This window comes from Ctenopharyngodon idella, chromosome 12 (assembly GCF_019924925.1).
Source record: "Ctenopharyngodon idella isolate HZGC_01 chromosome 12, HZGC01, whole genome shotgun sequence".
Lineage (NCBI taxonomy): Eukaryota > Metazoa > Chordata > Actinopteri > Cypriniformes > Xenocyprididae > Ctenopharyngodon > Ctenopharyngodon idella.
The window spans coordinates 11,279,919-11,523,711 of NC_067231.1; the positions used below are offsets into that span (position 1 = coordinate 11,279,919).

General features: G+C 39.8%; 1 protein-coding gene and 1 long non-coding RNA gene across 7 annotated transcripts; one reads left to right on the forward strand and one right to left on the reverse strand.

The window, feature by feature from the left end:
* The first annotated feature begins 44,206 nt into the window (after positions 1-44,206).
* On the forward strand, positions 44,207-52,127 carry LOC127523558 (uncharacterized). Its single transcript, XR_007932898.1, has 3 exons — positions 44,207-44,262; positions 46,147-46,191; positions 51,424-52,127. It is a non-coding gene; the product is annotated as an uncharacterized LOC127523558 (long non-coding RNA).
* A 46,356-nt stretch (positions 52,128-98,483) lies between these two features.
* Positions 98,484-238,821, reverse strand: adprh (ADP-ribosylarginine hydrolase). Of its 6 annotated transcripts, XM_051914341.1 has the most exons (8): positions 238,547-238,821; positions 174,957-175,065; positions 155,673-155,781; positions 155,506-155,604; positions 128,380-128,485; positions 128,028-128,294; positions 112,580-112,788; positions 98,484-98,873 (listed from the first exon to the last, which is right to left on the reverse strand). In XM_051914341.1, the coding sequence occupies exons 1-8, from the start codon at positions 238,552-238,554 to the stop codon at positions 98,725-98,727; spliced, it is 1,056 nt and encodes a 351-aa protein (XP_051770301.1). In that variant the 5' UTR covers positions 238,555-238,821; the 3' UTR covers positions 98,484-98,724. The 6 variants fall into 6 exon arrangements, 2 of the variants coding, with proteins under 2 accessions (XP_051770301.1, XP_051770300.1); XM_051914340.1 differs by lacking the exon at positions 238,547-238,821 and having other exon boundaries at positions 174,957-175,085; XR_007932892.1 differs by lacking the exons at positions 98,484-98,873; positions 112,580-112,788; positions 128,028-128,294; ... (1 more) ...; positions 174,957-175,065; positions 238,547-238,821 and adding exons at positions 152,624-154,400; positions 167,475-173,976; positions 174,445-174,595.
* Between the last annotated feature and the right edge of the window lie 4,972 nt (positions 238,822-243,793).

Here is a 243,793-nt window from a genome sequence, read left to right on the forward strand (position 1 = left end):
GTTAGTTCTTGCATTGCAATGCATCAACAGCAATGTTATGCCTTGTATCTTTGTTGCATAAAGGAATAACTTAGTTCTTCTATATAATGCAATGTTATGCCTTGGAATGCAAAAGAACTCTTGTATTACCTATTTGAAGCTGAAGCCAAATGAAAGTTATTGTTTTATTGCAATGCAACTGGACATGTATTTTTTCTATGCACAACGTAACTTAATTATTGCATGCAATGAAATGAACACATAACATATGTGGTGTTGCGATGAATGAACTAACTCATCCGTTATGCACTGAAGAGATAACACATAAAATGTGCATCGCATTGCAGTAACCTATTCCGTTTTGCATTTGAAGAAATAACACGACAGGTGCAAATACAGTTAGTTCTTGTATGTATTGTAATGCAACAGCATATGTGATTTGTTTTATCTTCAATGCACAAAGGAACGAGTTCCTTCAGCAATGTTACAGCAATGAAATGCACTACACATATTATGTTATCTCTTTAATGCATAACGGATGAGTTAGCTCATTCATCGAACACCACTTGTTATGTGTTATTGCTTCAATACATGAGGAATAAGTTAGTATCCTTGCATTGTATTCAAGAAGTAAGTTATTGCTTAAGCATTAAAGAGTTGTGCATACACACATAACTGGTGTTGCGATGAATGAACTAACTGGTTAGTTCTTGCATTGCAATGCAACAGCAGCAGTGTTCTGTCTTGTATCTTTATTGCATAAAGGAATAACTTAGTTCTTCTATATAATGCAATGTTATGCCTTGGAATGCAAAAGAACTCTTGTATTACCTATTTGAAGCTGAAGCCAAATGAAAGTTATTGTTTTATTGCAATGCAACTGGAAATGTTGTATTTTTTCTATGCACAACGTAACTTAATTATTGCATGCAATAAAATGAACACATAACATATGTCGTGTTGCGAAGAATGAACTAACTCATCCGTTATGCACTGATGAGATAACACATAAAATGTGCATCGCATTGCAGTAACCTATTCCGTTTTGCAGTTGAAGAGATAACACGAAAGGTGCAAATACAGTTAGTTCTTGTATTTATTTTAATGCAACAGCATATGTGATTTGTTTTATCTTCAATGCACAAAGGAACGAGTTCGTTCAGCAATGTTACAGCAATGAAATGGACTACACATATTATGTTATCTCTTTAATGCATAACGGATGAGTTAGCTCATTCATCGAACACCACTTGTTATGTGTTATTGCTTCAATACATGAGGAATAAGTTAGTATCCTTGCATTGTATTCAAGAAGTAAGTTATTGCTTAAGCATTAAAGAGTTGTGCATACACACATAACTGGTGTTGCGATGAATGAACTAACTGGTTAGTTCTTGCATTGCAATGCAACAGCAGCAGTGTTATGCCTTGTATCTTTATTGCATAAAGGAATAACTTAGTTCTTCTATATAATGCAATGTTATGCCTTGGAATGCAAAAAAAACTCTTGTATTACCTATTTAAAGCAGAAACCAAATGAAAGTTATTGTTTTATTGCAATGCAACTGGACATGTTGTATTTTTTCTATGCACAACGTAACTTAATTATTGCATGCAATGAAATGAACACATAACATATGTGGTGTTGCGATGAATGAACTCACTCATCCGTAATGCACTGAAGAGATAACACATAAAATGTGCATCGCATTGCAGTAACCTATTCCGTTTTGCAGTTGAAGAGATAACACGACAGGTGCAAATACAGTTAGTTCTTGTATTTATTTTAATGCAACAGCATATGTGATTTGTTTTATCGTCAATGCACAAAGGAACGAGTTCGTTCTTGTGTGCAATGCAGTACAACAATCACCTGTCATGTGTTATCTCTTCACTGCACAACGGATTAAGTTACAGCAATGAAATGCACTACACATATTATGTTATCTCTTTAATGCATAACGGATGAGTTAGCTCATTCATCGAACACCACTTGTTATGTGTTATTGCTTCAATACATGAGGAATAAGTTAGTATCCTTGCATTGTATTCAAGAAGTAAGTTATTGCTTAAGCATTAAAGAGTTGTGCATACACACATAACTGGTGTTGCGATGAATGAACTAACTGGTTAGTTCTTGCATTGCAATGCAACAGCAGCAGTGTTCTGTCTTGTATCTTTATTGCATAAAGGAATAACTTAGTTCTTCTATATAATGCAATGTTATGCCTTGGAATGCAAAAGAACTCTTGTATTACCTATTTGAAGCTGAAGCCAAGTGAAAGTTATTGTTTTATTGCAATGCAACTAGACATGTTGTATTTTTTCTATGCACAACGTAACTTAATTATTGCATGCAATGAAATGAACACATAACATATGTCGTGTTGCGAAGAATGAACTAACTCATCCGTTATGCACTGAAGAGATAACACATAAAATGTGCATCGCATTGCAGTAACCTATTCCGTTTTGCAGTTGAAGAGATAACACGAAAGGTGCAAATACAGTTAGTTCTTGTATTTATTTTAATGCAACAGCATATGTGATTTGTTTTATCTTCAATGCACAAAGGAACGAGTTCGTTCAGCAATGTTACAGCAATGAAATGCACTACACATATTATGTTATCTCTTTAATGCATAACGGATGAGTTAGCTCATTCATCGAATACCACTTGTTATGTGTTATTGCTTCAATACATGAGGAATAAGTTAGTATCCTTGCATTGTATTCAAGAAGTAAGTTATTGCTTAAGCATTAAAGAGTTGTGCATACACACATAACTGGTGTTGCGATGAATGAACTAACTGGTTAGTTCTTGCATTGCAATGCAACAGCAGCAGTGTTATGCCTTGTATCTTTATTGCATAAAGGAATAACTTAGTTCTTCTATATAATGCAATGTTATGCCTTGGAATGCAAAAAAAAACTCTTGTATTACCTATTTAAAGCAGAAACCAAATGAAAGATTGTTTTATTGCAATGCAACTGGACATGTTGTATTTTTTCTATGCACAACGTAACTTAATTATTGCATGCAATGAAATGAACACATAACATATGTGGTGTTGCGATGAATGAACTCACTCATCCGTAATGCACTGCAGAGATAACACATAAAATGTGAATCGCATTGCAGTAACCTATTCCGTTTTGCAGTTGAAAAGACAACACGACAGGTGCAAATACAGTTAGTTCTTGTATTTATTTTAATGCAACAGCATATGTGATTTATTTTATCTTCAATGCACAAAGGAACGAGTTCGTTCTTGTGTGCAATGCAGTACAACAAGCACCTGTCATGTGTTATCTCTTCACTGCACAACGGATTACGTTACAGCAATGAAATGCACTACACATATTATGTTAGCTCTTTAAGGCATAACGGATGAGTTAGCTCATTCATCGAACACCACTTGTTATGTCTTATTGCTTCAATACATGAGGAATAAGTTAGTATCCTTGCCTTGTATACAAGAACTAACTTATTCCTTAAGTATTAAAGAGATAACACATTTCATTTGTGGTATTACGATGAATGAACTAACTCATCCGTTATGCACTGTCGCCTCATCTGGCAAGCACCTGTCGTGTTATCTTATCAGCAAAACGGATGAGTTAGTTCATTCATCGCAACACAACATGTTATATCTCTTTAATGCTTAAGAGATAAGTTAGTTCTTGTATACAATGCAAGAAAACAGTGCATTACTTACATGTTGTAATGCATTAACACATTATGTTATATTAATTTCTTCTATGCACAGCGCAAAACGTTATCTATGGTATACAATGCAATGAAAAATTTAGTTCTTGTATTTACTGCAATGCAACAACATATGTGATTTGTTTTCTCGTCAGTACACAAAGCGTTAGATTTAAGCCCTGCCATCTGCTATCTTTTCACTGCATAACCGATTAAGTTACTGCAATGCAATGCACTACACATATTATTTTATCTCTTTAATGCATAACGGATGAGTTAGTTTATTCATCGCAATACCACGTGTTGTGTGTAATCTCTTCTATGCATGAGGGATGTTAGTTCTTGTATACAATGTAAGGAAACAGTGCATAACTTACATGTTGTAATGCAATAACACATTATGTTATATTAATTTCTTCTATGCACAGCGTAATACGTTAAGTATTGTATACAATGCAATGAAATATTTATTTGTATTTACTGCAATGCAATAACATATATGATTTGTTTTCTCTTCAATACACAAAGCGTTAGATTTAAGCAACTGTCATGTGCTATCTTTCCACTGCATAACTGATTATGTACTGCAATGCAATGCACTACACATATTATGTTATCTCTTTAATGCATAACGGATGAGTTAGCTCATTCATCGAACATGTGTTATCGCTTCAATACATGAGGAATAAGTTAGTATCCTTGCATTGTATTCAAGAAGTAACTTATTGCTTAAGCATTAAAGAGTTGTGCATACACACATAACTGGTGTTGCGATGAATGAACTAACTGGTTAGTTCTTGCATTGCAATGCAACAGCAGCAGTGTTCTGTCTTGTATCTTTATTGCATAAAGGAATAACTTAGTTCTTCTATATAATGCAATGTTATGCCTTGGAATGCAAAAGAACTCTTGTATTACCTATTTAAAGCAGAAACCAAATGAAAGTTATTGTTTTATTGCAATGCAACTGGACATGTTGTATTTTTTCTATGCACAACGTAACTTAATTATTGCATGCAATGAAATGAACACATAACATATGTGGTGTTGCGATGAATGAACTAACTCATCCGTTATGCACTGAAGAGATAACACATAAAATGTGCATCGCATTGCAGTAACCTATTCCGTTTTGCAGTTGAAGAGATAACACGACAGGTGCAAATACAGTTAGTTCTTGTATTTATTTTAATGCAACAGCATATGTGATTTGTTTTATCGTCAATGCACAAAGGAACGAGTTCGTTCTTGTGTGCAATGCAGTACAACAATCACCTGTCATGTATTATCTCTTCACTGCACAACGGATTAAGTTACAGCAATGAAATGCACTACACATATTATGTTATCTCTTTAATGCATAACGGATGAGTTAGCTCATTCATCGAACACCACTTGTTATGTGTTATTGCTTCAATACATGAGGAATAAGTTAGTATCCTTGCATTGTATTCAAGAAGTAAGTTATTGCTTAAGCATTAAAGAGTTGTGCATATACACACAACTGGTGTTGCGATGAATGAACTAACTGGTTAGTTCTTGCATTGCAATGCATCAGCAGCAATGTTATGCCTTGTATCTTTGTTGCATAAAGGAATAACTTAGTTCTTCTATATAATGCAATGTTATGCCTTGGAATGCAAAAGAACTCTTGTATTACCTATTTGAAGCTGAAGCCAAATGAAAGTTATTGTTTTATTGCAATGCAACTGGACATGTATTTTTTCTATGCACAACGTAACTTAATTATTGCATGCAATGAAATGAACACATAACATATGTGGTGTTGCGATGAATGAACTAACTCATCCGTTATGCACTGAAGAGATAACACATAAAATGTGCATCGCATTGCAGTAACCTATTCCGTTTTGCATTTGAAGAAATAACACGACAGGTGCAAATACAGTTAGTTCTTGTATGTATTGTAATGCAACAGCATATGTGATTTGTTTCATCTTCAATGCACAAAGGAACGAGTTCGTTCAGCAATGTTACAGCAATGAAATGGACTACACATATTATGTTATCTCTTTAATGCATAACGGATGAGTTAGCTCATTCATCGAACACCACTTGTTATGTGTTATTGCTTCAATACATGAGGAATAAGTTAGTATCCTTGCATTGTATTCAAGAAGTAAGTTATTGCTTAAGCATTAAAGAGTTGTGCATACACACATAACTGGTGTTGCGATGAATGAACTAACTGGTTAGTTCTTGCATTGCAATGCAACAGCAGCAGTGTTCTGTCTTGTATCTTTATTGCATAAAGGAATAACTTAGTTCTTCTATATAATGCAATGTTATGCCTTGGAATGCAAAAGAACTCTTGTATTACCTATTTGAAGCTGAAGCCAAGTGAAAGTTATTGTTTTATTGCAATGCAACTAGACATGTTGTATTTTTTCTATGCACAACGTAACTTAATTATTGCATGCAATGAAATGAACACATAACATATGTCGTGTTGCGAAGAATGAACTAACTCATCCGTTATGCACTGAAGAGATAACACATAAAATGTGCATCGCATTGCAGTAACCTATTCCGTTTTGCAGTTGAAGAGATAACACGAAAGGTGCAAATACAGTTAGTTCTTGTATTTATTTTAATGCAACAGCATATGTGATTTGTTTTATCTTCAATGCACAAAGGAACGAGTTCGTTCAGCAATGTTACAGCAATGAAATGCACTACACATATTATGTTATCTCTTTAATGCATAACGGATGAGTTAGCTCATTCATCGAATACCACTTGTTATGTGTTATTGCTTCAATACATGAGGAATAAGTTAGTATCCTTGCATTGTATTCAAGAAGTAAGTTATTGCTTAAGCATTAAAGAGTTGTGCATACACACATAACTGGTGTTGCGATGAATGAACTAACTGGTTAGTTCTTGCATTGCAATGCAACAGCAGCAGTGTTATGCCTTGTATCTTTATTGCATAAAGGAATAACTTAGTTCTTCTATATAATGCAATGTTATGCCTTGGAATGCAAAAAAAAACTCTTGTATTACCTATTTAAAGCAGAAACCAAATGAAAGATTGTTTTATTGCAATGCAACTGGACATGTTGTATTTTTTCTATGCACAACGTAACTTAATTATTGCATGCAATGAAATGAACACATAACATATGTGGTGTTGCGATGAATGAACTCACTCATCCGTAATGCACTGCAGAGATAACACATAAAATGTGAATCGCATTGCAGTAACCTATTCCGTTTTGCAGTTGAAAAGACAACACGACAGGTGCAAATACAGTTAGTTCTTGTATTTATTTTAATGCAACAGCATATGTGATTTATTTTATCTTCAATGCACAATGGAACGAGTTCGTTCTTGTGTGCAATGCAGTACAACAAGCACCTGTCATGTGTTATCTCTTCACTGCACAACGGATTACGTTACAGCAATGAAATGCACTACACATATTATGTTAGCTCTTTAAGGCATAACGGATGAGTTAGCTCATTCATCGAACACCACTTGTTATGTCTTATTGCTTCAATACATGAGGAATAAGTTAGTATCCTTGCCTTGTATACAAGAACTAACTTATTCCTTAAGTATTAAAGAGATAACACATTTCATTTGTGGTATTACGATGAATGAACTAACTCATCCGTTATGCACTGTCGCCTCATCTGGCAAGCACCTGTCGTGTTATCTTATCAGCAAAACGGATGAGTTAGTTCATTCATCGCAACACAACATGTTATATCTCTTTAATGCTTAAGAGATAAGTTAGTTCTTGTATACAATGCAAGAAAACAGTGCATTACTTACATGTTGTAATGCATTAACACATTATGTTATATTAATTTCTTCTATGCACAGCGCAAAACGTTATCTATGGTATACAATGCAATGAAAAATTTAGTTCTTGTATTTACTGCAATGCAACAACATATGTGATTTGTTTTCTCGTCAGTACACAAAGCGTTAGATTTAAGCCCTGCCATCTGCTATCTTTTCACTGCATAACCGATTAAGTTACTGCAATGCAATGCACTACACATATTATTTTATCTCTTTAATGCATAACGGATGAGTTAGTTTATTCATCGCAATACCACGTGTTGTGTGTAATCTCTTCTATGCATGAGGGATGTTAGTTCTTGTATACAATGTAAGGAAACAGTGCATAACTTACATGTTGTAATGCAATAACACATTATGTTATATTAATTTCTTCTATGCACAGCGTAATACGTTAAGTATTGTATACAATGCAATGAAATATTTATTTGTATTTACTGCAATGCAATAACATATATGATTTGTTTTCTCTTCAATACACAAAGCGTTAGATTTAAGCAACTGTCATGTGCTATCTTTCCACTGCATAACTGATTATGTACTGCAATGCAGTGCACTACACATATTATGTTATCTCTTTAATGCATAACGGATGAGTTAGCTCATTCATCGAACATGTGTTATCGCTTCAATACATGAGGAATAAGTTAGTATCCTTGCATTGTATTCAAGAAGTAAGTTATTGCTTAAGCATTAAAGAGTTGTGCCTACACACATAACTGGTGTTGCGATGAATGAACTAACTGGTTAGTTCTTGCATTGCAATGCAACAGCAGCAGTGTTCTGTCTTGTATCTTTATTGCATAAAGGAATAACTTAGTTCTTCTATATAATGCAATGTTATGCCTTGGAATGCAAAAGAACTCTTGTATTACCTATTTAAAGTAGAAACCAAATGAAAGTTATTGTTTTATTGCAATGCAACTGGACATGTTGTATTTTTTCTATGCACAACGTAACTTAATTATTGCATGCAATGAAATGAACACATAACATATGTGGTGTTGCGATGAATGAACTAACTCATCCGTTATGCACTGAAGAGATAACACATAAAATGTGCATCGCATTGCAGTAACCTATTCCGTTTTGCAGTTGAAGAGATAACACGACAGGTGCAAATACAGTTAGTTCTTGTATTTATTTTAATGCAACAGCATATGTGATTTGTTTTATCGTCAATGCACAAAGGAACGAGTTCGTTCTTGTGTGCAATGCAGTACAACAATCACCTGTCATGTGTTATCTCTTCACTGCACAACGGATTAAGTTACAGCAATGAAATGCACTACACATATTATGTTATCTCTTTAATGCATAACGGATGAGTTAGCTCATTCATCGAACACCACTTGTTATGTGTTATTGCTTCAATACATGAGGAATAAGTTAGTATCCTTGCATTGTATTCAAGAAGTAAGTTATTGCTTAAGCATTAAAGAGTTGTGCATATACACACAACTGGTGTTGCGATGAATGAACTAACTGGTTAGTTCTTGCATTGCAATGCATCAGCAGCAATGTTATGCCTTGTATCTTTGTTGCATAAAGGAATAACTTAGTTCTTCTATATAATGCAATGTTATGCCTCGGAATGCAAAAGAACTCTTGTATTACCTATTTGAAGCTGAAGCCAAATGAAAGTTATTGTTTTATTGCAATGCAACTGGACATGTATTTTTTCTATGCACAACGTAACTTAATTATTGCATGCAATGAAATGAACACATAACATATGTGGTGTTGCGATGAATGAACTCACTCATCCGTAATGCACTGCAGAGATAACACATAAAATGTGAATCGCATTGCAGTAACCTATTCCGTTTTGCAGTTGAAAAGACAACACGACAGGTGCAAATACAGTTAGTTCTTGTATTTATTTTAATGCAACAGCATATGTGATTTATTTTATCTTCAATGCACAAAGGAACGAGTTCGTTCTTGTGTGCAATGCAGTACAACAAGCACCTGTCATGTGTTATCTCTTCACTGCACAACGGATTACGTTACAGCAATGAAATGCACTACACATATTATGTTAGCTCTTTAAGGCATAACGGATGAGTTAGCTCATTCATCGAACACCACTTGTTATGTCTTATTGCTTCAATACATGAGGAATAAGTTAGTATCCTTGCCTTGTATACAAGAACTAACTTATTCCTTAAGTATTAAAGAGATAACACATTTCATTTGTGGTATTACGATGAATGAACTAACTCATCCGTTATGCACTGTCGCCTCATCTGGCAAGCACCTGTCGTGTTATCTTATCAGCAAAACGGATGAGTTAGTTCATTCATCGCAACACAACATGTTATATCTCTTTAATGCTTAAGAGATAAGTTAGTTCTTGTATACAATGCAAGAAAACAGTGCATTACTTACATGTTGTAATGCATTAACACATTATGTTATATTAATTTCTTCTATGCACAGCGCAAAACGTTATCTATGGTATACAATGCAATGAAAAATTTAGTTCTTGTATTTACTGCAATGCAACAACATATGTGATTTGTTTTCTCGTCAGTACACAAAGCGTTAGATTTAAGCCCTGCCATCTGCTATCTTTTCACTGCATAACCGATTAAGTTACTGCAATGCAATGCACTACACATATTATTTTATCTCTTTAATGCATAACGGATGAGTTAGTTTATTCATCGCAATACCACGTGTTGTGTGTAATCTCTTCTATGCATGAGGGATGTTAGTTCTTGTATACAATGTAAGGAAACAGTGCATAACTTACATGTTGTAATGCAATAACACATTATGTTATATTAATTTCTTCTATGCACAGCGTAATACGTTAAGTATTGTATACAATGCAATGAAATATTTATTTGTATTTACTGCAATGCAATAACATATATGATTTGTTTTCTCTTCAATACACAAAGCGTTAGATTTAAGCAACTGTCATGTGCTATCTTTCCACTGCATAACTGATTATGTACTGCAATGCAATGCACTACACATATTATGTTATCTCTTTAATGCATAACGGATGAGTTAGCTCATTCATCGAACATGTGTTATCGCTTCAATACATGAGGAATAAGTTAGTATCCTTGCATTGTATTCAAGAAGTAACTTATTGCTTAAGCATTAAAGAGTTGTGCATACACACATAACTGGTGTTGCGATGAATGAACTAACTGGTTAGTTCTTGCATTGCAATGCAACAGCAGCAGTGTTCTGTCTTGTATCTTTATTGCATAAAGGAATAACTTAGTTCTTCTATATAATGCAATGTTATGCCTTGGAATGCAAAAGAACTCTTGTATTACCTATTTAAAGCAGAAACCAAATGAAAGTTATTGTTTTATTGCAATGCAACTGGACATGTTGTATTTTTTCTATGCACAACGTAACTTAATTATTGCATGCAATGAAATGAACACATAACATATGTGGTGTTGCGATGAATGAACTAACTCATCCGTTATGCACTGAAGAGATAACACATAAAATGTGCATCGCATTGCAGTAACCTATTCCGTTTTGCAGTTGAAGAGATAACACGACAGGTGCAAATACAGTTAGTTCTTGTATTTATTTTAATGCAACAGCATATGTGATTTGTTTTATCGTCAATGCACAAAGGAACGAGTTCGTTCTTGTGTGCAATGCAGTACAACAATCACCTGTCATGTATTATCTCTTCACTGCACAACGGATTAAGTTACAGCAATGAAATGCACTACACATATTATGTTATCTCTTTAATGCATAACGGATGAGTTAGCTCATTCATCGAACACCACTTGTTATGTGTTATTGCTTCAATACATGAGGAATAAGTTAGTATCCTTGCATTGTATTCAAGAAGTAAGTTATTGCTTAAGCATTAAAGAGTTGTGCATATACACACAACTGGTGTTGCGATGAATGAACTAACTGGTTAGTTCTTGCATTGCAATGCATCAGCAGCAATGTTATGCCTTGTATCTTTGTTGCATAAAGGAATAACTTAGTTCTTCTATATAATGCAATGTTATGCCTTGGAATGCAAAAGAACTCTTGTATTACCTATTTGAAGCTGAAGCCAAATGAAAGTTATTGTTTTATTGCAATGCAACTGGACATGTATTTTTTCTATGCACAACGTAACTTAATTATTGCATGCAATGAAATGAACACATAACATATGTGGTGTTGCGATGAATGAACTAACTCATCCGTTATGCACTGAAGAGATAACACATAAAATGTGCATCGCATTGCAGTAACCTATTCCGTTTTGCATTTGAAGAAATAACACGACAGGTGCAAATACAGTTAGTTCTTGTATGTATTGTAATGCAACAGCATATGTGATTTGTTTCATCTTCAATGCACAAAGGAACGAGTTCGTTCAGCAATGTTACAGCAATGAAATGGACTACACATATTATGTTATCTCTTTAATGCATAACGGATGAGTTAGCTCATTCATCGAACACCACTTGTTATGTGTTATTGCTTCAATACATGAGGAATAAGTTAGTATCCTTGCATTGTATTCAAGAAGTAAGTTATTGCTTAAGCATTAAAGAGTTGTGCATACACACATAACTGGTGTTGCGATGAATGAACTAACTGGTTAGTTCTTGCATTGCAATGCAACAGCAGCAGTGTTCTGTCTTGTATCTTTATTGCATAAAGGAATAACTTAGTTCTTCTATATAATGCAATGTTATGCCTTGGAATGCAAAAGAACTCTTGTATTACCTATTTGAAGCTGAAGCCAAGTGAAAGTTATTGTTTTATTGCAATGCAACTAGACATGTTGTATTTTTTCTATGCACAACGTAACTTAATTATTGCATGCAATGAAATGAACACATAACATATGTCGTGTTGCGAAGAATGAACTAACTCATCCGTTATGCACTGAAGAGATAACACATAAAATGTGCATCGCATTGCAGTAACCTATTCCGTTTTGCAGTTGAAGAGATAACACGAAAGGTGCAAATACAGTTAGTTCTTGTATTTATTTTAATGCAACAGCATATGTGATTTGTTTTATCTTCAATGCACAAAGGAACGAGTTCGTTCAGCAATGTTACAGCAATGAAATGCACTACACATATTATGTTATCTCTTTAATGCATAACGGATGAGTTAGCTCATTCATCGAATACCACTTGTTATGTGTTATTGCTTCAATACATGAGGAATAAGTTAGTATCCTTGCATTGTATTCAAGAAGTAAGTTATTGCTTAAGCATTAAAGAGTTGTGCATACACACATAACTGGTGTTGCGATGAATGAACTAACTGGTTAGTTCTTGCATTGCAATGCAACAGCAGCAGTGTTATGCCTTGTATCTTTATTGCATAAAGGAATAACTTAGTTCTTCTATATAATGCAATGTTATGCCTTGGAATGCAAAAAAAAACTCTTGTATTACCTATTTAAAGCAGAAACCAAATGAAAGATTGTTTTATTGCAATGCAACTGGACATGTTGTATTTTTTCTATGCACAACGTAACTTAATTATTGCATGCAATGAAATGAACACATAACATATGTGGTGTTGCGATGAATGAACTCACTCATCCGTAATGCACTGCAGAGATAACACATAAAATGTGAATCGCATTGCAGTAACCTATTCCGTTTTGCAGTTGAAAAGACAACACGACAGGTGCAAATACAGTTAGTTCTTGTATTTATTTTAATGCAACAGCATATGTGATTTATTTTATCTTCAATGCACAAAGGAACGAGTTCGTTCTTGTGTGCAATGCAGTACAACAAGCACCTGTCATGTGTTATCTCTTCACTGCACAACGGATTAAGTTACAGCAATGAAATGCACTACACATATTATGTTAGCTCTTTAAGGCATAACGGATGAGTTAGCTCATTCATCGAACACCACTTGTTATGTCTTATTGCTTCAATACATGAGGAATAAGTTAGTATCCTTGCCTTGTATACAAGAACTAACTTATTCCTTAAGTATTAAAGAGATAACACATTTCATTTGTGGTATTACGATGAATGAACTAACTCATCCGTTATGCACTGTCGCCTCATCTGGCAAGCACCTGTCGTGTTATCTTATCAGCAAAACGGATGAGTTAGTTCATTCATCGCAACACAACATGTTATATCTCTTTAATGCTTAAGAGATAAGTTAGTTCTTGTATACAATGCAAGAAAACAGTGCATTACTTACATGTTGTAATGCATTAACACATTATGTTATATTAATTTCTTCTATGCACAGCGCAAAACGTTATCTATGGTATACAATGCAATGAAAAATTTAGTTCTTGTATTTACTGCAATGCAACAACATATGTGATTTGTTTTCTCGTCAGTACACAAAGCGTTAGATTTAAGCCCTGCCATCTGCTATCTTTTCACTGCATAACCGATTAAGTTACTGCAATGCAATGCACTACACATATTATTTTATCTCTTTAATGCATAACGGATGAGTTAGTTTATTCATCGCAATACCACGTGTTGTGTGTAATCTCTTCTATGCATGAGGGATGTTAGTTCTTGTATACAATGTAAGGAAACAGTGCATAACTTACATGTTGTAATGCAATAACACATTATGTTATATTAATTTCTTCTATGCACAGCGTAATACGTTAAGTATTGTATACAATGCAATGAAATATTTATTTGTATTTACTGCAATGCAATAACATATATGATTTGTTTTCTCTTCAATACACAAAGCGTTAGATTTAAGCAACTGTCATGTGCTATCTTTCCACTGCATAACTGATTATGTACTGCAATGCAGTGCACTACACATATTATGTTATCTCTTTAATGCATAACGGATGAGTTAGCTCATTCATCGAACATGTGTTATCGCTTCAATACATGAGGAATAAGTTAGTATCCTTGCATTGTATTCAAGAAGTAAGTTATTGCTTAAGCATTAAAGAGTTGTGCATACACACATAACTGGTGTTGCGATGAATGAACTAACTGGTTAGTTCTTGCATTGCAATGCAACAGCAGCAGTGTTCTGTCTTGTATCTTTATTGCATAAAGGAATAACTTAGTTCTTCTATATAATGCAATGTTATGCCTTGGAATGCAAAAGAACTCTTGTATTACCTATTTAAAGCAGAAACCAAATGAAAGTTATTGTTTTATTGCAATGCAACTGGACATGTTGTATTTTTTCTATGCACAACGTAACTTAATTATTGCATGCAATGAAATGAACACATAACATATGTGGTGTTGCGATGAATGAACTAACTCATCCGTTATGCACTGAAGAGATAACACATAAAATGTGCATCGCATTGCAGTAACCTATTCCGTTTTGCAGTTGAAGAGATAACACGACAGGTGCAAATACAGTTAGTTCTTGTATTTATTTTAATGCAACAGCATATGTGATTTGTTTTATCGTCAATGCACAAAGGAACGAGTTCGTTCTTGTGTGCAATGCAGTACAACAATCACCTGTCATGTGTTATCTCTTCACTGCACAACGGATTAAGTTACAGCAATGAAATGCACTACACATATTATGTTATCTCTTTAATGCATAACGGATGAGTTAGCTCATTCATCGAATACCACTTGTTATGTGTTATTGCTTCAATACATGAGGAATAAGTTAGTATCCTTGCATTGTATTCAAGAAGTAAGTTATTGCTTAAGCATTAAAGAGTTGTGCATATACACACAACTGGTGTTGCGATGAATGAACTAACTGGTTAGTTCTTGCATTGCAATGCATCAGCAGCAGTGTTATGCCTTGTATCTTTATTGCATAAAGGAATAACTTAGTTCTTCTATATAATGCAATGTTATGCCTTGGAATGCAAAAAAAACTCTTGTATTACCTATTTAAGCAGAAACCAAATGAAAGTATTGTTTTATTGCAATGCAACTGGACATGTTGTATTTTTTCTATGCACAACGTAACTTAATTATTGCATGCAATGAAATGAACACATAACATATGTGGTGTTGCGATGAATGAACTCACTCATCCGTAATGCACTGCAGAGATAACACATAAAATGTGAATCGCATTGCAGTAACCTATTCCGTTTTGCAGTTGAAAAGACAACACGACAGGTGCAAATACAGTTAGTTCTTGTATTTATTTTAATGCAACAGCATATGTGATTTATTTTATCTTCAATGCACAAAGGAACGAGTTCGTTCTTGTGTGCAATGCAGTACAACAAGCACCTGTCATGTGTTATCTCTTCACTGCACAACGGATTAAGTTACAGCAATGAAATGCACTACACATATTATGTTAGCTCTTTAAGGCATAACGGATGAGTTAGCTCATTCATCGAACACCACTTGTTATGTCTTATTGCTTCAATACATGAGGAATAAGTTAGTATCCTTGCCTTGTATACAAGAACTAACTTATTCCTTAAGTATTAAAGAGATAACACATTTCATTTGTGGTATTACGATGAATGAACTAACTCATCCGTTATGCACTGTCGCCTCATCTGGCAAGCACCTGTCGTGTTATCTTATCAGCAAAACGGATGAGTTAGTTCATTCATCGCAACACAACATGTTATATCTCTTTAATGCTTAAGAGATAAGTTAGTTCTTGTATACAATGCAAGAAAACAGTGCATTACTTACATGTTGTAATGCATTAACACATTATGTTATATTAATTTCTTCTATGCACAGCGCAAAACGTTATCTATGGTATACAATGCAATGAAAAATTTAGTTCTTGTATTTACTGCAATGCAACAACATATGTGATTTGTTTTCTCGTCAGTACACAAAGCGTTAGATTTAAGCCCTGCCATTTGCTATCTTTTCACTGCATAACCGATTAAGTTACTGCAATGCAATGCACTACACATATTATTTTATCTCTTTAATGCATAACGGATGAGTTAGTTTATTCATCGCAATACCACGTGTTGTGTGTAATCTCTTCTATGCATGAGGGATGTTAGTTCTTGTATACAATGTAAGGAAACAGTGCATAACTTACATGTTGTAATGCAATAACACATTATGTTATATTAATTTCTTCTATGCACAGCGTAATACGTTAAGTATTGTATACAATGCAATGAAATATTTATTTGCATTTACTGCAATGCAATAACATATATGATTTGTTTTCTCTTCAATACACAAAGCGTTAGATTTAAGCAACTGTCATGTGCTATCTTTCCACTGCATAACTGATTATGTACTGCAATGCAATGCACTACACATATTATGTTATCTCTTTAATGCATAACGGATGAGTTAGCTCATTCATCGAACATGTGTTATCGCTTCAATACATGAGGAATAAGTTAGTATCCTTGCATTGTATTCAAGAAGTAAGTTATTGCTTAAGCATTAAAGAGTTGTGCCTACACACATAACTGGTGTTGCGATGAATGAACTAACTGGTTAGTTCTTGCATTGCAATGCAACAGCAGCAGTGTTCTGTCTTGTATCTTTATTGCATAAAGGAATAACTTAGTTCTTCTATATAATGCAATGTTATGCCTTGGAATGCAAAAGAACTCTTGTATTACCTATTTAAAGCAGAAACCAAATGAAAGTTATTGTTTTATTGCAATGCAACTGGACATGTTGTATTTTTTCTATGCACAACGTAACTTAATTATTGCATGCAATGAAATGAACACATAACATATGTGGTGTTGCGATGAATGAACTAACTCATCCGTTATGCACTGAAGAGATAACACATAAAATGTGCATCGCATTGCAGTAACCTATTCCGTTTTGCAGTTGAAGAGATAACACGACAGGTGCAAATACAGTTAGTTCTTGTATTTATTTTAATGCAACAGCATATGTGATTTGTTTTATCGTCAATGCACAAAGGAACGAGTTCGTTCTTGTGTGCAATGCAGTACAACAATCACCTGTCATGTGTTATCTCTTCACTGCACAACGGATTAAGTTACAGCAATGAAATGCACTACACATATTATGTTATCTCTTTAATGCATAACGGATGAGTTAGCTCATTCATCGAACACCACTTGTTATGTGTTATTGCTTCAATACATGAGGAATAAGTTAGTATCCTTGCATTGTATTCAAGAAGTAAGTTATTGCTTAAGCATTAAAGAGTTGTGCATATACACACAACTGGTGTTGCGATGAATGAACTAACTGGTTAGTTCTTGCATTGCAATGCATCAGCAGCAATGTTATGCCTTGTATCTTTGTTGCATAAAGGAATAACTTAGTTCTTCTATATAATGCAATGTTATGCCTTGGAATGCAAAAGAACTCTTGTATTACCTATTTGAAGCTGAAGCCAAATGAAAGTTATTGTTTTATTGCAATGCAACTGGACATGTATTTTTTCTATGCACAACGTAACTTAATTATTGCATGCAATGAAATGAACACATAACATATGTGGTGTTGCGATGAATGAACTAACTCATCCGTTATGCACTGAAGAGATAACACATAAAATGTGCATCGCATTGCAGTAACCTATTCCGTTTTGCATTTGAAGAAATAACACGACAGGTGCAAATACAGTTAGTTCTTGTATGTATTGTAATGCAACAGCATATGTGATTTGTTTTATCTTCAATGCACAAAGGAACGAGTTCGTTCAGCAATGTTACAGCAATGAAATGGACTACACATATTATGTTATCTCTTTAATGCATAACGGATGAGTTAGCTCATTCATCGAACACCACTTGTTATGTGTTATTGCTTCAATACATGAGGAATAAGTTAGTATCCTTGCATTGTATTCAAGAAGTAAGTTATTGCTTAAGCATTAAAGAGTTGTGCATACACACATAACTGGTGTTGCGATGAATGAACTAACTGGTTAGTTCTTGCATTGCAATGCAACAGCAGCAGTGTTCTGTCTTGTATCTTTATTGCATAAAGGAATAACTTAGTTCTTCTATATAATGCAATGTTATGCCTTGGAATGCAAAAGAACTCTTGTATTACCTATTTGAAGCTGAAGCCAAGTGAAAGTTATTGTTTTATTGCAATGCAACTAGACATGTTGTATTTTTTCTATGCACAACGTAACTTAATTATTGCATGCAATGAAATGAACACATAACATATGTCGTGTTGCGAAGAATGAACTAACTCATCCGTTATGCACTGAAGAGATAACACATAAAATGTGCATCGCATTGCAGTAACCTATTCCGTTTTGCAGTTGAAGAGATAACACGAAAGGTGCAAATACAGTTAGTTCTTGTATTTATTTTAATGCAACAGCATATGTGATTTGTTTTATCTTCAATGCACAAAGGAACGAGTTCGTTCAGCAATGTTACAGCAATGAAATGCACTACACATATTATGTTATCTCTTTAATGCATAACGGATGAGTTAGCTCATTCATCGAATACCACTTGTTATGTGTTATTGCTTCAATACATGAGGAATAAGTTAGTATCCTTGCATTGTATTCAAGAAGTAAGTTATTGCTTAAGCATTAAAGAGTTGTGCATACACACATAACTGGTGTTGCGATGAATGAACTAACTGGTTAGTTCTTGCATTGCAATGCAACAGCAGCAGTGTTATGCCTTGTATCTTTATTGCATAAAGGAATAACTTAGTTCTTCTATATAATGCAATGTTATGCCTTGGAATGCAAAAAAAAACTCTTGTATTACCTATTTAAAGCAGAAACCAAATGAAAGATTGTTTTATTGCAATGCAACTGGACATGTTGTATTTTTTCTATGCACAACGTAACTTAATTATTGCATGCAATGAAATGAACACATAACATATGTGGTGTTGCGATGAATGAACTCACTCATCCGTAATGCACTGCAGAGATAACACATAAAATGTGAATCGCATTGCAGTAACCTATTCCGTTTTGCAGTTGAAAAGACAACACGACAGGTGCAAATACAGTTAGTTCTTGTATTTATTTTAATGCAACAGCATATGTGATTTATTTTATCTTCAATGCACAAAGGAACGAGTTCGTTCTTGTGTGCAATGCAGTACAACAAGCACCTGTCATGTGTTATCTCTTCACTGCACAACGGATTAAGTTACAGCAATGAAATGCACTACACATATTATGTTAGCTCTTTAAGGCATAACGGATGAGTTAGCTCATTCATCGAACACCACTTGTTATGTGTTATTGCTTCAATACATGAGGAATAAGTTAGTATCCTTGCATTGTATTCAAGAAGTAAGTTATTGCTTAAGCATTAAAGAGTTGTGCATATACACACAACTGGTGTTGCGATGAATGAACTAACTGGTTAGTTCTTGCATTGCAATGCATCAGCAGCAATGTTATGCCTTGTATCTTTGTTGCATAAAGGAATAACTTAGTTCTTCTATATAATGCAATGTTATGCCTTGGAATGCAAAAGAACTCTTGTATTACCTATTTGAAGCTGAAGCCAAATGAAAGTTATTGTTTTATTGCAATGCAACTGGACATGTATTTTTTCTATGCACAACGTAACTTAATTATTGCATGCAATGAAATGAACACATAACATATGTGGTGTTGCGATGAATGAACTAACTCATCCGTTATGCACTGAAGAGATAACACATAAAATGTGCATCGCATTGCAGTAACCTATTCCGTTTTGCATTTGAAGAAATAACACGACAGGTGCAAATACAGTTAGTTCTTGTATGTATTGTAATGCAACAGCATATGTGATTTGTTTTATCTTCAATGCACAAAGGAACGAGTTCGTTCAGCAATGTTACAGCAATGAAATGGACTACACATATTATGTTATCTCTTTAATGCATAACGGATGAGTTAGCTCATTCATCGAACACCACTTGTTATGTGTTATTGCTTCAATACATGAGGAATAAGTTAGTATCCTTGCATTGTATTCAAGAAGTAAGTTATTGCTTAAGCATTAAAGAGTTGTGCATACACACATAACTGGTGTTGCGATGAATGAACTAACTGGTTAGTTCTTGCATTGCAATGCAACAGCAGCAGTGTTCTGTCTTGTATCTTTATTGCATAAAGGAATAACTTAGTTCTTCTATATAATGCAATGTTATGCCTTGGAATGCAAAAGAACTCTTGTATTACCTATTTGAAGCTGAAGCCAAGTGAAAGTTATTGTTTTATTGCAATGCAACTAGACATGTTGTATTTTTTCTATGCACAACGTAACTTAATTATTGCATGCAATGAAATGAACACATAACATATGTCGTGTTGCGAAGAATGAACTAACTCATCCGTTATGCACTGAAGAGATAACACATAAAATGTGCATCGCATTGCAGTAACCTATTCCGTTTTGCAGTTGAAGAGATAACACGAAAGGTGCAAATACAGTTAGTTCTTGTATTTATTTTAATGCAACAGCATATGTGATTTGTTTTATCTTCAATGCACAAAGGAACGAGTTCGTTCAGCAATGTTACAGCAATGAAATGCACTACACATATTATGTTATCTCTTTAATGCATAACGGATGAGTTAGCTCATTCATCGAATACCACTTGTTATGTGTTATTGCTTCAATACATGAGGAATAAGTTAGTATCCTTGCATTGTATTCAAGAAGTAAGTTATTGCTTAAGCATTAAAGAGTTGTGCATACACACATAACTGGTGTTGCGATGAATGAACTAACTGGTTAGTTCTTGCATTGCAATGCAACAGCAGCAGTGTTATGCCTTGTATCTTTATTGCATAAAGGAATAACTTAGTTCTTCTATATAATGCAATGTTATGCCTTGGAATGCAAAAAAAAACTCTTGTATTACCTATTTAAAGCAGAAACCAAATGAAAGATTGTTTTATTGCAATGCAACTGGACATGTTGTATTTTTTCTATGCACAACGTAACTTAATTATTGCATGCAATGAAATGAACACATAACATATGTGGTGTTGCGATGAATGAACTCACTCATCCGTAATGCACTGCAGAGATAACACATAAAATGTGCATCGCATTGCAGTAACCTATTCCGTTTTGCAGTTGAAAAGACAACACGACAGGTGCAAATACAGTTAGTTCTTGTATTTATTTTAATGCAACAGCATATGTGATTTATTTTATCTTCAATGCACAAAGGAACGAGTTCGTTCTTGTGTGCAATGCAGTACAACAAGCACCTGTCATGTGTTATCTCTTCACTGCACAACGGATTAAGTTAAAGCAATGCAATGCACTGCACATGTTATGTGTTATCCCGTCAATTCATAACGCATATGTTAGTCATAATTCATCGCAATACCATGTGTTGTGTGTTATCTCTTCTATGCATGAGGAATAAGTTTAGTTTCCTTGCCTTGTATACAAGAACTAACTTATTCCTTAAGTATTAAAGAGATAACACATAACATTTGTGGTGTTACGATGAATTAACTAACTCATCTGTTATGCACTGTCGCCTCATCTGGCAAGCACCTGTCGTGTTATCTTATCAGCAAAACGGATGAGTTAGTTAATTCATCGCAACACAACATGTTATATCTCTTTAATGCTTAAGGGATAAGTTAGTTCTTGTATACAATGCAAGAAAACAGTGCATTACTTACATGTTGTAATGCAATAACACATTATGTTATATTAATTTATTCTATGCACAGCTTAATACGTTAAGTATTGTATACAATGCAATGAAATATTTATTTGTATTTACTGCAATGCAATAACATATATGATTTGTTTTCTCTTCAATACACAAAGCGTTAGATTTAAGCAACTGTCATGTGCTATCTTTCCACTGCATAACTGATTATGTACTGCAATGCAATGCACTACACATATTATGTTATCTCTTTAATGCATAACGGATGAGTTAGCTCATTCATCAATCATATGTTGTGTTATCTCTTCACTGCACAACGGGTTCGTGTATGTAATGCAATACACGAATTGTACGTCAGTGCACAAGAAATGGGTTAGTTCTTGCATTGCAATGCAACAGCAGCAATGTTATGTCTTGTATCTTTATTGCATAACAGAATAAGTTAGTTATTGTATATAATGCAATGTTACTTCTTGTATGCCTTGGAATGGAACAGAACTCTTGTATTACCTATTTAAGGTAGAAACTAAATGAAACTTATTGTTTTATTGCAATGCATCTGGACATGTATTCATTTTTTCTATGCACAACGTTGCATGCAATGAAATGACCACATAACATGTTGCGATGAATGAACTAACTCATCCGTTGCACTGAAGAGATAACACATAAAATGGGCATCGCATTGCAGTAACTTATTCAGTTTTGCAGTTGAAGAGATAACACAACAGTTAGTACTTGTATTTGTTGTAATGCAACGGCATATGTGATTTGTTTTATCTTCAATGCACTTCAATGCATGTGTTATCTCTGCACTGCACAACGGATCAAGTTACTGCAATGCAATGCACTGCATATGTTTATGTGTTATCCCCTCAGTGCATAACGGGATAACACATAACATGTGTGTGTAATCGCTTCTATGCATGAGAAATAAGTTAGTTCTTGTATACAATGTAAGGAAACAGTGCCTAACTTACATGTTGTAATGCAATAACACATTATGTTATATTAATTTCTTCTATGCACAGCGTAATACGTTAAGTATTGTATAAAATGCAATGAAAAAATTAGTTCTTTTGTATTTATTGCAATGCAACAACATATGTGATTTTTCTCTTCAATACACAAAGCGTTAGATTTAGTATGCAATTCAGTGCTACAAGCACCTGCCATGTGCTATCTTTTCACTGCATAACGGATTAAGTTACAGCAATGCAATGCACTACACATGTTATGTGTTGTCTCTGCACTGCACAACGGAAGACTTAGCTCATTCATCGAACACCACTTGTTATGTTCCAATACATGAGGAATAAGTTAGTATCCTTGCGTTGTATTCAAGAAGTAAGTAATTGCTTAAGCATTAAAGAGTTGTGCATATACACATAACTGGTGTTGCGATGAATGAACTAACTGGTTAGTTCTTGCATTGCAATGCAACAGCAGCAATGTTATGCCTTGTATCTTTATTGCATAAAGGAAAAACTTAGTTCTTCTATATAATGCAATGTTATGCCTTGGAATGCAAAAGAACTCTTGTATTACCTATTTAAAGCAGAAACCAAATGAAAGTTATTGTTTTATTGCAATGCAACTGGACATGTTGTATTTTTTCTATGCACAACGTAACTTAATTATTGCATGCAATGAAATGAACACATAACATATGTGGTGTTGCGATGAATGAACTAACTCATCCGTTATGCACTGAAGAGATAACACATAAAATGGGCATTGCATTGCAGTAACTTTCAGTTTTGCAGTTGAAGAGATAACACGACAGGTGCAAATACAGTTAGTTCTTGTATTTATTGTAATGCAACAGCATATGTGATTTGTTTTATTTTCAATGCACAAAGGATCGAGTTCGTGCTTGTGTGCAATGCAGTACAACAAGCACCTGTCATGTGTTATCTCTGCACTGCACAACGGCTCAAGTTACTGCAATGCAATGCACTGCACATGTTATGTGTTATCCTTTCAATGCATAACGGATGAGTTAGTTTATTCATCGCAATTGTGTGTAATCGCTTCTATGCATGAGGAATAAGTTAGTTCTTGTATGCAATGTAAGGAAACAGTGCATAACTTACATGTTGTGATGCAATAACACATTATGTTATGTTAATTTCTTCTATAAACAGCGTAATACGTTAAGTATTGTTTACAATGCAATGAAAAAATTAGTTCTTGTATTTATTGCAATGCAACAACATATGTGATTTGTTTTCTCTTCAATACACAAAGCGTTAGATTTAGTATGCAATTCAGTGCTACAAGCACCTGCCATGTGCTATCTTTTCACTGCATAACGGATTGTTACAGCAATGCAATGCACTGCACATGTTATGTGTTGTCTCTGCACTGCACAACGGATGACTTATCTCATTCATCGAACACCACTTGTTATATTCCAATACATGAGGAATATGTTAGTTTCCTTGCATTGTATACAAGAACTAAGTTATTGCTTAAGCATTAAAAGAGATGTGCATACACATAACAAGTGGTATTGCGATGAATGAACTAACTCATCCGTTATGCATTAAAGAGATAGCACATAATATGTGCATTTGCATTGCATTGCAGTGCAGAGATAACATGTAACATGTGCATTGCATTGCAGTAACTTAATCCGTTGTGCAGTGAAGAGATAACATGACAGGTGCTTGTTGCACTGCATTGCATACAAGAACGAACTATTTCCTTTGTGCATTGAAGAGAAAACAAATCATGCTGTTGCATTGCAATAAATACAATAACTAAATCATTTCGTTTGTGCATTGAAGAGAGAACATAGTGTTATTGCATTGCATATAAAATCTTATTCCGATGTCCAATAAAGAGGTAACATATATGTGACGCTGCAATGCAATGCATAAATCAGTATAAGCTATGCGCTGTTTCATGACATTGTATAGAAGAACTAACTTATTACGTTGTGCACACCAAAAAATTAATACAACATGTCCTGTTGCATTACAATAAATACAATAACTAAATCACTTCGTTTGTGCATTGAAGAGATAATACATAACATATAAGCATTGCATTATTCAGCATTCTAACTAACTTATAAACTTATTTCGTTGTGTATTAAAGTGGTAACACATAGGTGTTGTTAAATTGCAATGCATAAAAGAATGAATATAAGGTATGTTCATTGCTTTGTGCATCGAATAGAAAACACATATGATATGTGCTTTTGCATTGCATTGCATTAAATAATAGGTACTACAAAAGTTCTGTAGCATTCGAATGCATACAAGAAGCAAGTTGAGTGCTGAAGTGAGTTGAGTAAGTGTTGAGTATGTTGAAGTGAGTTAGTTCATTCATCGCAACACCACATATATGTTATGTGTTCTCTTTTCAATTCAAGTTAGTTTTTGTATACAGTGAAAGGAAAAGCATAATGCAACAAAATATTATATGCTATATTAATTTATTCTATGCACGGCGTAAAACTATCGTACGCAATGCAATGAAACAGTTCTTGACGAATTGTTATGCCACAGCACATATGTTATATTAATTTCTTCAATGCACAACGTAATAAGTTATTTATTGTATGCAATGTCATGAAACAGTTCTTGTATTCATTGCAATGCAACAGCATATGTGATTTGTTTTCTCTTCAATGCACAAGGAAAGAGTTCATTGCATGCAACGCAGCGCAACAAGCAACTGTCATGTTATCTCTTCAATGCACAACGTATTAAGTTACAGCAATGCAAAGCACATGTTATATGCTATATCTCAAAGCATAACGGATGAGAAAATTTATTTATGATCTCACACATGTTATGTGTTATGTTCTTAGTGCATAAGGAGTAATTTAGTTCTTGTATACAATGCAATGAAATCTCATTTTGATGTTACATCAGAAGAACAGTAATTTGACCTACTTATATATTTTCTGTACAAAGAGTCCTTGAACATAATCATTGCCTCACTCTGATGTTACTTCAGCCAAACATGACCCCATGTTTGACCTTTCTTAACATATATCTGGCAAATTAGTTCTCGATCGTGAACCTTTAATACATACACATTGGACTCTATTTCCACAGAGTATTGGATATTTGATAAAATGGATACATATCTTGCAAAAGATTATTCAATCTTGAAGTTTATACACATTACTACTGACTTCTTCTGATGTTACTTCACCCATACAGAAGTCAATATTAGACCTACTAAACATATTTCTGGTACAAGATTACTCAATCTTGAACATAATGATATATTTTTTGATATATTTTCACCTAATGACATATTTCTGGCCCAAGATTATTCCAATCTGAACCAAAACAGAAGTCCATATTAGACCTAAAAAAAACATATTTCTGGCCAAAGAGTACTTGATCTTGAGCTATTTAAAAATTCAATCATGAACTTTCTATACATACCCATTGACTCTATCTGATGTTAGATCATCCAGACAATAGTCCATATTTGACCTACTGAACATATTTATGGCCAAAGGGTACTTGATCTTGAACTTTTTATATATAACTGTTGACTCGTTCTGATGATACTTTAGCCATAATGTATTGCATATTAGACCTACTAAAAAAACTTCTGGCAAATTAGACCTCAATCAGGAACATTCTATACATACTCATTGACTCGCTCTGATGTTACTTAAGCCATACCTGAGCCCATGTGTGACCTACCGAACATGTTTCTAGAAAATTAGTCCTCAATCATTAACTTATATTCCAACTGATGTCCAAAGATTATTCGAATCTGAACATTTTATACATTTCTATTTACTCCTTCTGATGTTACTTCACCCATACAGAAGTCAATATTAGACCCACTGAATATATTTCTGTCAAATTAGTCCTCCATGATGAACTTTCTATATATACTCATTCACTGATGTTATGTCAGCAATATATGTATCACCTACTTGAAAATCTTTCTGGAAAATTACTCCTCATCGTCATCCAGACAGTAGTCCATATATGACCTACTGAACATATTTCTGGCCAAAGCGTACATGATCTCGAACTTTTAATATTTTACTTTTTACTGCTTATGATGATAGGTCAGCCATGAAGTATTGCATATATGACCTAACGGACATATTTCTGGCAAATTAGTCCTCCATGATGAACTTTCTATACATATTCACTCACTCTGATGTTATTTCAGCAAAACATGAGCCCATGTATGACCTACTTGAACATATTTCTGGAAAATTAGTTCTCAATCATGACTTTTTTATAAATACACATTGACTGCTTCTGATTACCATACATCAGTCATAGAGTATTGCAAATTTGACTTAATGGACATATTTCTGGCCAAAGAGTAGTCGATTTTGAACATTTTCTTGACTAATTTTGATGATACGTCAGCCATAGAGTATTGCACATTTGACCTAATGGACATATTTCTGGCAAATTAGTCTTCAATCATGAACTTTCAATACATACCCATTGACTCCAACTGATGTTAGATCATCCAGACAGTAGTCCATATTAGACGTACTGAACATATTTATGACCAAAGGGTACTTGATCTTCAACTATTTATATATAACTACTGACTCCTTCTGGTGATATATCAGCAATAAAGTACTGCAAATTAGACCTACTGAACAAAATTCTGGCAAATTAGTCATCAATCATGAACTTTCTATCAATACTCATTGATTCGCTCTAATGTTCCTTCAGCCATACCTGAGCCCATGAGGTCACACATGATCACACAGTGAGCATATTTCTGGAAAATTAGTCATCAGTCATGAATTTATACTCCATCTGATGTTAGATCATCCAGACAGTCATCCATATTTGCCAAAGGGTACTTGATCTTGAACTTTTTATACATAACTATTGACTCCTTCTGATGATACGTCAGCCATAAAGTATAGTATATTCAACTTAATGGACATCTTTCTTGCAACTTAGTCCTCAATCATGAACATTTCATACATACAAATTGACTGCTTCTGATGATACGTCAGCCATAGAGTATTGCATATTTGACCTAATGGATATATTTCTGGCCTAAGATTATTAGAATCTGAACTTTTTGTACATTTCTATTCACTCCTTCTGATTTTACTTCACCCATACAGAAATTAATATTAGACCCACTGAAAATATTTCTGGCAAATTAATCCTCCATGATGAACTTTCTATACATACTCATTCACTCACTCTGATGTTATTTCAGCAATACATGAGCCCATGTATGACCTACTTGAACATATTTCTGGAAAATTAGTCCTCAGTCATGACCTACTTATACATACGCATTGACTGCTTCTGATTATTATACATCAGCCATAGGATATTGCATATTTGAATTAATGGACATATTTCTGGCCAAAGAGTACTCAATCTTGAACTTCTATAAATAATCATTGACTGGCTCTGATGTTACTTCAGCCATACCTGAACCTCTGTGTGATTTACTAAACATGTTTCTGGAAAATTACTCCTCAATCATGAACTTATAATTCATCTGATGTTAGATCATTCAGACAGTAGTCTGTATTTGACCTACTAAACATATATCAGGCAAAAGGGTTCTTGATATTGAACTTTTTTTTATTTTACTATTAACTCCTTCTGATGATACGTCAGCCATAAACGTATTGCATATTTGACCTAATGGACATCTTTCTGGAAAATTAGTCCTCCATGATGAACTTTCTATACTTACTCATTCACTCACTCTGATGTTATTTCAGCAATACATGAGCCCATGTATGACCTACTTGAACATGTTTCTTCAAAATTACTCCTCAAGATCATCCAGACAGTAGTCCATACTTGACCTACTGAACATATTTCTGGCCAAAGAGTACATGATCTCCAACTTTTTATATTTTATTATTTACTAATTCTGATGATATATCAGCCATAAAGTATTGTATATTTGACATAATGGACATCTTTCAGGCAAATTAGTCCTCCATGATGAACTTTCTATATATATATTCATTGTCTCACTATGACGTTACTTCAGCCATACATGAGCCCATGTCTGATCTTCTGAACATTTTTCTGGAAAATTAGTCCTTGATCATGAACTTTTCAGAAATACAAACTGACTGCTTCTGATGATACGTCAGCCATAGAGTATTTGATATTTGACCTAATGGATATATTCCTGGCCTAAGATTATTCAACCTGAATTTTTTATATATTTCTATTCACTCCTTCTCATTTTACTTCACCCATACAGACCCACTGAACATATTTCTGGCAAATTAGTCCTCCATGATGAACTTTCTATACATACTCATTCACTCACCTTGATGTTATTTCAGCAATAACGTTACATGAGCCCATGTATGACCTACTTGATCATATTTCTGGAAAACTACTCCTCAAGATCATCCAGACAGTAATCCATATGTGACCTACTGAACATATTTCTGGCCAAAGGGTCCTTGATCTTCAACTTTTTATATATAACTACTGACTGCTTCTGATGATATATCAGCCATAAATTATTGCATATTCGCCTACTGAACAAAATTCTGGCAAATTAGTCCTCAATCATGAACTTTCTATACATATTCATTGTCTCACTATGATGTTACTTCAGCCATACATGAGCCCATGTTTGATCTTCTGAACATTTTTCTGGAAAATTAGTCCTTGATCATGAACTATTCATACACACAAATTGACTGCTTCTGATGATACGTCAGCCATAGAGTATTTGCATATTTGACCTAATGGATATATTTCTGGCCTAAGATTATTAGAATCTGAACTTTTTATACATTTCTATTTACTCCTTCTGATTTTACTTCACCCATACAGATGTCAATATTAGACCCACTGAACATATTTCTGCCAAAAAATTAATCCTCCATGATGAACTTTCTATACATACACATTCACTCACTCTGATGTTATTTCAGCAATACATGAGACCATGTATGACCTACTTGAACATGTTTATGGAAAATTACTCCTCAAGATCATCCAGACAGTAGTCCACATGTGACCTACTGAACATATTTCTGGCCAAAAGGGTACATGATCTCCAACTTTTTATATTTTACTATTTACTCCTTCTGATGATATGTCAGACATAAAGTATTGCATATTTGACCTAATGGACATCTTTCTGGCAAGTTAGTCCTCCACAATGACCTTTCTATACATATTCATTGTCTCACTATGATGGTACTTCAGCCATGTCTGATCTTCTGAACAGTTTTTTTTCTGGAAAATTAGTCCTTGATCATGAACTTGTCATACACACAAATTGACTGCTTCTGATGATACGTCAGCCATTGTGAATTGCATATTTGACCTAATGTATACATTTCTGGCCCAAGATTATTAGAATATGAAGTTTATATACATTTCGATTCATTAATTCTCATGGTACTTCACCCATACAGAAGTCAATATTAGACTTACTGAACAAAATTCTGGCAAATTAATCCTCAATCATGAACTTTCTATAAATAACCTTTGACTCGCTCTGATGTTACTTCAGCCATACCTGAGCCCATGTGTGACCTACTAAACATGTTTCTGGAAAATTAGTCCTCAGTCATAAACTTAAAATCCATCTGATGTTAGATCATTCAGACAGTAGTCCATATTTGACCTACTGAATATATATCTGGCAAAAGGGTACTTGATCTTGAACTTTTTTTATTTTACTATTGACTCCTGACGATACGTCAGCCATAGAGTATTGCATATTTGACCTAAAGGACATGATTCTGGCCAAAGAGTAATCGATCTTGAACTTTTCATACACTACTATTGACGCCTTCTGATGTCACATCAGCCCGAATCCATGTTAGACCTACTAAACATATTTCTGGCAAATTAGTCCTGGATCATTATCTTCCTATACATACTTATTGATTCCAACTGATGTTAGATAAGCCAGACATTATTTATATTTATTTATATTTGACCGATGGAACATATTTCTGGCAAAAGAGTATTCAACATTGAAGCTTCTGATGTCACATCAGCCATATAGAAGTGTACATTTGACCTACTGAACATATTTCTGACCCGTGAGTACTCGATATTGAACTTTTTATATATATATATATATATATATATATATATATATATATATACTCATTGATGCCTTCTGATATATTACATCAGCTATACAGAAGTTCATCAAGACCTACTGAACATATTTTTTACCTAGGTGTACCACTTTTTGACCTACTGAACAAATTTCTGGCAAATTAGTCCTCGATGATGAAATTTCTGTACAGACTCAATGACTCCTTTCTGATGTTAGATAATCAAATTTTTGATTTTATTTCAGCCATTCAGAAGTAAATGTTAAAACTGATTAATTTTTTTCTGTCCCAGTAGTCCTTGATCCTGAACTTTATATACATGCCTCAATCTGATGTTTCTTCAGCCACACAGTATTGTATATTTGACCTACTGAACATATTTCTGGCCAGAGAGTACTCGACATTGAACTTTTTATATATACTCATTGACACTTTCTGATATTACATCAGCTATACAGAAGTCCATATTTGACCTACCAAACATATTTCTTACCCAAGTGTACTCGATTATATACTTTCTATACATACTCATTGCCTCACTCTGTTGTTACTTCAGCCATAGAGTATTGCATATTTGAACTAATGGATTTATTTCTGGCCAAAGATTAATCGATCTTGAACTTTTTATACATTACTTTTATACACTCCTTCTGACCTTACCTCTCCCATACAGAAGTCAACATTAGACCTACTGAACATATTTCTGGCCCGAGTACTCAATCTTGAACTTTCTATACATATACAAAAATTCACTCTGATGTTACTTCAGCCATATATGAACCCATTTTGACTGAACAAATTTCTGGCAAATTAGTCCTCGATGATGAACTTTTTATATACTCTTTGTTCTGTAGGTCAAATATGGACCTGCAAAGGCTGATGTAACATCAGAATGCATCAATTAGTATGATTTGAAAGTTCCTGATCAAGGTCTCTTTTGCCAGAAATATGTTCAGTAGGTCAATGTTGGACTATTGTCTAGCTGATGTAACATCTGATGGAGTCTATGAGAGTGTATAGTAAGTTCATGTTTAGGGACTCTTTGGCCAGAAATATTTTCTGTTGTTCAAAAATGGACTGCAGTCTGTCTGATGTAACATTAGAAGGAGTCAATAAGTTTGTACAGAAATGTAAAGATCGAGTACTCTTTGGCCAGAAATATGTTCACTAGGTCAAACATGAACTTCTGAATAGCTGATGTAACATCATGTAACAACATACTCTTTGGCCAGAAATATGTTCATTACGTCACATATGCACTATTGTATAGCTGACATATCAGAAGACTCAATGAGTATCTATAGAATGTTCATTATCGGGGACCCTTGGGCCAGAAATATATTCAGTAGGTAGGCTATTGTCTAGCTTATGTACCATCAGAAGTAATCAATAAGTATCTATAAAAAATAGATTCAAGATAAAGAATTCGAGACAGAAAAATGTTTATTAGGTCTACTGTATTGCTGATGTAACATCAGAAGGCGTTAATGATTATGATTTGAAAGTTCATGATCAAAGTCTCTTTTGTCAGAAATATGTTCAGTAGGTCAATTTTGGACTACTGTCTGGCTGATGTAACATCTGAAGGAATCATTAATAATGTATTTTAAGTTCATGTTCAGGGACTCTTTGGCCAGAAATATGTTCACTTTGTCAAATATGGACTACTGTCTGTCTGATGTAACACCAGAAAGAGGCAAAGAGTATATATAGAAAGTTCAAAATCGAGTACTTGTTGGCCAGAAATATGTTCAGTTGGTCAATAATGGGCTTCTGTAAGGCAGATGTAACAACAAAAGGAATCAATGAGTGTGTTTTGAAAGCTCATGATCGAGTACTCTTTGGCCAGAAACAAGTTCATTATGTCACATATGCACTATTGTATAGCTGACAGAAAGGTGTTCTGTTGGTCAAATATGGACTTCTGTATGGCCAGTGTATCATCAAAAGGAATTAATTGGCATGTATAAAAAGTTCAAGATAGAGTACACTTGGGCCAGAAATACATTCACTTGGTCAAACGTGAACTTACTATATGGCTGACTTATCACCAGAAGGAGTTAATGAGTATGCATAGAAAGTTCATGATCGACGGCATTTGGGCAAGAGATATGTAAGTTAAATAGGTCAGTAGGTTAAATAAGGACTTCTCTGTGGCTGAAGAAACATCAGAAGGAATCAATGAGTATGTATAAACAGTTCAAGATCGAGTACTCGAGTCAGAAATATGTTCAGTCGGTCGAATACGGACTTCTGTCTGGCTGATGTAACATCTGAAGTAGTCAATGAGTATTTTTAGAAAGTTTAAGTTTGAGTACTCTTGGGCCAGAAATATATTCATTATGTCAAGTTTGAACTTTTGTCTGTCTGGTGTAACATTAGAAAGAGTCAATGAGTCTGTAATGAAAGTTCATGATCAAGGAATCTTGGGTCAGAAATATGTTCAGTAGGTCAAATATGGACTTCTATATGGCTGATGTGACAACAGAAGGAGTCAATGAGTATATAAAAAAGTTCAATATCCTGTTTGGTCAGAAATATGTTCTGTCAGTCAAATGTGGACTACTGTTTGGATGATTTAACATCAGATGGAGTCAAAGGTTATGTATAGACAGTTCAAGACTGAGGACTAATTTGCCAGAAATATGTCCATTAGGTCAAATATGCAATACTCTATGGCTGACATTTCATCAAAATTAGTAAATAGTTATGTATAAAATGTTCAAAATCGAGTACTCTTTAGTCAAGTCAAGTCAAGTCACCTTTATTTATATAGCGCTTTTTACAATGTAGATTGTGTCAAAGCAGCTTTACATTGATAACTGGTACATTGTTTGGCTGCACAGTAGCTCTTAAAGAATAGTGTCAATGCAGGCAGATCAAAGCACTGTTGAATATCAAATGTCAAGTCAAATGTCAAGTTTAGGCAGAAATATATCCATTAAGTCAAATATGCAATGCTTTATGGCTGTTGTATAATCAGAAGCAGGCTATGTATGTATAAAAAGCTCATGATTGACAACTAATTTTCCAGAAATATGTCCATTAGGTCAAATATGCAATATTCTGTATGTATAAAAAGTTCATGATTTAAGACTAGTTTTCCAAAAACATGTTCAGAAGGTCACACATGGGCTCAGGTATGGCTGAAGTAACATCAGAGCGAGTCAATGAGTATGTATAAAAAGTTCATGATTGATGACTAATTTGCCAGAAAGTTGTCCATTAAGTCAAATATGCAATACTCTATGACTGATGTATAGTAATCAGAAGCAGTCATTTTATACATGTGTATGTATAAAAAGGTGACGATTGAGGACTAATTTTCCAGAAATATGTTCAAGTAGGTCATACATGGGCTCATGTGTTGCTGAAATAATATCAGAGTGAGTGAATGAGTATGTATAGAAAGTTCATCATAGAGGACAAATTTGCCTATGTTCAGTGGGTCTAATATTGACTTCTGTAAGGGTGAAGTAACATCAGAAGGAATTAATAGAAATGTATAAAAAGGTCAGATTCTAATAATCTTGGGCCAGCAATGCATCCATTAGGTCATATACGCAATACACTATTGCTGACGTATCATCAGAAGCAGTCAATTTGTATGTATGAAAAGTTCATGATCAAGGACTAATTTTCCAGAAAAATGTTCAGAAGATCAAACATGGGCTTATGTATGGCTGAAGTAACATCATAGTGAGACAATATATAGAATGAATATATATATATAAAGTTCATCATGGAGGACTAATTTGCCTGAAAGATGTCCATTAGGTCAAATATACAATACTTTATGGCTGATATATCATCAGAAGGAGTAAATAGTACAATATAAAAAGTTGGAGATCATGTACCCTTTGGCCAGAAATATGTTCAGTAGGTCAAATATGGACGACTGTCTGGATGATCTTGAGGAGTAATTTTGAAGAAACATATTCAAGTAGGTCATACATGGGCTCATGTATTGCTGAAATAACATCAGAGTGAGTGAATGAGTAAGTAAGTATAGAAAGTTCATCATGGAGGACTAATTTTCCAGAAAGATGTCCATTAGGTCAAATATGCAATACTGTATGGCTGATGTATCATCAGAAGGAGTCCATAGTAAAATAGAAAAAGTTCAAGATCAAGTACCCTTTTTGCCAGATATATGTTCAGTAGTTCAAATATGGACTATTGTCTGGATGATCTAACATCGGATGGATTATAAATTTATGATCGAGGAGTAATTTTCCAGAAACATGTTCAGTAGGTCACACAGAGGTTCAGGTATGGCTGAAGTAACATCAGAGCGAGTCAATGGTTATTTACAGAAAGTTCATGATTGAGGATTAATTTGCCAGAATTTTGTTCAGTAGGTCTAATATTGACTTCTGTATGGGTGAAGTAATATCAGAAGTAATGAATCGAAAGGTATAAAAACTTCATATTCTAATAATCTTGGGCCAGAAATGTATCCATTGGGTCAAATATGCAATTCACAATGGCTGACGTATCATCAGAAGCGGTCAATTTGTGTGCATGAAAAGTTCATTATCAAGGACTAATTTTTCAGAAAAATGTTCAGAAGATCAAACATGGCTGAAGTACCATCATAGTGAGACAATGAATATGTATAGAAAGGTCATTGTGGAGGACTAATTTGCCAGAAAGATGTCCATTAGGTCAAATATGCAATACTTTATGGCTGACATATCATCAGAAGGAGTAAATAGTAAAATATAAAAAGTTGGAGATCATTTACCCTTTGGCCAGAAATATGTTCAGTAGGTCACATATGGACTACTGTCTGGATGATCTTGAGGAGTAATTTTCCATAAACATGTTCAAGTAGGTCATACATGGTCTCATGTATTGCTGAAATAACATCAGAGTGAGTGAATGTGTATGTATAGAAAGTTCATCATGGAGGATTATTTTTTTGGCAGAAATATGTTCAGTGGGTCTAATATTGACATCTGTATGGGTGAAGTAAAATCAGAAGGAGTAAATAGAAATGTATAAAAAGTTCAGATTCTAATAATCTTAGGCCAGAAATATATCCATTAGGTCAAATATGCAAATACTCTATGGCTGACGTATCAATAGAAGCAGTCAATTAGTATGTATAAAAAGTGAGGACTAATTTTTCAGAAAAATGTCCATTAGGTCAAATATGCAAAACTTTATGGCTGACGTATCATCAGAAGGAGTTAATAGTGAAATAAAAAAAGTTCAATATCAAGTACCCTTTTGCCAGATATGTGTTCAGTAGGTCAAATATGGACTACTCTCTGGATGATCTAACATCAGATGAGTTCATGATTGAGGAGTAATTTTCCAGAAACATGTTCAGTAGGTCACACAGAGGCTCAGGTATGGCTGAAGTAACATCAGAGCGCGTCAATGATTATTTATAGAAAGTTCATGACTGAGGATTAATTTGCCAGAATGCAATTCACAATGGCTGACGGATCATCAGAAGCAGTCAATTTTTGTGTATGAATAGTTCATGATCAAGGACTAATTTTCCAGAAAAATGTTCAGAAGATCAAACATGGGCTCATGTATGGCTGAAGTAACATCAAAGTGAGACAATGAATATGTGTAGAAAGTTCATGATCGAGGACTAATTTGCTAGAATTTTGTTCAGTAGGCGAATATGCAATAATTTATGGCTGATATATCATCAGAAGCAGTAAGTAGTTATATATAAAAAGTTGAAGATCAAGGACCCTTTGGCAATAAATATGTTCAGTACGTCTAAAATGGGCTATTATCTGGATGATCTTGAGGAGTAGTTTTCCATAGATATGATCAAGTAGGTCATACATGGGCTCATGTAACGTTATTGCTGAAATAACATCAAGGTGAGTGAATGAGTATGTATAGAAAGTTCATCATGGAGGATTAATTTGCCAGAAATATGTTCAGTGGGTCTAATATTGACATCTGTATGGGTGAAGTACCATCAGGAGTAAATAGAAATGTATAAAAAGTTCAGATTCAAATAAACTTAAGCCAGGAATATATCCATTAGGTCAAACATGCAATATACTCTAAGGCTGACGTATCATCAGAAGCAGACAATTTGTATGTATAAAAAGTTCATGATCGAGGACTAATTTTCCAGAAAGATGTCCATTAGTTCAAATATGCAATACTTTATGGCTGGCGTATCATCAGAAGGAGTCAATAGTAAAATAAAAAAAGTTCAAGATCAAGTACCCTTTTGCCAGATATATATTCAGTAGGTCAAATATGGACTACTGTCTGGATGATCTAACATCAGATGGATTTGAAGTTTATGACTGAGGACTAATTTTCCAGAAACATGTTTAGTAGGTCACACATGGGCTCAGGTATGGCTGAAGTAACATCAGAGCGAGTCAAAGGTTATTTATAGAAAGTTCATGATTGAGGATTAATTTGCCAGAATTTTGTTCAGTAAGTCTAATATTGACTTCTGTATGGGTGAAGTACCATGAGAATTAATGAATCGAAATGTATATAAACTTCATATTCTAATAATCTTGGGCCAGAAATGTATACATTAGGTCAAATATGCAATTCACAATGGCTGACGTATCATCAGAAGCAGTCAATTTGTGTGTATGACAAGTTCATGATCAAGGACTAATTTTCCAGAAAAAAATGTTCAGAAGATCAGACATGGGCTCATGTATGGCTGACGTAACATTATAGTGAGACAATGAATATGTATAGAAAGTTTATCATGAAGGACTAATTTGCCTGAAAGATGTCCATTAGGTCAAATATGCAAAACTTTATGGCTGACGTATCATCAGAAGGAGTTAATAGTAAAATAAAAAAAAGTTCAATATCAAGTACCCTTTTGCCAGATATGTGTTCAGTAGGTCAAATATGGACTACTGTCTGGATGATCTAACATCAGATGAGTTCATGATTGAGGAGTAATTTTCCAGAAACATGTTCAGTAGGTCACACAGAGGCTCAGGTATGGCTGAAGTAACATCACAGCGCGTCAATGATTATTTATAGAAAGTTCATGACTGAGGATCAATTTGCCAGAATGCAATTCACAATGGCTGACGGATCATCAGAAGCAGTCAATTTTTGTGTATGAATAGTTCATGATCAAGGACTAATTTTCCAGAAAAATGTTCAGAAGATCAAACATGGGCTCATGTATGGCTGAAGTAACATCATAGTGAGACAATGAATATGTGTAGAAAGTTCATGAACGAGGACTAATTTGCTAGAATTTTGTTCAGTAGGCGAATATGCAATAATTTATGGCCGATATATCACCAGAAGCAGTAAGTAGTTATATATAAAAAGTTGAAGATCAAGGACCCTTTGGCAATAAATATGTTCAGTACATCTAATATTGTAATGATGGGTCGGCAGAGCGGGGATCCATTTGCAAGCTTTATTAAGAACAGTATTTACACAGGTAGACAGGGGCAAAGGCAGGAACATAAACAAGGACAGGCAAGGGTCGAGGCAGGCAGCAGGCAAACACAGTCCAGTACACAGGCAAGGATCAGGGCAGGCAGCAGAGAATCACAAAGAATAAACAGTCCAACGGAAACCAGGAAACAGTCCACAAGAAAACGCTTAGTAATGATCACCGGGGCAAATCAAGACTTCGCAATGAGGTGGTGTGTGTGTAAGTCCTTTATAGTCCAGGTAGTGTGCTAAGCTGTATGTGGCAACTGGTGATTGGTGTGGAGTGTGCATGTGATTGGCAAGGAGGATTATGGGAAATGGAGTCCAGGAACTGACAGGAACAGACAGTGATCGTGACATAACGCCCCCCTTCCGGAAGGCGCGTCCTCGCGGCGTAAATGGCACAGATAGGGAGGGGGGGTGGGTACATTGGAGACCTGTTGGCAGACGGGAACGGGGTCTCCAATGCAGGTCCAGGAACTCGGGCAGCCATGGCGGGTCAGGTGCCACGGGCAGCCACGGCGGGTCAGGTGCCACGGGCAGCCACGGCGGGTCAGAAGTGTCGGGAGGCCACGGCGGGTCAGGTGGCTTGGGCGCCCACGGCAGGTCAGGTGGCTTGGGCAACCACGGCAGGTCAGGTGGCTTAGGCGGCCACGGTAGGTCAGGTGGCTTAGGCGACCGTGGGCGTGTAAGGTCCCCACCCGCAAGCTCAAGCAGTTCGGAGGCCGCTGATGATCGCGGCCGTGCAGGGTCCCCACCCACAAGCTCCCCACCCTCAGGTATATGACCCCCCCCCAAAAAGTTCTTGGGGAGTTCAACGGAGGCCGTGGCGGTTTCGTGGGTAAGGAGCTCGGGTGGCGCCGGCAGGGTGAGGAGCTCGGGTGGCGCCGGCAGGGCGAGGAGCTCGGCGACGGCCTCCGTGGCCGTATCAGGAAGAGCGGGCTGCTCTGGGACAGCAGCGGACTGCTCTGGGACGGCCTCCGGGCCTGCAGCGGGCTCTGGGACGGCCTCCGGGCCTGCAGCGGGCTCTGGGACGGCCTCCGGGCCTTGAGGGATGGAGGAAGCCTTCTTCCTCCTCCTCCTCCGTTTACATGGTTGAGGCGGTGGCTCTGTGCCTACCTCCTCTGTGGGCGCTGCAGCGGGCTCACGGGTTGGAGCGGACTCGCGGACTGGAGCTGGTTCTGGAGTGGACTCACTGGCTGGAACAACCCCTATGTTCCCAGACACTGGCGGGGCGGCCATCTTGTCCATAGCAACCGGCGGGCTTGAGTGCGTAGCAACCGGCGAGCTTGAGGGCGTAGCAACCGGCGAGCTTGAGGGCGTAGCAACCGGCGAGCTTGAGGGCGTAGCAACCGGCGAGCTTGAGGGCGTAGCAACCGGCGAGCTTGAGGGCGTAGCAACCGGCGAGCTTGAGGGCGTAGCGGCCAGCGGGCTTGAGTGCGAAGCGGCCGGCGGAGGCTTAGAAATGCCAGCCGCTCGTACTGAAGTCAGCGGTGGATCAGCCACACTGGAACGCAACCCCCTCCGTTCTTGAACAGATCCAGAGATGGAACGTGACTCTAGAAGAACAGCGGGGACGTGACGTTGTTCTGGAAGATCAGAGGAGACGTGACTTGGCTCACGGAGGTCAACGGTGACTTGACTTGGTTCAGAATAATCAGTGCTGACTTGACTTGGTGTTGTTATTATGGTGGCCGCCATTTTGTGAGTGTCAACTGGCGCGGCGGCCATTACATGATTCAGCGAGGTGTCGTATTTCCCCACGACACCCACAGTAAACGGAGAGCCTACAGTCAATAAAGCATAATCCAGAAACTGACTTAGAGATGAACGGGGTCCCTCACGAATGAGTTGTGACTTGAGTGGCTGATTAATGCCCTCACAGAAAAAGTCTATCAGCGCACAGTCCGGCAAGTCTGAATGATAAGCATTGTCCAGATATTCCACAACATATTCCTCCAGCGATCGTGAGCCCTGCTTGAGCCCTAATAACAACAATGCAAAGTTCCTACCAGACCAGTGTTCATCAGGAAAGCTGCTGGATCGTTGTTTTGGCGAAGTCTTCTGTAATGATGGGTCGGCAGAGCGGGGATCCATTTGCAAGCTTTATTAAGAACAGTATTTACACAGGTAGACAGGGGCAAAGGCAGGAACATAAACAAGGACAGGCAAGGGTCGAGGCAGGCAGCAGGCAAACAGTATCGAGTCACAGGCAGAGATCAGGGCAGGCGGCAAACAAACACAATCCAGTACACAGGCAAGGATCAGGGCAGGCAGCAGAGAATCACAAAGAATAAACAGTCCAACGGAAACCAGGAAACAGTCCACAAGAAAACGCTTAGTAATGATCACCGGGGCAAATCAAGACTTCGCAATGAGGTGGTGTGTGTGTAAGTCCTTTATAGTCCAGGTAGTGTGCTAAGCTGTATGTGGCAACTGGTGATTGGTGTGGAGTGTGCATGTGATTGGCAAGGAGGATTATGGGAAATGGAGTCCAGGAACTGACAGGAACAGACAGTGATCGTGACAAATATGGGCTATTATCTGGATGATCTTGAGGAGTAGTTTTCCATAGATATGATCAAGTAGGTCATACATGGGCTCATGTAACGTTATTGCTGAAATAACATCAAGGTGAGTGAATGAGTATGTATAGAAAGTTCATCATGGAGGATTAATTTGCCAGAAATATGTTCAGTGGGTCTAATATTGACATCTGTATGGGTGAAGTACCATCAGGAGTAAATAGAAATGTATAAAAAGTTCAGATTCAAATAAACTTTGGCCAGGAATATATCCATTAGGTCAAACATGCAATATACTCTAAGGCTGACGTATCATCAGAAGCAGACAATTTGTATGTATAAAAAGTTCATGATCGAGGACTAATTTTCCAGAAAGATGTCCATTAGTTCAAATATGCAATACTTTATGGCTGGCGTATCATCAGAAGGAGTCAATAGTAAAATAAAAAAAGTTCAAGATCAAGTACCCTTTTGCCAGATATATATTCAGTAGGTCAAATATGGACTACTGTCTGGATGATCTAACATCAGATGGATTTGAAGTTTATGACTGAGGACTAATTTTCCAGAAACATGTTTAGTAGGTCACACATGGGCTCAGGTATGGCTGAAGTAACATCAGAGCGAGTCAAAGGTTATTTATAGAAAGTTCATGATTGAGGATTAATTTGCCAGAATTTTGTTCAGTAAGTCTAATATTGACTTCTGTATGGGTGAAGTACCATGAGAATTAATGAATCGAAATGTATATAAACTTCATATTCTAATAATCTTGGGCCAGAAATGTATACATTAGGTCAAATATGCAATTCACAATGGCTGACGTATCATCAGAAGCAGTCAATTTGTGTGTATGACAAGTTCATGATCAAGGACTAATTTTCCAGAAAAAAATGTTCAGAAGATCAGACATGGGCTCATGTATGGCTGAAGTAACATTATAGTGAGACAATGAATATGTATAGAAAGTTTATCATGGAGGACTAATTTGCCTGAAAGATGTCCATTAGGTCAAATATGCAATACTTTATGGCTGACATATCATCAGAAGGAGTAAATAGTAAAATATAAAAAGTTGGAGATCATGTACCCTTTGGCCAGAAATATGTTCAGTAGGTCACATATGGATTACTGTCTGGATGATCTTGAGGAGTAATTTTCCAGAAACATGTTCAAGTAGGTCATACATGGGCTCATGTATTGCTGAAATAACATCAGAGTGAGTGAATGAGTATGTATAGAATGTTCATCATGGAGGACTAATTTGACAGAAATTTGTTCAGTGGGTCTAATATTGACTTCTGAATGGGTGAAGTAACATCAGAAGGAGTGAACAGAAATGTATAAAAAGTTCAGATTCAAATAATCTTAGGCCAGAAATATATCCATTAGGTCAAGTATGCAATACTCTAAGGCTGACGTATCATCAGAAGCAGACAATTTGTATGTATAAAAAGTTCATGATCGAGGACTAATTTTCCAGAAAGATGTCCATTAGGTCAAATATGCAATACTTTATGGCTGATGTATCATCAGAAGGAGTCCATAGTAAAATAGAAAAAGTTCAAGATCAAGTACCCTTTTTGCCAGATATATGTTCAGTAGTTCAAATATGGACTATTGTCTGGATGATCTATCATCAGATGGATTATAAATTTATGATCGAGGAGTAATTTTCCAGAAACATGTTCAGTAGGTCACACAGAGGTTCAGGTATGCCTGAAGTAACATCAGAGCGAGTCAATGGTTATTTACAGAAAGTTCATGATTGAGGATTAATTTGCCAGAATTTTGTTCAGTAGGTCTAATATTGACTTCTGTATGGGTGAAGTAATATCAGAAGTAATGAATCGAAATGTATAAAAACTTCATATTCTAATAATCTTGGGCCAGAAATGTATCCATTGGGTCAAATATGCAATTCACAATGGCTGACGTATCATCAGAAGCAGTCAATTTGTGTGTATGAAAAGTTCATTATCAAGGACTAATTTTTCAGAAAAATGTTCAGAAGATCAAACATGGCTGAAGTACCATCATAGTGAGACAATGAATATGTATAGAAAGGTCATTGTGGAGGACTAATTTGCCAGAAAGATGTCCATTAGGTCAAATATGCAATACTTTATGGCTGACATATCATCAGAAGGAGTAAATAGTAAAATATAAAAAGTTGGAGATCATGTACCCTTTGGCCAGAAATATGTTCAGTAGGTCACATATGGATTACTGTCTGGATGATCTTGAGGAGTAATTTTCCATAAACATGTTCAAGTAGGTCATACATGGTCTCATGTATTGCTGAAATAACATCAGAGTGAGTGAATGTGTATGTATAGAAAGTTCATCATGGAGGATTAATTTTTTGGCAGAAATATGTTCAGTGGGTCTAATATTGATATCTGTATGGGTGAAGTAAAATCAGAAGGAGTAAATAGAAATGTATAAAAAGTTCAGATTCTAATAATCTTAGGCCAGAAATATATCCATTAGGTCAAATATGCAAATACTCTATGGCTGACGTATCAATAGAAGCAGTCAATTAGTATGTATAAAAAGTGAGGACTAATTTGCCAGAAAAATGTCCATTAGGTCAAATATGCAAAACTTTATGGCTGACGTATCATCAGAAGGAGTTAATAGTAAAATAAAAAAAGTTCAATATCAAGTACCCTTTTGCCAGATATGTGTTCAGTAGGTCAAATATGGACTACTGTCTGGATGATCTAACATCAGATGAGTTCATGATTGAGGAGTAATTTTCCAGAAACATGTTCAGTAGGTCACACAGAGGCTCAGGTATGGCTGAAGTAACATCACAGCGCGTCAATGATTATTTATAGAAAGTTCATGACTGAGGATTAATTTGCCAGAATGCAATTCACAATGGCTGACGGATCATCAGAAGCAGTCAATTTTTGTGTATGAATAGTTCATGATCAAGGACTAATTTTCCAGAAAAATGTCCAGAAGATCAAACATGGGCTCATGTATGGCTGAAGTAACATCATAGTGAGACAATGAATATGTGTAGAAAGTTCATGAACGAGGACTAATTTGCTAGAATTTTGTTCAGTAGGCGAATATGCAATAATTTATGGCCGATATATCATCAGAAGCAGTAAGTAGTTATATATAAAAAGTTGAAGATCAAGGACCCTTTGGCAATAAATATGTTCAGTACGTCTAATATGGGCTATTATCTGGATGATCTTGAGGAGTAGTTTTCCATAGATATGATCAAGTAGGTCATACATGGGCTCATGTAACTTTATTGCTGAAATAACATCAAGGTGAGTGAATGAGTATGTATAGAAAGTTCATCATGGAGGATTAATTTGCCAGAAATATGTTCAGTGGGTCTAATATTGACATCTGTATGGGTGAAGTACCATGAGGAGTAAATAGAAATGTATAAAAAGTTCAGATTCAAATAAACTTAGGCCAGGAATATATCCATTAGGTCAAACATGCAATATACTCTAAGGCTGACGTATCATCAGAAGCAGACAATTTGTATGTATAAAAAGTTCATGATCGAGGACTAATTTTCCAGAAAGATGTCCATTAGTTCAAATATGCAATACTTTATGGCTGAGGTATCATCAGAAGGAGTCAATAGTAAAATAAAAAAAGTTCAATATCAAGTACCCTTTTGCCAGATATATGTTCAGTAGATCAAATATGGACTACTGTCTGGATGATCTAACATCAGATGGATTATAAGTTCATGATTGAGGCGTAATTTTCCAGAAGGCTCAGGTATGGTTGAAGTAACATCAGAGCGAGTCGATGATTATATATAGAAAGTTCATGACTGAGGATTAATTTGCCAGAATTTTTTTCAGTAGGTCTAATATTGACTTCTGTATGGGTGAAGTAACATCAGAAGGAATGAATCGAAATGTATAAAAACTTCAGATTCTAATAATCTTGGGCCAGAAATGTATCCATTAGGTCAAAATGCAATTCACAGTGGCTGACGTATCATCAGAAGCAGACAATTTGTATTTATGAAAAGTTCATAATCAAGGACTAATTTTCCAGAAAAATGTTCAGAAGATCAGACATGGGCTCATGTATGGCTGAAGTACCATCATAGTGTGACAATGAATATGTATAGAAAGTTCATCGTGGAGGACTAATTTGCCTGAAAGATGTCCATTAGGTCAAATATGCAATACTTTATGGCTGACATATTTGCTTCAGAAAGAGCAAATAGTAAAATATAAAAAGTTGGAGATCATGTACCCTTTGGCCAGAAATATGTTCAGTAGGTCACATATGGACTACTGTCTGGATGATCTTGAGGAGTAATTTTCCATAAACATGTTCAAGTAGGTCATACATGGTCTCATGTATTGCTGAAATAACATCAGAGTGAGTGAATGTGTATGTATAGAAAGTTCATCATGGAGGATTAATTTGCCAGAAATATGTTCAGTGGGTCTAATATTGACATCTGTAATGGTGAAGTAAAATCAGAAGGAGTAAATAGAAATGTATAACAAGTTCAGATTTAAATAATCTTAGGCCAGAAATATATTCATTAGGTCAAATATGCAATACTCTAAGGCTGACGTATCATCAGAAGCAGTCAATTTGTATGTATAAAAAGTTCATGATTGAGGACTAATTTTCAAGAAAGTCTTCCATTAGGTCAAATATGCAATACTTTATGGCTGATGTATCATCAGAAGGAGTCAATAGTAAAATAGAAAAAGTTCAAGATCAAGTACCCTCTTTGCCAGATATATGTTCAGTAGTTCAAATATGGACTATTGTCTGGATGATCTAACATCAGATGGATTATAAATTTATGACTGAGGAGTAATTTTCCAGAAACATGTTCAGTAGGTCACACAGAGGCTCAGGTATGGCTGAAGTAACATCATAGTGAGACAATGAATATGTGTAGAAAGTTCATGATCAAGGACTAATTTGCTAGAATTTTGTTCAGTAGGCGAATATGCAATAATTTATGGCTGATATATCATCAGAAGCAGTCAGTAGATTTATATAAAAAGTTGAAGATCAAGATTCTAATGGCAATAAATATGTTCAGTACGTCTAATATGGTCTATTATCTGGATGATCTTGAGGAGTAGTTTTCCAGAGATATGATCAAGTAGGTCATACATGGGCTCATGTAACGTTATTGCTGAAATAACATCAAGGTGAGTGAATGAGTATGTATAGAAAGTTCATCATGGAGGATTAATTTGCCAGAAATATGTTCAGTTGGTCTAATATTGACATCTGTATGGGTGAAGTACCATCGGAAGGAGTAAATAGAAATGTATAAAAAGTTCAGATTCAAATAAACTTAGGCCAGGAATATATCCATTAGGTCAAACATGCAATATACTCTAAGGCTGACGTATCATCAGAAGCAGAGAATTTGTATGTATAAAAAGTTCATGATTGAGGACTAATTTTCCAGAAAGATGTCCATTAGTTCAAATATGCAATACTTTATGGCTGAGGTATCATCAGAAGGAGTCAATAGTAAAATAAAAAAAGTTCAATATCAAGTACCCTTTTGCCTTAGATATGTTTAGTAGGTCAAATATGGACTACTGTCTGGATGATCTAACATCAGATGAATTATAAGTTCATGATTGAGGAGTAATTTTCCAGAAACATGTTCAGTAAGTCACACAGAGGCTCAGGTATGGCTGAAGTAACATCAGAGAGCAAGTCAATGATTATTTATAGAAAGTTCATGATTGAGGATTAATTTGCCAGAATTTTGTTCAGTAGGTCTAATATTGACTTCTGTATAGGTGAAGTAAAATCAGAAGTAATAAATCGAAATGTATAAAAAGTTTAGATTCTAATAATCTTGGGCCAGACATGTATTCATTAGGTCAAATATGCAATTCACAATGGCTGACGTATTATCAGAAGCAGTCAATTTGTATGTATGAAAAGTTCATGATCAAGGACTCATTTTCCAGAAAAATGTTCAGAAGATCAGACATGGGCTCATGTATGGCTAAAGTAACATAGTGAGACAATGAATATGTATAGAAAGTTCATCTTGGAGGACTAATTTGCCAAAAAGATGTGTATTAGGTCAAATCTGCAATACTTTATGGCTGACATATCATCAGGATTAAATAGTAAAATATAAAAAGTTCGAGATCATGTACACTTTGGCCAGAAATATGTTCAGTAGGTCACATGTGGACTACAGTCTGGATGAGCTTGAGGAGAAATTTTCAAGAAACATGATCAAGTAGGTCATACATGGGCTCATGTATTGCTGAAATAACATCAGATTGAGTGAATAACTATGTATAGAAAGTTCATCATGGAGGACTAATTTGCCAGAAATATGTTCAGTTGGTCTAATATTGACTTCTGTATGGGTGAAATAAAATCAGAAGGAGTGAATAGAAATATATAAAAAGTTCAGATTTGAATAATCTTAGGACAGAAATATATCCATTAGGTCAAATATGCAATACTCTAAGGCTGATGTATCATCAGAAGCAGTCAATTTGTATGTAGGAAAAGTTCATGATCAAGGACTAATTTTCCAGAAAAATGTTTTAGAAGATCAGACATGGGCTCATGTATGGCTGAAGTAACAGTGAAACAATGAATATGTATAGAAAGTTCATCATGGAGGACTAATTTGCCTGAAATATGTCCATTAGGTCAAATATACAATACTTTATGGCTGACATATCATCAGAAGGAGTAAATAGTAAAATATAAAAAGTTGGAGATCATGTACATTTTGGCCAGAAATATGTTCAGTAAGTCATACATGGGCTCATGTATTGCTGAAATAACATCAAAGTGAGTGAATGCGTATGTATAGAAAGTTCATCATGGAGGACTAATTTGCCAGAAATATGTTCAGTGGGTCTAATATTGACTTCTGTATGGGTGAAGTAACATCAGAAGGAGTGAATAGAAATGTATAAAAAGTTCAGATTCTAATAATCTTGGGTCAGAAATGTATCCATTAGGTCATATATGGAATACACTATAGCTGACGTATCATCAGAAGCAGTCAATTTGTATGTATAAAAAGTTCATGATTGAGGACTAATTTGCCAGAAAGATGTCAATTAGGTCAAATATGCAATACTTTATGGCTGACATATCATCTGAAGGAGTAAATAGTAAAATATAAAAAGTTGGAGATCAAGTACCCTTTGGCCAGAAATATGTCATAGAAACAGGTCACATATGGACTACTGTCTGGATGATCTTGAGGATTAATTTTCCAGAAACATGTTCAAGTAGGTCATACATGGGCTCATGTATTGCTGAAAAAACATCAGATTGAGTGAATGAGTATGTATAGAAAGTTCATCATGGAGGACTAATTTGCCAGAAATATGTTCAGTGGGTCTAATATTGACTTCTGCTAATTCAGTAGCCACTACAAGATTAAGGGGCCACAAATAGTTTGGGACTGATGTTGCTGCAAGAATTGGGAATTCCTGACTGGGTGCTAATTCAGTAGCCACTATTTTAGCTTTAATAAATGCTCTAACTGGGTTAGAAGATGTTGGCCTAAAGCCATGAAACTATAAGTTTGTTTGCCTTCCGATGAAAGATGCTGACTGATCTAAAGTAAATTGTCTAAGAGATAAATTTGAACTAAACTCAGCCTTGTGAGCTAGGACTAGAATTGAACAAGTCTTTTCAGTCAGAAGTTTTCAGACATGAAACAAGGAGTATTAGCCTAAAAATGAATGTTTTGTCTTAAATGTAGTATTGAAAACTAAGCTGAGTTAGCAGACTAAAAAGAATAACATTAAAACTGTTATTTAACATTAGATTGTTAGGAAATGGTTAGGAGTACAAGTGGAGTCTATAATAGACAATTTTGTATTTTGGATTGATTTGTCTGTGTATCTGAAATGGTCAGTCTAAAAGATTGCTGAGAATAAGCACCTTCAATGGCTCTAACACCTTTTGTTCTGTTTCACACCTCTGAGGGCACATCTCCTGTACTTGCCATGGCTGAGTCTGCACAAAACAATGGTAATGGCCCTGCATTGAGGCCAACAACAGAAAGACATGGAACAGAACCTCCAAATGTTACTATTGATCAGATGATGGAAAATTTGAATGAATATTTGGACAAAAGGCTGGGACTAAGGAAGTGCCAGGGTGACATCTGCCAGAAGTACAACATCAGGCACTCAGAGAATGGACAATGGGCCTTGCCGGACATTAAAAGGGCATATGGAAAGATGCAGCGCTTAAGAGCAAACACCAATAGAGATGGCTTGTCTGTAATTTTGGTCAAACAAATTCAACAGCATCTACAGAAGTGTGAGACTGACAAATTACTACGTGAGAACAAAGCAGAGAAAGCAAAGGTTCGAGCACTGGCTGAACAATTGCAGAATGAAAAGAAGGACAAAGAAAGACTACTAAATGAGAAGGCCAATTTGTTAACTTTGCTTTCCAAATGATTAGAATCAAAAGACTGTTTTGGACAAAAGAGTCATTCCATAATATCTAGCAGCAAAGCAGAACAAGAGTTTCTTTGCCCATTCAGTGATCTCCAAAAGAATGAGGATCAACAAGATTTTTATCCGCTTGGAGAAAGTGACAGCAGTTCCACAGTGAACTCTGACAGCGATGTCAACACACATGCTGATATCATAAAGGACAACTTGAAGGTTAGACTTGCTCCTGTAATTGTCAAAAACAGAAGGACTGAAGTTGAAATTGACAATGAGGAGGAGTATGAGGAAAATGGTGAACGTCAAACTCGCACTGTAACAAAAGTGGTAAAGAACTATGTTCCACATAGAACATACCAGCCAGCTACTCCAGAGCAAGTTGACAAATGGTCAAAAGATTTGCCAGATGTGTACAAACAACCACGGAAAGCTTGGCAATTTCTTCAGCATTTGCAGAAAATCTACAATTTACATCCACTAGACAGAGTGATGATTGTTAATGTGAACTTAAGGGACAATGACCAAAAGAGAATAATAGAAATTGTTGAAAGAAGGACTGGTGAGTCTCAAGCGAACATTGAGGCTGGATGGGAAGCTGTACGAACATTCTTGTTTGAACTGAAGCCTGCAAAGGTTAATTGGGCTAAAATTACCTCATGCATGCAGAAGACAGGAGAAAGTGTTGCTGAGTATGAAGAGCGCTTCATACAAATTTGTTTGGAATATGCCGGTGTAAACAACAATGAAGATCTCAGTAAAGAGACTGGCATGCCTCTTAAAACTGCATTTGTAAATGGACTGAAACCTGAGACTTCTAAAGCCCTTAAAATTAGGTATGATGACTGGGACAGCATTGGAACAGCATTCATGCAGATTGTTGAATGGTCAGCAAAGATTGAAAGAACACAGGAAGTCAATCTCAGAGCTTTGCAAACCAAAACCTTGTCATACAACGGGGTATGAAGAAAGTAAATATGTGAGATACCCAAAAGCAAAAAGTCAAGGAAGATGCAGGTATTGCAATGAGGAAGGACACTGGGTTCGTGATTGCAAGCTGATTTTGACACATCAAAGCGATGATGAGGACAACCTGTTGAAGAGGTTTCAGCAGTTGACAGACAAGCAAAAACAGACTCTGCTAAAGGCTTTTGAGCCGCAGGAAAACTGAAGAACCTCTCTCTGCAGCACCAACTAGTGACATCTCATCCAACAACTGAAGCCAAAGATGATGTCCTAGTAGACGGTGCTGCTAAACAAGCCGTAAAGGGGAGAGGTGCACATACAGCGGCATTAAGACAGCTTGAGCAAGACAGACAACCAGACAGTAAACAGATGCAGAATGAAGTGCACAAAGAAGAAAAAACATCACTGATGGAAAATGGAATTGAACTGCATGAAGACAACCAATGCAGTGAGGATGACCACAGGAAAACAGGACTATGCTTCTTTGAACATGTCACAGGCCGGCCCATGCCCAATGAAAATCTAACATCTGACAGCCTTATTCAAACTGATGAAAGACTCAGCCTGGCTGTACACAATGCCAAGGATAAAGTTTTGACACATCCAAAGGGGGGCCCTGGTATAGTAACAATTCAAAAAACTCAGAGGTCACTGCGAGAATACAGGTGGAAAAGCCCACGTCAGGATCTCTTGGTAGCTGATGGAGCAGTTAAGGTGCAAAGAAAAGAAAAGTGGATTGACATGAGCCAGTGGGATTTGAAATATCTGCCTAGAGACAAGGGATAGATGGCAGTAGTGTTTATCAGAGTCCAGATATGGCGGGACTAAGGTTTTTAGGCTCTAGCTTGTCGCCTGAGGACGAAGACATAAACATACAGCTACTGATAAACAGTAGTGTCCTGCTAATATTAAATAGGGACAGTTTTAGGAGCAGTTAGGAGTTATTTGATTAAAATATTTTCCTTAACAAGATACGTTTCCCTTTTCTCTTTTGTGTGATTGCAGGTGTTCCAGCATTCCAGAGGATGACCAAAGACATCCAACACCTAGAGCGCACTGCACTGGCCACCTAGCTGAACATGCCTGAACGTCCACAGAACACAACACTATCCGCCACTTCCTCAAGATCACAATGTCAAAATTATTCTGTCATTATCTTAAGTAATGGAACCTGTATGCAGCATGCTGTATACATGATTTATGAAAGTTTGTTTTATGATTGAAAATGATCAAAGGGGGGATTGAAAGATTATGTGTATTTTCATTATCTTTAGTTAGATGCATTTACATTGTGACTGTGTCTCAGATGCAATCAACTCTGTCTGTGTCTGTAAAGGTGTGAACCAAATGGCCCATACAGACGTGTGGCCCACAGAAACTGATGGGTGTGAATGACAAAGAAACAGCATTGCTTAGAATAGATTGCAGGGTAGATCGATCTCCTGTGGGAGGTCCTAACAATTTTCTATTGTTTGTAGCCCTTTTGTCTTCATGTATAAAGTTCTGTCCCACAGACAGAACTTTGGGTTAAGATCTTTTGAAGGCCGACACGCTGACATTGATGCTGAAGAACTGTGCTACACTACTACCTTCAATAAATTCTTCTCCCCACAAGAACTCTGGTCAAGCTTACTTATTTTATGTATTAGAGAAATCTAATACATTGGCGAGCCACCACAAACGACTGCTCAGCCAAATATAGCAAAATCTAACAAATGTATAAAAAGTTCAGATTCGAATAATCTTAGGCCAGAAATATATCCATTAGGTCAAATATGCAATACTCTATGGCTGACGTATCATCAGAAGAAGTCAATTTGTATGCATGAAAAGTTCATGATTGAGGACTAAGTTGCAAGAAAGATGTCCATTAGGTCGAATATACTATACTTTATGGCTGACGTATCATCAGAAGGAGTCAATAGTTATGTATAAAAAGTTCAAGATCAAGTACCCTTTGGCCATAAATATGTTCATTAGGTCAAATATGGACGACTGTCTGGATGATCTAACATCAGAAGGAGTATAAATTCATGACTGATGACTAATTTTCCAGAAATATGTTCAGTAGGTCACACATGGGCTCAGGTATGGCTGAAGTAACATTAGAGCGAGTCAATGAGTATGGATAGAAAGTTCATGATTGACGACTAATTTGCCAGAATTTTGTTCAGTAGGTCTAATTTGCAATAATTTATGGCTGATATATCACCAGAAGGAGTCAGTAGTTATATATAAAAAGTTGAAGATCAAGTACCCTTTGGCCATAAATATGTTCAGTACGTCTAATATGGACTACTGTCTGGATGATCTAACATCAGTTGGAGTATAAGTTCATGATTGAGGACTAATTTTCCAGAAACATGTTCGGTAGGTCACACATGGGTTCAGGTATGGCTGAAGTAACATCAGAGCGAGTCAATGAGTATGTATAGAATGTTCATGATTGAGGACTAATTTGCCAGAAATATGTCCATTAGGTCAAATATGCAATACTCTACGGCTGATGTAGCATCAGACAGTCAATTTGTATATATTAAAAGTTCATGACTGAGGGCTAATTTGCCAGAAAGATGTCCATTAGGTGAAATATACAATATACAATACTTTCTGGCTGATGTATCATCAAAAGGAGTCAATAGTAATGTATAAAAAGTTCAAGATCGAGTACTCTTTGGACAAAAATATGTCAAATATGCAGTACTCTATGACTGTCATATCTTTAGAAGCAGTCAATGTGTATGTACAAATAGTCTATGATTAAGGACTAATTTTAAAGAAATATGTTCATTAGGACTCATGTTTGGCTGAAGTAACATCAGAGTCAATGAGTATGTATAGAAAGTTCATGACTGAGGACTAATTTGCCAGAAATACTGTATATGTGCAGTAGTTCAAATATGCAATACTCTATGGAATACTCATATCATCAGAATAAGTCAAAAGTAATGTAACTTCTGTATGGGTTCAGATTCAAATAATCTTGGGCCAGAAATATATCATTAGGTGAAATATCCAATTCTCTTTGGATGATGTATCATCAGAAGGAGTCAGTGTGTATATATAAAAAGTTGATGGTCAAGGACTAATTTTCCAGAAGTATGTTCAGACGGTCAAACATGGGTTCATGTATAGCTGAAGTAACATCATAATGAGGCAATGAATATGTATAGAAATTTCATGATCAAGGACTCTAGGGACAGAACAAACATCTGAGTGAGGCAATGCATATGGCTGTATTAAAATCAGAAGTCAATGAGTATGTATAGACAGTTCAAGATCGAGTACTCTTGTGCCAGAAATATGTTTAGTAGGTCTAATATTGACTTCTGTATGGGTGAAGTAACATCAGAAGGTGTCAGTAGTAATGTGTAAAAACTTCAAGATCGCATAATCTTTTGCCAGAAATGTATCCATTAGATCAAATATCCAATACTCTGTGGCTGACGTATCATCAGAAGGAGTCCAATGTGTATATATTAAAAGTTCAAGATCAAGGACTAATTTGCCAGAAATATGTTCAGAAAGGACAAACGTGGGCTCATTGGCTGAAGTAACATCAGAGTAAGGCAATGATTATGTATAGAAAGTTCATGTTCAAGGATTCTTTGTACAGAAAATATATAAGTAGGTCTAATTAGTAGGTCTGTTCTTCTGATGCAACATCAGAATGAGATTGAGAACTCATGCAATGATCTACAAGACTGAGTGCTCTTTTTGCATCGCAGTGCATACAAGACACGTTGTGCACTCAATAGAAAACACATAAATATACGTGCTATAAATACAACAAACTCATTTTGTCTGTGCAATGAAGAGATAACATAGTGCCATTGCATAACACACCCAACAAAACGAAGCTGTCGTTATTTATAGGACCGCTAGAGGGCGCTTAATTTTAAAACGTAACTATAGGTCGTAATACGCTGCTTGCACAAACGACCTACAGGTTCGTTTTTCTTTGGAGGACAGTCTCTGGAAGAACTTATTCCGATATTCCGAACTTATTCCGATGTGCAATAAAGAGGTAACATACATGTGCTGTTGCAATACAAAGCATAAAAAGAGTACATATGCGCTGTTTCATTGCATTGTATACAAGAATTAAATTACTCCTTATGCACTGAAAACATAACACATAACATATGTGGTGTTGCGATGAATAAATTATCTCATCCGTTATGCATTGAGATATAGCACATAACATGTGCATTGCATTGCAGTAACTTAATACGTTGTGCATTGAAGAGATAACAAATCATATATGCTGTTGCATTGCAATAAATACAAGAACTGTTTCATGGCATTGCATACATAAATATCTTATTACGTTGTGCATTGAAGAAATTAATATAACATATGTGCTTTGGCATAGCAATGCATCAAGAACTGTTTCAGTGCATTGCATATGATAGTTTTACGCGTGCATAGAAGAAATTGATATAGCATAATATTTTGTTGCATTGCAACATGTAAGTTATGCACTGTATCCTTTCATTGTATACAAAAACTAACTTGAATTGAAGAGAGAACACATAACATATACGTGGTGTTGCGATGAATGAACTAGCATTTCATTCCAGTAAATTATTCTTCTATGCACAACGTAATAAGTTAGTTCTTGTATACAGTGTAATGAAACAGCGCATATGTACTCTTTTTATGCTTTGTATTGCAACGGCACATGTATGTTACCTCTTTATTGCACATCGGAATAAGTTCTTATATAAGGATCTTATATGCAATGCAATAGCAGAGACTGTCCTCCGAAGAAAAACTACCCCGTAGGTCGTTTGTGCAAGCAGCGTATTACGACCTATAGTTACGTTTTAAAATTAAGCGCCCTCTAGCGGTCCTATAAATAACGACAGCCTCGTTTGTTGGGTGTGTCGTCATCATATGACCTTAGACTGTCGTTACCAATAAAAATGCGATCGATGAGAGGAAGGAGTGACCCAACACTCTGCATTGAACGTCGTAGTCCAGGTGAGTTTTATTTTATTTAATGTTTTTTCTAAGTTATCGTTCTGATTGTATGCATGCAACTCATGTGGAGTGCAGTTTGACGTTTTACTGTGGTATTTGTAGTTAAAACACAGTAACAACATTTACCATGCTTTTACCCTGTGGGTTGTGTTTGCTATTTGTAAAGCACAGTACGACATTTAATATGGTTTTACTACAGTAACCGTTGTTTTACTGTGGTATTTGTAGTTAAAACTCAGTAAACACAACACATACCGTGGTTTTACCAAAGTAACCATAGTTTTACTGTGGCATTTATCGTTAAAGCGCAGTAATCACTTACCATGGTTTTACCACAGTAACTGTGGTTTTAATGTGGTATTTGTTGTTAAAGCACAGTAACACAGCTCTTTGCATAGTTTTACCACAGTAACTGTGGTTTTAATGTGGTATTTGTTGTTAAAGCACAGTAACACAACTCTTGCCATGGTTTTACCACAGTTACTTTAGTTTTAATGTGGTATTTGTAGTTAAAACATAGTAACCACAACTCTTGCCATGCTTACAATATATTTTTGTATTGTAGTTGTAATTCAATATTTTTTTGTCTTGCAGTTACTTCAGATGACATACTCCATCTCCATCTCCCACAACCTTTAATCCAAAAGCTCTTTTAAGAAGCCATCTCTCGCAAAAGCCTACTTACTGTCCGTTTCTCTCTCTCTCTCTAATTCAACTTCAAATTAGCTTAATTGGCATGACTTGTACAGTATTGCCTTTACATGAGCAATAAACAAAATAATGATTATATAATACATTAAAATAAGAATAAATAAATACATGATTTTTTTTTTTATACACCTAAAGTATTAAAATTAAGACAAAGTAAAAAACAAAACAAAAAAAAAAACTGTACATGCATTCAGACAGGTTAAGAATATTCTCACTTCTCTCTCTCAGCTTTTCCTTGCCTATTTTTCTGACCTGTAATCCGTAATTCATTTACAAAAATTTTTGCTCTCTTTCTTTCTTCTTCATCATGGCATATTTTTAAAACTCAGAATCAAATTTTGACCATTTCTGTCAGAAAGCTGCTTGTATTAACAGGGAACTTGAACTCAAATCTCCCAGTGCTGATCTTGAAGAAGCTGCCAGGGAGGTTGAACAAGTCCTTCAAAGGTTCAACACTTCACAGGTATTGAACACAGTCATTTAATGTGTTGCTAACTACTTTCCTTAACTCACTTCCTCTCGGATATTTCGGTCACAGATCATTTTTAACACACTGTCTCAACATGTATATATTTATCTTTGTTTCAGCTGAAAATGAGGACCAAAGGAAGGAGAAGGATGAATTTGGCCATCTTGTGCGTTTACGGAAAAGACAAAAAGCTGCGAAGGCAAACATTTCCAATGGTATGTCTATGTTGGTCTTAACCCTTGTTTGAACATTTCTGCAGTTATGTTTTGCACAGCATTTGATGTTTCTTAAACTTTGTTTTACATACTAGCAGCCCCATCAGTAAGAAGTAGTAATAATTCTTACAATTTACCAAGTCAGCAAAATCATATGATATTGTACAAGCGTACTTGTAAGTCTATCGTATTCTTTATTAACCTTTACAAATTGGCGCCGTCTCTTCTCATTCAAACAGTATAATATCTGTCCACACCTCATAGTCCGCTTTTCTTTCCATGTTGATTTTCATTGAACACATCTGTATAAGAAGCAACAGACTGGAAATGCTAGTTTAACATGTCACGTGACCCATTAGATCTTTGATTAATTTGTCCAAATCAGATCACTTTAGGCTGTTCATACCAAGAACAATAACTATAATGATAACTATTTTAGCTTCCACACCAACAGACGAAAAAGTTCTGTTTATTATTATATACTCTGTAGTTATGTTGTCTCACTTTGAATGCTCAATCTCTTTGAAGTCTTGTAGACTCTGATTGGCTGTCAGTGTTTTTATTGTTCATCTTGTGATTTTAATAAAATTCTCTTTCTTCCTGTCTTGCAGAATTTCTCACAGATTCCTTCTCCATCAGCTTGTGAATGAAGAGCCAACCCTTCCAAAATCTCTCTCCCTCTCGTGTGGCACATCTGCTCTCAGCCCTTCTACACTCTTACTGCCAACTTCCACTCTTAAATACAAGCATGTCTACTTGTATTAATTTCTCCTCTACAGTGAACACATCTCTACTGTGAGCAGTCCTGTCACTACCACCATCCCTCCCACTGTGTTCCACATGCCAACTGTGGGATTACAAATTTAAGAATCTGTTTAAGATCTGCTGATCCTACATCCTGACATAACCTCACATGAAATACTAAGGTGAAGTATATTGTATTTAACATTTTGAGGTAAAGATAATGACAATTTAAGGAGATCAAGGCAGGCAGCCCAGGTGTCTGTAACATTAACCTTTTGTCTTCATGCACTTCCTAACCATTTGGCAGGACAAAGCTCAAGATACAGCGGTGCCTTTGTCTCTATGATAATGTAAAGGTATGGGCGATACTGTCGGACTGAGTGGATTAGCACCTATGCATTTGAATGACACCGTTATGCTGATTAGATCATGGCTGGGAAATGTAGGGAATGGGCTGATTCCTGCACTGCATTTGCATGCTTTGTTTAGATTGTCTCCACCTCTACTCTATGTATCCCTCCCCCTTGAATGTATACGAACTACCAAGTACACTGCCCTAGTGGGACTTGGATGACTACAGCGACGCACAGCGCGTTTCTCAATAAAGAGTAACTTCTGCTTGAAAGATATCCCAACGTCTCCTGGTCTCTGCTTCGACAAGGAAAAAGTTTCCTACACAACACAGAGGAAGACGGTAAATAATAAAAATGGTAATGTAAAAACAATCACATTTTTTCTTTCTTTTTAATATTTTTCCTTAATTATGTCAACTTAATGTTATTGAATTGCATATTATGTGTATGTGTGTGTGTGTGTTTTTATATATATATATATATATATATATATATATATATATATATATATATATATATATATATATAATATATAAAAATTCCATTGTTCAGTTTTCACTATTCATCCGGTATGCTAATCAATCAAAATTATATATCACATTCATAAATGCCACAAAATGCTTAAGCCACTTAATTGTAGTCCTGTTTGAAACCTTTGAAACCTTCAAGGTAATTAGAATGTTAAAAATGCATTTTCTTGCTGAAAACAGTTGACTTTATAATTATTGTTATTAACCATTCTAATTTGCATTGCATTTAGATGCAATACAAGCGAACAATGATTACAGGAGATATAGTTTTAAATTAATAATGTAAAATATTGTTCTTAATAATTTTTTGCCTGTTTGTTCTTTAAAGGGAAGAAAATAATATCTTTCCGATGGGAGCCTTGCAACTTCTGGTTTGTAAAAATGTTATTTGCGGTCTTATAATGTTTTTCATAAACAAATTATCTCTCTTTTTTTTTTTTTTTTTTTAATATTAGCCAATGTTTTAAAGCAGGTTGGGTTGCATATTTCTGAGTAGCATAATACTTTATCAATCAATTCACTATAATTGGTAACCTCTATGCAGATGCATTTTTATAATGTGTTGTTGTTGTTGTTGTTGTTGTTGTTGTTTTTCTTTTCTTTTTAGTGGCACAGACTGGAGAAGTACCTGGGTGACAGAGGGTGCTATTCTGGGCACTTATGTTTGTCTTTAAACAGTTTGACACATCAATAAAATTGTGAAATTACTGTAAAATGTGTGCATTCATTATGCCTTTTGGTAAAGCTAAGAATGTCAAGGTGGTAGGGTCCATTTCCAGAAAAAACAGAAATGATTAAATGTATAGCCTTTAATACACTATAAATACACTGTACATATTACAGAAGCACTTCATTTCAATAGTAGCTGCACTTATCTTTGGTCAAGAAATACTGCAATGCTTAAATAATTATCAGAGGAGTATTTTTGAAACATTTTGAATCATTTTAATATTTCTGTCATACAGTATACAACTGCAATATTTTTTTTTTTAGCTTAAATGTTATGCATTAACTAATATTAGTGTACACAATGCATAAAATGGAAACCATTAGGCCCTTGCTTGGGGAAAAAATGTTTCACTGTAATCAACAAATCTATTGCTGCATCAGGTTAACCCCACAATGTAATCTGTCATTTTAGTTTTATATTTAATGGGGGCAAATAAGATCCTGTCATAAATGACCATATATGGACAAGTAAGTGTGACGCTTCTGTTCAAATGGGTTGTCATAGGCTCTGACCTTCCCTTGGCATCCGCAGGATTCGTTGTGGTTGGACAATCTTTTAACCCATATTAAAAAACATTTAATGTTGCAAAGTTCTTTTTGCTGTTATTATTACGTCAGTAATACATTCAGTTAACAAAGCGGTGTTGCTGTGTTATGAGAAATTACCTCTTTACCGAGATCCTAACCCTAACCCTAAGCATAACTTCACTGAACTACAAATAACAGCGCCATGTTTTTGGCATTCCATCGATAGAATGACAGAGGCTTATGGGTAATGTAGTTTAAAACGTTTAATAATGAAATGGGAAAAAATAACTATCTTTAATTAACAAAGGGATATCTAAACATGTTCATTGTGCAAACCTCTATGACATATTTGAAAGGCAGACTGAAATATGGTATTTTATTATGAGCACTTTTTTAAACGCCTTTATACCTCCTTTTCGTATATATTTGAAAGCTGTGTCCAACATTATTTAGTAAACATAGCACAAGTAGTTGTCATACCAATTTTCTCTGTGATACTATAATCAGACTTTGATTTACAGCCATCTGAAATGTGCATTTTCTTGCTCTTCCAAGGGACTCTACTGGGCCCCTGAGAGTGGAAGGGCAGTAAAACAGACACAGGTGTATTCTCATCATGGACAACAAAGTGTGTTGTATACACACATTATACATTATATTGTCTTTTCAACAATTTGCTATTATGCAGGTTGTTGCAAGTTCATCCAGTCATAGTTAACATAACAGAACAAGAATAGACCCCCAAAAGTCAACATAAATGCCCATTTGGAATGGGCTTCTCCATTTATTTAATTAGATCAAGAACAAGAATACAGTGTTGACAGTAAACAAAGACACTAATACATATTGTGACACTATATTGTACTATTACACAAGGCCAGTGTGCCATTCAGTAATACAAGGTATGTGTAAAAAATTCAAGCATGTATGTAGGTAAAATTCATGCGTGCAAAGAATCATAATATAAAAGACCCCATTTGTAAAACTCTGTGTCAAAATGTTCTCATCTTTGTCCTCCTCAAGTGCTCGACATCAGAAATGTGCATGCTCATCTTGCTTATGTACATGTATGTCCCATCTTGCTTATGTACATGTATGTCCCTTAATGTATCTGAAATTTAACATATTTACTGTATTTGACACAGCATCTATGCCACTAAGCATATGCAATGGTAACATTCTAGCAAACTGTTGTCCCATATGTCATTATTATGATTAAATGTTCATGTCTCAATTAAAATAATTATGGTAATTATGTATTTTTTACTAAAACAAATTGTGTATTTACCAAACACCATCCTTATTACAGAATATTCACCATACTTTATTATCTAACACCATGTACAACACTTTACTGGCAAATGAATATTCATACTTCTTGTAATTAAAAAATGATTTAAAATGTGTTTATTTATAATATTTGTATTATTATATACTGAAATAAAGGGTGTATATTTCTAAAATAAGGGTGTATATTCCCTTCTTTGTCCTTAATTTGATCCCTCACTGTTCAAGATATCCAACATCCCTTTGCAATTTAACAACTTCAATGTCTTAGCAACAAGTTAAAAAAGTTTTTTTTGTTGTAAATTGTATAAACCCTGTAGGAGTAGGTGACTGTAGGTAAAACTAACCCCCCCACTTTTGTCAAAAGGTGGCGCTACTGAGCCCCTCCACCACGCCCGTTTCTAAGGCTTTGTCCATGTCTGTTGGTTGACAACATTGATGTGTGTGTCGAGTTTCATGCAATTTAAAGCATGTTAAGAGCTTCAAAAACACTCAAGAATATTATTAAAGTTTGACATGTTGCCATGGCAACAATATTTACGATATCACAAATACATTCACAGGTCTACATCTGCCATGTTTTGACATTATTCTGATGAAGTTTGAAGCAAATCGGGTAAAAAACAGAGGGTGATCTCAAAGCATTTTGAAAGTGACACACTTCCTGCTGCCAGTTGGTGGCGCTATAACTTTGACTCACAATAGTCACATCCATGTTATCGGACTCCTACAACCAACACACAGCTGAAGTTTCATAAAAATCAATCAATGTATGCATAAGTTATAACACATTTCCTGATTCCCTTTTCTCGCCATAAATTCGTTGCCTTGCCACGGCCAAACCGTTCGAGATATCAAAAATCCGCTGGCAATTTTACATCCCCAATATCTTGCCTTCATGCTGACCGAGTTTGGTGGTGATCAGATTAATCACGTAGGAGGAGTATATCAAATTCCAGAGCATGCATTTTTCAAACAACCTGTAATAACCGACTTTCTGTTGGGGTGGCATATAACTTAAAGCACGAAAGTTGTTAGGCCCGATGAGGTCTATATGTGTACCGAGTTTCATACTAATACGTGCAAGCGTGTTTGATATATGTCGAGCCCCCCTACCAGCTTCTGCCCGGCCCTGATGGCCGCGTATTCTGATGTGTGTGCAAAGTTTCAAGAGTTTTCGAACATGTTAAGGGCCCCAAAAGTGCCAAAAACATAGAAAATAATAATAATAATAATAATAATCCTAAAGAAAACAATAGGGCCTTCAGCCTTTGGCTTTGGCCCTAATAATCCTTAGGAGAACAACAGGCCCCTGCGCCTTAGTGGCTTGGGCCCTAATAATAAATGGAGCAATTCCAATAGGGTCCTCACACCATCGGTGCTCGGGCCCTAATATTCCTTAGAAAAACAATAGGGCCCTGCGCCTCAGTGGCTTGGGCCCTAATTAAAGCTGTAAGCAGCGATGAAAGGGCCCTTGCACCCGGGCTCACCGCCACCCGTTGGCCTTAGGAAAACAGTGAACAATGGGTTACATGCATGTAAGCGAGTAAATGCAAGGGAAATATGGCAAAGTCATTTCAAAGTGAAACACTTCCTGCTGCCAATAGGTAGCGCTTTGACTGTAACTGAATATTGCCATGTAGATGTCTTCAGGCCAGGACTATTATCAAACATGTGAAGTTTGGAGCAGATCAGACATTGTATGCCTGAGTTACAACAACTTCCTGTTTCATGGCGTTAATCGCATACATTAACAAATAGCCAAGTGTTGCATGATTTAACATGTTTCTAGTATGTTTGGCACTTCGTGGTATATTGAAATGTGTTTCTGTGAGTGAATTACAGTGTAAAGCATGCCATTTCCTGTTGCCAGCAGGTGGCGCTATGACTAACTGAATATTGGCATATAGATGTCTTTAGGCCAGGACTCTTATCACACATGTGAAGTTTCGGACAGATCGGACATTGTATGCCTGAGTTACAACAGCTTCCTCTTTCATGGCGAAACATCAGACTTTGTCAGGCCGCCACGGACACGCCCTTCAACAAAAACTCTAGATCTTTGCAATTTATCATCCCTAAGGCCTTAAGATTAAACTGACCATATATGATGATGTTCTGGTTAAATCTTTATGAGGAGTTAATCACAGTGTAAAACATGTCATTTCCTGATGCCCGCAGGTGGCGCTATGATTGTAACTGAATATTTGCATGTAGATGTCTTCAGACCAGGACTCTAATAAATCATGTGAAGTTTTGGGCAGATCGGACATTGTATGCCCGAATTACATCAACTTCCTGTTTCATGGTGAAACATCAAAATTGGTCAGGCCACCACGGACACGCCCTTCAGCGAAAACTCTAGATCTTTCGCAATTTAATGTCACCAAGGCCTTCAGATTAGACTGACCAAATATGACGTTGATCTGATTAAAGCTCTAGGAGGAGTTTGTTAAAGTACAACGTCTGGAAATGGCAAAAAGTGCAAAAATTTTGCAGACAAAATCCAAAATATCTCACTTCCTGTTGGTTTTCAGATTTTGCACCAGGAGACTTTTTTGTATGTATTGGGCTGTTACATGTGTCTACCGAATTTCATACGTGAAACGTGGTGCGAGGGGCACTTCGTTGAAATTTTGTAGGTGGCGCTATCGAGCCATTTTGCCACGCCTAATTCTGAGACCCATAACAGACGTAAATTTTCACCACTTCTGATGCATGTGCAAAGTTTCATGAGTTTTCGAGCACATTTAGGCCCCTAAAAAATGCGATTCATTTGGGAGAAGAAGAAGAAGAAGAAGCGGAATAATAATAAACGGAGCAATTCCAATAGGGTCCTCACACCATCGGTGCTCGGGCCCTAATAACAATAATAATAATTAAAGCTGCAAGCAGCGATGAAATGGCCCTCGCACCCGGGCTCATCGCCACCCGTTGGCCTTAGGAAAACAGTGAATAGTGGGTGACATGCATGTAAGCGAGTAAATACAGGAGAATTATGGCCAAGTCATTTCAAAGTGCCACACTTCCTGCAGCCAACAGGTGGCGCTTTGACCGTAACTGAATATTGTGATATAGATGTGTTCAGGCCAAAAATATTATCAAATGTGTAAAGTTTGGAGCAGATTGGACATTGTATGCCTGAGTTACAACAACTTCCTGTTTCTTGGCGTTAATCGCATACATTAGCACTTAGCCAAGTGTTGCATGATTTAACGTGTTTCTAGCATGTTTGGTACTTCGTGGCATATTGAAATGTGTTTCTGGCAGTGAATTACAGTGTAAAGCATGCCATTTCCTGTTGCCAGCAGGTGGCGCTACGACTAACTGAATATTGTCATATAGATGTCTTTAGGCCAGGACTCTTATCACACATGTGAAGTTTGGAGCACATCGGACATTGTATGCCAGAGTTACAACAGCTTCCTCTTATGGCAAAACATCAGACTTTGTCAGGCCACCACAGACACGCCCTTCAGCGAAAACTCAAGATCTTTGATATTTATCATCGCTAAGGTCTTCAGATTAGACTGATAACATATGATGCTGATCTGGTTAAATATCTATGAGGAGTTAATCACAGTGTAAAACATGTCATTTCCTGTTGCCCGCAGGTGGCGCTATGACTGTAACTGAATATTGTCATGCAGATGTCTTCAGGCTAGGACTCTAATAAAACATGTGAAGATTGGGGCAGATCAGACATTGTTTGCCCGAGTTACAACAACTTCCTGTTTCATGGCGAAACATCGAAATTTGTCAGGCCGCCACAGACACGCCCTTCAGCGAAAACTCTAGATTAGATTAGACTGACCAAATATGACAATGATCTGATTAAAGCTCTAGGAGGAGTTCGTTAAAGTACAACATCTGGAAATGGCAAAAAATGGCAAGTTATTTCAAAATATCTGACTTCCTGTTTGGTTTCAGATTTTGCTCCAAAAGACTTTTATGTACATACTGGGCTGTTAAATGTGTGTACCGAATTTCAAAATCTACGTGAAATGTAGCGTGAGGGGCTCTGCATTAGGTGGCGCTATAGAGCCATTTTGCCACGCCAAATGCTGCGACCCATAACAGACGTAAATTTTCACCACTTCTGACGCGTGTGCAAAGTTTCATGAGTTTTCGAGCATGTTTAGGCCCTCAAAAATGCGATTCACTTTGGAGAAGAAGAATAATAATAAAAAACGGAGCAATTCCAATAGGGTCCTAACACCATCGGTGCTCGGGCCCTAATAAACGGAGGAAATCCAATAGGGTCCTCGCACTTTGGTGCTCGGGCCATAATAATAATAAACGGAGGAAATCCAATAGGGTCCTCGCACTTTGGTGCTCGGGCCCTAATAAACGGAGGAAATCCAATAGGGTCCTCACACTTTGGTGCTCGGGCCCTAAATATAGCTGCAAGCAGCGATGGCCTCAAAAACACTAAAGAATATTATTAAACTTTGACATGTTGCCATGGCAACAATATTTAAGATATCACAAATACATTCGCAGGTCTACATCTGCCATGTTTTTACATTATTGTGATAAAGTTTGAAGCAAATCGGGTAAAAAAAAGAGGGTGATCTCAAAGCATTTTGAAAGTGACACACTTCCTACTGCCAGTTGGTGGCGCTATAACTTTGACTCACAGTAGTCACATCCATGTGATCGGACTCCTACAACGAACACACAGCTGAAGTTTCATAAAAATCAATCAATGTATGCATAAGTTATAACACACTTCCTTTTTCCCTTTTCTCGCCATAAATTCGTTGCCTCGCCACGGCCAAACCGTTTGAGATATCAAAAATCCGCTGGCAATTTTACATCCTTAATGTCTTGACTTCATGCTGACCGAGTTTGGTGGTGATCAGATTAATCGCCTAGGAGGAGTATATCAAATTCCAGAGCATGCGATTTTCAAACAACCCATAATAGCTGACTTCCTGTTGAGCCGGCGTATAACTTAGAGCAAGAAAGTTGTTCGGCCCGATGAGGTCTATATGTGTACCGAGTTTCATACTAATACATGCAAGCGTGTTTGATATATGGCCAAGTTTTCGGATCCCATTCAAGGAGGCGCTGTCGAGCTCCGGTGCCACGCCCGGGTCCCAGCCTCTGCGACATCCTAATGGCCGCAGATTCCAATGTGTGTGCCAATTTTCAAGAGTTTTTGAGCACGTTAAGGCGCCCCAAAAGCCCTGGAAGGTTGAAAAAAACCCAAATAATAATAATAATAATAAATATAGCTGCAATCAGCGATGGCGGGCCCAAGCCCGGTGGCTTCAGGGCAACTGTGCACGGCGGGCAATAGGCATTTAAAACGGTTAAACATAAAATGACTATTTCAGAGCCATTTGAATACACCACATTTACTGCAGCAGTTGGTGCCCATATGATCACACACACACACAAACACACACACACAGAGAGAGAGAGACTGAGGGGGGAGGGGGATAGGACAGAGAGAGAGAGAGTCTGAAAAATCCACATTCAAACCAAAATATCTGACTTCCTGTTGGTCGGAGCTAATGACTGTAAATTAGAAAGTTGTCCAGCTAAATGAGAACAATATGTATACCAAGTTTAGTGACTGTAGGTAAAAATAACCCCCCCACTTTTGTCAAAAGGTGGCGCTACTGAGCCCCTCCACAACGCCCATTTCTAAGGCTTTGTCCATGTCTACTGGTCGACAACATTGATGTGTGTGTCGAGTTTCATGCAATTTGAAGCATGTTAAGAGCTTCAAAAACACTAAAGAATATTATTAAAGTTTGACATGTTGCCATGGCAACAATATTTAAAGATATCACAAATACATTCACAGGACATCTGCCATGTTTTGACATTATTGTGATAAAGTCTGAAGCAAATCGGGTAAAAAAAAGAGGGTGATCTCAAAGCATTTTGAAAGTGACACACTTCCTACTGCCAGTTGGTGGCACTATAACTTTGACTCACAATAGTCACATCCATGTGATCGGACTCCTACAACGAACACACAGCTGAAGTTTCATAAAAATCAATCAATGTATGCATAAGTTATAACACACTTCCTTTTTCCCTTTTCTCGCCATAAATTCGTTGCCTCGCCACGGCCAAACTGTTCGAGATATTAAAAATCCGCTGGCAATTTTTCATCATCAATGTCTTGACTTCATGCTGACCGAGTTTGGTGGTGATCAGAATAATCGCCTAGGAGGAGTATATCAAATTCCAGAGCATGTGCTTTTCAAACAACCCATAATAGCTGACTTCCTGTTGAGCTGGCGTATAAATTAGAGCATGAAAGTTGTTAGGCCCAATGAGGTCATTATGTGTAGCGAGTTTCATACTAATGCATGCAAGCGTGTTTGATATATGGCCAAGTTTTCGAAGCCCATTCAAGGGGGCGCTGTTGAGCCCCCCTGCCACGCCCGGGTACCAGCTTCTGCCCGGCCCTGATGGCCGCGGGTTCCGATGTATGTGCAAAATTTCATGAGCTTTCAAGCATGGTAAGGGCCCCAAAAGTTCCCAAATGACGGAAAAAAATAAAAATATATAAAATAAAAAATAATAATAATAATCCTTAGGGGATCAAGAGGGCCCTGCGCCATTAGTGGCTTGGGCCCTAATTAAAGCTGCAAGCAGCGATGAAAAGGCCCTCGCACCTGGGCTAACCACCACCTGTTGGCCTTAGGAAAACAGTGAATAGTGGGCGACATGCATGTAAGTGAGTAAATACAGGAGAATTATGGCCAAGTCATTTCAAAATGCCACACTTCCTGCTGCCAACAGGTGGTGCTTTGACCGTAACTGAATATTGCAATATAGATGTGTTCAGGCCAGAAATATTATCAAACGTGTGAAGTTCGGAGCAGATCGGACATTGTATGCCTGAGTTACAACAACTTCCTGTTTCATGGCGTTAATCGCATACATTAGCACTTAGCCAAGTGTTGCATGATTTAACATGTTTCTAGCATGTTTGGTACTTTGTGGCATATTGAAATGTGTTTCTGGTAGTGAATTACAGTGTAAAGGATGTCATTTCCTGTTGCCAGCAGGTGGCGCTATGACTAACTGAATATTGTCATATAGATGTCTTTAGGCCAGGACTCTTATCACACATGTGAAGTTTGGGGCAGATCGGAAATAGTATGCCTGAGTTACAACAGCTTCCTCTTTCATGGCGAAACATCAGAATTTGTCAGGCCGCCACAGACACGCCCTTCAACGAAAACTCAAGATCTTTGATATTTATCATCGCTAAGGTCTTAAGATTATACTGACAACATATGATGTTGATCTGGTTAAATCTGTATGAGGAGTTAATCACAGTGTAAAACATGTCATTTCCTGTTGCCCACAGGTGGCGCTATGACTGTAACTGAATATTGCCATGTAGATGTCTTCAGGCCAGGACTCTAATAAAACATGTGCAGTTTGGGGCAGATTGGACATTATATGTCTGAGTTACAACAACTTCGTATTTCATGGCGAAACATCAAACTTTGTCAGGCCGCCACAAAGACACCCTTCAGCGAAAAGTCAAGATCTTCGCAATTTAACATTGCAAAGGTCTTTAGATTATACTGACCAAATATGACATTGATCTGATTAAAGCTCTAGGAGGAGTTTGTTAAAGCACAACGTCTGGAAATGGCAAAAAGTGAACACATTTTGCAGACAAAATTCAAAATATCTGACTTCCTGTTGGTTTTCAGACTTTGCACCAGGAGACTTTTTTGTAGGGATTGGGCTGTTACATGTGTCTACTGAATTTCATACCTGTACGTGAAACGTGGTGCAAGGGGCACTTCGTTGAAATTTTGTAGGTGGCGCTATCGAGCCATTTTGCCATTTTGCCTAATTCTGAGACCCATAACAGACTTAAATTTTCACCACTTCTGATGCATGTGCAAAGTTTCATGCGTTTTTGAGCTCGTTTAGGCCCTCAAAAATCTGATTCATTTGGGAGAAGAAGATGAAGAAGAAGCGGAATAATAATAAACGGAGCAATTCTAATAGGGTCCTCACACCATCGGTGCTCAGGCCCTAATAATAATAATAATAATAATAATAATCCTAAAGAAAACAATAGGGCTTTCAGCCCTTTGGGCTTTGGCCCTAATAATAATAATCCTTAGGGGATCAAGAGGGCCCTGCACCACCAGTGGCTTGGGCCCTAATAACAAACGGAGAAAATGCAATAGGGTCCTCGCACTTTGGTGCTCGGGCCCTAATTAAAGCTGCAAGCACGATGAAAGGGCCCTCGCACCTGGGCTCACCGCCACCCGTTGGCCTCAGAAAAACAGTGAACAGTGGGCGACATGCATGTAAGCGAGTAAATACAGGAGAATTATGGCAGAGTCTTTTCAAAGTGGCACACTTCCTGCTGCCAACAGGTGGCGCTTTGAGCGTAACTGAATATTGCCATGTTGATGTCTCCAGGACAGGACTATTATCGAACATGTGAAGTTTGGAGCAGATCGGACATCGTATGTTACAACAACTTCCTGTTTCGTGGTGTTAATTGCAAACATTAGCACTTGCAAAGTGTTGCATTTTTTTAACATGTTTCTGGTATGTTTGCTACTTAGTGGCATATCGAAATGTGTTTCAGGGAGTGAATTACAGTGTAAAGCATGCCATTTCCTGTTGCCAGCAGGTGGCGCTATGACTAACTGAATATTGACAAATAGATGTCTTTAGGCCAGGACTCACACATGTGAATTTTGGGGCTGATCAGACACTATATGCTTGAGTTACAACAACTTCCTGTTTCATGACGATAATAGCATGCTTTAGCAGACAGCTAGGTGTTGCTAGTATGATTTAGAATGTTTCTATCATGTTTAGTACTCAATTGCATATTTTAGTATGTTGCTAATAGTGCATCATATTGTTAAAAACGTCACTTCCTGTTGCCAGTAGGTGGCGCTATTACTATAACCGAATATTGTCATCTAGATGTGTTCAGGGAAGGACTCTTATCAAATGTGTGAAGTTTGGGGTAGATTGGACATTGCATGCCTGAGTTACAGCAACTTCCTCTTTCACTGTATTAATAGCATGCTTTAGCACTTAACTAAGTGTTTTGCTAACATTTTTCTAGCATGTTGCTAGCCTGTTTAGAACTTGCTGGCACATTTTAATATGCTGTCAGGAGTCCATAACAGTGTTAAACTTGTTACTTCCTGTTGCCAGCAGGTGGCGCTATGACTATAACTGAATATGGGCATGGACATGTGTTCAGGACAGGACTTTTATCAAGTGTGTGAAGTTTGGGGCAGATCAGACATTGTTTGCCCTAGTTACAGCAACTTCCTGTTTCATGGCGAAACATCAAAATTTGTCAGGCCGCCAGGGACACGCCCTTTTACGAAAACTCAAGATCTTCGCAATTTAGCATCGCACAAGCCTTATGATTATACAAACCAAATTTGAAGATGATCGGATTAAAACTGTAGGAGGAGTTAGTTAAAAACAAAATATACATGGGCAAAGCCTTAGAAACGGGCAGGGAACAGGGGCTCTACAGCACCACCTTTTGACAAATGTGGGGGGGTTAGTTTAACCTACAGTCACCAAACTCGGTGAACATATTGTTCTAATTAACCTGGACAACTTTCTAATTTACAGTCATAAGCTCTGACCAACAGGAAGTCAGATATTTTGGTTTGAATGTGGATTTTTCACACACACTCTCTGTCTCTCTCTGTCCTCCCCCCTCCCCCATTAGGGAGGGGGTGTCTCTGTGTGTGGGTCTCTGTCTCTCTCTCTCTCTGTGTGTGTGTGTGTGTGTGTTACAATCTTGATTAGTGGTCTTTATCCCTTTTACTGATTACCCATTTATTAATGAACTGCAAATGATAACTTCAGAATGATTTGAAATGTAACCAAGACACTGTATCACTATTAGGACAGGACTAGTTTTCTAAATGTCGTTTGAGTTACAATTATTATTTTTACAAATAAAATGATTTTTAAATTAACTATTTATTGAAATAATTCAATTTTTTTTTTTTTTTTTTTTTAAAAGCCTCTTTAAGTAAATTTCACATGATTATAAAAGTGGCTGTTTAAAATAAACTTGCATAAGTGAGCAGAAAACTCTAGACATGTACCTTATACTATTACCTGACACTGATATTAAAATCGTCTTTGCAGGTTCTGTGATTTGGCTCTATTTATTAATTTTATAATTTTATTTTTTAAACCACACCTATTGAAATTAAATGAAAGCATGCGTTTGGTGCATAAGATTGGTGCACTGAGGGCCTGAGCACCAAAGTGCGAGGACCCTATTGGATTTCCTCCGTTTATTATTAGGGCCCGAGCACCAAAGTGCGAGGACCCTATTGGATTTCCTCCGTTTATTATTAGGGCCCGAGCACCAAAGTGCAAGGACCCTATTGGATTTCCTCCGTTTATTATTATTATTATTAGGGCCCAAGCCAAAGGCGAAGGCCCTATTGTTTTCTTTAGGATTATTAGGGCCCAAGCCACTAAGGCGCAGGGCCCATTTGATCCCCTAAGGATTATTATTATTAGGGCCCAAGCCACTGATGGCGCAGGGCCCATTTGATCCCCTAAGGATTATTATTAGGGCCCAAGCCACTAAGGCGCAGGGCCCTATTGTTTTTCTAAGGATTATTATTATTATTAGGGCCAAAACCCAAAGGGCTGAAGGCCCTATTGTTTTCTTTAGGATTATTATTATTATTAGGGCCAAAGCCCAAAGGGCTGAAGGCCCTATTGTTTTTTTTAGGATTATTAGGGCCCGAGCACCGATGGTGTGAGGACCCTATTGGAATTGCTCTGTTTATTAGGGCCCGAGCACCAAAGTGCGAGGACCCTATTGGATTTCCTCCATTTATTAGGGCCAAAGCCCAAAGGGCTGAAGGCCCTATTGTTTTCTTTAGGATTATTATTATTATTAGGGCCCAAGCCACTAATGGTGCAGGGCCCCCTTGATCCCCTAAGGATTATTAGGGCCCAAGCCACTAAGGCGCAGGGGCCTATTGTTCTCCTAAGGATTATTATTATAATTATTATTTTTTTTTTTCTTCAAACTTCCAGGGCTTTTTGGGGGCCTTAACGTGCTCAAAAACTCTTGAAAATTGGCACACACATTGGAATCTGCGGCCATTAGGACACCGCAGAGGCTGAGACCCGGGCGTGGCACGGGGGCTCGACAGCGCTCCCTTGAATGGGATCCGAAAACTTGGCCATAAAAGTCTCTTAGGCCTTCTCTTCTATAAATTTGTATGACAAAATAAAGGCATAGAACCAGTTCATTTGTAGTGCACTGTAATAATCTGGTTAATAATAACGTAAAAGACCTAAAGATAAATTCATCTGGACATATAACATTTTTAACTGATAATGATGACTTTGCTATAAATGCCTTTAGTTAATATAATATTTGAATGTATATATTAAGAGATTATCAAAGACTAATTTCTGTCACAGTATAGATTTTATTCTTATTTTTTAAAATGTTATTGAATCATGTTCAACTGGTCTTTAAATCTCACTCTGCCTCTCTTTCTCTCTCTCTGTGTGTGTGTTTCTGTGATGTCACGTTAGGTGTGTGTGTGTGGGGGGGGGGGGGGGAGATCAGTAACACTTTTAATGGTTTAGAAAAATATATATTAAAAACCTTAAGACAAATACTGGACTTTATCACTGGACTTAGACTTAGAAAATTTTGAGCTGCAAAAGATAACTTTGCATAAAGATAACTTTTTGCCATGCACAGTTACCCTGAAGCCACCAGGGTGGCGGTGCCACCGGGCTTGGGCCCGTCATTGCTGCTTGCAGCTATATTTATTATTATTATTATTTTTTTTATTTTTTTTTTCCGTCATCCGGGGCTTTTTGGGGGCCTTAACATGCTCAAAAACTCTTGAAAATTGGCACACACATTGGAATCTGCGGCCATTAGGACGCTGCAGAGGCTGGTACCCGGGCGTCGCAGGGGGGCTCGACAGCGCCCCCTTGAACGAAGTCCAAAAACTTGGTCCATATATCAAACACGCTTGCACGTATTAGTATGAAACTCGGTACGCATATAGAACTTATCGGGCCTAACAACTTTCGTGCTCTAAGTTATACGCCACCCCAACAGTAAGTCGGCTATTACGGGTTGTTTGAAAAACGCATGCTCTGGAATTTGATATACTCCTCCTAGGCGATTAATTCGATCACCACCAAACTCGGTCAGCATGAAGTCAACGAAGCTGTGTGTTCGTTGTAGGAGGCCGATCACATGGATGTGACTATTGTGAGTCAAAGTTATAGCGCCACCAACTGGAAGCAGGAGAGAGTGTCACTTTCAAAATGCTTTGAGATCACCCTCTTTTTTTTTTACCCGATTTGCTTCAAACTTCATCACAATAATGACAAAACATGGCAGATGTAGACCTGTGAATGTATTTGTGATATCTTAAATATTGTTGCCATGGCAACATGTCAAACTTTAATAATATTCTTGAGTGTTTTTGAGGCTCTTAACATGCTTCAAATTGCATCAAACTCGACACACACATAAATGTTGTCGACCAGTAGACATGGGCAAAGCCTTAGAAACGGGCGTGGTGGAGGGGCTCAGTAGCGCCACCTTTTGACAAAAGTGGGGGGGTTATTTTTACCTACAGTCACCAAACTTGGTATACATATTGTTCTCATTTAGCCGGACAACTTTCTAATTTACAGTCATTAGCTCCGACCAACAGGAAGTCAGATATTTTGGTTTGAATGTGGATTTTTCACACTCTCTCTCTCTCTCCGTTAATTCGATCACCACCAAACTCGGTCAGCATGAAGTCAAGACATTGATGATGAAAAATTGCCAGCGGATTTTTGATATCTTGAACGGTTTAGCTGTGGCGAGGCAACAAATTTATGGCGAGAAAAGGGAAACACGAAATGTGTTATAACATCTGCATACACTGATTGATTTTTATGAAACTTCAGCTTTGTGTTTGTTGTAGGAGGCCGATCACATGGATGTGACTATTGTGCGTCAAAGTTATAGCACCACCAACTGGCAGCAGGAAGTGTATCACTTTTAAAATGCTTTGAGATCACCCTTTTATTTTTACCCGATTTGCTTCAAACTTCATCACAATAATGTCAAAACAGGGCCGATGTAGACCTGTAAATGTATTTGTGATATCTTAAATATTGTTGCCATGGCAACACGTCAAACTTTAATAATATTCTTAGGCATTTTTGAGCCTCTTAACATGCTTCAAATTGCATGAAACTCGACACACACATCAATATTGTCATCCAGTAGACATGGGCAAAGCCTTAGAAATGGGCAGGGAGCAGGGGCTCTACAGCGCCACCTTTTGACAAAAGTGGGGGCGTTAGTTTAACCTACATTCACTCGGTACACTTATTGTTCTCATTAAGCCGGACAACTTTCTAATTTACAGTTATTAGCTCTGACCAACAGGAAGTCAGATATTTTGGTTTGAATGTAGATTTTTCACACACACACAGACATAGACTCTCTCTCTGTCCAAACTCCCCTACCCCCTCCCTGTGTGTGTGTGTGTGTGTGTGTGTGTCTGTGTGTGTGCACTTGTCTACCTATCTAACAGGGGACATTGGTGTCGTAACACATTCACGAACAGGGGACCACCGAGCAAAGAGGGGACATTTTTCAGGTCCCCACTTGGTCATGCTTTAAATCATATTAAAGTCAAGTAAAAAACGCTCTGGTGAATTTTTTTCATTTTTGACCAAGTGGGGACCTACAGGTGTGTGTGTGTGTGTTTAAGCCCATACTCAGCAGCACCCCTGTAGGCTGGAGCAGGAACTGCAATGGTCCATTAACACACGTCGTTCACACTCCTCTATTGTTTGAATGGCTTGCTGTCTGAGACTGTGAGCTGCTGTTTAACAGGCTGCTTACTTAAGGAAGCTTTTATTTTATTTTTTATACTACTAGGCCAATTATAGATTTTTTTTTAATTATCTTAATTATTATTTTACTGTAATGTTAATACATTCCAAGACAATTACCATATAAATTAACAAAATATTCAAATGTTTTTTTTTAATATACCAGAAATCATTTATGCATCTTTCTATATCTGAATATATATATATATATATATATATATATATCATCTAGTATAAAATTAAATACAAATGACATCAATAGAGGGGGAAAAAAAACCCCAAAGCAACTGAACAGGTGTCACGCTATATCACTATATCAGGTAAAGATTCAAAATTTTATATCAACTTGCTGCACTGAAAATGTTCAGCTGGCTTAATCAAATTATGCGAACTGAATGTCTTTTCACACAAGCACTTTAGTTGAACCAACTGAAAATTTTCAATAAAACAGTCAACTCATAATTTTGAACTTTGACCTTGACATAGAAGTCTTTTAAGTGCTTTTTAAGTGTCTGGGATTTATGGATGGCATTATATTTAGTTATATGAGGTACAACAGTAAACTTTGAGTTGCAAGAAAAAAAATAAAAAAAATAAATAAATATATATATATGTGTGTGTGTGTGTGTGTGTGTGTGGGCAAGAACTGCTGTTATATTGCTGCTATATTCAGAGATGTTCAGAATATGAAATATTGGTAATTGCATTTTACCATCTAACAGGGGACCAGTGTCATTTTGTGTAGTGAAATCACTTTTGCACATGCACATGTTGCTGCTACTGCTTAACTTTAGCGTGAACCCTTTTGCTTGTGTGGAATTGGGCATTGAATGATGCCCACTAGGCCAATTATAGCATTGAATATTGAATATAATTATGGTAACCTGTTATTGTAACTGTTATGGTAAGTTATTAAAAGTTATTAAAACTTACTGAACTGACCTGAAAATTGTAACATCTGAATTAACTTATTTTGTTCAAGTCAAAAATATTATTTACATCAATGAACCAAACTAAATACATCAGTTTATACCAACAAAACTAAGTTTTGTTTTAAATCAAGCAGAAATAGCTATTTAAGGTAACAGTTGCAGGTCATCACTTTGTACAGTGAATATTGATTTGATTAAACAAAATGTATTTAATCCCCTGTTAGATGGTAAATTGCGACATCTGTTTGGTTGCTTTGCCATTTCTTACCGTCAAACACACTGTAAAGATTTGGTAACACTTTATTTTAGGGTCTTTTAACTAGTTGCTTATTAGCATGCATATTACTAGAATATTGGCTATTCATTAGTACTTATTAAGCACATATTAATGCCTTATTCTGCATGACCTTATTCTACATTCTTAATCCTACCCAATACCTAAACTTAACAACTATCTTACTAACTATTAATAAGCAGTAAATTAGGAGTTTATTGAGGGAAAATTCATAGTTAATAGTTTATATGTGTTCCCCATATTAAAGTGTTACCAAAGATTTTGGAGGTCAGATCTTAATTTTATGTTGACTTGCTGTATTGCTGCAAAATTGTCCGTTATTTCTATTAAATTGTGTGAACAACATCTTTTAACACTGGCATGTTATTTGAACCAACTGAAGTTTTTCAATGCAACAATCAACATAAAACTGAGTTTTGACCTTCAAAATCTTTCTACAGTACAAATTCTACTTTCTACAAAATCTTTTTTCTTTTTTTTTTAATGGCAAGAACTGGTGTTTTAATTTTATTAATCAGATTACAAAATATTGCTAAATGTAAAGGCAACCAATCAGGTGTCAAACATTACCATCTAACAGGGGACCAGTGTTCTTTTGTGTAATGAAATCACTATAACAAGCACATGTTGCTGCTGCGTAACTTTACCGTATATACTTTAACTTGTGTGAAAATGGGCATGGAATGGTGAATAAAAAATTATGGTAACCTGTTATTAGCAAAAACTAATTTTGTTTAAGTCAATTATTAAAACTTACTGAACCGACCTGAATACATTAATTCATAACAACAAAACCAAGTTTTATTGGTTAAATCACACAGAAATGTAACACGTAATGTAACAATTGCAGGTGACCACTTTATACAGTTAATATTGATATGATCAAACAAAATGCCTTTGCTCCCCTGTTAGATGGTAAATTGCAACATCTGTTTGGTTGCTTTGGCATTTTATGCCATCACAAATACTCTGTAAAGAGTTCAGATTTCAACATTTTTGTTGACAATTGAAATATATGAAGTAGGGAAGTTCATTTTGGATGGATTTTTTTTCCTGACTGACAGCGGATGCCTTTTAACCAATCATTATTTGTTAACCGAAAAGATTAGAAGGTTATATTAGAATTAAACTATAATGGATGAGTGTCTGTGACCCATTAAAATACCACAAAGGTTTAGTTTTACATGTGCAAATAGCAGCATAAAGCAGCACTTTTTATTTTTATTTTATAAAATAGCATATTATGTTTGGTGTTCATTTGTAAACAATACATATTTTACATTTCTGAATGTTAAAATAAAATATGACATACACAACTTATCTGTTTTTTTCTCTCAAAAACACAATTTTGACTGATATGTGCAACATATATTACTTTACTTTTAAAATTACTTAAATTGTTTTCTACAGGTATTAATTGGTCAAAACTCTTACTGTCATTTAATTAAGGTCATCCCTAATATGAACTTTTTTTTTTTTTTTTAACACGGGCACTTTAATTGAACCAACTGAAGCTTTTCAATGAAATAATCAACATAAAACTGAGTTTTGATACAAAATAAAGGCAAGGTTATAAAGGTTGTAAAGGCAACCAAACAGGTGTTCCACTTTACCATCTAACAGAGGACCAGTGTCCTTTTGTGTAGTGAAATCACTATAACATGCACATGTTGCTGCTTCTGAACTGTACCATGTACACTTAAACTTGTGTGGAACTAGGCATGGAATGATGAATAAAAAATGCTAACCTAAAATGGTAAATTAACTTATTTTGTTCAAGTCAAAAATAATTTTTAACATCAATAAACCAACCACGGTCAATAAACCAATGTACATACATCAATATATACCAACAAAACAAAGTTTTATGGGTTAAATCAAGCAGAAATAGCACTTTAAGGTAACAATAGCAATAATTGTGACTCTGTTAGAGTCCCCTGTTAGATGGTTAAGTGGAACAACTGTTTGATTGCTTTGACATTTCTTTCCATCACAAACACACTATAAAGATTTGGGAGGTCAGATCTCAAAATTTTATGTTGACTTGCTGCATTGCTGCAAAATTGTCATTTGGCTTAATTAACTTTTATTTTCAGGTTAACTTTAAAATTTAAATTTAAGTTGAGCCAACTGTTTAATGTTTAGATGCAATAATCAACATAAAACTTTAAATTTTGATCTTCTAACAGCAGGCTTTATGTATTGTCTGTTTTTTTTACAATTTGGATAAACTAAATATTATCAGATTATCACTGAAGACATGAAATAAGACAGAAATTTGCAACATTTCTACCGTAATACCATATTGAAATATATTCCAAAAAATAAAATACTATCAAAACAATTGGATGTAGCTGAACACCTACACATGAATTTATCTTTCAGTTTCATTACCATCTATACACAAGGGGAAACTTAGAAGGGAAAATTTTACTGTAACACAGACATGGACCATGTAACAAATTGCAGTGAATTCTGAACAGCAGAAAACAGCAAAAAATATTGTATAATGCCTGTCGATAGTGTTTTTAAGTCTGTGTTTTATGAGTGACAAAGTGTGTTTGTTGGGTGAAACCTTTGCTAGTGTTCTGGAAGAATGACTTGATTTTAGAACTGAATTATGTGTTTTGGTAGTTTTAGTGCATTTTGAATATGAAATTAACTGCTATGAAGCTAAAAAGTTTGTTTGGTGAACTGGGTGAATAAGACACTACAAATTCTGTAGTGTTACAGTGCTGCAAAAATGACAGCAATGTTTCTTTATGAAATAGCAGACATGGTAGCATATATATTTTTTGAAAAAGCTCCAAATCAACTTCAAGGTTTGGATGCAAACTAAAAACTTAATGAGTCAAACAAACTTTTTGTTTAAGAGACCATTTAAAACTGTAGTCTAAAAATTGAATGGTTTGGCCATAACTCATTATCCTTGATATTTTAATGTCATGTGTATTCAGGATTGGGTTTGGATTGTGTTTGCTGAACAACCCCCACTGGTGATTTACATTTAATACAGGAAGGCTTCTCACAGGTGAAGTACAGACAAACGAGCTCACTAACTACCAATACTGTTACCAATGTCTAAGAATCTGTGGAACTTCTCAAATAAACTAGAGAAGATGCTGGGACTTACCCAAATTAAATTAAAACAGTTTTTATCACCGCTAGGATACATTTCTCAATATTTAGAACTGAGTAAAGTGTTTTGAAAAATTATCGTACTAACTTTGCAGCTTCACAACATTGAAAATGCACTAAATCTACTAAAATACTTAATTCATGTGTCAAATCAAGTAATTGTTCACAAGACTAGAAAAAGGTTTCCCCCAACAAACACACTGTGTCACTTTGTCAAAAAACAGGAACAATACACAATGTTTTCTTTTGTAAAATTTCTTTACAAAACAAGAATGACACTGTTTACTGTTTATAATTCACTGCAGTTTGTGTAACATGACAAATAACTTTTTGTCATGTAACATACAATTAATTTCTCACTTAGACACAAACATCACCAAAGCTTTATGTTCTATACAGGCCAATTTACACATGCTTACATTCTCTTTACAAAACTGTTCAACTTAAGTTTAAGACCTAACACAACACAAAAATGAGTACGACTGAAATTTGCTACATTTCTACAGTAACACCATATTGAAATATATTCTGAATCTAAAAAACAACAAATACAATCAAAATAATTAGATGTAAGCTGAACACCTACACAAGTGTTAGTCTTTGTTTCATAACCATCTAATTTTAATAGGGATTATGTAACAAACTACTGTGAATTATAAACAGTAGATAATGTCATTTTTGTTTTGTAAAGAAGTTTTACAAAAGAAAACATTGTGTAATGCTCCTGTTTTGTTGTTGTTGTTTTGTTTTATGAGTGACAAAGTGTGTTTATTGGGGGGAACCTTTGGTAGTCTTGTGAAAAATGACATGATTTGAGACATACGTTTTTTTTTGGTAGTTTTAGTGCATTTTGAATGTGAAATTAACTGCTGTGAAGCTGAACGTTGGTTAGGTCATATTTCAAAACTCTTCACTCAGTTCTCTTAAATATTGAGAAATGCGTCCTAGCGATGGTAAAAGAAAATTATTTTAATTTAATTTGGGTAAATCCCAGCATCTTCTCTAGTTTATTTGAGAAGTTCCACATATTCTTAGACATTGGTAACTGTATTGGTAGTTAGTAAGCTCTTTTGCCCTGTACCTCAACTGTGACAGAACTGGTTTTTGAAGCCTATTGAAATGTAAATTGCTAACGGGGGATGTGCAGCAAGCTAAATTCTAAATACACATGAAATTACCTATGTTAGAATATCGAGGATAATAATGAGTTATGGCCAAATCATTCAATCTTTAGACCACAGTTTTAAATCATATCTTAAACAGAAAGAGTTTGTTTGACTTATCAAGTTTTTAGTATCTGTGACATTCTCACTGAATATTATCATTCTGTCTCTTTAGTCACTCAGGATGATGGTGTGAATGATCCTATAGGGCAGTGATACTTTAACCATCTACATGTGTTTGTGTAAATGTGTTTCACTAATTCTGAATGATAAATAAGGCCCATTTACAGCTGCTTTTACAGTTATTTTATTTTATTTTTTAAAATCAACAGGACACATTTCAAAATTCACTTTTTCAAAATTATTCACACGGTTATTATTCAGACAGAAATTTGCATTTCTACAGTAGTACCATATTGAAATATATTCCAAAACTAAAAAAAACTACCTACATAAGTATCAGTCTTTCATTTTCATAATCTATACAAAAGGGGAAACAGACATAATTTTGTACACTAATGTAAACATGAACAATGTAACAAACTGCAGTGAATTCTAAACAGCAAAAAACAGCAGAAAATATTGTATAATGCTGCCTGTTGTTAGTGCTTTTTGTGTGTGTTTTTTTATGAGTGACAAAGTTTGTTTGTTGGGTGAAATTTTTGCTACTGTTCAGGAAGAATGACATGATTGAAGTGGTTTGGTGGTTTTAGTGCATTCTGAATGTGAAATTAACTGCTGTGAAGCTAAAAGTTGGTTTGGAGAACTCAGTGAAGAGTTTTGAAAAAGTGACATAAATATTGAAAAATGTGTCCTAGCAATTGTTAAAAACTATAATGAGTCACAGACACATATCTATTCTAATTTAATTCTAATATAACATTCTAATCTTGGATAATGGATAGTGATTGGGCAACAAGCATCACCTGTCAGTCAGGGGGAAAAATGCAAAATGAACATCCATACTTCATATATTTCAAATGAGTCAACATAAAAAATGTTGAGATCTGACCTCCAAAATCTTAACAGTGTGTTTGTGATAGTAAGGGATGGCAAAGCAACCAAACAGGTGTCACACTTTACCATCTAACAGGGGACTCTGACAGTCATTTTGTTTAACAGAATCACTATTCACTATATAAAGTGGTAATATTTTTTAATTGAACAAAATAAGTTAATTTAGATGTTACCATTTTTATTAATCATTCCATGCCCATTTCCACACAAGTTAAAGTGTAAATGATAGAGTTAAGCAGCATGTGCATGTTGTAGTGATTTCACTACACAAAAGGACACTGGTCCCCTGTTAAATGGTAAAGTGCTACACCTGTTTGGTTGCCTTCACATTTGGCAATATTTCGTATCTCTGAATATAATAGCAGTGTTCATAACAATACACACATTCAATTTCTTTGCCAACTGATAATTTTCATTTAAGACATATCCATCTGTGTTTACATTAATACTTGCCAAGACCGGTATTTTGATATAACTGTGTGTGTGTTTGTTCGAGTACAATGAGCCACAAAAGAGAACTGAATCCGGGATCACACAATGTATGAAAGGCTGCTCTTTGTGCGTGTGCTTCAGGTGTGTGTCTGACAGTGTGAGTTATTAAAATGAGTTGTTTTCCACAGCTTATTGCACTTAATAACTCTTTTTAATGTCAAGCAAGTCTCCTACCCAATCTATTTTCTGTTATATGTGTCAACCTAAAACTTTAACTTTTTGCATTGTTTTGAAGTAAAATATTAAAATCATTCAGATATCACATGCTATTGCAATATGCATATCGTGATATGTACATTTGCAATATTTCAATATATTGTGCAGCCCTAATTTTCAATGCAGCAAGTCAACATATAAAATTGAGATTTGGGGTCAGATTTACTTACAGTTTGCAACAGCACAAACCCACTTTCAGGATTTACTAAAGATGGTGAAAAATTAGCTCTGAAAAGGTGTGGACACAGATATTTTTGCAGCTGACCTTATTGCATATGCATTTGTAGGAATTTACCTTTTAGATGCAAAAGTCTTAAACCAAATCCTAATGTGCACTTCTCTTGGTAGATTGCGTTGGTCATTATGGAAGTGATCCGGCTGCGTCAGTGTGTTCTTTAATTTGTGCTTCGTCAGTAGATCGATCATACACTGAACTTTCCACTACCATCAGCACTTTTATGGTTTTGTGCTCTCACACTAATTTGCCCTGTTTAGTAAATCTGGCCCTAGATCTCCAAAGTCTTTATAGTATGTTCGTGATGGTAAGAAATGCAAAACAACTAAACAGGTGTCATACTTTACCATCTTACAGGGGACCAAAAGCATTTTGTTTAACAAAATCACTATTCACTGTATAAAATGGTGACCTGCAATTGTTACCTTAAATAGCTATTTCTGCTTGATTTAACCCATAAAACATTTTTGGGTAAAAATGAACTTGTTTAGGTTGGTTCAGTAAGGTTTAATTATTGACTTAAACAATATTAGTTAATTTGCCATTATAATAACAGGTTACCACAATAGGTTACCATTTTTTATTCATCATTCCATGCCCATTTTCACACAAGTTAAAGTGTACATGGTAAAGTTAAACAGCAGCAAATGTGAATGTTATAGTGATTTCATTACACAAAAGAACTGTGGTCCCCTGTTAGATGGTAAAGTGTGACACCTGTTTGGTTGCCTTTATATTTAGCAATGTTTCATATTCTGAATATCTCTGAATGTAATAGCAATGTTCATAATAAAACTAAAACACCAGATATTGCCATACAAATACAGTGTAGAAAGATTTTGAAGGTCAAAACTCAGTTTTATGTTGATTCTTGCATTGAAAATTTTTAATTGGTTCAGCTAAAGTGCCAGTGTTAAAGACATTTAGTTCACATAATTTAACTTAGATAGCTGACAATTTTGCAGCAATGCAGCAAGTCAACATAAAATTTTGAGATCTGACCTGCAAAATCTTTACAGTGTGTTTGTGATGGTAAGAAATGGCAAAGCAACCAAACAGATTTCGTAATTTACCATCAAACAGGGGACCAAAGGCATGTTGTTTAATCAAATCAATATTCACTGTATAAAGTGATGACCTGCAATTGTTACCTTAAAGAGCTATTTCTGCTTGATTTAACCCATAAACCTTAGTTTTGTTTACATAAATTGATGTATGTTGGTTCAGTTATGTTAAATAATATTTTTGACTTGAACAAAATTAGTTAATTTAGATGTTACCATTTTTGCGGTGTTAGATGTCACCATTCTGTGACCAATTCCACAGTTAAAGTGTAAATGCTAAAGTTAAGCAGCAGCAGCATGTGCATGTTATAGTTATTTCACTACACAAAAGGACACTTGTAGGTTGACTTTACATTTAGCAATATTTTGTATTCTGTATATCTCTGAATGTAGCGGCAATGTTCATAATAACACTAAAACACCTGTTCTTGTTATTAAAATGTACTGTAAAAAGATTTTGGAAGTCAAAATGAATGTAAATGAAGAACTGGCAAAGCAACCAAACAGGTTTCACACTTTACCATCTAACAGGGGACCAGTGTCCATTTGATTAAGATAATCACTATTCACCTAATGAAATGGTGACCTGCACTTGTTACCTTATACCTGTTCCTGCTAGATTTAACCCATTACACTTAGTTGTTGCCATAAAAAAATACACTGTAATAAGATATTTTTTTTTTAGGTCAACATTAATTTTTATGTTGATTGTTTCATTGAAAATCTTTGGTTGGTTTAACAAATAAAGTGCCAGTGTTCAGTTCACATAATTTAATTGAGTCAACTGAGCATTTTTTAATGCAGCAAGTTTTGAAAGTTTTTGGCAAAGTTCAACATGGAAACATGGCTAGTGAGTCTCTTATATGATAGGCAGGAGGAACACAGTCCAGTCCTTGAAATTTGTTTTAAATTGGTGCAAGGAATCAAATCTCAATCTAAACATCTCCAAAACAAAGGAAATGTCTATTGATTTTATAGAGCAGAAATTAATTTATAATTAATAGGCAGCCAGTACAATCAGTCCAGAATTATAAATATTTTGGTGTACTTGACAATAAGCTTAAATGGGATATGTGGACTGATCATATATGCATGGACTGATCATATATGCGTGCATGTTATAGTGACTTCACTACACAAAAGGATACTGGTCCCCTGTTAGGTGGTAAAGTGCGACACCTGTTTGGTTGCCCTTACATTTAGCACTATTTCACATTCAGACTATCTCTGAATGTAATGGCAATGTTTGTAATAACACTAAAACACCAGTTTTTCCATAAAAATTTGCAGTAATAAGATTTTGGAGGTCAAAACTCAGTTTTATGTTGATTGTTGCATTGAAAATCATCAGTTGGTTCAACTAAAGTGCCAATGTTAAAAGACATTCAGTTCACATAATTTAGTTGAGTCAACTAACAATTTTACTGCAATGCAACAAGTCAACATACAATTTTGAGATTGACCTTCAAAATCTTTACAATGTGTTTGTGATGGCAAGAAATGTCAAAGCAACCAAACAGGTGTTGTCCTAATTTTGGCTTCCAAAATTACCACCTGTTTTGATGGTAAGAAACAGCAAAGCTGCCAAACAAGTGTAACAATTTACCATCTAACAGGGGACCAAAGTCATTTTGTTTAGCAAAATCACTATTGTATAAAGAGATGATCTGCAATTGTTACATTAAAGCACTATTTCTGCTTGATTTAACCCATAAACCTTAGTTTTTATTGTATAAATTGATGTATGGAGGTTGGTTTATTAATCTTAATTAATATTTTTTACTTGGAAAAAATCACTTAATGTACCAATTGTACGTCACCCTTTTTTCACCATTCCATGCCCATTTCCACATAAGTTATAGTGTACATGTTAAATTTAAACAGCAGCAGCATGTGCATGTTATAGTGGTTTCACTACACAAAAGGATACTGGTCCCCTGTTAAAGTCAGAGGACCCCTGGACACCTGTTTGGTTGCCTTTACATTTAGCACTATTTCACATTCAGACTATTTCTGAATGTATCGGCAATGTTCATAATAACACTAAAACACCAGTTTTTCCATAAAAATTCACTGTAATAACATTTTGGAGGTCGAAACTCAGTTTTATGTTGATTGTTGCATTGAAAATCATCAGTTGGTTTAACCAAAGTTAAAAGACATTCAGTTCACATAATTTAGTTGAGCCAACTAACAATTTTACTGCAATGCAACAAGTCAACATACAATTTTAAGATTGACCTTCAAAATCTTTACAATCTGTTTGTGATGACAAGAAATGTCAAAGCAACCAAACAGGTGTTGCCCTTTACCATCTAACAGGGGACCAAAGGCATTTTGTTTTTTCACCATTCCATGGCTATTTCCACACAAGTTAAATGCTAAATTTAAGCATCAGCAGGCATGTGCATGTTTTTGTGATTTCACTCCACTTTACATTTTGAGATCTGACCTTCAATATTAGTTTGTGTTTGTGATGGTAAGAAATGGCAAAGCTGCCAAACAAGTGTCACACTTTACCATCTAACAGGGGACCAAAGTCATTTTTTTTTTTTTTTTTAGCAAAATCACTATTCACTGTATAATGTGATGACCTGCAATTGTTAACTTAAAGAGCTGCCTATTTCCACAAAAAATAAGTGTACATACTGAATTGAAGCAGCAGCATGTGCATGTTACAGTGATTTCACTACACACAAGGACACTGGTTAGATGGTGAAGTGCAACATCTGTTTGGTTGCCTTAACATTTAACAACATTTCACATTCTGACAATCTTGGAATGTAATAACACTAAAACACCGGTTCTTGCCATAAAATACATTGTACAAAGATTGTGGGGTTCGAAACTCAATTTTATGTTGATTGTTGCATTAAAAATCTTAAGTTGGTTCAATTAAAATGCTAATGTTAAAAGACATCGAGTTCATATTAGGGAAGACTTAAATTAACCTGTAAACTGACAGTAAGAATTTTTACCAATTATTACTATCAGTAAACAGTTAAAAAGGTAATTTAAATAATTTTTAGAATAAAGTAATATGCTATGCATATCAGTCAAAATTGTGTGTAATATGTAAAAATGTAAAATATTGTTGAATACAACTAATTGTTTACAAACAAACACTACAAACATGTTTTATTTAAAAAAGAAAAAGAAAAAAGTAGTAAAGCTGTCTATGGAGCATTACAAAAATGAATTGTTGTTTACATGCAGACGATAAAGGCATCATTTTCAAAGCCTTGTACTTTGAAATCTTTTTTCAAAAGATAAAACTTATTTTTTGCCTTAAAAAATACAAAGAAGAAAATTTTGGGGGTCAAAACTCAGTTTTATGTTTATTGTTGCATTGAAAATCTTCAGCTGGTTCAACATCTGAGTTCTCAATGTAAAAAGACATTCAGTTCATATAATTTAATTGAGACAACAGACAATTTTTCAATGCAGCAAGTCAACATAAAAGTTTTAAATTCTTCAAAAAGGTTCCCCACTTTGGATTTGGATTGGAAAGTGTGGCACCTGTTTGGTTGCCTTTAAATTTAGCAATATTTCACATACTATCTCTGAATGTTACAGCAGCATCTAAGAAACAAAGGAAACAAAACAAAGGACATGCGTATTGATTTTAGTAGAGTAGAAATTAGTAAAAAATTATGTTTTAATTAATGGGCAGCCAATACAATCAGTCACAAATTATAAAAATCTTGGTGTACTTGACAATAAGCTTAAATGAGATATGTGGACTGATCGTATACTGTACGTATGAAGCCACAACAGAGAATGTATTTCTTAAAGAAATTACTTTCCTTTAATGTCCACAACAGAATGCTTCTGATGTTTTATAGTGCTTTCATCATAAGTGTTATGACATTCTGGATTATATGTACAGAGGAAAAAAAAAATATATATATATATAAAATGAAGATAGACTTCACTGCCAGTTCACACACACAGCTCCATTGCAGGCTATGGAGGTCCCTTGTTGGATAGGTAGACATCGGTCAGAGTTGCAGGTCCCCTCTTGGCATGTTTTTTAAAAAATAAAAAAAATGCTTATTATGAAAAAAGACCTCAAAAAAAAATTTTGTATGTCATTTTTGTTTCTTCAAAATGACCAGAAACACTGGTCCCCTCTTGGCCAGTTTAGAGTGATAGTCCCCTGTTAGTAATATAGGCGTGTATGTGTGTGTGCGTGTGTGTGTGAGTCTGAGTGAGTGTGTATGTGTATGTGTGTATTACAATCTTGATTAGTGGTCTTTAACCCTTTTACTGATTACCCATTTATTAATGAACTGCAAATGATAACTTCACAATCATTTGAAATTGAACCATGACACTATATCACTATTAGGACAGGACTAGTTTTCTAAATGTAGTTCAAGTTACAATTATTATTTTTTACAATTAAAATTATTTTTAAATTAATTATTTATAGATACAATTCAAATTTATTAAAATAAAACCTTCTTTAAGTAAATTTCACATGATTATAAAAGTGGCTGTTTAAAATAAACTTGCATAAGTGAGCAGAAAAATCTAGCACAAATAATAGTATATAATTTGCTCTAGAATTTTTATAGAGGTTGTCTGAGAAAAAACACAGACATGGCAGATTAGGATGATATTCTGCACTCATTTGAAATTGACTTATGACATTCTATGACATGAAAGTCATCTCAATTTAAACAATCTCATGAATGTGGCTGTTGTGGTTTGTGATCATAGGAGTATCAGCTGCTGCAGTAAATGTGGTGTGAATCTGACATAGTCCATTTATGTTTAACTGTTTTAAATGCCCATTGCCCGCCATGCACAGTTGCCCTGAAGCCACCGGGGTGGCGGTGCCACCGGGCTTTGGCCCATCATTGCTGCTTGCAGCTATATTTATTATTATTTTTATTTTTTTTTCCGTCTTCCGGGGCTTTTTGGGGCCTTAACATGCTCAACAACTCTTGAAAATTGGCACACACATTGAAATCTGCGGCCATTAGGACGTCGCAGAGGCTGGTACCCGGGCATGGCAGGGGGGCTCGACAGCGCCCCCTTGAACAAAGTCCAAAAACTTGGTCCATATATCAAACACGCTTGCATGTATTTGTATGAAACTCGGCACACATATAGACCTCATCGGGCCTAATAAATTTCGTTCTCTAAGTTATACACCACCCCAACAGGAAGTCGACTATTATGGGTTTGAAAAACGCATGCTCTGGAATTTGATATACTCCTCCTAGGTGATTAATCCAATCACCACCAAACTCGGTCAGCATGAAGTCAAGACATTGAGGATGTAAAATTGCCGGCAGATTATTGATATCTTGGACGGCTTGGCCGTTGCGAGGCAACGAATTTATGGCGAGAAAAGGGAAACAGGAAATGTGTTATAATGTCTGCATACATTGATTGATTATTATGAAACTTCAGTTGTGTGAACGTTGTAGGAGTCTGATCACATGGATGTGACTATTGTGAGTCAAAGTTACGGAGCAACGGAGTTCACTCTGTTATTTTTACCTGATTTGCTTCAAACTTCATCAGTGTGATGTCAATACACAGCAGATGTAGACCTGTGACAGGATTTTTGATATTTTAAACACTGTTGCCATGGCAACGCATCAAAATTTAATATTCATTTTGGATGCTTTTGAGACTCTTAGCATGCTTTAAATTGCATGAAACTCAACACACACACCAGCGGTGTCGTACAGTACACATGGGCACAACCGTATAAACGCGCAGAGAGAAGGGCCTCTGTAGCGCCACCTTTTGACAAAAGAGGGGGGGTTAGTTTTTCCCATAGTCACCAAACTCGGTACACATATTCTTCTCATCAAGCTGGACAATTTTCTAATTTACATTCATTAGCCTTGTTGCTCCTTTGCGTTTAAAAAAGATTAAGGAAATTAATCCAATGCCATGGTACAATGAGCACACTCGGGCCCTAAAGTTAGCAGGCAGAAAAATGGAGCGCAGCTGGAAGAAATCAAAACTAGAAGTATTTCATATTTCGTGGAGAGAGAGAATGATTGAGTACAGAAAGGCCTTAAAATCTGCTAGATCTGCCTATTTTTCAAAACTCTTAGAAGAAAATAAACACAACCCTAGGTATTTATTTGATACAGTGGCTAAATTAACAAGAAATAAAGCTTCAACTTCTGATGTTTCCAAAGAGCACAGCAGTAATGACTTTATGAACTTCTTTACTTGCAAGATTGATAATATTAGAGAAAAAATAATAACCATGCAACCGTCTACTACAGTATCGTGTCAGATAGTGCATTGTAGTGTCCCTGAGGAAAAATTCAATTCATTTACTGCTTTAGGAGAGGAAGAATTGTCTAAACTTGTTTAATCATCAAAATCAACAACATGTATGTTAGACCCTATACCGACTAAGCTATTGAAAGAAATGCTTCCAGAGGTCATAGACCCTCTTCTCAATATCGTCAATTCATCTTTATCATTAGGATACGTACCAAAAACTTTTAAGCTGGCTATTATTAAACCTCTTATTAAAAAACCACAACTTCATCCTAGAGAATTAGTCAATTACAGGCCGATCTCAAATCTCACTTTTCTGTCAAAAATACTAGAAAAGGCAGTATCATCACAGCTATGTTCCTTTTTAGAAAGAAATGGTATCTGTGAGGATTTCCAGTCAGGATTTAGACCGTACCATAGTACTGAGGCTGCTCTCATTAGAGAGTTAGATTTGCTCTTATCATCAGATCGTGGTTGTATCTCTCTATTAGTGTTACTGGATCTTAGTGCAGCATTTGACACTATTGATCACAATATTCTTTTAAATAGACTCGAAAATTATGTTGGCATTAGTGGAATTGCATTGTCATGGTTCAAATCATACTTATCTGACCGTTATCAGTTTGTAGTAGTAAACGAAGACATGTCATATCGATCACAAGTTCAATATGGAGTACCACAAGGCTCAGTACTAGGACCGTTGCTGTTCACTCTGTACATGCTACCCTTGGGAGATATCATTAGGAAGCATGGCGTTAGTTTTCACTGTTACGCTGATGATACTCAGCTCTATATTTCTTCGCGCCCTGACGAAACTTACCAATTCACAAAATTAACAGAATGCATAGCTGATATAAAAAATTGGATGACCAGTAATTTCTTACTACTAAATTCAGAAAAAACAGAGATTCTAATTTTTGGACCAAAAACTTCTTCACGTAATAACCTAGAATATTGTCTAACACTTGATGGCTGCTCTGTTAAATCTTCGTCGTCAGTTAGGAACCTGGGTGTGCTCTTTGATACCAATCTTTCATTTGAAGGCCATGTTACTAGCATCTGTAAAACCGCATTCTTCCATCTTAAAAATATATCTAAACTACGACATATGCTCTCAATGAAAAATGCAGAACAGTTAGTTCATGCGTTCATGACCTCAAGGCTAGATTACTGTAATGCTCTACTGGGTGGTTGTTCTGCTCGCCTGATAAATAAACTACAGCTCGTACAAAATGCAGCAGCTAGAGTTCTTACTAGAACCAGGAAGTATGACCATATTAGCCCAGTTCTGTCAACACTGCATTGGCTTCCTGTTAAACATCGTATAGATTTTAAAATCTTGCTAATTACTTACAAAGCACTAAATGGTTTAGCTCCCCAGTACCTGAGCGAGCTCCTAATTTTATTATAGTCCTTCACGTCTATTGCGATCTCAGAATTCAGGCCAGCTGATAATACCTAGAATATCAAAATCAACTGCAGGTGGTAGATCCTTCTCCTATTTGGCACCTAAACTCTGGAACAATCTTCCTAGCATTGTTCGGGAAGCAGACACACTCTGTCAGTTTAAATCTAGACTAAAAACGCATCTCTTTAACCTGGCATACACATAACACATTACCAATTTATATTTTCAAATCCGTTAAAGGATTATTAGGCTGCATAAATTAGGTCAGCCGGAACCGGGAACACTTCCTATAACACCTGATGTACTCGTTACATCAGAAGAAGAATGGCATCTACGCTAATATTAGTCTTTCTGTTTATCCCGAGGTTCACCGTAGTCAACCGGATCCGGGCCGTATCCAGGTGAGACTAAGGACCTGCACCTTGACACGACCACAACGCAGCCCTGACGTATCAGCAGAGATTGAGTCAACTAGATCATCCACTGTGAGGGCCTCATCGACACGACAGCCACGACACAGTTCCTCAACAACCGTCCATACCGGCGTGATGAATACGATCCACAATTGGATGGAACTGAAATAAATACTTTTAATGTTGTGATCCTATTGGACTTATGATAGCAACCTGAATTGTAACAAAGCACTGTTGGCCAGAGGAGAACTGGCACCCCGACTAAGCCTGGTTTCTCCCAAGGTTTTTTTCTCCATTTTAACACCAATTTGCCACTTGTCTGCCACCTAATGTCACCTGATGGAGTTTGGGTTCCTTGCCGCTGTCGCCTCTGGCTTGCTTAGTTGGGGACACTTGACTTGACATTTGATATTCAACAGTGCTTTGCTCTGCCTGCATTGACACTATTCTTTAAGAGCTGCTGTGCAGCCAAACAATGTACCAGTTATCAATGTAAAGCTGCTTTGACACAATCTACATTGTAAAAAGCGCTATATAAATAAAAATTGACTTGATTAGCTCCAACCAACAGGAAGTCAGCTATTTTGGCTTGAATGTGGATTTTTTGAAAAAACAGGCTATGAATTTTATACTACTTCTCTTACAGGGTTTATACAATCTACACCAAACTTTTTTAACTTGGTGCTAAGACATCGAAGTTGTTAAATTGCAAACGGATGTTGGATATCTCAAACGGTTTGGCCATGGAGAGGGAACGAATTTATGGCGAGAAAAGGGAAATAAAAAGAGTTATAACTTCTGCATACATTAATTGATTTTGATGAAACTTCGGCTGTGTGTTCATTGTACAAGGCTGATCACATGGATGTGATTATTGTGAGTCAAAGTTATAGCGGCACCAACTGGCAGCAGGAAGTGTGTCACTTTCAGCTTGCTTTGAGATCACCCTCTTATTTTTACCCGATTTGCTTCAAACTTCATCAGAATAATGTCAAAACATGGCAGATGTAGACCTTTGAAAAGAATCGTGATATCTCAAGCATTGTTGCCTTGGCAATGCATCAAACTTTAATATTCGTTTTGGATGCTTTTGTGACTCTTACTGTACTTCAAATTGCATGAAACGCGACACACACGACAGGATTGTTATCCATAGACATGGGCAAAGCCTTAGAAATGGGGGGGGAGGAGGGGCTCTATAGCGCCACCTTATAGTGCATTAAATGTGGAGTGAATTTGACATAGTCCTTTGATGTTTAACCATTTTAAATTCCTATTGCCCGCTGTGCACATTTGTCCTGAAGCCACCGGGGTGGCGGTGCCACCGGGCTTGGGCCCGCTATCGCTGCTTGCAGCTATATATATTTTTTTCTTCTCCGTAATCCAGGGCTTTTTGGGGGCCTTAACATGCTCAAAAACTCTTGAAAATTGGCACACACATTGGAATCTGCGGCTATTAGGACGCCTCAGTTTCTGGTACCTGGGCGTGGCAGGGGGGGCTTGACAGCGCCCCCTTGAACGAAGTCTGAAAACTTGGTCCATATATCAAACACGCTTGCACATATTAGTATGAATCTCGGTACACATATAGACCTCATCGGGCCTAACAACCTTCTTGCTCTAAGTTATACGCCACCCCAACAGGAAGTCGACTATTACGGGTTGTTTGAAAAACGCATGCTCTGGAATTTGATATACTTCTCCTAGGCGTTTATTCCGATCACCACCAAACTCGGTCAGCATGAAGTCAAGACATTGATGATGAAAAATTGCCGGCGGATTTTTGATATCTTGAACGGTTTGGCCGTGGTGAGGCAACAAATTTATAGCGAGAAAAGGGAAAAAGGAAATGTGTTATAACGTCTGCATACATTGATTGATTTTTATGAAACTTCAGCTTTGTGTTTGTTGTAGGAGCCCGATCACATGGATGTGACTATTGTGCGTCAAAGTTATAGCACCACCAACTGGCAGCAGGAAGTGTATCACTTTTAAAATGCTTTGAGATCACCCTTTTATTTTTACCCGATTTGCTTCAAACTTCATCACAATAATGTCAAAACAGGGCCGATGTAGACCTGTAAATGTATTTGTGATATCTTAAATACTGTTGCCATGGCAACACGTCAAACTTTAATAATATTCTAGGCATTTTTCAGCCTCTTAACATGCTTCAAATTGCATGAAACTCAACACACACATCAATATTGTCATCCAGTAGACATGGGCAAAGCCTTAGAAATGGGCAGGGAGCAGGGGCTCTACAGCGCCACCTTTTGACAAAAGTGGGGGGCGTTAGTTTAACCTACATTCATCAAACTCGGTACACTTATTGTTCTCATTAAGTCGGATAACTTTCTAATTTACAGTCATTAGCTCTGACCAACAGGAAGTCAGATATTTTGGTTTGAATGTAGATTTTTCACACACACACACACACACACACACACACACACACACACACACACACACACACACACAGACTCTCTCTCTGTCCAAACTCCCCTACCCCCTCCCTGTGTGTGTGTGTGTGTGTTTGTGTATTACAATCCTGATTAGTGGTCTTTAACCCTTTTACTGATTACCCATTTATTAATGAACTGCAAATGATAACTTCACAATCATTTGAAATTGAACAATGACACTATATCACTATTAGGACAGAACTAGTTTTCTAAATGTCGTTCGAGTTACAATTATTATTTTTACAATTAAAATTATTTTTAAATTAATTATTTATAGATACGATTCAAATTTATTAAAATAAAACCTTCTTTCCGTAAATTTCACATGATTATAAAAGTGGCTGTTTAAAATAAACTTGCATAAGTGAGCAGAAAAATCTAGACATGTACCTTACTATTACCTGAGACTGACATTAAAATTGTCTTTGCAGGTTCTGTGATTTGGCTCTGTTTATTAAATTTTTAATTTTATTTTTTCATCTTATACCACACATATTAAAATTAAATGAAAGCATGCTTTTGGTGCATAAGATTGGTGCACAAACAACATCTTAGGGAGGTCAAAAAACATATGAAGAGAAGTGTTAGGATTATACAAAATCAGCAATCACAGACATTCACATTAAGGCTGGATTAGATTTCTCAGAGGACTTTGGAGTTTGCACAAATAATAGTATATAATTTGCTCTAGAATTTTTATAGAGGTTGTCTGAGAAAAAACACAGACATGGAAGATTAGGATGATATTCTGCACTCATTTGAAATTGACTTATGACATTCTATGACATGAAAGTCATCTCAGTTTAAACGATCTCATGGATGTGGCTGTTGTGGTTTGTGATCATAGGAGTATCAGCTGCTGCAGTAAATGTGGTGTGAATTTGACATAATCCTTTTATGTTTAACTGTTTTAAATGCCCATTGCCCGCCATGCACAGTTGCCCTGAAGCCACCGGGGTGGCGGTGCCACCGGGCTTTGGCCCATCATCGCTGCTTGCAGCTATATTTATTATTATTTTTATTTTTTTTCTGTCTTCCGGGGCTTTTTGGGGGCTTTAACATGTTCAACAACTCTTGAAAATTGGCACACACATTGAAATCTGCGGCCATTAGGACGTCGCAGAGGCTGGTACCCGGGCATGGCAGGGGGGCTCGACAGCGCCCCCTTGAACAATATCCCAAAACTTGGTCCATATATCAAACACGCTTGCACGTATTAGTATGCAACTCGGTACACATATAGACCTCATCGGGCCTAACAACTTTCTTGCTCTAAGTTATACGCCACCCCAAGAGGAAGTCGACTATTACGGGTTGTTTGAAAAACACATGCTCTGGAATTTGATATACTCCTCCTAGGCGATTAATCCGATCACCACCAAACTCGGTCAGCATGAAGTCAAGACATTGAGGATGTAAAATTGCCAGCGGATTTTTGATATCTCAAACGCTTTGGCCGTGACAAGGTAACGAATTTATGGCGAGAAAAGGGAAAAAGGAAGTGTGTTATAACTTATGGATACATTGATTGATTTTTATGAAGCTTCAGCAGTGTGTTCGTTGTAGGAGTCCGATCACATGGATGTGACTATTGTGAGTCAAAGTTATAGCACCACCAACTGGCAGCAGGAAGTGTGTCACTTTGAAAATGCTTTGAGATCACCCTCTTTTTTTTTTACCCGATTTGCTTCAAATTTTATCACAATAATGTCAAAACATGGCAACATGTGGAACTTTAATAATATTCTTTAGTGTTTTTGAGGCTCTTAACATGCTTCAAATTGCATCAAACTCGACACACACATCAATGTTGTCGACCAGTAGACATGGACAAAGCCTTAGAAACGGGCGTGGTGGAGGGGCTCAGTAGCGCCACCTTTTGACAAAAGTGGGGGGGTATTTTTACCTACACTTACCAAACTCGGTACACATAGTGTTCTCATTAAGCCGGACAACTTTCTAATTTACAGTCATTAGCTCCGACCAACAGGAAGTCAGATACTCTCTCTCTGTCCTACCCCCCCTGTCCTACCCCCCTCCTCCCTCCCTCCCCCCTGGGGGGGGGTCTCTGTCTGTGTGTGTGTGTTCATATGGGCACCAACTGCTCCAGTAAATGTGGTGTATTCAAATGATTTTGAAATAGTCCTTTTATGGTTTAACCATTTTAAATGCCTATTGCCCGTCATGCACAAGTGCCCTGAAGCCACCGGGGTGGCGGTGCCACCGGGCTTGGGCCCGCCATCGCTGCTTGTAGCTATATTTATTATTCTTTTCCGAAAAAAATTGTTGAGGGCCTAAACATGCTCAAAAACTCATGAAACTTTGCACACGTATCAGAACTGGCGAAAATTGACATCTGATATAGGTTCCAGAATTGGATGGGGCAAAATGGCTTGATAGCGCCACCTATATATTTTCAACAGTGTGCGCCTCCGGCTACGTTCGATGTACGTGTACGAAATTCAGTACATACATGTAATGTCCCATTACCTACAAAAAAGGCTCTTGGAGCGCGACCTAAAAGCAACAGGAAGTCAGCCATTTTGAATTTCCTCTTAGATTTTTGTGCAGTTTTTGCCATTTTCAGGCCTCGTACTTTAACGAACTCCTCCTACCGTTTTAATCCGATCATCTTCAAATTTGGTTTGGTTTGCGACGCTAAATTTCAAAGATCTTGAGTTTTCGTCAAAGGGCGTGTCCCTGGCGGCCTGACAAATGTTTCGCCATGAAACAGGAAGTTGCTGTAACTAAGGCAAACGATGCCCGATCTGCCCCAAACTTCACACACTTGATAAGAGTCCTGTCCTGAACACGTTATATTCATAGCGCCACCTGCTGGCAACAGGAAGTGACATGTTTAACACTGTTATTGACTCCTAACAGCATATTAAAATGTGTCAGCAAGTGCTAAACAGGCTAGCAACATTCTAGAAAAATGTCAGCAAAATAATTAGCTAAGTGCTAAAGCATGCCATTAATTCAATGAACAGGAAGTTGCTGTAACTCAGGCATGCAATGTCCAATCTACCCCAAACTTCACACGTTTGAGTAGATTCCTGCCCTGAACACATCTACATGATGATATTCAGTTATAATAATAGCGCCACCTACTGGCAACAGGAAATGACATTTTTAACAATGTGATGCACTACTAACAACATACTAAAATATGCAATTGAGTACTAAACATGCTGGAATCATTCTAAATCATGCTAGCAACACCTAGCTGAGTGCTAAAGCATGCTATTATCATCATGAAACAGGACGTTGTTGTAACTCAAGGATACAATGTCCAATCTGCCCCAAACTTCACGTGTTTGATAATAGTCCTAGCCTGAAGACATCAACATGCCAATATTCTGTTATAGTCAAAGTGCCACCTGCTGGCAGTAGGAACTGTGGTGCATCAGAATGACTTTGCCTTATTTCTCCTCTATTTATCCACTTAAATGAATATCGCCCACTGTTCACAGTTTTCCTAAGGCCACCGGGTGGCGGTGAGCCCGGGTGTGAGGGCCCTTTCATCGCTGCTTGCAGCTTTAATTCTAATATGAAATTGAAATGGAATGGTAAAACAGTGTTGGTATGTGACAGGAGGGCCTCCCTCAAGGATAGAATATGATGAACAAGTCTAAGAATGTTCCACATGTGGTTGAAAATACCATAATTGGCCTAGAGAGATAACATTCTGAGAGATGAGACTATAAGAGAGGAAGGATGCCCTCCCTTCACTGTCACACTGGAGACATAAACTTGAGAGAGAGGGGCTGATCGCCAGGGTCCAAGAGAAACACCACTGGAATCACCAAAAAGAACTGTAGTGGCACAAACTCAGACTGGTACGAGACAAAAATGTAAATTATAAATAAGGTACCCGGGGGGAAGTGACTCATGATGGTTGATAAAACTCTGTTGTGAGTGCATATCAACAACAAGGTAAACAAATAGTGAGAATGCAAATCAGATGATGATACCCCAAATTGTGCGTGACAGAAAATGACATGGGTTAAAGCCCTGCTCATTGTATTGATGGCAATGAAAATATGAGTGATCAAAAAGAGCCAGGACAGCCCTCGGCCCACATGAAATTTCCACAGGTCACACCAAAAAGGACAACCGACCAGACAAGCAGATGAGTTAATACATGTTGTCACTTACAAAAATACTTAAGGTCTCCATTCATAGGTGACAGCAACCAGGAAATGGTTCACTCCACCTATAAGGACCAGTGGGGATGCGGTCGTGATCATAGGAAGAAAATCTTGCAATAATCAGCAAAATGGTTTGAGAGTGTGACATCTAGGTCCAAGCCTCTCACCTTAAACTACAACAAACAGCCTCAACAACCCCATACAGCATAAAGTGAGGGATCAAAGGTGCGTGCTGCTAACGCCCTCCCTCACCAGTGAGGGAAAGCCCATTGCAACGGTTTGCAAAGAGTCACCCTGGTGAAGATGTCCATGTGGACAAACAAGATGATCAATACACCTGGAAGAAGAGACCACAGCGCCACCCAGTGGATTAGTTATGTGAGTTTTATTTTGCATGCTTAGGACTTCCATGGAGTCACTGCATTTACAGCCAGCAAAGCAACATGTAGCAAAATTCGAATAGTATTTTTATTTTTTGAAAAATTATTACAGTTTGAATATTCGCTGATCTTGCTTTTCTCAATATCATTACTTTTTATGGCATGCTATCTTTTTAATGTATGATTTATTTATTTCCATATATTTTCTCTGTTCACCATTCTGCTTCTTCATCAGTGAGAGAGAGTGTATAGCTTTTGTGCCACACTCTCCAGTCGGTCCCTGTACTCCAGGTTTCTATAGTTACACTGGGGCACTCCATCCATTCCATACAGCAGACCCCAGCAGCAGCAGGCAATCACTGCAGTGCTGTCACTGTCTCCTGTAAAGAGAAAAGTTTTAGTCCAACAAAAATTAACTGTGTATAAAAGTAAAACTGTTTAAGAGTTTCACTATGAGGTATCTTTGTAGTGTTGTACTGAAGTTGTATTTTATTTTAGGGCTGTTGATCAAAAAAAAAAAAAAAAAAAAAAAAGAATCACACAGATTTATGCAATTAACTAACATTAACATTGCAAACATGAATGTATTTTCACATTGAATCTCCAAATAAATGTGGAAACAACAAAGACATTATTTTAAATATTTGATCATTTTAAATGTGTTTAATGGCAGTAAAATGAATAAAGGTCAGTATCACTAATACCAAGACTGAAACTAATGGCTCCATTCAATGGATTTTTCTTGTTCAATTTAATATTTTGGTCTCACTTTACTTGTCTTATGTTAAAAATATGCATTGTTTGTTTGTCTGGCAGAAGGGGTGACTTTTCTTACGTCATGGTGCTGTTTTAGCTTATTGGCAGCGTCCCTGGGCTATAAAAACAGAAACATGTGCGTTACCTGGGATGCGTCACTTGGTGAACTGCTGCGTCATTAATGTGCTTCCGTCACTTCCCAGAACTGGATGCGAGTGCTCGCGATGGTAAGGAGAACATGCTGCTAGTTGTTTTGGTGGCTATGGCATGTGTTTGGTTATGAGAGGTGCACTCTCTGTCTAATGTGTGTTTTAGACACGGAGACTTGTTTGGAGAGCGCTTCTGCCTTGACTCTACGAGTTTTGCTGCAATGTCGTTATTACCGTTTACATAAACTGGGTATAGACGTTGGACAAGGTAGGTCGAATGCTCTGCTAATTTCTCGTTAGCTGTGTTAAGTGATGTATGCATTCTGGAACCGCTGGTCGAATTGAGTACATTGCTAATTCGATCCCTTTCTTAGCTGTGAGAACCTGACGCGGTTGCTGGATCGCTGTTTTCTGTACTGGCCTTTGCCGGAAAGCTTCTGTTCCCTTTCGAAAGAGGGAACAAGACTCTGCGTTTGAAACGCTATGGGGAACGTCACACGTGAGCTGATGTCTGAAAGCCAAGTATCAAAAACTCCAATCCTATTGGCCGGCGACAGCCTATGATGTCATATGGCGCGACCCGGAAGTATATAAGGAGCACCTGGAGAAACAGTCAGTATCTTTTTGTCTTTCGGAACTGTTCTGTCTGATCGTGATTGTATCGACTCTGGTAAGTGATTCTATTATATGCCTTACAAACGTTCAAAAGAGTGTGTTCATCTGTGTCCCAGGTTTTGACACTTGATATACACATTTCTGGGCGTTTTCTGTCTGGGAGAGGAGCGCGCATAGACAGTGCTTGAGGGCGCGGTCTGTGTCTTTCTGTTTTTTACTGTGAGCGTCTCCCTATTGGGACGCTTCGTTCTCGTTTGGCACTCTTCTCGAGGGAAGAGGTGTCTGCATCTGTGCCTGGTGATTCTGGCCCCGTTTGTGCTGAGGCATAACGGCGGCTGCAATCATGGGGCTTGCAGGTGAGCTCGTTGGGAAGCTTGAGAGAGTTGTATTCTCTCTCGGCTTACCTGGGGCTGACGAGGATGAGTTGTTGGATGACAATGACGTCTGTGTTTGACGTCATCGCGTCTGGCAGCGCGCGCCCCTCTGGCTGCTGTGTATGCGGAGCTGCTGGTGTTTTTGGGACGTGCTTCTGGCAGGCTGTGGCTGCCGTGAGGGCGCGTTAAGAAAGGGACCGCACACGGACGGCTCGACGAGCGGTTTCTTTCTGTCCATGAACGCTGCAGCTCCCATAAGCTTTTCATTCCTTCCTGATCTCTATGTTTGAGATCGGGAGGGCATGGAAAAACCCCTAGCCATTCAGATTTGTATCTGAGCCCAGACAGACGGGAGGGGGAAGAAGCTAAAGTGAGACAGGTGGTCGATTGAAAACACCTCTGCGTTTGTAATCGATCCCCAAGCTGCAAAAGGGCGATTTACATCTACCCTCTCCTCTTCTTCTTCCACCTCCTATATATATATATATATATATATATATATATATATATATATTTTATAGACATATATTATGCTCAGATACTTCTTATGGTCAGACTGATGGCTGGGCCCATAGTGATTATTTCTGTCGGCCCGCTTTTTCGGTTTGATAGTGAGAGGATCTTTTAGGCTTAAAGATCCTTTCATGTAGAGAGAAAGGAGTATGAGGAATCTTCGGTCTTTGAGCCGCAGGAAGGTAAGCTGGGTCTATATTTTATTTTTAAAATAAGACCTTGTTTTCCTGTATAGTTTTTCTGAGCATCTAGTTAGTCAGGAGGCTGGTCCATCTCGAGCTGAGGCTCTGAGACAGGGCCAGAGGTCCAGTATGGCCGCTCGGGCGCCTCCTCCTTTTCGGAGCAAGGCGCAGAGATGGCTGGACTCAAGGAGGAAGAAGCAGGTTTTAAAGGAGGTGATTGATCACATACGCCAGTAGCTTCTGTAATCGATTCCCTCTCGTTGCGAGGGCAACTTTACATCTGCCCTCGCCCCTTCTTCCTCCGTCTCCTGGGTTTTGGTTTTATTTAACATACTCAGGTGCTTCTTTAACAGTCAGGCTGGCGGCTGGGCCTCTGTTAATAATTTCTAAGGCCCGCCTTCTGGCTTGATAGTGTAAGAGGCTCTTTTAGGCTTTAAAGAACCCTAGATTCCATCCCTCCTTGTTAAAAAAAATGGGAGGAGTCGTCTTTGGTCTTCGAGGCGCAGGAAAGTGAAAAGGGTCTATATTTCTAAATATGTTGACCTTGTGTTCCTGTATAGTTTTTCCTGAGTATGTAATCGGAAAAAGTAAGGGGTTTTTGGGCAAACTGAAGTTTGATAGGTTGGCTAGAACGATATATTGTGCAGGCCACAAAATGGCCGCCTCTTAGCCACCTGTTGTTTAGAGTAGCTTCTCATTTGCTGTTTGCTAGAGTAGTTTGAGTTACTAACTGAAGTGACGAGTGCTATCTATGTTTAGGTCGGCCTTAATCGGCCGCCTGATATTGTTTGTTTGTGAGCTTCGCTTTCTTTCTCTTATCCATGAGATTTGGAGGAGAAGCCCAGGTTCCACTAGGCTTGTGGCCCTGTAAGAAGGCTCGTAGCTTAGCTGCCAGGCTAGAGCTAGGTTAGGTGTATTATATGTTAACCCTATGTATACTATCCCTTGTCAGGTTGTATAGTTCCTAGTTCTGGGCTCCTCCCAAGGGAGTTGTTAGGCCGTATGCCCATTGTCCCCTTGTTTATGTAGGTGCAATTGGTGAGATTAACAGCTAAGGTTGTAGACTGTTTTTAGACTCCCTGGTGCTGGTTTTCTCAGGTGGTAGGCCCTTATCTTTGCGTAGATAAGTTATACAGTGTATGTTAGGCCCCACTTTCTAGAACTTTTCAAGCTATGAAAAATGTTTTTTCCTCTGAGCCACTTGATTTTCCATTCAAGTTTGAGTTGACGGCGCTAGCTTTTTAGCCTTCATCCTCTAGGGCTCAGTACAGATTTGCGAATCTGTTTGGAGAGAACATTTATCCTTTTAGGATAGCATGTATTTCAAAGCATTGTGTTTTGCTTTGAGTTCTAGCCTTTGCCCTACATTTGTATGTGAGCTTACTTATGCTGCCACAGGTTAGGACCTGTTCTCATAATAGCAGGCCTTTTGATATTAGCCTCTGTTTAGAGAGAGTGGTGACTGTTTTAATATTCCCCAGTTAGGGTTTATTTGTGTCACTGAGTGCATCACCTGTTGGATTGCATACTCAGGGTAGTGTTAGAACCACCTTTGGGTTTGGTTGCCACTAGCTGATGCCACGTGCTTACTAGGGTAGGCCCTCTGGGCCTCCCGTGTAGCATGCTGGAGTTCAGTTGTGTACTCCTCTCACTTTGAGAGTAAAAAGGTGCTTTTACCGAGTACTTTTCTGAGTGGCTGACCTCTCAGGGGTGAGTTTTTGTGGTAAAACCTTACTGAGGTTTGGTTTTAACTACATCAGCCTCCTTGAGTCTGGGCGTCTACTCTAGTTGAGCTAAATAGCTACCTAGTATCTAGATTGGTTCTATTTTTGCTCCTAGAACCCCGATGGCCACTAGACTAACGCCGTATGTCTAAAAGTTTTAGGCCCTCTGGGCCGCCTTTTTTGAACATACTAGCGTATGTTGCAGTGTAATTCTCTTACTGGAGAGCTATCAGTATCCTACTGAATACACTTCTGGTTGGCCAGGGCCCCAGGTGATAATTTAACCTCCTCTGGTTCAGTTATTTATCCTTCCTGGTGCTTTAAACACTGCCACGAGCTGATGCCACGTGTCTGCTGAGGTCATAGGCCCGTCAAAGGCCTTCCTTAGTGCGTGTTGGCGTACGTTGTACTCCTCTTGCTTTAAAGAGTAAAAAGGTTCTTTTACCGAGTACACTGCTCGTTGGATTGTGTTAAGTGGATTATACATGTGGGCACTTTACAGTTTGACTACTGTTACTAAGTCATATGTCCATGCTACCAGCAAGACAGGTGTTCAAGATGGCCCTCTCAGGCCACCATTTGAATGTCCTTCTAATATGACGAAATGTTCTTCGTATGTGAGTCATGCTCCATATAAAGCTACTATCATGCTGTAGGCCCCTTTCTGGCCTCCATGATTGTGTGCCCACAGTATGGTCTACCTGTTAGGTTGAGCTTTGTACTTCCCTGCTAGGGTTGTCTGTGTAATAGTGCTTAGCTCCCTAAGCTGATCATGGGTTGTAGGCCTCCTCCTGAGGATCAGCCCTAGGCTGGTTTGTGCTCCCCTGTATCAGGGTTCCCTAGCGCACAGCTTCCTCAGTGCAAATAATCAAGCGCTGAGTAGATCCTAGGATGAGCGGATTATACTCCCCTCAATAGTGCTACTGGACCTCAGTGCTATAAACCTCAGGGTTTATAGCACTCAGCTGAGTTCTGCTCTCCAGGATGCCCATCTCTACGTGTCGGTTTGAGTTGCTTACTGCCCCTCTCGCAGTCGCTCTTACTTGTTCTCTTCTCTGAAGAATGCGTTATGGAGATTCTGTATTCAGACAGGGTTGGCCAAGACTGAGTTCAGTCATAGGCTGTCGCCGGCCAATAGGATTGGAGTTCTTGATACTTGACTTTCAGACATCAGCTCACGTGTGACGTTCCCCATAGCGTTTCAAACGCAGAGTCTCGTTCCCTGTTTCTCATGGAACCATGGTTACATACGTAACCTGAGACGTTTTGTTGGCTCTTCATAAAACATTAATCCTCTTGACAATCGGCAGGTATTTATGCATGCATACATTAGGATGGGAGAGAGTATATCTAACAGAGTATCAGTCTCGCTTTGTTTATAGGTGTTGTGATGGCCTGTAACTGCATTCCAGTCGGGGTGCTCTGTGTTCGTTTACAGCTGCAGTGCTGTCCTGTTTCCAATTTCATTTTTTTTTTGTTATTTTTTCTTCCTTGGCTTCTTTATATCGTTTTGTCTGTTCTTTTCAGTTGTAGCAATATTAGCAATTTCTGAAGCTTGAATCGTTATTTTGTCTTCAATTCTAATTTATATATATATATATATATATATATATTTATAAAATTTATATATATATATATAAATTGCTTCTTTCTTCAGTTGCATTAGGTTTTCGTATTGTTTCTGGAGTTTGAATTGTTTTTGTTTTTAATTTTGATTTATATATATATATATATATATATATATAAATAGAATATCATCAAAAAGTTGATTTATTTCACTAATTCCATTCAAAAAGTGAAACTTGTATATTATATTCATTCATTACACACAGACTGATATATTTCAAATGTTTATTTCTTTTAATTTTGATGATTATAACTGACAACTAAGGAAAATCCCGAATTCAGTATCTCAGAAAATTAGAATATTGTGAAAAGGTTCAATATTGAAGACACCTGGTGCCACACTCTAATCAGCTAATTAACTCAAAACACCTGCAAAGGCCTTTAAATGGTCTCTCAGTCTAGTTCTGTAGGCTACACAATCATGGGGAAGACTGCTGACTTGACAGTTGTCCAAAAGACGACCATTGACACCTTGCACAAGGAGGGCAAGACACAAAAGGTCATTGCAAAAGAGGCTGGCTGTTCACAGAGCTCTGTGTCCAAGCACATTAATAGAGAGGCGAAGGGAAGGAAAAGATGTGGTAGAAAAAAGTGTACAAGCAATAGGGATAACCGCACCCTGGAGAGGATTGTGAAACAAAACCCATTCAAAAATGTGGGGGAGATTCACAAAGATAGGACTGCAGCTGGAATCAGTGCTTCAAGAACCACTACGCACAGACGTATGCAAGACATGGGTTTCAGCTGTCGCATTCCTTGAACAACACTCTTGAACAACAGACAGCGTCAGAAGCGTCTTGCCTGGGCTAAAGACAAAAAGGACTGGACTGCTGCTGAGTGGTCCAAAGTTATGTTCTCTGATGAAAGTAAATTTTGCATTTCCTTTGGAAATCAGGGTCCCAGAGTCTGGAGGAAGAGAGGAGAGGCACACAATCCACGTTGCTTGAGGTCCAGTGTAAAGTTTCCACAGTCAGTGATGGTTTGGGGTGCCATGTCATCTGCTGGTGTTGGTCCACTGTGTTTTCTGAGGTCCAAGGTCAACGCAGTCGTATACCAGGAAGTTTTAGAGCACTTCATGCTTCCTGCTGCTGACCAACTTTATGGAGATGCAGATTTCATTTTCCAACAGGACTTGGTACCTGCACACAGTGCCAAAGCTACCAGTACCTGGTATAAGGACCATGGTATCCCTGTTCTTAATTGGCCAGCAAACTCACCTGACCTTAACCCCATAGAAAATCTATGGGGTATTGAGAAGAGGAAGATACGATATGCCAGACCCAACAGTGCAGAAGAGCTGAAGGCCACTATCAGAGCAACCTGGGCTCTTATAACACCTGAGCAGTGCCACAGACTGATCGATTCCATGCCACGCCGCATTGCTGCAGTAATTCAGGCAAAAGGAGCCCCAACTAAGTATTGAGTGCTGTACATGCTCATACTTTTCATGTTCATACTTTTCAGTTGGCCAAGATTTCTAAAAATCCTTTCTTTGTATTGGTCTTAAGTAATATTCTAATTTTCTGAGATACTGAATTTGGGATTTTCCTTAGTTGTCAGTTATAATCATCAAAGAAATAAACATTTGAAATATATCAGTCTGTGTGTAATGAATGAATATAATATACAAGTTTCACTTTTTGAATGGAATTAGTGAAATAAATCAACTTTTTGATGATATTCTAATTATATGACCAGCACCTGTATATTGTCACAGACACGCCAGGCTCCACCGCTCACCAATCACAGCGCACAGACTCTCCAGAGTACTGATCACCCGCACCTGCACCTCATCATCACTGCAAACACCTCCCGCATAAAACCCACACACTCACACACAGTCTTCGTCCGGTCTCGTTTACATTACGTCTCATCTGTATGCTTACCTCAAGGACTCCTACCGAACTACTTACCTGTCTCCAGCGTCTCCTGTTCTCCTCGTGTGTTTCCCATCTGTGTGTGAGTGTTCCTGGTCTCCAGTGTCAAGTTTCTCCAGCGTCTTCCGAAACCACCCGTGTCTACAATCTACAAGGACAGTATCACTTCTCTGCACTCTCCACTTCATTCATCTCATTGCACTTCATTCACCTGCACCACTGTTTACTCTTGCTGGTATCAAATAAACGTCTCTACCTGTTATATCTGCCTCGGTCCCTTCTGTACTGTAACAGAAGACCGGACCATAACAGCGAGATACCTGCATGAGCCACCCGGACCCGTTTCAAGAGCTCGTGGACACCCGTGCGCCGAGCACTCACCTCCAGTTCACCATCACCTGCTCCAGCGATCACTTCCGCAAACACCGTCTCCTCTCCTTCACCGCATGTGCACGCCAGTCCCATGGCCAAACTAGCGCCCTACTCTGGCTCGGCGGAGGACTGCAGCGGATTCCTCCTGCAGTGCGCACTGGTCCTGGAGATGCAACCGCACCTCTACCCCACTGATACCACCAAGGTAGCGTTCATTATTTCTCACCTGCAAGGCAAAGCGCTGCAGTGGGCCGACTCCATCTGGTCCCAGAACAGTCCAGTCACACAATCCTATTCCAGTTTCGTCACCCATTTCCGGGAAGTCTTCGGAAGACCCACGTCTGACTCTTCGATCGGTGAGAAATTATATAACTTAAAACAAGGCTCCTTGACTGTGAATGAGTATGCTTTGCAGTTTAGAACGCTAGCAGCCTCCAGTGGATGGAATGAACAGGCATTAATTACCACCTATCGCCAAGGATTGGATCCTCGCGTGCGGTTGCATCTCGCTGCATACGAGGATTCCATCGGCCTCGAGCGCTTCATCCAGCTTTCCATCCGCTTCGCCACCCGTATGCAGTCATGTATCAAAGAACACCAGGGCCAGTCGCTATTCAACACCCTCCTCCGTCGACCAGAGTCCGTCAGCCCTCCAGAACCAGCCAACGAGCCTATGCAAGTGGAAAACTCCCGTTCATCGTCTGCAGAGAGACAACGGCGGCTGACCCTGAATCTTTGTTTATACTGTGGTTTACCTGGGCATGTACTCTCCTCATGCCCAACCCGTCCTCCACGTCCCATGGTGAGTGCTATCCTTCCCTCCATGAATAAATTGAAACCACTCACCACTATTGTAAACCTTACTGCCGCTGATGTGTCCCTTCCAGTGGTGGCGCTCCTCGACTCAGGGTCAGCCGGCAACTTCATCTCCGGCGCCCTCTGCAGACAACTCAAGCTCAAGACCACGCCTTCTCCGACCATCTACCAGATCCATTCTGTACCGGGAAAACTTCTCACTAAGAAGCGTGTGAGTCGCTGTGCTGGCCCTCTCCAGCTGCGGATCGGCGTGTTGCACCAAGAATCCATCTATCTGCTGGTTCTGGAGGATTCCACCTCTGACGTGATCCTAGGGCGTCCCTGGTTGGAGCAACATAACCCTGTCATCTCCTGGGGCAGCGGCGAGATCCTGAAGTGGGGCGAAACCTGTTTCTCCTCCTGTATCTCCAGAGTTCCCGTTCCATCGTCTCCTCGCTCCAAAGAAATCTCCCTCTGCGCCACGTCCATCGAGAGCCCTGTGGAAAAGCGCTCTGTGGAAATTCCATCCTGCTACGCCCCCTTCAGCGACGTCTTCTGCCCCCAGCGAGCCTCCAAACTGCCTCCTCATCGGCCATGGGACTGTGCTATTGATCTGCTTCCGGGTGAGCCAGTGCCCAGGGGAAGGATCTACCCCCTGTCCATCCCGGAGGAGAAGGCCATGGAGGATTACATCAAGGAAGCTCTAGACCAGGGATACATCCGTCCGTCTACGTCCCCTGCTGCTTCGAGCTTCTTTTTTGTGGCAAAGAAGGACGGAGGCTTGCGGCCATGCATCGACTACCGCTCACTCAACAAAATAACTGTCAAGTTCCGTTATCCCCTTCCTCTCGTCCCAGCGGCCCTGGAACATCTCCGTGGTGCCACTGTGTTCACGAAGCTGGACCTCCGCAGCGCGTACAACCTCATCCGGATACGTGAGGGGGACGAGTGGAAGACCGCCTTCGTGACACCTACTGGCCACTACGAATACCTCGTTATGCCGTATGGCCTGGTCAACGCCCCCTCCGTATTCCAGGATTTCATCCACGAGGTGCTCCGGGAGTTCCTCCATCGTTTTGTCCTGGTCTACATCGACGACATTCTGATATACTCCCGGAGCTTGGCCGAACATCGCCACCACGTTGCAGAGGTCCTCAAACAGCTCCGGAAATTCCACCTCTTCCTCAAAGCCGAGAAGTGCTCATTCCATCAGCCCTCCATGCACTTCTTAGGCTACATCATTGACCACAGTGGCATCCGGATGGACGAGGGGAAGGTGGAAGTCATCAAAACCTGGCCCACTCCATCCACAGTCAAAGAACTCCAACGTTTCCTTGGATTTGCAAACTTCTATCGCCGGTTTATCAAAGATTACAGCTCCATCGCCCATCCACTCACCAACCTTCTCAGAAATAAGCCCAAGTCTCTGTCCTGGACTCCAGCTGCCACCAACGCCTTTGAAGCTCTGAAGGAAGCCTTCACCACCGCTCCCCTCCTCGTCCACCCTAACCCAGACCTGCCCTTCGTGGTAGAGGTGGATGCTTCCACCACCGGAGTGGGGGCGGTACTCTCCCAGCAGCAGGGGAATCCAAGTAGACTTCACCCATGCGCCTTCTTCTCCCGCAAGCTCAACCCGGCGGAGGCCAATTACGACATTGGGAACCGCGAGCTGCTGGCCGTGAAGTTGGCCCTTGAAGAGTGGAGGCATTGGTTGGAGGGAGCCAAACACCCCTTCCTGGTTCTCACCGACCACAAAAATTTGGAGTATCTCAAAGCTGCAAAGAGATTGAACCACGACAAGCCCGCTGGGCTTTATTCTTCACCCGCTTCGACTTTTCTATCTCCTACCGACCAGGTTCCAAAAATGTGAAAGCAGATGCCCTCTCCCGACTCCATGCTCCTGACGAACCTCCAGAGGAACCAGAAACCATCCTCCCAAGCTCCATCCTTGTAAGCCCCATCACCTGGTCGGAGGAGACTTTACCCTCCTCCAATACCTCCACCAACGCTCCGTCGGGTTGTCCACCAGGCTTGCGCCACATCACCAGGACACAGCGCACTCCACTTATTCACTCTGCTCACTCGTCACTTGGCACTGGCCACCCGGGGGTCAATGAAACCCTCTCGTTGCTCAAAGAACGCTTCTGGTGGCCCAACATGGCATCGGATGTCAGAAGGTACGTGCAGGGCTGTAGGGAGTGCGCCATCTCCAAGAGCCCACGCCATCTTCCATCCGGCAAGCTCCATCCTCTGCCCGTTCCCAATCGACCCTGGTCACACCTAGGAGTGGACTTTATCACCGACCTGCCAGTATCCGATGGTTTCACCTGCATCCTCGTCATCGTAGATCGTTTCTCCAAATCATGTCGTTTGATTCCCCTGAGGGGTTTACCCACTGCTATGGAGACCGCTGAACTGATGTTCAATCACGTGTTCAGATACTTCGGAATCCCAGAGGACATCGTCTCTGACAGGGGACCCCAATTCACCTCACGGGTGTGGAAGGCCTTCTTCTCGCTCCTAGGTGTGGCCGTCAGTCTCTCATCGGGCTACCATCCCCAATCGAACGGGCAGCCGGAGAGGAAGATCCAGGAGATCGGCCGCTTCCTCCGTACCTTCTGTCACAGCCACCAGAACTCTTGGAGCCAGTACCTGGGTTGGGCCGAGTACGCGCAAAACTCCCTGCGTCAGCCATCTACTGGACTCACCCCTTTTCAGTGCGTACTCAGTTTCCAACCCCCTCTGTTCCCCTGGACCGGGGAACCATCGGACGTTCCAGCGGTGGATTACTGGTTCCGAGAGAGCGAGAGGGTCTGGGACTCAGCTCACCATCAACTACAGCGGGCCCTGCGCAGACGCAGGATGACAGCCGACCTTCGTCGGTCCAAGACTCCCTCCTACCAACCGGGACAGAAGGTCTGGCTGTCAACTCGGGACATCAGACTGCGTCTGCCCTGCAAAAAATTGAGTCCCCGATTCATTGGCCCGTTCACCATCACCAAGCAGATCAACCCTGTCACTTACCAGCTCCAACTCCCTCCACAATACAGAATTCATCCCACATTCCACGTCTCACTCCTCAAACCTCACCACCCCTCTGTTCCTCTCTCCACAGGGCCTGGCGTTGCAGCTGACGAACCCCCCCTTCCACTCATCCTGGAGGACGGAGCTGCATATGAGGTTCGCAAGATCTTGGACTCCCGACGCCGTGGTGGTCTACTAGAATATCTCGTGGACTGGGAAGGCTACGGCCCTGAGGAACGCTCTTGGGTTCCCAGAAACGACATACTGGACCCCAACCTGCTTCACACCTTCCACTCTAATCATCCCGACAGACCTGCCCCACGTGGAAGAGGACGGCCACCACGACGTCGGGGTCCTCGGCCCTCAGGAGCGGGCCGTGGGGGGGGGGTACTGTCACAGACACGCCAGGCTCCACCGCTCACCAATCACAGCGCACAGACTCTCCAGAGTACTGATCACCCGCACCTGCACCTCATCATCACTGCAAACACCTCCCGCATAAAACCCACACACTCACACACAGTCTTCGTCCGGTCTCGTTTGCATTACGTCTCATCTGTATGCTTACCTCAAGGACTCCTACCGAACTACTTACCTGTCTCCAGCGTCTCCTGTTCTCCTCGTGTGTTTCCCATCTGTGTGTGAGTGTTCCTGGTCTCCAGTGTCAAGTTTCTCCAGCGTCTTCCGAAACCACCCATGTCTACAATCTACAAGGACAGTATCACTTCTCTGCACTCTCCACTTCATTCATCTCATCGCACTTCATTCACCTGCACCACTGTTTACTCTTGCTGGTATCAAATAAACGTCTCTACCTGTTATATCTGCCTCGGTCCCTTCTGTACTGTAACATATATATATTTATATTATTTTTTTTATTTTTTTCCCTTATTCCATTTGCCCTCTCTCCAGTTGCATTAGATTTGTTTTGTGATCTATATAATTTGTTTATAAAGTCTGTATTCTGTTTTTTTTTTTTTTTTTTTTTTTTTTTTTAAAGATACTTATTTGTATTTTGTTGGAATTGTGGTTTTGTTTCAAGCAATTATTTATTCGTTGATTCATTGGTTGCAAAAATTCAATTTATTTGTTCTTTGACTGGCTGATTGACTTGAACGACCCTGTTTCCAAAGTGACTGTGTATTTGATGCATATCATCTTTGTCTCGGCAGGGCCTGAGCACCAGGGGCAGAGGACTGGTTTTTAGGTGGTGGTATCTTCCTCACAACTGTGCAGTGACCACCTCACCGTGTGTTGTGATTTGTCTTAATATTTGTTTATTTGTTTATGAGTGTGTGAGTGTGTGTACACAGTGAAGTGCAGTAATTCACCTACAGGTGGTGTGGTCTTGACTATCCGCCTATTACTGGTAAGCTCTAGTCCCTGGCCCTCGACTTGTTTTAAAAACCCTTAGTGGTCCGTTGGAACAAATGTTTCATTTATTTTAATATTGGTTTTTAACGACGACGTTTTTAACGTCAATACAGAGAATTTTTGTATAGTTACCCATGTCTCTGACTCTAATTAGTGACACGAATCTGTGTATGACACTGTAGGTGGTCTATTCTAATTCTTTGGGTGAAACTCCCAAAGTGGCGTAGTCGGAGTGAGACTGATATTTGGTTAGTTTCCCATTGTATTTAAAGTAGAAATCCCTTTTGCCCTCAAACCCCCGCCACATTTGATTCAATGTATTTATTGTGTTTGTTGTATGTAGGTTAGTGGCGGGTTTTGTGGCTTGGTGAGGATTAAGGGTGGGTTAAGGGGTAGGGCCAACAGTGTAATTCTAGATGTAATTACATGCAGGTATTCTTAAAATATAAGTACAATGTAAAAACGTACATATACAATAAATGAATTGTATCAGATTTAATTTAAATGCTTTTATATAGTTGTTAAAGAGACGAAGTGGGTCAAATATTTTAATGTGAGAATCAATCCTTTTGATACAATGTCAGTATCGCAAGTATTCATAATTATTTCTGCAGTTACACCTATGTGTCTTAATGTATTGTTTATCCCAGCCCTAGTTTTTACACAAAACTAGACTAGAATACAAAATAACCATAGTAAGCTGACCTCCATGAAATCCTGCTCGACTTATGAGTTCCTCCCAGTCTGAGCCTGCTCCTAACAAGGCATCCAGAGCAATCATTGGAGCATCATGACCACTCCGACCAGCCCAACCCGACAGGCTGAAGCTCTTGTAGGCTTCATCTCGTTCTGCTGGCCCATACTGGTCAGGCCAGGTAACTGTCCCCGAAGACAATGATCTGAGATCCAAATACCTTGTAGGATGAGAAGAGAATGGAGAGATGAAAACTTTGAGTCAAATAAGTGTCATTTAGACAAAGGTTTTCATAATGTTGACCAATTTACAGTTGGCATGAAACATGTTGCGATAGTCTTTTCTTCCCTCTAGTGACGTATAGCCAGGGCCTAAAATTAACATCCACCAAGTGCTAATTGCGAGTAAAAATCGATGCTGATGAGTATATAAAACGTTGTCAATCGCCAGTTGGCTGGTAACATTTTTATGAATCCTAACAATGCACAAAATGAGAACATGAACAACACTTGGGACATTTGACGGGGCAGTGTTGAATTGTCACGAAAATTTAAGCCTTGCCAATTTAAATATTCAAGTTCAAGAAGATGCAAAAGGGAACTCAATTCGTTACTTGCTGTTGTAGGAAGTTTTCTGTATGCAAACGTTCAAAGCATGTGCCCAGAAAGCCACTTCTCAGACAGTGCACAAATTCTGAATTGTGCTATCTTTCACGTTTTCTTGTGCTTGAACAGACATATTAAAAAAAAATTGTCAAAATGCCCATCTTGGCAAGTATCCTTGTAAACATAGTCAGTTTTGTCTTAATGTAAACAGTTGAGAAATAAAATGCATGTGTAACAGTATATGGATCTGTGCATTAGCTCTTAGTGACAGCAGCCTAAGAAACCTGCTGATGTATATGAACAAACAACAAAAGACAAAGAACAATCACTCATTGCTCTTGACTGAATAACTTTTGTAACTTTAATAAGGATTAATCTATGTTTCATGTCTGGTAAAAAAAATATTTGTGGCCTGTAAATTTTGTTAAGTCAATGGCCATTGGCAGGTGTGGCAAAAAGTTGGCCCTGCATATATCTGAGTGATACAGCTTCTGGAATGAGAAAAAAAATGTAGAGCAGGACTTGATTTCATCCTCAGGAATTGGTTGGATCGTAGAAAGTTGGGCATTGCTAACTAAATGGGCACAGATCTGAAAACCAGTTTGCATGCAATCAGTTGTGGAGGATATTTTGTCCCACCGTCCGCCGAGACATATGCAATGAAATGAGCAAACATCATTTCGAGGGGGAGACGAACGTTTTTGATCAAAGATTACGAGAACATATGAATTTAAAAAAATGTATAAAATAATGACGTTCACTGATAAATAATTTATAATAAAAAGTGTGATTTTTGATTTCATTGTGACTTTAATGAACTGTTGTTGTCAGATGTTTATGAGCTGTTGGCTGGAGAGAAACAATGCTTGCTAAAGTTGCTGTGGTATGTTTCTCTATACAGCTCATCACTGGCCAGATCTTTTTTCAGCTGTCTTGGTCATGGAACTTTTTTCCCCTATTCACCTTCTCTCTAAGGCAGGGGTCTCAAACTCAAATTGGCTGGGGGCCGTTGCTGTGATTGACACCTCACAGTAGGGCCATTTTAACATTCAAGCACAAGAAAGCGCAAAATTTCGGAAAATTTACTTTCCTTTGCATTATTTCTCATTCACTTCAAATTTCATTACTAAAATATTTTTGCCATACTTAACAAAAAATGTAAACAGCAGTGTCTCTATCATTGTTACATACAGTATTAGTTTTTAACAGTTAGTGAAAATATTTTCCCTTACTTTATTTTAGCTTAAATAACATCAAAATTTTGCAATGAAAACAATGGGAGTCAGTTTGACCACTAACACAACTGTAGCCAAAATTTGTACAGGCTTTCCAAAACACATCTATATATGTTGAATATTGCATTCACGTTCATGACCCTAAATGGGGAAAAAAGTCACAAAATGTCAAGAAGAAATAAATAGTTTAACTAGTCTTTCAAGTGATTTTAAAACAAAATTCAGGTCAAACTGACCCAAACACATAGAAGAGTTTTTGATGCAATCTTTTTACTAAGTACTATAAATACAATATGAAGACCAATTCTGAAGTTGGTCTTAAAAGGTCCTGAAAATGGGGGAATAAGCTTGGCCTTTGTTGCTGTTTGTTTCTAAAAACTCCCCAAATGAACTTCTTGCAGAACTTATTTGTTTATCTTTTTATCTTTTCTTCAGAGACTGCAGCCTGCAGAGCATCCTGTGATGACAGCCTTCTAGATCATCTAACTCTCCCTTTCCGAACATAGACGCCAGGATCCAAATGCTGGAAAATCGGCCCTCTTTTTCGATCTCTAAAACGGCCATCACTTCTCCCACACCTGTTCTTCCCACGGCTCCCGTTGCTGCTCTCTCTACATCATCTACGACTGGATTTTGCTACGACTGGTTCTCTGGCAATAGGTCTCCAAGCTCCCACCATCGGAGCTCCCTTCTTTCCACCAGCCGTTGACATCTCTCCTTAGCAGTGCGCTCAGATCCTTTCAGGTAGTGACGTTAATTTGGTTAAAATCCTGCTGTGCTCAGAGGGTCAAGATAAACGTGGTAGACTGTGAAGACAACTCCATACTGTTGAAAGATAATGACCAAAGGCTGTAAAATTGTTTAACTATGCCTGAGTTTCATAATAATTTAATAATAATACATTTTATTTATATATAGTTTCCAAAACCCAAGGTCACTTTACAAAGTTAGGTTAGAGGAATACAGACAAATAATACAGTTTACAGACCAAGAGCTGAAGAGTAATATTCAGAGGGGAAAAAAATGTGTTTTAAGAAGTTTTTGAAAGAAAAAAAGGGAGGATGCTTGAGGAAGAGGATTCCATAAACTGGGAGCCACAACACTAAAAGACCTGGCACCCATAGTGACCAAAATATATAATATAATATAATATAATATAATATAATATAATTTAATATAATATACTTGTAACACTCATGGACTTTTGTTATGTTTGCATTCTGTTCTGTCATGTCTTGTTCTGTTCATTTACCCTCATCGTGTGTATCCTGATTAGTTAACCATCCACACCTGTTTCTGTTCTCCCTGATTACATTCTCCCTCATTAGCTCTCTTATACAATCTCCCTGTTCTGTTCTGTGTTTGTCAAATCTCGTCTATACGTCTTTAAGTTGTGTACTTAAACTAACCTGTTATCTGATCTTCTTCTTCGTTGTGTTCTAGTATTTATACACAACTAGCGTGACAGAAGATCCAACTAATTAAGTGTTAAGTTTGGCAGCATTTTTCCCTGTTTTTTGGTTTCGTTTTGTTTGTTTTTCCCCCGTCATTGATATCCCCGCTGTTCGTCTTCTGTGTTTGGAGCAGGGGGAACAAACATTGGAGGACCACACGTGGACCTTCCTAGAGACTGCTTATTTCACACACTACCCGGACAACTGCTTCTGCACTTTCTACCAGGTGAGCTTAAACGCCACATGCAGAGCGCAATTGTCTGGAGAAGGTCCGCGGGAAAATTTCGCTACTTTTATGCACCACTCTGGACCCAGAGCCTGACCAGCAACCATCCCACAGCACGGAATGCCCGCACGAGCCATCGCCGAGTGGAGCGACAGAGCTGAACAAGAACGGAGCTGTTCGCCATGGAGTCAGAACAGGAAGATACGTCTGACCAGGTGCGTGAGCCGGCTACAGCGCTCGTGAAGGAGCCTACGGTGGAGAGCGAGGGCAGGGAGGAAAGCCCCGCTCACTGTACCGCCACTGAGGGTGAGCAAGGGTCGTGCTCTGGGGAAATGGATTTAATTGATTTCTATTCTGAAGTAACCTGTCTTCTGTCATCATCTGAATGGCCTGTCTGTGCTGAACTGCCTGTCTGTACCGTTACAACCACGGAGGTCGTTCCCCTGTCTGTTGCACTCCCGGTACTGGGTGTGGCAATTTTGTGTGTGTGCAGCACACACGGTCCCTGAACTCCCAGCCAGTCCCAAACTCCCACCCAGCCTCCCTCTCCCACCTCCTCCCATCATCCACCATCCATCATCTCTGTCTCCGCTACATCCTGTCAGCCCCTCTGCTCACCCTCAGCCCATCACTGGTGATGCGGCCTCGCCGTAGGTCTGCCAGTCTACAGCTACATCGTGGTCAGTGGATCCCCGGTCTCCGCCTCCAGCCTCCGCAACCAGGACTCCACTTCGGCCCGTTGGTCCAATAGCTCCTCCTTGGCTCCAACCTCCCTCATCTCCACCGTGGCCCATCAGTCCACAAGCTCCGCCGAGCTTCCTCGTCCCTCTGGCTCCACCTCGATCGATCGTTCGTCGGCCTGCCCTCGCCTCGGGACTGCACTCCTCTGGCTTCGCCTCATCCCTTCGTCACTCTGGCTCCGTTGGCTTCCTCACTCCCTCCAGCTTCACCTTGGTCCTCTGTCGCTCCGGCTCCTCTGCGGCCTTCTAGATCCCCGCCTGTGCCTCGGTCGCCAGAGCCATCGGCGTTCCGGCTACACCCTGGTCTCCTCTTCCACCTGCTCCGCCTCAGTCAGTCGCTGCACTGGTATCGTCAGCCCTTCCTCCACTATGGCTCCTCACTCCATCGGCTCCACTATGGGCCTGCCTGGCTGCAGTCTGGGTCCCACCTTAATCCTCCTGCTTCAAGTTCCTCCTGTCTCCTTGGCTCCTGCCTGGCTGCAGTCTGGGTCCCACCTTACTCCTCCTGCTCCAAGTTCCTCCTGTCTCCTTGGCTCCTCCCACCATCTGCTCCGCCCTGGTCTCTCCTGTCTCCTGTCGGGTCGTCTGCCTGTCGTTCTGCCTACCCTTCACCTGCATCTCGTTCTCCACCTGAACCCCCTCCCTCCCTCCGCAGTTGGTCCATCTACAGCATGAGGCCACGCCTTCCAGGGAGGGGATGTACTATAACACTCATGGACTTTTGTTATGTTTGCATTCTGTTCTGTCATGTCTTGTTCTGTTCATTTACCCTCATCGTGTGTATCCTGATTAGTTAACCATCCACACCTGTTTCTGTTCTCCCTGATTACGTTCTCCCTCATTAGCTCCCTTATATAATATCTTTGTTCTGTTCTGTGTTTGTCGGATCTTGTCTATACATCTTTGTTAAGTTGTGTACTTTGCCAATCGGTGTTGGACATTATCTTGTGGATTAAACTAACCTGTTATCTGATCATCTTCTTCGTCATATTCTCGTATTCATACACAACTAGCGTGACAATAATATAATATAATATAATATAGAATAATATAATATCTCTTTTAAGGCACAACGGGAACATATGGAGCATTTGTTTGGATCCTAAGCTTTTGGTAAGTCTTTAATAATATATTGACTAATGTTTTAAGGTAAAAAGAAGAATTCATTAATTCTGTTCCCTTTCGAAAGGGAACTCACGCTGCGTCAAAAACGCTAGGGGAATGCCTTACTTGTCTGAAATGCTGATCAAATCACAGCAATATCATATTGACCGGTGGCAGCCCATGACATCATAATGATACGACCTGAAAGTATATAAGGGGCGCCTAGAGAACATGTCATCCTCTTTTCGTCTTCAGGGACTGTTATGTGTGAAGTGCTATCGAACCTCGATGCGCCGGTTTCACCCTCTGAATTTTTCGGCACCTCCATTGAGGCAATGGTGGGAAAGTTCAGAGAGGCGAAGGCGCGCTCAGCGGCATTCAGCACGTGCATACCGCTGAGGTCTGAGTCCTCAAACAGACAGACTGGGCCTGGCCCGTCCCGACCCGAGGGCCGTAGACAGGGCCAGAAAGCTACACACCCTGACAAAAGTCTTGTCACCTATCCAAGTTGTAGGAACAACAAATAATAACTTGACTTCTAGTTGATCATTTGGAATCAGAAGTGGCTTATATGAAAGGCAAAGGTCTCTAGATTATGCTTATTTTACCAAAATAAAATCTTATCATGCCTTGATTTTTAATTATTTAATTAGGACAGAAAGGTCAGACTGTGCTTAGACAAAAGTCTTGTCACTTAACAGAAATAATGTACAGTACAGAACATAAAGTCATGGTGCAGTGGAAAAAGAATTAATATTGTGTATGACTCTCATGAGCTTGGAGGACTGCATCCATACGTCTCGGCAATGACTCAAATAACTTATTAATAAAGTCATCTGGAATGGCAAAGAAAGCATTCTTGCAGGACTCCCAGAGTTCATCAAGATTCTTTGGTTTCATCTTCAATACCTCCTCCTTCATCTTACCCCAGACATGCTCAATAATGTTCATGTCTGGTGACTGGGCTGGCCAATCCTGGAGCACCTTGACCTTCTTTGCTTTCAGGAACTTTGATGTGGAGGCTGAAGTATGAGAAGGAGCGCCATCCTGCTGAAGAATTTGCCCTCTCCTGTGGTTTGGAATGTAATGGGCAGCAAGAATGTCTTGATACCTCAGGCTGTTGATGTTGCCATCCACTCTGCAGATCTCTCGCACGCTCCCATACTGAATGTAACCCCAAACCATGATTTTTCCTCCACCGAACTTGACTGTTTTCTGTGTGAATCTTGGGTCCATGCGGTCTTCTGCAGTATTTGCGACGATTGGGATGCAGTTCAATAGATGATTCATCGGAAAAATCAACCTTCTGCCACTTTTCCACTGTCCATCCTTCCTGCAAGCTGTGGGCCTTGGCAAATGCAACACAATTTTTTAGTTGTCTTCTGTTTAATGCTGGTTTCTGAGCACTAATTCGGCCACTGAGACCACTGCGTGACAGATTTCGACAAACTGTTCTTGTAGATACAGGGGTTTCTGGTGACCAGTTGTTATGTAGCTCTGCTGCAGTTGAAAAAGGGCTGGCCCTGGACTGGCGAACCAACAAACGGTCCTTGTGAACAGTTGTATTACGGGGTCTGCCTGACCTGGGCCTGTCATGAACTTCACCAGTTTCTTCAAAACTTTTTCTTATCCTCTCCAATTGACATTTAGATACATTAAAGATGTCTGCCACCTCAGCAAGAGACTTGGTCTTCAGGCTCTTGATAATCAGCACTTTGGTCTGTGGTTGAATCTTTGGCATGCTGTCAGAGGTCAGGATGCATTTCAAATGAAGGTTGGGTGTGCTGGGGTTCTTCTTCTACACACCTGGGAATGTGTTAATTACAGTATTTGTCACAGGTGATGCTCTAATCTGTGATTGGTTAAATCCTTCCTAAAGATGTGACAAGACTTTTTTCTAAGCAAAGTCTGACCTTTCTGTCCTAATTAAATAATTAAAAATCAAGGCATGATAAGATTTGATTTTGGTAAAATAAGCATAACCTAGAGGTTTTTACCTTTCATATAAGCAACTTCTGATTCCAAATGATCAACTAGAAGTTATTATTTGTTGTTCCTACAACTTGGATAGGCGACAAGACTTTTGTCAGGGTGTGTAGTGTTGCCTCTTGTATGCCCCCTCTGCAGAGGAATAGGACACAGAGAAGGCGAGACTCTAGGAAGAAGAAGGATCTTTTGGCTTTGATAGTCAGAATGCCCTTTCAGGCTTGAAAGGGTGGTAGACCCCACCTTTTCCATGGTGGTAGGTCGCCACCCTGTGGCCGCAGGTTGAACTGTTCCAGGTCTTTGTTAAACTATTAAAATACTAATGTATTTCTTTGTAGACCGCTGTTCCCTGTGTAGAATGTGTAAGGGGATTCATCTAAAAATAGGAAGGAATTTTTATTCCATCTACTTTGTAACATTAGGGTACTGAAGTTCCCTGTAGGTTGGCTAGAATGATTTTTAGAAGAGAGAAGTACCATTTGGGTCTTCTTAGGTGAATGGCTGGTTTTGCTTATTGTAATTTATCTGGTGAGACCACCACTCTTTTGCAGCTCTTTTATTAGTATTGAGTGAGCTGGCCTCCTACCACGTCCTACCGCTCTGTTATAGACTGGCCCTCGTCAGGCAGCCTTAATAGCCACCTCAGGGTAGAGTAGTTTGTGCTTTGAGTAGCTTTGACTTCAGATAGATTAAATGTCTAGCACGGCCGCCTGACATTGTTACCTGGTTAGCGTCACTCCTAATTCTAATTAGGATAGCTAAGGCTTTTTTATGATAGATTCATCCACCTTAGCGGTTTCAGATTGAGTGATTATGCCTCCTCTCTTCTTTGAGAGTTGTTCTGTTGAGGCCGCTGCTCTGATGAGCGGCAGGTAGATCTATGCTTTTGGGCTGGCCCTTACCAGGGCTGCCTTGACAGCTGGCCTAGGCTAAGCACTAGAGATAGTGGAGGAGGTCTGCCAAGCATTCCTGCCCCTGACCCCTTATTATGTGAGTGTAGGTTCTTTCTGGCATCCCTAGTGCTGGCCTCCTCTCAATAGAGAGTTGTCTGCCCAGGGCCCACTTCTGCATTGGGGCATAATGCAGGTTGGTGTAGAGGCAGAATAGGTAGCGACTAGGGTCATAGGCCGCTGGATAGGCCTCCCTGGTGCAGTTGTCTCCTGGGCGGTTTAGGCCCCTTTCACTTGGCGAATAGTATGCTCTTTGCTGTGGCCCCACATTTCAGAAGCTAGTTAACTGTTAGGCCCTAGTAGGCTCTCCCTAGTTTATACTCCTCTTGCTTGAAGGGTAAAAAGTGCTTTTAATGTTAATAAAAGTTTTAGACTAGTTTTAGTCAAAGAAAAGTCTTTGCATTTTTGTCAACTTTTAGTCATCACTTTTAGTCAAACTGCAGTTACTAACATTAATTTTGGTAGCTATTTTATATGTAGTCTTTAGACAAAAATAGTCATTATTGTTTTTCTCTTTAGACCAATTCAATTAAGCTTATGAAAAATCGAATCAAGGTAACAGGCTGTATTGACATTGCACTCTTAGCAGTAGCACTTGTGCAATTCTACATATCCCTTTTCCTTAGGTTAGTGGTTCTCTTTTTAGAGCGTCGTAGCCCCTGAGGCATTTAACATCCTGCGTACTAGAGGTCTGCGCAGGACTGTTTTTTCGTCCCGCTCCCACAAGGTTCTTCAAAAAGAAAGAGAGTGATTGGGGATAACAAATATGAAATGTTGCTTAGCATATACAAGATTTTTATTTGTTATTTGTCTTATGATGCTGTCAACACCCAAAAAAATGTCAGAGGAAAAATGTCTCAAAGAATATTAGGCTAAATATCACAGAGAAAAAATAGGCTAAATTAAATAGCCTACAACATGTCCCTCAAAACTATAGGCTAAGCCAAAAATACATATAAACAAAAACTGTTGGCTTACTAGCTATACTGCAAAATGAAACAGTTTTTAACATCCACGCAAGAACAGAATGACGCTGACTGACAACTGACTCTCCTCCAAAATCCGATCACAAAGGTTGAATGTTCTCTGAAGGTGCACTCGCACAGACCTCTAATGCAAAGAACATATCTTGCCAGGTTTCTCAGGACAGGGAACTGGGGACTGTGTGTGAACGCCACCAATGCAGAAAGTTTTATTCACTTCAAGTTCAAGCACAGATGCGCTGATGTCAAAGCATCTCGGGAGCGACCGGGTTGTTGTCAGACTGCCCGCTCCCGCTTAATGTACACTATAGTTACCGACCGCAATCCGCCTTTCATTCAAAATTTAATCCTGCACAGCAAGACATCTTATCGGGTCCCGCGGAAGAGCCGTGGGAATGCAGACCTCTACTGCGTACCCCCTCTTTTCCACTTAATACTGCAGTTCCACCTTTTCCATTAAGGGACAATATTTGCCCGTTTAAATTTTTCCAGTGCATTTTTTACCTTTATAAATACCTTTATAAAATAAATAATGCTTTAAATAAAAAATGTTCAATAGAGAAATATGCAATGATGGTAAAAACAAAGTGATACTTTTAAATATTAAATTAAAACCACCAGTACCACTGTCTTTATTTGTGAGTTATTCATTCATTGAGTCATTTCATTCATTCAGTAACGAAGCATGTGGCTGTATTTATGAATGGGTTATTAAATTATTGTTTGTTGAACTGTTGTTAGTGCTGTCAATCGATTAAAAAAATTAACTTGATTAATCACACATTTTTCTGTGATTAATCGCGATTAATTGCAATTAAAAACACTTAAATTTTTATACATTTTTAATATATTTTATAATGTAATAATTTCACAACAACACAAAGAAAAAAAACAACACAAAGAAAAAACAAAGACAGTATATTTTAAATACTTGTTTAATGGCAACTTTTTATGAATGAAGGCCAGTATCAATGATACTAATACTGCTACTGATGTCTCAATGAAATCGATTCCCCCCCTTGTCTGTGTTTTCAGATCATCCATGCTTCTTCCGCAGTGTAGAGAGAGTGAGTGAGCATGATTGCCAGATTGCAAAGATTAAGTAAAACACCGGGTAGAAAACACGTTCTTTAACAGAAAAGCTCTGATTTGGGGGTAAGCATGAAAGCTTGTAAAATCTGTAATGCTTTGTCTCCTCCTTTATTTGACAAAAACAAAGTGATTTTGGTCAAGTTTTTATTTTTTTAACCACATTTCAGTCTCGTCTTTTTTCGTCAACGATATTGCATGTGTTGATATAGCCACAGTTATCGTTTAATGGAGTTGGTGTCGTCTCTCATCATCTTGCCTTAAGCCCTATTCGGACAGTAATTGTTTCTACATAATGTTTTCACCATAGACTGTAAAAAAAATATGGACGACGCACCTCCACTCTCTACTACTGTAGAAAAGTGAAGCCGCCAATGTCTCAATATGGCACTGACATCTTGTGCTGATTCGGGACCTGAGTCTGTGCAGTGGTGTAATCATTTAGTAGCTACAGTTTACTGCAGAACATCTCATCATGTCGGTGTGAAATAAACAGTTATGGAAATGTAGAAATTAAAGTTAAAGCTCCAATCTCCTCCCAAAAATTCAGAAAAAAAGTCTGTTGGTGCCTCAGTGACTACTTCGCTCAGAGAAGCTGTCAATCACAGTTGTCAATCATGACATCACACTCCAGTTTTTTTTTATAGCATCAAATAACTAACTAAAGACAAACTTATTTAAAAAAAAAAAAATTAACACTTGTACTTACATCAGCATGATTAAAACTACATAAAATGACAGAAACCATCTTTGAAAAAAAATATCTGAAGTGTAATTTAAATGTTTAGTTTGTCTCACGTCCCATTACATTACATGGAGAGGGCGGGGTTTTTAGCCTATACTGGGACCAGCCACCTGGGAGTGATCGAGACGCTTTGGCTTAACTTTTCAGGACTTGTGTGGCTTGCTTGATTTTCACCATTTACAGGGGGTAGTCTGTGATTTTATTGCCATCCGAATCCAGAATGTCGGAGTTTTTCTCCAACCACCCACGTAAAAATCCCCAGCCGAATTACCTACTGTTTTTATTTTTAATTACATTCTTTAAAAAAGACAAACACCTCATGGCACAATACAAGCATTAAAATATTACACAATTAAGCCAGTGTGAGAAAAAACAAACAAAAAAACAACAACGCATCCATCTCACCAAACCATCTTCATTAGCTCTACCACCCTTCATTTAAAGTAAAAAAAAAAATAATAATAATAATTATATATATATTATATATATATATATATATATATATATATACACACACACACACACACACAGGTGCTGGTCATATAATTAGAATATCATCAAAAAGTTGATTTATTTCACTAATTCCATTCAAAAAGTGAAACTTGTATATTATATTCATTCATTACACACAGACTGATATATTTCAAATGTTTATTTCTTTTAATTTTGATGATTATAACTGACAACTAAGGAAAATCCCAAATTCAGTATCTCAGAAAATTAGAATATTGTGAAAAGGTTGAAGACACCTGGTGCCACACTCTAATCAGCTAATTAACTCAAAACACCTGCAAAGGCCTTTAAATGGTCTCTCAGTCTAGTTCTGTAGGCTACACAATCATGGGGAAGACTGCTGACTTGACAATTGTCCAAAAGACGACCACTGACACCTTGCACAAGGAGGGCAAGACACAAAAGGTCATTGCAAAAGAGGCTGGCTGTTCACAGAGCTCTGTGTCCAAGCACATTAATAGAGAGGCGAAGGGAAGGAAAAGATGTGGTAGAAAAAAAGTGTACAAGCAATAGGGATAACCGCACCCTGGAGAGGATTGTGAAACAAAACCCATTCAAAAATGTGGGGGAGATTCACAAAGAGTGGACTGCAGCTGGAGTCAGTGCTTCAAGAACCACTACGCACAGACGTATGCAAGACATGGGTTTCAGCTGTCGCATTCCTTGTGTCAAGCCACTCTTGAATAACAGACAGCGTCAGAAGCGTCTCGCCTGGGCTAAAGACAAAAAGGACTGGACTGCTGCTGAGTGGTCCAAAGTTATGTTCTCTGATGAAAGTAAATTTTGCATTTCCTTTGGAAATCAGGGTCCCAGAGTCTGGAAGAAGAGAGAAGAGGCACACAATCCACGTTGCTTGAGGTCCAGTGTAAAGTTTCCACAGTCAGTGATGGTTTGGGGTGCCATGTCATCTGCTGGTGTTGGTCCACTGTGTTTTCTGAGGTCCAAGGTCAACGTAGCCGTATACCAGGAAGATTTAGAGCACTTCATGCTTCCTGCTGCTGATCAACTTTATGGAGATGCAGATTTCATTTTCCAACAGGACTTGGCACCTGCACACAGTGCCAAAGCTACCAGTAACCTGGTTTAAGGACCATGGTATCCCTGTTCTTAATTGGCCAGCAAACTCGCCTGACCTTAACCCCTTAGAAAATCTATGGGGTATTGTGAAGAGGAAGATGCGATATGCCAGACCCAACAATGCAGAAGAGCTGAAGGCCACTATCAGAGCAACCTGGGCTCTTATAACACCTGAGCAGTGCCACAGACTGATCGACTCCATGCCACGCCGCATTGCTGCAGTAATTCAGGCAAAAGGAGCCCCAACTAAGTATTAAGTGCTGTACATGCTCATACCTTTCATGTTCATACTTTTCAGTTGGCCAAGATTTCTAAAAATCCTTTCTTTGTATTGGTCTTAAGTAATATTCTAATTTTCTGAGATACAGATGAATTTGGGATTTTCCTTAGTTGTCAGTTATAATCATCAAAATTAAAAGAAATAAACATTTGAAATATATCAGTCTGTGTGTAATGAATGAATAGTAGCAGGTAAGTAGCAGGTAAGGAGTCCAGGTACGTATGATGAGACCAGACACAGAAGTGCAGGGAGTGAGAGTCTTTATAGTGCGTCTGGTGATGATGTGCAGGTGCAGATGATTGGAACTCGGGAGACTGTGAACGAGTGGTTGGAGCGTGCAGATCTGGTGACGATGTGTTGGTGTTGGTGGGTGCTGGCTGTGACTCCGTGACACCCAAATAGCTATAAAGAAAACTTACAGAAAAGCATGTAAAAATACAAATGATTGATGGCCCAATCTTGTGCTCTTGAGATGAACAAAGACATACTGTAAGAACATAATAACACATTTCAAGAACTAGCGCAAAAACCTTCCCACCGCCCTCAATGCTACCCCCCACCTCACGCTCTTGAACTAAGATAACACTCCCCCAACTAGAGTGTATGCTACCCTTAGGAAACATCCCAATGTGCGTGCGAGATATTGTAATTCTTACCTCGGACGCATCTCCGCAAACAAATAAATACAGTGAATACAATCTAATACAAATAAACAAATACTAAAATACATATCTGAACACATTAAACCACAGGATTAAGAAAAGTGCTTTTAATAGAAAAGGAGACATTAAGTTCCAGTAGACTACTTTTTACCTATTCAAACAGGTAATAGGTGTTGTTTCACAAAAGCCATTGCCACGGCTGGAGTATCAAACGTATGTTCGGTGCTGTTCTTTGTGATTCTGAAGCCGCTAAGTCCATACTTAACATCTGGCATGGACCTCAGAAGATGTTTTACCTCATAGTAAGCGGCCTGCTTCTTGGCAATCTCAGGTGGAATGTCCAGGAAGACAAACACAGTAAGAGCGAAGTTGCTGTCTCAAGACTCTGAAGCTCTAAAGAGAGAAACAAGGAAGTTCTGCAAGAAGTGAATTTGGGGAGTTTGAAAACTGCAATGGAGAGAACGATGACAAGCTCAGTCCCCCATCTTCGAAACATCTTCTGCACCAACTTCAAAATCCTCTCATCAGAGATCCTCCAGATCTGCGTGCTCCAGACTTAATATTTAAGACCATAAATAACTACATTTGTGGAGACCTCGTGTGAGGCTAGTCAAAAATCACAACATTTACAAACTTACAAACTCACAAACTCTAGTTGTAAATTGTGGCATGTTGCAAAGCATAAAAAACTATGCTTTCACTTCCTTTAATCCCTCTATATTCTAGCTTAAACTACTCTAAGCAATGTCTGAAACTTTGCATTTTGAGCACTTCTTGTGTCTATTTGCCTCTTCATGAATCGCTTGCTGTATTTCTCACACGTAAATTGCTTTGGATAAAAGCGTCTGCAAAATGAATAAATGTAAAATGAATAAATGTAAAGCATTCTCATCTCTTGTGTTTTTAATAATGATGTCATCAACGATTAGTCAAGATTGACTTGGCTTTAATCACATTCCTATCGACTTCAAACAATCTGAGGTCATTAGACCCCTAGTAGAGAATAAAAGTTGCTAATAATTTGATACTCAGTAAAACTACAAAGTAGCCAAAATACACTTAAGTACAGTTAAAAGAGGCATGGTCAAAAAGTTTGAGAATCACTTTCAATCAAATTTTCTCTGGTGGCCATCAAGGAGTATGATTGGACACTCCTGGTGTAATTGTATGTTTCATCCACAAGTGAAACTCATAGAAGTCATAAAACTTATGATGTTCCAGGAAATCCCTTATATGGACAAAGCCATCCAGTAAATGAATATAATGGACAAAGGCATCCAGCTATGAATGAATATAAAGCAGATAGAAATGTTTTGAAATCTTTTGATATTTTGTTTTGTGTTTAATGTTAATGAAGACAATAAACACACAATTGTTACAATATATGTTTTATCTGTGTTCTTCGAGTATTTTAATAATGCTATTCGACATGGCTTTTATCACAGTACAGAATACGATAAAATATTGTCTGTCTCATTCTGATAAGAAGCCACATTGCATGATAGAAAGAAGTTATTTCAAACTCTCAACTGACATTATAACCACAATAGCTCTAAAATAAATCTGAGTCTGTAAATCAAATCCTTTGAGGTGGTGGGCAGAGACAAAAAAAACAAAAACAATACAAAACAAAAAAACAAAAAAAACATTGTGTCACTGTATAAATGCTTACTGACCTAACGAAACATAAATGCAGATCAAAATGTGATCAAAACGATATATTATATCAGGCAGGCCATATCAGTCTAGCAACATGTAACAGAACCAAACTATATATTTATGCACTGTGCTTTAAAATTAAGCTTCTCACCATTTCCATTTCGTAGTAAAGTAGTCCCAGTTTCTCTCAGTCTCAGTAACAGCATATCCTGCAGACTGAACAAATGTTTTTGCGACCGGACAAGCCTCCTCCAACAAACCCAGGCCCCAAGTTGTGATTGGTCTGCGCTGGACTGCATAGGCGGTGAACAAGGCTGAAGCCACAGCTCCAAGGAAACCGGTTGGATGAGGATGGGTCATTCTTCCGGTCTCCACAGCAACTGCAACCAGTGAGGACAGCTGATCAGGATGAGGATATCTGTGAAGCAAAGACAATCATAAATATCCCAACACTACTGCCAAAAATATGTCAAAGTACAAAAGAAAGCATGTTTGACCCTCACCTAAGACCAATGCACATGGACCTCATAGCTGCCCCACAACCTGTGGATTCAGGGTTGTATGGCACCTTGTAACCCCCTTCAGTGCCAGGTCGCAACTGTGAAATACCTTTAGGAAGAGAAGTAAAAACAGGATATACAGTACAAGAAGAATTTAGTCTGTTGGCTTTCTCATTAATCTTAAAGGGTTAGTTCACCCAAAAATGAAAATTCTGTCATTAATCCGGTGGATCAGTCTACAAACACGGTGAGTCATGTCATCCTCTCCTTTTATTGTTACTTGCACTGTCTGTCACATGCATAGTATAGCTCTCTCTGTCAGCGGTGAGATTTACACATGTGATAAATGCAGGGAGATAGTCAGGCTGACAGAGAATCTCAGAATTAGAGACATGCATCCAAACTTTAATTAAGGATAGCAAGAAAGCAAGGGCTTTAGATACTGTTTTGGATGCGACTAGCTTAGTGTACATTGTTTGGTTCTGGCTGTAGAGCCCGTGCAGCAGGGCGATTGGGTGACTATGGGGCGGCCTAGCCGCGGAAAACACCACTCTTCCGTTCTGATTAGAACATCAAATTGGTTCTCCCCACTCAGTGACGCACCCACTGAGAATCCTGTTGAAAGTGCCCTAGTTATTGGCGATTCTATTACACAGAACTTGAAAATAGAGACACCAGCCACCATAGTCACATGTTTGCCGGGAGCCAGAGCACCTGACATCAAAGCAAATTTAAAAGTGCTGACTAATGCCACTCGTAAATTCTCTAAGATTATTATTCACATCGGCACAAATGATGTTTGACTTCGCCAGTCGGAGATCACTAAAATTAACATTAAAGAGGTGTGTGAACTCACAAGTAGAACTTCAATGTCAGAAACAGTAATTTTCCTTCCTGTTCGTCGGAGTGATGAGTGTCACGATCACTGTCTGTTCCTGTCAGCTCCTGGACTCCACTTCCCATAATCCTCCCTTTCAATCACATGCACCAATCACCAATTGCCACACACACCTGCAGATCATTACCTGGACTATTTAAGACACACACACACACACACCCTTTGCGAAGTCTTGATTTGCCCTGGTGATCAACTCTGAGCGTTTTCTTGTGGACTGTTTACCCTGTTACCGTTGGATTGTTTATTCTTTGTGATTCTCTGCTGCCTGCCCTGAACCTTGCCTGTGTACTGGACTGTGTTTGTTTGCTGCCTGCCCTGATCTCCACCTGTGACCCGATACAGTTTGTCTGCTGCCTGCCTCGACCATTGCCTGTCCCGTTTATGTCTTTGCCTTTGCCCCTGTCTGCCTTGGTGACTATTCTCAATAAAGCTGCAAATGGATCCCCGCTCTGCCGTCCCATCATTACAGAAGACTTCGCCAACACATGGATCCAGCGGCTTTCCTGAAGAACAATGGCCCGGTAGGAACATCGCACAATTGTTATTAGGACTCACGCAGAGCACACGATCGATAGAGGATTATATCACGGAATATTTGAACATTGCTTATTGGTCAGATCTGCCGGACTGCGTGCTCATAGACTTTTTCTGTGAGGGCATCAATCAGCCACTTAAAAAACAACTCATTCGTGAGGGACCCCGTTCATCTCTAAGTCTGTTTTTGGATTATGCTTTATTGACTGTTGGCTCGCCGTTTACTGTGGGTGTCGTGGAGAAATGCGACACTTCATCCATTCACGTAATGGCCGCCGCGCCAGATGACGCTCACAAAATGGCGGCCACCATAATAACAACACCAAGTCAAGTCAGCGCTGATTATCCTGAACCACGTCAAGTCACAGTTGACCTCCGTGAGCCAAGTCACGTCTCCTCTGATCTTCCAGAACAACGTCATGTCCCCGCTGTTCTTCTAGAGTCACGTTACGTCTCTGGATCTGTTTGGGAGCGGAGTGGGTTGCGTTCCAGTGTGACTGATCCACCGCTGACTTCAGCACGAACGGCTGGCATTCCTAAGCCTCCGCCGGCCGCTTCGCACTCAAGCCCGCTGGCCGCTACGCCCTCAAGTTCGTCGGTTGCAACGCTCTCAAGCTCGTCTGTTGCTACGCACTCAAGCTCGCCGGTTGCTACGCACTCAAGCTCGCCGGTTGCTACGCACTCAAGCTCGCCGGTTGCTACGCACTCAAATTCTCTGGATACTATGGACAAGATGGCCGCTTTGCCAGTGCCCACGGGCAAGATGGCCGCCCTGCCAGTGTCTGGGAACATAGGGGTCGTTCCAGCCAGTGAGTCCACTCCAGAACCAGCTCCAATCCGCGAGTCCGCTCCAACCCGTGAGCCCGCTGCAGCGCCCACAGAGGAGGTAGGCACAGAGCCACCGCCTCGACCATGCAAACGGAGGAGGAGGAGGAAGAAGGCTTCCTCCATCCCTCAAGGCCCGGAGGCCTTCCCAGAGCAGCCCGCTGCCGTCCCAGAGCAGCCCGCTGCCGTCCCAGAGCAATCCGCTCTTCCTGATACGGCCACGGAGGCCGGCCCCGAGCTCCTCGCCCTGCCGGCCCCGAGCTCCTCGCCCTGCCGGCGCCACCCGAGCTCCTCGCCCTGCCGGCGCCACCCGAGCTCCTTACCCACGAAACCGCCACGGCCTCCGTTGAATTCCCCAAGAACTTTTTTGGGGGGGGCCATATACCTGAGGGTGGGGAGCTTGTGGGTGGGGACCCTGCACGGCCACGATCATCAGCGGCCTCCGAACTGCTTGAGCTTGCGGGTGGGGACCTTACACGCCCACGGCCTTCAACCGCCTGTGAACTGCTGTGGCCGGCTACGGACCCTGACCTGCCGTGGTTGCCCAAGCCACCTGACCTGCCGTGGGCGCCCAAGCTACCTGACCTACCGTGGCCGCCTAAGCCACCTGACCTGCCGTGGTTGCCCAAGCCACCTGACCCGCCGTGGCTGCCCGTGGCACCTGACCCGCCGTGGCTGCCCGTGGCACCTGACCCGCCATGGCTGCCCGTGGCACCTGACCCGCCATGGCTGCCCGTGGCACCTGACCCCCCGTGGCTGCCCGAGTTCCTGGACCTGCATTGGAGACCCCGTTCCCGTCTGCCAACACGTCTCCAATGTACCCACCCCCCCTCCCTATCTGTGCCATTTACGCCGTGAGGACGCGCCTTCCGGAAGGGGGGCGTTATGTCACGATCACTGTCTGTTCCTGTCAGTTCCTGGACTCCACTTCCCATAATCCTCCCTTCCAATCACATGCACCAATCACCAATTGCCACACACACCTGCAGATCATTACCTGGACTATTTAAGACACACACACACACACACCCTTTGCGAATCTTGATTTGCCCTGGTGATCAACTCTGAGCGTTTTCTTGTGGACTGTTTACCCTGTTACCGTTGGATTGTTTATTCTTTGTGATTCTCTGCTGCCTGCCCTGAACCTTGCCTGTGTACTGGACTGTGTTTGTTTGCTGCCTGCCCTGATCTCCGCCTGTGACCCGATACAGTTTGTCTGCTGCCTGCCTCGACCATTGCCTGTCCCGTTTATGTCTTTGCCTTTGCCCCTGTCTGCCTTGGTGACTATTCTCAATAAAGCTGCAAATGGATCCCCGCTCTGCCGTCCCATCATTACAATGAGATAGTTAGCAGATTATCATCACTCAATGGCTGGCTGTCTAAGTGGTGTCCGCAGAATAATATAGATAGATAATTGTTATAATAATAATAATATTTCATAGATAATTGGAAAAGTTTTTGGGGCAGACCTGACCTATTGAAAAGAGATGGTATTCATCCCTCCTGGGATGGTGCTGCTCCTCTCTCTAGTAATATGGCACATAGTCTTAGAGCTAAAACATGACAAACTGGGGCCCAAGTCAGGAAGCAGACAGACTGGCTAAACCGACCGTCTGCTAGCTGTCTCATGTCACAGAAGTCAGATAATTCCCAACACACAGAAACTCTTTCACCTAGATAATATCACATAGAGACCGTTTCTGTACCCCGAATTAGTAAATACAAAAAACTTCCAAACACATTTAAGGATAAAAATTGAATTGATGTTCAACAAATAAAAAAGATAATACTGATAAACAAATGATAAAGCTTGGGTTGCTGAATATTAGATCCCTTTCTTCAAAAGCACTTATTGTAAATGATATTATCACAGACAAAAATCTAGATGTGCTGTGTTTGACAGAAACCTGGCTAAAACCAGACGATTACATTACTTTAAATGAGTCTAGCCCTCAAGGTTACGATTATTGACACAATCCTCATCAGAAAGGCAAAGGGGGAGGTGTTGCTGTAATTTATAGTAATATCTGCAGTATTACTCAAAAGTCCTTCAAATATAATTCCTTCGAAGTGATGGTGCTTTATGTAACGTTATGTAAGTTGACATTTGTGCTGGCTACTGTATACAGGCCACCAGGGCACCATACAGACTTTATCAAAGAATTTGCTGATTTTCTATTGGAGTTAGTACTAGCTGCGGATAAAGTCCTTGTTGTTGGTGATTTTAATATCCATGTAGATGATGAAAAAGACGCATTGGGATTGGCATTTACAGACATCCTAAACTCTATTGGAGTTAGACAGCACATGTCAGGACCCACTCATTGTCGTAATCATACTCTAATATTGTCACATGGAATCGATATTGATGGCGTTGAAATTCTGCAGCAGAGCGATGACATCTCAGATTAAGGAAACTAATCCAACGCTGTGGTACAACAAGCACACTCAGGCCCTTAAGAGAGCTGCCAGAAAAATGGAGCGCAGCTGGAAGAAAAAAAAACTAGAAGTTTTTCGCATTCCGTGGAGAGAGAGAGAATGATTGAGTACAGAAAGGCCTTAAAATTGCTAGATCTACTTATTTGTCAAATCTCTTAGAAGAAAACAAACACAACCCTAGGTTTTTTTTTTGATACAGTGGCTAAATTAACAAGAAATAGAGCTTCAACTTCTGATGTTTCCAAACAGCACAGCAGTTATGACTTTATGAACTTCTTTAAGTCAAGTCAAGTCAAGTCACCTTTATTTATATAGCGCTTTTTACAATGTAGATTGTGTCAAAGCAGCTTTACATTGATAACTGGTACATTGTTTGGCTGCACAGCAGCTCTTAAAGAATAGTGTCAATGCAGGCAGATCAAAAGCACTGTTGAATATCAAATGTCAAGTCAAGTGTCCCCAACTAAGCAAGCCAGAGGCGACAGCGGCAAGGAACCCAAACTCCATCAGGTGACATCAGGTGGCAGACAAGTGGCAAATTGGTGTTAAAATGGAGAAAAAAACCTTGGGAGAAACCAGGCTTAGTCGGGGTGCCAGTTCTCCTCTGGCCAACAGTGCTTTGTTACAATTCAGGTTGCTATCATAAGTCCAATAGGATCGCAACATTAAAAGTATTTATTTCAGTTCCATCCAATTGAGGATCGTATTCATCACGCCGGTATGGATGGTTGTTGAGGAACTGTGTCGTGGCTGTCGTGTCGATGAGGCCCTCACAGGGGATGATCTAGTTGACTCAATCTCTGCTGATACTTCAGGGCTGCGTTGTGGTCGTGTCAAGGTGCAGGTCCTTGGTCTCACCTGGATACGGCCCGGATACGGTTGACTACGGTGAACCTCGGGATAAACAGAAAGACTAATATTAGCGTAGATGCCATTCTTCTTCTGATGTAACGAGTACATCAGGTGTTGTAGGAAGTGTTCCCGGTTCCGGCTGACCTAATTTATGCAGCCTAATAATCCTTTAACGGATTTGGAAATATAAATTGGTAATGTGTTATGTGTATGCCAGGTTAAAGAGATGCGTTTTTAGTCTAGATTTAAACTGACAGAGTGTGTCTGCTTCCCGAACAATGCTAGGAAGATTGTTCCAGAGTTTAGGTGCCAAATAGGAGAAGGATCTACCACCTGCAGTTGATTTTGATATTCTAGGTATTATCAGCTGGCCTGAATTCTGAGATCGCAATAGACGTGAAGGACTATAATGAATTAGGAGCTCGCTCAGGTACTGGGGAGCTAAACCATTTAGTGCTTTGTAAGTAATTAGCAAGATTTTAAAATCTATACGATGTTTAACAGGAAGCCAATGCAGTGTTGACAGAACTGGGCTAATATGGTCATACTTTCTGGTTCTAGTAAGAACTCTAGCTGCTGCATTTTGTACGAGCTGTAGTTTATTTATCAGGCGAGCAGAACAACCACCCAGTAGAGCGTTACAGTAATCTAGCCTTGAGGTCATGAACGCATGAACTAACTGTTCTGCATTTTTCATTGAGAGCATATGTCGTAGTTTAGATATATTTTTAAGATGGAAGAATGCGGTTTTACAGATGCTAGTAACATGGCCTTCAAATGAAAGATTGGTATCAAAGAGCACACCCAGGTTCCTAACTGACGACGAAGACTTAACAGAGCAGCCATCAAGTGTTAGACAATATTCTCGGTTATTACGTGAAGAAGTTTTTGGTCCAAAAATTAGAATCTCTGTTTTTTTCTGAATTTAGTAGTAGGAAATTACTGGTCATCCAATTTTTTATATCAGCTATGCATTCCGTTAATTTTGTGAATTGGTAAGTTTCGTCAGGGCACGAAGAAATATAGAGCTGAGTATCATCAGCGTAACAGTGAAAACTAACGCCATGCTTCCTAATGATATCTCCCAAGGGTAGCATGTACAGAGTGAACAGTAATGGTCCTAGTACTGAGCCTTGTGGTACTCCATATTGAACTTGTGATCGATATGACATGTCTTCGTTTACTACTACAAACTGATAACGGTCAGATAAGTATGATTTGAACCATGACAATGCAATTCCACTAATGCCAACATAATTTTCGAGTCTATTTAAAAGAATATTGTGATCAATAGTGTCAAATGCTGCACTAAGATCCAGTAACACTAATAGAGAGATACAACCACGATCTGATGATAAGAGCAAATCATTAGTAACTCTAATGAGAGCAGTCTCAGTACTATGGTACGGTCTAAATCCTGACTGGAAATCCTCACAGATACCATTTCTTTCTAAAAAGGAACATAGCTGTGATGATACTGCCTTTTCTAGTATTTTTGACAGAAAAGTGAGATTTGAGATCGGCCTGTAATTGACTAATTCTCTAGGATCAAGTTGTGGTTTTTTAATAAGAGGTTTAATAATAGCCAGCTTAAAAGTTTTTGGTACGTATCCTAATGATAAAGATGAATTGACGATATTGAGAAGAGGGTCTATGACCTCTGGAAGCATTTCTTTCAATAGCTTAGTCGGTATAGGGTCTAACATACATGTTGTTGATTTTGATGATTTAACAAGTTTAGACAATTCTTCCTCTCCTAAAGCAGTAAATGAATTGAATTTTTCCTCAGGGACACTACAATGCACTATCTGACACGATACTGTAGTAGACGGTTGCATGGTTATTATTTTTTCTCTAATATTATCAATCTTGCAAGTAAAGAAGTTCATAAAGTCATTGCTGTGCTCTTTGGAAACATCAGAAGTTGAAGCTTTATTTCTTGTTAATTTAGTCACTGTATCAAATAAATACCTAGGGTTGTGTTTATTTTCTTCTAAGAGTTTAGAAAAATAGGCAGATCTAGCAGATTTTAAGGCCTTTCTGTACTCAATCATTCTCTCTCTCCACGAAATACGAAATACTTCTAGTTTTGATTTCTTCCAGCTGCGCTCCATTTTTCTGGCTGCTAACTTTAGGGCCCGAGTGTGGTCATTGTACCATGGCATTGGATTAATTTCCTTAATCTTTTTTAAACGCAAAGGAGCAACTGAGTCTAATGTGCTGGAAAAGACCGAGGCAATAGTTTCTGTTGCAACATCGAGGTCTTCTAAGCTGTCTGGTATGCTAAGGCGATGAAAATGATCAGGAAGATTATTTATAAAGCAATCTTTAGTGGTAGAAGTGATTGTTCTACCATATTTATGGCATGGAGGCAGTTTAGCCGCCTTGACTAAATGTAGTATACACGAGACTAGATAATGATCTGAGATGTCGTCACTCTGCTGCAGAATTTCAACAGCATCAATATCGATTCCATGTGACAATATTAGATCTAAAGTATGATTACGACAATGAGTGGGTCCTGACTTGCAAGATTGATAATATTAGAGAGAAAATTATAACCATGCAACCGTCTACTACAGTATCGCATCAGACAGTGCACTGTAGTGTCCCTGAGGAAAAATTCCATTCATTCGTTGCTATAGGAGAGGAAGAATTCTCTAAACTTGTTAAATCATCAAAATCAACAACATGTATGTTAGACCCTATACCGACTAAGCTATTGAAAGAGATGCTTCCAGAGGTCATAGATCCTCTTCTTAACATCATTAATTCATCTTTATCACTAGGATACGTACCGAAAACTTTTAAGTTGGCTATTATTAAACCTCTTGTTAAAAAAACACAACTTGATCCTAGAGAATTAGTCAATTACAGGCCAATCTCGAATCTACCTTTTCTGTCAAAAATACTAGAAAAGGCAGTTTCATCACAGCTACATTCCTTCTTAGAAAGAAATGGTATCTGTGAGGATTTCCAGTCAGGATTTAGACCGTACCATAGTACTGAGGCTGCTCTCATTAGAGTTACATTAGTATCTATCACAAGTTCAATATGGAGTACAGCAAGGATCAGTACTAGGACCGTTGCTTTTCACTCTGTACATGCTACCCTTCGGAGATATCATTAGGAAGCATGGCGTTAGTTTTCACTGTTACGCTGATGATACTCAGCTCTATATTTCTTCGAGCCCTGATGAAACTTACTAGTTCACAAAATTAACAGAATGCATAGCTGACATAAAAAATTGGATGACCAGTAATTTCTTACTACTAAATTCAGAAAAAAAGATTCTAATTATTGCACCAAAAACCTCTGCACATAATAACCTAGAATACTGTCTAACACTTGATGGCTGCTCTGTTAAGTCTTCTTCGTCAGTTAGGAACCTGGGTGTGCTCTTTGATACCAATCTTTCATTTGAAAGCCATGTTTCTAGCATCTGTAAAACCACATCTTAAAAATATATCTAATCTACGACATATGCTGTCAATGACAAATGCGAAATAGTTCATGCGTTCATGACCTCAAGGCTAGATTACTGTAATGCTCTACTGGGTGGTTGTTCCGCTCGCCTGTTAATCAAACTACAGCTGGTCCAAAACGCAGCAGTTAGAGTTCTTACTAGAACCAGGAAGTATGACCATATTAGCCCGGTTCTGTCAAAAAATTGGCTCCCTGTTAAACATCGTATAGATTTTAAAATCTTGCTACTTACTTACAAATCACTAAATGGTTTAGCTCCCCAGTACCTGAGTGAGCTCTTAATGCATTATAGTCCTTCACGTCTATTGCGATCTCAGAATTCTGGGCAGTTGATAATACCTAGAATATCAAAATCAACTGCAGGAGGTAGATCCTTTTCCTATTTAGCACCTAAACTTTGGAACAGTCTTCCTATCACTGTTCGGGAAGCAGACACACTCTGTCAGTTTAAATCTAGACTAAAAACACATCTGTTTAAACTTGCATACACATAATACATTATCTACTTCTATAATTCAAATCATGTAAATTGTTAGGCTGCATAGATTAGGTCACCTGATGTACTTGCTACATCACAAAAAGAATAGTGTCTACGCTAATATTAGTCTCTCTCTGTTTATCATGAGGTTTGCCGCAGCCTGTCAGATCCAGGCCATATCCAAATGAGATGAAGGACCTGCGCCTAGACATGACGATAATGCAGCCCTGACATTTCAACTAAACTATCCCCTGCGAAGGCCTCCTTCTCTTTCCTTTCCCTATAAAACGTTATCAAAACTATTCCAGTTCACATAGATCCGCAGACACAACAAATCTTTCTGTATTATGCGGACCAGACAAGTAATTTGGCAAATATCACTTCTTTAAAAAGACCAAGCTTCTGCGTACATACACACTCAAACACGCAAACCTATAGAGTAAACACGTAAATGAATGGCAAGAATGCATTAAAGGTATTCGGTTTTTCAGTAGGAAAGGTGTCATTTAAGCGGCCCCTAAAATAATAATTAACATAATTAATTAACTTTAGCTTGATAAGAATTTTCCTGTTGTCACTGTGAAGCTGCTTTGAAACAATACGTATTGTGAAAAGCACTATATAAATGAAGATGACTTGACTTGATTAATTACTCACCCTCATGACGTTCCACAACCGTAAGACCTTCGTTCATCTTCGGAACACAAATTGAGATATTTTTGATAAAATCTGATGGCTTATAGATAAGCTAAGATTATAGATATGATAATTAACACTTTCAGATGCCCAGAAAGCTACTAAAGACATATTTAAAACAGGTCATGTGACTACAGTGGTTGAACCTTAATGTTATGAAGCAATGAGAACACTTTTTGTTTCCAAAAAAACAAAATAACGACTTTATTCAACAATATCTAGTGATGGGCGATTTCAAAACACTGCTTCATGAAGCTTCGAAGCTTTACGAATCTTTTGTTTCGAATCAGTGGTTTGGAGCATGTATCAAACTGCCAAAGTCACGTGATTTCAGTAAACAAGGATTTGTTACGTCAAAAGTGTTTTGAAATTTCAATGGTTCACCACTGGAGGGCGTGACTTTGGCAGTTTGATCACGCTTAATTATCTTGCTGGCAATGGAAACCTCACTGAGCCATCGGATTGTATCAAAAATATCTTAATTTGTGTTCCAAAGATGAACGAAGGTCTTACGGGTGTGGAACGACATGAGGGTGAGTAATTAATGACAGAATTTTCATTTTTGGGTGAACTAACCGTTTAATGCCAGCAGCTGCAGGACCCCTGCATTTTGAAAATGTGTCATCTTTAGCAACTTAGAGCCAGAAGTGCCATATCAGCATGAAAATTACATTATGACAACACTGTAAGAAAATACAATATTTTGCATTAAATTAATTCCACTTTAGCTGATTTCATTAGAATAACTGCATTACACCAAAGGGCTCAGTTATTACACAGAAGAACAAATTTCTACACTTTCAATGTTGCTGCACCATTTGGGGTGATGAAAATCATAATTAAGCATCTTCTTTTATGCTTGCGTTAGGGCAGTGTTTCCCAACCTGGTGGTCACTAAAAATTTATGAGGGGTCACAAAGCCCACTCTAGTATGAGAGATACAAGTAGGGATGAAACAGTTACTGGTTTGACGAAAAACCACAATAATATTACAGTTTAATATTTTGATCATAATTTAAATCAGGATGGGCATTTTTCCAAAAAATTGTATTTGAATATTTTGGCTCATAAAAAATGAATTTTCGAATATTTATTTATTTATATAAATGAGGTTTAATGAGAAAGACATTATTTAATCATTACGTTTTTGTCACCATTTCTGAATACACACAACAAACTTACATTATATCTTGAGATTTTCTTTTACTTGAAAACATTAAACAATGTGTGTAAACAAAAAATATAAAGAACAAGAGTACTGTCCAGCATTAAGCAAAGTCTCACGCAGGCACACCATGCAGCACAGGTTTTGTTCCCTTTCAGTCGGTCACGTTCGACGTACGTCAGAAGTGAACCAACGAATTGGGAAATCGCTAGAAAGCCCTATCACCTTCGAGTGTAACTAAACAAGCCAATGGAATTGGCGTGCGATATTTGCATAATGCGCACCGCCCCCACAAGGCGGGTATAAATACGGAAGCGGATGCAGTTGCACTCTTTCTTTCACTTCGGAGCCAACTTGTGTTCCTGCTATCGACTTTGAGTGTGCTGTTCAAGCCTCTGAAGAGCCTTTGTCTCATCCGTGCTGGTGTTAAGGCACCCTACAGCGAAGCTGTGAGCTAAACAGAGCTCTCAACTGCTGTTATTACAGCAAATTATTTTGCCAGTTGGTTTGCGATTTGGGCCGGTTCCTCTGTGTGTGTGACTGTTAGGCGATCAGTGTGTACCTGCAGTCACACCGCGGGATCCTGTGTACTTCAGCACAAAAAAGCAAAGAGCTGATTTTCCCCCTTCTAAAAGAGCTTCACAGACGAACACTGAGTCTTTTTCAAGATGTCATTTCGTCTGTGCGTTACTGGGTGCAGTCGTTCCCTGGTCCCCGCTGACGGTCACAATCGCTGTGTCACATGCCTGGGCATTCAGCATACTAAGGCAGTTTTTGTGGATAGTTCATGTTCTCACTGAGGGAACATGACTATCTCAGTGTTGAGGTCTAGACTCTCGTTCCTTGGTTCTCAGGGAGCGGGGGTCCCCTCTCCTAAGCCCCGTTCGGCCAGGGGGGTGGCGCGTAGGAAGGGTAACTTGAGGATTATGGTTAGGGCTTCCTCACCAAGCTCCATTTCGTGGACCCCTAATCCCTCTACAACACTGCAGCCAGTGGTGTTGCCGGAGGATCGTGCTGGTCCCTCCGTTGAGCGACCAGCCGTTTCCTTCGGTGCACCTGCAGACAAACAGATGTCGATCTCGGTATCGGAAGGTGAGCTGGAGTCCTCGGGAGATGAAGACTCGGCTGCTCTGCCTCCCTCCGGGACTGTAGTGTTGCCCGAGCCCGATCCCGAGTTGACGGCTATGCTTTCCCAGGCAGCAAAGAAGTTCGGGCTCATCTGGAATCCTCCACCGTGTCCCGAGCCTTCTCGGCTGGATGATTGGTTTCTCGGGGCGGCCTGCTCTGGTCCTCAGCGTCCCGCCCCGGTACCTTTTTTCCCGGAAGTGCATGAGGAGGTGACCAAGTCATGGAGAACGCTGTATAGCATTCGAAGCAGACCTGGTCCCTCCTCCACCTTCACCACTCTGGATAGCGGGGAGGCTAAGGGGTACGCTGGGATCCCTCCGGTCGAGCATGCCATCACGATGCAGCTGTGTCCGACGGCCGCCGGCTGGCGTGGTGAACTGCGTCTCCCATCCCGGGCCTGTAAGTTCTCCTCGGGTCTCACCGAGAAGGCTTACAGAACCTGTGGACAGGCCGCCTCTGCCCTGCATGCCATGCCCTCCGGGCGACTAAGGTGACGGCGCACTCCGTTGGTCAAGCGATGGCCACACTTGTGGTCCAGCAACGCCATTTATGGCTGACCTTGGCCGACATGAGGGAGACCGATAAGTATCGGTTCCTGGACTCCCCCGTGTCACAGGCCGGCCTATTCGGCGATGCGGTCGAGAGCTTTGCCCAGCAGTTCTCGGCCGCCCAGAAGCAGACTGAGGCCATCAAGCAAATCCTGCCACGGCGGTCTGCTGCTGCCTCCATCCCGCCGCCGGCCACACCTCCTCAGTCTGCTCGTCGCCAAGGGCGCCCGCCTGCATTGTCCTCCGCCCCTGCCAAGTCTGCAAAGCAGCAACCTCGACCCGCTAGACAGCAGGGAGCTGGCCGCGGACGTGGTGCCCAGCCCACTCAGATCCCAGCCAAGCCAGGTGGCAAGAGATTGAGGAAGCGGTCCTGAGACAGCTCTTCGGGAGCTAATGCCTGCATCGCTCCCTCCCCTGGAGGAGGGCCGGGGGAATTTTCTGTTTTGTTTTGTTCCGCCGCTGGCTCTCCGGAGTCCAGCGGTACCCTCCTTTTCACAGAAAGAGCTGTTTCCCAATTCTCCAGGTCCCAAGAGAGGGCACGGCTGGCAGTGTGCGGTGCTACGCCTCGCAACTCTCAGCCCCCTCTCACCTCGCCAGCAGGTGTCTCTGTGCATGTTGAAGCCGCCTCTCTTGCGCCGTCTTCCATGCACACTGCCACCTCGCAGAGTCCGACCCCACTCCGGGCCGCTATCCTGTCCCAGTCGGGTCCCAGCACTCTGCCTCGCTGCCCCATGCCAGGTACATCTGTGGTGCCTTTGGTCCCGCTGGCTTGGAGTCTGGAAACCTGGTTAGTGCTTCCCAGCCTGTCCTGCTGGCTCATTTGTACTATCAGACTCGGCTATGCGATTCAGTTCGCCCGGCGTCCCCCAGTGTTCAGGGGTGTCCACTACACTCGCGTGTCTCTGTACAATGCACCTGTTCTCGAGCAAGTCCCTCCAGCCGATATGAAGTCAGGGTTTTACAGCCCCTACTTCATTGTACCCAAGAAAGGCGGTGGGTTATGGCCAATCCTGGATCTGCATATCTTGAATCGGTCCCTTCACAGGCTGCCGTTCAAGATGTTTACGCAGAAACGCATTTTCGAATGCATCCGTCCCCAGGATTGGTTTGCAGCGATAGACCTGAATGTCTCCATTCTGCCTTGACACAGACCCTTCCTACGGTTTGCGTTTGAGGATCGGGCATATCAGTACAAAGTCCTACCCTTTGGGCTGGCCCTTTCGCCCTACGTCTTTACCAAGGTTGCGGAGGCGGCCATTGTTCCCCTCAAGGAACAGGGCGTTCGCATCCTCAACTACCTCGACAACTGGCTTATTCTGGCCAGCTCGTGAAAATAGTTGTGCGAACACAGGGACCTGGTGTTAGCTCACCTCAGCTGGTTGGGTCTTCAGGTCAACTGGGACAAGAGCAAGCACGTCCAGTCGGTGTTGAACTGCCTGAGTTCGCTCAAGCGCAGGACAGCGGCCCCACTGAAACTTTTTCAGAGGCTCTTGGGGCATATGGCATCCGCAGCCGCAGTCATGCCGCTCGGATTGCTTCATATGAGGCCGCTTCAGCACTGGCTTCACGGCGGGGTCCCGAGATGGGCGTGGCAGCGCGGTACATTCCGTGTTCCCGTAACACCGAACTGCCATTGCACCCGCACTCAGTGGTCGGACCCTTCGTTCCTGCAGTCAGGATTTCCCCTGGAACAAGTGTCCAGGCATGCTGTGGTCTCCACAGATGCCTCCGCCACCGGGTGGGGAACCACGTACAACAGGCATGCAGTTTCTGGTCTGTGGACAGGGCCTCAATTGCATTGGCATATCAATTGCCTCGAGTTGCTAGCAGTATGTCTTGCACTGGGCCACTTCAAGGAGCTGCTGTCAAACAAGCACGTACTGGTCCACTCGGACAGCACTGCGACCGTTGCGTACATAAACCATCAGGGTGGTCTACGCTCCCGTCACATTTCGCAACTCGCCCGCCATCTCTTGCTATGGAGTCAGAAGCATCTGAGGTCGCTTCGTGCCATTCACGTCCCAGGCGTGCTCAACCGTGCAGCCGACTAGTTCTCACAGCAGCCTCCACTTCCGGACGAATGGAGACTCCATCCCCAGGTGCTCCAGCTGATCTGGCAGCGTTTCGGAGCCGCACAGATAAATCTGTTTGCCTCTCCGGACACAGTTTGTTTGAACATGGGTTTATTCAGAGACAATCTAGTACAACGACGAGCACTAGCACTAAATCATTTAATCATTGTGTTCCGCTGTGTCAGCGTTATCTGACACCAGATGACACACATGATATGTGCATTATGTGCATGGGTGAGGAGCATGCACGCTTAGTCCTTGAGGGGGCTGTTTGTGTGCATTGTGAGCGCCTTCCTTTGAGGGAGCTTCGCTGTCATCTGGCCCTTTTTTTGAGGGAATCGGGCCAGCCATCTGTGCCTCGCGGTTCAGGACCTGCTGCGGCTGAGGCGAGTAGGAGACTGAAGTTGTGGGGCTAGCAGGTGGAGCTTGCGGATGAATTCGAGAGAGGTATGAACATTTCTCATTCATCTACAGCTGTCGAAGGTGAGCTGCCAGATGATGATGTGTTATCTCTTAATTCATCTGATCCAGCAGCGAGCGCGCTCCTTGCTTCAAGCCATGATGAGCAAGGCGTGGCTGATGAGATCGATGATGCTTCCAAGCGCTCTCAGCTCGATTGCCCCGCATATGATGAGTTGTTGGATGTCCCGCGCCACTCCGAGATTAGATCTGGCATGAAAATGCGAGAAGCACGAGCCCCCCCGGCTGCCTCGATGAACGTTTCCTGTCGGGACATAATTGTCCAGCTCGTACAAGCCTTCCATTTCTCCCCGATCTTCACAGTGGTGCGGAGATCTTGGGTAAAGCTTTATTCTGCCCGCATCCATTGCACTCATGCAAAGTATCCTGATGTTGAGGGGATGTGAGAGCATGGATACGCGTCGATGCCTCCGATTGAAGAGATGCTGGCTAGCTATCACGTGATGGGTGAGGCATCCGTGCTGAAGGCTCCGTCTCTGCCTACCAAACCTTTGCTCTCAATGGCAGAGCATATGCAGCGACAGGTCAGGCTGGCACTATGGCTGTGTTGCAGGCCTACCAGGCTGATCTACTGAAGGATCTGGACCAGGGCCAGGGGCTTGCCCCTGAGGTGGTAGAGGAGCTGCGCTGCACCACAGATTTGGCTCTCCGTGCCACTAAACATACTGCCACTGCAATCGGTAGATCCATGACAGCCATGGTGGCTATGGAGAGACATCTCTGGGGGAACCTGTCCGACATCAGGGAGAAAGAGAAAAACTTTCGCCATCTGAGCTTTTCGGCAAGGTGGTCGGCAAGTTTAGAGAGGCGAAGTTGCACTCCGCGGCTTTTAAAAACTTCATACCACGCCGGTCCGGGTCCGTGCCTCAGTCTGCCACCCGCACTCCCCCTCCCTCGAGGAGTAAAGCGCGGAGGAGGTGTGAGGCCAGAGGGAGAGGAAAAGATGTGAGGGAAGTGATTGATCATAAACGCGGTCAGCGTTTTAAGGTCCCAGAGACAAAATAACATCTGTCTCCTTCCCTCTCTTTCCCTCCTTCCCCCCTTGCCATCCCTTCTGACACATGTTTTACATCTGGCCCTGAAGCTGGACCAGTTCACTGTTTTCCTGAGGCCAATGGGTGGCAGTGAGCCCGGGTGTGAGGGCCCTTTCATCGCTGCTTGCAGCTTTAATTATTATTCTTTTCTAAACATTATCGCATTTTTGAGGGCCTAAACATGCTCGAAAAACAAAACTTTGCACACGCGTCAGGACTGGCAAAAATTGACGTGATATAGGTTTCAGAAATGGGTGGAGCAAAATGGCTCGATAGCGCCACCTATAAAACTTCAACAGTGTGCGCCTCGGGCTACATTTGACATACATGTACGAAACGCAACAGGAAGTCAGCTATTTTGAATTACCTGGAGATAGCGCATACATCACTGTGACGCCAGATTGAGCTGGTTAAGCTAGCACAGCCTACACCATTCGCTTAAACCACCGTCCACCTAAAAGTGTGCCTTTGATAATTCCGACATGACATTTGACACGACGTTTGATTCACACGTAGATCGCTGGTTGCTGGCTTGTTAGATGCAGATAAATCTATAGCTTGAATTGACATCTCTGCTGTAACAGAAAGAGTCTTAACACATCTTAACATGTGTCAAATGGTATCAGTCTAAAGTTAATCTGATTTTAGTGAAGAACACCTAATTTCAGTATTAAAGCGTAAGTCTGTTTTGACGAAGGAATTTCAGCTCAGCGGCATGTAAACTGTACCAGAATTGATTATTCTGCTTTGGTTAAAGAAATACCAATTGCAGTATTGCTTAACCTGTTTCTGATGAAAAATCTCAGTACAGTGTTATATGAATGTAGATTTGGATGAGGGTTTCCTTTCTACAGACCAAAGGCCTTAGAAATTATAGTCAGAGTGACTCATTCATCTGAACTTCAGCTGGATCTACAAGCATGTTTCATGTTTTATTTGCCGATAGAAACATCAGTACAAAAAGTTGTTTAAAGTAGAGAGAAGAATTTACAAGAGTAAAATTTGCAAATGTCAAACCATATTTGCATCTTACTGAATTTAAGTTTTGAAATTTTTGAAAACCTTGAAGTATAAGCGCCACATTTTAACCCAATGCATAACTCGTTTCAAATGTGCAGACATTCTTCATGAACTGTTGAATTGCTCTGACATGCACTGCTTCCCATGACAACAACTTGTCACAGTTAGCGTTTCCTTTGACAAGTCATTGTCATGGAAACCAATATGCAGCAGTGTCAAATCAAACAGTGTATATCTAATGTCTGCAAGTTTCAAAAGGCTGTGCATAGTCATAGACGGTCATGGGCATTTGAGGATTCATTCAAGGTTTTCCTTCAATCAGTAAAATTCAAATTTTACTAATGCAGACTCCTGCTTTTCTGCGAACACACGTTTTCACCTACTTTAAAAGCTGTATGCCCTATGCTGACTTGAAACCTTTGTAGAAGCTATGTGGAAGGCATTGTGGCCATGCTGGGTGCCCTCTGGTGCCTACTTTGGCTTCTGTGTTTGCAGTTCAAAGTGACTGGGCCCTTCTGAGGGGCTTGTGTGTTACAGGCCTTCTGTTTCGGGTCACATGAATGCCATTGTGTGGGGGCAGGCTATGCTGTCTAAAAGGTGACTAACTGGTGTTGGAGGCATAGGCTGGTGTCCTCCTTCCATTCCAGGTTTGTCTGAGTCTCTGGCAGTAACAAAGGGACTTTCAGATCTGCTCTGGTTGGTGCCTAGGGCAGCACTCTATCCGCTTTCAGACTTCTGGGTCTGAGAGTTTCTTTATGCTGGCTGGTTTCAGCTGCTAGTAGTCTGATTGGAGGTTTTCTGGCTGTCTAGCCAAAAAGAGTCATGACTCCTGGCTGGATGTGATCCAGAACAGAGTCTGTCTTGGTGGTTCACAAAGACTGCGGGTGAAAATTACTTTCTCATAGGTTGGCATGGACGTTGTGGTCTCCTGCAGGCTCTGATGTGAATGCAGGGATGTGTCTGGCCATTTGCCGGAGGTCTTTGAGTGTCACTTAATGTGCGCTTCAGGGTTTGCCTGAATTTATCCTTTTCCTTCTGCAGCTGCAGAGGGTTTCAGGAAAATGTCTCATAAAGTGTCAAGCAGAAGGCTTTGGCCCTTTGTACCTCTGTGCTTGGCTGGGGCAGGTTGCTCTGCTGATACCATGTGTGGAAGTGAGTGGGGGAGTAAGATGTCTCTCCTGCTGTGGTTCTTTTTGCTGCAGATAAGAGTGTCTCTTTGTACCATGTCAAGTTCATCTTTGGTATTGTCCAGTTGCTGGGTCAGAGCTTCAATCCCAGATCTGGACACATTCAGGTGACCTTCACAGACCCTGATTCTGGCATCTTTGTCCAAGAGTTCAGAATCTGTTGTTTTTAACAGTGACTCTTTGTGAAACAGTTCTTTTCCAAGGTCTTGTTTGGTGGCGTTATCCAGCTGCTCTCTGTGCTCAACAGCTGTCAGAGCCTCCTGAAGACTGGTGATCTCCCTCGGTTTTTCCACTCTATCAGGGTCCTTGCATCTGTCCTGTGCCTCCTCATGCTGAGTGGGTTGGTTCTCTGTGGAACTCTGTGACTTGAAGCGTTCGTTCATTTACATCCTGTTAGAAGCCCGTAAGAGCATGGGCTAAGGAGAAGATGAAGCTCTTTGTGGCTCAGGCCGGGTGTTGAGTGTCCACTTCTATTGCCAATCTCGCTGTTCCTTTCTCTGCAGTTGCAGGTCATTGACTGCTTTGGCTGAAGGATGTCCATCACACTGTTCTGCTGGGTCTCCAGGGGGTCCTGTATGACAGGGCAGTATGTCCTAGGCAAACTGTCACACTTGTGGTGACACGAGAGAGATAGCACAGGCAAATGCAAGTTCGTAGAGAATGGCTATGTGGACCATGTAAGGCGTGAATAGCTGATGTGGGGGAAGCTAGTATGAAACTTAGTGTTGGTGAACACAGCTAAAGGGGTTTGAGTATCTTTGTTGATGGCTGTAAGCTGTGTCTACCGATGACTGGGCTGGTACACCTCATCAAACTATTACTCAAAATACTGATGGTTCTTTCTACAGGTTGTTACCATGAGGGTTACAAATAAACAAAACTGAAATGAACAATAAGATGAAATCAGAAAGGGGAAAGGAAGGAAAGAGGGTTTTACCTATTTAGTTTTGCTAGGAGATATGGCTAAGCAGATGTCACTTGTTCAAGTAATTGCTGCTGTAAGCTCAAGACCTAGGTTAGACTATTTCTAGGCTAACAGAGAAACACCAAACACCTCAAGGTCAAAAGGAAAAGAAACAACGGGAAGTGTTTCTAGTCCTTTCTGTGGCCAGCAGTGCATTGGACGGTGGCCGTACTTCATGTACTCGGCACTAAGGAGTGAGGAAGGGTAGCTAAGAGATAGGAATCAGGATATTATTAACCTATAACTCGTTATACCTCATTAAGGAAACAACAGTTTCTAGAACTACTGTAATCCTATAAAGAGAGGGAAGATGGTGATGGTAAAATAACTAAAAATAGGGTAAAAGCAGAAGGTCCTTTTAGCTCTAGTGACCTGAAAGAGCTAAATACACAAATTGATTTAATTAAATTTAAAATTTAATTAAACCCAACTTGGCTGAATAAAGATATTCAGGCATAAACAAAAGAAAGTAAATGAAATTAAAAAAAAGAAAAAAAAAAGAGGAGGAATGAAGTCAAAATAAAAAAATGAAATTAAAATTTCCTCATGGATTTAGGAATCTAAAAGGAAAGGTAAATAAACAAAACTGCTTTTATTAAATTTCAAATTTAATTAAATTCAACTTGGCTGCATAGGGATATTCAGGCTAAACAAAGTGTGTGAATGAAATAGAAATAAAATAGAGGAATAGAGTTAAAAACAAATGTAAACTTAGAATTTCCTTATAGCTCTAGGAAACTAAAGGAAAGGCAAATAAACAAATTGATTTAATTAAATTTCAAATTTAATTAAATTTAACTTGGCTGAATATGGATATTCAGGCTAAACAAAGGGAGTGAATGAGATAAACTAAAATAAAATAGAATAGGGGAGGAATAAAGTCGAAATAATACAAATTACCACACACACACACAAATGGTTTAAACTGGTGATGGGTGCCTTTGGGGCATGCCTTGTGAAGCTTTGAAACCCGTGCGAATCATTTGTCTTGAATCATTGATGCGAAGCATGTATCAAACTGCTAAAGTCACGTGATTTCAGTAAATGAGGCTTCGTGCTGCGTCATAGCTGTTTCAAAATGATTTGAAATTTCAATGGTTCGTCTCTAGGTCTCATGAACCAATGTCTATATATGATTTGTACATGAAATGTATATAACACATTAAAATGACACATGTGATAAAGGGAAGGGGCATATTTAAAATTCTCTTATTTGTCTGATTAGCCCAGCTTTCATAAAATGAGCCCTACAGTTTACTGAAAAATCACGTCTTAACAGAAACCTCATGTTTAGGAATATTAGATGATTCGTTGATCGCCTATAATTGATTACACCTTCAATAAAACATTTGTGAATGGTTTATTAAAGATGTCTCGTTGAGTTAATTTTTCGCTGCACTTGCTGTTCTGACCAGCAGGGGTCACCAGCTTGTGGCGCTTTGAGCGTTTCGAAACAGTGAATCATTTCTGACGCAATTGATTTGTTTGATTCGGAGCTTCACAAAGCTTCGTACCCCCCATCAATAGTCCAAATCAAAGTCCCTTAGTCTAAAGGGTCCCAGGGTCTATGGTGTCTCTGGTTCGAAGATTACACTTCAAGCTCGCACGTGTCTAGGTGTTAGCAGGATGCACAACGGTCTGTGATGTGGGTGCTGTTATCAGACTTTTAGAGGTGTCTGCTCTCACACGCACTGTTGTCATGCGTTGCCAAGAGACCAATGCCAGCTCACAACACAACCAGAATAGAGCAGCATTCTAATTGTGCTGTAAGTCCATATTGAGAACTCTAACTTGGTCAGTCAGTCATGACGAACAGCACATCACTTTACAGACAATGGTGAAATACTAGTTGGCTAGGCTAGAATTTACACCATAAATTCGACGCGACTGTCCAGCGCATATGAGCAGTCCAGCGCATTAATATTAATATGATGACGTAACGAATAATCATAGGGCCTTATTAATCAGTGACTGAGGAGCATCGGCCAGAACACCATTACAAACGCTGTAGTGAGATTCTTCGTCACACAGGTAAATTTATGCTGCTTAATCTGAGATTATTTCGTCAGGAAAAGACTTATGCATTTAAAGCTGAAAGTGGGGATTTCTTCGCCCAAGATCAGGTTAGTTTATTCTGGTACCATTTATATATGCTGCTAATCTGAGATTCCGTTGTCAGAAAAAAGCTTACGCTTGTTTAAGAACTGAAATGATGATTTCTTCAATAATTTCTGTTTAGTTTCTTCATACAAATTAAACATGCATTATAGCATCGAGGAACTTTCTGCCGTTCGAAGGAAGGCGCATTCAAGCTAGTTTTGCTGATTTTATCAGAAATTTGTACGTGCATGTATAAGATGTTAACAAAGCTTATGGAACAACACATGATTGATTACTGGGTCCGTCTGCAAACAATTGTTCAAAATGTTGTCCACATTCTCCACCAAAAATCCTGTAGCGATATTAGCTCAAAGGGGAAATATTAATAATTATTCATAACTCATTATGATTATTAATTGATTAATTATGAATATTTTAATCAGTTAATCAGATTAACTTGATGTAGCTACATTAAAATTACAATCAATAAATCAGTTCATCCTGTGAACACTCAGTATTGATTATTAATTAATTCTAAGAGAATGGTATTTTTCATGGCCACAAAAAAATTATTCTTTCATAGCATTTACAGCTTAGAGCTGGTAATAAGATCTGATCATTTAAGAGCCAATCTATTGCAGACAGAGAGTCAGAACCAAATACAGGTGCTGGTCATATAATTAGAATATCATCAAAAAGTTGATTTATTTCACTAATTCCATTCAAAAAGTGAAACTTGTATATTATATTCATTCATTACACACAGACTGATATATTTCAAATGTTTATTTCTTTTAATTTTGATGATTATAACTGACAACTAAGGAAAATCCCAAATTCAGTATCTCAGAAAATTAGAATATTACTTAAGACCAATACAAAGAAAGGATTTTTAGAAATCTTGGCCAACTGAAAAGTATGAACATGAAAGGTATGAGCATGTACAGCACTTAATACTTAGTTGGGGCTCCTTTTGCCTGAATTACTGCAGCAATGCGGCGTGGCATGGAGTCGATCAGTCTGTGGCACTGCTCAGGTGTTATAAGAGCCCAGGTTGCTCTGATAGTGGCCTTCAGCTCTTCTGCATTGTTGGGTCTGGCATATCGCATCTTCCTCTTCACAATACCCCATAGATTTTCTATGGGGTTAAGATCAGGCGAGTTTGCTGGCCAATTAAGAACAGGGATACCATGGTCCTTAAACCAGGTACTGGTAGCTTTGGCACTGTGTGCAGGTGCCAAGTCCTGTTGGAAAATGAAATCTGCATCTCCATAAAGTTGGTCAGCAGCAGGAAGCATGAAGTGCTCTAAAACTTCCTGGTATACGGCTGCGTTGACCTTGGACCTCAGAAAACACAGTGGACCAACACCAGCAGATGACATGGCACCACAAACCATCACTGACTGTGGAAACTTTACACTGGACCTCAAGCAACGTGGATTGTGTGCCTCTCCTCTCTTCCTCCAGACTCTGGGACCCTGATTTCCAAAGGAAATGCAAAATTTATTTTCATCAGAGAACATAACTTTTGACCACTCAGCAGCAGTCCAGTCCTTTTTGTCTTTAGCCCAGGCAAGAGGCTTCTGACACTGTCTGTTGTTCAAGAGTGGCTTGACACAAGGAATGCGACAGCTGAAACCCATGTCTTGCATACGTCTGTGCGTAGTGGTTCCAGCTGCAGTCCACTCTTTGTGAATCTCCCCCACATTTTTGAATGGGTTTTGTTTCACAATCCTCTCCAGGGTGCGGTTATCCCTATTGCTTGTACACTTTTTTTCTACCACATCTTTTCCTTCCCATCGCCTCTCTATTTATGTGCTTGGACACAGAGCTCTGTGAACAGCCAGCCTCTTTTGCAATGACCTTTTGTGTCTTGCCCTCCTTGTGCAAGGTGCCAATGGTCGTCTTTTGGACAATTGTCAAGTCAGCAGTCTTCCCCATGATTGTGTAGCCTACAGAACTAGACTGAGAGACCATTTAAAGGCCTTTGCAGGTGTTTTGAGTTAATTAGCTGATTAGAGTGTGGCACCAGGTGTCTTCAATATTGAACCTTTTCACAATATTCTAATTTTCTGAGATACTGAATTTGGGATTTTCCTTAGTTGTCAGTTATAATCATCAAAATTAAAAGAAATAAACATTTGAAATATATCAGTCTGTGTGTAATGAATGAATATAATATACAAGTTTCACTTTTTGAATGGAATTAGTGAAATAAATCAACTTTTTGATGATATTCTAATTATATGACCAGCACCTGTATGTATTGTGCACAAGTTTTATTAACTAAATCACGAACACATAACTAAACTAACAAACACATAACATACACGCAGGTCACACACATACATAGGTAAAAATGAGCAATGATAGAGTTGAACCAGAAGTGGGACAGGAAATGGAGCTATGGGGAAAAGTAAAAAACAATCTGGAAAAGACCATCAGTTTTCTCAGTAATAAAGCAACTTTGCTAACAAAGTTGGTTCACAAATTAATACTAAATTGCTGTTTAGTGTTCAAATGTACAATACTTGCAAAATGCCTTTAGCTGTTGAGGATCATCAGATCTGCAGGCTAAGGAGAAATCCTTGATGGTTTGGTCCAAAGTCATAATCAATATCTTCTGCGTTGGAGGAAGAAATATGAAACAACTTAAGCTGTTAATTTGACTCTTGTAGTAGGAAAGAGTTCTTTCTCTCCTAGTCAAGCACATGGCTGGGGGTGCAGAACAGGCGCACAGGCCTTGACCCGAAGAGGTCGCCCTGCAGGGCGTCAGTCCGTCGAAGCAAGAGAGAGAGGGAGGAGCATTGTGCGCTGGCTTTTAAGGTCCGGTGCTGGCCATTCCTCCTCTCAGTCAGTGGCCAATCATACTTGAGATTCCGACAGGAAAGTTTACAATCTTTGTCTTAAGCAGATCGTGTGCATGTAACTGAATTGGTTACAGATGGATAAGAAACTATTAAAGATTCTTGTAATACTAATGTGCCACAGAGTTAGCAGCATGTAACATAAATTACCAAATGGGAAATGAAAGTTGGAGTCCATTGATACCAAACATGCTACCCATGTGATTTTAGTTAACCATACAGTAGTATGCAACTCTGAAACATTAATACACAGGAGTTCAAAAGAAAGAATTAATACATAGGCCAAACCCTGTAAAAGGAAAATCATGAGAGGGGAAAATTGGATACACATTTATACATTTCTCACATGGTTATATATAGAATATATATAGGATTGAAAGGGTTTATTTGTCCTTCTTCAGAAAGAATTAAGTCAGAGTCACAAGTCTCTGCACATTCCTGACGGCAATAAAACAGGAACAGGACACCTATTCTGCCTGTGTGTTGCAGTTGTGGGGGATGGGTTAGCAGAACTTGTGAGGGAGAGTTTCTGGATTATTCATTAAATAAAATGAATAATTGTGTGTGCCTGGTCCAGATGCTACACTGTCAATTTAATTCTAGACTAAAAACACATCTCTTTAACCTGGCATACACATAACACATTATCAATTTATATTTTCACATCTGTTAAAGGATTGTTAGGCTGTATAAAATGTACAATGTACTTGTTGATCATAAGAAGAATGGCATCTACGCTAATATTAATCTCTCTGTTTATCCCGAGGTTTACTGTAGTCAGCTGGATCCGGGCCTTATCCAGATCAGATGGAGGACCTGCGCCTAAACACAAGCACAACACATCCCTGTTGTGTCATCGTCATCACCACGACAGCCAGTAGCACAGATCCCCAACAAAACCGTTTCCATACCGGCGTGATGAATCCGATCTTCAACCAGATGGAACTGGATTATATATTTTGACTGTTCCGATCCCAGTCTGACTTATGACCTGTAATACTGCCTGAATCATAATCATGCACTGTTCATTTGTTGGCCAGAGGAGAACTGCCCCCGACTGAGCCTGGATTCAGAGGTTTTTTCTCCATTTTTGTCACCTGAAGGAGTTTGGGTTACTTGCCGCTGTTGCCTCTGGCTTGCTTAGTTGGGGACACTTGATATTCAACAATGTTTTTAATCTGCCCGCATTGACAGCATTGTATGTAAACTGAGCTGAGCTGGACAATGACATCACTGTTTTCTCCAGAGCTGCTGTATAGATAAATGAACAAAATTAATAACTAATGATTTTTACAATGAAATGAATCAATGCTGAACTTACTTACGCTGGACAATGACACTATTTTCTTCTAGAGCTGCTGTACAGACAAAATTATGTTCCCTCTATCACTGTAAAGCGACTTTGATACAATCTGCATTGTAAAAAGCGCTATATAAATAAAGGTGACTTGACTATGCTTCTGAGAGAGATTCACAGATCTGATGGCCAAGCGAATCATTGGATTTAGTATGCGACATGACTATGGGTGCTTCTCCAGCGGAAGGCTGCATTCTACTGAGGCTGTGTCCTTCCTAGTCCAGTCCTTTGGAGGCTTGTAGACTAGTGTCCTCCTCAGCATTAAACACTAGAATATGAAAATACTATTTAAACTTAATTTTGTAGAAACACTTTGTATTACAATGCTTTATATTAACTGGCTTTCTATTAATGCAATACAGTTAATGACAGTCATTTGAGGTCTCCCAGTGGCTTACATTATAGGCAGTTTAGCGTTAAGCGATTTACAGCAAAACAAAAGATAACATCTATAATTTCATGTCTGAAAACATTATTTTTTGTCTTACATTCCATAATAAACTCAGACGAACTCAGTACTGACTCGTTTTCCATCTGTTTATTTTCGTGAATTTAAATGTGTGCAAAGGATTGTGGGTAATTTAAGGCCAGGAAGGATACATCCGATGCGTCCTTCAAATCAAGCCAAAAGAAGGATGCGAAACGAAGGCTTCCTTCCAAGGATCCTGCAAACTGAGATGGCCTTCAGCAACGTATGATGACGTATGATGATGTGGCAGCCGAGATATGCAGCTTTCAAATTGAGATGGCCTTCAGTGACATTTGGTGACGTGGCAGCTGAGATATGCAGCCTTCATATTCAGAAGCACCAACCGAATGAAACACAACTACTGCCCCCTACTGGTCATGTCTTTCCTGTGCCAGAGCATCACTCATGGTCCCACGTGGCACCGGGTGAAATTGCAGAATCTTTTTCCCTGTTATGAGCATTCTTAATGGCCACATCTGTAGACATTAAATAAAAACTTTTGTTTATTAAAGCCCTCTGTTGATGCATACCTAGAATGCTTGATGGTCCTGGCTTCCTCCCTTCCATGTCCTTCATTCCCTCCACATACCTAAAGGCAACCTCATGCAGTAGCTCCTCACCCGCTTTTCCTGCATGAATCATAATATTTGTTACATTTCAGAATAATCAACATCATAATTCTGTTAACTGGACCAACCTGTTGCTAGAGCTTCAGCAGTTGCCAAGTGAAGCACCGTGTCATCACTAACTGGCCAATCAGGAAGCTCCACAGAGATGTTTTTCAGTCCTCCTAGCTCTTGCAGTTCCTAGTATGATAAATTGAGGTGCTTTAACACAAAATTCTTTGAAAGTGTCAGCTTAAAAGGTACACTGTGATATAGTGGTTAATAAAATGTCTCAGTTACGTATGTGACCCTCGTTCCCTGAAGGAGGGAACAGAGATGTACGTCAGAAGTGAACCGACAAATTGGGATATCGCATGAGAGCCCTATCACCTTCGAGTGTAAACTAAATGAGCCAATGGACATTGGCGTGCGAGCTTTGCGTCATGTGACCCGCCCCACGGTGCGGGTATAAATGCGGAAGCGGGTGCACTCACACTCTGTTTTTCGCTGAGGAGACGAGCATGTGGCCCGCGCTCAGTGGTGGCACAGGAACTGGGTTACATACGTAACCGAGACGTTCCCTTTCAGTCAGTCAACCAACGATTTGGGATCCCTAATAAAATGTCACAGTTACTGACCCCTTCTAGCGGCCAGCGTAAGCCTCAGCATCCCGGCGCACCTTGGGACGGAGAAGGGACTGTGCTTACGCCAAGAGAGTCTACTGCTGTTCCGCATGACCCGTTCAGTAAAACTTGGACAACAGTGGGAAAGCGTGCCCCAAGGGACGCTGTGGAGACCACAACCCACCTGAAGGGGGGTATTACGTGGGAATACACATATGGACAGGCCGTGGGCAGTACACATATGGAGTCCCTGGGATGGCTCCAGCCAAAAGAGGGGGAGACACATCTGGCAGGGATAGCAGAGCGGACTCTGCCAAGGGAAAGACACGGACTCACCGTGGGGAGGTTACCGTTGAATATAAACATATGGGACCGCCGTAGGGGTCACAACATATGGCACCCAGCCTAGCACAGGCGAGCTAGCAAGTACTTGGCGCACTTGGAGCTAGCAAGTACTTACAATCCGCAATGGCCACAAGGGGTGGCGGAGGAGCTCAACAGGGTTCGCCAGTCGGGGAACTTACTACAGGAAGTGACGTTTTTAACAATATGATGCACTATTAGCAACATACTAAAATATGCAATTGAGTACTAAACATGCTAGAAACATTCTAAATCATGCTAGCAACACCTAGCTGACTGTTAAAGCATGCTATTATTGTCATGAAACAGGAAGTTGTTGTAACTCAAGCATACAGTGTCTGATGTGCCCCAAACTTCACATGTGTGATAAGAGTCCTGGCCTGAAGACATCTATATGCCAATTTTCACTTAGATATAGCGCCACCTGCTGGCAACAGGAAATGGCATGCTTCACACTGTAATTCACTCCCAGGAACATTTCAATATGCCACGAAGTACCAAACATACTAGAAACATGTTAAATCATGCAACACTCGGCTAAGTGCTAATGTATGCGATTAATGCCACAAAACAGGAAGTTGTTGTAACTCAGGCATACGATGTCCGATCTACTGCAAACTTCACATGTTCGATAATAGTCCTGGCCTAAAGACATCTACATGACATCTACAATATTCAGTTACGGTTAAAGCACCACCTGTTGGCAGGAGGAAGTGTGCCACTTTGAAATCACTTTGCCGTAATTCTCCTGTATTTTCTCGCTTACATGCATGTCGCCCACTGTTCACTGATTTTCTAAGGCCAATGGGTGGTGGAGAGCCCGGGTGCGAGGGCCCTTTCATCGCTGCTTGCAGCTTTAATTAGGGCCCGAGCACCAAAGTGCGAGGACCCTATTGGATTTCCTCCGTTTATTAGGGCCCAAGCCACTAAGACGCAGGGGCCTATTGTTCTCCTAAGGATTATTATTATTATTTTTTTTTCTTCAACCTTCCAGGGCTTTTTGGAGGCCTTAACGTGCTCAAAAACTCTTGAAAATTGGCAGACACATTGGAATCCGCAGACACATTAGGACGCCACAGAGGCTGGGACCTGGGCGTGGCATGGAGGCTCAACAGCGCCCCCTTGAATGGGATCCAAAAACTTGGCCATATATCAAACACGCTTGCATGTATTAGTATGAAACTCAGTACACATAAAGACCGGAAGTCAACAGGAAGTCAGTTATTATGGGTTGTTTGAAAAACGCATGCTCTGGAATTTGATATACTCCTCCTAGGCGATTAATCCGATCACCACCAAACTCGGTCAGCATGAAGTCAAGACATTGATGATGAAAAATTGCCAGCGGATTTTTGATATCTCAAACAGTTTGGCCATGACGAGGCAACGAATTTATGGCGAGAAAAGGGAGACAGGAAATGTGTTATAACTTTATCATACACTGATTGATTTTTATGAAACTTCAGCTGTGTGTTCATTGTATGAGGCTGATCCCATGGATGTGACTATTGTGAGTCAAAGTTATAGCGACACCAACTGGCATCAGGAATTGTGTCACTTTCAAAATGCTTAGAGATCACCCTCTTATTTTTACCGAATTTGCTTCAAACTTCATCACAATAATGTCAAGACACGGTGAATGTAGACCTTTGAAAAGAATTGTGATATCTCAAACACTGTTGCCATGGCAACGCATCAAACTTTAATATTCGTTTTGGAAGCTTTTGAGACTCTTAGCATGCTTCAAATTGCATGAAACTCGATACACACATCAGAGATGTCAGCCAGCAGACATGGGCAAAACCCTAGAAACAGGCGGGGAGGAGGAGCTCTACAGCACCACCTTTTGACAAAAGTGGGGGGGTTAGTTTTACCTGCAGTCACCAAACTCGGTACACATATTGGTCTCATTAAGCCGGACAACTTTCTAATTTACAGTCATTAACTGCGATCAACAGGAAGTCAGCTATTTTGGTTTGAATGTGAATTTTTTGAAAAAACAGGCTATCAATTTTATACTACTACTCCTACAGGCTTTATACAATTTACACCAAACTTTTTTTTAACTTGGTGCTAAGACACTGAAGTTGTTAAATTGCAAACGGATGTTGGATATCTCAAACGGTTTGGCTGTGGCGAGGCAACGAATTTATGGCGAGAAAAGGGAAACAGGAAGCGTTATAACTTCTGCATACATTAATTGATTTTGATGAAACTTCGGCTGTGTGTTCATTGTACAAGGTTGATCACGTGGATGTGACTACTGTGAGTCAAAGTTATAGCACCACCAACTGGCAGCAGGAAGTGTGTCACTTTCAACATGCTTTGAGATCACCCTCTTATTTTAACCCAATTTGCTTAAAACTTTATCAGAATAATGGCAAAACATTGCAGATGTAGACCTTTGAAAAAAATCGTGATATCTCAAACACTGTTGCCATGGCAACGCATCAAACATTAATATTCATTTTGGATGCTTTTGAGACTCTTAGCATGCTTCAAATTGCATGAAACTGCACACACACACATCAGGATTGTTATCCAGTACACATGGGCAAAGCCTTAGAAACGGGCGGGGAGGAGGGGCTCTATAGCACCACCTTATAGTGCAGTAAATGTAGAGTGAATTTGACATAGTCCTTTGATGTTTAACCGTTTTAAATGCCTATTGCCCACTGTGCACAGCTGCCCTCAAGCCACCGGGGTGGCGGTGCCACTGGGCTTAGGCCCGCATCGCTGCTTGCAGCTATATTTCTTCTTCTTCTTCTCCCAAATGAATCACTTTTTTGAGGGCCTAAACATGCTCGAAAACTCATGAAACTTTACACACGCGTCAGAAGTGGTGAAAATTCACGTCTGTTATGGATCTCAGAATTAGGCATGGCAAAATGGCTCGATAGCGCCACCTACAAAATTTCAACAAAGTGCCCCTCACGCTGCGTTTCACGTACAGGTATGAAATTCGGTAGACACACGTAACATCCCAATACCTACAAAAAAGTCTCCCGATACGAAATCTGAAAACCAACAGGAAGTGAGATATTAAAATTTTCTCTGCAAAATTTGTGCAGTTTTTGCCATTTCCACACGTTGTACTTTAACGAACTCCTCCTAGAGCTTTAATCAGATCAACATCATATTTGGTCAGTCTAATCTAAAGGCCTTTGTGACGTTAAATTGCGAAGATCTAGAGTTTTTCCCTGAAGGGCGTGTCTGTGGGGGTCTGACAAAGTTCGATGTTTCGCCATGAAACAGGAAGTTGTTGTAACTCGGGCAAACAATGTCCGATCTGCCCCAAAGTTCACTTGTTTTATAAGAGTCCTGGCCTGAAGACATCTACATGACAATATTCAGTTACAGTCATAGCGCCACCTGCGGGCAACAGGAAATGGCATGTTTTACACTGTGATTAACTCCTCATAGAGATTTAACCAGATCAATGTCATATGTTATCAGTCTAATCTTAAGACCTTAGCGATGATAAATATCAAAGATCTTGAATTTTCGCTGAAGGGCGTGTCCGTGGCGGCCTGACAAAATCTGATGTTTCGCCATGAAAGAGGAAGCTGTTGTAACTCAGGCATACTATGTCCGATGTGCCCCAAACTTCACGTGTGATAAGAGTACTGACCTAAAGACATCTATATTGCTCTAAGTTATACACCAGCTCAACAGGAAGTCAGCTATTATGGGTTGTTTGAAAAACGCATGCTGTGGAATTTGATATATTCCTCCTAGGCAATTAATCCGATCACCACCAAACTCGGTCAGCATGAAGTCAAGATACTGATGATGTAAAATTGTGAGCGGATTTTTGATATCTCGAATGGTTTGGCCATGACGAGGCAACAAATTTATGGTGAGAAAAGGAAATCAGGAAGCGTGTTATAACGTCTGCTTACATTGATTGATTTTTATGAAACTTCAGCTGTGTGTTCGTTATAGGAGGCTGATCACATGGATGTGACTATTGTGAGTCAAAGTTATAGCGCCACCAACTGGCAGCAAGAAGTGTGTCACTTTCAAAATGCTTTGAGATCACCCTCTTATTTCCACCCGGTTTGCTTCAAACTTCATCAGTGCAATGTCAATACACAGCAGATGTAGACCTGTGACAGGATTTTTGATATTTTAAACACTGTTGCCATGGCAACGCATCAGGATGCTTTTGAGACTCATAGCATGCTTCAAATTGCATGAAACTCGTCACACACACCAGCGGTGTTGTCCAGTAGACATGGGCAAAAACCGTATAAACGGGCAGGGAGAAGGGCCTCTATAGCGCCACCTTTTGACAAAAGTGGGGGGTTAGTTTTACCTACAGTCACCAAATTCGGTTCATGTATTGTTCTCATCAAGCTGGACAATTTTCTAATTTACACTCATTAGCTCAGACCAACAGGAAGTCAGCTATTTTGGTTTGAATGTGGATTTTTTGAAAAAACAGACTATCAATTTTATACTACTACTCCTACAGGGTTTATACAATTTACACCAAACTAACTTATTGCTAAGAAATTGAAGTTGTTAAAATGCAAAGGGTTGTTGGATATCTTGAATGGTGTTGGCATGGTGAGATTAAATTAAGGACAAAGAAGGGAAAATACACCCTTATTTTATAAATATACACCCTTTATTTCAGCATATAATGATACAAATATTATAAATAAACACATTTTAAATAATTTTTTAATCACAAGAAGTATGTGTAAGTTTAAATTAGGCAGATAACTGCACTTTGGTTAAAATAATTCAAATAATATTCAAATGTCATATATAGAATAAGCACTAGAGGGCAGCAAATATCTATTTTTAAACAGGGTTGAGAAGACAAGTACACTGTTTTTAGTTATAAAAGGCTTTTGAGAAGACAAGTACATTGTTTTTAGTTATAAAAGGCTTTAGTTAGTATTATATTTTAATGTATATATTTAGAGATGATCAAAGACTAATTTCTGTTACAGCATATATTTTATTCTTGTTTAAAATATTGTTGAATCGTCTGACTCAACTAACTGGTCAGGCTCCAACTGTTCTGCCTCTCTCTGTGTGTGTGTGTGTGTGTGTGTGTGTGTGTTAGTGATGCGCGGGTCGTCTCATAACACGTGGACCCCGCGGGTCGGGTTGGGGCGGGGAAAGAAATTGTCACTTTATTTGCATCATTAAAAGCAAAATAAATAAAAAATCCATGTATGTTGCGTGCAATTCCCTATAGCCTATATTAAATATTTGGGAATATCTATTTACATATTTTATTAGGTTCTTTGATAAGGTTACAATACAAAGGCCATAGCAACGTAACTTGTGTGATGTCCCCAAACCTTTGGCGTCACGTGACACGTTACGAAAGCGGCGTGCCAAGCAGCTCCCGCCGCCATCCACGACAACAAAAATGGAGAAATAAAAGTGAAGATGGAAGACGAGGTGCAGGAGAAACTGAGGTCGGGAATTTACATAATTAAAAGAAAAAAAGGTCAAGCTGCTAAATCTAATGTGTGGGACCGTTTCTCAGAAATGAACATTTCCGTGTGTTAAATAAAACAAAAGTTCAGTGGTTATGTAACGTAGGCTGTAAACTGTTGGCCTATACAAATCTGAAATAAAAAATTGTTTAGCCTATTAGATGAATACAAACGCTGCTTTGTAAATGTTGAAAATGTTTATCATTATCTTGTTATTAATATGACCTGATTTGTGGTTCATATTCATAATCGTATGTTGTTGCCAGTTTACAGGGCGATGTTTCCAAGCACTTTCAGGCTGAAATAAAGGCTGTTTTCATTTACATTACAATGCCTAGTATGTCTATTTAATGGTCGCGGGTGCGGGCGGGGCTGGTTGTAAAAATAGATACAGTGGAGCGGGGCGGGCTGGGGCGGGCCAAATAATTCCATAAAAGTGGGACCCGCGGGCTGGAAAAAAAGGGGGACCCACGGGCTGGAAAAAAAGCCGACCCGCGCATCACTAGTGTGTCTCTCTCTCTCTCTCTCTCTCTCTCTCTCTCTCTCTCTGTGTTTTAGAGTCTTGCAGGTTTAACCCTTTCATTGCTGTGTCCTTTTGCCTGCATTATAGGATAGGAAATCTCTTAGGCCTTCTCTTCTATAAATTTGTATAACAAAATAAAGGCATAGAACCAGTTCATTTGTAGTGCACTGACTACATAGTTTAATATAATTAGTTTAATAATCTGGTTAATAATAACGTAAAAGACCTTAAGCTAAATTCATCTGGACGTATAACATTTTTAACTGCTAATGATGACTTTGCTATAAATGCCTTTAGTTAGTATAACATTTGAATGTATATATTAAGAGATTATCAAAGACTAATTTCTGTCACAGTATAGACTTATTCTTATTGTTTAAAATGTTATTGAATCATGTTCAACTGGTTCTTAAGTGTCAGTGACACTTTTAATGGTTTAGAAAAATATATATAAAAAACACTGGACAAGATTTACAGTGGATTTAGATGTAGCGTCTGGACCAATCAGGCACACAATTATTCATTATATTTAATGAATTACCCATAAACTCACTCTATCAAAGTTCTGTGAACCCATCCCCCTAAAACTGCAACTAGCATCCCAAACGTAGCTAACACACAGGCAGAACTAGGTGTCCTGTTACAGATACATGGTACTTTTACGATCAGAAAGAATTTTGCAGAGACCAGTGACTCTGACTTCATTCTTTCTGAGAAGGACAAATAAACTCTCTTAATCCTATGTATTCTCTATATAACCACTTGGGAAATGTATAAACATGTATCCAATTTTCCTATCTCATGACTTTCCTTTTATAGGCTTTATTCTATGTATTAATTCTCTCCTTTGAACTATTTTGGTATTAATGTTCCAGAGTTGCAAATGTACAGTTAACTGAAATTACATTGGTAGCATGTTTGGTATCTACGGACTCCAACTTTCGTTTCCTATTTGGTAATTTATGTTACATGTTACTAACTTTGTGACACATTAGTATTATAAGAATCTAGAAGGTTCTTCTCTCATTCATCCAATCCAGTTTCTTATGCTAATATCCTGCCAAAGTCACAAAGACTCGTAAAGTTCCCTCCGAGGGGGCAACTCCTTATTGGATCGGACACCTTAAGAGGGTGTGACATCTTCACCCCTTATATTCACTGATCACAAGATCAAGCTCTCTTCTCTTTTACTGACAAATGCTGATGTTAAGATGATGCTGTGAGAAGCTAGAAGCTTCTAAGGAACCCCCAAGCTTGTGCCAGGCTTCGGCCTAGACCTTCCATTCACCAAAGATCCTCTGAATCCAACTGGTTCTCTTTCATCAAGACAATATCAGCAAAGATTCAACGGGAGCCTCCACAAATTGCATCAGGACAGTTTTAATTTAACTTGGAGAGACATGCAAGTATCAAACTTAGTCTCATTATCTGATACATTGAATATCCTTACCCCTTTTAAAGAAGGGCCTGTTAAAACTAAACTGATGGTTTGCTCAAGGCTGTTGATCTGCTGAATTTCAAACAATGCTGTAACTTCTTGCTTTCCTATACTCTGCTTCAACTCTCTCTTTCCCTTGGTAAACTGTATGCATGTATGTGTGTGAATGTTAGAGTAATTAAGTGTTTAGTCTAGTTAATAAAGTCTTGTTCATGTCACACGTAAAGTTGTCCGTGTTTCACACTCATATACTGGAGTCCCTATTCATGCAGATCCTGACTACAGGCTCTGAGTAGTACTGTACAATAAGATTGTTATTTCCCATAACCTGGAAATGAACATTTCTTAGAATTAACAAACAATTAACACTGTGTGTTCACTGGACAACAGGTTAATTGACTGTAATATTAATTTTATTACATTAATTTTATTAACTGATCCAAATATTTATAACTAGTTATGATTAATTATTCATATTTATTTTGAGCTAATTTGCTACATAGACTTAGAAAATTTTGAGCTGCAAAAGATAACTACACTCATTTCAAAGTGACCTATGACATTCTATGACATGAAAGTCATCTCAATTTAAACGATCTCATGGATGTGGCTGTTGTGGTTTATGATCATATGGGCACCAACTGCTGCAGTAAATGTGGTGTATTCAAATGACTTTGACAGTCCTTTTATGTTTACCTGTTTTAAATGCGTTTTGCCCGCCGTGCACAGTTGCCCTGAAGCCACCGGGTTGGTGGTGCCACCGGGCTTGGGCCCCTCATTGCTGCTTGCAGCTATATTTATTATTATTATTTTTTTTTCTGTCATCCGGGGCTTTTTGAGGGCCTTAACATGCTCAAAAACTCTTGAAAATTGGCACACACATTGGAATCTGCGGCCATTAGGACGCCGCAGAGGCTGGTACCCAGGAGTGGCAGGGGGGCCTCTTAAAGCGGCCGCACCTCTTCTTAAATCGGCCGTGATTTGAGCGCCTCTTAAAGAAATAGAAGGATCTAAAGATCCATCAATCATCACAACAATTCTTTGTTACAGCGCTAAATACAAGAAATTCCTTCTTTATTTATTTTTGTGGCCGAACAGACATGTACGTTGGCTCTTTTTCCTCAGGCTGCCCATCGAGGCTTGTGCCAAGCCAACATCAAAGTTTGATTTCAAACTTTATCTTCTAGTTATTATTTTTCTTCTGAGATTAAATTTTCTGACTGCTACTCCTCCTAGAGCTTTAATGCTACAAGCCCAAACTCTCCACAGGCCTGGGCCCTGATGTCTAGTTAGTTGCTATATCTTTTCAGAAAGATCAGAGTTATAGTTTTTGAATAATAATTTATCAAAGTTAATTTTTTTTCCCATAGACTTGCATTGGTTTGATGAAAATGCGCCTCCAGAGGAGCAGTTCCGTCCAATAGCGGGCGTGCCAGCATAAGAAATCATTCGCTCATGCATTCACTTTCTATTTCGTCAGTTCGTCATTCCTATGTGTTTTAAAGCTTGCCAGTTTGAACCATTCTAGCGACTGTATTAATATACAAGCAATGGAAAACATGAGATACTTTTAGAGCTTAAAAGATGTTTAGTGTGATGAATAGAGACGCATTTGCGAGTCTCATGTAACCCATGTTAATGATGTGTGGTATCTGTGCAAATTACACTGTTGACCCTTCCTTACACCTCAACAAATACACCTGTCCCTAACCTTACCCATATCCCACCTCAAACACATGTGATGGGGTATTTAGCCCATCTTGTAGGGGAAATTTGTTAGAGCTGCCCTGGAAGACTGAATAACGAAAGGATCTTAGTCCCCGTTTTCAGTGCTTTTGGTCTTGTTATATACTAATGTATATATGTTGTGTCCTACTTTTTTGAGATGCACTCTACAGACCGAAAAGGGTAGGCTTCAGTTAGAATGATGTCACGAGATGGCTTCCTGAAGTAAATGTATTTGTGAGACAGTCTAAAATACTCCTCCCTTCCCTGATCTAATAAAAGGGGTAAGACGCCCCTACTCCCTGACAACTTTCAACCAAAAGAAAATAAATAGATAATACACTGAAGGTAAGTACAAAAATTAAACAGGATTTATTTTCTGTGTATATTTTCCTTCCTTGTAATGAAGTGTTACTTTAATTTAAATAATCACTAAATAAAAGCAAAAAATAAAAAAATAAAAAATACAGTCTTTTAGTTTTCTTTTAAACTCACTAGGCCACAGTCACCTTCAATATAAAAGTTATTGACTTTTAACCTATACAATAGTCAAACCCAAGGGTTATTCAAATTAGAAAACACCTGTAATTTTTCGTAAACCCCACTTGAGTTTTCACTGCGCAAATGATCACTGTTAAACAGTCACACTTGAGAAAAAAAACAAAAAAAACAATGAAATTTCACATTAGAAACACTTACGTGAAACGTCTCTTTAGGTGCACATTCACAGTTCACATTGGGTTCTGTAGTTCAAATGAACTCTCACAGTTCACTGTTCATTAGATCAAAATAAAAAAAAATAAAATAAAAAAAAAAAATAACTTGGGGAAAAAAGTCCATAGAAAAATTATTTGAGATGCGTGGTCTCGACGTAGCGTGCGTTGAAATAAACTTGTAATTAAATCACTCAGCCTCAATGAAACATCCCCAAAAAATGAAAAAGTATCAAGATGAGTCAAACCCCCCAAATGAATCAAACTGAGATGAATCAATCAGCAATGTCAATGGATGGCAGGGTTACACAAAATAGTCTTAAACTTCTCAAAAACTACGTCCCGCACGAACGGCAATGTACAGCCGTTCTCAATTCTCATGCGCGATGACAAGTGCAAAACAAACAAATAACATGTGACCATGTGCGTGGATGCACTGGCTTGCCAACATCTAATCCTCAACCTCGATCAGAAGGTTTATAGGCAAAAGTTCAAGACAGCTTCGGTTCTAAAGCATTGATTTATTCCAATAGTCCAGCAGTTTGGGTTTGATACAGTTTGTGTGAGTGTGTGTGGTTTCTGAAATAAAATAACAATAATAAATTAAATAAACTTCTCAAATATCAAGTGCAATGCTTGCAAATATACATCACCCATAAAGCAACGCTGAATTGGGAATACAGACTGAAATTAAACTAATGCCCACTAGGCGGAGCTCTTGCTCCAGTAATAGAACAACTGCTGCGTCATGATATCGTGCTGAACACAATCAAATAGGCCTACTCGTTAAACATCACGTAAACAACACAATCGAACTGTAATACAAATATAATATCAGCACAAATATTCCAGCGATCCATTTCAGCATCATTAGTATAGGTATTTGCAGGAAACACAGAACTTTATCACGTATTTGTCCGTCTGTTAATAGAAACTCTTCTTAGCACGAGCATAAATATCACGGCAAAACAATATAGCATTGAATATGCATACAAACGTCTATATACATACACATTCACACGGCAATGTATATTAATGTAAACTTACGTTGTCAAGAACGCACACACATCTAACAAACTATGATCTCTCTCGTTGCAGCGGCAGAACAGTCTTTACTGAACTTGTTTGGGCATGTCCACGACTCCGCCCACATGTGATGTCACTAACGAATTCAAAATAAGAGTCAACAGGGATTTTATACAGCCGCCCCCTAATTTGTACAGCAAATTAGAAATTAAATAAAGATCCCTGTTCTCTGAAGTTAGGTACCATTGGTCTTAGTGGGCATCTCTGGTAGAACAATTAGCTTAGAAACAGGGCGACAGTAGACACGGTTCCCAATAGTTACATCAGCCGTTCTAATTGTTCCGTCGCTGCTGGGAACAACTTTGCTTACTCTGCCTACTGGCCAGAGGGCTCGTGGCAGTTGAGAGTCCACAACCATAACTACTTGTCCCACCAATAGATTTGGTGTAGATTTTTGCCATTTAGCACGGGGTTGTAGACTTGGCAAGTAGTTCTGAATGAACTGTTTCCAGAACTGGTCAGCTATGACTTGGCTATGTCGCCACTTTCTCTTTCCGAGCAATTCTCTTGTGCCATAAACCACTTGAGGGAGAGAGGCATCCCGCCGCCCCATCAGCAAGAGATTTGGAGTAATTGGGTCCAAATCTGATATTTCTGATGATACATACCCAAGTGGTTTAGAATTTAGTATTCCCTCCACTTCTACCAGAACAGTAGACAGTACTTCCTCTGACACAACTTGATCCTTAAGTACTACTTGAAGACAGGATTTAATAGAGCATATTTCACGCTCCCAGGCTCCACCAAAATAAGGTGCATGTGGAGGATTAAACTGAAAGGAAATACTCTGTTCACTCAGTTTTTCTTTGATTTCTGGCTCAAGTGCAGAGAAGGTTTCTTGGAGTTCTCGATTCCCACCTCTGAAATTTGTACCTTGGTCGGATATTAACTCAAAGGGTTTGCCTCGTCGTGCAACGAAGCGGCGTAAAGCCATGAGAAAGGAGTCAGTATCCATATTATGCAGGAGGTCTAAGTGGATACACCTTGTGGTGAGACACTTGAAAACGATTCCCCATCGTTTCTCATGTCTTCTGCCTATCTTTACTGTAAATGGTCCGAAGCAATCGACTCCAGTTGACCAGAAGGGAGGCTGGTATAAGCGAAGACGAGCAGCAGGGAGATCTGCCATTTTAGGGTTGACTGGATTACTGCGCCATTTCCTGCATTCTTTGCACTGGTGTTGATATTTCTTTATGGCTTGTCTGCCTCGGATAATCCAGTAAGTTCTTCGCAACTCTGCGAAGACACGCTCAGGACCAGGATGAAGAAGTCTGTTGTCGTAATCTTGTATTATGAGTTTAGTGATGGGGTGATCAGGTGCTAATACAATAGGATGCAAGGTTTCAACATCAAGTTTCTCAGCTTTGCGAAGGCGACCTCCTACCCGAATTACTCCCAAGGTTTGATCATATTCAGGTGACAAAGTACTTAACCTACTGCTAGCACGTATGGCCTTGCCATTCTGAAGTGCATGGACTTCATCAGGAAAACTATCCTGCTGCGCTTGTCTGAGAAGAAGCAGTTCAGTATCAACACGTTGTGAGGCTGACATTGAGGGTGCTAAGGCCCCATGTGCAGACCGGTAGGTAGCTTGAACCAAGTCTGGCCATGTTGGGTGCTGCTCTGGATCTGGTAGGGAGGAGTGAAGAACAGCAACATGAGCACAGAAAAATGACTTTCTTAGCTCATTCTCATCAGTGGAGGATAAGGTAGGTGGTGTGGGCCAGTTTTCTGGTGACTGCTGGAGGAAGTAAGGGCCCTGGTTCCACTGACATACCTGAGAGAGTTCATAGAGAGATTTCCCTCTTGTAATATCATCAGCAGGGTTTAGATCTGATTCCACATATCTCCAGTTCTCTGCACTGGTCAATTCCTGTATTTCGGCAATCCGTGTGCCAACAAACACCTTGTAGTGACAGGATTCAGATTTGATCCAAGTGAGAACTGTAGTGGAGTCTGTCCAGAGAATAGTGTTATGGATGGGTAGAGTAATTTCTGTTAAGAGGAGTTTAGCCAGTTGTGCTCCGGTAAGGGCACCACACAGTTCCAGTCGGGGCATTGATAGTTGCTTTTTGGGTGCAACACGGGATCTAGCCATAGCAAATGAGGTATGAATCCTGCCCTCCTTGTCTTGGAGACGCAGATATGCCACCGAACCGTAAGCCCTCTCAGAAGCATCGCAGAACACATGCAACTCGATCTTGTCATTGTCAGGTTCTGGACAGACTGGGAAATAGCACCTTGGCATGCCTACCATGGGTAGATACTGCAGTTCATTGGTCCACTCTTGCCATTTGGCAAGCATCTCCGTTTCAATGCAGTCATCCCAACCTCTTTTGTTTATCCACAGAGCTTGAACAAAGATTTTGGCCCGGGTGGTATAAGGCAAAATATAACCAAGAGGGTCATATTGAGAGGCTAGCAGTCTATAAATATTGCGCATAGTGGGCTCCTCTGTGGATAGTGGGCGATTTCGATAGCCAAGCTTGTCAGAGGGGCAGTGCCAAGAGAGCCCGAGTGTAGACTCTTGTGGGTCTGTCTTGTTTACAGTCAGCCATAGCTCACAGCTTTCCGACCTTGCTTCAGTTGGTAGATGAGCAATTACCTCTGGGTAGTTACTGGCCCATTGTCTTATTTCAAATCCCCCAGCAGATAGTAAAGCTCTCATCTTGTCTATGAGCTGTTTGGCCTCATCAGTTGTGGAAAGAGACTGCAAACAGTTATCCACATAGAAGGATTTCAATACTGAGTCTACCACGTCTTCATTGCCTTCGCGATGGTCTATGACATGACGCTGGAGGGCGTAGATGGCACAGCATGGACTGCATGTGGTCCCAAAAGGAAGAACACGCCACTCATAGATGTCAGGCGTTCTCTCCTTTTCCAGATCTCTCCACAAGAAACGTAACAAAGGCTGATCTTCTGGAAGGAGGCGCACTTGGTGAAACATTGAACGAATGTCCCCACTGATGGCCACAGGATATTGTCTGAATCTGAGAAGAACTCCCAGCAATGATGGACCCAATGTAGGTCCTGGGAGTAACTGATCATTCAGTGAAGCTTGGTGGAACTGATAAGAACAGTTGAACACAACCCTGGCTTTGTTGTTGTGATGCACAAGATGGTGGGGAATAAACCATGACTCATCTGTACCCATAGCCTCTTCAGGTGTGAGTTTTGTTGCATACCCTGCCTGCTCCAGTTTGTGTATTTCTTTCTTGTAGACTTCTGCAAGCTCTGAATTTCGGTTTAAACGGCGCTCAGTGGCCCTTAGAAGAGCCATGACTGATTCTGTTCCAGCATGCAAGACTTTTGCATTCCCTTTGCGAAGAAGAGGAGTTGCATAGCGAGAGACTCCATCCACTTCTACTCTCTTCGTTTTAGCTTCCAGCATTTGAAGAGCATCTCTGTCCTGCTTGGATCGTGTCATGTCTTTCACAGGCTGAAAGGGAAGTATGTCTACTTGCCATAACTTTTCAACATGATGAGACAGATCTTGTGTGGGAGAGTGGAACAGCGAGATGTTCAGACAAGTAGTCTCCAATGGCTGGTCAAGGAATGTAGTTGGACCCTGAATGGCCCAGCCCAAACTTGTACTAACTCCAACAGGACTACCCAATGGGCCCATAAGTACTGGAGCTATCGGTGTGATGAGTTGAGGGTAATCAGAACCGATAAGGAGCATGGGCTGTACCTCTTTGAAAGGAATAATGGGAACGTCCCTCAGATGTACAAACTTGTGCTTTAAAATGTCCACAGGGCAGGATTGTTTGGCAATGTTCAGCTCTTGTGCGGTAAAGGCAGTGTGTATCTTGTGACGAATGTTCGGATTCAGAGATGCAGACACTTCAAATGAGACTGATGCACCCTGGATCTCTACTACCTCTTGTCTAATTGTCCTGAGGGCAAGTGATTCATCTGTCTTCTCCAGATCAAGGTAATGCACTGCTGTGGGGAGAATTATGGTCCTTTCAGACCCATCATCTAGAATGGCAAATGTGTCCAATGTTCTCCCTTTGCTATGGAGTCTGACCTGAACAACTTTCAACATAACTCTACCTGAGTGAGTTACTTGATCAAGGTAAACCGTGCGGGGTACTGTATTCACAGTAAGGATGCTCTTGTTGATGTTGGATGCGGTTTCATGAAGAATTGACAAGTGTTGTTCACCACAATTGGAACATGGCTTTTTCAAGGTGCAGTTTGCAGGCTCATGACCTCTACCACATCTCCAGCATCTGTTGTTGTCCTTTATCCATGCTGTTACTTGTGCAACATTCAGTTTACCAAATTCAGGACAAGAGTTGAGGTAATGCTGTTGACATTTGCAGAAGGGGCAGTACGGCTTAAAGCTTTCCCGTTTCTTGACTTTTGTCTGCTCTTTCTTTGTTTGGAAAGACGAGGTAGATGAGGCAGAGGGCTTTTCTGTCGCATGATCTTTGCCATAGTTGATTGTGGATTGTATCTTTGGTGGCTTCAGGGTTTTCTGTTCTCTATTCTCAGAGAGAGGTTTATCTGAACTGTAGAGATCAGCTGCTCTCCTTGATATCTGAAGCGCTTGTGATTTTCTCTCAAGCCACTCTGCAAACTCAGGAAGAGTGTAGGTTCTATCAGTCCCATTCTGGATAATGCCCTTGGTCATACAGTATTCAACAAAGCTATCTCTATGAGAGGATGGAAGCTTAGTGAGCAATCTGTCAACATGGGAACCACACATAAGCTCTGTCTTGGAAGACCCCTCCAATGTATTAAGGAGGCCAACAAGAGTACTAACTGATAATGCAAAGTCCTCAAATCCTTGAGCATCTCCTGGTTTCAGTGGAGGTGTGCGGAGAATGTTGCCGATTTCTCCCTGTACCAGTTGTCGGGGCTGTCCATAGCGCTGTTGCAAAGCTTGCATGGCTCTTGTATAAGGCATGGGGTCATACATGTATCTCTTAGCTATCTGAAAGGCAGCTGGTAATTTGAGATGATCAAGTAACACTTGGAATTTATAGTCCTCCGTTAAATGAAGATGTGGGCCCAGGATGCCATCAAGTCCCTTTTTTAACAGAGCAAAATCACTCTCCTTCCCAGTGGTGAAATGAATGAGCTTAGGCTTAGGTATTCCATAAGAGGAAGCGATAGCCATCTCCACCATGCTTGGAACTTGTACTGGCTGTACAGTGGAAGGGAATGGTGCAGAATATGACTGTGGCTGAGGTATTGCATCTAGGAGTCTGGTAGGTCTATAACCCTGTGTGTATGGATCTGGATAATTTACAGATTGCAGTGGGGGAGGTTCCGAGTACTGAGACATCAGAGGCTGTGCTAGAGCAAATGCTGGGAATGACTGTGTGAACTGTGGTTGGACGTAATTGGGATTCACAGTGTTGCTCTGCACAGGTGTAATCAAAGGTGCATAAATTGGCGGTTTGCTAGGTACAGTTCGGTACACTGTAGACGTAGATGATGTCATTGGAGGTACACGTTGTTGTGCAAAGGATGGGACTTGTGGCTGATATGTCTGCTGATGATCACCAGTCTGTTGATAAATGTATGGCTGATGTATCATACCTGCTGGAGCAGACCCTGGGCGCGGCTCATGTCGTGCTACATGACGTTCAGTAACAGGGACAGATGCTGGACGAGACAAGGGCTGTTGAGCTTGAGGTAATAACCCCTGTGGCAGCTGGACTGGAGGCTGACTCTGTAGTTGAGGTAATGCTGTGGTTGATGAGTGTGCAGGTATCATTTGAGAAGAGTACTTTAATACTTCAATGTTATCAGGGCTTTGTGAACCTGGTCTTGTGTCTGCATAGAGAAGAGGCAAGCTGGCACTACGTTGCTGGATGGACTGCCGTTGACTGCTTAAGTGAGGGACTGACCTTTGATGTCCAGCACCTGCGGCATGGTAGTAGTCCTGATGCATGCGTGGTGAACCTTTGCCTTGCTCGAGAGACATTTGTAATGTGCTCTGTAGTTCCCTGATTTGCTCTTGTACATTCCAAACACACTCCTCTACTCTACGTAACCTTGTAGTCTCAGCATACTGCTCAGTCCAATGCCTTTCTGGAGTAGAAGTTCTATAGTCCACATCGGTAGCAGAGATAGTCTCACTAATATGCATATGCTGTAAATCCTCTTGCAAAGAGGGTGGAACGAGCTGCCGTGGTTGGGAAGTAAGTACAAAGTCTTCCAGATGTCCAGGAATTCGTCGGATCCTGCTAGGACGGAGACCCTGCTGTTCTTCAATGTAATCCCGTGATGCTGCCATGAGGATGAGATGTTGTATCCGGCTCGAAGGACCACTTTGTTAAAGATGTATGTGCGTGGATGCACTGGCTTGCCAACATCTAATCCTCAACCTCGATCAGAAGGTTTATAGGCAAAAGTTCAAGACAGCTTCGGTTCTAAAGCATTGATTTATTCCAATAGTCCAGCAGTTTGGGTTTGATACAGTTTGTGTGAGTGTGTGTGGTTTCTGAAATAAAATAACAATAATAAATTAAATAAACTTCTCAAATATCAAGTGCAATGCTTGCAAATATACATCACCCATAAAGCAACGCTGAATTGGGAATACAGACTGAAATTAAACTAATGCCCACTAGGCGGAGCACTTGCTCCAGTAATAGAACAACTGCTGCGTCATGATATCGTGCTGAACACAATCAAATAGGCCTACTCGTTAAACATCACGTAAACAACACAATCGAACTGTAATACAAATATAATATCAGTACAAATATTCCAGCGATCCATTTCAGCATCATTAGTATAGGTATTTGCAGGAAACACAGAACTTTATCACGTATTTGTCCGTCTGTTAATAGAAACTCTTCTTAGCACGAGCATAAATATCACGGCAAAACAATATAGCATTGAATATGCATACAAACGTCTATATACATACACATTCACACGGCAATGTATATTAATGTAAACTTACGTTGTCAAGAACGCACACACATCTAACAAACTATGATCTCTCTCGTTGCAGCGGCAGAACAGTCTTTTTACTGAACTTGTTTGGGCATGTCCACGACTCCGCCCACATGTGATGTCACTAACGAATTCAAAATAAGAGTCAACAGGGATTTTATACAGAGGTGCTCTTGAGCAAAGCACCTAACCCCAATTGCTCCCGGGCACCACATCAAAAATGGGTGTGTAAATAGTTTTCAGTGTGTGTGTTTACTACGCACTACTCCTAATGTGTGTGCAGTAACTTGGAAGGGTTAAATGTAGAGGACAAATTCCAAATATGGGTTACCATACTTGGCCTTCACATGTCACTTTCACTTTTACTTTCAACATGAACACAATAAGTATGTTGTGCCTAACATATTTTGATGTAAGTACATGGTAAAGACACCTAATATAAATTGTGACCAAAATATTAAAAATTTTAATGTCTCATTAGCAAAGATTTCTTAACAGCAGAATTTTTACATGTCTGACCTGGTGGATGGCAGGGCCGGATTGATTGTATTCCCACAGCTGATTTCTGTAACCCAGAGCATCTCCTGCACCGCTGAGCAGCATGCCAGCTGTGTAATGATCCACAGTACTGCAAGAACATTTATTCATTTATTTTAACATTAATATAGACACATTCTAGATATCATATACCATATAATGCTAGGACAACATTTACAAATGTTGATGTTACTTTAATTTAATGATGGTAATGTTGTTTAAAAAAGTTATCATGGTACTAACTACAGGGGTGTCCAGTCCTGCTCCTGATGGGGGCAGGGTTAAGGGGTCTAAAATATATCAATAAGTATATAATGGTAACTTAAAACAGTCATTGTACATTTTTCTGTGCTTTACACAGTATATTGTTTTTGTTTTTTGCTTTATAAAGGTGGTTCCCTATCTGGTAGTCACTTCGACGTGGTGTCGAAATGCTGACACTAGCGGTCATGCTTGGGAACACCAAACACCTCTGATATTTCAGAAAAGGACAATGAAAATTGGCGAATGGAATTTGCATGCGCTACACCTCACTGCGAGAACATGACCATGGCAAATTTGTGCTTGTCCCTTTGGAGTACGAGAACACTCCACGAGGTGTGTTGCATCGACCTGGGCATAAGCCAACGACGCCTCTCTAACAGATATCTGCAGAGTGACAGGTTGGGCGACACCTAATACCTTTGTGAGATTTTACAATATCAGGGTTAAGCCAGTTTTGTCATGTGTGTCTTGTCAGGTACGAACAGGTAAAACTGCGGGCAACTGGCCGGGTGTACCGCTTGCACACAACGCCCTGAGGTGATAACATGTACTTTTTTGTCCATGTGAGTTTCCAAGTTATGTGTGGTACTTCCTGAGAGTGAGTCCACGTGATGGTTTTCCACATGTGAACCTACCCAAGGGCAGAATGTGGTCTCTGTAGTGTTCTTTCTCCCACCTGGGAGGAAAAGCGCTTCCTCAGCACTCTGGTCTGCAATAGCTGTAAAAAAGGAAAAAAGAAAAGAAAAAAAAAGAACAGAAAAGGTAGCAAAAGGGAATCTTAAATCATAATGACACCATGTTCGTTTGTTGGTCAGAGGAGAACTGGACCCCCGACTGAGCCTTTTTTTTCTCCATTCTCTCACCTGATGGAGTTTGGGTTTCTTGCCACTGTCATCTCTGGCTTGCTTAGTTGGGGACACTTAATATTCAACAATATTATTTATCCGACTGTACTGACGCTGTTGTATGACAACAGAACTGAGCTGGACGATATAATTTTTGCAAAACTGCTTGAAACTAGATGAAATTAACTAATTTAATAATTGATGATCTTTACATCAGAACTGAATCAACACTGAACTGAGGCTGAACAACAGCCAAAATGCATCATTTTCCTGTTATCACTTTGAAGCTGCTTTGAAACTATGTGTATTGTATAAAGCGTTATGTAAATAAAGGTGACGTGACTTGACCACAGAGTGGTATGAATGAATTAGTTCGTCTTATGTGGGAGCTGGGTAGGTTACATTGTCGCAAGTGCACCTGTTACACGGCACACTATGTTTGCCGACATCCGACCTCGTAGCTCAGTCCAGTGTTGTAGCGTTTTCCATAAGGATCCCTAGTGTCAGCATTTCAACTTAACGTTGAAGTGACTGACAGATAGGGAACATCTCGGTTACCTTGAACTGCCCACTAAAATGGCCGGGACATACTCTCAGCTCCACAGCACAAATCTGAATGAGTTTGGTGCACGCTGCCTCCTTTATATCCGTATGTCCAGGAAAATGGTGCATGCAAATTCCACTAGCCAATTTTTATTGGCCTTTTCTGAAGTATAAGAGGTGTTTGGGGTTTCCAAGTGTGACCCGTAGTGTCAGCATTTCGACACCACATCTCGTTCCCTCCATCAGGGAATGGAGGTTACATCAGTATCCAAGATGTTCCCTTTTGAGGGAACTTGATGCTGTGTCAAGTGCCTGCATTACACGTCATCAGCTTTGTTGTCTTCAGGATGTCGCTTTCTATGTGCATGTAAAAAATAATGGCTCTGTTCTGCCTTGATTTTCTCTCAAGGGGTAAAATTGAGCATTTCAATGGAGCGCGTTCTGCTCCAGAGGGAGTTGAATGCACTCACAGCATTGCATTTGCACTAGGAAGCTCTGTTCTTGCTTGATTCTCTCTCGAGGGATGAGAATCAAGCACATTCGGCTCTCAAGGGAGCTGGATGCATTCATGGCGATGTATCCGCTGTGAGTAGCTTCGCCTCTGCTTGGGGTTTGAGGGGTTTGAGTCAAGCATCTGCATCTCACAGCTTGGGTCCTGCTGCTTCCGAGGCAGCAAGACGAAACGATAGTGGGGATTGTAGGCCGAGCGTGGGAAGGAGTCTGATGTGAGTATTCTCTTTCTTTGAATTCTCCTGTGTAGCGAATTATCAGTAATAAATCAGTTCATCCTGTGAACACTCAGATTATTAATTAATTCTAAGAGAATGGTATTTTTCATGGCCACAGAAAAATAATTCTTTCTTAGCATTTCCAGTGCTTTGTAACAAGAATTTACAGAGCAGGTAATAAGATCTGATCATTTAAGAGGCAATCTATTGCAGACAGTCAGAACCAAATTTGTATTGTGCAGAAGTTTTATTAGCTAAATCACAAACGCATAACTAAACTAACAAACACATAACATACACGCAAATCACACACAGACATAGGTAAAAATGAGCAGAGTTGAACCGGAAGTGGGACAGGAAATGGAGCTATGGGAAAAGTCAAAAACAATCTGGAAATATGAAACAACTTAAGCTGTTAATTTGACTCTTGTAGTAGGAAAGATGAGCACATGGCTGGGGTGCAGTTTTAGGACTACAGGCCTTGCAGGCCCACAGGCCTTGGCCTGAAGAGGCCTGCAGCAAAGGGGGTCTCTTCAGTCCATCCAAAAGAAGCAAGAGACAGAGGCGGAGTTGTGCGTCTCCTCTTAAGGTCTAGGAGAATGAGCAAAGTGGAATGTCTGTAGCGGGAACTTCCTTTTTGGGGGAGTTTATGGCTCTTGTCTTTGAGCGTGATTAAACTGGCTGAGTTGTTTTGAAGAAACTATTGAAGATTCTTGTAATGCTGATATGTTGCAGAGGAATCAATATATCATATACACAATCATTTAAATCTTCAAAATACAAACTCGTAGACACCAAACTTGGTATGGGTTGGTTTACGTTAACCTTTGGTTCTTATCATAAAATATGCATAAAACAGATATCATGCACATAACAGTTTGCAAGACAGTTATAATAATGTCATGGGATGTATGTTCATTTATAGATCAGTTAATCTATAAATTAATGCAGGAAAGTCTGTTTTGAGGACTATGTGTCTCTTTGTCTCTGCTCTTCCATGTGGCAACCCACATACTTCGGCGCAATAAAACTTGTAACTGAGGCCCCCTGTACAGACTAGTCTTCTCGGGGGATGGGGGACAGACCCCAAAGTGAGTTTTAAACAATTATTTGTTAAATATACAAATAATTGTGTCTGATTTGTCTCAGTCATTACACCTGATAACTCCATTGCTCTTAAGTCCCATTTTTGGATATGTAAGCTTACTTTGCAAAATTTTCCGATCCAACATGGAGATTTAGTAAAAAACATTGCTTTCATGTCGGCTCAGGAAGCCTGCTCTGCGTTCACTTCCGACCAGACTGAGAGCAACTTATGTGGCGTGTCTAGTTCTGAGGAATAAAATGTGCAAAGAGAGATAAGGTGGATGTTTTTGATAATCCGCCTCCTCCACTGCCCTGCATATAAGTCTTTGAGCCACTCCATCTTCTGTCACCCCTCCAGCATGGTACTGGAGGTTATAACGTGAACATTTTGGTGGAACTATGTTAACATGTTTCCTAATGGTTAGCAGGAAATAATGGAGTGACAGAGCATAAAAAAATTAACATTGTCGCCGTTAGTGGCCGACTCTCTGTTCTTTCCACCAGCACTTTGGCCAGAGGTAGAAGTCTACGCCTCCTTGCTAGAGCTGTAGGAATGGGCAACCTTTATCTGATAAGGGCCACTTGGCAGACAGTAGTTGAGAAAGGTGCTACGGCACCCCACTTTCTCAGTAGCCTCCTCCCCCCAGTATACACTTGAGGTAGTAGCTTGGTGGATATATGTCAGCTCATTTTCCTAGGAATCCTGACTAACAGGAAGAGCTTCTTTAGGGGTTCAGCGGCAAAGGTCTTTCAGTAACAGAGCACTTTGAAGAGAGAAGTGTTTGTTATCGCCGTGATGTTAATAGATGTTGCGTCATGTTGCCATGCTTTGGGTATGCCTGCGCGTCTTCCTTCAAAGAATTCAAATCTGATGATGTGTAATGCAGAAACCCTGTTGCATGCTCAGCCACTCCATGTAACATCATCAGACTGCCATCAGCCAATAATGTTGGCATGAATTCACACATGCTTCAGCCTCAGCCATCTGTCACCACTCGTCAATGACAAAATATTGAAGATGACCAATCAAATCACAGTAGGTGGGCTGTATGTTCACAGAAGCTGCTGAGCACGAATTCCAGCGCAGCACGACGCTTCAGCTAATGGTCATAAAGTGTGAGATAAGACGTAAATAGCTAAAAAATTAAATAACTAAATAACGTAAATAACTAAAAATTTCATATTTGACAGATGTTTTAGGATAGAAATTTTACATTACAAAAAATAATCAGGCAAACTAATAAACTTTTGTTTATTTTAGTCATTTTGAATTGAAAATAGGCCTATAATTTATATGAATCATGTAATGTAAAAATTAGTAACTGTCATTGTTAGAGGACAAGAAACATTAACAAAGCCATTTTCATCATATTAGGCACAAGATTAATAATGAATGTGTACATATTTGAATGCATTTAATTAACTTATGGTTACCAAGCTTTCCTGGTACACTTCAGTAACCTAAATTAACGTGTGTATAAGATGATGATTAATAAATCATATAAATATCAGTTAGTACTGGCTGCGGATGAAGTCCTTATTGTTGGTGATTTTAATATCCATGTAGATAATGAGAAAAGACACACTGGGATTGGCATTTAGAGATATTCTAAACTCTATTGGAGTTCAGCAACGTGTCAGGACCCATTCATTGTCATAATCATACTTTACAGTTTTTTTTATTCGCTTTGGTACTATTTTCACATCTAAGGTGTATATTTTCAAAACTCTCAGTACAAAAATCTTAACTGATCACACTTGTAACACAGCTACTTTCAAAACCTGATCTCACGCTTTCATTCTAGTAATATTTTCATTCTACATAATCACTGTTTCAAAACACAAGATCATTGTGATATTTAATGAGAACATTTGGTTTAATCACTGAAACACAACAGTATATTCTTCTTTCAATTTAGTACTTTTAACAATCAGTTTATTCAATAGCAAACAATGCAAGATACATGTTTCAAATCACCCGTGTTGCTGAAATAATTACACAGGCTACAGATGCCACAATTACAAAATACACTTACATTACCTAAATTACATAATTGACATAAAATCCATAATGTTTGTAATAGTATCTATTCAGTGTTATTGATGGAGTATTTTATCCATCCTATAGAAAACAATTGTAGAATTAGTTTGCTTACTATAAAATTTAGAAGTGTTTTGAGGCCTCTTGGCCTATGTAACTGTAAGGGTCAGACAAGTTTACTTGGCCACTGAGCATATTTTGTTGGTAATTTTCCACCAGACAACAGGTGGCTGTGAAATGAACAAGACCATTGTTAAGTGCGTCATATGAAGGCTTCTTGCTTCTGGGGTGTATTGACTGGTTTGATACAATGTTTCATTTGGCCCATGGGAAAAGGGTTGACCATCAAATTGGCAGAAGGCCCATGAGAAATTAAGTCAAAAGATGTACAGTAGCTAGAAGTTGGTCACCCTTACTAAGAAAATTGTCTCTTACATAAGCAACACCTGCAATCATATTAGTGAAATGACTATGGTAGAAAGGTCGGCGAGTACATGGGAAAGATGTGTGGGGGGAGAGCACCTGTAAGTGAGAATATGGGAAAATGTAAGGGTGGATATTACCATCCAATGATATTACTTTGGTGTGTTTTAAGAGATAAGAAAAATGTATAAAAACTGTGCCCCAGCTAAGAGAGATTCAGAGGTGGAGCTGGCATCTCACTTTGTTGCTTGACAATAAAGTAAAATACTTCTGAGACCTGGAACTTTGACTCTGTGAGTTTTTCTTCGAGACCAGAACTGAAGGGACACAGAGACATCGAATTTGCCATGACATAATCAAAAGGTGTAAAGTATGACACAGTCATGATGTTCTGTGCTAGAACAGAGTTTGTTGCCAATACAGTAAATGATCTCACTGTACCATATAACTGAATCTATACTGTAGCTGATCTTTACAGATGAAGGGTGAGTTACAGTAATGTGGCAGTCTCTACCATAGTAATCTGTTTATAGTATTACATGGCATACTATAATGTAAAACGATGCCATCTGTCTCCCTTCTTCTGATGCATCTCTGATCAATCTGAAGTTATACAGTCAATGACTGTTTCTTTTCCCTTACTCTGTCCTGCTCTGTTCACAAATTTCAAATCCCTCTCTCTCTCTCTCTCTCTCTCTCTCTCTCTCTCTCTATCACACACACACACACACACACACACACACACACACACACTGGTTGTTTTAGATTTTTAAAAAAGATCATTCTGTATGATTTATAGGCTGTTTTCCTCATGGGGACCAAAAAAAAAAAAATGTCCAAACAAGGTCTATAATTACCATCCTTGTTGGGACATTTGGTTCACAACGCAGTGTTTACCAGGACCACACAGACACACACTTTGAAAATTGTGGTCATTATGTAAGATAAATTGCTTATAATTCATTTGGTTATCCATATCCGAAATTGCAAATAAGTTCTATAGAAACTATGCCTATAGAATCAATATCTATAGAAATCTATAGGTGTACCAAATGATCCACTGATTAACCATTAAGATCAGCTGGATTAAATTATATCATTATCTAGTCTCATGTATACTTCATTTAGCCAAGGCTGCAAAGCCGACTCCCGGTTACAAATATGATAGAACCATCACTTCTACCACTAAAGATCGCTTTATAAATAATCTTCCTGATCAGTTTCATCTCCTCAGCATAGCAGATAGCTTAGAAGAACTCGATGTTGCAACAGAAACTATTGACTCTCTCTTTTCCAGCACTTTAGACACAGTTGCACCTTTGCGCTTTAAAAAGATTAAAAATAGTCCAACGCCATGGTACAACAAGCACACTTGGGCCCTTAAAAGAGCAGCCAGAAAAATGGAAAAAAGCTGGAAGAAAACAAAATTAGGGTTTTTCACATTTCATGGAGAAAGAGCATGCTTGCGTACAGAAAGGCCTTAAAAACTGCTAGATCTGATTATATTTCAATCCTCTTAGAAGAAAACAAACACAACCCTAGGTATTTATTTGTAGGGCTGTGCAGAAATATCAATACAGCTAACAATCACGATAGTAAGTTTTCACAATAGTGTATCAATATTCCATTTTAACATTATTGTTTATAGCAGAGCCTACTGTAACGTGCGAGTTAGGAGGAAAGGCAGCTCATCTAAAGGCAGTTTTTGGTTTTACACAGGACGCGGCAAGTGGAAGCACCATGCGACTGGCGCTTTCTCTCGTTGTGGAAGCGTTTTGTGCAGTCGAGGCAGTGCTCGTGTCATGGTCTCGGAGGGGATGATGCCATAATGGTGAGTGCCATATAGTGGCAAAACTCCGCTCAGTGCCGCTGGCAATGCTATAATGCCTCCGCTTTGGGGGGTGTCTGTAGCGAGTGTGTTTAATCTATGTTTTTTTTTTCAACGCACAGAGAATATAATTATCAGAGATGCATGTGATTACTTTTGGAAATAGGCAAGCTTTGTTTCCAAATGCCCCAAGTAAAGATAAGTAGAATAACATACACTTTGTGTGATGGTTCGGACAGAGGCCTCAAACGCAAGGTACAGGAAATGAGGTTTATTCTGTTCAATAATAAACTCAGGCAGTCTGCCGTCCAAAGGCAGAAAGAAGTTGCTGGACACAGAACTGAAGAACTGAAGAAAGGGCTTGTAAACACAGGAAAAACGTCTCTTGTCACTGACAGAGAACCTGAACTCGCAGCAGACAGGTAGTAGCGAGCGGACAGCCCCAGCTGAGACACACAGCACCTCGGAACGAGTCCCGACAGGAACAGGCAGGCAGCAGGTCACTGGACAGGAAAGCTGGTGAGTCACACTCGACAAGACAGACTAGACTTGACTTTAGAAAACTGAAATAGACTTGTGAGCATAACGCTTTCAACAATAAACAGGCAACGAAGCCAGAAACAGGGCGACATTAAATAGCACAGGAGAAGAGAACAAAGAGAAACAGGTGAAATAGCAATCAGCGAATGCACTGATTGCGATTGCGAACAGGTGGACCAAGTGCAGGAATGAAGCAGGGAAAAAAGAGAGAGCGAGAGAGAGAGAGAGAGGAGAAAAACAAACTTAACTCATGACAGTACCCCCTCCCCGACGAGCGCCTCCAGGCGCTCCTGAGGAGGAGGACCGACGAGAGCGGAGGAAGTCCTCGATGAGCGGACGATCCAGCACATCCCGGGCCGGTACCCAGCTTCTCTCCTCCGGCCCGTAACCCTCCCAATCGGACAAATACTGATGGCCCCGTCCCCGAGGTCGGACGTCCAACAATCTCTTAACCCTATAGGCGGGAGAGCCGTCGACAAGGACGGGAGGGGGAGAGGGGTTGGAGGGAACACGAACAACGGGCTTAATGCACGAGACATGAAATACAGGATGAACACGCTGCAGGGAGCGCGATAATCAAAGACGCACTGCTGCTGGACTGAGCACCTTAACAATAGGAAAAGGACCAATAAAATGAGGTGTCAGTTTCCGAGAGAACGCAGCGAGGGGCAGGTTACGTGTGGAAAGCCAAACCTTCTGGCCACAAACGTACCTAGGAGCTCGTGAACGGCGGCGGTTGGCTGCACGATGGGTGCGTTCTTTGGCCAGACAAAGAGCCTGCACCGAGGGAATGGCAGCATCAGGCTCCTGAGAGGAGAAAAGGGGAGGCTGATAGCCTAAACAACAAAAGGAGACAAGCCGGTAGCCGACGACGGTTGAGAGTTGTGAGCAAGATGAGGGATTACGGTCTGCCAGACAGTGAAGTAAGCGCCTGAGAATTTGGTTGGCCCGTTCGGCCTGGCCATTTGTCTGGGGATGAAATCCTGACGACAGGCTAACAGTCGCACCAACCTGCCGGCAGAATTCCCTCCAAAAATGCGAGACAAATTGTGGTCCTCTATCGGACACGATATTGGTAGGAAGATTGTGAATCTTAAAAACATGATCAAAACCAGTTGCGCCGTCTCCTTAGCGGAAGGAAGTTTAGGCAGAGGAACAAAATGAACCGCTTTCGAGAAACGATCAACAACCGTGAGGACTGCCGTATTGCCACTGGACGGGGGAAGCCCTGTAATGAAATACAGAGCGATATGGGACCAGGGGCGAGAAGGAATCGAGAGAGGTTGAAGCAGACCCGCGGGAGGAGAATTACTGGACTTGGCTTGAGCGCAGACAGGACAGGCTGCCACAAAACGGCGAATATCGCGAGCCATGGTAGGCCACCAAAAATGCTGACGAACATTAGCCAGGGTACTCCTCACGCCCAAATGAGCGGCGAGCTTAGAAGCGTGACCCCAGCGGAGAACAGCGGCGCGAACAGACTCAGAAATTAATAATTTACCCTGCGGACACCCCTTAGGAGCTGTAACGTGGGAGAGCGCTCTCTTTACTGACCGCTCGACGTCCCAGACGAGTACCCCAACCACACACCCCTGGCGCAAAATGGGTTTGGTGGAGGAACAGTCCTCTGAAGAACCGAACTGCCGAGATAGCGCATCGGGTTTCAGGTTCTTAGACCTGGGTCTAAACAAAATCGTGAAATCAAAACGGGCAAAAAAAAGCGACCAACGAGCCTGACACGAATTCAATCTCTTTGCTGAACGAATATATTCAAGGTTCACCCACAGAGCGTAATTACGATGTGGGTGACCGCGAACTCTTGGCTATTCGGTTGGCGTTGGGGGAGTGGCGCCATTGGCTGGAGGGGGTCGGTCCATCCATTTATCGTATGGACCGACCCCCCTCCAGCCAATGGCGCCACTCCCCCAACGCCAACCGAATAGCCAAGAGTTCGCGGTCACCCACATCGTAATTACGCTCTGTGGATGAAAGCCGGTGAGAGAAGAACGCGCACGGATGGATCTTATTATCACGAGACGAGCGCTGCGACAAAATTGCTCCCACCCCCACATCTGAAGCAACTACCTCCACAATAAATTGTCTTTGGGGATCAGGAGTGAAAAGAATTGGCGCGGAGGAAAACAGCTGCTTCAGACGCGCGAAAGCATGCTGGGCTGAATCGGACCAGACAAAGCGGGACTTGACAGAAGTGAGGCTCGTTAACGGGGCTGCTATCTGACTGAAATTACGGATAAACTGTCGATAGAAATTAGCGAACCCCAGAAATCGTTGAAGGGCAACACGAGAGTCAGGGGCGGGCCAATCAGTGATAGCCTGCACTTTGGCAGGATCCATACTAATTCCGTTGGCGGACATGCCAGAACAGAGAAACGTACTTCTCAGCCTTGACAAAGAGAAGATTCTCTAAAAGGCGCTGTAACACGTCGTACGTGCTGGAAGTGCTCCTGGAGCGAGGGCGAGAATATGAGTATGTCGTCTAAATACACAAAGACGAAGACGTTGAGCATATCCCTTAGAACGTCATTAACTAACGTCTGGAAAACAGCCGGAGCATTTACCAGCCCAAACGGAAGAACCCGGTATTCAAAGTGACCGAGAGGAGTATTGAACGCCGTCTTCCACTCGTCTCCCGCCTTTATGCGCACTAAATGGTATGCATTACGCAGATCCAATTTTGTGAAAATCCCTGCTCCCTGCAAGATCTCAAAGGCTGACGACATCAACGGCAAAGGATAGCGGTTCTTAATAGTGATGTCGTTCAGCCCTCAATAATCTATGCAGGGACGCAGGGAGCCGTCCTTCTTTTTCACGAAAAAGAACCCTGCGCCGGCGGGAGAGGAGGACTGCACAATAGTACCGGCCACTAATGACTCAGACAGATACCTTTCAAGCGCCTCTCGCTCTGGCGCAGACAAGGAATATAATCTCCCGAGAGGAGGGATAGTACCCGGGTGGAGGTCGATGCTACAATCGTAGGGCCGGTGGGGAGGGAGAGAAGTGGCCCATGAATGACTGAACACAGCCGCAGATCGTGGTACTCCTCAGGAACATTAGACAGATCAATAGACTCCTCCTGAAAAACAGAGACAGACGAGACAGCAGGAATAGCAGACACAAGACACTTGACATAGCACGGTAAATTCCAAGATAAAATTGCTCTCTCTACCAAATTAATCTGGGGATTATGCAGTACTAACCATGGATGACCCAAAACAATGGGAACTAAAGGAGAATGAAAAACAAAAGAAATATTCTCTTGGTGATTTCCTGAGATAGTGAAACTAACCGCCTCAGTGGCTCGATGAATATTAGACAGGACACGGCCATCCAGGGCAAAAGCGGTGGGAGGGTCAGTCAGTTCACAAAAGGGGTATGCCATGTTCTATGGCCCACCTCTCATCCATGAAATTCCCTTCTCCACCAGAGTCAATAAGGACGGAACAGGTAAACGACGAACCACACCAGCGCACAACTGCCTGGAACGTAGTGCGAGTCTTGAGCGGTGGGGAGTCACTCCCCTGACTACTGACGAGCCCTCTCTTTTACTGGACAGGTAGCAGCACGATGACCAGCACCCATCCAGGAAGCGTGCAGTAAGAGCCGGCTCGTTCCAGTTGCAGGTAGCGGCCAGAGTCTGAAATTCAATAGCAAAGTCAGCCGCAGATCGCTTATCCTGTCGTAAAGCAGCAAGCAGACGAGAAGCCTCTTGACCAAAGACAGAGCGATCAAACACTCTAATCATCTCCTCCTTGAAAGACGCAAACTGCTGACAGCACTCTGAACTAGCCTCCCAGACGGCAGTTCCCCACTTGCGTACTCGTCCAGTCAGAAGAGAAACCACGAAAGCAACTCTGGAGAGTTGCTCCAGCTGAAGAGCTGAAGAGAGAATACAAGTTCACATTGAGTTAGAAAGGCCCGACAACCCGATGGTTCACCCGAATAACAAGAGGGATTATTTATCCTGGGTTCACTGGAGTTACGAGGTACGGGCGAGACAGCTTGCTCCCGTCGGAGATGAAGTTGGCTCGTAAGATCAGTGACCTTGGCGGCTAAACTCACACAGACACACACAAACTCCACAGACAGCCCCAGCTGAGACACACAGCACCTCGGAACGAGTCCCGACAGGAACAGGCAGGCAGCAGGTCACTGGACAGGAAAACTGGTGAGTCACACTCAACAAGACAGACTAGACTTGACTTTAGAAAACAGAAATAGACTTGTGAGCATAACGCTTCCAACAATAAACAGGTAACGAAGCCAGAAACAGGGCGACATTAAATAGCATAGGAGAAGAGAACAAAGAAAAACAGGTGCAATAGCAATCAGTGAGTGCGCTGATTGCGATTGCGAACAGGTGGACCAAGTGCAGGAACAAAGCAGGGAAAAAGAGAGAGAGAGGAGAAAAACAAACCTAACTCATGACACTTTGTGTCAGAATGATGATTTATGGCCTTAATTTATGATCCCTAATTTCAGGGTGCTGTCACTCAAACTGACTGGTCAGTGGTTGTCAAATATGCTTTATCAGTGCTGTGAGCCCTGATTGGCATGGCAGTGGTTGTCAATGGCTGTTTTTATGGCTGAATTTATGGGTGTTGTCCCCCTGATGGGCAGGTCATGAGTGTCAATGAGATATAGGGTCAGATGGATTTATAGGTAGATATATGGATATATTTATGGGGGGTTATATCTCACCCCAGATTGGCATTTGTTGAATCCTGGTTATCTGGCTTCCTCTAATCTGTTGGGAACTGATGGTGGCCATGTTTTTCCTTTGATTGTGGGGGTGAAAGTCACCCAAGCAAGTTTTACACCTCAGTATCAAAATAAGTGCTGTTTGGTCAATGACTTGTTAATGACTTGTTTGGTCAATGAATGTTAATTGAGTCAAAATATTTGATTCAAAACATTAAGAAAGCATTACCCCTACACCACACTGGCTATATCCATTACAATTACATGTCTGGGCATGTTCTTTTTAAAACAAGTGTGTGTGTGTGTGTGTGTGTGTGTTTGATTACCCATTAATCGATGTAATTATAAAAATATTGAACTGCAAATGATAACTTCACACTCATTTGAAATTGAACCATGACACTGTATCACTATTTGGACAGGGCTAGTTGTTTTCTAAATGATGTTTGAGTTACAATTATTATTACCGACACCTGTGATTTCATATTCTGATTCACACAAGACTTAAATCTTTGTTTTGTTTTTGTTTTTTTGTTTTTACAGAGAGTGTGTGTTTTCTTGACATGGGCGTTACAGAAAGTCATGTGCTGTGTTTGCAAACATCATGTACGACGCATGTCTTTAAATCAATTATTTATTGATATAATTAAAATTTATTAAAAACCCCTATTTAAGTAAATTTCACATGATTTTATAAAAGTGGCTGTTTAAAATAAACTTGCATAAGTGAGCAGAAAAATGTAGACATGTACCTTACTATTACCTGAGACTGATGTTAAAATTGTCTTTGCAGGCTCTGTGATTTGGCTCTATTTAATAATTTTATCATTTTATTTTTTATACCACACATATTGAAAAGCATGCTTTTGGTGCATAAGATTGGTGCACAAACGATAGCTCGAGGAGGTTAAAAACACATGAAGAGAATTGTTAGGATAATACAACATCAGCAATCACAGACATTCGCATTAAGACTGGATTAGATTTCTCAGAGCATTGTGGAGATTGCACAAATAACAGTATGTCATTTGCTCTAGAATTTTTATAGAGGTTGTCTGAGAAAAAAAACACAGACATGGCAGATTAGGATGATATTCTGCACTCATTTGAAATTGGCCTATGAAATTGTATGACATGAAATTCTTCTAAATTTCAAAGATCTCATGGATGTGGCTGTTGTGGTTTGTGATCATATGGGCACCAACTGCTGCAGTAAATGTGGTGTATTCAAATGACTTTGACATAGTCCTTTTATGTTTACCCATTTTAAATGCCTATTGCCCGCCATGCACAGTTGCCGTGAAGCCACCGGGTTGGCGGTGCCACCGGGCTTGGGCCCGTCATCGCTGCTTGCAGCTATATTTATTTATTTATTTTTTTCCCGACTATTCGGGCACTTTTGGGGCCTTTACCATGCTTGAAAACTCTTGAAACTTTGCACACACATTCCAATCGTCGGCCATCAGGGCCGGACAGAAGCTGGTACCTGGGCATGGCAGGGGGGCTCAACAGCGCCCCCTTGAACGGGTTCCAAAAACTTGGTCCATATATCAAACACGCTTGCACGTATAAGTATAAAACTCGGTACAAATATAGACCTCATTGGGCCTAACAACTTTCGTGCTATAAGTTATACGCCAGCTCTACAGGAAGTCGGCTATTATAGGTTGTTTAAAAAATGCATGCTCTGGAATTCGATATACTCCTCCTAGGCAATTAATCCGATCACCACCAAACTCGGTCAGCATGAAGTCCAGACATTGATGATGAAAAATTGCCAGCGGATTTTTGATATCTCAAACGGCTTGGCGAATTTATAGCGAGAAAAGGGAACCAGGAAGTGTGTTAAAACGTCTGCATACATTGATTGATTTTAATGAAACTTCAGCAGTGTGTTGGTTGTAGGAGCCCGATCACATGGATGTGACTATTGTGAGTCAAAGTTATAGCGCCACCAACTGGCAGCAGGAAGTGTGTCACTTTCAAAATGCTTTGAGATCACCCTCTTATTTTTACCTGATTTGCTTCAAACTTCATCACAATAATGTCAAAACATGGCAGATGTAGACTTGTGAATGTATTTGTGATATGTTAAATATTGTTCCCATGGTAACACGTCAAACTTTAATAAGATTCTCAGGTATTTTTGAGGCTCTTAACATGCTTCAAATTGCATGAAACTCGACACACACATCATATTGTTCTCATTAAGCTGGACAACTTTCAAATTGCAGTCATTAGCTCTGACCATCAGGAAGTCAGATATTTTGGTTTGAATGTGGATTTTTTACACACACTCTCTGTCTCTCTCTGTCCTACCCCCCTCCCCCATAACTCCGTCGGTGTGTGTGTGTGGGTCCGTCTCTGTGTGTGGGTCTCCGTCTGTGTGTTACAATCTATCTTGATTAGTGGTCTTTAACCCTTTTACTGATTACCCATTTACTGATGAACTGCAAATGATAACTTCACAATCATTTAAAATTGAGGCATGACACTATATCACTATTAGGACAGGACTAGTTTTCTAAATGTTGTTTGAGTTACAATTATTATTTTATACAATTAAAATTATTTTTAAATTAATTATTTATTGATATAATTCAAATGTATTAAAAACCCCTGTTTAAGTAAATTTCACATGATTATAAAAGTGGTTGTTTAAAATAAACTTGCATAAGTGAGCAGAAAAATCTAGACATACCCTACTATTACCTGAGACTGATGTTAAAATCATCTTTGCAGGTTCTGTGATTTGGCTCTATTTATTAATTTTATAATTTTATTTTTTATACCACACATATTGAAATTAAATTAAAGCATGCTTTTGGTGCTTAAGATTGGTGCACAAACGATAGCTCAGGGAGGTGAAAACACATGAAGAGAAGTGTTAGGATAATATAAAATCAGCAATCACAGACATTCGCATTAAGACTGGATTACATTTCTCAGAGTACTGTTGAATTTGCGCAAATAACAGTATGTAATTTGCTCTAGAATTTTTATAGAGGTTGTCTGAGAGAAACAGACATGGAATATTAGGATGATATTCTGCACTCATTTGAAACTGACCTATGACATTCTATGACAAGAAATTCATCTAGATTTAAACGATCTCATGAATGTGGCTGTCGTGGTTTGTGATCATATGAGCACCAACTGCTGCAGTAAATGTGGTGTATTCAAATGACTTTGACATATTCCTTTTATGTTTACCCATTTTAAATGCCTATTGCCCGCTGTGCACAGTTTCCCTGAAGCCACTGGGTTGCCGGTGCCACCGGGCTTGGGCCCGTCATCGCTGCTTGCAGCTATATTTATAAATGATACTTTTCAATGTGTGCTGTACCCTCTTTTCTTAGTGATTTGGGGTTTTGAATTTTAGGTGTTTTGGATAATTCTGTATAAAGATTATGTTTGAAAGTTATCTATAGCCTTTACAAGTGTGTGGAACTTTGCATCACAGTGGTGTGACATAGCCCTGACAAAATATGTTGGCCTGTAAAAATACACACAAAGATTTTATCATAACACACACACACACACACACACACACACACACACACACAGTTGTTTTAAAAAGAACATGCCCAGACATGTAATTTTAATGGATACAGCCATATATATATATCCATATATCTAACTATAAATCTATCTGACCCTATATCTCATTGACACTCATGACCTGCCAATCAGGGGGACAACACCCATAAATTCAGCCATAAAAACAGCCACTGACAACCACTGCCATGCCAATCAGGGCTCACAGCACTCATAAAACATATTTGACAACCACTGACCAGTCAGTTTGAGTGACAGCACCCAGAAAATAGGGGCCATAAATTAGGCCATATTAGGGCCACTGTCAGCCTGTCAGTGCTCAGACCATACAACACACACTACATCAAATTGGTCTGCATGGCTGTCGTCCCAGAAGGAAGCCTCTTCTAAAGATGATGCACAAGAAAGCCTGCAAACAGTTTGCTGAAAACAAGCAGATTACTGGAACCATGTCCTGTGGTCTGATGAGACCAAGATAAACGTATTTGGTTCAGATGGTGTCAAGCGTGTGTGGCAGCAACCAGGTGAGATGGGTCTGTCTGCGGACTGCAAGAGAGCAAGAGAGGGGCGTAACAGGAAAAGGGCGTAACTTGTTGCAGGGGGCGTAACTTGAAGTTGTCCAAAATCACACAGAACCACACGGCAAGATGGCAGCTCATTTAGAGACAACGGGAAGTATATTTTCCAGAGATAACTGTTTAAATTGAAGTGTATAAATCATTTTTATACAGTAGTAAGACATTTTGGTATTGTTTCTGGAGTTGATAATCTATTAAAACTTAAACTTCCTCTCTTAGTATTGTTAAGTAAGCAATATTTTTACGTTCTGGCAGGGTAATAACTATTTGCGGGCAAAAAGAACAAAATAAGCTATCTAGCCGAATATTGTAACTTTGCTTTGGTAGCCGTGTCAAACTGAAATGTAGAATGAATTAGTTTAGCGTTAGCTGTACGTTAATGAAATAATATAAGTGGTTGGCTGACCTGAGGTTTACAATGTGGTGTAATAATTAACATTAAGGTTAATTAACATTAAGGTAATTTGGGAGCCCTATCTGTAACATGCAGTTTGTAGCATTATTCTTTTTTCCCACATATCCCACACATAAAAAATGAAAATGTTTGCATTATTGGAAATATTAATTTAGGCCATTTCCACACTAATCCAGACAAATGTGAAAATGCATCTTTATTTAAATTAATATAACTTGAAATGAATTTTCTCCATTTTACTGTTTAACTTCAGCCTGAATAGAGAAATTAATGAGCTTACTGAAATGATGTGGGTGTAATACACACATGAGAACATGACTCTTTTGGAAAGTGTTGTAAAGTGTTTTTGATGAAATATTGATGTGTGTAAAAAATACAATTCTTAATTTATTTGCTTCCAGCTTCATCCAACAGTTTGTAGAGAAGGAATATTGAAAAATCCAATTTCTGAAGGCCCAAACTACAAATGCCAGTTCTGTAGCACAATGGGAGAGTATACATATGTTGTGGCACATATGCAAACCCACAAGAAGACAGCTGTTAAACACGGAGGTATTTGTCAGTTTCAATAAATATTGCAGATCTTGTAAAAATTTACAAATTGTCCACTAGTAATGTTGAGTATTTTATTCCATTGTTAATTTGTGTACAGTTTTAATTTTGAACATTGCCATAAGAATAAAGTAGGTATGAGTATTTTGTAAACCTAAATTTCTCTTTGTATAAAATGTATAGATGCCACAGTGGATGTTTAAAAAGCCATCATTATCACTGCTGCCATTGTGCAAGGATTATAACTTGGCAAAATTTATTTTTGAACCATGTGCACCTGTGTCCACCTGTGTCTCTGCAGCCAACAGGGTTTCCGCAGCCACCAGCGTCTGTGCACCCTCCAGCATCTGTGCACCCTCCAGTGTCTGTGCACCCTCCAGCGTCAGCGTCTGTGCACCCTCCAGCGTCAGCGTCTGTGCACCCTCCAGCATCAGCGTCTGTTTCCAAATCCAGAAAAAGTTCTTCAGACAGTGAAAATGCCCTTATTACAGTCTATGCTTTGGGATGGAAGATGGCGATTTGCTGTTACATCTGTATTTTCTGATGAGAGATGTCTTTGAATGTGTATCTTGATGTTTTTCTTGTTCACAATCAAATTACAGAATGTGCATGTAGTTCTTTTGGGCCTTGACTTGAGTATTTTTGGGTTACTCATACAGGTGGTTTGGGCTGGAGTTGATGAGGCAGGTGTGTCACCACTGTTAGACAGTGTAATGACTGTTGGATAGAAAGTTGTTGTCCTGCGGGCTCAAGCACTGGACGGTGCAGAGACGCTGGAGGGTACAGTGACACTGGAGGGTACGCTGACGCTGGAGGGTACGCTGACGCTGAGGGTACAGAGACGCTGGAGGGTGGCCAATCACAGTTTGTTTTTTTCCACGTCATGTTTAGGGACGTGAAAATGTAAAGTCGATGTCCCTACAATGACAGACCGGTGTGCATCTAATAAATTATTCATTCAAGAACGTTGTGCAAGTTTACTGCAATAATGGAGCTGCGAACATCTGTCTGAGGCTGAGGTTAAGACTATCATTTAGTATATGCGTAACCATGAATATGCAAATTAGCACCACTTCTACTCATTGACACCAGCTTAGAAAACCTGATCCACTTGCTCAGCTTTACTGAGGTAAACGCTGCACAATGGTATCGCTTTTTACAGAGTCGGACACATAACAGTAATTAATATGATTAGCCTTTTGCTTGACTACGTTATCAATCAGCTAATCTCAGAGTGAGACAGCTGCCTTCTAACAATCAGCATCCTTACAAACGCTGAACAACTCAGAACATCAATGGAGAAAGGCATATATACATCATATACATAATTCACCTTATAAATTGCCAAATGTATCTGATTTTTCATATCAACAGAAAAACAGACTCCTCTTGAGACTCCCCTGTTAATGATATGCTAAAGCCTAAACATGTTGACGTGATTGGTTACAAGGTAGTTTGTGACGTCAGAAACACCAGAGATTTCGAACGGCGGGTTGACTTCACAGGGGGACTTTAAGCTACTTGTATACATTGTACAATTGATTGTTAGGGCCTACTGTTTTGCTGTTGTTTGATTAGGTTTGGAACTAAAATCTGCTGGACATCAGCCCTCCAGGAAAAGAGTTGCCCATCTCTGCCTTAGAATAAGGAGACCATTATGAACATTTGTTAATTCATTAGTTAACATGAACTGTCAATTGTACAGCATATATTGTTTAATATTTGTTTATATACAGACTAATATATTTTAACATGTACATTAAAGGTAGAACATTATTGTTCATTGTTCATTTGTGACACCTAGGCCCGGTTTCACAAACAGGGCTTAGACTAAGCCAGGATTAGGCCTTAGTTTAATTAGGGCATTTAAGTAGCTTTTATAAACATGCCCTAGAAAAAAAACATTACTGGTGTGCATTTTGAGACAAAACTATGGCACTGACATATTTTAAGATATGTCAGAGCAAGTTGCTTTCAGTTAAAACGGCTACAATATGCATTTTAGTCTAGGACTAGCTTAAGCCTTGTCTGTGAAACCGGGGGCTAATACTGTAACTTTTGTTACCAAATATGAAATATTTGTTGAAATGGAAAATTGTCTTTTAAACTTTTGGGGTTGATATGTTTAATGTTTTTAAAAAGACCTGTGACCAATGTGTATGGGTGTGTGCATCTGCGTGTTGACAAATAAATCGAAAGTAGTTTAATGTCAGTTCATTTAAGCTTAAGTTATTGCTTTAGACATGTTCTTTATTCGAAGGAATTAAAGTTTTCTTAATTGATTTTTATATATATTGTTGAATATGGCAGATTGAATACATAATTTTGTTGGATTGTACAGTCAAGTGACCATATTAAATTATTAAATGATGCAAACAGAATTAAATTCTCCTGTAAAGCTGCATTAGTGTTCAGCTTAAGTTCAGCTTTTTTTCCCCAGTCAATAACTAAAGTGCATAAATTATGGAGAAAACAGGCGGCATCACAATTCAGAATATTTCATCCATCTCCTGTTTGAAGATTGCAATACGTCACGCAGACCATGGTAAGACAAATAATGTACAATAAACAATTATAAGTAGTACGATTCTAATTCAAGAGGTGTCAGTCATACCCCCTTATCATATGGTTGCATTGTCTTGCCGACATCATCTCGTTTTGATGTCTCGTGTGGTTCTTTGTGATTTTGGACAACTTCAAGTTATGCCCCCTGCAACAGGTTACGCCCCCTTCCTGTTACGCCCCTCTTGCAGTCCGACTGATATGATAATAAACCCAAACGGAAAAACATATGGCACGCTGGCTCCCGTCATGTTTTATTGGACTCTTATGACATTACGGAGTTTACGCGCGGACAAATTTTATGACAAGAGTCCGATCTACCACGACAGATAGGGAAATATATGTGACACAGATATTATAAAACCATTTAAACACCATTTAAACACAACAAAAATTCTTTATTTATTATATCATTAGTTAAGGGTAAAAGACTTGAGTCGTTTTTAAAATATTCATGAGACTTTTGTGCCGAGTTGAGTCAAGTCTGAAATCATTTCAGGTCGAGTCCGAGTCAAGTCTGAAGTCTGTTAAAATGCGACTCGAGTCCAAGTCAATAACTTGAGTGCCCATCTCTGACTGTGACATACTGAAGCAGAGCATGATCCCCTCCCTTCGGAGACTGGGCCGCAGGGCAGTATTCCAACATGATAATGACACCAAACACACCTCCAAGACTACCACTACCTTGCTAAAGAAGCTGAGGGTACCTAAACCCTATTGAGCATCTGTGGGGCATCCTCAAACGGAAGGTGGAGGAGCGCAAGGTCTCTAACATCTACCAGCTCAGTGTTGTCGTCATGGAGGAGTGGAAGAAGACTCCAGTGGCAACCTCTGAAGCTCTGGTGAACTCCATGCCCAAGAGGGTTAAGGCAGTGCTGGAAAATAATGGTGGCCACACAAAATATTGACACTTTGGGCCCAATTTGGACATTTTCACTTAGGGGTGTACTCCCTTTTGTGGCCAGCGGTTTAGACATTAATGGCTGTGTGTTGAGTTATTTTGAGGGGACAGCAAATTTACACTGTTATACAAGCTGTACACTCACTAGTTTACATGGTAGCAAAGTGTCATTTCTTCAGTGTTGTCACAAGAAAAGATATAATAAAATATTTACAAAAATGTGAGGGGTTTACTCACTTCTGTGAGATACTGTATATTTAGAAATAGTTAAAGGTGCCTTCGTTAGATCCAGAGCGAGATGGATTGAGGAAGGAGAGAAAAATACGAGCTGCTTCTTCTCACTTGAGAAAAGAAATTTTAAAAGGAAAAGCATCTCTGCATTACAAATTAAAAATTCAGTTTCTAAACACCCTGAAGAAATTGAGAAATTTGTTACTAATTTTTATAGGAACTTGTACTCCACTGATTTTCAGACAAACCAAAGTAAGTCATACCTACAACAGATTAAGAACTATATACCTCAAATAAGTGATGAATTTAAGTTATCATGTGAGGCTCCTATTTCCTTAAATGAATTTAGAGATGCAATGAAATCAATGAAAAAGGGGAAGTCGCCTGGCTCCGATGGCCTTACTTTAGAATTCTTCATACAGTTTTGGGAATTTTTAGAACAACCTTTTTTCTTAATGCTTCAAGAATGTATAAATAATGGAACAATGACTCCTACTATGAAACAAGGGGTGATATCTCTCATTCCCAAACCAGACAAAGATATAACTATAATTGATAATTGGCGCCCTATCACTTAATTTTGATTATAAATTAATTGCTTCCATATTCGCCAAGAGATCAAAACAAATTTTACATCATATCATTAATGAAACACAGACCAGATTTATGAAAGGTCGTCATATTAGTTGTAATACTCAACTTGTTCTGGATCTTATCGATTATAGAGATGAAATCAAGTCTGATGCAATTATCTTATTCCTCAAAGGCCTTCGACACTGTAAAGCACCAGTTCCTTATCAACTCTTTAGAGGCTTTTGGATTTCCCTCAGAATTTATAAATATTGTTCAAATGTTGTACAAAGAAATAGATAGTTGTTTAATTTTAAATTCATGTACATTACCAATGTTTCCTATTCTTCGCGGAATACGTCAAGGTTGCCCTTTGAGCCCCTTTTTATTTTTATTTGTTGTAGAAACATTATCCATAGATATTTTGCACAATAACTTTGCTGGCCTTAATACCTTTAACAGAGAGATTCAAATCTCACAATTAGCAGATGATACTAATTTATTCTTGAAGGATAAACAGCAAGTTTCTCCAGTCTTAACTACAATTAATGTCTTCTCTAACGCTTCTGGGCTCAAACTTAATTTATCTTAGTGTGAAATTATTTGCTTATTTGACACTTTAGAAAATGAAATTGAAAATATACCAATTAAAAATGAAGTGAAATATTTGGGGATTCATATATAACGAAAAATGTAATTAGTAGACAGTTTCTGAACGGTTATTGAAAACAAAATATATTTTTAATAATTGGCTCCAAAAAGATTTATCAATTTTAGGCAGAATTTTCTTATACAAAACAGAAGGATTATCCAGATTTGTGTACCCTTCCCTGTCTTTAGCTGTAGATAATTACACCTCCAAAAATATAGATAAGATTTTTCTTGATTTTATTTGGTGTAAAAAATTTCATTATTGTCATCTTTGAATTGTTTGCAATTGCAATAAAAAAAAAATAAAATAAAAAAAAGTTAACGCTGACGCCCCGTGTGATTGCAGCGTTACATAAGGTACTCGGTTACTAACGTAACCTCAGTTCCCTGAGATACGGAACGAGTACTGCTTATGGGAAAAGGTCTCCTTTTTCCCCGTTACTGAAGCCTTTTTCAATAACGCAGTGTAACTGCACCGTCATTGGTTCATTCATAGAAAGTTGTTGAACCAATGACGGCGCGGCCTATGGCGACAAAGCGCGCGAAGAAGCCCACCAAAAGAGGCGGGGCTTACAGCTATATAAGCAGGCATTTCGCCATAGGATTTCAGGTCATACGACTGAAGCGACAACACTGAAGCCGCAGCCTTGTGGCACGACATGTAACGCAGTACTCATTCCGTATCTCAGGGAACCGAGGTTACGTTAGTAACCGAATACGTTCCCTGAGATACTTCACTCGTACTGCGTATGGGGAACGAATTCAACTGCGCCGTGCCACGGCAGGGAACGACTGAACTTGTTTTGGACACCGCGCGGGAACCAGCAGACAAGTGAGAGGGCCGGAGCCGTCGAACCCATGTGTTACACTTGCAAGAGGGGAGCTAACTCCTGGGGTGGCATGAAGCGGAGCTCGATAGAGGCCGCTGTATCGTACCGAGAGGACCCGAGCTTGTAAGGTCGGGATATCCAAGTTATAAAATCTGACAAAAGTGGACGGTGAGGACCAGCTGGCCGCCTCACAGATGTCTTTAATAGAAACTCCACTGGACCATGCCCAAGAGGAAGCCATTCCTCTAGTGGAGTGGGCTCTAACTCCTATGGGGCAGTTGAGGCCCATAGAGGAGTAGCAAAGAGCAATAGCGTCGACTATCCAACGCGAAAGATGTTGCTTTGAGACCGAAGACCCTTTGGTGCGGCCGCCAAAGCAGATAAAGAGCTGATCGGATTGCCGGAAAGGCTGTGATCGCTCAACATAGGTCCTCAATGCCCTGACAGGGCAGAGTAATTCCAGCTCTCGCTCGTCCGACGAGGGAGGAAGCGCTGAGAGGGAAATGACCTGTGCTCTGAATGGAGTCGAGAGCACCTTAGGAACGTAGCCATGCCTAGGTTTCAGGACGACTTTGGAGTCTTTGGGCCTGAACTCAAGGCATGCAGGGCTCACAGAGAGGGCCTGCAAGTCGCCGACTCGTCTGACCGATGCTAGCGCAAGCAGCAGAGCGGTTTTGAGTGTCAGGGGCCTGAGGTCAGCTGAACGCAGTGGCTCAAAGGGGGGCCCTTTGAGAGCTCTGAGGACCAAAGAGAGGTCCCAGGTGGGAACGGTGAGAGGATGAGGTGGATTCAATCGCCTAGAACCTCTCAAGAAACGCGCCACAAGGCTGTTTCGTCCCACTGACTGGCCAGCGATAGGAGCGTGAAACGCTGCAATGGCTGCTACGTAAACCTTGAGCGTTGAAGGTTTTTGAAGGTCCCAAGGTTTTTCTGTTTATCCCGAGGTTCACCGTAGTCAACCGGATCCGGGCCGTATCCAGGTGAGACCAAGGACCTGCACCTTGACACGACCACAACGCAGCCCTGAAGTATCAGCAGAGATTGAGTCAACTAGATCATCCCCTGTGAAGGCCTCATCGACACGACAGCCACGACACAGTTCCTCAACAACCGTCCATACTGGCGTGATGAATACGATCCTCAATTGGATGGAACTGAAATAAATACTTTTAATGTTGCGATCCTATTGGACTTATGATAGCAACCTGAATTGTAACAAAGCACTGTTGGCCAGAGGAGAACTGGCACCCCGACTAAGCCTGGTTTCTCCCAAGGTTTTTTTCTCCATTTTAACACCAATTTGCCACTTGTCTGCCACCTGATGTCACCTGATGGAGTTTGGGTTCCTTGCCGCTGTCGCCTCTGGCTTGCTTAGTTGGGGACACTTGACTTGACATTTTGATATTCAACAGTGCTTTGATCTGCCTGCATTGACACTATTCTTTAAGAGCTGCTGTGCAGCCAAACAATGTACCAGTTATCAATGTAAAGCTGCTTTGACACAATCTACATTGTAAAAAGCGCTATATAAATAAAGGTGACTTGACTTGACTTGACTTGAAGGGGTGCGACCCATATCTAAACGCTCCTGGAGGAACAACAGTATCAGTGATACGTCACACTCCACAGGGTCTATGCTGCGTGCAGAGCACCAGTCAACAAAAACCGACCATTTCTGGGCGTAGAGGCGTCTCGTGGACGGGGCTCTCGCCTGAGAGATGGTATTTAGCATGTCCTCTGGGAGGTTTGCAGGCTCCCATCGAGGGACCAGAGTTGCAGAGCCCAGAGTTCTGGCTGGGCATGCCAGATCGTCCTGTTCGCCTGAGAGAGGAGGTCCTGTCTCAGGGTGATCAGCCACGGGGCTTCCGTGGAAAGCCTGAACAGCTCTGAGGACCAGATTTGGCTCCTCCAGAGCGGGTCCACTAGGAGGACTCTGTGCTTGTCTTCCCTGACTCGTCTGATGACCTGAGGGATCAGAGCGATCGGGGGAAAGCGTAAAGGAGGGTGCAGGGCCAGTCGTGGGCCAGAGCATCTTCCTCCTTCGAGGAATAAATTGGGCAGTGAGAGTTGTCTTCTGAGGCGAAGAGGTCTATCTCTGCCCTCCCGAAGAACTCCCAGATCGTGATAACCGTCTGGGGGTGGAGCATCCACTCGTCAGAGGGGACGTTGCTCCGAGATAGCATATCTGCTCCCAAGTTTGTTCTCCCGGGTATGTGAGGCGCTTTGAGCGACTGTAACCTCGGAAACGCCCACTCCAGAAGACGTTTCGCCAGTGCGCATAAGCGGCTGGACGAAAGGCCGCCCTGGTGATTTATATGACACCACTGTCATGCTGTCCGACTGGACTAGGACGTGGCGTCCCGTCAGGTGTGCCTGAAACGCCTGAAGGGCTCGGATCACTGCCAGCATCTCGAGGTAGTTGATGTGCAGATGGCTTTCCTCGCAAGACCACGAGCCGAAGGCCGGTCTGCCCTCGCAAAGAGCGCCCCAGCCTGTGTTGGACGCATCTGTCGAGAGCACCGTCCTTCTGGACACCGCCTGTAGGGGTACTCCAAGACTGAACCATACAGGGTTCCTCCAGGGTTTCAGAGCTGTCAAACAGGTCTGATTGACCCTGAGACGCAGGCTGCCGTGCCGCCAGGCGTGAGGAGTGACCCGAAACTTCAACCAGTATTGCAGAGGCCGCATCCGTAGAAGGCCGAGCTGCAGAACCGGGAAGGCGGAAGCCATCAGCCCTAGCATCCTCTGGAAGAACTTCAGAGGGAGGTAGGCTCTGTTCCTGACTGAAGCCGCTAGCTGCTGAATGGCCAGGGCGCGCTCTGGCGAGACTACTGCCGTCATACGGACTGAGTCGAAAACTGCACCCAGGAACGTGATATGTTGGCTGGGAAGCAGCGAGCTCTTGGCAAAGTTGACCCTGAGTCCTAGGCACTCCAAGTGGCTGAGGAGCAAGGATCTGTGGAGTTCTAGCTCGGCGACTGGGCCAGAATGAGCCAGTCATCGAGATAATTCAGAACACGGATTCCCATCTGTCTCAGTGGGGAAAGCGCCGCGTTCATGCACTTGGTAAAAGTGCGAGGAGCTAGGGACAGCCCGAAGGGAAGGACTGTATATTGGTAAGCCACGCCCTCGAATGCGAATCTCAAGAATCGTCTGTGACGGGGGGCTATCTGGATGTGAAAGTAAGCATCTTTCAGGTCCAGCGAGCAGAACCAGTCCTTGGGGCAAATCTGCGCGAGGATCTGCTTCAGCGTTAACATCTTGAACTTCCATCTCATGAGGGAGAGGTTCAAGGGGAACCAGGAAATAACGACTGTAGAACCCCGACACGTTCTCTGAGGGGGAGACTGTTTCTATAGCTCCTTTCCTCAGTAGAGTCATGAGTTCGGCTCGGAGGACATGAGCGTCGTCCGTGTTTACTGAAGTCTGAAGCACCCTGCTGAAGCGAGTAGCCCCGACTTATGGTTCCCAGGACCCAACTTGACACCCCGGGGATGGCTTGCCAGGCCTCGGCCCGCATGACAAGGGGTTGTATGGCATCGGATGACGGACCGGTGGTCGGGGGCCCATACACCGGAAAGAGTGGAAGAGGAAGTTTGCTCCTTCTTTGAGGAGGTAAAAAATTTATAGTGTTCACCATGAGAACGGCGTTTTGCATGGACGCAACATTTGTGGGCCCAGTTAGCGCAACACTGAACATATCTCCCACGCCCGGAATTAAACGGGGCGGAGGGGAGACTGAACGAAGGAGCTTTTGGGTGTGGTCCGGCCTCGGCGAGACTTAGCCCCATCCTCTTTTTATTCCTGGCAGATCAGGAAGACTTAGGAGGCATCGGGTCCAGCGAAATCTTAGGCCAGGGTCCCTGACGTCTCGGGAAGGAGGAGCGCTTTGCGGGGCGTGGACGCTGGCGCTGTTCCTTGGGAGGTGCTGCCTGAGAGGTAGAGGGAGCAGTCTTGCTCTGCTGAGCCGGCGCAGGCCTGGGGCGGCTGGAAGCAGAAGCAGAGCTGGAGCGCTTGGGCAGGAAGTGTCGCATGGCTTGGGACGACTTCTGTGCTGCGGTGAAGCGTTCCGTGAAGCCCTCTACCGCTGGCCCGAAGAGACCGGAAGGAGAGACCGGGGCGTCCAAGAAGGCCGTCTTGTCCAGGTCCTTTATCTCGGTCAGGTTGAGCCACAAATGGCGCTCGAGCATGACCAGGCTGGCCATGGATCGTCCAATGGCTTGGGCTGTGGCCTTTGTGGCACGCAGGGCTAAGTCAGTGGCGCTGCGGAGGTCACGAAAGGCAAGTGCATCAATGCCGGACTCGTCCAGAGAGCGGAGGAGCTTCGCTTGGAACACCTGGAAGATCGCCATGGTGTGCAGCGCTGAGGCAGCCTGGCCTGCGGACACGCAGGCTCTGCCAGCCAGGGCAGAGGTGGTCCTGCAGGGCTTGGATGGAAGGGCCCTCTTCGTCTTCCAGCCCACAGCCGCGGGGGGACAGAGGTGAGCCGCCACTGCTTCATCCAGGGGCGGTAGGTGCTCGTAGCCCTTCTCTTCAGAGCCGTCCACAGTGGTGAGAGCTGAATGGTGCGTAGTGCGTAGGCAGGCAGAATAGGGAGCGCGCCACGACTTCGTCAGCTCGTCGTGCACCTCTGGGAAAAACGGGGCGGAGCGTTGGCGAGGGGCCTGGCGACGACCCGGCAGGAACCACTCATCAAGCCTGCTCCGCGATGGCTCTTCTGGCGGGGCCCATTCGAGGTCCAGTTCCTCCACTGCCTTCGAGAAGACGCGGAAAAGCTCGGTGTCCATGCCCGGCTTGCAGTCAATGGGCTCCAGCGAGGGTAGGTGGGCAGGGTCCTCCGAGTCACCGGCCCATCCATCTGTTTCAGAGGCCGCGAGAGACATGGAGTCGTTGAGCGGCTCTTTGTCCGATCCGCCAAATGAGACAAGGTCGCTCACATCTGCAGAGGGACACAGCTCAGGGCGTGAGAACAGGACGGGGGATTGCTCTCTAGTGGGAGAGGGCGAGGCATGCGGGGGCTGAGCCGGTGTGAGCTCGCACAACTCCGGGCGCTGATCCGCTCTGCCCCGCTGTCTCTTCCTAGCCGGCTTGCGGGAGGAAGAAGACGGGAGGGCGCAAGCGGCAGGACCGCTTTCAGTGAAGAAAGCGATCCGCGAGTGCAGAGAGGCTAGACTCATGCTCTCGCAGCGAGAGCATGAGGTCCCGGTGAGCGCGGCCTCTGCATGGGACTTGCCCAGGCAGCCAACGCACTCACCGTGCCCGTCGTCGTCATGCAGAGGGGCTCTGCATGTGCCACAAGAGTGGCGCGGCATTTGCAGCAACGCCACCGCCGTGAAAACACCGTTTGAGGGGCTCTTTTAGAGCGGCGAGGACCGCTGAAAGCTCTTTTAGAGCGGCGAGAGCCGTGGGAAAAAGCTCTTTTAGAGCGGCGAAAAACCGCGGGAAAAAGCTCTAATACTCGCGCCGGATGGCGGCAGGAGACACGCTGAGAGGCGGCCGGAAGCGGGAAGCGGGCGGCTCGAGAGCGTCGCTCGAGGCAGCAGTCTGCAAGGGCGCCGGCGCTGTCTTTGTCCGGCGAGCTCAGCTCAGTCCGCTGCGGGAGCCTCTTCGACGGCGGCGAGAGCTTCTTCAGAGCGGCAAAGGCTTTAGCTCGGAGATCAGCAAAGAGATGCTTATATAGCTGTAAGCCCCGCCTCTTTTGGCGGGCTTCTTCGCGCGCTTTGTCGCCATAGGCCGCGCAGCTATGCCGCGCCGTCATTGATTCAACAACTTTCTATGAGTGAACCAATGACGATGCAGTTACACTGCGTTATTGAAAAAGGCTTCAGTAACGGGGAAAAAGGAGACCTTTTCCCATACGCAGTACGAGTGAAGTATCGAAAGGGAACTCAAGCTACAGCAGGGAACAGTCAGACTCACAGAACCAATATCACAGTTTGCGTTTTATTCCAACCTCAAGATGAACTTGAATAACTGTCTTCCACAAATGTCCCACTATCAACAGCTTTACTTATTAAACCAAAACAACTCAACTGAGCAACAGAAAATGAAATATACCTGTATACATGCGGTATTCGTGGTGCATATGCGTTGTAGACAGCTCAGTAGAGAGAACGGTCATTCTTAAAGTGGCCACACCTTTATTTCACTCATTACAATACTATTTCATTTTTATGAATGTGTACTTAAAGCACTTAATTTTTTGTTATTACATACTGACTATTTCAGCTAGCTTTATAAATGTTGTATATTTGATGCAATTTATTTTTATAACATTTTTGTGGCATCTACATCTTTAGTTGAAAGTGTTTAGTTACACAATATGCACTTCATACATTTCAGTGTGTTCACTGTTCAATGACACTGTGCAATACAAATATCTTTGCTAATAAATTAGAAAGGGTTTTTTTTTTTTTTCTGCTGTGTTATCAATATAATGTGATATACATACCAGAATACCCCAGGTGGTACACAGCAAGTTGCATTTTTTTTTTTACATTTTTGATTTAGACCTATATATATATTGCGTTTTTCCTCAGACAACCACTATAAAAATTCCAGAGCAAACTACCTATTGTTATTTGCGCAAACTCAACAGTAATCTGAGAAATGTAATCCAATGTCTGTGATTGCTGATGTTGTATTACCCTAACACTTCTCCATGTGTTTTCTGACCTCCCTGAGCTGTTGTTTGCGCAATAATCTTATGCACCAAAATAATGCTTTCATTCAGTTTCAGTATGGGTAGTATTTGATGTAAAAATAAAAATAATATAAAATTAAAGCTGCAAGCAGCGATGAAAGGGCCCTTTCACCCGGGCTCACCGCCACCCGTTGGCCTCAGGAAAACAGTGAACAGTGGGCGACATGCATGTAAGCGAGTAAATACAGGAGAATTATGGCAAAGTCATTTCAAAGTGCCAGACTTCCTGCTGCCAACAGGTGGCGCTTTAAGCGTAACTGAATATTGCCATGTTGATGTCTCCAGACCAGGACTATTATCGAACATGTGAAGTTTGGAGCAGATCAGACATCGTATGCCTGAGTTACAACAACTTCCTGTTTCGTGGCGTTAATTGCAAACATTAGCACTTAGCCAAGTGTTGCATGTTTTAACATGTTTCTAGTATGTTTGCTACTTAGTGCCATATCGAAATGTGTTTCAGGGAGTGAATTACAGTGTAAAGCATGCCATTTCCTGTTGCCAGCAGGTGGCGCTATGACTAACTGAATATTGGCAAATAGATGTCTTTAGGCCAGGACTCTTATCACACATGTGAAGTTTGGGGCTAATCAGACACTGTATGCTTGAGTTACAACAACTTCCTGTTTCATGACGATAATAGCATGCTTTAACAGTGAGCTAAGTGTTGCTAGCATGATTTAGAATGTTTCTAGCATGTTTAGTACTCAATTGCATATTTTAGTATGTTGCTAATAGTGCATCATATTGTTAAAAACGTCACTTCCTGTTGCCAGTAGGTGGCGCTATTACTATACCTGAATATCGTCATGTAGATGTGTTCAGGGAAGGACTCTTATCAAATGTGTGAAGTTTGGGGTAGATTGGACATTGCATGCCTAAGTTACAGCAACTTCCTCTTTCACTGTATTAATAGCATGCTTTAACACTTAGCTAAATGTTTTGCTAACATTTTTCTAGCATTTTGCTAGCCTGTTTAGAACTTGCTGGCACATTTTAATATACTGTCAGGAGTCCATAATAGTGTTCAACATGTCACTTCCTGTTGCCAGCAGGTGGCGCTATGACTATAACTGAATATGGGCATGGACATGTGTTCAGGACAGGACTTTTATCAAGTTTGTGAAGTTTGGGGCAGATCGGACATTGTTTGCCTTAGTTACAGCAACTTCCTGTTTCATGGCGAAACATCAAACTTTATCAGGCCACCAGGGACACGCCCTTTTACGAAAACTCAAGATCTTTGCAATTTAGCGTCGCACAAGCCTTATGATTACACAAACCAAATTTGAAGATGATCGGACAAAAACTGTAGGAGGAGTTCGTTAAAGTACGAGGCCTGAAAATGGCAAAAACTGCACAAAAAATCCTGAATCCAAACTTCCTGTTGCGTTTAGGACTTAGCTCCAAAATAAACTTTTTTGTAGGTAATGGGACGGTACATGTATGTACTGAATTTCATACATGTACGTCGAACGTAGCCCGAAGCGCACACCGCTGAAGTTTTATAGGTACCGCTATCGAGCCATTTTACCCCACCCATTTCTGAAACCTATATCAGATGTCAATTTTCGCCAGTCCTGACGCGTGTGCAAAGTTTCGTGAGTTTCCGAGCATGTTTAGGCCCTCAAAAATGCGATAACGTTTGGAAAAGAATAATAAATATAGCTGCAAGCAGCGATGATGGGCCAAAGCCCGGAGGCACCGCCACCCCGGTGGCTTCAGGGCAACTGTGCACAGCGGGCAATGGGCATTTAAAACAGTTAAACATAAAAGGACTGTCAAATTCACACCACATTTACTGCAGCAGCTGGTGCTCCTATGATCACAAACCACAACAGCCACATCCATGAGATCGTTTAAACTGAGATGACTTTCATGTCATAGAATGTCATAAGTCAATTTCAAATGAGTGCAGAATATCATCCTAATCTGCCATGTCTGTGTTTTTTCTCAGACAGACCCTATAAAAATTCTAGAGCAAATTATATACTACTATTTGTGCAAATTCAACAGTACTCTGAGAAATTTAATCCAGTCTTAATGCGAATGTCTGTGATTGCTGATATTGTATAATCCTAACACTTCTCTTTATGTGTTTTTTGACCTCCTTGAGCTGTTGTTTGTGCACCAATCTTATGCACCAAAAGCATGCTTTCATTTAATTTCAGTATTTGTGGTATAAGTTAAAAAAATAAAATTAAAAAATTAATAAATAAAGCCAAATCATAGATCCTGCAAAGACAATTTTAATGTCAGTCTCAGGTAATAGTAAGGTACATGTCTAGATTTGTCTGCTCACTTATGCAAGTTTATTTTAAACAGCCACTTTTATAATCTTGTGAAATTTACTTAAAGATTTTATTTTAATACATTTGAATTATATCAATAAATAATTAATTTAAAAACCATTTTAATTGTAAAAATAATAATTGTAACTCGAACGACATTTAGAAAACTAGTCCTGTACTAATAGTGATATAGTGTCATAGTTCAGTTTCAAATGAGTGTGAAGTTATCATTTGCAGTGTGTTTTTATATTTTAATTAACCTAATTATCAAACTAATAATGTAATACTATGTTGTCAGTGGCCTACAAATACACTGGCTTGATTAGCTGCTTCAGGTGTGTTTGATAGGGTTGGCACTAAACTCTGAAGCACAGTGAGTCTGCAAGAAAAGGGTTAAAGATCTGATCAAGGGTGTAAAACTCTCTCTCTATCTCTCTCTCTCTCACACACACACACACACACACACACACACACACACACACACACACACACAGACTGGTGTGAGGAGTGAGAGGGAGAGGAGGAGGGAGGGGAGGTTGGACAAAGAGAGAGAGTCTACGTCTGTGTGTGTATGTGAAAAATCCACATTCAAACCAAAATATCTGACCAGTTGGTGGTGCTATAACTTTGACTCACAATAGTCACATCCATGTGATCGGGCTCCTACAACCAACACACTGCTGAAGTTTAATAAAAATCAATGTATGCAGATGTTATAACACATTTTGTGTTTCCCTTTTCTCGCCATAAATTCGATGCCTCGCCACGGCCAAACCGTTCAAGATATCAAAAATCCGCTGGCAATTTTTCATAATCAATGTCTTGACTTCATGCTGACCGAGTTTGGTGGTGATCGAATTAATCGCCTAGGAGGAGTATATCAAATTCCAGAGCATGCGTTTTTCAAACAACCCATAATAACTGACTTCTTGTTGAGCTGGCGTATGAGCTTTGAAGTTGTTAGGCCCGATGAGGTCTATATGTGTAGCGAGTTTCATACTAATGCATGCAAGCGTGTTTGATATATGGCCAAGTTTTCGAAGCCCATTCAAGAGGGCACTGTCGAGCCCCCCTGCCACGTCCGGGTACCAGCTGCTGCCCGGCCCTGATGGCCGCGGGTTCCGATGTATGTGCAAAGTTTCATGAGTTTGAGCATGGTAAGGGCCCCAAAAGTGCCCGAATAGTTGGAAAAATAATAATAATAAATATAGCTGCAAGCAGTGATGGCGGGCCCAAGCCCGGTGGCACCGCCGCCCCGGTGGCTTCAGGGCAACTGTGCACGGTGGGCAATATGTATTTAAACTGGGTGAATGTAAAAGGAATATGTCAAAGTCATTTGAATATGCCGCATATACTGGAGTCAGCTGGTGCACCTTTAACTGTGAACCACAACAGCTAGATCAATGAGATCATTTAAATTTAGATGAATTTCATGTCGTAGGATGTCATAGGTCACTTTGAAATGAGTGCAGTTATCCTTTGCAGCTCAAAATGTTGTAAGTCTAAATCTCAGTCCAGTCTTTATTTTGTTTTTTTTATATATATTTTTATAAACCATTAGGTCTTTTAAGTTACTATTAACAAAATTATTAAACTAATTATATAAAACTATATAGTCAGTGCACTACAAATGAACTAGTTCTATGCCTTTATTTTGTGATACAAATTTATAGAAAAACAGACACACAGAGAGAGAGAAGTAGAGACACACACACACAGAGGCAGAACAGTTGGAACCTGACCAGTTAGTTGAGTCAGATGATTCAATAATATTTTAAACAATAAGTATAAAATATATACTGTAACAGAAATTAGTCTTTGATCATCTCTAAATATATACATTAAAATATAAAACTAACTAAAGCCTTTTATAACTAAAATGTGTTCTTGTCTTCTCAACCCTGTTTAAAAATAGATATTTGCTGCCCTCTAGTGCTTATTCTATATATGACATTTGAATATTTTAATTATTTTAACCAAAGAGCAGTTATCTGCCTAATTTAAACTTACACATACTTCTTGTAATTAAAAAATTATTTAAAATGTGTTTATTTATAATACTTGTATTATTATATACTGAAAAAAGGGTGTATATTTATAAAATAAGGGTGTATATTCTGTCGAGCCCCCATGCCACGCCCGGGTCCCAGCCTCTGCGGTGTCCTAATGGCCGCAGATTCCAATGTGTGTGCCAATTTTCAAGTTTTTGAGCACGTTAAGGCCCCCAAAAAACCCTGGAAGTTTAAAGAAAAAAAATAAAAAATAATAATCCTTAGGAGAACAATAGGCCCCTGCGCCTTAGTGGCTTGGGCCCTAATAATCCTTAGGAGAACAATAGGCCCCTGCGCCTTAGTGGCTTAGGCCCTAATAAACGGAGCAATTCCAATAGGGTCCTCACACCATCGGTGCTAGGGCCCTAATAAACGGAGCAATTCCAATAGGGTCCTCACACCATCGGTGCTCAGGCCCTAATAAACGGAGCAATTCCAATAGGGTCCTCACACCATCGGTGCTCGGGCCCTAATAATAATCCTTAGGGGATCAGGAGGGCCCTGCGCCATTAGTGGCTTGGGCCCTAATAAACGGAGCAATTCCAATAGGGTCCTCACACCATCGGTGCTAGGGCCCTAATAAACGTAGCAATTCCAATAGGGTCCTCACACCACCGGTGCTCAGGCCCTAATAAACGGAGCAATTCCAATAGGGTCCTCACACTATCGGTGCCCGGGCCCTAACAATTCCAATAGGGTCCTCACACCATCGGTGCTCGGGCCCTAATAATCCTAAAGAAAACAATAGGGCCTTCAGCCCTTTACAGGGCTTTGGCCCTAATAATCCTTAGGGGAACAATATGGCCTTCGCCTTTGGCTTTGGCCCTAATAATAATCCTAAAGAAAACAATAGGGCCTTTGCCCTTTGGGCTTGGGCCCTTATAATCCTTAGAAAAACAATAGGGCCCTGCGCCTTAGTGGCTTTGGCCCTAATAATAATCCTAAAGAAAACAATAGGGCCTTCGCCTTTGGCTTGGGCCCTAATTATCCTAAAGAAAACAATAGGGTCTTCGCCCTTTGGGCTTGGGCCCTAAATATAGCTGCAAGCAGCGATGGCAGGCCCAAGCTTGTGCACGGCAGGCAATAGGCATTTAAACATAAAAGGACTATTTCAAAGTCATTTGAATACACCACATTTACTGCAGCAGTTGGTGCCCATATGATCACACACACACACACACACACACAGACAGAGACCCACACACACAGACAGAGAGAGAGAGAGAGAGAGAGACTGAGGGGGGAGGGGGGTAGGACAGAAAGAGAGTGTGAAAAATCCACATTCAAACCAATATATCTGACTTCCTGTTGGTCGGAGCTAATGTGTGTCGAGTTTTATGCAATTTGAAGCATGTTAAGAGCCTCAAAAACACTCAAGAATATTATTAAAGTTTGACATGTTGCCATGGCAACAATATTTAACCCTCTGGAGTCTGAGGCTGTTTTGGGGCCCTGGAGAAGTTTTGACATGCCCTGACATTTGTGCTTTTTTCAGTTGTTCTTAAACATATTAATGTCAAAAGTCATTACACTGTATTCAGCACGAACTTGGCTACCATAATATGTAAACAACATGTACGTACATGTTTGTATTTCTGAAGGAATAACGTTTATGCGTGGTTATTGAAAAAACAAAAAAACTTAAGTCACTGAAATAAGGCCAAAAAAATAAATAAAAAATTAAATCTGTGTTCACAAGACTTCTGGGTATTGGAGGTCGCAGAATAGAATTTTTGCTTCAAAATGATATAAAAATTATCCTGCCTACTCATTCATATAAAACAATAGAGAGATTTAAATTTTCGAAGACACTTTTTGTCAAGAAACAGTATGCGTGGAGGCGTGAATCTTCATGAATAATGCTGTGATTCACACCTGAGAAGACAAAAGATCCACATAATGAGCTAATGACCTGCATAATAATGAGCTCTTTCAGTCAGATAGGCTATGTGAAAAAACCCTCTGTGATCATGTCTCAAGCTTATCATGCTGTATATCAAACATACAGAAAAAACACCAATCCTTTGAAATATTATTACAATTTAAAATAATGGTATTCTATTATATACTTTAAAATATAATGTATTTCTGTGATGCAAAGCGTCTGAACAATCATGTTACCTCTATGGCATTTCATATAGGCTTTTAGCTTAAAAGCATGCACATTTGGAGAAATATTGATGGTTTCTCATATGTTTGTCAATTTTCTATACAGAGGAGTAATATTTATTCAATTTTTTTTTTACTATCACTATGAGCGCTGGATACTGTGTTTTCAATTCATACTTGCAGCCGGAGGGTGCTCTGTGCACCTTTAGTCCACAAATTACTCTAAAGAAGAACAGGCCATGTGACATTCCAGGAACTAACAGAGGCTTCCAGAGATCGCTAACCATGGCTATAACATGCAGATAAACACTTTTGAAGACAATAAATACACGATTGCGACGATGTATACATGTATTGCCTCAGAATTTGCGTCTGAATAGCGCTCGCTCCGTGGGCGTGGCCACATTAGCGGATAATGAGCTAAATCACGGGCGTCTGACATGTCTCTGTTTTCATACAGATTACATAAACAGAGAATATTTGTTTTCGATTTGACTTACACTATTTAAAACCTGACATTCCAACGTTTCTTTAGACATAAGTCAAATTTTTTTGTGATTAGTATTCACAAATAAAAGAAGACATTCTATAGTTTCAATTGATATATTACTTATGTCTCTATGACAAAAAATGACAGAGTATATTAAGTCTGTTTTGCCGCAATGTGAAAAAAACATCTGCCATGTTTTGACATTATTGTGATAAAGTTTGAAGCAAATAAAAAAAAGGGGGTGGTCTCAAAGCAATAGTCCAACACACATAGTACAACCAACACACAGCTGAAATTTCATTAAAAAAAAAGGAGTATATCAAATTCCAGAGCATGCGTTTTTCAAACAACCCATAATAGCCGACTTCCTGTTAAGCCGGCGTATAACTTAAGAGCACGAAAGTTGTTAGGCCCGATGAGGTCTATATGTGTACCGAGTTTTATACTTATATGTGCAAGCGTGTTTGATACATGGACCAAGTTTTCGGACACCACGCCCGGGCACCAGCTTATGCCCGGCCCTGATTCTGATGTGTGTGCAAAGTTTCAAGAGTTTTCGAGCATGGTAAGGGCCCCAAAAGTGCCCGAATAGTCGTAAAAAATAAAAATAATAATCCTTATGGGAACAATAGGGCCTTCGCTTCGGGTTGGGCCCTAATAATAATAATCCTTAGAAAAACAAGAGGGCCCTGCGCCACCAGTGGCTTGGGCCCTAAATATAACTGCAAGCAGCGATGACGGGCCCAAGCCTGGTTGCACCGCCAACCCGGTGGCTTCAGGGCAACTGTGCACGGCGGACAATAGGCATTTAAAATGGGTAAACATAAAATGACTATGTCAAAGTCATTTGAATACACCACATTTACTGCAGCAGTTGGTACTGTGGGATTACAAATTTAAGAATCTGTTTAAGATCTGCTGATCCTACATCCTGACATAACATCATATGAAATACTAAGGTGAAGTACATTGTATTTAACATTTTGAGGTAAAAAGGATGACTTTCTAAGAAAATCAAGTCAGGCAGCCCAGGTGTCTTTATGCACTTCCTGACCATTTGGCATGACATGCTCAAGACACAGCTGTGCCTTTGTCTCTATGATAACGTGAAGGTATGGGCTATACTGTCAGACTGATTGGATTAGCACCTATGCATTTAAATGACACTGTTATGCTGAGGGCATTCAAGGTGAACATGATGGCATCAGTTTACTGATAGAGTTTCCAGTGAGGAGGTTTTGTTCCTACTGGGAGTCACACTATGTGTGAATGTTTACATAGTCTTAGTTCTCGTGACCAGCTACTGTTTATACCATTTGGGGTACTATTATCTACACAGCCTACAGTTTTAGTGCCGTGACCCGGATAGAGCTTCTCACCTCAATCCAGATTGAAACTTCAAGCACAACAAAGATCTGATCCAAAAGAAGTTCCAGGCTGAATTTTCCTTTACAACCAAGGGTTGGTGAATGATACTCTATCCAAAAGAACCTTTAAGACCAGTACAAATTTGTTATCCTCTGCGCCGTCAGAGAAGAGTTAACAGACAGCTGTAGGGTTTGGTTAACTAAGTTATCCTCTAAAAATGTTCTTTTAGAGATGAAGGTTATCCTCTGTTTAGGCAGGGAAGATTAGCATTACGTGCTAATATTGGTATCCTCTGTTCAGGCAGGAAAGATTAGCATTACGTGCTAATATTGGTTGGCCTCTGTTCAGGCAGGGAAGATTAGCATTACGTGCTAAGAATTGGTTATCCTCGGTTCAGGCAGGGAAGAATTAGCATAAAGTGTTAATAAGAAGGTGATTTATCCTCTGTTCAACCAGGCAAGGTTGAAGAAAGAGAAGAAAGTTCATCCTCTGTTAAGTCAGGGAAGGTTACAACTGTTTCAACTCTTACAGTGTGTTAGCAAGTTGGTTCTACTCTGTTCGCCAGAGAAGGTTGAATACATTACGATGTGTATTGTTACGTCAGAAGACGTATTGTTGTTTTTCCTCCCCCTTTTTTTCCCTGTGTGTGGAGACGTGTGTGCTCGTCTCTCTCTCTCTCTCTCTCTCTCTCTCTCTCTCTCGCTCTCTCTCTTTCTCTCGCTCGCTCTCAGGTAGCTCCGCCTTGATTGGACGTAGGCGAGACGGATTGGTGGACTCGAGTGGAACGTTCCTTTTAAAAAACGCCCAGGATGCAGACGTGGCAGAGGGGAGAGTGGTGTTGGCGTGTTGTAGCTACTGAGGTGTTATTGACATAGTTGACTTGTGATCAGTGAGATCTAAATCGTGTACATTGTTTTAAGTTGTCACCAATTCTTATTCACTTCTGTAAAGCACTCTCACTTTTGATTCTTGACCATATTGTTTTAATTTCATTATAATTCTTTTCGTTTCTTTATTGTGGCAGTTGTATCGCCATTTTTTTGTGAATATTGTATATATAATATTTTCTTTGATTACTGAAGCGGTAGGGGTTGGGTGCCTTTTTCTTTTGCGTACATCTTTTCTCCTGTGTTGAATTAGCCAGGAAAGTTAGGTAAGGACCTCTGTATTTTTTTTTTCTTTTTTTTTTTTCTTTTTTACAGGGTTTAGTTAGAAATAATTCGGGTTTAGTTTAGTGGCCGTTTTGTTTATTGTTATGGCCTTGCCCAGCCCTGAAGAAGTTGCTTCATTTATTTTCTTGGCTTTGTGACGAAACTAAACAGAAAATAAATAAAAAAGAAAGAAATTGTTGAAACTGATTTTTATTTATTTATGCTGCTTCCCTTACCTAGACCAGGGTCGTAACAGTATTAACTAGGTTATCCTCTGCTCTGTCAGGGAAGTGTTGAAAGTGTATTGTTGTGCCAGAAAGACATTACAAAATGTTGAGAAAGAACGCTAGACTAATTCCAACAACTGAGAAAGGTGGACTAGCTACCCATTTATGGACAGATCGTGAGTTCAAATCATAGTTAGGAGAGCACATGGACTCAATAGTGACTGAGTCAGTCAGATTGGATTTGACAAAGAAATTTGGGATTCATCCAGAAAACGTTTGGTCCATTGAAGAATGCAAAAAGGTACTTGGTGCTTGTATTCGGAAGAAAAATATGAAGGGCATTATCTGCTGCCACAGAGAATTTACTCTATCCATTGCACAAGAACAAATCCAACGTATTGCTAAGTTAGAAGAGCAGAACAAACAGTTGCACACTCGAGTGTCTCGTCTCACTCAGAAGTTGGGTCGTAACAAAGCATCAACCAAAAGTGACTCAAAAGACCAACAGTCAGATGAAAGCTATCCTGACTTACAGTCTTTCTGTAGACTAGAGGATAATATCAATATTGGATTGATGGATAAAGATGTAAATGCAGTTGAAGTGTGTGGAGCGAGACAAAAGGCTCAGAGTAGGGTAAAAGGGGTTGAACGCAGTTCCATCTGCAACCCCCATACTGCAGTTACAAGCAGTCAGTACCGCTCTAGGTCCTGAAGACATAGAAAGACTTGCTGAGAGTTTGCCATCAGTGCATAGAATTTTTTTTGAGTTTAGGAGAGAGTTGTCCAGAAAAATGAAGCTCTATCATATGTCCCTAGCTGAAGTCATCCAGCTAATGTCACAAATTTTGACAGAGTCAGAATTCAATAATTTTGAAAGTGCTGTAAATAATTCTGACTTTCAGAATTCCAGCAAAGGTGAATTGAGAGAAGGAGTTCTGAGAGTGTTACAGAACCTTGTTGGACCAAAGGTGGACTGGTCAAAGATCACTAGTTGTGTACAGAAGAGGGATGAAACTGTAAGTGAGTACACTGAAAGATTTTGTCAGTCAGCTGCAGCATACAGTGGAATAGCTGACACTCCAGAGAAGGTGCTAGAGGATAATGGACCACTGGTCCGCATGGGCTTTTATCGGAATACAGAAATGCATTGCCTTTCTTAGACTTCACATGGTCCAATGGAACCCTGCAAAACAACTTGGATAGGTTAGCTACTTGGGAAAGAGACTCCGATGTCAAGACAAGAGTAAAAATGGCAGCAGCATCCTTTAAGTTCAACACAGAGAATCGACAGAAACGTAAATGTCCTAAGAGAGAAGGCAGTTGTCATTACTGTGGTAAACCTGGACATTGGATGAAAGAGTGTAGGAAAAACAAAAAGACATTAAGAGAAATGAACAGCTTTACTCAGCTCCTACTCAGTCTACTTGCTACACTGAAACTGCCCCTCCCCTCTTCTCCAAACTCTTGGAGCAACAGCTTGCTGACATGCTAACCATTTGGGCTGTGAGTGCTTAATTTCCCCAGTAATTTACAAGAAAGCTAAAAGACTCATTCTGAACAAAAGAAAGTTGACTGTCACTTCCACTATTTGGGGGACACTGGTTAAGTACACTCACAGCCTTAAATGTTATGCTACAGCACACTCCATTCACTTATCCATCCTCTATGGATTATGATGTCTGCTATGACTGATGTTTTAATGGAAGATGGAGAGGAACTACAGGGAGAGATTAGGACACACAGACCAGTGAGGAGCCCAGGGAAGAACCGAAGCGCAAAAGGCCTCGGGGGCCAACCCAGTGGTGAAGACTTCCTCATAGGTTTCCCCCTCTCAGTAGTTTATCCCCACCTTACTGGTCTATAGGTGTCAAATTGATTAAGACTAGGTTAAGAAAAAGAAGAACAAAACCACTATATGGTCACTAGAAGTTGAATGTGATAAGAGTTAGACATAAAACCTATACAATCATCAGAGGTCTAACTTACTAAAGTCTATGCATGAATACTGCTGGTCTGCTGTTTCTTTGTTTTCTTGTGTTGCAGGTATGTGTACATGCCATGACAGCTCATAAGCAGCACCTGGTGTAAAGCATCACTTCAGATATCCATGAACAACCTTCATGACGACAGAGTCATCTGAGCAACTCGGAGTTGCACAACGACAAAGAATCCTCTGAGCAACTTGGAACAGACATGGAAATGCGTTGGAAATTAACTCTACAGGGAACGCACTCCACAGCTATTCAGGCGCCATGGACTTTTAAGACATCCACGCTTAGGCTACATAGTTTTCAGTGTCATCATGTAATTTATACAACATGTTACCACCCTGTGTTGTATATGTGTGTCAAAAAACAAACAAAAAAACAAAAAACAAAACAACAACACTTATGTAAATGCTGAACACGACACAGAATAAGATGTATGTGCCTGTAACTGTTATAAGTTGCATGACTGGAAGATGGGACTTAAGTTAACAAACATAAGTTATAGAAGGGATTTAAGAAAGTTTAAATTTGCATTATGTGAGAGTTATTAGAACTCTCAAAGGGGGGACTGTGGGGTTACAAATTTAAGAATCTGTTTAAGATCTGCTGATCCAACGTCCTGACATAACATCATATGAAATACTAAGGTGAAGTACATTATATTTAACATTTCGAGGTAAAAAGGATGACTTTCTAAGAAAATCAAGTCAGGCAGCCCAGGTGTCTTTATGCACTTCCTGACCATTTGGCATAACAAGCTCAAGACACAGCTGTGCCTTTGTCTCTATGATAACGTGAAAGTGTGGGCTATACTGTCAGACTGATTGGATTAGCACCTATGCATTTTAATGACACTGTTATGCTGAGGGCATTCAAGGTGAACATGACGGCATCAGTGAGGAGGTTTTGTCAGTCTTTGATCTTCCTACTGGGAGTCACACTATGTGTGAATGAGCTACTGTTTATTCCATTTGGGGTACTATTATCTACACAGTCAGGGGTAATTGCCTGTATTGTCTTTAGATGCTTTTGTTTTAGTGGTCACTTCTAAGGCTGTGTGTAAGGGCAACACCTTTAAGGACTGCCCACTGAATGCCTACAAAATATCATGTATACACTGCCTTAGTTGGACTTGGATGACTACAGCGACGCACAGCGCGTTTCTCAATAAAGAGTAACTTCTGCTTGAAAGATATCCCAACGTCTCTTGGTCTCTGCTTTGACGAGGAAAAAGTTTCCTACAGTGCCCATATGATCACAAACCACGACAGCCACATTCATGAGATTGTTTAAATTTAGATGAATTTCATGTCATAGAATATCCTAGGTCAATTTCAAATAAGTGCAGAATGAGCCATTAGATTTCATCAAAAATATTTTAATTTGTGTTCCAAAGATGAGCGAAGGTCTTGCTTGTGTAGAACGACATGAGGGAGGGTGAGTAATAAATGACATTTTCATTTTTGGGTGAACTAACCCTTTAATGCGAATGTCTGTGATTGCTGATGTTGTGTTATCCTAACACTTCTCTTCATTTCTTTTTTTTTCTTCTTTTTTGACCTCCATGAGCTATCGTTTGTGCACCAACCTTATGCACCAAAAGCACGCTTTCATTTAATTTCAATATGTGTGGTATAAGATGAAAAAATAAAATTATAACATTAATAAATAGGGCCAAATCACAGAAGACGATTTTAATGTCAGTCTCAGGTAATAGTAAGGTACATGTCTAGATTTTTCTGCTCACTTATGCAAGTTTATTTTAAACAGCCACTTTTATAAAATGATGTGAAATTTACTTAAATAGGGTTTTTTAATAAACTTGAATTATATCAATAAATAATTAGTTTAAAGACTTATGCGTCGTACATGATGTTCACAAACACAGCAAATGACTTTCTGTAATGCCCATGTCTAGAAAACACACTCTCCTCTGTAAAAAAAACAGAGATGTTAGTTTGTATGAATCAGTACATGAAATCAAAGGTGTCAAGTAATAATAATTGTAACTCAAATGACATTTAGAAAACTAGTCCTGTCCGAATAGTGATATAGTGTCATGGTTCAATTTCAAATGAGTTTGAAGATATCATTTGCAGTTCAAAATTTTTATAACTTCATCAATAAATGGTTAATCAGTAAAAGGTTTAAAGACCACTAATCAAGATTGTAAAACACACATACACACACACACACACACACGCAGACAGAGACCTACACACACAGAGAGAGACTGTGAGAGAGAGAGAGAGAGAGAGACAGAGAGAGTGTGAAAAATTCACATTCAAACCAAAATATCTGACTTCCTGTTGGTCGGAGCTAATGAGTGTAAATTAGAAAGTTGTCCGGCTTAATGAGAACAATATGTGTACCGAGTATGGTGACTGTAGATTAAACTAACCCCCCACTTTTGTTAAAAGGTGGCGCTATAGAGGCCCTCCTCCCCGCCCGTTTCTAAGGCTTTGCCCATGTCTACTGGATGACAATCCTGACATGTGTTGAGTTTCATGCAATTTGAAGCATGCTAAGAAGATCCTGTAAAGGATCCTGAGCGACTGAAGCTATGGCTGCTCGCTATTTACTGGGATGTAAATACACCCGTGGAAAAATTATATAAACGTGTGCTGTGCAGTCAACATTTCAGGTCCGAGGATTACAGTGCAGAGAAGAGTGGAAGTACAAGACGACTTCTAAAAATCGTAAGCTGTGCCTATGCCTGCGCTGTTGTTTCAGCCAAATCAGGTATATATTCAACAAATACTGTAATATGATTACTATATGAAGTTAAGTAATTGCTTATGTAACGGTTGTAAAAGTTTTTTTTTTTTTAATTATTATTATTTTTCTTTAATGTCTAGATGCAATTTAACATTTAAAACTAGCACAACTCGGTATGCCACAAACCTGAGTTGACTGTAAAACAAACATTCATACAAGTGAATACAGCTATCCTACACCTATAACACCATAATATTTACACACACACACACAAAAATAATAGTTACTCCACAGACAGTGCACCACCAGATCCTTCAGGCCTTGGTCGACGCCTCCAGTTTTATACGAGGTAAGGAGAATACTACTTCGAGCACACTTTGGCTTAACAAAGGCAGAAAGCCTTCATATTGTGTTACAGCAGCGCTCAGTCCTCTCACTGGCAGCTTCAAAAAACTTCTAAAGGTGGCATTCCAATCACCCCTTCATGGCAGCAAACACTCTCAACCTCTATTGGTATAGCTTTGAATATCCCGCATCAGCACGACCACGGCGGCGGCTACCAGAGATGATCCACGGCCACTCTAGTCAATGCTTGTGTTTACACCAGCAAATCTCAGAATTAGAGATACACATCCAAACTTTAATCGAGGATAGTAAGAATGTAAGGGCTTTAGATACTGTTTTGGATGCGACTAGCTTAGTGAACTCTGTACATTGTTCGTTTCCGGCTGTAGAGCAGGGCAATTGGGTAACCATGAGACGGCCTAGTCATGGGGAAAAACACCGCTCTTCTGTTCCGATTAGAACATCAAAAAGGTTCTCCCCACTCAGTGACACACCCACTGAGAATCCTGTTGAAAGTGCCCTAGTTATTGGTGACTCTTAGACGAAACGTGAAAATAGAGACACCAGCCACCATAGTCACATGTTTGCCGGGATCCAGAGCACCTGACATCAAAACAAATTTAAAAGTGCTGGCTAATGCTAATCGTAAATACTCTAAGATTATTATTCACACCGGCACTAATGATGTTCGACTTCGCCAGTTGGAAATCACTAAAATTAACATTAAAGAGGTGTGTGAACTCACAAGTACAATGTCGGACACTGTCATTTGCTCTGGCCCTCTTCCTGTTCGTCGGAGTTATGAGATACTTAGCAGACTATCATCAATTAATGGCTGGCTGTCTAAGTGGTGTCCGCAGGATAATATAGGGTTCATAGACAATTGGAAAAGTTTTTAGGGCAGACCTGACCTATTGAAAAGAGATGGCATTCATCCCTCCGGTGATGGTGCCGCTCTTCTCTCTAGTAATATGGCACATAGTCTTAGAGCTTAAACATGACAAACTAGGGCCCAGGTCAGGAAGCAGACATACTGGCTAAACCGACCGTCCGCTAGCTGTCTCACGTTACAGAAGTCAGATAAATCCCAACACATAGAAACTTTCACCTAGATATTATCACACAGAGACTGTGTCTGGACCCCGAATTAGTAAATACAAAAAACTCCCAAACCCATTTAAGGGTAAAAATTTAATTGATGTTCAACAAATAAAAAACAAATATAATACTGATGAACAAATTATAAAACTTGGGTTGCTGAATATTAGATCCCTTTCTTCAAAAGCACTGTGCTATGTTAGACAGAAAACTGGCTAAAACCAGACGATTACATTATTTTAAATAAGTCTAGCTCTCAAGGTTGCTATTATCGACACAAACCGCGTCGGAAAGGCAAAGGGGGAGGTGTTGCTGTAATTTATAGTAATATCTTTAGTATTACTCAAAAGTCTTTCAATTATAATTTCTTCGAAGTAATGGTGCTTTATGTAACATTATGTAATGTAAGTGACAAATCCCATTTGAAATTTGTGCTGGCTACTGTATACAGGCCACCAGGGCACCATACAGACTTTATCAAAGAATTTGCTGATTTTCTATCGGAGTTAGTACTGGCTGCGGATAAAGTCCTAATTGTTGGTGATTTTAATATCCATATAGATATTGAAAAAGACGCATTGGGATTGGCATTTACAGACATTCTAAACTCTACTGGAGTTAGACAACACGTGTCAGGACCCACTGATTGTCGTAATCATACCATAGATATAATATTGTCACATGGAATCGATATTGATGCCATTGAAATTCTGCAGCAGAGCGATGACATCTCAGATCATTATCTAATCTCGTGTATACTACATTTAGCCAAGGCTGCTAAACTGCCTCCCTGCCACAAATATGGTAGAACTATCACTTCTATCACTAAAGATTACTTTATAAATAATCTTCCTGATCAGTTTCATCGCCTTAGCATACCAGACAGCTTAGAAGAACTCAATGTTGCAACAGAATCTATTGACTCTCTCTTTTCCAGCACATTAGACGGAGTATATCCTTTGCGCTTAAAAAAGATTAAGTAAATTAGTCCAACGCCATGGTACAACGAGCACACTCCGCCCTTAAGAGAGCAGTGAGAAAAATGGAGGGCAGCTGGAAGAAAAAAAAACTAGAGGTTTTTTGCATTTCGTGGAGAGAGAGAATGATTGAGTACAGAAAGGCCTTAAAAACTGCTAGATCTGCTTATTTTTCAAATCTTTTAGAAGAAAATAAACACAACCCTAGGTATTTTTGATACAGTGGCTAAATTAACGAGAAATAAAGCTTCGACTTCTGATGTTTCCAAACAGCACAGCAGTAATGACTTTATAAACTTCTTTACTTGCAAGATTGACAATATTAGAGAGAAAATTATAACCATGCAACCGCAACCGTCTACTACAGTATCGCGTCAGACAGTGCACTGTAGTACCCCTGAGAAAAATTCAATTCCTTCGCTGCTGTAGGTGAGGAAGAATTGTCTAAACTTGTTAAATCATAAAAATCAACAACATGTATTTTCGACCCTATACTGACTAAGCTATACAAAGAGATGCTTCCAGAGGTCATAGATCCTCTTCTTAATATCATTAATTCATCTTTATCACTAGGATATGTACCAAAAACTTTTTTAAGTTGGCTATTATTAAACCTCTTATTAAAAAAAACACAACTTGATCATAGAGAATTAGTCAGTTACAGGCCGATCTCGAATCTACCTTTTCTGTCAAAAATACTAGAAAAGGCAGTATCATCACAACTATGTTGCTTTTTAGAAAGAAATGGTATCTGTGAGGATTTCCAGTCAGGATTTAGACTGTACCATAGTACTGAGACTGCTCTCATGCTCTCATCTCTCAGTTACAAATGATTTGCTCTTATCATCAGATCTTTGCTGTATCTCTCTATTATTGTTACTGGATCTTAGTGCTGCATTTGACACTATCAATCACAACATTCTTTTAAATAGACTCGAAAATTATGTTGGCATTAGTGGAATCGCATTGGCATGGTTCAAATCATACTTATCTGACCATTATCAGTTTGTAGTAGTAAACGAAGAGATGTCATATCGATCACAAGTTCAGTATGGAGTACTACAAGGCTCAGTACTAGGACCATTGCTGTTCACTCTGTACATGCTACCCTTGGGAGATATCATTAGGAAGCATGGCATTAGTTTTCACTGTTACACTGATGATACTTAGCTCAATATTTCTTCGCACCCTGACGAAACTTACCAATTCACAAAATTAATGGAATGCATAGCTGATATAAAAAAATTGGATGACCAGTAATTTCCTATTACTAAATTCTGAAAAAACAGATATTCTAATTATTGGACCTAAAACCTCTGCACATAATAACATAGAATACTGTCTAACACTTGATGGCTGCTCTGTTAAGTCTTCGTTGTCAGTCAGGAACCTGGGTGTGCTCTTTGGTACCAATCTTTCATTTGAAAGCCACATTTCTAGTATTTGTAAAACCGCATTCTTCCATCTTAAAAATATATCTAAACTACAACATATGCTCTCAATGACAAATGCAGAACAGTTAGTTCATGCGTTCATGACCTCAAGGCTAGATTACTGTAATGCTCTACTGAGTGGTTGCCCTGCTCGCTTGATAAACTACAGCTTGTACAAAATGCAGCAGCTAGAGTTCTTACTAGAACCAGGAAGTATGACCATATTAGCCCGGTTCTGTCAACACTGCATTGGCTCCCTGTTAATCATCGTATAGATTTTAAAATCTTGCTAATTACTTACAAAGCACTAAATGGTTTAGCTCCCCGTACCTGAGCGAGCTCTTAACGCATTATAGTCCTACACGTCTATTGCGATCTCAAAATTCTGTCCAGTTGATAATACCTAGAATATCAAAATCAACCGCAGGTGGTAGATCCTTCTCCTATTGGGCACCTAAACTCTGGAACAATCTTCCTAGCATTGTTCGGGAAGCAGACACACTCTGTCAGTTTAAATCTAAACTAAAAACGCATCTCTTTACCCTGGCATACACATAACACATTATCAATTGATGTTTTCAAATCCGTTAAAGGATTGTTTTCCTATAACACCAGATGTACTCGTTACATCAGAAGAAGAATGGCATCTACGCTAATATTAGTCTCTCTGTTTATCCTGAGGTTTACCATAGTCTACCAACCGTATCCAGGTGAGATCGAGGACGTGCGCCTAGACACAACGACAACGCAGCTCTGAAGTGTCAGCAGAGATTGTATCAACTAGATCATCCCCTGTGAAGGCCTCATCGACACGACAGCCAGTGGCACAGATCCTCAACAAACCGTCCCATACCGGCGTGATGAATACGATCCTCTAGATGGAACTGGAATAAATACTTTGACTGTTACGATCCCAATCAGACTTATGAAAGCTGCCTGAATCATAATCATGCACTGTTCGCTGTTGGCCAGAGGAGTAGTGGCCCTCCGACTGAGCCAGGTTTCTTCCAAGGTTTTTTTCTTCATTTTAACACCTGTTTGCCACCTGATGTCACCTGTTGGAGTTTGGGTTCCTTGCCGCCATCACCTTTGGCTTGCTTAGTTGGGGACACTTGACATTTGATATTCAACAATATTTTGATCTGCCTGCATCGACACCATTGTATGCAAACTGAACTGAGCTGGATGATGACATCACTGTTTACTCCAGTGCTGATATATATAAATTAACTAAATTAATAACTTTTGATTCTTACAACGGAATGAATCAATACTGAATTTACTTAAGCTGGACAATGACACCACTTTCTTTAAGAACTGCTGTGCAGCCAAAAATTATATACCAGTTATCACTGTATAGCTGCTTTGACACAATCTGCATTGTAAAAAGCGCTATATAAATAAAGGTGACTTGACTTGATTTTTATAATGGATGGGTGCATTTTTTGGACTTTAGAATTTGGGCCACCATCCACTCCCATTATAAAACATGGATTAGCCTGGACATTATTTAATATAACTCCGATTGTATTTGTCTGAAAGAAGAAAGTCATATACACCTAGGATGGCTTGAGGGTGAGTAAATCATGGGGTAATTTTCATTTTTGGGTGAACTATCCCTTTAAGGCCCCCAAAAAGCCCCGGATGGTGAAAAAAAAAAAAAAAACTCTCCTTAGAAAAAGGAGAATTACTAGGCACTTACTAAGGCACTGCGCCTTAGTGGCTTGGGCCCTAAATATAGCTGCAAGCAGCGATGGCGGGCCCCCGCCCAGTGGCACCGCCACCTCGGTGGTTTTAGGGCAACTGCGCATGGTGGGCAATATGAATTTAATCTTGGTAAATGGAAAAGAACTATGTCAAAGTCGTTTGAATACGCCACATTTACTGCAGCCAGCTGGTGCCACTATGACTGTGAACCACAACAGCTACATCCATGAGCACATTTAAAATTAGATGAATTTCATGTCATAGGATGTCATAGGTCACTTTGAAAGGAGTGCAAAGCTCAAAATTTTCTAAATCTAAGTCCAGTGTAAATTTAAGTCCAGTATTTGTCCTTAAGATTTTTTAATATATTCTTCTAAACCATTAAAAGTGTCACTGACACCCACACACACACACAGAGGCAGAGTGAGATTTAAGAACCAGTTGGAGTCTGACCAGTTAGTTGAGTCAGATTATTCAATAACATTTTAAACAATAAGAATAAAATCTATACTGTGACAGAAATTAGTCTTTGATAATCTGTATACATTCAAATGTAATACCAACCAAAACCATTTATAGCAAAGTTATCAATAAGAGGGTGATCTATTTTGAAATGGACACACTTCCTGCTGCCAGTTGGTGACGCTATAACTTTGACTCACAATAGTCACATCCATGTGATCGGCCTCCTTCAATGAATATACAGCTGAAGTTTCATCAAAATCAGGCTATGTATGAAAAAGTTACAACACACTTCCTATTTCTCTTTTCTCGCCATAAATTTGTTGCCTCGCCACAGCCAAACCATTCGAGATATCAAAAATCTGCTGGCCACTTTACATCCTCAGTGTCTTGACTTCATGCTGACCGAGTTTGGTAATGATCAGATTAATCGCCTAGAAGGAGTATATCAAATTCCAGAGCATGCATTTTTCAAACAACCCATAATAACTTACTTCCTGTTGAGCTGGCGTATAACTTAGAGCATGAAAGTTGTTAGGCCCGATGAGGTCTATATGTGTACAGAGTTTCATACTAATACATGCAGCAATACACTAATACATGTTTGATATACAGACCAAGTTTTCGGACCCCATTCAAGGGGGCATCGTAGAGCCCCTGTGCCACGCCCGGGTCCCAGCCTCTGTGGCGTCCTAATGGCCGCAGATTCCAATGTGTGTGCCAATTTTCAAGAGTTTCTGAGCACGTTAAGGCCCCCCAAAAGCCCCAGATGGTTGAAAAAAAAAAAAAAAATCCTTAGAAAAACAGTAGGGCCCTGTGCCTTAGTGGCTTGGGTGCTAAAAAAAAATCCTTATAAAAACAATAGGGCCCTGCGCCTTAGTGGCTTGGGCCCTAACAATAATAATAAACAGAACAATTCCAAGAGGGTCCTCGCACCTTGGTGCTCGGGCCCTAATTATAATCCAGTAATATAATCTGAAATGTGCCATTTTGCACTTTTACTCTTGATATTTTAAGTATATTTTGATGCTAATACTTTTGTATTTTAGTCCCACCAATCAAGAAATTTCTGTTATCATACTTATCTAATTCATGTCGTTCCCAACATATGATTTTCTTTCTTCTGTGGAACATAAAAGTTATTTCGAGACTTATTATTCAAGACTTTTACATGTCCCTCAATAATATGATTTTTGGCTTCCTTATGATAAACACAATGATTCATTTCACTGATTTACTCGACACCAGTAATATTTGTAATACATTTCACATATTTTTCAATTTTCAATTTATTTATCTATTTTCTTATCTATTTGTTTACTTTCTGAACTATTTTCCAATTCTAGTTTATTTTTGTTGACCCAGTATTTTGGCTGTTTTAAAATGTCATCATACTGTTTGCACTCTGCTTGCTCAATGGAATAAAGCTAAGAATGATAAGTAACTTAGCTTATTTATATAAGTAAGCTAAGTAACTTACTGAATTATTAGAAGTTTTGGGTTGTCAGAATACTTGATTAATGAAAAAAAAACTATATCTGCAATATATATAGATATATATAGAAATATATCTGCAAACGATTATCAGGGTTCAAGCACTTTAAGACCTTTATCGCTTATGCTTATGCTGTTAGGAAGGCCCAGACTTATTAGAAAAACGTGCCCGTGTCAACATTTTTGCAAAACACAAAATATGTTGTGTCATGCACATTTTGCGACAGTTTCAAAGTGAAATGTCCAGTGAGTGGTGCTAAAAGCGTGTTTAGTTTTTTTCCGGAACAGATGAATGTGAATATGGCAGCGTTTTGTTACGTTGAAGTTTGTATGTATTCTGAATTGAAATGTCTGATGAGTGGCGCTAAAAACTTTATACTCCGTCATGTTTTAAAATAATGTACACCTACACTAAACCTACCCAATGGTGTTAACAAAAGCAAATGTGACATAAAAACGCAATCGTAAACATGGCGTTTTAGCTTGTTTTTGAGCTCTTGTCTTTGAGCTCTTTTACCATGACTTGTCTTTCAGGGGATTTGTATCCGAGCTCTTTGCATCGCAAGTACAATTCTGAGCAAGCTTATTATGTCAGTAAAACTGAACATATGGAGCTGGTTAATTGATGCAAACTCCAAAATATATTCATTTACATATCATGCACTATGGTAAAAAGTATTTTGAGGTCATAACATAATTGTGCAAGGAGCCACATGAACACAAGTCTTTATTAATCCATAATCTGGCCCCTGTAATCATACTTGCGTGTGAAAACGATTAAAAGTGCTTGCTGTTTAGTGTTCATTTCTGTTAGAAACTGCAGTGATATGTTAGTCAATGATGTTTAAGGATTTTCGACAGGCCAATTTTAAAATACAAAAAAAAAAAAAATAATAATAATAATAATAATATCTACTGCAATTGTTCAAACATTAAGAATGTTGTGTACACATAAATTCATATTAAAATTTTAAATTAAGTGATTTTAGTGTTTTTTTTATCTAGATGATTTGGCCATAGCCTTAAAAAATGTCAAATGGTGCGACCGTGATTTATCTTAAAATTAATTCATTTCCTTAGCATGCTTAACATTTTTTTTTACAAGTTCTCAGTAATTAAAGTGTTTAGAAACAAAGTATTTGCAGTTCGTTTGAGATTCTGTAAAGAAGGACCTTATATTTTTGCTCTATAACTTCAGAGTTGCCTCCTTAAATGTAGTTTAACACTTTTTTTTCTGTAAATTGCATAAATCTATTTAAAGAGATCAATAAACAATCAATTTTATACAAAAAATAGATTTAAACCAGATGAAATCTTATTAAAATTTTATAAACTTTTTTATATTAAAAAAAAAAAAAAAATCACATTGCAAACATAAGTGCAACATTTCATTTAAGTTGAAATTAATTATTTTTTTAATTCATCAAGGACACAGGCTTAAATTGATCAAAAGTGACAGTAAAGACATTTATAATTTCACAAAAGATTCTATTTCAAATAAATGCTGTTGTTTTTAAGAATCAAAGAATCCTGGCAAATAAAAAAAAAATAAAAAAATGAAAATATGAAAACACAAAATATGAATATTGATAATAATCAGAAATGTTTCTTGAGCAGCATATCAGCATATTAAGAATGATTTCTGAAGAATCATGTGACACTGAAGACTGGAGTAATGATGCTGAAAATTCAGCTTTGATCACAGGAATAAATTCCAGTTTACTATTTATTCACATAGAAAACAGATATTTTAAATTGTAATAACATTTCTCTCTTCTCCTAGCAAGGTGTAACTCCATTCTTGCTGCAGGGTCAGAATTAACACACCAGTGGTTTTATGACCAGCGGTTTTTGCTTGGCAGCAGAAAAAGGTTATCTTTCCCTCACAACCAAAAGCACACTTTTTGGTGACATTGTTGAAAAATCTCTCGGCTTTATGTTTTGTAAAAGTTACATATCATTTGTAGACCTTTCTTACCTGTTACAAATTATTTGTATATGTAAACAAGACAGGAAGATCTGCAAATGATATGTAAAACATTTACAAGTGATTAATAGTTTACACTAGATTAGGGGATGCAGAAAGTGTTATAAATGACTTGTATACATATACACAATTTGTAACAGGTAAGAAAGGTCTACAAATGATGTGTAACAAATTTACAAGTGATGAATAGTTTACACTTTAGATTAGGGGATGCAGAAAGCTTTCTAAATGATTTATTCATGTGTTTACACATCATCTATAACAGGTGTTGAACACTTTGTAGTGTGTACTGCACTGTAAGTGCTGACTGGTGAGGGTACAGACAGCTGTACCCTCATGGAGTCTTTAACTGCTGTGCACGTGATGTGAGCTTCAGTGGAAGGTAAAACCGGTTGAGAGATTCACTTTATCACTAGATCCCTCACACTCCACACAGAACACAAGTCTGTGCTGATGAGTGAAAGGATTTAACATAACCCCCTGGAATCACCTGACTGTAAGGCATTTATAAATGTTTCTTCACTTCAAAACAAATAAATTACTCTTAAAAATAGTGCTTTAGCAGACCTGCATGTTTGTGCTTTTGAACACAGACCAACTTACAACTTCAATAAATCATATACTGATCATTCACTAATGGTTTGTTCATCATTTGTTCGTGATTAACAATTGTTTATTGAGATAATGATACAAAACAATTTTGACATAAATACTTCAATTGATTTATAAGTGATAATGTATCAACTAATAACTTAACCATCTACTAACAATCTGATTTTTTTTTAAGATAACTTACAACACATTTGTAAATCGTTAGCATTCCACTTATTAATCATTTATGAATGTATAGTCATGTTTTGTAAATGATTCGTTCATCATTAACTAATAACTTATAGCCTATAGTGACTTATAACAATTAATAAAACATTCATAAAATGTTAACATATCACTTATCATCTATGAACGTATAGTCATGTTTTGTAAATGATTCGTTCATCATTAACTAATAACTTATATCCTATAGTGACTTATAACTGAATTAATAAAACATTCATAAAATGTTAACATATCACTTAATAATTTATGAATGTACAGTCATGTTTTGTAAATGATTAGTTGCTGCCCCCCATTCACAACCATTATAAAGCTTGGAGGACTAAGGATATTTTTTAAATATATCTCGGATTGTGTTCGTCTGAAAGAAGATAGTCATACACCTAGGATGGCTTGAGGGTGAGTAAATCATGGGATAATTTCCATTTTTGGAGGAACTATCCCTTTAAGGGCCTTACATTGAGCGTGATTAAGCAATGCGAATATATGTCGTGATGACAGTTTTGAATCAAAACAATATCCCCATAGAGCTATTGGCCCTGTCCTAAATGCCACCCTAAACCCTCACGGTCTTCCTCTGAGTCCGCACCAAAGACTATAGATATAGACGGGTCACAGAGATGCGCACGCAACTAGGGGGCAGAAAGCAGCACTCTTTACGGCATATCTAAAGCAGAAATAGAGATGACACTGAGCTTTTGTGCTCTAAACTGCACTAACCACCAAAAAGATGGATTTAAAAAGTTCAATATTCCGAGGGGATCACATGCCTTTGCTAAAAACAGAAGGTGATTATGTTATTATATATTATATTATTATATATAATTTATTATTAAAATACATTACTATATTAATTATTATGTTATTGTTATATATATATATATATATATATATATATATATAAGGGGATTATTATATATAAGTATATATATCGGGCCACCAGACTGTCCTCCAAAAAACCCAACAACTATATGTTGTTTTTCAAGAACCTTATTTTGACCTATATTTACGTTTTAAAGTCATGCGCCCTCTAGCTGGCCTAAAAATAATGACAGTGTCATGTTACGTCTGTCGTCATGAAATGACGTATGACTGTCGTTACCAATCAAAATGCGTGTTCATTTAAATGCAATGTGTGGACTTTTTACACCATTTGTCCTATTTTTTTTTTTTTAGCAAAACTCATTGTTTTATTAACGACTACACCCACCCCACCCCAAAATATGACGCAGGTAAAACGGAACAATGCATTAAAATGAAAGTGTCCTGTTGTCGATAGGGGCGCAGCTTTATCAAACGCTCCCATGGGTCGTATTTCATGCATTAAAATGAAAGTGTCCTGTTGTCGATAGGGACACTACTTTAGTAAACGCTCCTATGGGTGGTATTTCAGGGAAGTATAGGCGTATCCCAGCAAGCAATTTTATGTCTAATAGACGTCGAATAGCCGTCAAAACATAGCCCGACCGTCTAGGCTAAAACGAGGCAAAATTTGGGCTGTCAGTGAAAATCTAATAGACGTCTAACCATAACCCAAGAATAGACTAGTCCTCAATTAGACGGCTATTAGACGACTACATTTTTATGTCTAATATACGGTGAATATGGGTCTAGGCTAAAACAAGGCTGAATTTGGGCTGACAGTGAAAATCTAATAGACGTCTAACCATAACCCAAGAGTAGACTAGTCATCATATATACAGCTAATGAATGACTACATCTATACATGTAATAGACAACAAAATAATGGCTAAAGGATTCTTTTCACCTAAATATAACAGGTTCTCATAAATGACAATCCATCCAAACAAATTAAATATAAAGGTTTTTTTTAGAAAAAAAAAAAAAAAAACTCAAGATAATACAAAATGATAAAAAAAAAAATAATGAAAATTAAATTTTACAAATACAATACAAATAAACATTAAAAAAAAAAAAATATGGAACATTTTACAACTTAAAATAATAAAAATATAAAAAATTGACAAAAAAAAAAGTTAAATAAAAAAGGTTAACAATGTTTTTTGGTTTATAAAACAACCTGATTAATTTTCTGTTCCATAAATTCCATGTTTTATGTAAAGCATTTTGAATTACCTTGAAAATTGTTGAAATGTGCTATACAAAATAAACTTGCCTTGCCAAATCAAAAACTCATATTTTTATTTTATATCATAATGATCAAAAGATTAAAAGATATACGAGGCTTCCGTAACAAATAATAATAGGGTGCACAGGTTTCATGTTTACCCCCTTGTATTTAGATAATTAGAGAGTTTTAGGGCACAAGTAAACATACTGTACATGTACATGTAGCATGTTAATCTAACCACAAAATGGCTTAGCCTACTCTGAGTCCCGTTAAAATGTCACGGTTCCAACACATGATGTACATAAATAATGAACGCATGTCAAAATGAAAAACACAGATACTTACAAGACCAAAAGCAGGAAAGAATTTGCTTTAACATTTGCTGTTGCTTGCTCTCCGTCTCCAACAGTTGTAAAATGGCGGAAATGTTTATCGCGAGATCTGGCAACAGTGATCGAGAGCTAACTTTCAAGTCTCGCGTTGCCAGTGGTCATGTCTCAGTAGATCCACAGTTGCCCATATAGCGGTTGAGAATTGTAATTGTAAATTTTTATTTAACTTAAAATTACAGACACTCATATATGTGTGTGGTGTATATAATATAATATTATATATATATATATATATATATATATATATATATATATATATATATATATAGACAGTGGGTACGGAAAGTATTCAGACCCCCTTAAATTTTTCACTCTTTGTTATATTGCAGCCATTTGCTAAAATCATTTAAGTTTATTTTTTTTCCTCATTAATGTACACACAGCACCCCATATTGACAGAAAAACACAGAATTGTTGACATTTTTGCAGATTTATTAAAAAAGAAAAACTGAAATATCATGGTCCTAAGTATTCAGACCCTTTGCTCAGTATTTAGTAGAAGCACCCTTTTGATCTAATACAGCCATGAGTCTTTTTGGGAAAGATGCAACAAGTTTTTCACACCTGGATTTGGGGATCCTCTGCCATTTCTCCTTGCAGATCCTCTCCAGTTCTGTCAGGTTGGATGGTAAACGTTGGTGGACAGCCATTTTTAGGTCTCTCCAGAGATCCTCAATTGGGTTTAAGTCAGGGCTCTGGCTGGGCCATTCAAGAACAGTCACGGAGTTGTTGTGAAGCCACTCCTTCCTTATTTTAGCTGTGCGCTTAGGGTCATTGTCTTGTTGGAAGGTAAACCTTCGGCCCAGTCTGAGGTCCTGAGCACTCTGGAGAAGGTTTTCGTCCAGGATATCCCTGTACTTGGCCGCATTCATCTTTCCCTCGATTGCAACCAGTCGTCCTGTCCCTGCAGCTGAAAAACACCCCCACAGCATGATGCTGCCACCACCATGCTTCACTGTTGGGACTATATTGGACAGGTGATGAGCAGTGCCTGGTTTTCTCCACACATACTGCTTAGAATTAAGGCCAAAAAGTTCTATCTTGGTCTCATCAGACCAAAGAATCTTATTTCTCACCATCTTTAACAAACTCCATGCGGGCTTTCATGTGTCTTGCACTGAGGAGAGGCTTCCGTTGGGCCACTCTGCCATAAAGCCCCGACTGGTGGAGAGCTGCAGTGATGGTTGACTTTCTACAACTTTCTCCCATCTCCCGACTGCATCTCTGGAGCTCAGCCACAGTGATCTTTGGGTTCTTCTTTACCTCTCTCACCAAGGCTCTTCTCCCCCGATAGCTCAGTTTGGCCGGACGGCCAGCTCTAGGAAGGGTTCTGGTCGTCCCAAACGTCTTCCATTTAAGGATTATGGAGGCCACTGTGCTCTTAGGAACCTTAAGTGTAGCAGAAATTTTTTTGTAACCTTGGCCAGATCTGTGCCTTGCCACAATTCTGTCTCTGAGCTCTTCAGGCAGTTCCTTTGGCCTCATGATTCTCATTTGCTCTGACATGCACTGTGAGCTGTAAGGTCTTATATAGACAGGTGTGTGGCTTTCCTAATCAAGTCCAATCAGTATAATCAAACACAGCTGGACTCAAATGAAGGTGTAGAACCATCTCAAGGATGATCAGAAGAAATGGACAGCACCTGAGTTAAATATATGAGTGCCACAGCAAAGGGTCTGAATACTTAGGACCATGTCATATTTCAGTTTTTCTTTTTTAATAAATCTGCAAAAATGTCAACAATTCTGTGTTTTTCTGTCAATATGGGGTGCCGTGTATACATTAATGAGGAAAAAAAATGAACTTAAATGATTTTAGCAAATGGCTGCAATATAACAAAGAGTGAAAAATTTAAGGGGGTCTGAACACTTTCCATACCCACTGTATATACAGTTGTGGTCAGAATTATTGGCACCCTTGATAAATATGATCAAAGATGACTGTAAAAATAAATCTGCATTGTTTATCCTTTTGATCTTTAATTCATAAAATTAGCAAAAATATAACCTTTCATTGAAGGGAAAAATTGAAAGTGAAAAAAAAAAAAAAAAAAAAAAAATCACATTATGAAATAAATGTTTTTCTCCAAAACACGTTGGCCACAATTATTGGCACCCTTTTATTCAATACTTTTTGCAACCTCCTTTTCTCAAGTTAACACCTCTGAGTCTTCACCTAAAATGCCTGATGAGTTTGGAGAACACCTGAGAAGAGATCAGAGACCATTCCTTCATGCAGAATCTCTACAGATCCTTCAGATTCCCAGCTCCATGCTGGTGCTTCTTCTCTTCAGTTCACCCCACTCATTTTCTTTAGGGTTCAGGTCAGGGGACTGGGATGGCCATGGCAGAAGCTTAATTTTGTGCTCAGTGACACATTTTTGTGTTGGTTTTAATGTTTGTTTTGGATCATTGTCCCGATGGAAGATCCAACCACGTCCAGCTGTGATCCTTGGAGAGTCTTTGGCCACTCAAACTTTCTTCCTCACCGCACATTAGGACGATTTAGACACATGTCCTCTTCCAGGCAGATTTGTAGCATCTTAAGTTGATTGGAACTTCTTAATTATTACCCTGATGGTGGAAATGGGGATTTTCAACGCTTCAGCTATTTTCTTATAGCCACTTTCTATTTTGTGAAGCTCAACAATCTTTTGCTGCACATCAGAACTATATTCTTTGGTTTTATTCATTGTGATGAATGATTACGGGAATTTGGCCTTTGTGTTTCCTACTCCTGTGGAACAGGAAGTCATGGCTGGACAATTTTGTGTTCATGATCACCCTGGTGTGCTAAAAAAAAAAAAATGTAAATATGAATGGGAATATACTTCAGAGATATTTTACTCATAAAAAATTCTAGGTGTGCCAATAATTGTGGCCAACGTGTTTTGGAGAAAAACATTTATTTCATAATGTGATTTTCCCCCCACTTTCAATTCTTTTCCTTCAATGAAAGGTTAGATTTTTGCTAATTTTATGAATTAAAGATCAAAAGGATAAACAATGCAGATTTATTTTTACAGTCATCTTTGATCATATTTACCAAGGGTGCCAATAATTCTGACCACAACTGATATATATATATATATATATATATATAATATTGTAGAATGTGTAGGACTGTGTGACAGCAAAAATATGCTGTTTCAAATGTATACTTGCATTTGATGGTATATCATGAATCCCACAAGCTTTGTGGCCGAAAATTACTTAACACTATTTTGGTTACACTCATTGCATGGTCTGAATCAGGGCTATAGCCAAGCCATAAAAATTTGACTATAGATTGCCTCGATTTTGCCAGGTGGATTAAAAGCAGACTGCACATAGCCTATCCAATTCAGAGCTAAATCGTGACTATATAGACCATGTCATGAAATGCCACTTACATCTTATAGAAATCATTGACATTGCGAACATGATGGGATATCAACCATCTCATGCACTTCCTGTCCAAAAACTACAATAAATCAGGATTGACTATATGTGGGCTACAAATAGCCGGTCTGACTACGAGCTAAATCGTGGCTACGCACAGCCTACGCAATAGAACATGTCAAAGATATGAAACCAAACACCTTGTAATCACTGTTGACTTTGCTTACATGATGCAATATCATACATCTCGCAAGTTATTTTGGCAAAAACGACATGTAACCGAATTAAAGATTATTTTGGCTAAAAGTGGGTTACACATAGCCGGACTATATCGGGACTATAGTTAACCGAGACGGTGAAATGACGGCTATTGCTTGCTGGGAAAGTGGAGCCGCGATATCAAGATCCTGCCAAAACTCAGAACAACTCATTATCTCGGTGTGAAATAAACAGTTATGGAAATGTAGAAAATAAAAGTTAAAGCTCCAATCACCTCGCGAAGATCCAGAAAAAAAGTCCGTTGGCGCCTCAGTGACTACTTCACTCAGAGAAGCTGTCAACCTCAGCTGTCAATCATGATGTCTCACTCCCATTTTTAAAGCATTAAATAACTAACTAAAACTAAACTTATTTAAAGAATGAACACTTGAACTAACACCAGCGTGATAAAAACTGTCTAATATGACCGAAATTGTCTTTGGAAAAAAAATATTTGAAGTGTAATTTAATTGTTTATTTTGTCTCACATCCCATTGGAATACATGGAGAGGGTGGGGTTTATGACCTATACTGCATCCAGCCACCTGGGAGCGATCGAGACGCTTTGGCTTCACTTTTCAGCACTCGTGTGGCACGCCTGGGCGGAATACGTCCCACCTTCTAAGTAAAAGAGACGATCATTGATTGGTAAAGTCATTACGTTACTGCAAATGCCGTTAGAAGCTCCAGTTCCCATAGAAACCTGAGACTCGCTCTTACTGCACATGCGTATTGGCTGGTCTACAGATTAGGGCTGGATATCGATTCAGATGTCCCAATTCGATTCGATTTCGATTTCGAAGCTTGAAAACGCGTGCAAATGAAAAACTTTAATGATCATGCAGTATTTGCATGAAGGCGAGCGTGATCATATAGTAATGTAACGCTAGCCAAAGTTTGACAAAAAAAAAAAGCAGATGTTGCGTTAAATATTTTTAATGCCTTAAACAGGGAGAAAAAAAAAAAATCAATCGCATTAACGTTGATAGCAGTACTTAGGTTAAAACTTATGTGTTTATGTGAATAAAAGGCAAAGACGGACATCGTGAAGCACGGGAATGAAATCATGCACAACCCCCGCCGAAATTCAGACCAACCTTTCTTACGATTCGCATTTTTATTAATATATTAATATAAATTTGTGTGTGCTATTTGTTGTTATTGGAGACATCAGAGATTGATAGTACATAATAAATGAATTTTTTTTTTTTTTTACACATTTTAGCAATTTAAAAATGTTTGAAGGAGTTTTTACACCGCACCCCTGCTTTCACCAGACGGCAGTTTGGGAAACTCTGGTCTTCTGCGCGCACCGTGCGCCCATTGCCATAACTGAATGACAGCTATCAATTCGTAAGACATAATGAATGGACAGAAAAGATAGCATCGATTTCACAAACTGCCCATTCTAGGGTAGTTGTTATTCTAAACAACATACAATAGCACTGGTATTACAAAACATTCAGTGGCACACAGAATACAGATGTGCCACAAACTTACAACATGTCCGTGGCACATGCCAATGAAGACCGGATGTGCCACAAATTTTATTTTCAGCTTTGCAAATAGCATAGTAAAACATATGAAACACTATGAATTATCCTGGACTAAGATGCAATAAAAAAACCAAATTTGTCAAAAAATATGGCTGAAATGTGTTTGAAATGTCTTTGTATTTAGTCAGTTCGGTTTAATCAACTGTTTTCTGTAATTTAATGTTACATGAATTACAATATATTTCTACATTGTGTACATTTCTATTACCACTTAAACAAATCACACCCTGCTTACACTGACATAGTTGTTTTTGTTTGTTTAAATGTGTTTTTGACTTCTTGCTGCTTGTTAAATCCTGAACGATTTTTGGCTTTTTGAGGTCCCTTGCAAAAAAGAATCTGTTCTAACATGTTTTAATCTAAATTGAAGCTCTCCAAATGAGGTTCAATCTATCTGTTGCAACTGAACAAACATTGGCCTAGTCTTGCAAAGAATTAAAACTGTATTTTTCTGGACACTTGACAATAAAGATTTGTCTTGACTATTCTTTTCTAAGAATGGTTATTGGTCTACATACTGCACAGTACTTCATGTATAACGTTACTGTAGTTCCTCGTCTCAAAGTTTCATGAGAATGCAGCGCATGCGACTCACCAGTCCATGTTAGAATCTCACGCCAGATTCAGTGGCTCGTTATCGGGGACGGGGCTTGATAAAATAGGAGCAGAGCGTGAAAAGTTATCTACCAAAAAATATTTTTTCGATTAACTTGACATTTTTTTCTGCAGTAAAGAGTTTAGAGTTGTTTAATGGCTCTCTCGCTCTCTCTCTCTCTCTCTCTCTCTCTCTCTCTCTCTCTCTCTCTCTCTCACACATGGTCATAACAGCTGTAGAAATACGAGACGAGGCATGAAATGCGTTCCGATTGACACGGTCCTAGTGCACTGCAGTGGCGTCAATTCACCAAATGCCAAAGTATGGCGAACTCTGATGACATCATCAAATCTTATGCTGCGTTCCAGACCGATCGGAATTTGGATTTTACCCACTTCCTTCTAGGAAATTCTGGAACGCCACTCAAAGTCGGACATGAACTCAACGTGTGAACTCGGGTACATCGATCAACCCCGTCCTCAGCGTCTACATACGCCCTCTGCTGTGATTGGCTAACATCTTTCCATTTGAAATAGCTAAGTATTACTCTCTCTCTTTTAGCGCGTTTTTACTATTACAGCTCTCACGGTTAGCTAATCGTGAAAGTGCTGCATTACAATTAGATCTATCGCAGTATATTTAGATTGTGGCATGAAAGGTTGCAGTGATGAAGATTGTAGCTGTCATTGCATGATCTCGTCATTGCAACTCAATTCTGCACACTATGCTTTCATCGTCACTAAGAATGCAAACGCGATATAACTAAGAGATTCGTTGAATAAAAGGGGAATTTTGGCGCGTGTCCAGAACTCAGTCACTGATAAACTCGCGCGGTTTGATTGACAGCTTCAGCGAGCGCCCACAGTTTGATTGACAGCTCCAAACATTGTACAGGGAGCTTTCTTTGATCGCTTTCTTTATATAATTTAATCTCCGTTTAAATAACAGATTATTTTCATCCTACTAAGGCTGCGTTTACACTTGGCATTAACATGCGACTTGTATCTGGATATTGTCCACATACGCATTGAAAAGACAAGTGTAAATGCGTTTGTGATCGGAATGTTATCCGATCAACGTGTCCTGGTTTGGAGGTAGTCGAGGACTCAGTGTAGTGTAAACGCGATCCAGCCATCGTATCTACATTCAGAGGGCGACGTCATTTAAATCCCCACCCAGTCTCTCCGCGTGGCTGTCAGAAAATAATGGACATATGCAGTTTTGACAAGAACTTAAACTTCTTTGAACTTTACAATAAACATCTCCCTTTAAAACAATTTAGACTTACACGATACCTTGTGTGTCATTTTTCATTTTAATTGTGCAACATTATCTAAACAAGGCGATTGCGTGTGTTTTTATTGTTTCAGTTTATTAATCTCCCAATATTGCATGCTATAACTTTAAACCTGGATGATGTGACTTGTTTAACATGATCAACCCTGCTATTTTTCAACGAAGTATTTTTTCATAAAAAAAAACAAAAACAAACAAAAAAAAATTTATCTAACTAAGACTGGAGATTGCATCAGCGCAGAAACCATGATCCTCTTACGTTACAATTTATTTGTAATTAAATAAACTTACGTTTCGCCAGATTGGCCCCTCATTCCAGTCCTCTCATAGCATCAGTTGTTCTACAGGTGCTGGTCATATAATTAGAATATCATCAAAAAGTTGATTTATTTCACTAATTCCATTCAAAAAGTGAAACTTGTATATTATATGCATTCATTACACACAGACTGATATATTTCAAATGTTTATTTCTTTTAATTTTGATGATTATAACTGACAACTAAGGAAAATCCCAAATTCAATATCTCAGAAAATTAGAATATTGTGAAAAGGTTCAATATTGAAGACACCTGGTGCCACACTCTAATCAGCTAATTAACTCAAAACACCTGCAAAGGCCTTTAAATGGTCTCTCAGTCTAGTTCTGTAGGCTACACAATCATAGGGAAGACTGCTGACTTGACAGTTGTCCAAAAGACGACCATTGACACCTTGCACAAGGAGGGCAAGACACAAAAGGTCATTGCAAAAGAGGCTGGCTGTTCACAGAGCTCTGTGTCCAAGCACATTAATAGAGAGGCGAAGGGAAGGAAAAGATGTGGTTGGAAAAAGTTTACAAGCAATAGGGATAACCGCACTCTGGAGAGGATTGTGAAACAAAACCCATTCAAAAATGTGGGGGAGATTCACAAAGAGTGGACTGCAGCTGGAGTCAGTGCTTCAAGAACCACTACGCACAGACGTATGCAAGACATGGGTTTCAGCTGTCGCATTCCTTGTGTCAAGCCACTCTTGAACAACAGACAGCGTCAGAAGCGTCTCGCCTTGGCTAAAGACAAAAAGGACTGGGCTGCTGCTGAGTGGTCCAAAGTTATGTTCTCTGATGAAAGTAAATTTTGCATTTCCTTTGGAAATCAGGGTCCCAGAGTCTGGAGGAAGAGAGGAGAGGCACACAATCCATGTTGCTTGAGGTCCAGTGTAAAGTTTCCACAGTCAGTGGTGGTTTGGGGTGCCATGTCATCTGCTGGTGTTGGTCCACTGTGTTTTCTGAGGTCCAAGGTCAATGCATACCAGGAAGTTTTAGAGCACTTCATGCTTCTTGCTGCTGACCAACTTTATGGAGATGCAGATTTCATTTTCCAACAGGACTTGGCATCTGCACACAGTGCCAAAGCTACCAGTACCTGGTTTAAGGACCATGGTATCCCTGTTCTTAATTGGCCAGCAAACTCGCCTGACCTTAACCCCATAGAAAATCTATGGGGTATTGTGAAGAGGAAGATGCAATATGCCAGACCCAACAATGCAGAAAAGCTGAAGGCCACTATCAGAGCAACCTGGGCTCTTATAACACCTGAGCAGTGCCACAGACTGATCGACTCCATGCCACGCCGCATTGCTGCAGTAATTCAGGCAAAAGGAGCCCCAACTAAGTATTGAGTGCTGTACATGCTCATACTTTTCATGTTCATACTTTTCAGTTGGCCAAGATTTCTAAAAATCCTTTCTTTGTATTGGTCTTAAGTAATATTCTAATTTTCTGAGATACTGAATTTGGGATTTTCCTTAGTTGTCAGTTATAATCATCAAAGAAATAAACATTTGAAATATATCAGTCTGTGTGTAATGAATGAATATAATATACAAGTTTCACTTTTTGAATGGAATTAGTGAAATAAATCAACTTTTTGATGATATTCTAATTATATGACCAGCACCTGTACTTGTTTACCGGTGCCGTCATTACTGTTCGGTAGCTTCAGCTCACACGCTGAATCACGCATGCGCAGTATCAGCTCATCGGTTCTCAAATCGGACACGTCCGAAAGAAGCGGTTCTCAGTTGTGTACTGGTGATCCGAAAACCGTTGCAACCGATTCTACTCGAGAACGAGATTGAGATTCGAGAACCACAAGAGCGATTCAAAAGGAGTCGCTTGTTTGCTCTCGCTGTAGTTTGATTACGCCAGTTTTTTTTATTTATTTTTTTTAATCTTTATATCACCTTGTTTAGAAATTAAAAAAGCTGTCCATGGATTATTTATGAAACAAATAAATGTTTAGTTTGATAGTTTTACGAAAATTAATTGTTTCCCATCTTTAAAAAAAAAAATTAACTTGAAAGCACAACTGCACAACTTTTACTATATTGCTTTTTAAATAACATTAATATAGAAAAATAAATTTGTAGAATTATTTCTGAACATTAGTTTGATCTGTGTACAAAATATTATGTTCATGTTGGCATGTATGTACAGTATTATGTACAGTATTTTGTATGCTATTAGGTTATGGTGTTTTTGGAAAAGCACAATACACTTTTTGTATTTTGAATTAAGTCATAAACATATTTCCAGTATGTTTTATATTATCACACTTTCCGATGTTTAACAAAACTTGACTAACATGCTTTTCATTCGCTTGAAAAATTACACGCATGCGCAGTATCATCAGCTCATCGGTTCTCAAATCGGACATGTCCGAAAGAAGCAGTTCTCGGTTGTGTACTGGTGATCCGAAAACCGTTGCAACAGATTCTTGACTCGAGAACGAGAACGGTGACAGGCCGTGTACGTTCGTTCGTGTACGTCGCGCATGCGCACTCATATCAGCTGCTCGTGCTCATCATCATCAGTTCTCTCTTTACAGCAGGTAAAGTCAGTGTACTGTTGGAGTAACTGAATAACTCCGGGATGTTGGTTTATTTCGAGAGGTAGTGTCAGGCACGTCAAAAAAAGTGAGTAACTTTAGTAATTTGTGGATTGGTGTTTGCTTACAGGAGATGAGAACTGTTTGGAACGATTCAGTCCAATTTGGTGAACTGGTTCGACCGGTTCACTGAAAAGAAAAGAATGATTCGTTCGTGAACCGGACATCACTACTCCAGAGCAGGTTAGCCGTGAAGCATAAGTTACCATAGCAATGAACCCCGCTAAAAACCAATCCACCTTCATAAGCCCGAAAAACCAGAGTTTGCTCAAACTAATCTTGAACTTACCTGGGTAGCAACTGAAACCGGCTTTGTGCAACAGGCCACAGGTGTCATATAGCCTAAGCCTAACCCTTGTTTATTTCTAATTAATGCTCTTTAATGTGATGTGTGTCTTCTTTTATTTCTTTATACAAAGTGTTCGGATTCTGCCGTTAAAGATTACACAAACAATACAAATGCTTGCGCTCCTTTCAATCATGAAATGCGTCGAAATAATTTTTCATACAAGATTAATGTTGGGAAACTTAAATTGGTAGATTAAGTTCTCTATTTGTGATCGATTGTACTTTTGTTGAATAAATCACAAAAATGTCATGCTGTGTGCACTGCATTGATAGAGGCTAAAGTGAAAGTTGTTTTACGCTATGAAGCCATTTGAAGCTTCTGCCTTTCGAACACGCCTAATTTAAATATTCTGCGGGAAACAGAAATCCGATCAGAAATCCGATAAGAAATGAGCAGAAATCGCTGCGCGGCATAAATGATAAATATTAGGCAGTATCTTATGGAGGACCAAACCTGCAGAAATGAAAAATTAATTCACGAGTTCACACTTACAAATAATCAGATAGTAAATAGTATGCGTATTTGGCGTGTTTTCCGAGGAGAGGGCTCCGAGCTCGGTATTTGGCCCGAACCCAGAGTACTCCCCCCGTATTCTGGTTAGGAAAGTAACCAGGCAAGTGTGAGGAGACGGGGTGGTGGAGGGATGCTGTAAAACTGTCGAGGAATATGGGT

What these genes read in the sequence shown, in the direction of transcription:
- adprh (XM_051914340.1), bottom strand. Translation starts at nt 175,085, where the DNA reads ATGAATAAATGTTCTTGCAGTACTGTGGATCATTACACAGCTGGCATG. An exon ending in AGGACCATCAAGCATTCTAG is followed by an intron (nt 128,486 to 155,505) that starts GTATGCATCAAC and finishes CTCTTCCTAAAG; the next exon opens with GTATTTCACAGTTGCGACCT. An exon ending in TCGAGCAGGATTTCATGGAG is followed by an intron (nt 98,874 to 112,579) that starts GTCAGCTTACTA and finishes TTCTCTTTACAG; the next exon opens with GAGACAGTGACAGCACTGCA.